The sequence below is a fragment of the Equus quagga genome, chromosome 10, assembly GCF_021613505.1.
Source record: "Equus quagga isolate Etosha38 chromosome 10, UCLA_HA_Equagga_1.0, whole genome shotgun sequence".
Lineage (NCBI taxonomy): Eukaryota > Metazoa > Chordata > Mammalia > Perissodactyla > Equidae > Equus > Equus quagga.
The window spans coordinates 51,991,148-52,279,505 of NC_060276.1; the positions used below are offsets into that span (position 1 = coordinate 51,991,148).

The 288,358-nt window shown below is 35.0% G+C and overlaps 2 pseudogenes; both read right to left on the bottom strand.

Annotated features, from left to right (window-relative positions):
• Positions 1-53,486: 53,486 nt before the first annotated feature.
• On the bottom strand, positions 53,487-122,682 carry LOC124245448 (tubulin alpha chain-like; annotated as a pseudogene).
• Positions 122,683-132,387: 9,705 nt separating this feature from the next.
• On the bottom strand, positions 132,388-158,813 carry LOC124245449 (endophilin-B2-like; annotated as a pseudogene).
• Positions 158,814-288,358: the final 129,545 nt, after the last annotated feature.

The following is a 288,358-nucleotide window of genomic DNA, read 5'->3' on the forward strand; positions in this document are numbered from 1 at the left end:
TGTTAGATCCAATTGGTCTATAGTGTTGTTCCAGTCCTCTATTTCCTTACTGATCTTCTATCTAGTTCTTCCCTCCATCATTGAAAGTGGAGTATTGAAGTCTCCTACTATTGTTGTAGAGCTCTTTCTGTCTTCAATTCTGTCCATGTTTCTTTCATAGATCTAGGAGCTCTGGTGTTTTGTGCATACGTGTTTATAATTCTTATATCTTTTTGGTGAATTGATACCTTTATCATTATATAACATCCCTCTTTGTTTCAGGTGACACTTTCTGACTTAAAGCCTATTTTGTCTGTTAATTATATAGCCACTCTCTCTCTTTCTGTTACTATTTGCATGGAATATTTTTTCCATCATGTCACTTTTCACCTGTTTGTGTCCTGAGATCTAAAGTAAAGTGAATCTCTTGTAGAGAGCGTATAGTTGGATCAGTTTTTAAAACATCCGTTCTGTAAATGTATGTCTTCGGTTTGGGGAGTTCCTTCCACTTATATTTTAAGTAATTCATGATAGGGAAGGATTTACTAATACCGTTTTGATAGTGGTTTTCTATATGTCTTATATCTTTTTTGTCCCTCATTTCCTCTCTTACTGTCTTCCTTTGCTTTTAGTTGATCTTTCTCAGTGACACATTTTGATTCTCTCTCATTTCCTTTGAGCATATGCTATAGATTTCTCTTTGTAGTTACCATGGGATTACATAAAGCATCCTAACATTACAACGATCTACTTTAAACTGATAACAAGTTAATTTCAATCACATACAAAAACTACTCCTTTACAGCTCCATGCTTCCAACTTTTGTTGGAATGTATTTGTTGTCAAAAATTACATTTTTAAAAATTGTGTACCCATTAACATAGATTCATAATAGTTTTTTATGCTTTTGTCTTTTAAATTCTATAAAAGAAGTAAAAGCAAAGTTACAAACTAAAATTATAATATGGGTGTTTATATGTGTCCATATATTTACCTCTACAGAGATCTTTACATTTTTATAAGGCTTTAAGTTACTGTCTATCCCCCTTGTACATGACGAATTACTTTTCCCTTGCTCCCTTCAAGATTCTCTCTTTGTTTTTGACTTTTGATGATTTGATTAAAAGGTGTCTTGGTGTGAGGATATTTGGGCTTATCATACTTGAAGTTCATTGAGCTTCTTGTATTTGTATATCTATTGATTTCCTCAAATTTGGGAAGTTTTTGACCTTTGTTTCTTCAGATAATCATTCTATGCCTTTCTCTCTCTCTTCTCCTTCTGAGACTACCATAATGTGTATATTGATCCATTTGATGGTGTCCCATAAATCTTTTAGGCTCTGTTCACTTTTCTTCATCCTTTTTTTCTCTTTGTTCCTCAAATCCAGTAATTTCAAATGATGTGTCTTCAGGGTGGGTGATTGTTTCTTCTGCTTGTTGGAGCCTGATGTTGAACCCCTCTAGAGAATTTTTCAATTTATTTGTTGCATTTTTCAGCTCCAGAATTTCTGTTTGGTTCTCTTTTATAATTTATATCTCTTTGTTAATATTTTCATTTTGTTCATGTATTGTTTTTCTGATTTCATTTGGTTGTCTGACTGTATTCTCTTTTAGTTCATTGAGCATATTTAAGATAGTTGTTTTAAGTCTTTGTCAGGTATGTGAGAGACCTGTAATTCTTTATGGTTAGTTTCTGGAGACTTATTTTGTTCCATTGAGTGAGCCACACTTCTCTGTATGCCTTGAGATTTCTGTTGAAAATTAAGCATTTGAAAAAACAGCCACCTCTCTCAGTCTTTAGAGACTGGTTCTGTGTAGGGGAAGAACTTCACTAATCAGCCCAGTATCATCAGGACCTCTCCAACGTTTTCTAAGGTGTGCTTTCCCCAGGCCTGTGCATACGCTTTTATTCCAATTACTCCATATACATTGTTGCTTTTAAATGTCTTATTTTCCCTAAGTTTCTCACATCTGCTTTTTCTCAGGGACTGAGATATTTTCCTGTATTCTAATGCTTGTAATCTGTTTTGCACAAGAGCCAGCAGATCTTATGAGTCACTACAGCTTGAATGCACCATAATGTCTGCCACTGCTTTCATTGGACTCTAATATGATATCCAAATTATACCACCATTTCCAATAGTGCTCTGAGTCAGGGGAGACAGAAACCTGTCCCTCAGGCAGTTCCCAGACAAGCAAGTAGGTTGCAAACACGTTTCATTCTTTTCCTTCCATCCTAAGGAAGGAACCATGAATTGGGTGGCTTCTTCCCAACTGCACTGTGGTGCATCAGCAAGGGAGTGGGACAATGGCAAGTGAAAATATCATGAAATTTTCTCTCATTTTGAATGTGAATTGTTCTTGGTTAGGTGTATGCTTGCTTGCTGAAGCCTCTTAACTGGTTTCTAGAGTTCTCATAGTGCTACTTTGGTAGCTATGTTTTTGGTTAACTGGTGTCTCTGTGTGGTAATGGAGGCCTGGAGATCCCTAGTGCTCCATCTTGCTGACATCATCTTTGCTAAAAGATTTTATTTTTAAATCATTAATGGATGCTAAATTACACTATATTTTTTATGTCTCTATTGAGATAACACTGTTTTTCTCCCTTACTCTGTTAATGTGCTGAATTACACTGTTTACATTTTTTATTGTGGTAAAAAATTCATAACATAAAATCTACCATCTTAATCATTTTTAATTGTAGTTAGTAGTGTTAAGTATATTCATATTGTTGTACAACCAATCTCCCGAACATTCTTTATCTTACAAAACTGAAACTCTACCCATTAAATAACAGCATCCCATTTCCTCCTCTCACAAGCCCCTGCCAGCCACCATTCTGCTTTCTGCTTTTCTGAATTTGACTCCTCTGCATCCCTTATATAAGTGCAATCATACAGTATTTGTCTTGGTCTTTTTGTGACAGGTTTGTTTCACTTAGCATAATGTCATCACATTTTATTCATGATGTAACATGATTCAGTTTCCTTCCTTTTTAAGGCTGGATAATATTTTATTGTAACTATATATAATATTCTGTCCATTCATCTGTTGATGGATGCTTGGGTTGCTTCTACCTAATATTCTAAGTAGTGCTACTATGAACGTGGGTATGAAAATATGTCTTTAAGATCCTGCTTTCAATTATTTTGGGTATATGTCTAGACATGGAATTGCTGGATCATATGACAATTCTATTTTTTATTTTTGAGGAACTGCCATTCAGTTTTCCACATCAGCTGCACAATTTTATATTCCCACCAACAGTGCACAAGAGTTCCAATTTCTCCACATCCTCCCCAAAACTTATATTCTGTTTTTATTTTGCTTTTGTTTTTGATAACAGCCATCTCATAAGGTGTTAGGAGATATCTCATTGTGGTTTTGGTTTTTGTTTCCTTAATAATTAGTGATGTTGAGCATCTTTTCATAGACTTGCTGCCCATTTGTATACCATCTTTGGAGAAATGTCTATTCAAGTCCTTTACCCATTTTTAAATCATATTACTTGTTTATTATTATTGAGTTATAGGAGTTCTTTATATATTCTGAATATTAACCTCTTATCAGATATGTAATTTTCAAATATTTTCTCCCGTTCTGTAGGTTGCCTTTTTACTCTTTTTATTGTATTCTTGATGAACAGAATGCATTGACTGCTTATTAAATTTTAAACCAACCTTGTATTTCTGGATTTACCCAAATTATTCATTAAATATTTGAAGTAATTATTATTTTCCAAAAGTCTATTTTTGGTAACATTTTGTTTAGAACTATTGTATCTATGTTCATGAGAGATATTGGTCTCTAATGTTTCTTCATGTACTAGTCTTGTCAGGTTTTACTATGTAGATTATGCTGGCCTCCTAAACAAGTCGTGTAGTACCTGTGTATTTCCTGTTCCCTGGAAGAGTGTATTGGAGATGTAACTTCTTCCTAAAATGATGGCTAGAATTCATTTATGAGGCATTGGGGCCTGTCATTTGTCTTTATAACTAATTTTTACATTAGCATTTCACTTATTAAATATAAGGCTATTTAGATTTTGTCCTTCTTGATATGTCTTTTTTTCCTAGAAATTTACCTTTCATCTAAACTTCAAAATTTATTAGCATAATTTTCACAATATACTTTATCTTTTCAATGTCTGTAGAAACTGAAATAATATCCCCTTTTTAATGCTGATATTTTTATTTGTACATGCCCTAATTTTTATTGGTCAGTCTTATCAGGAGGTTTTTTGTTTAATCATGTTTTCAAGGAGCCAAACTTTGGCTTTGTTAATCTTTTATATTTTTGTATATAACTTCTGCTGTTTTTTAAAATAAATTTCTTCCTTTTACTTTATTTGGATGTAAGTTGCTGATATTTTTCTAATTTGTATTGGTAGATGCTTAATTACTTGATCTTCAACCTGTCTTCTTTCCTTATATATAGAATAAACTTTGTGTTTCACTCTAAGCATGACCTTAGTTGCTTCCAAATACATTTGATATGTGATATGACCTTAAGGCTCAAAGTTATTTTCTAATTTCATTTTTTTAATCCATCATCCCATATAGATACAAAAAAATGTTATTTTCCTAGTGATGAAAACTCTTAGGATCTACTCTGTTAGCAAATTTCAAATATATCATACAGTAATGTTAACTGTAGTTATCATGTTATACATTACACCCCCAGTACTTATCTCATAACTGAAAGTGTGTACCTTTATTTACTAATTTCTATTGTAATAAGTTAATTAATATATTTTAATTCTTAAAGATGTAAGAATTTTTTGTTCTTTATTTCTAGCTTAATTCAAATGTGGTAAATACACACTGTAAAATTAAGTCCTTGGCTATTTCTTGAGACCTCCTTTTATAACCCAGGATGTGGTCCACTTTTGTGAATGTTTCCTGTTATCTTATAAAGAATGTGTATTTTGTGATGGTTATGTACAGTGTCCTCTATATAACAATTGGGTTAATTTAGTAAGTAATGCTCTAATAAGGTATTTTTATTTAACTTTTTATGTATTTATCACATCCAATACTGGAAGATTTTTTTTTAAATCTCTGATTATAATTTTGGGTTTAGTATTTTTAAATTTAGGACTATCTGTTTTGGCTTCATATATTTTGAGACCATGTTAATTAGATGAATGCATATTTAAATTGTTATACCTGCCAAGTACACTGAATAATTTTTATCATTATGAAATCTCTCTTTTTATCACTATTTTTTTGTCTAAGTGCCTAAGCTGTCTGATATTCATATACATACACCAGATTTCTTTTTGCTTATATAATATGGTATATCATATATCATATAATATGGTATATCATGTATATCACAAATATTGTGATTCCTTATATTTTAGATATTTCTTTTTTAAGCAGCATACCATTACTTTCAGTATTTTATCAGGTCTGATAATCTTTTTTTTAAATTAAGGTATGCAGTTTATTTACATATAATTATTTCTATATTTGAGTTGAAATCTACCATCTTACTATGTGCTATCTATTTATTGTACCTATTGTATGTCCTTTTTTCTTTTTTCTTCTATTTTTTCTCATTTTGCAGGGGTTAGCAAAGTATGGCTTGTGGAAAAATGCAGCCCATTACCTGTTTTGTAAATAAAGTTTATTGGCATACAGCAAAGCCAGTATTTTATGTATTATCTAAGTCTTTTTTCTTTGTTTCTTTTCCTACATTGGCACAGTCGAGTAGTTGCAATACGGACTGTATGATCCTCAAAGCCAAAGGTATTTACCATCTGGCCCTTTCAGGGAAAAGTTTGCAATCCACTTTTTTGGGGTTTTCTTGTGTTTATTAAACATATTATTTATTTTTCTCCTCTATTAGTTTTGTGACTCCATATTTTAGTATTTTATATTCCTTTAATCTTTCAGTAATTACACTGGAAATATTAATATGCATCATTTCCTAATCAAAGGCTAACATGTACTAGAGCTTTAGCCTCTGCTCATAAAGTGCAAGATTTTAAATAAATTTAAATCAATTTATCCTCCTTGAAACCTCCTTGAAACAACACTCCATTGTTGGTATATATGTGAAAGTAATATTTTAATATAGAGCAAATATTTATTTTTAACAACGTATTTACCCATTTTTTGCCTTTCATTATTTCCTACAATCCTTCTTCTCCAAGATAATGGATAATGCCTTATTAGCTCTCTCTTTCTTACTCTTACTTTCTCTTTCTCCTCTCAAACACACACGCACAAGCGCACACACACACACACACACACACAGTGTTAGTCCAGGTCTCTGAGAAACAAATGCCAAGATAAGATTAAAGATGAAATGATTTTATAGAAAGAAATACCTACGTGAATAAAAATAGAGCAGAAATTGGGGAAGGCTGGGAGACCTATCAGTCTCTCATTAAAACCTGACATTGCGGGAAGGAGCGAGGGTGTCCTGGGAATATCCTAGGCTGCCATGAAGTCTAAGGAAGATTCTGCACAGCCAACATGCAGTCCTTTGGCCAATATCAGCTACCAGAGTAGTCCCATGTCCCCCAGGAGTGGGCCTGCCTTCATATCTCTTCTGTACTCCATCACTGGCTGTGAGCAGCCTCTGGGAAGCTCAGGATAATCATGATAGATTTCAGAACATAGAAATTAGGATTTATGGTCAATTATGGTCCCCATAATTGAAAGCCTGTGAGTTGCTGACCTCCTGGCTACCAAAAACAAATCAACACCTCTACTCAGTGATCAGCTCCTCTGTGGTTCCCATGGGCATTTCTTCCTGAAATAAATCACACAAGATGGAAGCTAATGGGATGAACTACAGCCTCTATTATTAAAGTTAATCTTGGGCTTCAACTAGTACCTAATCTCTCACTCCTCTACTACCCTGTAATTTCTGTAATCTCTTAGTTTTCTGCAACCATACCCTTCTTAGTTTGAAGTTGCTACACATGTCATTCCATAGTTACAATGGGGCATAGAAGTACAGGAAGGTATGCAAGTAGATCACTTCGGTTGTAAACATATTTGTTTCAATCCCCATTTTATAAAAATAATCCTACCTCCTCCTGTTGATCAGGGACAAATTACCCTCTCAGTATGATGATTCCTCTTTTTACCTGTTTGTTCCTGGGCACAAGAATTCCAAAGAACCCCAGTAGCAACCATGATCTGTACTTCAATGGAAATTTTACTAAATCACACTTTGAGTACCAGGACCACCAATCCTGTTAGCCCAGAGGCAAAAGTGGTCATCAGGAGTGATGGTCAATGTGATCACTCCTGCTGCTGTCCTGTTATTACTGAGTTCAAGTGTTTTTTTCTATGGGGAAAACAGCACCATATATACATTTATTATTTCTAATAGTTTTTTTGTGGATTCTTTAGTGTTTTCTATGTATAAAATCATGTCATCTGCAAATAGTGACAGTTCTACTTCTTCGTTTCTAATTTGGATCCCTTTTATTTCTTTTTCTTGCCTAATTGCTGTGGCTAGGACTTCTAATACTATGTTAAATAAGAGTGAGAAAAGAGGGTATCATTGTCTTGTTCCTGTTCTTAGAGGGATAGCTTTTAGTTTTTCACATTGAGTGTGATGTTAGCTGTGAGTTTGTCATATATGGCCTTTATTATATTGAGGTACATTTCTTATATACCCATTTTATTTGGTTTTTATCAGAAATTGATGCTGTATCTTGTCAAATGCTTTCTATGCACCTATTGAGGCAATCATGTGATTTTTATTCTTCATTTTTGTTAGTGTGGTGTATCACATTGATTGATTTGTGGATGTTGAATCATTCTTCCATCTCTGGAATAAATCCTACTTGATCATGGTATACGGTCTTTTTAATGTATTGTGCCATTTGATTTGCTAATATTTTGTTGAGGAATTTTGCATCTATATTCATCAATGTTATCGGCCTGTACATTTCTTTAATAGTGTTGTACTTGTCTGACTTTAGTATAAGGTAATGTTGCCCTCATAGAATGAGTTAGGAAGCATCCCTTCCTCTTCAATGTTTTGGAAGTTTTTGAATGTTTGGCAGAATTCACTGGGGAAGTCATCTGGTCCTGGATTTCATTTTTGGGGAGGTCTTTTATTACTGTTTCAATCTCCTTACTAGTGATCATTGTTTTCAGAGTCTCTATTTCTTCTTCATTCAGTTTAGAAGGTTGTATAAAACTTTATCCATTTCTTCTAGATTATCCAATTGTAGGTGTATAGCTTTATGTAGTATTATAGCAGGTGAAGGTGTATGTGGCCCCTTTCAGAGGAGGTCTTTCTTTCTCTGAAGTTGTATAGTTTTCCTAGGTGTATTCCCCACTGGTTTTCAAAGCCAGGTATTATCATATCTTGTCTCAGTTAGGCTGAATCTAAGGGATTGGATGCCTAATGTGGAGCTCAGATCTGTCAGTCCTCTGGGGAAAGCTCCATACCTTTGAGATCACTCCCAGCTGTGAAGCACTGTGTCTAGAGTGTGTTGTTTTCCTGAACAAGTCTGTATTTCCACCTCTTCCACCCATGTCATTGTTGTCCCTTGTTGTGGGGGTTCTTTTTATCCAGTTTCCAGATCTCTCTCGGAGGAAACTGTTTCACAGGTAGTTGTATATTTGTTGTGTCCATCGGGGTGGTGAGTTCAGGATCCTCCTTTACTGCCATCTTCCAAATTCTCCTATTAAGGCCAGTCTAGCATTTTATGAAGGCAGATACCCTGGGTAATGCAGAATGCTAAACAAGCCCATCCCATAGCCATAGGTCCACTCCCTCTTCTCCTTTACTTAGGTCAATCCTCTGCTAAGTCTGATAATTGGCTCCGATGTGGGAACAAAGGAAGTACTCATGACTTTATTCAGGTGACCACCATCAGCTTCCTTGCTCTTCCACACTTCCTACTTTTTTCTTTATGTGTGTGTGTGTGTATATGTATATTTACCAGAATCCTTGTTATTTGCCCATGTATTTTGCCCCAAGGACTCCATGTTCTAATGATCATCTCCATAACTGCCTGGGAGTTAATCTCCCTTGGCTCCCCCTATGACCTTGCACATTATTATGGTAATTATGGCCTCCTATCTTCTACCAGTTAAGTGCCACCACGTGGTCTTTTTTACTTCAACCATTCCCATTGATGTTAATGAGTCCAGCTCCATGACTGCCTCTCCTACCTCCCCTGGCCTGCAGAAGAGAGCCAACACTGAACTTCTTAGTGATGCTGGTGCACCTCTTATCATCACATTCTTCACAGCTTTGGCAAATAGTGAGTTTTCTGGGCCTTCTAATAAAATATTATGTATCTACTCCAGCATGTCCTCTTCCTTCAACTTCTTATTTTTTATTGAGGTATAGTGGCATATAACATATTATTTTCAGATGAACAACATAATGATTTAATATTTGTATCTATTGTGAAATAATCACCACAATAAGTCTAGTTAACATCCATCAACATACATAATTATGAAATTTTTTTCCTTGTGATGAGAACCTTAAAGATCTACTCTTTTAGCAACTTTTGAATATGAAATGCAGTATTATTAACTATAGTCACCATACTGTACATTACATTCCCATTATTTACTTGTTTTATAACTGAAAGTTTGTACGTTTGACCAACTTTACCATTTCGCCCACCCCCAAACCCATGGTGCTGGGTACCACCAATGTGTTCTCTGTATCTATGAGTTCATTTTTCTTTTAGATTGCACATATGAGTGAGATCATATAATATTTGTCTTTCTCTGACTTACTTTTCTTAGCATAATGCCCTCAAGGCCCATCCATATTGTTGCAAATGGCAAGGTTTCATTCTTTTTTATGACTGAATAATATTCCACTCTCTATATTGTTTCTTTAGCCATTCATCCATAAATGGACACTAAGGTTGTTTCCAAATCTTGGCTATTGTAAATAATGCTGCAATGAACATGGGAGTTCATATGACTTTTCAAGTTACTATTTTCATTTTCTTCAGATAAATACCCAGAAGTGGAATTGCTAGCTCATATGGTAGTTCTATTTTTAATTTTTGAGGAACCTCCATACTGTTTTCCATAGTGGCTGCACTAATTTACATTCCCACGAACAGTGCACAAGGATTCCCTTTTCTCCATATCTTCACCAACACTTGTTATCTCTTGTCTTTTTGATAATATCATTCTAACAAGTATGAGGTAATATCTCCTTGTAGTTTTGATTTGCATTTCCCTGGTGATTATTGATGTTGAGCATTTTTTCATGTACCCCTTGGCCATCTGTATGTCTTTTTTGGAAAAATGTCTATTCAGATCTTCTGCCCAGTTTGAAATTGGCTTGTTTTTTTACTACTGCATTATATGAGTTCTTTATATATTTTAGATATTAACCCCTTATCAAATATATGACTTGCAAATATCTTCTCTCAATTGCTAGGTTGTCTTTCATTTTGTTGATGGTTTCCTTTGCTGTGCAGAAGCTTTTTAGTTTGATGTGGCCCCATTTATTTATTTTTGCTTTTGGTGTCAGATCCAAAAAAATGATTGCCAAGACCACTGTCAAGGAGCTTACCATCTGTTTTCTTCTAAAAGTTCTATGATTTTAGGTCTTACCTTCAAGTCTTTTACCCATATTGAGTTAATTTTTGTGTATAGTATAAAATAATGACTGTTTCATTCTTTTGTATTGGCTGTTCAATTTTCTTAACACCATTTATTAAAAACACTGTTCTTCCCACATTGTCTATTCTTCACTCATTTGCCATAAATTACTTGACCACATATGTGTCAGTTTGTTTCTAGGCTCTCTATTCTCTTCCATTGATCTATGTGCCTTTTTTTATGCCAATATCATGTTCTTTCAATTACTACAGCTTTGTAATATAGTTTTAAATCAGGGAGCATAATGCCTCCAGCTTTGTTCTTCTTTCTCAAGATTGCTTTGGCTATTCAGGGTCTTTTGTGGTTCCAAACAAATTTTAGGTTTGTTCTTTCCCATGTCTGTGAAAAACGCCATTGGAATTTTGATAGGAAATGCATTGAATCTGTAGATTTCTTTAGGTACTATGGGAATTTTAACAATACTAATTCTTCAAATCCATGAGCACAGAATATCTTTCCATTTCACAGAATATCATTTATTTGTATCTTCTTCAATTTCATTCACTAATGTCTTATAGTTTTCAGTGTACAGGTCTTTCACTCCTTGGTTAATTTTAGCCCTGGGTTTTTTTAAATTCTTTTTGATGCACTTGTAAATGAGATTGTTTTCTTGATTTCATTTTTTGATAGTTTGTTATGAATGTATAGAAATGGAACAGATTTTTGTATATTGATGTTGCATCCTGCAACTTTACTGAATTTTTTAGTTCTATCAGTTTTTTGGTGGAGTCTTTAGAGTTTTCTATGTATAATATCATGTCATCTGCAAATAGTAACAGTTCGACTTCTACCTTTCTAGTTTGGATGCTTTTTATTTCTTTTTCTTGCCTACTTACTCTGACTAGGTCTTCCAATACTATCCCTCAACTTCTTTATTCCTTCCTCCACTATCTGTCACAACAACTCAGGTATTTTATCACTGAAACTTGGCTATCGTTTTTTCCAGGCTTTAAAGGGCCACCTCTACAATAAGCATCCTCTGAGATCTTTGCTAGGTTGTCTAATCCCATGTTGTGAGAGTCTCATGTCAATAAAGTCTTGCTTATGCAGCCTTATATTCCACTCCTCTTGATCAAGCACTCTCAAAATCCAGTACCAGGTGTATTACTCTGAATCCTGCCAGTACATGCTGGTTAGTCTTAGCAATTCTTTAGTTGACTTGTTCTTTATTTTATTAGCACACTCAGCATATCCACAGCTGCATTATGTTGGGATTCAACATTAGTTAACAGCCAGGAGAGAAGGTGCCATCTCCTCTTGTTTTCTGTGAGAGGAATTCCTGCAGCATCCACCGTACAGTGGAAACACTATCTCTGAGTAAGGATTAGCCACTTCTGCAAGCCAAGTGCATTCAGGAAGGGGGATGTTGTAGAGTCAACATCTTCAGGTTAAGAAACCAGTTGTCCTTGTCCCAGCTTTTAGGATCACAGTTTTCCCCCACCAGGGCCCTGACTTTCACATAACATACTCTGTAGAGATGTTAGGAAATCATAAGAGCTAATGAATTAAGTTTATGGCTTAGTGTGAGAGCCAGAGAGCCCTGGTGTTAGCATTCAATATCTCTTTTGTTCTGAGACCCTCACAGTTAGGTCTTCAGCCTGCTGCTCAATTATGTCTGCCCTTCCATTACAGGTGATAAAGGTTATTTGTAAGCTGAGTTCATGTGTAAAGGTCAATTGAAAAGACTCTGCACTTAGCCATTAACTCCTTATTGAAAGCCTATCATCTCTCAGTATTCTTTCATACATCAGTGTGGCCAACATACTAATGCCAACATACATTAGTATTAACCAGCCAAATCTATCTCTGTAGACACTGCTCTCTTCTATATATTTCCAGTGCCTGTCTGCACTGTTGCACATGCCACAAAATTCTCCTCAACTGAGCATTTTCCCAGGCCATCACCTGTGGAATTTTAGCAATTGAGGCACTACTGTGTGGCAAAGACCATCAATGGCCCACGTACTACAAGATGGCATTCCCCTTTACCAAATTCCCTTCTTATTACATTTTTTAGACTACACTCTATAGAACATGTGATAGCCCAGTTCCGGACAAAAGCAGACACCAAGAAGAAACTAAACAAAATGAAACCCTGTACCCATTGGCAGTCATACTCTGTTTACCTTCACCCTATTCCCAGCTTCTGATAACCACTAAGCCACTTTCTGCCTCCATTGATTAATTTATTCTAGACTCATCATACAAATGAATTTATATAATATGTGATCTTTAATGACTGACTGCTTTCATTTGGCTTAATATTTTCAAGACTCACCCATATATAATATATCAGTACTTCATCTTTATGGCTGAATAATATTCAGTCTTATGGATATAATACATATTTTTTATTCACTTATGCATTTATAGACATCTGGCTCTTTTTCAATTCTTAGCGGTTATGAATAGTGCTACTTTGAACATTAACATAGACATTTTTGTAGAGGTATGCTCTGAGTTCTCTTGGGCATATATCTAGGAGTAGACTTGCCAGATACTATGGTAACCCTGTGCTTAACCTTTGAGGAGCTGCCAGACTATTTTCCCAAGTAGCTATGACATTTTCCATTCTCACCAGCAGTTCCAATTTCTCCACATGCTTGCCGACATTTGTTAATACCTGTTTGTTTTTTTTATTATAGCTATCCTAGTGTGTGTGAAGTGGTATCTCAATAGACATGGAAAAAGCATTTGACAAATCCAACACCTTTTAATAATAAATATTCTCAACATACTAGAAATAGAAAGGAACTTCATGAAATGAATAGAGGACATCTATGAAATAATCACTGCTAACATCAAAATTAATGATGAAAAACTAGATGCTACCTCTCTAAGATTGGGAACATAGAAAGGATGTACCCTCTTACGACCTTTTAAAAAAAATACTGTACTGAAGCTTCTAGTTATCAGGCTAACTAAATAAATAGCATTCAGGATGAAAAGAAAGAAGAACATCTCTTTTTTTGCAAGTGGCATGAATGTTTAGAAATTCTTAAGGAATTGATAAGAAAATAACTAATAAGTAAATTCAGTAAAGTCACAGGATACAAGACCAATATACAAAAAATCAGTCTCATTTCTATACATTAGCATTGAATATAAAGAGTAAGAAAAATCCATTCAAATTAGCATGAAAATTTCAATAATGTTTTCATAAATTTAACCAAAGAAGTGTAATACTTGTAGACTGAAACCAACAAGATGTTGCTGAGAAAATTTAAAGAGGAGTTAAACGAATGCAGTGTATTTTGTGTTTATTTTGGGAGATGGCATAATGTTAAAATGACAATTATCTGCAAATTATCCTATTGGTTCAATTCAATCCCCATATAAATTCGAGCAGACTGGGTTGTTTTTTTAAGGGAAATTGATAAGTTGATCCTAAAATGCATGCACTGTAAAGCAAAAGACCTAAAATGCCAAATTCATAATAAAAAAGAACAAAGTTGGAGAGCTTATACTTCCCATTTTCAAAACTTACTATAAAGCTACAGACATATAAATAGAAATATAGATCAATGCAACAGAATAGAGATTCCAGATATAAGTCGTTACATTTGTGGTCAATTAATTTTAAACGAGGATACCAAATAAATTCAGTGGAAAAATGATAGTTTATTTGGCAAATGGTGCTGAGACAATTGAATATCCACATACAAAAGATGAATTTAGACCTTTATAACACACTGTATACAAATAAATGAGCCAAAATGAATGATAAGAATACTTAAAAGAAGTAAAATTATAAAACTTTCATGGGCCGGCCCTATGGCTGAGTGGTTAAATTCAGGCACTCCACTTTGGCAGCCCAGGGTTCACCAGTTCGGATCCTGGGCGTGGACCTACACACTGCTCATCAAGCCATGCTATGGCAGCATCCCACATAGAAGAACTAGAAGGACTTGCAACTAGGATATGCAATTATGTACCAGGGCTTTGGGAGGGAAAAAAAGAGGAAAATTGGCAACAGACATTAGCTCAGGGACAGTCTTCATCACCAAAAAAATCATAAAAAAAAGAACTTTCAGAAGAAAATCTTTGTGACCTTGTGTTAAGCAAAGAATTTTTACATATGAAAGCAGAAACATAATCCATAAAAAAATAAATTGGAGAATTAAAAAATCTATGTCCACAAAAAATTTGTACACGAAAGTTCACAGCAGTTTTATTCATAATAGGTGAAAGGTATAATCAATGCAAATATCCATCAGCTGATAAGTGGATAAACAAAATACAGAGCATCCATAAAATGTGCTATTATTCAGCAATAAAAAGAATTAATAATTGGTACATGCTACATGTATGAACCTCAAAATCATTATGTGAAGTGAAAAAATCCAGAAAGAAAAATCATATCAAATTATCTATTATATTAAATGTCCAGAAAAGGCAAATTTATTGTGATTGAAAGTAGATTAGTGGTTTCCTAGGTCTTGAAGTGGCGACAGGGACTGATTGCAAATAGCTGTGAGAGATTGTTTTGCAGTGTGGAATATTTCTAAAACCAGATTCTAGAAATGGTTGCACAACCTTTTAAATTTAATAAAAATCATTGAAATTGTTAAAATTGTATACAAAATAGAGACTGGACTTGAGAATTACCTGAATAGACAAAGCCATTTAAGCCACATAAGCAAAACTAATTCTAGCTTATTTCATGAATGTAAGTGGAATTGAACTTAGATTATTTCTTTTAAATGCCTCTGACAGTCATAAAAGAAACTTATCTTCCTAAAAATAGTATGAGATAATCACTTTTAGCCAATTCCCTGCCATCTGGAAGCCCCCATTATAATGACCAATCGTGTAAAGGTTAACACCATCCTTGTTTTTACTTTTTAAGCCACTGTGTAACTTAATTCCATTGAATTTCATATTAGTTTTTATTTTTGAAAGCTCCTAGTTTGTGAATTGTTTTTATACGCCCAATAAACTCTTACTAAACACTATTTATTGATTTAGTGGTTTTAATTTTGGTATTTCTGTATTTTTGACAAATTTAATTGTATACTTGAATGTGGTAAATTTTATTGTATATTAATTACACCACAACAAATCTGTTAAAAAAAAGAATGAAGAAGGAATAAAACCTGTATTTTTAGACTAATAAAAATGTATGCAAATTGCCACAAACAGATCATTGCCAAAGGAATTTGTAAAGCTGATATTGGCAAACTATGGCTCACAAGCCAGCTGTCTATTTTGTGAATAAACTTACATTGCAACACAGCCATACCTATTTTTTTGTATGTCATCTGTGGCTTCTTTCGACTGTATAGACAGAGTTGAACAGTTGCAACAGTTGAGACTGTATGACTGCAAATTCTAAAATATTTATTTCTGGCCTTTTGAGAAAAAGCTTGTTGAACCATGTTCTGAAGTGTTAAGGAAGAAAGAAAACTATATCCAGTGTTCAGATTTGAGTTGTATAAAGAAATGATGAACAAAGAAAGTAGAAAACATGATAAATCTAATGCAATGTTTCCTATACAAAACAATATTTTTTCTTTATCTAAAGTGGGGTCAATATAAAAGGTGAACCTAAAATAATAGAATAAGATAAGAATAAGACAATGGGGCAATCATAAGTAGTAAAATTAAAACAGTTTACAGTTAATCATTCCAACCACCAGAAGTGGGGTGGAGCTATTGTTTGTGTTTGGATTTCATTAAATCAGATGTTAATTAAAGATAATACGACCTTACTAAATAAGGCCACAAAACAAACTTGATGCTTTTTGATGGAGACAAAAGCTGAACTTAAAAATAAAACTAGGAAAAGAAATATGGAAAGAGCATATCCGCAAAAGAATCATCTGAAAAACTATAATTGATATTATTAATTAAAGAGACATCACTCTTAGCAGCAAATTAGTCAAAACTGAAGAGAAAATTAGTAAACTGGAAGTAAAGTCAAAGAAAGACTGCACAAAATAAAACAAGATATATAATAAAGGAAAATTAGAGAGGGTATGGGAAAACATAGTTCTAGTGAGTGGTAAAAATACTAATTTGGATTTCCAGAAGAAGAAAATAGATAACTCAGAGAAACTATTTGATGACTTTTGAATAGTCTCAGATTTTTAATAACTCAGAGAAAATTATTGCTGGGAACTTTTCAAAACTGATCACAAGCATAAATCCACATATTCAAGAAGCTCAATGCATCCTGAGCATGATGAATAAGAATAAACACTCCAACACGTCAGCGTAAAAGTGTATAACAAAACAAAACCTCAGGAAATCCTAAACGCGTTAATCCATGGGAAAGAAATGAACATCCAAAGGAGTAATAATGTGGAATGAGAGGCAACTTCTCAACAGTATACAAAAAAGCCAGAAGTCAATAGAATGAATAACATATTCAATGAGGTCAAAGAAAATTATTGCTAAACTGAAATGCCATACCTAGTGAGAATATCTTTTAAGAATATAACACATTTTCAGAAAAACACATTTCGAAGTATATAATTTTGAAACACACCAATTAAACATATTTTCACATAAGCAAAACAGAATTCCCCTTTGGCTAGTCTATACTAAAAAGAACTAATAAAGGATTTTCAACAGAAAGAAATATATCTATTGTAAAAATTTGAAGATACACAAAAGAATTAAATAAACAGAAAATGTAAACATGAATTTGGGTCCAAATAAACTTTGACTTTATGAAACAACAATAATATACATTGGGATTTAGCATATGTATATAAAAAATTTAAATTAATGAAAACAACAGCAAGAGAGTACAATTCCATTTAATTTAAATTTTCCATGTCAAGGATACACATCATGAATTCTAGTGTAACCCTTAATAGGATGTGAAGAATTACATATATATATATATATATATACTAACATATGTATTGTATATCTCTACCTATCATCTATCCACATATTATGCTAACAAAGGAAAAACAGAATAATCAAAAATATTTAATCTCTACAAACAAAAGAATTAAACAAGAGAGAAGGGATACACAGTGTGAAGGGATAAAGGGAAAGCACAAAATAATATGGTAGAGTTAAAACATTTTTAATGCAACACATTTAATGGACTAAACATTTCATTGAAAATAAAACATATGGTGTGACAGCATTTAAAAATTTTTTAAAAATCTGTATGTTGTTTACAAAAGACACATCTTAGTTATAAAGTAAAGGTAAAATATATCATTGGGAAAAATTTCCAAACTAAAACCAACTGAATGGCAGCAGGTGTAATTATATTACTATCCTACAGAATTCAACTTAGAAAAAAAGCATTGCTAGAGATAAAGAATAGCAGTTCCAAAGGGTAAGATTTTTCATTCACCAAGAAGAAGTAAACATTCCCAATTTGCTTTCATCTTAATATTCAGCCTTGAAAAATATAAAGCAAAAACTAACAAAAGTATAGACAGAAATACATATGCAATCAAGATGTGAATGTTTTACACATCTTTCTTGAAAGTTAATTGAACAAGAAGACATTAAGTCAATAAAGACATGTAAAGTTGACAAACAATTTGACCTAATGACTATATTTACAATATTCCCTTCAATAAATACAAAATATAAATTTTTCCCTTACATAGGTAACATTTACAAAACTTGTCCATGCAATGGATGTGTCAATATATCAGTATATGAAATTATAGATAATAAATTTTCTGAACACAATGAAATCAAGTTAGAAAACAATTTTCAAGATAATCCTCACATCTTTGGAATTTTAACCAAAAAAAATGGAAACAAATAGAAAATAATCATATCAGAGAAGAATAACAAAAATCTGATTTCTGAAGACCATTAAACTTGATATAGCTTTATAATAAATGAATAATTAAAAAGAAAATTTTAAAAATATGAGAAATAAAAGCAACATTGCTACATATCCTGCAGTCTTTAAAAATGTAAAGGTTATTATAAGCAAATTTATGCTATTATATATGAATATAATTTATAAGTTCTTGTAAAACACAATTTATCAAAACACACAAAAGAGTAAGTGTAAAACCTTAATATTTTCTAGTGTATTTTATGGATGGATTTTTAATAATATCAAATGTTTATACTCCATATATTGTGAATATTTATGAAATCAGACTAACCACAAGACTATAGAACACAATTTTGACTGAATCCTAGGAATTTATCATATATTTGTATTTGCAATTTTGTCAATTGCTATAGACTGAAGGTAATCAATTGTAGCATGATCTCTAAGAACAAAAAAATTAATCTAACCTAGATATCTATCAATAGCATTTAGCTAAATAAATTACAGTATGTCTATAAAATGATGAATTTATGCAGATTTTTTTAAAAAGATACTATGTACTGAAAAAGAATAATCTCCAAGATATACTGTAACTTACAACAGCAAACATAGTGCTGAAGAATGCATAAAAGATAATAACTTGTGTATAAAAAAGGGAAAAATCAGAAAAATGTAGTGTTAAACCTAGAAGTTCATTTGAGATGAGAATCACTAAAAAGCAATAAAAAATAATTTTACAAACATTAAAGGGAAATGCAAAGAGTAATAGCATCATATATGTAAAATAAACATTGACAAAATTTAAGAAAAAAATGAACAAATCCACTAGTATAGTGGAAGATTTTAATCCATCTTTCTCAATAATTGGTAGCTCACTCCAGGGAAAAAATAAAATAAAGATATATATATATATGTATGTATATAAGATTTCTATGAAAATAACTTGATCTAATGGACATATATAGAACCCTGCACACAATGACTCAAGCATACACATTCCTTTAGGCAGGCATAAACTATTTACTAAAATTGAGAATGTTTTAAGTCATAAAGCATAACTAAGCACAGTTTAATAATTGTATATCTATCATACAAATATTAATCTCAGACTACAGATGAACATTATGACCAATAAGAAAAATAAAGCTAAAAAACTTTAACCAAAAAAGCACTACTGATCAAACCCTATTAAAAAGATTCAAAGTGAAATGTACTAAAACATAAACAATGAAGAAAAATACTGCATATCAAAATTTTGGGATGCAATTTCAACCTGTAAACACTTTTATAAGAAACAATATAATACAAATTAAATGGCTAACTACCTAACTTAGTATTAGAAAAAAAGTATAGACTAATCAACATGAAGGAAGTAAAAAAAGGAAAACAAGAAATGTAAGAGTAAAAATTAATAGACTAGAAAATAGACTAAATGAAAATGATGAAAAAGCCAAACAGTGGTTATTGAAAATACTAATAGGTAACACTGGATGAAAATTGATTAAGATGTTGTTATGCTTCTACATAAGATGTAAAAATTCCAATGAGAATATCAACCCCCACCCTAAAAAGTATAAAATGTTGGTCTATCTACAGTATCACAATTATTTTAAGCACATCAGCAAGCTGAGATTACATAGGTACATATTAACTAGATTCAAAAGTTGGTAAGCCCTATTTTTAAAGACAAGACATGGTCTCTTTGATCTTGAGCAGAGTGACACAAAGAGGAGGTTGTGACCACAGACATGGGAAAGATGCAAATAGGTGCAAGTTTAAGGAATCTTTAAAGAACAAGTGCAGGCTGAAGTGATGGTTTATAATTTCCAAGAGTACCAGACACAACAGAATCTCTACTCACTTGACAACTTTTTTCAACAGGCTTTGACTGACTACAAAAGCATGACATAAAAGAACAATTTGTAGCACAAAGGGCTTATATTGGAAAGAAAAAAAATGGAGTAACTACAATGGTCTATGTTTTTATCATAAGATGTTAGAAAAAGAAGAGCAAATTAAACATGTAGTAGAAAATAAAATTATAAAAATAAGAATGGAAATACGTAAAATCAAAAACAAAAATAGAAAATTTTAAAAAATAACAATTGTTTCTTTGAAAAAGATGAATAAATTTCATAAATCTTCAGCATTATTGAAAAAAGAGACAGAGAAAACAAAATTTACCAATATCTGGGATGGATGAGGGGACACTGCTACAATCCTAGAATATCAAAACACGCACAAAGAACCACTATTTAAAAGGGACATTGATTCTTAATGAGGGTTGTTGTATGAATACACTGTTGCCTAAGGTAGTATAGGGGCAATATAAGAATTTGCCTGTATCACACAACATGAGATAAATTTGGCTGTGTTAAAAAATGAAACTTCAATCTCATAGGCTTAAAAGAAAATGGTTTCTTTCTCACTTGTGCTACTTATCCAGGGCAGGGTAGCTGGCATCTATATACCATGTCATCCTCACTCTGGAACACAGAATGAAGGAGAATATTCTATCTTAAATATTGACAGTCATCATAGCAGGAGTCTTAAACAGGGTCTTAAACTGGTAATTAAATATATTAGACCAGAAGTGACAAATATCTCACCTACTCCCAGTCATTGGCAAAAATTAGTCATGTGGTCTTACCCAAATAAAAGAGGCCAATGAGGGCAAACATACTATGTGCCTAATGGAGTGGAAACAGAATATTTGAGAAATAGCTCAAATTACTACAATGATCATATGCTTGTCTTAAAGATTCAATTTGAATAAATGTGGAAAGTACTTAAATCCAAGCACTTTGTCATTCAATAAAGAACACCAAAGAAGATCCTAATTGCAGAAGATATACAGGCATACCTCATTTTGATACCGGCCCTGATATTGGTTTCCCTAAATTAAATGCAGCATATATGGGCTTAAAACCAAAGAATTCATTCCCTGCTTACTCCCTGGCTTCCTGGCTCCAGAATCCACTATCCTCCATGGAGACAACGGGCCAAGGACAACCACCTGGATTCGTTATCTCCTCTTCCTCCCCGCCAAGGAGCTACAGGCTGGTGGAAAAGCTCCAACCAGCAAGGCCATATGCTCCCCCTCCCCTACCTAAAACCCCAAATAAAAACCTTTACTTTTAGCTTTTGGGGGAGTTTGGGATTTCAGTGTTAGCTGCCCTTTCTCCTTGCTCAGTGCTGTATAATAATAAAATTCCTATTTTCTTCCACTACACCAGGTGTCAGAGATTGGCTTGCTGTGCAATGGGTGAGCGAACCTACTTCAAGTTCAATATCAATTTTATTGTGCCTCACTTTATTGTGCTTCGTAGATATTTCGTTTTTCACAAATTGAAGTTTTGTGGTAACCCTGCATTGTCAAGTTTATCAGCACCATTTTTTTTTAACAGCATTTGCTCACTTTGTGTCTCTGTGTCACATTTTGGTAATTCTCACAATATTTCTAACTTTTTCATTATTATTATATTTCTTATGGTGATCTGTGATTAGTGATCTTTGATCTTACTATTGTAATTGTTTTAGGGTGCCACAAACCACACCCGTATAAGACATATAAGACGGTGAACTTAATCCATAAATGTTTTATGTGTTCTGACTGCTCCACAGACTGGCCACTCCCCATCTCCCTGTCTTTGGGCCTCCCTATTCCCTGAGACACAACGTGCCATTCCATGAATGCTTCCTCATGAGCCTTTTCTTCTGCTCAGAAGATAATAAGTGGAGTTCAAGTTGGAAGATAGATAGAATTGATTTGTAATGAAGATGTCTTCGAATAAAGTTGTATTGTTCATTTCACAGGTCCCCTTTTATAAACTCAAGAGGTATATTTGGGTGCCTGACTCTTCACCTGAAGCCTCGTGAGAGAGGGCTTCAGTGGGACTTTTGGGGAGCTTTGATGGAGGATACTATGGACTGGGATGCAATGCCGTTCTCAGAAATATACAGTGTAAGACATAGGCTGACTAGCTGGTTGGTGGCATAGTCATGAGTGTACTGATATACTGGGATAAATCCACACCAAAGATTTTGTTGGTGGAAAGGGTGTGTATGTTTTGGATTAGAAAATCAATACAAGAAAGACAAACAGTGAGCAAGCACAAATGCTAATGTGAATTAATCTTAATTATTGTCTAATACAAATATTGTGCTAAATATCATTTCTTTCTTCTTTTTGTTTTGGCTGGTGAAGATTCACCCTGAGCTAACATCTGCTGCCAAACCTCCTCTTTTTTGGCTTGAGGAAGATTAGCCATTTGCTAACATCTATGCCAATCCTCCTCTACTTTTTGTATATGGGATACCTCCACAGCATGGCTGGTGAGTGGAGCAGGTCTGTGCTTGGGATCCGAACCCGTGAACCCAGGCTGCCAAAGCAGAGCATGTGGAATTTCAACTGCTCAGCCACAGGGCTCGGCCTCCTTTATTTCTTTAGACACATTCTTTACCCTCCTGTGTATCCTGAGAATATCACTTAAGTGGACTGCACTGCAAAGTTTTATTTGGCTCAGCTTTAGGTTGGGTATGTTTAATGAAAGGCAGTAATGGGAGACTGGAAGGTGGAAGAAGAATAAACCAGGGGTGTTTGTTCCCCTGCTTCCCTCCTTGCCATGTTGCCTCATTTGGTCAAGTCCCTCTCACAAAAGCTTTTTCAACTTTCTTTCACAGCTCTCACTCTCTCTCTCACTCTCACTTTTGCTGTCTTTCTCTGGATTCTGGTAACTATTCCTGTTTCTCTTTAGGCTTAGGCTCCAGACTGTTGCTGATTCTAGCTTATAGTACCATACCATATTGCTCTCCCAAACACTCTCAGCAACTTTGTAAATTATCCATTTTTAAATGTTCCTACAATTATTCAATTACTCAATTTGAGTGAGCAATTGGTTTCCTGCCAGGGCCATCAATGATATAATTACCTAGTGGAGAAGAGGAAAACTCAGCAGCAAGAACTGGAAGTAAATGTCAATGGGCTGAAAAAAGCATTATAAATCACCACTCAGTATGGAAATGCATCCACCCAAGTAAAAGAGATTTCACAAGAGAGGATCATATCAGAGAATCTCTAACCGTCTCGCAAAATGGCTGAAAAGCAAAAGAGGCAGCTTTTGTTCTCCGGTCCAGAGAGCACGAAGCTGGATTCAGTAATGCCGGTCTAAGTAAGAAGGGTTCTATCCTCATTCCTCTGTGCCCTTATCCATCCGACACTTCTTCACTAGGAGATGTACCGGTTCTGAGGGAAGAAGATTTAAAGTTAAATTCAGAATATTTTTAAAAATTTTTTTTCAGATGTACATCATATTTCAAATTCTGTATACACTACATCACGTTCACCATCCGAACTCTAATTATAGTGCATCCCCTCACATGTGACCCTAATCATCCCTTTTGCCCTCCCCCCTCCCCACTTCCCCAATGGTAACCACCAATCCAATCTCCAATGCTATGTGGGTTTTTTTTTTTGTCGTTTTTATCTTCTACTTATGAGTGAGATCATATGGTATTTGACTTTCTCCCTCTGACTTATTTCACTCAGCATAATACCCTCAAGGTCCATACATGTTGTCACAAATGGCTGGATTTCCTCATTTCTTATGGCTGAGTGGTAGTCCATTGTGTATAAATGCCACATCTTCTTTATCCATTCGTCCCTTGATGGGCACCTAGGTTGCTTCCAAGTCTTGGCTATTGTGTATAATGCCGCAATGAACATAGGGATGCAAGTATCTTTATGCCTTTGTGTTTTCAAGTTCTTTGGATAAATACCCAGCAGTGGAATAGCTGGATTACATGGTAGATCTATCCTTAATTTTCTGAGATGCTCCAAACTGCTTTCCATAGTGGCTGCACCAGTTTGCACTGCCACCAGCAGTGAACAAGGGTTCCCTTCTCTCCACACCCTCTCCAACATTTGTTGTTTCCTGTCTTGTTAATTATAGCCATTCTGACCGGAGTGAGGTGATACCTCATTGTAGTTTTGATTTGCATTTCCCTGATAGCTAATAATGTTGAGCATCTTTTCATATGCCTGTTGGCCATCTGTATATCTTCTTTGGAGAAATCTCTGTTCAGATCTTTTGCCCATTTTCTAATTGGATCGTTGGTTTTTTTTGTTGTTGAGCTGTATGAATTCTTTGTATATTTTGGATATTAACCCCTTATCTGATATACAGTTTGCAAATATCTTCTCCCAATTGTTAGGTTGTCTTTTCATTTTGTTGATGGTTTCCTTTGCTGTGCAGAAAGTTTTTAGTTTGATGTAGTCCCATTTCTTCATTTTTTCTTTTGTTTCCCTTGCCCAGTCAGACATGGGACTTGAAAATATGCTGCTCAGACCAATGTCAAAGAGCGTACTGCCTATGTTTTCTTCTAGAAGTCTCATGGTTTCGGGTCTTACATTCAAGTCTTTAATCCATTTTGAGTTGATTTTTGTGCATGGTGTAAGGGAATGGTCTACTTTCACTCTTTTGCATGTGGCTGTCCAGTTTTCCCAACACCATTTATTGAAGAGACTCTCCTTTCTCCATTGTATGCTCTTGGCTCCCTTGTCGAGTATTAGCTGTCCATAAATGTGCGGGTTTACTTCTGGGCTCTCAATTTTGTTCCATTGATCTGTGTGTCTGTTTTCGTGCCAGTACCATGCTGTTTTGGTTACTATGGCTTTGTAGTATAATTTGAAATTGGGGAGTGTGATACCTCCAGCTTTGTTCTTTTTTCTCAGGAATCCTTTGGCCATTCGGGGTCTTTTGTTGTTCCATATAAATTTTAGGATTCTTTGTTCTATTTCTGTAAAAAATGTTGTTGGAACTTTGACAGGGATTGCGTTGAATCTATAGATTGTTTTAGGAAGTATGGACATTTTAACAATGCTAACTCTTCCAATCCAAGCGCATGGAATATCTTTCCATTTCTTTGTGTCTTCTTCGATTTCTTTCAACAATGTTTTATAGTTTTCAGTGTACAGATCTTTCACCTCTTTGGTTAAGTTTATTCCTAGGTATTTTATTCTTTTTCTTGCAATTGTAAATGGGATTGTATTCTTAATTTCTCTTTCTGCTGCTTCGTTCTTAGTGTATAGAAATGCAACCGATTTTTGTACATTGATTTTATATCCCGCAACTTGACTGTATTCCTTTATTATTTCTAAAAGTTTTTTAGTGGACTCTTTAGGGTTTTCTAGATATAAAATCATGTCGTCTGCAAAGAGTGATAGTTTCTCTTCTTTTCCAATGTGGATCCCTTTTATTTCTTTTTTTTTTGCCTGATTGCTCTGGCTAGGACTTCCAATACTATGTTAAATAAGAGTGGTGACAGTGGGCATCCTTGTCTGGTTCCTGTTCTTAGAGGGATAGCTTTCAGTTTTTCTCCATTGAGAATGATATTTGCTGTGGGTTTGCCATATATGGCCTTTATTATGTTGAGGTATTTTCCTTCTATACCCATTTTATTTAGAGTTTTTATCATAAATGGATGCTGTATCTTGTCAAATGCTTTCTCTGTATCTATTGAGATGATCATGTGATATTTATTCTTCATTTTGTTAATGTGGTGTATCACGTTGATAGATTTGCAGATGTTGAACCATCCCTGCATCCCCAGAATAAAACCCACTTGATCATGATGTATGATCTTTTTAATATGTTGTTGTATTCGATTTGCTAGAATTTTGTTGAGGATTTTTGCATCGATGTTCATCAGTTATATAGGCCTGTAATTTTTTTTTTTTTATCTTGTCCTTGTCTGGTTTTGGTATCAGGATAATGTTTGCTTCCTAGAAGGAGTTAGGAAGCTTCCCCTCCTCTTCAATTTTTTGGAAGAGTTTGAGAAGGATAGGTATTAGGTCTTCTTTGAATGTTTTGTAGAATTCACCAGGAAAGCCATCTGGTCCTGGACTTTTATTTTTTGGAGGTTTTTAATTGCTGTTTCGATCTCCTTACTGGTGATCGGTCTATTCAAATTTTCTACATCTTCTTGGTCCAGTTTTGGAAGGTTGTATGTTTCTAAGAATTTATCCATTTCTTCTAGATTATCCAATTTGTTGGCATATAGCTTTTCATAGTATTCTCTTATCTTTTGTATTTCTGAGGTGTCCGTTGTAATCTCTCCTCTTTCATTTCTGATTTTATTTATTTGAGCCTTCTCTCCTTTTTTCTTGGTGAGTCTAGCTAAGGGTTTGTCAATTTTGTTTATCTTTTCGAAGAACCAGCTCTTGGTTTCATTAATTTTTTCTATTGTTTTTTTAGTCTCTATTTTGTTTATTTCTGCTCTGATTTTTATTATTTCCTTCCTTCTGCTGATTTTGGGCTTTGTTTGTTGTTCTTTTTCCAGTACCTTTAGGTGCACTTTCAGATTGTCTATTTGGGATTTTTCTTGTTTGTTGAGGTAGGCCTGAATTGCTATAAACTTCCCTCGTAGAACTGCTTTTGCTGTATCCCACAGATTTTGTTTCCAGGAATTTTTTGATTTCTTCTTTGATTTCTTCATTGACCCAATCATTGTTTAGTAGCATTTTGTTCAATCTCCACATTTTTGTGGTTTTTCTGGTTTTCTTTCTGTAGTTGATTTCCAGTTTCATACCTTTGTGGTCAGAAAAGATGCATGGTATTATTTCGATCTTCTTAAATTTATTGAGACTTGTTTTGTGGCCTAATATGTGATCAATCCTGGAGAATGTTCCATGGGAATTTTAAAAGAATGTGTATTCTGTGGTTTTTGGATGGAATGTTCTGTATATACCTACTAAGTCCATCTGGTCTAATGCGTCCTTTAAGGCGAGTGTTTCCTTATTGATCTTCTGTTTGGATGATCTATCCATTGGTGTAAGTGGGGTGTTAAAGTCCCCTACTATTATTGTGTTACTGTCTATTTCTCTTCTTATGTCTGTTAGTAATTGCTTTGTATATTTAGGTGCTCGTATGTTGGGTGTGTAGATATTTACAAGTGTTATATTTTCTTGGTGGATTGTTCCCTTTATCATTATGTAGTGCCTGTCTTTGTCTCTTATTACAGTTTTTGATTTACAGTCTATTTTGTCTAAGTATTGCTACCCCCACTTTCTTTTCTTTGCCATTTGCATGGAATATCTTTTTCCATCCTTTCACTTTCAGTTTGTGAGTGTCTGTGGGTCTGAAGTGTCTCTCTTGTATGCACCATATACATGGATCTTGTTTTTTTATCCAGTTGGCCACCCTATGGCATTTGATTGGAGCATATAGTCCATTGACATTTAAAGTAGCTATTGATAAATATGTATTTATTGCCATTTTGTCACTTTTTCTTTTTTTTGGGTGTTTTAGTAGTTTTTCTCAGTTCCTTTCTTTTGCTCTTCCTCTCTTCACTTGCGGCTTGATGGCTATCTTTAGTAATATGTTTGATTTCTTTTGTCTTACTTTTTTTCCTGCTTGTTATAGGTTTCTGGTTTGTGGTTACCATGAGGATCCTATTTAATATACTATGCATATAACAGTCTATATTGAGTAGATAGACTCTTCAGCTTGACCTCTCTCTAAAAGCTCTACTTTTTCACTCCCCTCCTCCCACATTATATGTTTTTGACATCATATATAGTCTTTTGTTTAGTGTGTGTCTATCCATTACCCTCTTGTCACTGAAATAGGTGATTTTAGTACATTTGTCTTTTAACCTTCATATTACCTTCACAGGTAGTTGATCTGCAACCTTTACTATACTTTTACCTTACAAGTGATTTTATTGCCTGTTTTTTCTTGTTGTTGTTTTGGATTTTTTGATAATTTTTTTTCTTTTATCTCTATTTGTGGTCATTGCTTTCCCACTTAAGTCCCTTCAACATTTCTTGTAGAACTGGTTTTTTGGTGATATACTCCTTTAATTTTTGCTTGTCTGGGAAGCTCTTTATCTCTCCTTCCATTCTGAATGACAGCCTTGATGGATAGAGTATTCTTGGTTGTAGGTTTTTTCCTTTTAGCACTTCAAATTTGTTGTGCCATTCTCTTCTCGCCTGTAGGGTCTCAACTGAGAAGTCCGCTGAGAGCCTGATGGGCTTCCCTTTATATGTCACTTGTGGCCTTTCTCTTGCTGTTTTTAGGATTTTCTCTTTGTCTTTAATTTTAGACATTTTGATTATAATATGTCTTGGTGTGGGCCTCTTTGGGCTTCTCTTATTTGGAGCTCTCTGTGCTTCCTGAACTTGGATGTCTGTTTCCTTCCTCAGGTGAGGAAAATTTTCCTCTATTATTTCAATAAATAAATTTTCTGCCCCTTTGTCTCTCTCTTCTCCTTCTGGAACCCCTATAATCCGAATGTTAGCATGCTTGATATTCTCCCAGAGTTCCGTTACACTGTTCTCATTCTGTCTAATTCTTTTTTCTCTTTTCTGTTCTGCTTGGGTGATTTCCTCTAATCTTTCTTCTAGCTCACTGATCTGTTCTTCTGCTGCCTCTACTCTGCTATTGAGTCCCTCTAGTGAATTTCTCATTTTGAGTATTGTATTCTTCATTTCTGATTTGTTCTTTTTCATATCTTCCAATTCTTTGCTGATGTGCTCACTGTGTTCATCCATTCTTCTCTGCATGTCTGTGAGCATCTTCATTATATTTTGTTTGAACTCTTTGTCAAGGAGGTCGCTAATTTCTGTTTCACTTAGTTCTTTTTCTGGTGTTTTGTAGTGTTTCCTTGCTTAGAAAGTATTCCTTTGCCTCCTCATTATGGCTCTTTCTCTGTGCTATTTTGTTTGCACTAGGTGAGTCAGCTATGTCTCCTGATCTTGGAGAAGTGGCCTTATGTATGAGATGCCTTATGAGGCCCAGCAGTGTGCTTCCCTCTCGTCACCAGACCATAAGAACCAGGAGTGACCCCTTTGTGAGCTACTTGTGTTCTTCTGCTGTGGCAGGGTTGCTCCCACTGCAGGCACCCAGGGAGTCTGATCTTTCCTTCCCTGGCCAGCTGTTTGTAAATCCGGTTTGGAGGGGCCTCAGCACTGTTGGCTACAAAGTCTATTAGCACACTCTTATTGCAATTGTCCTCTTATTTGGGTTGGTACCCAGTGTAGCTGGTTGCTAGGCTGAGCAGCTACAGTTGTGATAGGCCTGAGGCCAACAAGGCTAATGTCAGTTCTCTTAGGAGTGCAGCTGAGTGGGGCTAGCCCTTGGCATGGAGGCATTCAGTTGGTTCAGGCTTTGGAAGGTGGGGCTGATCCTTTTTACGGCTATTTGTGAAGCACAAGTCTTCTGCCCCTGATAGGCATCACCCCCCTCTGGACCACATACACTGTCAACACAGTCCTGGTCTGTGCACACTTCTCAACCTCCTGGAGTGTACCCCACCGCCACAGTGCAGAGGCCCCCACCTCTGCCCCAATGCCCCCCACAGTTCACCTGGTCCTCACACAAGGCCTGCCCCACAGAGGCAGACAACCTTGCCTGCCTGTAGAGGATCAAGGCACTCAGTCAATGCAGGCTGAAAAGTAGCCTGAGGGCTTGCTGTTAGGTGGGGCCAGTCCCTAGGGCGGGTTGCCTGCCCTGGCTGAACTGGATTAAATCTGTGCTCTAGTGGGTGTGGCAGACCCCTGGGCTTACAGCCCAAGGGATGCACCTCAATGGCCCCCACCTGTGTCCAAATCAGCAAGCCTGGACCAGCTCAGAACAACGGCCCTCACCAATGTCTCAGTCTCCAGAGAGGATCCTCCTCTCACCAAGATGCCCCCAGGGCTCACCAGGTGAGTCTTGTTTCACCAAAGGACAGTCAGCCTTCTCCCTGGTGATTTTAGGTTGCTGCAGTGAGTGAGTTTGTGTGTGGGCCCTTTAAGACCTGGATCTTTTCGGCTTTTAGCTGATAGCTTTTCTGGGGTGTCCTTGCTGCAGTTAATAGCCAGCAAAGCCAGACAGTAAGACCCCCCTCTCAGTTGGGCTGAGTCCGAAGGATGGTTATAGCAGTGTTGCCCCCGCGCCGGACCTCACTCCTCCAGGGAGGGCTGCGTACCTTAGGGTGGCTCCCGCCTGGCCAGCTGAGAAGCTCCACTGCTCCCAAAGGTGGCTTTTTTCCTCTCTGGCCGGAGTTACTGCCTCTTCTGCTTTCGTCAGGACTGTCCCTTGTCGTGGGGTTTCTTTTTATCCAGTTTTCAGTTTTCAATCCAGGGTGATTCTTCCTAAAATTGCTGTAACCTGGTTGTGTTCGTGGGAGGAGGCGAGTTCAATGTCTGCTCACAGCGCCATCTTGACGAGAACTCCCAGAATTTTTATTAACATCATAGACTGGACATTCTAATTGTTGAATTGAGACTCTGCTTATGGCTTAAACCAACTGACAGATTTTTTTCATTACTTGGCAATGAAGAGAAACATCATGGGAACTGTGAAGTTGACATCTAATGTTAGGGAAATGTGACAAATGTGAATTTATTTAAAATAAACAATTGAAATTTTAACAAATGAATTTTCTTTTGTTTATCCCATGAGTTCTGCTCATTCAAAATTCTAGTAACCAAAAAATGTAATGACTGCCTAACATTTTATTAATCACTGTCCTACATTGGATCCATATAGTAAAATGTAAATTTGTATAATGTGCTGCATTGAGTTTTCATAAAAGGGAGAATATTCTGGATTTGGACATAGAGACTTAGTAAAACATTTACTCGGTGCTCATTTGAGAAACACTTATTGATGGTTCACCACGTGATCCACATTGTTCTGGGTCCTGAGGATACATTAAAGGGGAAGAAAACTACTTTTTGATTAGGATATATGGACAGTAAAATAAATATGTGTAACAAGTACTATGTTAGATGGTGATAAACACTGTGAAGGAAAATAAAGTACAAAAGAGGATAGCGAGTGTTGGGGGATAAATTTTAAATATGGTGAACAGAGAAGGTATAATTGACTACCTAATGTTTGCATAAATTTTCTGAAGGAGACAAAGAAGAAAATCGTGTGGATATTCTGGGGAAAAACATTCCAGGGAGAGAGAGCAGCAAGGGAAAATTGTGTGAGGCAGGAACATCCCTGGTATGTTCAAGGAAGCAAAAATAAATGCCAGTGTGGCTTGCTGGAGCTGACTGTCATATGAAGGAGAGTAAGAAATGAGGTCAGAGACGTAATAGGGGCCATATCATATAAGCCTCATAGGATATTATGTGTTCATATTTTTACTGAATGGGATAAAAAAGAAACTACTGGAAAGTTTTAAGTAGACAAGTGATATGATCTAACATATTTTAAAAGGATCTGTCTGCTGTGTAAAGGGTTGAAGAGGGGGCAAGGGCTAAAGGAAGGAGATTAATTCTATCAAAATAATCCAGGCGAGAAATAAAGTTGATGTGGGACAGAATGGTAGCAATGGGAGGGATAAGAGAGTGATGAAATTCTGGGTACACTTTTACGAAATAACTGACAGGATTTTCAGGTGAATCACATGTGGTGGAGAAGAGGAAAATAGAAATCAATGATGGCTCAAAAGTTAGCCTGATGAGCTGGAAGGATGCGATTGGCATTAATCGAACTGAAGGAGATGATAGGAGAAAGATGCTTAAGTTGGAGGATTCATAGCACAGTTTTGAACATGTTAACTTTGAGATGTCCAAAAGATACCAAAGAGGAGTGTTAAATATGGAGTTAGATAAACAAATTTTAAGTTAAGAGAGTAAACCAGGGTTATTAATTATTTTTATTAATCCAGTTAATAATTATTTTTTATAATGAAATATACATAATTTATCAAGATATGCATTTTGAGATGTTTAGTGAAAAATAAAGAGGGAGAGGCAAAAAGTGTCAATTGTAAAAGATTGGATGATGAGCACTGATCAAGAATGACTATCTGAACGATACAGTTCATATTGGTGTACCATCCCCTAGGGACTGTGGTCTTACTATGACAAAGATCACAAAATAAGAGATTTTAAGGAAAGTCTGCATATGTGCAATTCTGGAGAAGTTACAGTGGTTATTGAAGAGAAAATGTCCACATAGGGAATATTCGAAATTTATGTGGGGAAAATATGTTAATATTGAAGTATAGCTGAACTGTGGTTCATGTGCATCTCTATGAGCAAAGCTGTAATAAAGATGAGTTAAATAGGAAGAATAAAAAGAGTAAAATTCAAAGACGAAGATGCTCCTATCAAAAGCAAGAGAAAGTTAAGATTTTTGTCTGAGCAGTATATATAATATTCCTTATTAGCAGCAGATCCAGGTGGACATAATAAACAAACCCAATTCTCTGCAAAACGCTTGGTTAGTAAATGCTGACTAGGAACTCAAGATCATGTAAGGAAACTTCATGCGTTAACCCGTCAGTACTCATTAAAACTTTATGATGAAATCATGTGCCGTGTGATCGGCCACAAGCCTGGAAGAGAGTAGGTGTTAATTTTCTCTACTGCTTATCTGTTTAGCTGGTTCTAATCTCTGAAGAGACTACAGTATCCCAGAGTAAGGGGCAGCATCCAGGCAGGCAAGATGTGTGGAATTGTTGGTACAAAGCTTCTGGTAAATGCTGGATTGCCACACACAATACTGAACCAATTTTCCTTTTGCTTGTCTTCTAGGATAAAGGAGCCAAGAAAATTAAAAATTAGATTTCCTATCCCCCCTTTAATTGTATGTTTTTCATATTTAACCAAGCAGGTGGCCTACTAAGGACTTCAAATGAGAAATTAAGCCAATTCATCGGTTAAATGACTTTTCTGAAGATACAGTGGCAGACGCATTCTTGTTCTGTGGCAGCAGTGACGGAGGTGCTAGTGTTTGCTAGACCACTATATTTGTTGATGCTGAGCAATGATTGCATCTGACTTCTGGTTTAATAGTTTTCCTGATTATAAAAGAGGTAGGGTAGATCTTAAATAAGTGGTGGTGGTAACAGCAATAGCAAATCTCTTGCTAGGCCAGTTTTGAGTTGTGGATCTTGCATCTCTTTCTGGAAGTTCTGTATAAAATCTGCTTCTTCAACTCTTGCAAGTATTTGCAACTCATTTTTTGTCCTTTAATAAGTAGTATTTTACTCAATCTAGTGAGACTTGATTGTGTTTTCTATATCTAAACTGTGGCCTTTGCAGAATGAATGTGTCACGAAGCTCCATGTGGACAGGAGCTATACCTGATTTTTATCCTGATTGTATATCCAAATGTCTGACATCATTCCTAGCAGCAGTAGGCACTTAATAAATGTGTTGAATGAATGAATAAATTGGTGGATAGATGGATGAATAAATATGAAAGCACAAAATATGGCAGGGATACCCAAAACTAAACATACCTTTAGGGAAAATATATTTTTTAAAAAGTGACATTTTGTTCTATTTGACCAATTTGTGCTATTCTATGTGCTTTGCATGTATTTACTCATTTAATCCTCATCAGATTTTATGAGCTGGGTAAGATACATAAAAACAGATATTGTGTTATTTTTGTCTGATCACTAAGAATAGAACATTTCTTAATACAGTGTTTTTTATTGAGATATATTTGACATGCAACCTTGTGTAATTTCAAGGTGTACACCACATTCATTTGATACATTTCTATTTCGACATGATTGCTATTGTAGTGTTAGCTAACACCTCTATCACATCATATAGTTATTTCTTCTAGTGTTGGGAACAATTAAGATCTAGTCTCTTAGCAAGTTTAATGTTTATAATGCAATTTTGTTGTTTATAATCACTGTACTGTGTATTGGGTCTCCAGGATTTAATTTTCTAGTTGCAAGAATGTAACTTTAAACAACATTTCTCCCATTCCGTTACCCCGCCAGTCTCTGGTAACCACCGTTTTCCTCTCTACATTTGCAATTTCATTTTTTTTAGATTCCACATACAAGAGATATCATATTGTATTTGTATTTCTCTGTCTGAGTTATCTCACTTAGCATGATGTCCTCAAGGTCCATCCATGTTGTTCCAAATGTCAGAATTTCCCTTTTTCTTGTGGCCGAACAATATTCCATTGTCTATACACACCGTATCTTATTTATCTGTTCACCAAATAACAATTAGGTTGTTTCCATATCTTGGCTATTCTGAATAATGCTGCAATAAATATAGGAGTGCATATGTCTCTTCAGTAACCTGTTTTTATTTCCTTTGGATGTATACCCAGAAATGGAATTGCTGGATTGTATTGTAGTTCTATTTTTGATTTTCTGAGGAAGCTCCGTACTGTTTTCCATAGTGGCTGAACCAGTTTCCAGTCCCGCCGGGAGTACACAATGGTTCCCTTTTCTACACCTTCTGGCCAATACTTCTTTTTTGTCTTCTTGATAATTGACATTCTTATATGTGTGAGGTGATATCTCATCATGGTTTTGATTTGTATTCCCTTGATGATTTAGTGATGTTGAGCACTTTTCCATGAACTTGTTGGAAATTTGGATGTCTTCTTTGGAAAAATGTCTATTTAGTTCTTTTGCCCATTTTTTAATCAGATTATTATATTTTTATTATTGAGTTGTATGAGTTCTTTTTATATTTTGGATATTAACCCCTTATCTGGTACACGGTTTGCAAATATTTTCTCCCATTCTGTAAGGCACCTTTCCATTTTGTCGATTGTTTCTTTTGCTGTGCAGAAGCTTTTAAGTTTGATGTCATCTCACTTGTTGATTTTTTTCTTTTGCTGTTTGTGCTTTTAGTGTCATATCCAAAAAATCATTGGTAAGATCAGTGTTGAGGAACTTCTTGCCTATGTTTTCTTCTAGGAGTTTTATGCTTTCAGGTCTTATGTTTAAGTCTTCGATCCATTTTCAGTTATTTTTTGTGAGTGGTGTGAGATGGGGTCCAATTTTAGTTTTCTGCACGTACTGATCCAGTTTTCCCAACAAAATCTGTTGAAAAGAGTATCCTTTCCCCACTGCATGTTCTTGGCCCCCTTATCTAATATTAGTTGACCATATATGTGGAAGTTTAATTCTGGGCTCTCCATTCTGTCCCGTTGGTCTATTTTTATGCCAGTACCATACTACTTTTAATTACTATAATTTTGTAGTATAGTTTAACTCAGGACGTGTTGCTTCAGTTTTGTTCTGTTTCTTGATTGCTTTGGCAAATACAAATTTTAGGATTTTTTTTTATTTCTGTGAAAGATGCCATTGGAATTTTGACACAGATTACATTGAATGTATAGATTGGGTGGCATGGACATTTTGACAAAAATAACTTCCAATCTATGAACATGGGCTGTTTTTCCATTTGTTTATGTCTTTAATTTCCTTTAACAAAGTCTTATAGTTATCGTTGTACAGATCTTTCCCTTCCTCGGTTCAATTTATTCTGGAGTATTTTATTGTATTTAATGCTATTATAAATGGGATGATTTTCTTTATTCCTTTTTTCAGATGTTTCATTGTTGGTACAGAGAAAAGTAACTGATTTCTGTGTATTGATTTTATATCCTGCAACATTACTGAATTCATTGATTAGTTCTAACAGTTTTTTAGTTAAGTCTTCGGGATTTTCAGTATATAAGATCCTAGCTACAGCAAATAGTAATAATTCTACTTCTTTCTTTCTGATATGGATGCCTTTGATTTCTTTGTCTTGCCTGATTGCTCTAGCTAGGAATTCCAGGACTATGTTGAATAAGAATGGAGAGAATGGCCACCCTTGTCATGTTCCCGATCTTAGAGAAAGAGCTTTTAATTTTTCTCTGTTGAGTAAAATGTTAGCTATGGGTTTGTACTGTATGGCCTTTCTTATGTTGATGTATGTTCTCTCTCTTTCATTATAGTAATGTGGTATGTCATATTTATTGATTTACATGTGTTGAGCCATCCTTGCATCATAGGGATAATTCCCACTCGGTCATGGTGTATAATTCTTTTAGTGAGTTCTTAGAATTTGGTTTGCTGATATTTTGTTGAGAATTTTTGCATCCATGTTCATCAGAGATATTGGTCTATAGTTTTCTTTTCTTGTAGATTCCTTATCTGGCTTTGGTATCAGGGTAATTCTGATCTTGTAGAGTGAGTTTGGAAGTATTCCCTTCTCTTTGATATTTTGGAAGAGTTTGAGAAGGATTGGTGTTAATTCTTTTTTAAATATTTGGTAGAATTCCCCATGAAGCCATCTGATCCTTGGATGTTTTGTGTTGGAAGATTTTTTATTACTGATTCAATCTACTTACTTGTTGTTGGCCCGTTCAGATTTTCTATTTCTTCCTGGTTCAGTCTTGGTCAGTTGTATGATTCTAGGAATTTATCCACTTAGTATAGTTTATCTAATTTGTTGATGTATAATTGTTCATGGTAGTCTCTTATGATCCTATGTGTTTCTGTAATGTTAGTTATTATTTCTCCTCTTTCATTTCTGATTTTATTTATTTGACCCTTTTCTTCTTTTTTTTTGAGGAAGATTAGCCCTGAGCTAACATCTGCCACCAATCCTCCTTTTTTTTTGCTGAGAAAGATTGGCACTGAGCTAACATCCGTGCCCATCTTCCCCTATTTTATGTGTGGGACTCCTGCCAGAGCACAGCTTGATAAGCAGTGCCTGTGTCCACACCCAGGATCAGAACTGGCGAACCCCAGGCTGCCAAAGTGCAAGGTGCGAACTTAACGGCTGTGCCACTGGGCTGGCCTCCAAGTCTTCTCTTTTTTTCTTAATTTCATTAAGGTTTGCCAATTTTGTTTATCTTTTTGAAAAACCAGGTTTTAGTTTCATTGATCTTTTCCATTGTTTTTCTGATCTCTTTTCATTTTTTTCCAATTTAATCTTTATTATTCCTTACCTTCTGCTAGCTTTGGGCTTAATTTGCTCTGCTTTGAGTCCCTTGATGTGTAAAGTTAGATTTTTATTTGTGATCTTTCTAATTTTTTCTATATGTGTTTATCATATAAACTTCCCTCTTAGAACTGCTTTTGCAGCATCGCATAGCTTCTGATAAGTTGTGTTACTATTTTCATTTGTCTTGATATTTTCTTTGATTTTCACTTTAATTTCTTCTTTGACACATTGGTTGTTCAAGAGTGTATGTTTAGTTTTCACACATTTGAAGATTATCCATCTTTCCTCATACTGATTTATAGTTTTATAACATTGCAGTCAGATAAGATACTTGGTATGATTTCCATCTTCTTAAATTTTCTAAGACTTGTTTTGTGTCCTATTATATGATCTATCTTGGAGAATGTTCTTCATGCACTTGAGAACAATGTATATTCTGCTGCTGTTGGATGAAATATTCTATATAAGTCTATTAGGTTCATTTAGTCTAATGTATGGTTCAAGCCCATCATTTCCTTTTTGATTATCTGTCTGGATGATCTATCCATTGTTGAAAGTAGGGTATTGAAGTCTTCTATTATTAATATATTGTTGTCTGTTTCTTCCTTAATATCTGTCAGTATTTGCTTAATATATTTACATCCTCCATTGTTGGGTACATATTTATGGATGTTAGATCTTCTTGGTGGATTGATTCTTTTATCATTTTATAATGACCTTCCTTGTCTCTTGTTACTATTTTTTGCATAAAGTCTATTTTTGTCTGATATAAGTATAGTTACTTCTGCCTTCTTTAGTTTCCACTATCATGGAATATCTTTTTCCATCCCTTCAGTTTAAATCTATGTGCATCCTTTAATCTGAAACGGGTCTCTTGTAGAAGGCATAAGTTTGGTCTTGTTTTTTTGTTTTTGTTTTTTTTTTATCCATCCAACTACTCTGCTTTTTGATTGGTGGATTCATTCCATTTACACTTGGAGTGACTATTCATATATATAGAATTACTAATACCATCTTATTAATTGTTTTCTGGTTGTTTCTATTTCCATTGTTTCTTTTTCTCTCTGTCTTCGCCTACTTTCATAAATTGGTTAATTTCCATGATGGTATGCTTTGTTTCCTCTTTCTTTGCCTTTTGTGGATCTACTCTAGGTTTTTATCTTGTAATTACCTTGTGAATTACATGAAACAGCCTGTAGATAAAACAGTCCATTTTAGGCTGATAGCCACTTATCTTCAAATGCCTATAAAGACTCTACCCTTTTACTCTTCCCTATTATATTTTATATGTTTATCTCTTTTTATATTTGTATTTGTTAACAATTCATTGTAGCTATAGTTATTTTTATTACTCTTTTCCTATAACTTTTATACTATAGTTCAGTGGTGAACACATCATTCTAATATAGCATTACAGTTTTCTAATTCTGGCTGTCTATTTTTCACCTTTATGAGTGTGTTCTCATGTTGTACTTTCAAGGGTTTTCATGTTGCTGATCAGTGTCTTTTTATTTCAGCTTGAAGAACTCCTTTTAGCATTTCTTGTGAGGCAGGTCCAGTGGTGGTAAACTCCCTCAGCGTTTGTTTGTCTGGGAAAGCCTTTATTTATCCTTCATATCTGAAGGATAACTTTGCCAGAAAATGTAATCTTGGCTGGCAATTTTTATCGTTCAACACTTTGACTATGTTATTTCACTGTCTCCTGGCTTGTAGAGTTTTTGCTGAGAAATCTGCTCATAGCCTAAAGGGAGTTCCTTTTGTAGGTTACGTTTTTCCCCTGGCTGACTTTAAAATTCCTTCTTTATTATTAATTTTTGAGTTTGATTATAATGTGTCTTGGACAAGATTTTTTTTTTTACATTGAATTGATAGGGTATTCTATTAGTTTCATAGACTAGTATGTCCAAGTCCTTCTCCAGGTTTGGGAAGTTCACACCTATTATTTGCTTAAATAAGCTTTCTTCCCCCTTCTCATTCGCTTCTCATTCTGGAACCCAAATTGTTTAGATATTTGACTTTCTGATGGAATCTAATAGCTCTCATAGGTTTTCTTTACTTTTTTAAAATCTTAGTTCCTGCTCCTCTTCTAATTGTATTGTTTTTATATTCCTGTGCTCCAAGTTATTTATTCTTTCTTCCATGTGGTCTACCCTGCTACAGATGGTCTATATTGCATTCTTCATCTCATTCACTGAATTCTTCTGCTCCAGAATTTCTGTTCTTTTGCGGAATTTCAATCTCTTTAGTAGAGAACTCATTCTGTTCATTAATTTTATTCATGAGATTATTGAAATGTCTTTTGAGTTTTCTTGCAGCTCATTGAATTTCTTCATAACAGCTATTTAGAATGTTTTATCACTTAGATCACAGTATACCATGCCTTTGAGTTCACTTGCTGGAGAATTATCATTTTATTTTTGTGATATCATATTTCTTTGATTTTCATATTGTTTGTGCCTCTGCACTTCTGCTTTTGCATTTGAAGTAGCACATACCTTCTTAACTAAGCTTGATGTGTTCTCCGATTCTTAGAATTCACCAGGCTGACTATTAAAAATCTTTCTTTTGTATTCCAGAAGGTGGCACTATAGCTCAATTTTGTGATTTCTCCCTTGCCCACCAACCATGGCCTACTTTGTGAGCATACTGCCTGTCTACCAGATCTTGTTCTCATGAAGTCACTCTGGAGCATGCACAAGGAATTGGCAGCAGAGTGGAGGGTGGTGTGGGTCGAGCACTCAGTGTATTTGGGGCACCTGGTAGGGAAATCCCTATGGGTGGCACTCCCAGAAGCACGTAGGTAGAATTTCTGCTGTGCAATCTCTTCAAGGCTGTTTGAAATTCTTATCTGCCTCTTTCTCAATATCCTCTCTGCCCTCAGTTGCAGAGCTCACACCTTAGTACTCCAGGTGCAAGTGGAGAGAAATGGGTTTCCCCCAGTGGGGTAGTTGGGCTTTTTCTCACCACCTTCGTCTTTCCCTGTGGAAAAGGTTGCCTTCACCAGATAAAACAGCCCCAATCAGTGACTTCTTGAGAGTGTGGCATTGCCAGGAAAGATTCTCTTACCATTTACGCTGTAACCAAACTCATATATTTTCTTTCTGTATTTTTTTCTTGAATGATGTGTTGGATTCTTCCTTTTGGAATGCTAAACTTCTGAAAGTCCTCTCATAGGTGAATGCTTACCCAAATCAGTATTTACCTAATTCTCACCAAACAGTGGTAGGACGAGTCCAAAGGGTGTCCCTGGTTTCTCTGATTCTGCAGCCCATATGGGGTTTTTTTCTATCTCCTATTGGCTGCTCTGATGGGCAAGATTCCTCTTGTGTCCTTTGGAACAAGGTGCAAAGTCTGGGAGCTCTCACACAGGCATTATTGCTCCTATATGGATGTCTAATTTGTTGATTTAAAAGGAGCATAAAAGAAGGAACATCTTATGCTACCATGTTGCTGACATACTTCCTTAATATGGTGTTTTAGTTGTCAATATGCTCTTCAGTTGTGTTTTTCTATAGTTACCTAGGAGAAAATGTATGCTTCTGTTTCTTTTATACTATGCATAAGAACATCACACAGAGATTTATTTAAGGTAGCAGCTGTAATAATTCAAGTGATTTACCCTTTTTTTTAAACAAATAATATACAAATGTCCAACTTTTCTGAATAAGCCCAGTAGGACAAGATGTGTTAGATGCTCAGTTTATACATATTAAGCAAATTATCTGATATTTTGGCTAAATGTTTTAACTTTATTTTTTGGCTTTATTTTATCCTAAAAGGTATAATTCCATACATTAAACATATATGAGATCAATGGTTTTTGGCAATCTAAAAATTTCAACTCTAAGTCTCCCTTACAGTAAAATAGAAATATTATATTCATTTTCTGCAAAATAAATATGTTAAAGCACTAGTTACATATTAACATACCAGTGGTTTATGTCAAATGTTAATATTTTTCAATGTTTCCAGTGCAGTTATATAAATGGATAAATAAACTGCAATGTATTCCTATTAAATTCAAAAGTTATACATTTTGTCATTGTATCTCTTGATTTCCTTTCTCTATAGTTTAGTCCAATAAGTTTTCAGAAACTAAACTAGAATCCTGCAAGGAGATTAGTTCTGCTTTCTGTATCTTTCTCAACCATATATTCCCTCCAAATTTTGACTATAGCCTTATTTTCCTGGGTTGAAGATGATGAAGTAGTCCTCAAATCTCTCATTTCCATCATTCTCAGCAGATGGCCTCAATTTCTTATTTACAAGGAAAAGGGAAGTAAACAGAATATAACATCTTAAACTTCTACCAAACAAGTCCATCTACTTATATCTGTGTCCACCCTATCCTTTATTTCTATTAAAATAAAGGTATAGCTTTTCTTCTAACTCTGTCAATTTTGATTTTGGTTCCTGTCTCCATTTGCCTTCTTAGAACCTCACACTATCTTGTTTTGTCATCTCTCCTCAGTGTACTTAACCTCTTTCCTTCAACTAGATTCTTCTCATCAGCTTTTTTACTTCCTCACGTTGTTCGAATCAAACAACAATAAAGCCACACAAACAAAAAAGAAACAATTACCCCCCCTCTACCTGATGTGTCCTCCAGTTAACACTACCTTCACTTTCACAGGAAAACTTTTGGAACAAGTTGTTTAGGCCACAACAACCATTATATCCAAGAATCTATTTTCATGTATGCACCTTTTTTTTTTCTTTTGGAAGGAGGGGTGTTGGGGGCAGAAGTTCTATACACATTTTCAATTTAGACTGTGACACATAATATTTTCAGAAATAATTTGTTTCAACTTTATTGCCTCTTCATCCCTCCATATGTTCTATGTTTTAACTAACCCGTATTAATTGTGTTTCCCATATATGCTGCATTGCTCCCTCAGCCAAAATGCCAACTCTGCACTTCTCTGTCTCTTAAATTATACTTGTTCTTCAAGAACAGCTCAAACGTCACATCTTAATTGGGGACTAACCAAATTACCTTTGGTCCAAATTAATTTCACTTTTCACCTTTAAATGCCTATTCTAACACACTTCATTTTGATTTGTATTTACTACTTAATATTAATTGTTTAAAATTTTTATTCATAAGATATCGGTAATTCTCTGATTTACAAAACCATGCCAAGTTCAGCCTAGTTTCTGCCTAGCACAAGCACAGTGTGTTACACAAATGTTGAATAAAACATTTTGCGTGAATTGAGAGTTTTACAAGGAAGGAAGGACATTGGTTATACAGTGATAGACCTCTCTAGAAAATCCTTGAATGCATTTTGCTTCAGATATAGGCATGGATTGTATCTGAATAAAATTTGATGTCTACTCCCTCTATAAGATACAGAAAAGGTAATTGGGGAATGGGTTTGAAAAATCAAAATAATCACATTACTCTCTGAACCAAGAAATACATAGTCATAAAAATTAGAAATCAAAATATCAGCTGGATTAGAGAGGCTGGATTGGAGAATGCAGCATGGATTTGCAGTCTGATCTAACTTGTGTCTTCCCAATCAATAGAACTTGTCTACTGAATTTTACACCAAGAGTCAGGATGAATGAAAGGTCAGTAGCACAGGGGCCCAGACCACCAGCCTCTGTAAGCTTACCAAACAAGGAATCAGAGACGATACACATGACAATCAACCCAAAAGAGAGAGCTAAGTATAGGCTGAGCTCATGAGATGAGCTATTCATATTTGGTCAACTTACCCTCTGACACTTTACTTCCTAGAAGCTGTTCGAAAGCTCCCTTGCACCTTCAAAACTTCTTAGAATAGTCCCTTGAGGTCAAATTCTTGTCTTGTGAAAACGGATAAGAAAAACTTTTGTTGTTGTTATTATTATTGTTTTTCTTTTTTAATAAATCCATTTAAGCCATTAAGTTATGCCAGATAACAAAATCACAAAACACTGTTAAGACTTTATATAAAGCATATGTTATTATTGTATTATTTTAGGCATTGTGTGAGACTGATAAAATATTTTGGAGCAGAGGAACTCATGATGCTCTTCCACTTAAACCATATAGATAGCAGCCTACTTCACCTACATAGAAGAATTCCCCTCCATGCAAGCAAGGGTTCTTTGATTCTATTATTGTAGAATCCATACTCAAAAAGGTTTGGTAGCAAAATGTTTAATTGCCATAAAATTTATTATCTCATATATTAAGGGGATTTTAAAAATACATTTTAAAAAAGTCTTCAAGACAACAGAATCAAAGGAAAAAAACTTCTAATTTTGCCATAAATATTCACCCAAATAGATATTTAGTTGTATTTAAATATATATCCACCAATTCTTATAATGATTTGAGGAGATTGAGCTTTATGTAATTTTAATTCCTGGGGTAGAGACAATGAAATAACACAGCTTCCATAAAACTACACATTCTCTCACTACCTCATTAAGCAAAGTATCAGAGACTCCACAGCCAGATTGCCCTGGCCACATCAGAGGGAGGAAATAAATCAAAGTGTAATGCTATCTCTATGCTGAGTAGATTCACACTTAAATTTTTCCACTAGAATAATAGAAAGATTCAAAAAGAACAGATTCTGTTGTAAAACATCCTCACCAATGGCAATATCCTAATTGGGAAACTGGAAAGCATATACTGAAGAATTTGTACTGTGACCTGGCTCTCTGGAGAATGCTTCTCCTTCCGATTGGGGATTGCTTTTTATAGCCTAAGAAAATAAGGAAAAGGGAAACATACGTCCATGAGCAAATTTTGGAAAATACTATGTAACTTGTAATATAGCCCCAAGATTCAAATGAGAGTGATATTTTATAAGATAGATTAAAATATTTCATAAAAGAATGAAAACTTAGAAGAGAGTTATAAAACAATTACATCAGATGGAAGGTTATTGCTTTAGGTAAATACATCAAAGTGGATCCAAGGCAGAACAGAAATCAAATGTTATAAAAATAACAATAATGATAATAATGATAATTTAACAACAAATGATTTATTCATTATTCATGCAATGAAGCAGAAGGCAATATCTGATAGTCTTGTTTCTCGTTCTTTTTTAATGGAATTACTATAAAGGGGCAGTGGTACACAAAGTTTAAGACTATGAGTCCTGTAGTCAGACTACCAAGGTTTGAAACTCTGTTCCCTTGCTTTCTTACAAAATATATCGTTGGTAAATTTATGTAACCTATGTATCACTTTGCTCACTCATGAAATGGGAAGAATAATCTTTTCAACATAGCGATGCTGTTAAAATTAAATGAGTTGATTTTGGTAATATGTTTAAAGCAGTCCCTAACACATGGTAAACACTCAATAAATGTTAGCTTAAAAATATAAACTTCTCAATTGACTTTACACATTTATCAATGGAATGTTATAAAGGGTCAGCAAAATTGTTTAGTTATCAATTTTGTCTCAATTTTTCTTACCTTTATTCTTTGTTTCTGTATGTAATATCTCTAAGGCTGATGACCATCTTATTGAAAAGAAGGAACACATTTTATTTCCACAATACCTAGTACAGTGTCTGTTGCTAGTTTGTTCCTCTGGAAAATAGACAATGAAATGAAGTTGGAAGTATACAAGGTTTATTGCAGAGTCATACACGTGGCAGGAAAAGTGGAGGAAGTAAGACTAGGTAGGGGAAATTATCAGACAAAAGCCTCTGCCAGGCAATGTGTAGCTCCAGAGCAAAGATAACTCATTATAGGAATCCCATGTTGGATGGAAATGATGAGGTTCTTGTACCACTCTCTTACTCTGCCATTAGCAGGCACCACTCGAAGAAGAGCATGTTAGCTTGAGAGCTTAGGTGGAGGCTGCAGGAGTTATTGGGGGAAACTGTCAGTTAACCACACTCCTCACAGCTGGGCAGCAAGGACTTTTTGTATGGGGAGCTGAGCAGCGCATCATCCTGTCTGCCATAATGCCTGACACATAATATATATTTTATATAGTTTATATGTATGTGCTGAGTAAGTGACAGACTGACTGGTCATATAACTTTTTTGAAGGACATATAGTGAGTGAAGGGTAGACCCATAACATAAACTTAAATGTTCTGACTCTAATGATCATGATTTTAACTACTATCCTTTAAAACATTGGCAAACAAGGAAAAAAATATTCTACATGAAATACAGTGAAGACTGCTGGTGGCAGTGTTGTTTATAATTTAAGGCTCAAATTCAATCTGATTGGGTTCAAATTCTGATTCTATCACTTACTAAATCTGTGACCCTGGGCAAGTTACTTAACTTTTCTCAGTATTTGTATAATAAGTAATATCCATCATTATCTTTGTTACTCATAACTTCTTTAGAATAATAACTTACACTTACTGTTTACTAAGTACCAAGCACCCACTTTTTTCTCTGTCTGTTTCCGTCTGTCTCTTTCTGTATATAGATAGTCAGATTGATAGATAGACAGATATGTCCTTACAACAACTATATAATGTAGACATACACTTATCACAAATCTACAGATAAGAAAACAGGCACAGAGATGTTATATAATTGTACAAGTTCTCATGGTTCTCATAATGGGAAGTGGTGGAGTATATTTTCATAAACACTGCTTGTATGGAGGTTTTTTAAAAAACTTGAAGAAACAATGGGATATTTTTGATATTGTACAATCAGCTAGTCCTGCAATATGTTCAGAGTAGAAGTGAATCACACTAATTTCTTGCAAATCAGTTTAGTTTGTATAGGTGACAAATTTCTAACCATGCTGCTGTAACCAAAGGTATAACACTATAGCAACATTGTAGAAATAATTGCTACTTGATAAAAAGTGCTGATAAAACAAAATCTAAAACTTTAAATTGCAGAAACAAAGTCTAAAACTTTTAATTGATGAATATCTTTCAAGAGTAGAGGCTTACTTATAAGCTCGTAAGCGTATTTATAAGTTAGTAGAGGCTTATTACAAATAATTTAATAAAACATGTTTAAAAATTATTCTCATTAAATGAGATTTTTTTTTATGTATCAGCCTATATAGAACCTGCCTGGTCTATAGTTACATAGCAACTACATTGTTTTCTGTAAGTAAATTTTAAATGAAGATGCAAATATATTTTATTGAGTTAAATATATAGACATTCTCATTTTACTTATATTTAGAATAATTAAGTTTTTAGCAAATATATATTTGTGTGTGGCATGCAGCTGATCTTGAGCTCTGTTCCTGTCCAACTATCACAAATTCTCAATTAAAGAGGCATGGATTAGCAATATTTGTTATACTTACCCATGTTAAAACTGTCAGACTATGAGTTTCTTCTGAAATAAAAATGTATCTTATTCATAAGTGTGTGATGTATTTCACTTAAAACATTTTGTTTTTTATAAGGATACTTAAGAGATATTGGTTGAATTAAATGTAAGTTGGACTGGATGTTGTAACTGAGATTCACAATGATTTATTGTGCCAGCTTGATGATATCTACCAGTTAGTATATTATCTACAAGCCCCAGACTGTGGAATTAATTGGAATGATGCGCGCATAAACATCTATTCAGACCTTTGCTCATTTTTTTTTAAAGTTGAGGTATTTTTCTTATTATTGTTGAGTTGTAATAGTGCGTTATATATTCTAGATACAAATCTTTTATCAGCTATGTGTTTTCCAAATGTTTTCTCCCAGTCTGTGGGTTACCTATTGGGTTTCTTGGTTGTGCTCTTTGAAGTACAAATGTTTTTACTTTGCATAAAGCTCAATTTATCTATGTTAATCATTTCTTGCTTGTGCTTTTAGTATTATATCTTAGAAACCATTGCCTATTAGAAATTCATGAAGATATACACCTAAGTCTTCTTCTGAGTTTTTTCGTGTGTTTGTTTTTGTTTTTTTGCTTTTAGCTCTTATATTTAGATAGTTAATCCATTTTGAGTTCATTTTTGTATATGTTCTCAGTTAGTCCACTTTCACTCTTATGTATGTGGATATCCACTTTAATTTGGCCCATTTGTTAAAAAAGACTTTTGTTTCTTCGTTGGTTTGTCTTGGGGTAATTTTCAAAATTCAATTAAATATAAGTGTGAGAATTTATTTCTGGATTCTCAGTTCTATTCCATTGACCTATAGGTCTATCATATTCCAGTACCATAATGTTTTGATTACTGTAGCTTTGTGATTAGTTTTGAAATCAGGCCGTGTGAATTCCTAAATGTTGTTCTTCTTTTGCTAGATTGTTTTGGTTAATATTTGTTCCTTTCGTGTTGATATGATTGTCATAATCAATTGTCAATTTCTGCAAAAAATCCTAGCTGAGACTTTGATAGAGATTATGTTTAATCTGCAGATCAATTTGGGGAGGATTATGAGCTTAATGATATTAAGTTTCTTGATCCATGAACATGGGATGTCTTTCCATTTATTTAGGTCGTTCAAGTTTTACATTTCTTTGTAAAATATATTTCAAAGTATTTTAGGCTTTGATGCTATTTTAAATAAAATTGTGTTCTTAACTTAATTTTCATATTTTCACTGCTAGAGTATAAATTGCAATTGATTTTTGTATATTGCTCATGTGTTCTTCAAAATTACTGAACTTATTAGTTCTAGTAATTTTTACATGAACTTCTTAGGAATTTCTATATCCCAGATCATGTGATTTTCAAACAGATAATTTTACTTCCTCCTTTCCAGTCTAAATGACTTTTATTTCTTTTCCTTGCCACATTGCCCTGATTAGAACATCCAGCACAATGTTGAATAGACATGGTGAGACTGGTAATCCTTGTTTTGTTCTTGATCTTGGGGGAGGAGCATTTCATGTTTAACTATTAAGTATGATGTTAGCTCTATACCTTTTATATATGCTCTTTATATGGTTGATTAAATTTTCTTCTATTCCAGCTTTTTTAGTTATTTTATCATGAGAAGGTGTTGGATTTTCTCATATATACTTTCTCCATCTAGTGAGATGATCATGCACTGTCATTGTTGTCTTGCTCTTTAATAATTTGATATGGCATATTAGATTGGTCAATGGTAAGATGTCAAACCAACATTGCTTTTGTTGGATATGTCCCATTTGGTCATTATTTGCAAATCTTTCTTTATATTGCAAGATTTGATTATTTAGTATTTTGTTGAGGATATTTGTGTCTATATTCATAAGAGATATTAGCCTGTTCATTTCTTTTCTTATTATGACTTGGTCTGGTTTTAGAATCAGGATAATGTTGATCTCACATAATAAATTGGGCAGCGTTCTTTCCTTTTCATTTCTATAAGAGTTTGTGAAGATGAGGCTGGCCCTGTGGCCCAGTGGTTAAGTACAGCACACTCTGCTCTGGTGGCCTGGGTTTGGTTCCCGGGTGCAGACCTACACCACTTGTTGGCAGCCATGCTGTGGTGGCAACCCACATATGAAATAAAGGAAGATTGGCACAGATGTTAGCTCAGGGTGAATCTTCCTCAGAAAAAAAACGAAAGAATTTGTGAAGAGTTATTAAATTTTTAAAAAATATTTTGGTACAATTCACCAAAAAAGTGATAAAAGTGATCTAGGTTTAAGTTTTTGATTACTGATTCATTGTCTTCACTTGTTATAGGTCTATTTAGGTTTTCTATTTCTTCTTCAGCCAGTTTCAGTAGTTTGTGTCTTTCTAGAAATTTGTTCAGTTCAACTAAATTATCTAACTTGTTGTCATATAGTAATTTATAGTATTTCTTTATAACATTTTTAAATTTTCTTTATGGTAAGTAGTAATGGTCCTCTTTCATTTCTGATTTTAGTAATTGGTACCTTCTTTTGTGTGTGTGTGTCTTTTGTGTGAGCAAAATTTAATCAATTTTGTTGTTTGCTATTGTTTTTTAGTCCTTATTTCATTAATGTTCATACTAGTCTTTATTATTTTATTCCTTCTGCTTGCCTTGGGTTTACCTTGCTCTTCTTTGTGTAGTTGCTTAAGGTAAAAGGTCACATTATTGATTTCATATATTTCTTCTTCTTTTTATATAGGAGTTTGCAGCAATAAATTTCCCTTGAAGCACTGCTTTAAGTTCCTCTCATAAGATTTAGTGTGTTGTGTTCTTTTTTTTACTCATCCCAATGTAATTTCTGATCTCCCTTTAGGTGTCTTCTTTACCTCTTGCTTATTGAAGATTGTGTTATATAATTTCTACATATTTATGAAGTTCCAAAATTTCTTTTTGTTATTTATTTCTAATTTTGCCTCATTATGGTTGAGAAAATATTATGTCTCTAATTTTTTAAATGCAAGATAATGTTCCATGTGTGAATGAGAATATGTATTTTGTTGTTACATAGAGTGTTCAAAAAATGTCTATTAGGTCTAGCTGGTGTACACTATTGTTCGAATATTTATTTCCTTGTTAATCTACTAGTCACAGAATAACTAGTTCTTCTATCCATTAATAAATGTCAGGTATTGAAGTCTGCCACTATTATTGAATTTTGTATTACTCCTTCCAGTTCTTCTAGTCTTGCTTCATGTATTTTGGGACACTCTTCTTAGGTGTATGTATGTTATAATTGTTATTCTGATGGATTAATACTTTTATCATTGTAAAATATCCATCTTCATCTCTAAAAATATTTTTGATTTAAAATATGTTTTGCCTCAGTAATATAGACACTTCAGCTTTTTAATTTTGTTGCTTTCTGATATATCCTTTCCCTTCCTTTTATTTTCAATCTATATTTATCACTGAATCTAAATTGTATCTCCTGTAGAAAGCATATAGTTGCAACTTATTTTATATCTAATGTGCCCATCTCTGACTTTTAACTGGATTGTTTAATTCATTCACATTTAGTGTTAATATTGATATATTTGGAAATATGCCTGCCATATTACTTTTTGTTTTCTATATGTCTCATTTCTTTTTTTCCCCTATTCTCCTTTAATGCTTTTATTTTCATTAAACCAATATTTTTTAGTATAATATTTTAGTACTTTTAATGGTTTTTCTTCACTATATTTTTAAACTGTTTTTTCGGTAGTTGCACTAGGGGTACGTATATATCTTAATTTATCAGCATCTCCTTCAGAGTTCGACTAACTTAATTCTAGTGGGAGATAGAAATGTCACTCCTGTATAACTTTATCCCCTTTCCCCTTTTTGTGCTATTATCAATATACATAGTGTCAGGAACTCAGCAGATATGGGAGAGAAAGCTGAGTTTCCAGATGTCATAGTAGCTGATTAAAGCAGCTATGAGCCAAAATGAAAGTAACAGTAAAGCCTTTCATCACTTCCTACAATGATATAAGCAAAAGTCTAAAACCAGAGAAAGCATCAACTCCCCAATATCATTTCTTCCCCTGGAGCAACATATCAGTTGACTGTTAAGAAGATCAGCATAAACATGGAGGTGGTCTCACTGTTGAAGGTGCCCAAACAAAAAGCTTCAGATGTTTTGTGAACTCTGGGGTTGGGGGAGCAGTGAAAGGGAAGGGCTAGGAGTGAAAAAGTGATGAGTACTTAGTCAGGATGGGAAAAAGTATCTTCAACGTTTCCTTCTCCTCCCTTCATAAGGAGGCTTCAGCAGAGGTACCTGAAGAGGCCCTTGGCCAAAGGGCTCAGATAAAGACACCTAGGAATGAAGTCAATAGGCATAAGAGAATGACTGGCTAGAAGGGCCTGAGTCCTTGATTGCAACTCCCTTAAAATACTGTAATGTACTGGCTGTGTACTAAGTCTTATGTGAAGAGGGCGGCTCTCCTCAATGAGGCCTATCAGGTAAAACTTTTGTAATTGCCTGTGGTTGGGTCTGAAAAATCACCCAAATGTTTTTGGCTAGGAACCAGAGTCCTCAACTTTACCTCTTGATTTTTCCAGACTTCAGCAAGAAACATACTATCCCATCACAGACCCAAATGAGTTGGACTTTAAGGGGTTGTGACAAAAACCAGGTAATTAGTCTGAAGCAACAGTGTACTAGGGCGATGATCAAGATCTCTCCAAATTAGATGAGCAGGCTTTCCTGGAGGATTGAATGTAATCATGAGTCCCAATAGTTACCAAGGAAAAGATGTCCCATAGCCCATTAAAGTTTATTTTAGGAAGCCAGGAGGCTTCCTCTTTAAGTTTTTTTGTGTGATTTCTTTTCCCTGGCCTAAGGCATCAATTTAGGCACAGTACAACTCTGGCCAGTAAATTGATGCTGACCTGAATGTCTTCCAGGTCTGAGGCAGTGTCACAATAGGGTACAAATATAAGAAGTACTATCCCAGAGGGCACATGCGATCTCTCCATTTGGAAACAAAGAATTTGCAATGTCATGGCACTCCAAACAGGGCATATGTTTAACAGGCAGTTAGGTTAACAGGGCTCTCAATGCGGCCTCCCATCGTGGCCTTCTGCTCTAAGGTTTCTAGTCTACTCCATATAATTCCGCTTAGTCCTCGGTTCCAAATGACCTGATTGAGACAGTCAGCTCCAAACAGTTTTATTTATCTGTGATATCAGTTTGTTGGCTTCCTGACTATAGATGACATGTGAAGATGTTTCGAGTGGAAAGTGCAGGAGCTGAGGCCATCCTCTGCTGTCTCATAGTTAGCACTGTCAAGTGCGATTATTGTCTCAGCAGTATGAATCCAAAGCACTCACAGTAGCTTGGAAAATGGTACTGGGGGTTTTTCTTCAAAATGAGACAAAAGCTTTTAAGAACATTTCTAATAAACAAAGATCATTTATGTCCTCTCCTGTTCTCTATACCTCCTTAGATGCTAGGTTTTAGGTTTTTATTGTTTTTGTTATTATCAATGTGTTCCATTTAGTAGTTAAAACTACATTTTAAAAAATATCTCCTATTTTAATCCAGTCTCTGTCTAGAAGTGTTATATGCAAAAGGAATAAAAGCGTTTTTACAGAAAGACATTTTTATATAAATATATCAAGTTTAAGAATTAGCATAAATCTTAAATTTTTAAAACATTTTAAAATGGATTTACATAATCTCTTATCCATCGCTGTTTAATAGTTATCTTAATTTTTCTTCTATCTGGGTCTTCAAAAAGAGGTCAAAGGCAATGGAAGGCCCTTGCAGGGACCCCATAGAGACTAAAACGTCAAAAATTGTGAAGGAAGGATGTACAATTTCAGGAAGCAGACAGACCATCTGATCAAACGTGGCACAGATGAGAAACACCCTTTTAAGGGATCGCTATATTGAGGCTCCAGATTCCTTGCTTGAGATCTGTAGTCCAGACTGGGGTTGTCTTGTCTCCTTCCACCAGCCACTTAAGCTTGTTCTTTAATTTTCTATTAAAATGCTCAATCACCCCTGTGGCTTTCGGGCTGATATGGAACATAGAGAGTCCATCATATGCCCCGTCATTGGGCCAACTGATGTGTAGCTTGGACAACAAATCCAGGGCCATTACCAAACACAATGTGCTCAAGAAGCCTAAAGAGGGACTAAATGTCTTGTAGGGCTTGGATTTTGTGGCCTATGTCAGTGGAACATATGGAGATGGCTAGGCCAAACCTGAAAAATTGTCAACTACCGGCAGAATCCAGTGAGACCCTCTGAATAGGACAAGAGGACCAACATGAAACTACTTGCCAAGAATGTCCTGGCCCACTGGCTCAGGAATCTGTCCCTGTGCAATGTATTGAGCCTTGGCTGGAATCTGGCAGACAAAACAGGCCTTTCCATGTTGTTCTGGGATTTTTTTGAGGATAATGGCATTCCATACATGTAGGCCCAGTCTAGGATGGTGTCGGAATTCCCATGGGCCATCTTCTCACAGATCCAGGAGACGATCAGTTGCATATTTACTTGCTCTGGGGAAGAAGACAGTTTAGTCTCAAAATTTAGTTGACAAACATAGTCTTATTATTGGTTTGGTTATATTTCTCCTTTTCAGTGTAGAGAACTCTCTGGTGAGCATCCACATGGGTTATAAAAAGCTTTTTAATAGCAGAACTCATTTTTATCCAAATGTATTTTCCCTATACGGTGGTTCGCTTTATATATCATGTCAAGGCTTGCCAGTGACCGGATCAAATGGCCAGGTTATTTGCTATAGCCCATGAGGCAGGTAGGTTTAAAGTCTTCCACATACTTCTCTACAATGGCCCTAACTGTAGCAGTTCTTGTAAAGGCGTATGGGGAAAAGCTAGCAGAGGCATACATAGACATTTTGTTTGTTTGTGTTGAGGAAGATTAGCCCTCAGCTAACACCAGCTGCCAATCCTTTTTTTTTTTTTTTTTTGCTGAGGAAGATTGGCTCTGACATCCATGCCCATCTTCCTCTATTTTATATGTGGGACACCACCTTGGTATGGCTTGACAAGCAGTACATAGGTCCACGTCCAGGATCCAAACCGGTGACCCCAGGCCCCCGAAGTGGAGCACACGAACTTAACTGCTGTACCACCAGGCTGTCCTTGATATTTTTTTTAATACAGAAACTTTAATTGTAAGCAACTTGAACCCAGCCGTGCTGAAGGGTGGCAAGAGAGAGTGAAACAGAGGAATGCCTGCCACATTCTCCTATTCTGTATTCTTCCCCTTTTTCTGCTTCTGCTTCCACAGAATTCACATTCACCTCTTTGTAATCTTTCTCCAGAGCTGCCAGGTCCTCCCAGGCCTCAGAGAACTTCCCTTCATCCATGCCTTCCACCATGTACCGATGCTCAACGGCTTGATTTGTGTACAAGAGATCAAACTTATGGTCCAGGTGGGCCCAGGCCTCAGTGATAGTGGTGGAGTTGCTCAGCAGGAACACAGACTGCTACACTTTGGCCAGGTCTCCACTAGGGACCATAGTCGGGGGCTGGTAGCTGATGCCTACCTTAAATCCAGTGGGCACCAATCTACAGTCTGGATGGTGTACTTGGACTTGATGGTGGTGATGGCCACATTGGGATCTTTCAGGAACATGTGCCCCTGTACAACACGTAGCAGGCCATGTACTTGCCATGGCAAGGGTAACACTTGACCATCTAGTTGGCTGGCTTAAAGCAGGTATTGGTGATCTCAGCCATGAACAGCTTCTCGTGGTAAGCCTTCTTGGCTGAGTTGACCAGGGCATAGGTGGATAGGGAGAAGTGGATGCGAGCGGATGTGACCAGGTCAGTCTGGAATTCTGTCAGTTTGACATTCAGGGCCCATTGAATTGCAGGGAGGTCAAGATGGAGGACAGGATATGCCAAGTCACTCAATTGAGGTTGGTGTACGTGGTCCATATCAACACTAATAATACATATTGTTGTAGGGACCCAACGAGACACACCTATATTTAGGCTTGGACAAAAGTCTGTATAGTGGTGGTTTCAGACCCAAAACCAGAGAGATTTATTTGTTTTTCCCTCATCTTTATGCTAGGGATTGTAGTGATCACAGTCACCTGTGCACTGGCATCTACGAAGACCCAAGAAGTACAATTCTCTTTTTTCTTCCTTGTCATGTGGCCTCTGGTCCTTCCTTGGGACTAAGGAACATTGACCTAACACATAATATTGTTTTTTTTCTGAAAGCTGAGGGGTCTAGGCAGAAGACCCAAAAGCTGGCAGGATCCTCTGCCTAACACCAGGCCCATAGGGGAGGGATGGAGGAAACAGAAACCTTGTCAGTCACAGGTACTGACTGCCAGGATTCGGTTTGAAGTTTTCTGGAGTGGACAGAGGCAGTGGAGATCCAGGTGGAGCAGCAAACCAGAAAAGACAGTTGTTTCCCAGATGAGATTCCCACGGATTGTGCAGGGCAGGCAAGTTTAAGTGAAGCCCAGGCTTTCCTGAAGCGGAGCAGTGTCTGGAAGGCTGTGGCTGCTGTTGTTATTGTTGTGGCTTGAGTTCTGTTATCCTGGCAGTGGACACTATCAGGGTACTTAGAAGGGAGGAGGTTTGTGGTAAGGTGCCCCACATCATGCCAATTTCCCCTATTAAACTTTAGCAAGATTACCTTCAGAGAGGATTTAAGTAAGTCTCTAAGTTCTTTTCAGGGCCACTGGCAAAATGATCCCAAAGAGCTCTACACTTGGGTTTTCCTGAAGTTTTAGCAATTTGCCAAAACAGGATGATTATCTGTGCCAGGGACGTGCTTAGAGTTACTCAGCTCACAGGAACCTCCTAGTGCCATTGTCAGAGGGCCATAACCAGTGGCTGGGAAACTGCTTCCTTTGCTTTTTCTGAACCCTTCTGTTGGATCTCTAATCTGACCCCCTGGGTGAACTCAGCTGGGGAGTTAGTTGGAGGCTAAAGCGAAGGACCAAAGATCCTCCTTGGAACTGAGAAACTTATATAAACAATCCACTAGCATCCTCCAAGAGTGAGCTATGGCTTCTGCTAGCAATTACTAAGACCCATTGGCAAAATGCCCCATAGGACCCTCAGCCTCTTGCATACAATCTAGCACCCCAATAAAATGTTCTGCAGACTCTGCTAGCGTATCCTAAACATAACCTACAGGATCTTCAAGCTTTTTCTCTCCCAGATTGGTACTGTGCTTAATTGATTACCCTGTTCACTGCTCCAATTTGTTAGGTGCTCTACTGAGCTGGGAGAGAGTACTAAATTATGATGTTAGGGTAGCTAATTACAGCAACAAGCTAAAACAAATGCAACAGTGAAATCTTTAATCACTTACTGTAACTGTATAAGCAAGAGTCAAAACTGGAGAAAGCATCAACTCCCATTTGTCCCATTTTCTCCCATTGAACAGTGCACTACCCCAAAGCTGTGTGGATCAGCACAGGCATGGAAATCATTCTACTCTTGAGGGAGTCTGGAACAAAAGATTCTGGCAGTTTTATGAACCTGTGGTTGGGGGTAGGGATAAGGGAAGAGCTAGGAGTAGAAAAGTACTAAGTCAGAGTGGAAAAAAATATTATTTTTTTTTCCTTGGTGAAGATTAGCCCTGAGCTAACATCTGCTACCAGTCCTCCTCTTTTTGCTGAGGAAGACTGGCCCTGAGCTAACATCCGTGCCCATCTTCCTCTACTTTATATGTGGGATGCCTACCACAGCATGGCTTGACCAGCAGCGTGTAAGTGCACATCCAGGATCCAAACCAGTGGCCCCAGGCCACCAAAGTGAACGTGTGCGCTTAACTGCTGAGCCACTGGGATGGCTGGGGGTAAAAGTATCTTCAAGATTTCCCCTTACTCCTCCCATTATGAGGCTTTGGCAGAGACCCCTGAAAAGAATTTTGGCTGAAGGCCTCAGATAAAGAAACCTAGGAATGAAGGCACCTGGACTGGGAATGCAACCATGCTTCAGAGCATGACCAGGCAGGGGAACCCGAGTCTTTGACTGCAACTTCCTTTAGAGAGTGTAAGGCACTGGCTGTGCACCAAGTCTGGTGTGGGGAGGGTAGCCTTCCTCCAGGAGGCCTTCCAGGTAAAGCCTTTTTAATTGCTTTTGATTGGGCCTGAAAAATCACACAAAAATTATTGGCTTGGAGCCAGATTCCTCAGATAGTATATCTAGAAATGCTAATGCCAAACACTTTATTGTTATAATTATTACTTTTTGTTACTTTATATGATACCACGTCTTTTAAGGAAGCTGAGAGAAGAAATGGGAACAGGTATATTTGTAGCTTTTTTTGTGTTAACTTTCTTATTTATCATTTCTGAGTGTTTTCATGTCTTCCTGTGGATTTGAGTTACTATCCAATGTCATTTCTTTACTCCAATATAGCCCTGCTCCCACCTGCCTACACTGTGCTATTATTGTCAAATGTAAGACATTTCTGTATGTTATAGGCCTAATAATACCATTGTATACATATTGTTTTATACAATTGCTTTTTAAGCCAATTAATAAAAGAAGAAATACATTTATGCTGTCTTTTATGATTATATAAGTACTTTACAAGAGATCTCTGTTTTTGTTTTATTTGTTGTTGCAGATTCAAATTACTTTCTGGCGTCATTTGCTTTCAGCCTGAAGATATTTCCTTTATTTTATTATGGATCCACTAGCAAAACATTTTCTGAGTTTTTGTTTATCTAGGTATGTCTTTATTATGCCTTCATTTTTGAGAGATTGTTTTCCTGGGTATAAGATTTTTGGTATACAGTATCTTTCTTTTACCACTTTGACTATCATCCCACTGCCTTCTGGCCTCCATTGTTTCTGATGAGGAGTCAGATGTTAATATTATTAGGATATCCTCGCTAATGAAGAGTTGTTTTGCTTGCTTCTTTCAAGTGTCTTTTTCTTTCATCTTTTTCTCTATGATGTGTCTTGATGTAGATCTTTTTATATGTGTGTCCTATTTGGATTGTGTTGAACTTCTAGGATATGTAGATTAATATTTTTCATCAAATGTGGGAAGTTTTCAGCCACTAAATCTTTAGATATTTTTTCTGCTCCTTTCTTTAGCTCCTCTCCTCTACTCAATTATGCATATATTGTTGTACTTAATGGTGTCTTGCATTTCTCTGAGGTTCTGTTTCTTTTTCTACATTCTCTTTTCTTTCTGCTCTTTCAATTGGAAAATCTCGTGTGATCTATATTAAAGTTCATTTATTTTTTTTTCACTTCAAATCTATCTTTGAGCTCCTTTCGTGAATTTTTCATTTCAGTTATTTTATTTTTAAACCCCTGACTTTCCACTGGTTTTATTTTTTTATAATTTGCATCTCTTTATCGATATTTTGTATTTGATGAGAAATTGTCACAGTCCTTTTCTTTCCTCCCTTAAGCATGATTTTGTTTAGTCCTTTGAATAGATTTATAATGGCTGCTTTGAAGTCTTTGCTGTTAAATCTTACATCTGGATCCTCTTACAGGCAGTTTTTGTTGCTTGCTTTTTGTGTCTGTATGGATATCAATTTCCTGTTTCTTTACATGTGCTTCAATTTGGTTGAAACTGGATATTTTAAGGTAACATATTGAAGCAAATCTACATACTGATTCTCCTCTCCACTTGGGCTTGCTTTTTTTTGTTGTTTGCTTGTTTATTTGTTAAGTGATTTGGCTGTACTATTTTAATGAAATCTGCTTCCCCCACAGCGTGACTATTCTGATGTCTCTATTCAGAGAGTGCAACCTCTTGGATGATAATGGTTTTAGCAGTGTTCTGTTTTAATGGCTCTTTCCTTGATCTCTCTAATAGTTTGTATTTCTTGTTTGGTATCATTCTCAGCCTTTGGGATCCACTAAAAGCCAGCTGATTTCTCTATTGTTTTCAAACATGCCCTGGGTCATAAACTGCTCTACTATCTGATCCAACTACACCCAGACTTCTCTGAATAAATAGTTTTTGAGGCCAATCTTTAAGGTTTATTCTGACTCAAGGAGTTCTATACTCAGCTATCGATTTCCCTTGTTCTCTCTGGTAAACTAGCTGACCTATGACGTTGCTTGTTGTTACCAGAGAGCTAACAGTCTCCTCTTAGTTGTTTCCCATCAAAATCTCCATGATTTTGAAGGGCACCCTTAGGCTTGATCTTTCTCATACTCTTGTAAAAATCAATTCAGCTCCTTTGAGGAGTGCTTGGAGCTCTATATTTTTATAGAAAGACTTTCCTCTTGGGCAAAATCTATGAGCCATGACTTTAGAATTTGGGGTGGGTGTGACATCCAAGTTTTATGAGTAGGTCACAGGAAGAAGATAGTAGCCTCTACTCTTTTCAGTGTGACTTTCATGACATGGATTTTCTAACCTATATCAAGCTTAAGTAAGAGCAATGAGGAACTTACTGTTCTTGTCCTGCCTTTGATAAGATAGAGCCTCTACTCAACAGGTAGGGCCTGAGTGAAGAAATGGAGCTCCAACTTTTCAGCCATATTTGGAAGAAATTTAGTCTCTGGAACTCACAGATGAAGTGGATGTGAAATGCTGGTGGATTGCCCCTTCATGTGAGAGATCATAGCCCTTGACTGGGAGCTGAGGGGAGAGGGAGCAGTGTTTTTGTCCACTCCCAGCTGGAGCAGAACTTCTATCATTCTGAGATGGAGCTGGGAGCAAGCAAGGAAGCTAGTTAGTCATGGCTCAAGTGCCACACACTCTCACTGCTGTTACTAAGATTTAGTAGATTTTCTTGAATATGTGCTTCTTCATTTGCTGTATTCTCTTAGGAAAATTTCCAGATACTGTAAATGTTTGGGGTTTTTTTTCATAATCTTAACATCATAGTTGTTTCACTTGGAAATGGGTGCAATGAACTCCTGATTTCTCTATTCCAAAAGCAAGAGTCTACTGCTGAGTTTTGAGTTCCTTATATATTCTAGATACTAGTCCTTTACAGGATATGTAGTTTGTGACTATTTTCTCCCAGTCAGTATCTTGACTTTTTATCCTCTTCATGTGGTCTTTTACACAGTAAAATTTTTAATTTGATGCAGTCCCATTTATCAATTTTATCTTTTGTTATGGAAAGTTAATTTTTTAAAATTGAGTTCTTAATAGTTTACATCATTGTGACATTTCAGTTGTACATCATTTCTTGTCTGTCACCACATAAGTGCTCCCCTTTACCCTCCTTCCCCTGGTAACCACTGAGCTGTTTTCTTAGTCCATGTGTTTGTTTATATTCCACATATGAGTGAAATCATATGGTGTTTGTCTTTCTCAGTCTGGCTTATTTTGCTTAGCATAATACCCTCCAGATTCATCCATGTTGTTGCAAATGGGATGATTTTTATCTTTTTTATGGCTCAGTAGTATTCCATTGCATGTGTGCATATATATATACACCACATCTTCTTTATCCAGTCATCGGCCAATGGACACTTGGATTTTTCCCATGTCTTGGCTATTGTGAATAGTGCTGCGGTGAACATAGGGCCAGAGCAATTAGGCAAGGAAAAGAAATAAAATGAATCCAAATTGGAAAGGAAGAAGTGAAACTTTTGTTATTTGCAAATAATATGATTTTATATACAGAAAACCCTAAAGAATCCACCAGAAAGCTGTTAGAAATAATCAACAACTACAGCAATGCAGCAGGGTACAAAATCAATTTAAAAAAATCAGTTGCATTCCTATACTAACAATGAACTAGCAGAGAAAGAAATCAAGAATATAATCCCATTTACAATCGCAACAAAAGGAATAAAATACTTAGGAATAAACTTATCTAAAGAGGTGAAAGACCTGTACACTGAAAACTATAAGACATTATTGAAATAATTTGAAGAAGACATAAAGAAATGGAAACATAGTCCATGTTCATGGGTTGGAAGAATAAACATACTTAGAATGTCCATACTACCTAAAGCAATCTACAGATTCAATGCAATACCAATCAAAATCCCAATGACATTCTTCATAGAAGTAGAGCAAAGAATCCAAAAATTTATATGGAAAAAGAAAAGACCCCAAATAGCCAAAACAATGAGAAAAAAAACAAAGCTGGAGGCATCACAACCCTGACTTCAAAACATACTACAAAGCTATAGTAATCAAGACACCATGGTACCGGCACAAAAACAGACAAACAGATCAATGGATCAGAATTGAAAGTCCAGAAATAAAACCACACATCTGTGGACAGTTAATCTTTGACAAAGGAGCCAAGAACATACAATGGAGAAAGGAAAGTCTCTTCAATAAATGGTGGGAAAACTGGACAGCCACATGCAAAAGAATGAAAGTAGACCATTATCTTGAACTATACACAGAAATTAGCTCTACATGGATCAATTTTACCTTTATTTTTCATGCTTTTGATTTCAAGTCTAAGAAGTCTGCAAAGCCCTGGATCATCAAGATTTTCTTTTAAGTTTTTTTCCTAAGTATTTTATAGATATACATTTTACTAATTAGTCTAAGATCTATTTTTTGGTAATTTCTGTATAAGGTGTGAAGTTTAGTTCAAGGTTCTTTTCTCCTGCCTATAGAAACCCAGTTGTTCCAGCAATATTTGTTGAAAAGACTCTATCTTCCATTGAATTGTTTCTCCGTCTTTGTAATAAAAACCCAAAAACCATTAAGCATATTTGTGAGAGTCTATTTCTTGGTTCTCTATTCTGTTCCAGCGATTTATATTTCTATCCCTCCACTAGTAGCATATCATATTGATTATCGTAGCATTTCTTAACATTGGAAAGAGTGATTCTTTTTTTAAATATTGTTTTAACTATTTTAAAGCTTGTATACATTTTAGAATAACTTGCTTATGTCTACAACAAAATACCTAGCTGTGATTCTGATAAGATATATTACATCTAGAGATCGTTTGGGGATAAGGAGATAATTGACATATTTACTGTGTTAATATTCTAATCATGAATATTGTATCTGTCTTCATTAATTTAAGTCTTTCAATTTTTTCATCAGGATTTTATAAATTTCGTGTATGGATCCTATACATGTTTTGTCCATAATTATTCCTACGTATTTCATTTAGGGGGAGTAATAGTTAGTAGAATGTCTTTATAAATTTTTATTTCCAATTGTTTGTAGTTAATGTATGAAAATTCAATTGATTTTTGCATGTTAATCTTGTGTCACACGACATTTCTTAACTCACTTATTGGTTCTCATAGAGGCTAGCTCAGAAATGTTTTACATTCCCATGATCTTAAATATTACTTTGTTGTAAATTTAGATTTCTTGACTAATAAACCTATATCAGTTCAGGGGGAAAAAAGTAGAATAAAATGTGTGCTTGTATTATATATCATACTAAAACAAGTTTGTCAAACTAGCCTTGTTTACCAAAATTTTACCTTAATTATATGAACTTGGCTTCTTAAAGTTTTTCTGAGTTAGCTTTCATAAGAATTTGTTGTTGTTGTAGAAGTTTGGCATACTTAAAATGTTAGGGTTTTAGTGTTCCTTATTTGGAAGGATTTTAAGAATTTTTTTATGTAAGTAGTATTTTTCTCTATAAGACAATTAGAGCAGAGCTTCCTTAATTTAAGAGACTACATAATCAAGTTTATTAGCACAATTTGAAGATTAGAAAACATTACATAATCACACTATTGCAGGTAAAGTTCTTTCTGAATTATAGACCTATAAACATCTAAATACTTGGGTAGCTTCTAACATCATTTTCACAATTTTAGCTTTAGGTCAAGAGAAGCAACATAAAAGAAATGGAAAAGTTTATTGGTCCAGACGAAAAAGACTTATTTTCCTTCCCAGTGGTCACACAAATCTTAAGTGATTTGAACTAAAAATATGTGGACAAATAGAAACTTACAAAGCAGATTATCTGCTGTAGGCCCCAGAAAAGAGTACAAATCTCTATAATTATTAATAGATTTACAGAGATTACCAGATGTTCATAATATAAAAGTAAATTCCCAGTCACTGCTGGCCACCAATGAGGAGTAACTTATAAACTGTAAATAGATGAAAAAGAAAACATGAAATCAGTAGAGAGAAAAAAAAAAAACTTAGGCAATAGAGAGTCAGAAAATTTATAATTTTATTGCCGTTTGAGATACACGTCTGATAGCTAGGAAAAGATATGCCTGTGCTAAAGCCACCGATGAGATACATTTTTTGGTAACAGTTTACCTGAGTTTACCTGGCTCTGTCAGGTGAATCTGTTGGCCATTGCAGTGGATAACCTTCAAAAGTATTACAGGATAATTTTTTAAGAGAGGCAAAATTGTGATCCACATAAAATAAACATGTGAAAAATATGTTATTTAACTCACTAATAATGAGAGAACCAGTAAGATATTATAACTGGGTCAAAGAAGAAGAGGTCAAAGTGCAACACATAAATACAAAGATAATGAATGCTCAAATAAATTTGCAAATAATTGCAAAATGGGTCAAAAATCAAGTGTTCCACTGGACATAACTAATACAATGTACGTAGTCGATGTAACGTCATTATTTTTTATTCACTTAAAAATATTAAATTACCTTTAATATTAACTTAATTTTTATTATTGCTGGATAACAATGTTGCTTTTAACAATGCAGGCTAATTAACTATTTGCTCCTAAACCTTTACCCAAACGGGTTGACTAAGTTTAAAAGTAACCTCTGATATATCTCATGGTGGATCCAATGTTGATTGATTCTTATGATCCTTGCTTCTAGGACTTACAGAATCTTAATTATAGTTTTACTTTACTCTTGACAAAAGAAAACAACTACAAAACATCTTGTAAAGAAGCATCTAGCTTCTGCTTAAACTGCTCCTTGACAGACACTTCACTGTTGGTTTAGATAAGACCAAGGTTTTGTTTTCCCCTAAAGCTTTTGTTGGTTTGGAAATGCCACGTTTGTTTTGGCTTGAATCCTTGGTCTTAAATTCACAATATTGTGGACCATACCTACCAAGATACTGAGGTAAGCATGGAAGTGAAGTATTTTTGATAATGACTTACTCAAACATAAATGTTCTAGAATTCCCCTTCTCTTGGCATCGAGAAATAATGTTTCATAATTCCTGTATTCTTCCATTGTATTGAGTGCAACTTTTGACTAAAAATTCAAATAAGGGTGCATAAGTCTCAGATTATACATTTCAAAGCTAAAACATTCAAATTTAGCTTCTATTATGTATGACAAAGATTCTAGTCATTGTGAAATATACAATAATGTGCTTATTTTTATCCATTAGGAAGCATCATTAGTAATATTAAAACATATAAGCATGCAGAACACAGATTTATATTGTTTGAATTTACTATTTTGACAAATTCTGAAAAGTAAAATATTTATTAGGTCATTTTCACTGTAAAAGTATATCTTCTATATAATGCTATGGTACCTACTAAGTAAAAATAGGGGCTATATATATTTGGTTGTCACAAATCAATAATCACAGCTACTTGTCAGCTCACTAAATGTCTTTATTCAAGATAGCCTTTGGCAGAACTTGCTAATGGACTCACACTCAATAGGATCATACAGAAGTGAAGTGACAAGAAAAAATCATAAATGGACTTGTAAATGGATACTAGATAATGCTTAAATATACTTGGAGTTTTATTGTTGAACTTTATATATTAAGCTAACCTCTTTTTAACAGACACAATAAGGTAGGTTTAGATGGCATTGGTAGTATTTTACTTGAAGTTAATCAACCAACACAGAAGCAAAATAAACAAATTAAAAAAATGATGAGAAAAGTACAGGGAGAAAAAAGCATTTTATGTTCTATGCTTAGAAAGAGAGAAAAAATGCAAAAGTGGAGCAAAGTTTATTTCTATTAGTGAAACAAATAAATGACCAGATGGAGATTTCTCAATATCTTCTGATTGAAAGGAAGACATAAAAGGGAAAGTTTTGAGCAGTTTTGGCTGGCAATTGCTGTAGCCCTCCCTCTGGATCAGTACCGTGTGCGTAGATGAAAAACCTATCTTCTCTCTTAAGAGAGAAAAAGGTGGACCACGTGTCTAGTACTCCCAGCTTTTCTGGGGACTTCCCAAAGGACTGGCTTCTGTCTTGTCTGTCTTTGAGTGATGACAAGACCCAGCAAACTCTTGCTACTTAAGGGCCAGTGACAACAAAGATGGCAGTTTGGGCTTACAGTCAACATAGCCACTACCCTGGCTCAGCATAAAGCAAGTAGACAAAAAACTCCACCTGCCAGCTTCTCCCTGGGAAGGAAAAGAGCTGGACCACATAACTAATACCCCAACTTTTCTAGGGACTGCCCAAATGACTGGCTTCTGTCTTGCCTGTCTCACAGCACTAATGAGAGCCAACATACTCTATCCACATGGGGGCCAGTGAGAACAAAGAAGGCAGTTTGAACTAGCAGCCACACTAACACTTCCCTCTGACTCAGTACAGAGTGAGTAGGTGAAAAACTCCAGCCCCCAGCTTCTCCCTAGAGAGAAAAATAGTTGGACAGAACATCTGATGATCCACCATTTCTGTGGGCTGCCTAAGGAATTGGCTTAAGTCTCACTTGTCTCAGAGTACTGATGAGACCTGGCATGCTCTAGATTCCCAGGAGCTGCTAAGAACAAAAGAAGTAGGGTGGACTATTTTGAAGATTGGAGAGGCCCATAAAATCTCTTATCAGGCTGATTGGTGAGAGCTTTCTGTACAAGGCCCGTCCCTGAAGACTAAGAGAAGTAGCTATTTTATCTAATGTGCAGATAATAGCACAAAAAGTCACGGAAAATGAAGACAAAGGGAAATATGTCCCAAACAAAGGAACAAAATAAATCTTCAGAAAACAGCCCTAATGAATTAGAGATACATGATTTACCTACAGAGAATTCAAAACAGCTATCAAAAAGATGCTCAAAATGTCAAGAATGCAATGCATGAACAAAGTAAAAATTTTAACAGAGAGATAGAAAATATAAAAAAGTAATGAACAGGGCCAGCCCTGTTGGCCTGGTGGTTAAGTTAGGTGTGCTCTGCTTTGCAGCCTGGCTTTGGTTCCTGGGCATGGGCCTACACCACTCATCCATTAGCAGCCATTCCGTGGTGGCAGCTCACATAAAAGGAAAAACAAGAGGAAGAATGGCAACAGATGTTAGCTCAGGGCAAATCCTCCTCAGTACAAAAAAGAAAAAGTCACGAACAGAAATCATGGAGCTGAAGAATACAACAACTGAACTAAAAGATTCACTAGAGAGGTTCAACAGGAGACTAGATCAAGAATATGAAAGGATCAGAAAATTCAAAGACAGGTCATTAGAAATTATCCATTCAGAGTAACAACAGCAGCAACAACAAAAAAAGCAAGAAAAAGAGTGAAGAGTGAAGAAAGCTTAAGGGATTTACAGGAAACCATCAAGAGGACCAATAAACACATTATGGTAGTCACAAAAGGAAAGGAGAAAGAGAAAGAAGGAGAAAGCTTATTCACATAAATAATGGCTAAAAACTTCCAAAATCTAGGCAGGGAAATGGGATTCCAGATTCAAGAGGTACAGTGCACCCCAACTTAGATGAACCTCAATAAATCCACACCAAGACACAATCTAATCAAATTGTCAAAAGTCTAGACAAAGAGAAAATTTGAAAGCAACAAGAGAAAAATGACTTTTTATGTGTAAGGGAATCTCCATAAAACTATCACTGGATTTTTCAGCAGAAACCTTGTAGGCCAGAAGGGAGTGGGATGACGTTCAAAATGCTGAAAGAAAGAGGCTGCCAACCATGAATGCTATACTTGGCAAAAATTCCCTTCAAAAATGAAACAGAGATAAAGACTTTCCCAGACAGACAAAAGCTGAGTGAGTTCATCACCACTAGACCTGCCTTACAAAGAAGGCTAAAGAGAGTTCTCCAAGTTGAAAGGAAAAGATGGTAAATAGCAACACAAAAGCATATGAAAGTATCTGCTTGTAAAAGTAAATATAGGGACAAATACAGAATACTGTTATACTTTAATAGTCGTTAAAACACTATTAATGCTAGTAGAAATGTCAAAAGACAAGAGTATTACAAATAACTATAGATATAAAATATATGTTAATCGAAACACAATATAAAAGATGTAAATTATGACATCAATTACTTAAAGTGTATGAGGAGATGTATAAATGTAGAATTTTTGTATGCACTTGAAGTTAAATTATCAGCTTAAAATAGATTATTACATCTATGAGATGTTTTATGTAAGACTCATAGTAACCACAGAGAAAATATGCATAGAAGATATGCAAAAGAAAAAGAGAAAGATATTAAAGCATATCAATACAATAAATTGAGGAAACACAAAGACAGCAAGAGAGGAAAAGAGAGACAGAGGAACTACAAAATAGAAAAGAAAAAAATGAAAATAGTAAGTCCTTTGTCAATAATTACTTTAAATGTAAATGGGCTAAATTCCTTAGTCAAAAGATATAGGGGCCGGCCTGGTGGTATAGAAGTTTAGATTGTGTGCTCCACCTCAGCAACCTGGGGTTCAAAGGTTTGCATCCTGGGTGGGGACATAGCACTGCTCATAAAGCTACTCTGTAGCAGCATCCCATGTAAAGTACAGGAATATTGGCACAGATGTTAGCTCAGTGACAATCTTACTCAAGTAAAAAGAGGAAGATTGGCAACAGATGTTAGCTCAGGGTCAATCTTCCTCCCACACACGTGTACACACAAATGCAAGATATAGAGTGCCTAAATGGATAAAAACAAATCCAACTATATGCTGTCTATAAGAGGGTCACTTTAGATTTAAGGACATAGAAAGGCTGAAAGTGAAGCAATGGAAAAAGATATTAAGTGACTATACTTCGATTAGACAAAAGAGACTTCAAGTCGGAAACTCTGACAAGAGACAAAGAAGAACATTATACAAGGATAAAAGGGCCATTTCACCAGGAAGATACAATAATTATAAATAAATATGCACCCAACATCATAGCACCTAAATATATAAAGCAAATATTGACATAACTGAAGGGAGAAATAGACAGGAATACAATAATAGTAGGAAACTTCAATACTCCACATTCAATAATGGATAGAACATCCAGACAGAAAATCAATGAGAACACTAGACTTGAACAATATTATAGACAAAATGGACCTAACAGACACATACAGAACATTCTACACAATAGCAGCAGAATATACATTCTTCTCAAGCACAGATGGAACCTTCTCCAGGATAGAACACATGTTATGTCACAAAACAAGTCTTAATAAATATAAGATGATTTAAAACATACCAATTATCTTTTCAGATCACAGAGGATTACAACTAGAAATCAATAGCAAAAGGAAAAATGGAAAATTTAAAAATAATTGGAAATTAAACTGCACACCTCTGAATAATCAATAGGTCAAAGAAAAAATCAAAAGGAATATTAGAAAATATCTTAAAACAAACAAAAATGAAAATACAAGATACAAAACCTATGGATGTAGCAAATCAATACTAAGAGAGAAGTTCATAATAATAAACACAATAAAAAGAAAAAAATACCAAATACTCAATCTAACTTTACAGCTCAAGGAAATAAAAAAGAATAAACTAAGCCCAACTTTAGCAGAAATAAATCAATAATAAAGATGAGAGATGAAATAGAGAATATAAAATAATAGAAAAATATCAAAGAACTTAATAGTTGATTTTTTAAAAAGATAAACTTGAAAAACTGCTAGCTAGACAGGCTAAGAATGTAAGGGAGAAGACTCATATAAATAAAAGCACAAATGAAATAGGAAACATTATAATTGCTGCCACATAAATTAAAAGGATTACGAGACATTACTGTGACCAATTATACGCCAACAAATTGGATAACCTAAAACAAATGAATAAATTCTAAAAACATACAAACTACCAAGACTGATTCATGATGAAATAGAAAATGTGAACAGATCTATAAACACTAAGGAGATTGAATCAATAATCAAAACCTACCAACAAAGAAGATCCTGAGACTAAATGGCCACACCAGAGGATTTTACCAAATATTTGAAGATAAATTAATGCCAATTCTTCTCAAACTCGCCCAAAATATTGAAAAATATGGAACACTTCCAAACTCACTTTATGAGGCCAGCATTACCCCAATATCAAAGTCAGACAGAGACACTACAAGAAAGGAAAACTATAGGCAATACTCCTGATGAACATAAATGCAAAAATCTGTAACAAAATCCTAGCAAACTGAATTCAACAGCATGTTGAAAGTATCATTCACCAACACCAAGTGGTATTTATCCCTAGGGTGCAAATATACTTCAGCATACAAAAATCAATTAATATGATACACTACATTAACAGAATGAAGGACAAACATCACAAGATCGTCTCAATAGATGTAGAAAAAAAATTTACAAAATTCAATACGCTGAATTCAAAATTCAAGCTTTTTATGATAAAAACTCTCAACAAACTAGGAATATAAGGAAATTACCTCAAAATAATGATGGTCATGTATGATAGGCCCACAAAAAACATCAGACTCAATGGTGAAAAACTGAAAGGTTTTCCTCTAAGATCTGAAACAAGTCAAAGATGCCCATTTTCACTGCTTCTATTTAACATAGTACAAGTAGTCCTAGCCAGAGGAATGAGGCAAGAAAAAGAAGTAAAAGCCATCCACATTAGAAAGGAAGAAGATAATTATCTCTGTCTGCAGATGACATTCACTTGTATGTGAAAATTCCTGAAGACTCCACATACAAAAATAACAAAAACTGGTAGAACTAAGAAACAAATTCAGTAAATTTGCAGGATACAAAATTTATGTACAGAAATCAGTTGTGATTCTATACACTAACAAGGAGCTATCCAAAAAAGAAATTAAGTAAATAATCTAATTTACAATAGCATCAAAAAGAATATAATATTTGGGAATGAACTTAACTAAGGAAGTGAAAGACTTGTATACTGAAAACAAATCATTGATGAAAGAAATCAGAAATAAATGGCAAGACATCCTGTGTTCACAAATTGGAGAAAGCATTATTAAAATGCCCACAATACCCAAAGCAATCTGCAGATTTGGTGCAATCCCTATGAAAATCCCAAGGTCATTTTTTTATAGAAATAGAAAAAAAATCTTAAAATCCATATAGAACCACAAAGAACAATCCTAAATAGCCAAATCTATATTGAGAAAGAAAAACAAAGCTGGAGACATCGTACTTTCTGATTCTAAATTATATTTCCAGACTCCAGTAACTAAAACAGTATGGTACTGTCATAACAAAGACATAGATATATAGAACAGAATAGAGAGCTCAGAACTATACCCATGAATATACGGGCAACTAATATTTGACAGAGTATGGATATTCTCTTCAACAAATGATGCTGTGAAAACTGGATATCCACATGTAAAAGAATGAAATTGCATATTTTTCTTACATCATAATAGAAAATCTACCAAAAATGGATTAAAAACTTAAATCTTGAAACTATACCAGTCCTAGAAGAAAATATACGGGAAAATCTTCATGAAATTTGCCATGGCAATAATTTTTTGAATATGACACCAAAAGCACAAGCAACAAAAGCAAAAATAAGCAAGTGGGACGGCACCAAACTAAAAAGCTTCTGCACAGCAAAGGAAACAATTAACAGAGAGGAAAAGCAACTTACAGAATGGGAGAAAATATTTGCAAACCATATATCTGGTAAGAGGTTAGTATCTAAATATATAGGTCTCCTACCACTCAATAGCAAAAACAAACAAAAAATAACCTGATTAAAAATGGGCAAAAGACCTGAATAGACATTTCTCTTAAAGAAAGATATACAAATGACTAAGAGATAGATGAAAAAATGCTCAACATCACTAATCATCGGGGAAATGCAAGTCAATACCACAATGAGATATTCCCTCACATCTGTTAGGATGGACATTGTCAAAAAGCCAAAAGATATGTGTTTTCTGAGAATGTGGAGAAAAGGGAACCTTTGGACACTGTTGTTGGGAATGTATATTGGTACAGTCACTATGGAAAACAGTAGGGAGGTTACTCAAAAATTTAAGAATAGAACTACCATATGATCCAGCAATCCTACTTCTGGATATTTATCCAAAAGAATTGAAATCAAGATCTTAAAGAGATACCTGCACTCCCATGTTCACTGCAGCATTGTTCATGATAGCCAAGATGTGGAAACAACCTCAAGTCCATTGCCAGATGAATCAATAAAGCAAATGTTGTCTATACATATGGTGGAATATTATTCAGCCTTAGGCAACGACACAGAAGAGCTTTAAGAACACTATGCTAAGTGAAATTAGCCAGTCATAGACTGAAACACTGCACGATTCCACTTATATGAGGTATCTAAAATAGTCAAGGTCGTAGAAGCAGAAAGTAAAATGGTAGTTTCCATGGACTGTGGGGAGGGGGAAATTAGGAGCTGCTGTTCAGCCAAGTATGAAATTTCAGTTATGCAAGACGAAAGAGTTCTGGACATCTGTTACACAACATTGTGCCTATAGTTAACAATACTGTAGTGTGTACTTAAAGAGTTAAAATGGTGGATTGCGTGTTAAATGTTCTTACTTCAATAAAAAAGGGAAACAATAAAAGCCGTTTTAGTTTCATGTTTTATTCCTTAAGAACAATAATTGCCGGGGCTGGCCCCGTGGCCGAGTGGTTAAGTCCGCGCGCTCTGCTGCAGGCGACCCAGTGTTTCGTTGGTTCGAATCCTGGGCGCGGACATGGCACTGCTCATCAAACCACGCTGAGGCGGCGTCCCACATGCCACAACTAGAAGGACCCACAACGAAGAATATACAACTACGTACCGGGGGGCTTTGGGGAGAAAAAGGAAAAAATAAAATCTTTAAAAAAAAAAAAAAAAAAAGAACAATAATTGCCAACAAACTCAATCTGGCCTTCACCACATTCCCAGCATTAGCTGAGAAAGAGTAGGTGACCGATATCTGAGAATCCTTTCCTGCAGCATTTATGCCTGAAGAGCAAGGACATTAATAGAGAGAACAACAAAATAACTCAGAAAATCCTTAGAAAATTAAAAGCCCATCTTGTTTTTCTCACCCAGTTCAGATTTTTCTTAAAATTGTTGTTTTATATTATTCTGCATTTATCCTAGTTCTACTGGAAATAATAAAGTAACCAATATGAACATACATGTTATTCATCGTAGACAGAAGTGTTTCACGTTTAGTTTTTTGTCTGTGTGCTCATTGAAATGCTTTGGAGTTTCACGTGAGTAGTCATAGGCTAGATGTAATTGTGAATGTTGCCCTGATTCTGATAACTGCGGATAAAAAGCTGCTTCCATAGTCCAGATAACATCCGGATGCTATTATAGTTAAAACAAACAAATCAAAACAGTGCTAGCATTGCTTAAATGTAGTATTTATAAGAAATCCTAGATTTGGGATCAGAAGACTCCTGTATCTTGTGAGAAAGGCAAGAAACCAAGACCAGAAGAGTCAGAAAGACTTTTCCTAGAATATGTCCATCTCTATTTTCACTGCCTCAAAGAATTTAAATACTCACCACTATGCATCCAGATTACCATAACAGTCTTCTAAGCCAAAACCTGACTCTAATATTTTTCCCACTTCAATCCACCCTTTAAACTCACCACAGTAAGCAGCATAGTATAGAAAAATTTCTGCCTGTGATTTTCATGAAAGACTAGTCATTCGATCAAACGTATCTGGCAGAAACTGGACAGTAGAAACCAAATACTGTGGATTCAAAGTAATTATTCCCATGTTAAATTAATTTTTTTTTTCAGGAAGTTTAGCCCTGAGCTAACAACTGCTGGCAATCTTCCTCTTTTTGCTGAGGAAGACTAGCCCTGAGCTAACATCCGTGCCCATCTTCCTCCACTTTATACGTGGGACGCCTACCACAACGTGGCTTTACAAGTGGTGCCATGTCCACACCAGGGACCCGGCGAACCCTGGGCTGCAGAAGCCAAACGTGCGAACATAACTGCTGCGTCACCAGGCCAGGCCCTAAATTAAAATTTTTGAGAAATTCTACAAATAAAATATTTAACTTTGCTTAATCCAACATTTCCATTGTATAATTGAGAATGTTTTTCCTTATAGTGCACCTACTTACCTAATATTTTACCTTGTGTATATTTGGGCAACACTGGAAAAAAAGGCATTGCCCTAGGAGCCCAACAACTTACATTTACATGATGGTTCTTCCACATGTTAGCAGCATAACTGCTATACACTCATTTTATTCTTGAGAAAAGGGCTGTATTAGGTACCCCTCTAAACTGGCTTCCTATGATCTTTGCCTCCAGTTTTCACACCCTTATATAATCTTCTCCCCTTGCACGTGAACTAGACTTATTGATTTGCATTTATGAATAGAACAGGCAAGAGTAACGAGATGTAAATTCCAAGATTAGGTCATAAATGACTACCATTACTGTCTTGCTAGTATTCTCTTCTTCTCTGGCTCTTCTCACATATTTGGCCTAAAGGAGTTGGCCATCTGGCAAGAAAATGAGTTTCTCAGTCCAATAAACATCAAGGAACTATATCCTGCCAAAAATCTGTGATTGAACTTGGCAGTGGGTCCTTTCCCAGCTGAACTTTCATTTGAGACTACAGCTTTGGCTGACACCTTAATTGCAGTTTTGTGAGGCATCATGACACTTGGCTGACACGAAGTTGAGCCACACCTGGCTTCCTGACTCACAGAAACTATGAACTAATGTTGTTGTTTTAAGCCATGAAGTTTTGGGGTGATTGGCTAAACATCAATTGATAATACAATTTTCTATGATAAAATATTTATATTAATTTACTATTGACAGTTTTGAACAATTAAAATATGCCATCAATTTGCATATGAGAGTATATACTCTAAAGAACGGCAATAATACATACCATTATCTTTCTGGTTTCACTGACAGGAAAATGGTTGGGAAATGCAGTCTCCTGCATGCAGTCTTTTGACCCCCACCCGGCCACTTAAGAATAAGTCTGAGGCCTTGAAAAACTCCTTACTAAGAGATAAAGAGCCACACAGCCTGTGCTGGGATTCTCACCTTGTGTGGGAATATCTTTCTCTGTTGTAAGCCCAACCTGTGCTCTTTTGTGTCTGCTTAAGCATGTGTGTCATATGGCATATGGCCAACCTGACTGCTTTATCTATCCTCCACGGGGAGCAGATTGGATCCTTCCACTGTGGCAGAAGAGGGGTGCATGTAGGCGAACAGCCCTGTCTTGGCTGCCAGTAGAGAACCGCTGGCCATTGAGGACTGATGCCCACTACTGAAACTGATCTTGCTCTGTTTCTTCTCTATGTAAGTAAAACAATGTTCCATCCAGTGCTAGACTGCATCGTCTTTTCCTTGGCAATTTTAATACCAAAATGTAGTGAGCAGAAGTGTTTCGAGTCCTCCCCTGGAATTGGTAATAGATGCCCAGTGTTCTGCTCCCCTGGGATTGATAACTGGCGCACAGTGTTCTGCTTGACAAAATTTAAACACTGAAAAATTGAACAATTTGCCTATGATGACACAGCTACTTCTTGGTAAAGTTAGGATATGTTCATCTCTTCTTCTTTGCCTTTATTCCTGCTGTTCACTATATTAGTTTCTCCCTCGGTTCTCTCCATCTGTTCAATTTCTACTATAAAGCATGAAATTTCTCACTACTCCAGGTTGCACCCATCAATTCTTTCTCTGAGGAGTCCTGTTCCCTGTTGTTACCTGTATTCAATCAAATTTAATTGAACAAATATTTCTTTGGGCCTCCTATGTATTGGACACTGTGTGAGGCACTGAGTGTATAAAAATTAACACAGAATACTAAATTCTAAAATATAGTTGGGGAGACAACCAAAACATCTGGTTACAATAAAAGGACCAATAAAGCCAGTATAGGATGCTGTTAAAACATATGACATGTGTACCTAACCCCTTTTTGAGGGCTCATGGAAAGCTTCTCCTGGAACCACAATAGATAGATTAGATAACAGATAGATAGATAGATAGATAGATAGACAGACAGACAGATGGATGGAAATGATAGAGTAGCAACAGTTAGACAAGCAAAATGGGGAGATGAACATAGTTCCAAGCAGAATAAATCAATCATTCAAATACAAAGGCAAAAAAGAATTGTGTATTATAAGAACTAAAATAATTTTAGTTGGATAGAATAAAAAGTTAGAGGTTGGCAATGGATAAGCATATGGTTAGAGAATTAAGCATGTAAAAGTTGGTGATGTGTTTTATAGGATATTTTAAAAGTTTATTCTTTACCTTAAGAGAAATCATAAGGCATTGAACAATAATGGTTAAAGGAGATACCTCATCAAATCTGCATGTTTAATACTATCATTCTGATGGTTTTGTCAAGAAGGCATTTGAGGAACAGGAGAGTGGATGTAGGGAAAACACTTAGAAGACTGTCATAGTAGCCCGGGAGATGGATAATCAGAGCTCGGTTTGAGGTTGTAGACGTCAAGATAGTGAGAAAAGTGGAGCATTGTCCGCTATAGTGCTGGAAGGTGAGAGGATGGCTTAGAAAGATTGGGCAATGTTCTGCTGTGTCATACACAGAGTCGGTAGGAGTCGGAATCAGCTTGACGGCAACAACAACAAGGAATCTACTCTTGCAATAATCTCCAAGGGTTTACTTATTTTGGGTACCAAAAGTAGACTGTGTAACCCTATGAATTTTGGTTTCTTTAGGATGCAAAGTGTATGTGTGTGTTTGAGAGACTGTAAAGTAAGATGTGATTAGGCATAATAGGAGCAGTATTTCTATCTCTCTTGTGGTCCAATTTCATCTTCTAAGGTACAGGTTTGACTTCATAAGTTGCTTAATGATTTCCTCATTTAATATCAATAATTAAATGTTTTGTTTTACTTGACCATTTTATTTACATTGGTCTAACAAGAAGTGTTGATTTATAAAAATGACTTCCTTATTATTCTGGCAACCACTTCCAATTATGGCTTAAAATTTTATTTCTGTCTTGAGGCTTTGCAATGTTTCTACAGTTATAATTTACGTTTATGTCTCCAAATATTTGTTGCTCTTGTAACATCTTCTAAAAAACATCCAACACACCTGTACCGGGTTTCACTTATAATACCTATAACTGAAAAGATAATATCTTTCTTTGAGATTCCCTTGTCAGTGCTCCTGGCCTATTAGAATGTGACAAACTTTCCAACCTGTAAAACTGTAATTCTTTAACCATAAAAAAAACACAAGCACATTTTTTCTAGGAGGACCTTGTAGCCATTATTGCCACATAAGAAGTGTAGTCCCCATTCTTTAATAATGGGCTTATACTACCTAATTAAATGATATATATAATCCTTCCATAACAAGGACATGATAACAAAATTAGTTTGTTGAATTATTTTATGATAGAAAGAGAAACACATCCTTATTGAACCTATTTAATATAGGTACTTTGCATAATATTTAATTATTATTACTATTGTTCTGAAGATAAGGCTAATCAATCTATGTCATTATTTTTATACAATTAATATTCCTATATTTTCTTGATTTTTTTCCTAGAATGTACATTAGGATGTTTCAGTTCATGGAGCTTTTGCCCTATGGATAAATCTCTGGATACCCATTTTCCAAGCAACTATCTTTGGGCAGAATCCAAAAGATAGAATGAAATATGAAGGGAAGATGAATAGAGCATCAATCCCAATAGTGTCTGAAGATGGAGTGAGAGCCCGAAGCACATAGAGAAATCTCTCTATTTCTCCAATATTCTCTAATTATTAGTTGGAGGATGATCACTGAGAAGTAAAATTAATCATACAACTACATTTTTGCTTATGTCTTTGATCAAACACATGGCACTTGTGTTTCTAATCACATATAAGTGACAGAAAATGAATACAAATATTGTGGCTTGAAGTGGCTAATGCCTTTCTAAGCATGATGCAAAATTCAGAAATCACTGAGAGCAAAACAGCTTTTAAAAAAAAGTAAGAGACAGACAACACAAAGAACTAACGAAGTTTTATACCTATATTAAAAATCTCATGAATAAATAAGAAAAAATACAAATAGCAAATTGAGTATAAAGTTTTTTAGTAAATTCAAATAATACACAGAAATGAAAATAAATATATAAAAAACTGTTTAAATTTGCTAAGGAAAGATATCAATTATATAAACAATAAGATTTTTTTGCATCTCAGGTTGACAGAAATTAAAATTAAAAGCTTTACGTTTGGAATATGACAAGGAAACGGGCTCTACTGATAATGTGTAATTTGGAGCAATTATTTTGGAGGGAAATATTTAATGAATCTCACAATTAAAAGCCTTTGACCCAGAAATTGAATTTTGCAAGAAGTAGGTCTACAGAAATACTGGCAGAAATGTGAGAGGGTTTTGTCATAAAGTTATGCAGTGCAGCACAACAAAATATTGGTTGAGACAGCAAAATATTGGACATAAAATGAAGGTCCATCAATAGGGTGTGTTCACTGATGGAATATCCATAAAATATAATAATATACAGCCACAACTAGCCCAAGGTCACATAGGTAATAAGAGAGGCTGAGCCAGGATTTGAACGCAGGTTTGTGTGTTCAATGTTGGTGCTCTTAATTACCACATTATTTTAGTCCTTGTTATTTAGTGGATCCTTCATTGTTGAAAACAAGATATAAAAGAAAATGTCTTCAAAAGTTCAAAGGTATACATCTGGACACAGGATTAAATGGTCTAATGCACATTTCTTCGACTTTTAAACAGGCCATCACTAAAGACTTTTCCTTCTTGTCCCTTCATGAAAGAAAAGTCAATATGCATCTAACACATAACATGATGAATGTACACGCACACCTTCAAAAAGTTGCATTCACTCCTGCTCTCTTTTTTAAAGAATTTAATGAACTTGGCACGCTACATCAGAAAATTGAACCACCAGTACATTCAAGCCTATAAGCTCTCTGATGTTTTTCCATTAAGAATGTCTGAGATTTCCATGAGTCTGTTGACTTTTTAAATTAGATTTTAGTTCTATTTATTCAGTGATTATATTTACTCAAATTTCAACCACAGCTTCCAGTTTGGGTAAGATTGAATAAGCACTCTCCATCCTGTGTCTCCCAATAAATGCAGCTATAAAACCTCAACATAAAGCATGGAACAGCTATTTGAAGACTCTGAAAAATAAATAGTGGAAGATAAATTGGTGAGAATTATCAGAATTTAAAGTACCAATGAAACAATGGAGATTTTACCTCTTTTTTTTCCGTCTGGTATGCACTGGCCTGAATACAACACCACCCCAAATCTGAAAGTGGCCGTCAGTGCAGACAGAACTCCAGGAGAACCCCTCTAATTTTGACATAAAGAAAGGGAAAGATGCCTCATAAGGTTCAGAGAAAGTGCAGGTAGCCCCTACATTTTCTCCACTTCCTCATAACTCAGTTCCCAAGTAATCCTCTGGAGTTTGGCAGGAGTAATAGCAGCAGGGGATCTTCATGGGACAAACTCTTAGGAGGAAAACATTCCTAACTAATCAGAGAAGATGTGGTCCCAAGGGTGTGGGGTGAACCTTCCTTGCCTATATCCTTTCCCTGCTTTCCTGCCATTTGGTACCAATGTGAGCAATTACAGAATGTAAATGTTGGAACTAAAGGAAAATATAACTTTCTGGATAGAGGATCAGAAAAGGACAATCGAGGAAAACTGCAAAGTATCAGAGAGACAGATGAGAGAGAAAAGCTCCAGAAAGTGACCCCTTAAAGTTTATAAATTCCTGGATTCATCTCCAAGCCATGCATACTTTCATTTAACCCTAAATAGCATACATAAATTTGGGGAGTAAAATATGAGAAGTAAAGTAACCCTCCAAATAGCATTGGAAAGTTTTTGTAAATGGAACTGACCTTGGAATAACAGATCACAGAAGCCTTGTCAGAACCTGAGGATGGAACTCAACAGGGTTGATTGCTTGTTAAAAGCAAAACAGCAACATTTACCATATGATTTAAACAAGACCCAGAGTTTAAAATAATATTCAAAATATCCAGAATACAATGCAAAATTATCCAGTTTATGAATAAGCAGGAAAATATCAACTCACATGGGAAAAAACAACATTGCCTGCACCAAGATGACAAAGATGTTGGAATTATCTGACAACAACTTCAAAATAGCTACTATAAAAATTGTTCAAGAGTAAAACCAAATAATCTTGAAACTAACGGAGAGATGGAAAGTATTAGTGAGTAAAGAGAAGATATAAATAAGAAAAAAATGAAATCTTAGAACTAAAAATACAATAACAAAAAGAAAAAGAACTGGACAGGTTCAATAGCAGAGTGAAGATTGCAGGGGAAATGTCCAGTGAACTTGAAGATGGATGAATAGAAATAATCTAATCTGAACAATAAAGAGAAAAATATTTTTATTTAAATTAACATACTATGAGGGAGCTGTGGGAGAATAGGAAAATGTCTAACATTCAGGTTATCAGAATCAAAGAAAGAGGAAAAATTGATTAGTGCAGAAATAATATTTGGAGAAACACTAGCTAAGAACTTCCCAAATCTGACAAAACACATGAACCTACTGATTCAAGAGTCTTAGCAAACTCCACACAGAATAAACCCAAAGAAATCTACCCTCAGACACATCATAGTCAAATAGCTGAAAACTGAAGACAAAAAAAAAAAAAATCTTCAAAATATCCAGAAGGCAATAACACATTATTTGTGAACATCATTTTGAATGACAGTGGATATGTTATTTGAAACTACAGAGGTCAAAAGAAATTGGAACTTTAAAAAAAATTTATTGAGGTCATATTGGCTTATAACATTGTGTAAATCTCAAGTGTACATTACTATGTATCAGTTTCTGTATAGACTGCATCATGCTCACCACCAATAACCTAGTTTCTATCCATCACCATATATATGTGCCCCTTTACCCCCTTTGCCCTATGCCCACCCTCTTCCCCTCTGGTGACCATTAATCTATTCTCTTTATCCATGTGTTTGTTGATCTTCCATATATGAGTGAAATCATGTGGTGTTTGTCTTTCTCTGTCTGACTCATTTTGCTCAGCATAATACCCTCAAGGTCAATCCATGTTGTTGAAAATAGCACAATTTTGTCCTTTTATGGCTGAGTAGTATTCCATTGTGTGTGTTTGTATATATATATATATATATATGCACTACATCTTCTTTATCCATTCATCAACTCATGGGCACTTCAGTTGCTTCCACATCTTGGCTATTGTGAATAATGCTGTTATGAACATAGGGATGCATAAATTTCTTTAAATTGTTGATTTCATCTTCTTTTGATAAATACTCAGTAGTAGGATAGCTGGATCATATGATATTTCTATTTTTAATTTTTTGAGACATCTCCATACTGTTTTCCATAGTGGCTGCACCTGTTTGCATTGCCACCAGCAGTGTATGAGAGTTCCCTTTTCTCCACATCCTCTCCAACATTTGTTATTTATTGTTTGGTAATTACAGGCATTCTAACAGGATGTAAGGTGATATCTCATTGTAGTTTTGTTACACCATACACAAAAATTAACTCAAAATGGATTAAAGATTTGAATGCGAGACCTGAAACCATAAAACTCCTGGGAGAAAATATAGGCAGAAGACTTTTTGACGTTGGTCTTAGCAGTATCTTTTCAAATACCGTGTCTACTCAGGCAAGGAAAACAAAAGAAAATATAAACAAATGGGACTACATCAGACTAAAATGCTTCTGCAAGATAAAGGAAACCATGAACAAAATGAAAAGAAAGCCCATCAACCGGGAGAAAATATTTGCAAATCATATCTCCAACAAGGGAATAATTTCCAAAATATATGAAGAGCTAGTACAACTCAACAACAACAAAAACAAACCATGCGTTCAAAACATGGGCAGAGGATATGAACAGATATTTTTCCAAAAAGATATACAGATGGCCAACAAGAACGTGAAAATATGTTAAACACTACTAATTATTAGGGAGCATTTTTAAAGTGCTGAAAAGAAGCTACTCTAAAACCAGAACCTTATATCCAGAAAAATATTTTTCAGAAACAAAGGTAAAATAAAGAAATTCTCTGATCAGGAAACCTAACAGAAGCTGTTGTGAATAGACCTACTTTAAAAGAATGGCCAAAGGAAACCGTTCAGATAGCAAGGAAATGATAATGAAATTTGAAACATCATGAATAAAGAAAGTGCAATGGAAAATATAAACATCTGGGTAAATAGAAAATATTGTTTCATTGAGTCATTTATAAGATGTTTGGTGGTTGAAAGCACAAATTATAACATTTTGATGGGGTTCTCAATTTATGTAGATATAATACCTAAGACAATTACAGCATAAAATGAGAAGAGAAAGGAGACCTATATGGTGTTAGGCAAAGTGTTCTTAGTCATTGCATCAAAATCATGATCCATAAAAGGAAAATAAAAATCTTGATAAATTGTACTTCATCAGAATTAACACCATTTTCTCTTCAAAAGATATTGAGAAAAGCATGAAAGATAATCTACAGACTGAGAAAATATTTTCACATAACATAAAATGAAGAATTTGTATCTAGAATATATAAAGAATCCTCAAAACTCAACAGTAAGAAAACAAGCTACTCAATTAAAAAATGTACAAAAGATTGTACACTTCACTAAAGAGGATGATAAGTAAGTACCTGAAAATATGTTCAACATTATTAGCCATTATAGAAGGAAAAATTAAAGACAGCATGAGATATTCCCTATTACAGAGGCTGAAATAAGAACTACTGACAATTCCAAGTGCTTATGAAGATTGGGAGCAACTTGAAATCTCACACATTACTTGTAGGAATGCAACATAGCAAGCCACTCAATAAAACATGTCTCAATTTCTTACAAAATCAAACAAACATACATTTACCACACGATTTAGTCATCTCACTTCTAGGTATTGACCCTTGAGAAATGACAACTTATGATCACAAATGTTTATAGCAGCTCTGCTCATTATTCCCCCCAAAAGGGAAACAACCAAAATGCCCTTAATTGAGTGAATGGATAAACATTGTGGTACATTTGTCCAATGGAATACTACTTGGCGATAAATAAGAATGGACTACTGATAGACATAAAACCTTGATTAATCTCAAAATCATTATGCTGAAACAGAAGCTACTCTCAAAAGGTTATATATGATCACATTTATATATTTATATGATTATATGTCATTCTTGAACAGAAAACTATAACGATGCATGTTAATTACAAAAATAAAAATTTGTCACCACAGATATTCTAAAAAAATTTTCTATCTGTAGAGACTAAGGAATGGATTGATAATAAATTACTGTCAAGTAGGATATCATAGATAGATAATTGTAGTTTTAGAAGATAAAGGCCACGTGAATGGACATATATATTAGAAAGCAGAATTAACAATGACATCAAATCAAATATTATCATCAACATTCATAGATAGAATCCATCTACAGAGCAGTCAAAATCCGTTTTGTAAGGTAAGGGACTGGGGCTTAAGGAGTTTAATTCCAGTCACAAACTAGTACCTGGCAGAGTCAGAATTCAAGTCCAGATACATCTGCCCTCAAAGGTCACATCTTCTTATCCACCACTGTACTCTTTTCTTTTAGTGTCTGTGTCAAAATGTGATATTGGACTATGCTCTATAAGGACTGAATATTTAGGTGGCACTTTTTGCTAATGCTAATTGATAATTTGCCTTCAGAGGCATGTATCTCTGAAGAGTACTGTTCTTTACCAGATAGCTTCAATTACACAACTTTTTGTGGGCCCAAAACACACTTGGCTACATTGTAAGACACAAGTTGCAAGCAGTTACCTCATAATGTACTAAAATATGAACTTTGCAGTCTCAGAAAATGTGCAATGGTTGATGAGGCAACGCTTTTCAGGGATTAATATTATTTTGACAATTGTAATTTTTTTATTGCATTTTATATACCCACAGGCATTAGCATTGACAATATTTAAATTTGCAATAATAACAAGTAGATAAAATAAAATGGTTTGTAAATTAAGTACTTAAAATCCACTTGATGGGGGCCAGCCCCGTGACTGAGTGGTTACATCTGTGTGCTCTGCTTTGGTGACCCAGGGTTTCACTGGTTCACATCCTGGGCATGGACATGGCACTGCTCATCAGGCCACGCTGAGGCGGTGTCCCACATGCCACAACTAGAAGGATCCACAACTAAAACATACAATTATGCACTGGGATATTTGGGGAGAAAAAGCAGGAAAAAAAAAGAAGATTGGCAACAGTTGTTAGCTCAGGTGACAATCTTTAAGGAAAAAAATCCACTTGATAATTGATTCTCAATCAAATATGTAAGAATTGTGTAATTAAAATTCCTTTTCCATTGCTTATATATCAGGACTCTGATGTGCTGTTGATTAAATTTATCACATATTTTAAGCTCTGCATTACAATCTGTTTATAAATTTAGTATTATTGTTCCTTTGATGAAATAGTATATTAAATAACTCAAACTTACACACATCAGCAAGTCAACTTCTCATATATTATCAACAAGTCAGCAACAAGCTGGAGAATTCAGTCCATGAAAAATATCATTACTACATATCTAGGCTAATTTGCTTCAATAGAATGGACAGTTTATGCAAGAGCCAGTCTAGTATACTTAATAAAGAAATAAACCTGTCAATAGGATAGATGTATTACATGTAGACATGAATATATACAAAGTTTTTACTTAGTAATGTTGGTAAAGGTGTATTTGAAAACTGCTTTTAACAGGAAAGGCTGAGCACCTATTTAAATAGTTTCATTTAAAACAAGTTACTTAAAGTATAAATACTTTTGATGAGAGTGTGGGGGAGGAAGAACTACTCCTCCACCCTATTGGTTCTACTGGCTGTGCTAAGAATTAAATAGACATAAGACAATAACAGGAGAAAATCAAAGGTTAATAACATGTATACATGGGAGAAACCAGGGAAAACTGAGTAACTCCCCAAATGACCAAAGCCACCACCTTGAATACCATCTTCAGCTAAAGACAAAGGAGGATGTTGGGGGCAGTGGGTTGGGACTTCAAAGGGGAGGAGGGCAATTTACATGGAGTTGGAAAAGCAAATGTCTGATAAACAAGTGTTTGCTGGGCCACCTATAGACAATGGGACCGGAAAGAGATCTTTTGATAAAATAGCCCTTGCTAGATGCCTTCTTGTCTACCACACCTAGAATTATCTATGGTGATAGCCCATCCTGGGACAGGCCCTTCTATCTTAAATTCTTTTAGGCAATTTGGGGAAAGGTCAAAGTCTCTTTCAGAGTCTTTTGTCCTTAAAAATAATCAAGCCAGGGGCCAATCTGGTGGCATAGCTGTTAAGTTTACATGCTGCACTTTGGTGGCCCATGGTTCACAGGTTTGGATCCTGAGCATGGACTTAGACACTATTCATCAGGCCGTGCTGTGGCAGCATCCCACATAGGAAATAGAGGAAGATTGGCACAGATGTTAGCTCAGAGACAATCTTCCTCACCCCCTAAAAATAAATAAGAATAATCAAGCCAAAGACACACATTTTGGGGTGGCAAATTCTGATCCCCCACAATACTCAAATTGAGTCATTTTCCATTCTATAATTTTGATTAGACAAAGTAAAGCATTGAAAGGAATTATGAATCTTTCACTGAGTTGAAAGATGTCCTTATTTGCTAGGTATGAGTTGAGCAGACTAAATATCTCTTTTTCAGTACAAATGGCAAAACCTATCAAGTAGTGCAATTTCCTGAATGTATATATTACATCAGAACTGTGTTTTATATTCTTGTATAAGGTGGTCATTCAGGTGCAGCCACAAGAGGAGACAGAGGAGAGGCTTAGGGAAAAAAGGTTTACAGGTCCTAGAGACAGGAGGTAAGGCAAGCCACACAATGCCATATTGGAAAGACAACAGAGTGGTGAAGAGACAGAAGAGAGGAGGAAAGCAGATGTTACGCCATGCCTTATTGGAACTTCCTAGGGAAAGACAAGGCACTGAGGGTGAAGAGTTTAGGACTGGCTGGTTAGAATAATTATAGTGGGCTTTGGACCATACATGTGATCTCTAGTTGCCTGGTGCCTGGTCCTGCAATTATTAAGGCAAAGGAATATTGCCTTCTGAGATGTATAAACCAGATAGAAGAGGAATGACCATGGATTGGTTAGTTTGCATATCAAAGACATGTTTCTGGCTGGGCTTTTTGCTATCTGTAGAATTGGCTAGCCCAGGAGAGGCTGTCTCTCTTCAGCCAAAAATTTACCTTTTGTTTTGTCTTTTTCAAAATGTCAAAATATCATAATATAAAGAAAATTCAAAATATATATTTATAATACATATAGTTTTAGTATATCTTAGACAAAGGCATAACTAATACTAGCTGTACTTGCAGGAGTAGCAAGTTCGAATTTATTAGTATATTGCCTATAATTGTCAGTTTTTAAATTATATTGGACTGCTATATTTACTTGATATAACACTGAGAAACAAAAAGTATTTCTTTAGCTATAAAAATGAACATGTAGTTGCTCTGATTAATCTTTCTCCCCAGAGATCTTCATTTGGTCAACAAATAGACACTCCAGAGAATAAAAAATATTGCCCCGTAGGTGCTTTAGAGTCTCATCATCTTCAGGAACTGTTGGGATTTGAACTCTGTTCCTTTCTCCTTTCACAATAGCAGAGTCTGAAACAGACTCAAAGCTGCTTATGCAAGAATGGGTAGATAGAGAGATTATCGCTAGGCTAAATGGTCCTAGTCAGAAGGGATTACACCAAATTCAAGATGGCTTAGAGATAAACGAAAGACCCTCAAACCAAATCCGTTTCTAAAATTTCTCAAGGTCAATTATAAACACAAATCTTGACACTGATTCTTGAACTGACCTGATTTCTCAACAGTATGAATATCACAGGGCAAGAGAGAGGCACAGAATCTATGCTCACTCTTGATCATAATATATCCACTTATTCTGACATCTCTTTCAACCCTAAGGCAGAACTGAGAATGGCTAGCATTAGACTTTAGATTCTGCTGGAAAAAATCTAAAAGAGCCATCTCTACTATAAAATGAAGTAACACCATACGTCCTTTGTTATCACCTAGGGATAATAGTTATGAACTTGATACAGAGAAGGAAATCTAGTGAAATTTAATTCATACATGAATCTATGTGTAGTAATATGCCCTTTAAACACCCAGGAATATAAATAAAACTTTTACTTGAGAGGACTTTATGCTCAAAAGATTACATAAAGTGAATTCACAATGTTGCTCTTTGTTAAAGTCAAAATAAATGGCTCAAATCTAATAAGTGATATGTTTAACCAAAAGTAAATTAGCTTAGCCGAACTATAGTGACTGCTGAATTTGCAGTAATCATGTGTAAATGAAACCCTTGTTTCATTAGTGTTTCTCTGCTTAACAAGCTTAATTTATGACAGTTGCTTGCAAGCACTAACAAAACAAATTTCATTGTGACCAATCCCTGGAAACTATGTAATTCAGCATGAGTTTTATTTTGGACAATGTATCTCTATCAACTTTCTTTAAATATCTATTGCATATAGTGGTTCTTTTTATTATTTATCTATGGAATTGAGAGTCCTAGTAATATATTATTATCTCCTCCAAAAGTGAGTCCAGAAAAGATTTTCCTTACTTTAAAACAATTATGATTTTAACGTTGCTATTGACTTTTGGGAAGGAAAACACACTTGAAATATAATTGTTTGCTAATGCCAATTTCTCAATTTTGTTGGCATTTTCACAATTAATCCATTTATAGTAATTAATTTCTTATGAATAATAACTGTGATATCATGTTCATTTCAGAAATGCATAAGGATACCAAACTTTAGCTCTCAGATACAATGTGGTTCCTACTCATAATTTATTATGGCTGAGATCATTCAAATTTATTTTTGCTCAATATTGGTGACAAGTAAATTCAGGTTACTTTCAAATGTTTTCCAACATTTACCATTCTAAGAAAAAGTACTGATATGAATGTTAGAAGACATAATCAGTTTTGCCTGTCATTCAGAGTCAGACTAAGTTAGTTGTTAGACACCTACTCAAAGGGCAATAACCTAAAAAATTATTAGAAATGTAACTAGATAGATGGAACCAGCTGTTTTATATACAGTCATGTATCACTTAACAATGGGGATCCATTCTGAGAAATACATCGTTAGGTGATTTCACTGTTGTGCAAACATCATAGATTGTGCTTACACACACCTAGATGGTATAGCCTACTACACACCTAGGTGATAGCATATGGCCTTTGCTCCTAGGCTACCAACGTGTACAGCATGTTATTGTACTGAATGCTGCAGGCAATTGTAATACCATGGTAAATATTTATATAGCTAAACATATCTAAATATAGAAAAGGTACAGGAAAATTTGGTATAAAAGATAAAAGATGGTACACCTGTATAGGACACTTACCGTGAATGGAGCGTGCAGGACTGGAAGTTGCTCTGGGTGAGTCAGTGAGCGAGTGGTGAGTGAATCTGAAGGCCTAGGACATCACTGTACGCTACCGTAGACTTTATCAACACTGTACACTGAGGCTACACCAAATTTATAAAGAAATATTTTTCTTTAGTAATAAATTAACCTTGGCTTAATGTAACTTTTTTACTTTATAAACATTTTGACTCTTTTGTAATAACACTTAGTTTAAAACACAAACACATTGTACAGCTGTATAAAAATTTTTCTTTCTTTATATATTTATTCTATATTTTTCTATTTCAAAATTTTTTTATTGCTTTTTAAATTTTTTGTTAAAAACTAGGCCACAAACACACACGTTAGACCAGGCTTACACAGGGTCAGGATCATCAATATTGCTGTCTTCCACCTCCACATCCTTGTCCCACTGGAAGGTGTTCAGGGGGAATAGCACACATGGAGCTGACATCTCCTATGATAACAATATCTTCTTTTAAATGCCCCCTGGAGGACCTGCCTGAGGCTCTTCTTAAGGAGGTGTCACTCTTTTCAGAGATATGTCCATGATGGTTTGCTTGGTTTGTTACTTTTTTTCATCATAGAATTGCTTGAAAGTAGATAACACAGCATGAACATTCCTCTCTATTAATGAAAACTTTTCAGTGTTGAGGTCCGTGTTTTCAAACTTTGTAAGGAGCTTGTTGAGGTCTGCAAAGCCTTCTGCTAAACCTTTCATTATGAATTTTCCTGGAGGTTCTTCTTTTTCTTCTCCCGCAGCTTTTTTTCTCTTGTCTCTTCTTCAGCTATGCATTCCTGTTCCAGTTTCAATAACTCATTATTCAATTCTTCGGGAACCACTTTTAGGAGCTCCTCAATGTCATCCTCATCCACACCCAGGTTAAAGTGATTTGCCATCTCCACCACAGTCTTGTTGATTTTGCAACATCCTTATCCTTGGCAAATCCTTTGATGTCATGGACAAACCTCTTGAGTGTCTTCTTCCAGATGCCACTCATACACTTCTTGGTGACAATACCCAAGCCTAAGTAAGGTTCTTGATACAGACATAGATGTTGTAATCCTTCCAGAAGTGCATTAGTGTCTTCTTAGTTGCAGCGAAAGCTTGGGCAAAGGTCCTCCTCAGGTAGTAGGCCTTAAAAACTATAATTCCTTGATCCATTGGTTGGACAAGAGAGGTGCTGTTTGGAAGGATAAACACCACTTTTATATCGAGATGGAGAGCACCAATGAAGGGAAGATGTCTGGGAACATTATCAACAATAAGCAAAATCTTGTAAGGTGTGTTATTCTCCAAACACTACTTCTCTATGTTGCTGGCAGGGGAATTCAGGCGGGCATCTTGGAAGATGAGCTGGATCACAAAGGGTTTCAATTTCTAGCCTGCAACATTGCCCCTCAAGCAAGACTGTTATCCAGTCCTTAAAAGCCTTGAAACCTTGCATTGACTTGGCCCCCTTATGAATAAAAGTCCTTTCAGGCATCCATTTCCAGAGAAGGAAGCTTTCCTTCATATTGAACATTTATCTAGCAAGTAATTTTCCTTCACCATCAGCTTATCTAGAGTTTCCAAAATTCAGCAGCTGCCTTCACATGCGCACTTGAAGACTCCCCCCACTCATTTTCATATTGTATAATAAATAACAATTCTTGAATTGTTTAAACCACCCAGAGCTACACTTAATTCAACATCATATAGTCAGGCACAGCCTTTTCTTTCAAAATCATAAACAAACGTTTTCTTTGGCAGTGACTGTCATGGTGCTGAGAGGGACAGATTTCTGTGTCTGGACTTCAATCCAAGTCATTAGAAGTCTCTCCATGTCTGATATAGGCCCTTATAGAATTTTTGTTGGTCTCATTGCCTTCAATTAGATCCTTTAATGGCTTCTGTCACTTTATTCCTATTCTTCAATATGGTAGCTATGGTGGAATGGGACATTCCTGACTAGCAAGCAATAACCATCACCGATTTTCCACCTTTGCAGTCCTTAATCACTTTCAATTTTGTTTCCAGGAAAATCGCTCAATGTGTTCTCTTACTGGCAACATCAGCAGTGGATTTTGCATGCTTAAGGGCCATGATGAACAAAACATGATTAATTCAAGTACAAGAGAAAATAATGCAATCAAGGTATGTAGTAAACACAAGATTTATGAGACTGCTGCCAGGGCAACATGGCATACTGTTTTAAAGTAAAATTTTTTATAAGTAGAAAGAGTACACTCTAAAATAACGATAAGGGGGCCAGCCCTGTGGCCGAGTGGTTAAGTTCACGTGCTCTGCTTTGGTGGTCCAGGGTTTCACCAGTTCCGATCCTGCACACACACATGGCACAGCTCATTGGTCCACACTGAGGCGGCATCCCACATGCCACAACTAGAAGGACCCATAACTAAAAATATACAACTATGTACTGGGGGGATTTGGGGAGAAAAAGCAGGGGGAAACAAAAAAGAAGACCAGCAAGAGTTGTTAGCTCAGGTGCCAATCTTTAAGAAAAAAAGAAATTCCTCAAAAAAAATAAAATAACGACAAAAGCATAGTATAGTAAATACATAAACCAGTAACATAGTTGATTATCATTATCAATTATTATGTGCTGTACATAATTGTGTGTGCTATATTTTTGTATGACTGGCTGTGCAGTTTGTTTACACCAGCACCACCAGAAACACATGAGTAATGCATTGCACTATGATGTTAGGAGGGCTATGATTTCACTAGAAAATACAAATTTTTCACCTTTGTTATAATCTTATGGGACCACTATGCTACAGGCAGTCCATCATTGACCAAGATGTTATTATGCAGTGCATGGCTATACATATATTCCTCTCATGAAAAGGGAAAATAATACGTAAACCACCATTTGTTGATGAGTCACAAAACCCAGAAGAGACATCTTTAAGTAACAAACACTAAATTGTTGCTAAAATAAAATTAGTGCTGGCTAACTGCAGATACTTTCTTTGCTAAGTGGAACAAGCAAAGTTAAGGCCAGACTTGAAGTGGTTGTAACAACATATTACTCCCTGTCAGGGTTTACTTAAGGTTTTCTTACTTAATGCATTTGTTACCCTTCCTTCTCAGTACATATTGAAAATTTATTTAAAAATATACATTTGAGAAGCATAAAAATATTAGCCTGTCCTAGAAGCTCAAGTATTTTTTTCCAGTCTTGCTGGAACCACCAGTTATTTGACCTCTGAAATGCACATCTTAATCCCTTTTTCTGTAAAATAATGGAACTGAGTTAAATTAGAAGTCATTTTCAGCTGTCAAGTAATATTTAATATTAAGTAAAATATGATGTCAACCCAAATTTGTATGAGAAAAAGGCCATACAGGTTAGACATTTCATTAAGGTGATGTGGTTAAGTGTGTGAACTCTGGAACCAGACTGCTTTTGTAATAGTTTTGACGACACCACTTTTATCGTGTGATCTTGGGCAAATTAACTTCTGTTTCTCAGTTTCTTCTCTACAATGGGAATAACAATGTCTGTTTAAAAGGATGAAATAAGATAAAATATTAATTTACATATTCAAAAAGCAACTACTTACCATTTACCAGGCAGTATTTTAGGTGCTTTGTAGTGAACACAACGGACAAAATTGCCTGCTTTCATGGAGGATACATTCTAGCACAGGAGATGAAAATAACCAGAAATAAACATAAATAAAATATACGATATGTTAGATGTATAAGTGCTATGGAATAATTAAAGTGGGGAAGAAGGATAGGCAATGGCAGGAAAGAGTGGTGTAAACTTTAACTAGAGGATCAGTCAAGCTGTCCTTGAGAAGCTGGCATTTGAGTAGAGACCTGCAGGAGATGATGAAGAGAGCCACGCAATTATCTAGAGAAAGAGAAGTCAAGGCAAAGGGAATAGCAAATGTAATTCCTTGTGGGAGGCCCGAGACTAGTGTTTTCAGACACAGTAAGAAGGGTATTATGAGGGGATTGGGGTAAGGAATAGGTGTAGTAGCAGGAGATGAGATCAGAAAGTTAAAAGCGGCCTTATTGACCTTGGTAAACCCTTTGCTTTTTATTCTTGCCACTTGAATGATTTGAGCGAGAAGTGATATAAACTGACTCTTGCTTTAACTGAAAAAACTCTGGTTGCCGGGTTAAGATTAGATTTAAGAGAAGCTAATGTAGAAGCTGGAGAAGAACTAGGAAGTTATTGTGAAAATCCATATAAGATGGATAGTGTGAGCCAAGGTAGCAACAGTAGAGATGTTACAAATTCATACAAAAGATATATTTTGAAGGTAAAACTGAGAAAATTTACTGATGAATTAGATATAAAAAATGACAGGTAGATAGGAATAAATTTAACCCAGGAGGTGAAAGACCTGTACACTGAAAATTATGTCATTATTCAAAGAAATCAAAGAAAGCATAAAGAAAATATATTCCATGCTCATGGATTGGAAGAATAAACATAGTTAAGATGTCCATATTACCTAAAGCAATCTATAGACTCAATGCAATCCCAATCAGAATCCCAAAGACATTCTTCACGGAAATGGAACAAAGAATCCTAAAATTTATATGGAACGAAAAAGACCCTGAATAGCCAAAAGAAGCCTGATAAAAAAATAGCAAAGTTAGAGGTATCACACTCCTTGAATTCAAAATATACTACAAAGCTGTAGTAATCAAAACAGCATGGTACTGACACAAAAACAGACACACAGATCAATGGAACAGAACTGAGAGCCCAGAAATAAAACCGCACATCTATGGATGGCTAATTTTTGGCAAAGGAGCCAAGAACATACAATGGATAAAGGAAAGTCTCTTCAATAAATGATGTTGGTTGAGCCGGCCTGGTGGCGTAGAGGTTAAGTTCACAAGCTTCACTTTGGCAGCCTGGGGTTTGCAGGTTCAGATTCCAGTCATGGAGCTAACACTGCTCATCAAGCCACGCTGTGGCGGCATTCCACATAAAATACAGGAAGATTGGCACAGATGTTATCTCAGCAACAATCTTCCTCAAGCAAAAAGAGGAAGATTAGCAACAGATGTTAGCTCAGGGCCAGTCTTCCTCACAAAATAAATACATAAATAAATAAATGATGGTGAGAAAACTGGACAGCCACGTGCAAAAGAGTGAAAGTAGACCATTATCTTATGCAATACACAAAAATTAACTCAAAATGGATTACAGACTTAAATGTAAGGCCTGAAACCATAAAACTCCTAGAAAAAAATATAGGCAGTACACACTTTGACATTGGTCTTAGAAGTATCTTTTTGAATACCATGTCTACTCAGGCAAGGGAAACAAAAGAAAAAATAAATAAATGACACTACATCAGACTGAAAAACTTCTATGTGGCAAAGGAAACCGTCAATAGGATGAAGACAACCAACCAAGTGGGAGAAAATATTTGCAAACCATATATCTGACAAGGGGTTAATTTCCAAAATATATAAGGAATTCATACAACTCAGCAACAACAAATAGCAAACAACTCAATCACAAAATGGGCACAGGATATGAACAGAAATTTTTCCAAAGAAGATATACAGGTGGCCAACAGGCACATGAAAAGATGTTCAACATCACTAATTATTAGGGAAATACAAATCAGAACTACAATGAGATATCACCTCACACCCATCAGAATGGTTATAATTAACAAGACAAGAAATAAGTGTTGGAAAGGATGTGGAGAAAAGGGAACCCTCACACACTGCTAGTGGGAATGCAAACTGGTGCAGCCACTATGGAAAAAAGTATGGAGATTTCTCAAAAAATTAAACATAGAAATACCACATGATCCAGCTATCCCATTACTGGACACGTATCCAAAAAACATGAAATCAATAATTCAAAAAGATTTATGCGCCCCTATGTTTGTTGCAGCATTATTTACAATAGCCAAGATATGGAAGGCACCCAAGTGCCCATCAATGGATAAAGAAGATATGGTATATCTGTATACAATGGAATGCTGCTCAGAAATAAAACAGACAAAATTGTGCTATTTGTGACAACATGGATGGACCTTGATGGTATTATGCTAAGCAAAATAAGTCAGAAAAAGGTAAATACCATATGATTTCACTCATAAATGGAAGATAAACAAATACATAGATAAGAAGAACAGATCAGTGGTCACCAGAGGGGAAGAGGGCGGGTCAAGGTAAAGGGGGTAAAGGGGCACATATGTATAGTGCAGAAAAAATCTAGACTATTGGTGGTGAACACGATGCAGTCTATATAGAAAATGAAATATAATAGTGCACACCCTGAAATTAACACAATGTTATTAGCCAATATGACTTCAATAAAATAATTTAAAAAAATGAAATGTAGAGAGAAGTAAAAGATACTTTACTCACCTTTAGGCGCAGTCATACTCATCTAGGAGTGTGGAAGAGGAAAACAATAAAACTACCAATTGAAAAGGCTACAAAAGAAGAAATGTTCTTTTCCTCAAGGAAGAGCCGGGCCACAGGTAGAACAAGAAAATGAAGAGATCATTTGCAGAAGAAGTTAAAGTTACAGGAGATGTACAGATGATTATCAGATTCAGAGAGCCCTATATCATGATTTCATAAGTTGAGGAAGAATAAGAGATGGAGATAGAGATTGAATATGTAGGACCACATTGAGATTAGAGTCAAGGATGTAAGATATGACCTAGGAGTCCTGAACTTTTTGCAGATATTGACATAATTGGGCATATATGGCATAATGAAGTTAGTCCTTATGGTCCCAATTGGTGGTGATGTTTCAGTGCTGTAGGGAATGAGAGGATGTTGAACTGTTCAGGAGCACATTGATTTCTGGGGCTCCTACTTCCCTCTAACTAATGGAGGCCTGAAGGCATTGGAGGGCAGTAATACATCAATAAAAGATGGTTCCATTTTGATACCAACCAATGAAAAAAATGGGGCACATGAGAACATGTTCAGCCAATGAGAACATGAAAACATGTATAGAGTCAGTCATACTAACTGTTCCTGAGACTTCCATCAATGGAGGTCAGCAGAGGTGGTGGTCTCATTTAAAGCATGCGAGACACATTCTTTATTCCTGCCAATGAATATATGGAAGCTGTTAGATAGGATAATCTTAATGTTGAGCAAAACTCAGAGGCTCTTTTTTGACTTCTATCAATGGATGCATGAGAGATAATGGAGGAGGCAAGATGGAGTGTTCGAGTCTTCCTTTTTACTCCTGACAGTAAAGATAATTCATATAAAGGTATTCGAACAGCCATGTACCATGCTGGCTTCTGGCTATCTCCATCTAAAAGCCCTACAAATATTTTAAACACAGAATGTCCACAATTGTACTCTTTATTCATCCCATTCCAGTCCCAATCCCAATGTTTTCAGCCTCCTGTGTTCTTTTTCTCTTTGAATGTACCACTATCCATCTAGCCATCCAAGATAGAACTAATTGAGTTGTTTTAAACACTTCACTCCAACTCTTCCTCACATCTAGTCATTAACCAAGGCTTGCTAATTCTTTTCACATAGACTCTTTATTTTCCTCCTTTTATCCATTTTTATTTATGCTACCTTGGTGTATAGTCTCATTTGGCATACTCTAATTGTCCATCACAATCTTTCCTTTCTCAGGGAATGGCAATGCTGTCCTAAAGAGACAGTGAAGTCTTCTTTGACTCCTTTTTCTTTCACACCACACATTAAGTGCATCAGGAAATCTCGGTGGCTCTCTTGTCAAAATATTTCCAGAAAGGGGCTACTTCTCATCATGTCCACTGCTTGGATCCTGGCTCAAGCAACTATTATCTCTCAACTAGATTACAGCCATATCCTCATAACCAATCCCCCTGTTTCTTCAATTTTCCTTTTATTCTCTCCTCAGTAGAAAAGCAAAAGTGACGCTGTTAAAATGCAAATCTTCTATTACTCTTTTACTCATAAATCTTGCATCATTTTTCATCTCACTAAAAGTAAAAGTCAAATTCCTTATAAGGACTAACAAGTCCTTACAAGATCTGGTTACCTGCTACCTTTCTGTGCTCCTCTCCTATCTGCTCTCTAAAGCCCCCCATTCCTTATGCAGCTCCCTGCACACCTGCTTCTTTGTTGTTCTAAGAACACACTAGGCTGACCCCAATGGAAGGTTTTGAACTTGCTCTTTTTTCTTTATGGACTACTCTTCTCTCTTTAATCCTTCAACTGCTTCATGTCTTCATGTCTTAAATGTTAGCTTCTCAGTGAGGGCCTTCCTGGCCATCATATCTGAAATTGCATTCCTGCTGACATGCACACACACACACATGCTTATATCCTCATTCCTCGCTTTATTATTCCCCTTAACACTTTGACTTATCATGTATGTTACTTAATTATTGTGATCATTATCTGTCTTCTCCAATTGAACGTAAATCCCGAAATTGCAAGATAGTTTGGTTTATTTCTTCTTTTTTCTTTTCTGTTTACTGGTGTGTCCTCAACATCGAGATCAATAAGTAGAATGTGTTTGTCACTCGATAAATATTTGTCGGGCAAGTTAATAAATAATTGACCACTCCTTTATTTGTTTTGCTGCTTTTTGTTCTACAGCAGACCATTGGTCGAGTGGCAAATATGTTCTAGTAAGAATTAATGTATTTTGCTGTGCATTAATTTAAAAAAATCTAAAATATGTAACAGTAAACACGTCATCAATTTTGAACTTACTAAATTCACGCACAATTCTTTGCAAAATTATTATATAATGAATTTATCTGAGAAGAATGTAATTTTTTTGTTTAAACTTAGACATATGAATAAATGAGTAATATATGTTCACATTTTATTAATGCCTATTAAGATCTGCTTATAAGTTTGCAAATATGTATCTTTATGTGCTTTTGTGTTTTGTGTGCTTTTAAATCTATGTGGTTGATACCATATTTTATTATACTTTCAAACCTGATTTTATCAAAATATCCTGGGTGAACAATTATCCAAATCTTTAAATATTTGGGGCACATAATAGTCATTTTTATATAATTCCATGAATATATAATATTTTGACTTTTGGGTTATTTCTGGATATTTAAGTTTTCTATGATATCCTAGAAAAGATAATTTCAATGTTACATAAAATATCCCTGGATATTTAAAAAATAAAGAAAGCTCCCCAGCTGATTTTTTGAAGTGACTTTAAGTGTTGCACTGTAATTTTCCAAAAGAGGATGAAAGAAAAACTATGGAACCATCTGCCTCCTTTACACAAATATAAAATTGTAAATAACATTTAAAAGTAGGTTTTATTGCAGAAATAAACAAAATGGTTCAGTTTCAAGAACTCTATCAATGTAATAACATGACAAATTAAAGAAAAAATTTATTTGTTCATATAGATTGTCAACTTTAAAAGTAAAAGAGCCAGTTATTTTACCAGCAAAATGGGTTTATTTGAGAATGGCAGAAGAATTGCAATTTGGGGCATACGAGGTATGGTGAAACTTAGGTAAGTCTGACAGGACAAAGGGAATGTTACATTTTATTAAGTTTTAGGAGGAAATTGGAGAGGGTTGTTTTGAACAAAAGCTCATTAGAGAAGAGTTCAAGGTTGTGGTGGTTTCTCATTGGCTAGATGTGGGGGTCACCACCCTGTTGCTGGTGCAGGGAGGGATCTTCTTCTTCTTAAAAGCAGGAAATAAAATTCCCATGTGATTAATGTCTTCCCTTGTCAGATTCATTCTCGTCTTTCTTCTTCCTACTGGTTATGCAGGCTGCAACAGGTGGTTTATGTGTGAGAGTTCCCCCTTCAGGGCTTCCCAACTCCATTTTAAATAAAGTTTCCTGTATTTATTTACACATTTTTTCCTTTTGATCAAAATCTTTCCTAGACAGTATTACTAATCAAGAGTTAGGTTTTCCACATGTAGTGTTGCTCCCCCCCCCCCCCCCGCTTGCTGCCAGGAGGAACATTTTCTGGTTATGGTGTCCCGCATCAGAGGGAATATGCAGACTGGAAGCCATTGAGGCCACATTTGAGTAAAAAGAAAGGGTAGGAGAGAGAACTCTCAGGTATTTCTCATCTAAATCTATATCTTATCAAGGTTGTAAGCATTGGAGATCATCTCAAAGCATCGAGCCAGTATCACCTTACTGGCTATGACATTTTTACAAAGATTTGACAGGCAACAGGTACAAAGCTTAAAAATGATTATGTAAAGCAGAGTTAAAAGTAATATGACAAGTTAGTTTGTAGGATGGTTCTAAACCAGGAGCTCAAACCTGAAGGTAATCGGCTAAATAGGTCACAAGACCAGAGATCGTCAGGTAAAATTTGACGTAACCAATGGCTTTGTCCCTGATATTGTGTAATTAAGTGTTTATCTCTCCAGAGGCATTTATCCATGTGTAATAGGTTGTATTTCTTATTGTATATATGCCTCCTTGTTCAGCAAGTAGGCAATCAAGGGCTATGTGATTGTCCAAAATGGCTTTAGCCAATGAGTCAAGTGGTTGTCGTTGAGCTGATATTGCTTTGGATGTGGAATAAGCTAGCTCTCCCAGTGTTAGGGAAAGATTTCTGATCATGTGTTCATTGACACTCATCCTGACCCAAAGGAGAAAGTCTCTGTCTATGGAGGCAAAGTTGGAGTCATGGATCCCTCCTGTAAGTTCTCATTTAATGTGGTCATGGAGGGTTAATGGAGTGGACCAATGAGAGGTTTTAAAAGTCTTGCTTTGTAGCTGATGTCAATGGGACACAATGAAATTAGCAGTAGCATTTGGGACAAGTAAAGAAAAATCATTACAGGATAACCTAAAGGGTCACAAATTGTCATGAATGGTTTCTCATGGCAAGCCCAACAATTAGATAAGTTTTCCCCTTTTGCAATAAATTGAGAAATACAGCTAAGAGCATTGTCTTTCCAAGAAAAAGAGGGAGAGGATAAGGTAAGAAGTAAAATATATACAGGAAAAATATATACAGGCCTACTTCAGTCTTCTTGGATGGACCTTGCGGGTATGATAAACAAAATAAGCCAGACAGAGAAAGACAAACACCACATGATTTCACTTATATGTGGAAGATAAACAAACACATAGACAAAGAAAACAGAATAGTGGTTACCAGAGGGGAAGGGCACTGGGAAGTGGGCAAATGGGGTGAGGGGCACATATATATGGTGACTGATAAATAATAATGTATACCTGAAATTTCACAATGTTATAAACTATTATGACCTCTATAAAATAAAAACATTGTAAAAAAAAGAATTAGATTTTGGGGAAGTTTGTCAAAAAATATCGAAAGGTTTCATTATGAAACAATAATTATCCATTTAATGAAAATAATAAAAAGATTTCTAAGGCACATATAGAAGGCTTCATAGCTGCAAGAAGCCTTAACTCTTAATATTGAGAAGGTTCAGCTTTTCTGATTAATCAAAGACCCCATAAAAACAAAACACAGAATCTTTGTTTCTTAGGCAGATTACATTAAAGACAAAAAAAGTCTTTGTCCTTTTCAGTGGCAAAAAACCCAAATTCTAAGTTTGCACCAGTGTACTTTTGATATTAAGATTTATTATAATTAAATTCATTTAAATTTTAGCCATGTTGATCATACATTAAAATTCCTTTTCAAGGATTCTTTTTTCAGAAACCTTCTATAACGTTATTTTTATTCAGCCTTGTCTTATTTTTTTTTCTTTCTTCTTCTGGTAATCATTCTACTTTGAGACATAATTATTTTCTTTTTCCTCAACAAAAAGGGCATCTCCATTCCTCATATTGCCTTTTACCAAAAACATACATCTTACTTTTCATATACAGTCATTTTCTTTCATCATTATTATTTCTAGTAGTTTTCTAAAAAAGAAAAATAAAATCTTAGCTCTTCTACAAAGCAATTTTTGCAAGGGAACTTCCATAGCAGTCTGTATTTTTAAAAGGGCCTCTTTTATTTCTTCAGTCTTTGTGGTCAATGCTTTTGTTATCTCCTGGAATGTTTACACTTCAAAGACGTAATAAGATTTACAGCTTCAAGGGACAGAGAAAAAAATGCAAGTTTTCTTCTAGACATTTTGGGGTAATTGCAATTTAAAATTTTGTATTAGGGGCCCAAGGGCAGGGGGCATTTTGTCAGATTCCTTATCAATCACCATAACATCCTCCCCTTCTTTTTCCTCACTTTCGCAGACATTCCAGCTCTTAGTGTCCTGATCAGGCTTTGTCAAAAGTGGTTAATCTGGATCTTAACCTGTGGCATCTTTTGCCCTCCTAGCTTTGCAAAATGACACACTGAGGTCTCCAACCTAGTATCCTGCTTTCCGCCTTGAATGCAAGTCCTGAAGCTAGCAGAGTAGTGGATAATTGCATGTCCTTCTCTCACTACAGCTCTTCTTCCAAGTTTTTAGCTATTTGTAATCTTTGCTTTCTAGTGAAAACTAAAGAGCAGGCAATTGTGAACTGCCTATTATATATTATTATCCTCTAGTAGATTAGCAAACTTGTAAATACATTTTATAATTTCTAGAAGTATATTTTTCCTCACAGTAAATTTTTCAGTGTGGCACGTTATGTTTATTTATAGACCCAAATATGCTTTTTCTTTCTGTAAAAATTAAAAAGTCAAAAGTAGATAAATTGTTTAGCATTTAATGTTTATCTTATTTGAAAATGATTTAAATATTTAATGAATATTATTTAGCTTAACTTAGTATAAATTATCTTATTTACATATATTTAAAACATTTCTTTTTAACAGTTATGTTTTTATTAGACATTAAACAGCTAACCATCATAAGTTATTTATCTTGTTGACAAATTCTGTAACAAATAGCACAAGCTTATTTGACTAGGAGTCCTAGGTAGAAAAAGTTATAAGTTTGCATTACATTTAATATTGATAACTCTGAAGACATACCTGTTTTTATTAAATGAACAAACTTGAACTAGCTTTTATTTACCAAAGATAATTCTAGATCATGGGAACTTGAAAAACATTTGGGCTAGTTTTTATATTTCTGAGAGTATACCTGATTTATATAAATACTTAATTTTTCTTTAAGTCAATTAAATAGAGCTTTTTACAAATTAATTTTAGCAATACTATCTGGAGGTAGAAAAATATCACATACCCATAACATACATACATAGACATACATAATATACAGACAGACATAGAGTTCTTAGAGCTTTTTCTTTTAAAAATTTAAGTCATGTCTCAGGTACAAAGCTCAAACGAATGGTTGGATCTAAATTGTTTATCTGACAGATGGAATAGGTTAAGATTACTTGATCAGATGGCCAAAATTTTTCATTGAAGATTTTTTGTTTGCATGCTGTATGGATCCTTCTAGAGCTTTTTTTTTTGGTTTTGTTTTTGTTTTTTTGCAAGTCATTTTATCTTTTAGAAGCTTCTGAATATCAATCAAAGAATGCATTCTTTGATGAGGGGTTTGGAATCCTGTCTTTCAATGCTGCCCCTTAAGGGAGACTTCTCCAGAATGGCCATTATAATTCTGAATTATCCAAAAGTTCACCCATTTTCCAGAAAGGCATAGGATCCTGGTCCGAGGACCAGGTGGAAGCTGTCTTGCCTTTGCAGTCCCTAAAACATCCTAGCTATGAGGGGCCCAATGTTCCCACAGCTGTTCTAAAACATCAAGAATTACATGTTTTTCCCTCTTTTGAACAGAATGGGTGACTTACGAGGAAGCTTCAACAAGGAGAAAACAAAAGAGTAATCACCAGGAATAGCAATACCTTCATAAAAACAGATCCCGAATAAAGCTGGAGAGCTCAAAACACAGAGAGCAGAGCTCAGACCCGGGAGAGACTAATCCTCAAACTCCGGGGTCAATGAGAAAACAGTGAGCTCAATGGGCTTGGTGGGTATTGACACCTGTTTGCTCACCAGCCTCAGGATTGTTAGGGGTTTTCTCTGAATTCTACTTCTGATCACAATGGAATGTTGATCTTAAAAATAAAACAGGCAGTTATTTTCGTGGCAAAATGGGTTTATTCAGGAATGGCAGAGGAATTGCAATCGGGGACATATAAGCTGTGGTAAAAATTAGGCAAGTCCAAAGAGACAAAGAGAAGGTCAGATTTTATTAAATTTCAGAAGGAAATTGGAGAGGGTTGTTTTGAACAAAATTTCATTGGAGGGGTCAGCCTGGTAGCATAGCGGTTAAGTTGGTATTCTCCACTTCAGTGGCCCGAGTTCACAGGTTTGGATCCCGGGTGTGGACCTAGCAACACTTGTCAAGCCACGTTGTGGTGGCATCCTGCATAAAATAGAGGAAAATTGGCACAGATGTTAGCTCAGGGCCAATTTTCCTCACACACTCCCAAAATAAGGTTCATTGGAGAAGAACAAGAGTTTGAGGTTGGGTGGTTTCTCATTGGCTACAAGTGGTGGTGCATTGTTGCTAGAGCAGGGAGCAATCTTTTTTCTTTCCTTAAAAGCAAGAGATAAATTCCTATGTGATTAATGTCCTCTTTTGTCAAAATAATTCTTATCTTTCTTCTTCCTGCTGGTGATGCAGGCTGCAATGAGTGGCATCTGTGTGAGAGTTTCCTTTTCCGGGTTTTCCAACTCCATTTTAAATGAGATTTTCTTTATTTACTTTCACAAATAGATGATGAAAAATATTTGATGAAATTAAGCAGTGTTTCATAACAAAAGACAATAAGTAAAAGAGTGATAAATAAAATTACTTGACTGTAATAAATTTTACTTACCCAAAATCAAGAAATATTATCCTAAATTATTGAGGATTAAACTATTTGAATTAATATCAGGATCTAGACAGAGATTTCCAGTATCTCAATTAGCATTCAAGACTGTCATGAAAGTTTAAGTGAATGCATAAAAACAAAACTAATATAAACTCGGAATGGAAGAAAAATAAAATCAAGTTGGCTGATGATATAGTTATATGCCTAGGGTACCCAAGAGAAAATAAATTAATAAGAAATGTTGGTAAATTAGCTTGGTGCTGAAAATATAAATTTATACATTTAAAATTTTATATTTATATTAGAAATAATCACATAGAAAACAGAAAAATTTACAATAGAAAAAAGCCCTATAAAATACTTAAGAATAAATTAAACATAAATGGCAAAGGACCCAGATATATAAAATGTAAGTCTTATTTAATGATACAAATAAAATCTGAACAGATTTACCATGCATTTTCTTAGATACAAAAGCTTAATACTGACATTTCAAATGTCAATTCATGCAAAATAATATATACTTTTGAAAGAACAACAGAATTCCAAAAGAATTTTAACAGCTCTATTAAGGTATAATTTTATATTGTAAAAATTGGCTATTTTAAGTGTACAGTTAAATTAGCTTTGATGAATTTATGTGTTTGTTCATCCATCACCTCAATCCAATTTTAGAATATATCCATTAACCAAATGATTCCCTCATGCTCTTTTGCTATCAAAACACACCAGGTAACCATTGATCTGCTTTCAGTCTCTATAGTTTTGACTTTTCTAGAAATTTTATGTAAAATAAATGTCTTCTATGTCTGGCTGCTAATGCTTAGTGTAATGTTTATGAGGTCCACCCATATTGATGTAAATACCATTAGCTTGTTTCTAAATAATGCTCCTAAGGTTATCCACGCACAGGTCAAAAAAGATAACATGTTTTCATTTCTCTTGGATAGATATGAAGAAATAGTAGTGTATGTTTCACTTTTATTTTTAATTAATTTATTTTTTTGGTGAAGAAGATTGACCTTGAGCTAATATCTGTTGCCAATCTTCCTCTTTTTGCTTGAAGAAGATAGTCCCTGAGCTAACATCTGTGCCAATCTTCCTCTATTTTGTATGTGGAATGCCACTGCAGCATGGCTTGACAAGCGGTATGTAGGTCCGTGCCTGGGATCTGAACCCATAAACCCTGGGCCACTGAAGTGGGGTGGGCGATCTTTACCACTATGCCACCAGGCCGGCCCCCTATTTTTAACTTTTTAAGAAACAGTCAAGCTGTTTTTTCCAAGTGATTGTATCATTTTACATTTCCACCAACAGTGTATGAGACTTCCAACTTCTACACATTTTTACTGACACTTGCTATCTTCAGTCCTTATAGTCAGCCATTTTAGTGGCTGTGTGATGGTATCTTATTACAGATTTAATTTGCATTTCCCTAATGACTAATAATATAGAGAAAGTTGTTATACATTTATTATCCATTTGTATATCTTTGGTGGTATGTCTATTTAAATCTTTTGCTTTTTTAAAAAATTGTATTCTTTTTTACTTCTTAAATAGAATTGTTAGACTTTTTTGAATATTATTTATATGTCTTTCAACAGATATATAATATGCAAATGTTTTCTCCCAGTCTGTGGCTTATCTCTCCATTTTTATATAAAGTCTTTTGAAAAGAAAGAGTTTGTAATTTTGATGAAGTCCAATTTAACATGTTTGTTTTTTCTCTTCTATGGTTTATGCTTTTGGAATCAAATTTAAGAATCTTTTGCTTACCCAAAGATCACAATATTACCTTAATATATTTCCTACTAGATATTTCTTAGTTTTACTACTTATATTTAGGACTAGAATCCAGTCTGAGTCGATTTTGTATGGTGTGACATAAATATTTAAAGTTATCACTATTTCATATGATACTCAATTGTTCCACTTTCATTTTTTTAAAGGACTATCCTGTATCCACTGAATTACTTTGGCCTTTTTGTAAAAAGTGAATTGACCCAAATAGTGTATAGCCTACTGGCATTTTGGTAGTGATTACTTTCAATCTACAGATCCATTCGTGGAAAATTGCTTTGTTATCAACATTGACATTTCCAGTCCGTGAGCATGGTATCTCTCTTCTTTTATTTATGCCATCTTTAATTTCTGTTAGCAATGATTTGTCTTTTTTAGTGTACAGGTCTCATACTTCTTTAGTTAATTTGTTCATAAATATTTTATTCTTTGTTTCCTATTGTGAATGCCATTGTTTTCTTAATTTCATTTTCAGATTACTTTTTGACAGGATATAGAGATACAATTGATTTCTTTATATTGATCTTGTATACTGCAACCTTGCTAAATCCATTACTAGTTCTACTAGTAATCAAAAGTTGTTTTGATTTCTTTCATTTTATTTGGTAGATTCCTTTGGGTTTTCTACATATGGGGACGTGTCATCAGTGAATGAAGACATTTTACTTCTCGCTTTCCAATTTTTATGTCTTATATATTTTTCTTCCTTTATTGTACATTCTATACTCCTAGTATAATATTATACTGAAATGGTAAGCATAGACATCTCTGCTTTCTTCTTGATCTTAAATATAAAGCATTTAGTGTTATATAATTCAATAGAAAGCTAGCTTTAGTTTGTTGTGTTTTTTTTCCATAGATGTCTTTTATAGGATTGAGGAAATTCTGTTCTATTTCTAATGTTCATGTATTTTTTATCATAATTCGTTATTGGATATTTATCAAATATTTTTCTACGTCTATTGAGATAACTATGTTTTTGTCAATTATTTTAATGATGTGGTATGTTACATTAATTTATTTTTTAAAATTTTAGACCAACTGCACATTCCTAGAATAAAAAATGCTTGGTCATGGTTTACAATCATCTTTATATTTTATTGGATTTGTTCTTCAACATTTTGTTAAGGATCTTTCCTGCGTGCATTTATGGGAGATATTACTCTGCACTTCACTTGTGTATTTTCTTCTTTCTTTGCCTGTCTTTAGTATCAGAGTAATTCAGGACATAAAATTAAGTAGGGTGAATGACCCCTCTTGTACTCTCTTATAAAAGAGATGTGCTGTACCATTTGACATTCCCACCAGTAATATATGAATGATCCAAATTATCTGCATCCTCACCAGCATTTTATGTTATAACCAGTATTTTAAAATTATTTTGGACATTCTGATAGATGTGTAGTGATATTTCATTTTGGTTTTAATTTGAATTGTCCTTATGGCTAATAATGTTGAACATTGTTTCATATACATATTAGCCATCTTTATATCATCTTCATATCTTTTTCTCACTTTCTAATTGGGCTTTTTATTATTTTCCTGTTTAGTTTGAATAGTTCTTTGTATATTCTAGATACAAGTTTACTCTCAGATATGTGATTTGCAAATACTTTCTCCCAAATTTTAGTGGGTCTTTTCTTCCTTTTCTCAAGGCATAGCACAGAATAGAAGATTTTAATTTTGACAAGATCCAATTTATCAATTTTATCTTTTATGGATTGTGTTTTCAGTGCCAAGTCTAGAAATCATTGTACTGATTGTCTTTGATCCCAAAGATTTTCTGGCTTTTTTCCTAAATTTTTACAATTTTATGTTTTATACTTAAGTCTGAGAGAGATTTTGAGTGAATTTGTGAATCAGTTCTGAGGCACAGGTTGAGCTTCATTATTTTTTATATGGATATACAATGACTCCAGTACCATTTATTGAATAAATTGTGCAACTTTGCCAAAAATCAGTTGAATATATTTGTGAGAGTGTACTTCTGTGTTTTCTCTTCCGTTCCGTTAAACTATATGTGAATCCCTCTGCAAATACCACACTTTCTTATTTACTGTAGCTATACACTAAGACACTATTGGATAGAGTGATACCTCCCACTTTATTATTCTTTGTTAAGATATTTTTAGCCTGCACTTTCCATATAAATTTTAGAATTAGCTTATTTATGTTTACGCAAGGCTTGCTGGGATTTTGATAGGGATTGCATTAAATCTATAGGTAAATTTGGGAATAATTGAAATATTTATTATTTTGAAGCTTCTAATTCATAAACATGGTATGTCTCTCCATTTATTTAGGTCTTCTTTGAGTTTTTCCATCAGCATTTTGTAATTCCCTGAATATAGATCCTATACAAGTTTTCTTAGATTTACACTTAAATATTTTATTTTCTTTGGATGAATGATGAATTTTCATTGCCACATATTTGTTTTTAGTAGATGAAAGTGTGATTGATTTTCGTATTGATCTTGTATCCTGTAAACTTGCTGAACTGCCTCAGTGTTAGAAGAATTTTATATAGATTACTTGAGATTTTGTAGTTGACATTCATGCATCCACAGAGAGTTGTTTCCTTCCTTTCCAAACTACATGATGTGTTTTTTAATTAAATTTTCCTGCTGTATTGCAGTGGCTAGACTATACAGTATTATGTTTAAGAGAAGGAATAGCAGACGTTCTCCTGTTCTTAAAGGAAAATATTTAGCCTTTTACTTTTATGTATTGTATTAGCTGCAGTATTATTCTAAATACTCTTTGTCAGGTTAAGGAACTTCCCCTATATTTCTAGGTTTCTGGGAGTTTCTATAGTGAATGAAATTTTATCAAATTCTATTTATGTGTCGGTTGGTATGATCATATAATTTTTCTTCTTTAGCCTGTTGCTATAATGGATTACATAGATTAATTTCAATTTAGAAGCAGCCTTGCACATCTGGAATAAGTCCCACTTGATTGTGGTGTATGATTCACCTTGTACATTCTTGGATTTAATTCATATTTATTTGTTGAGGTGTTTTATATCTAAGTTTATGTGAAATATTGATCTTGAGGTTTCTTTGTATGCTTGTTTTTATTTAAGTTCTTGTCTAGTTTGGAATAACATTGGCCTAATATAATTGTTTTGGAAGTTTTCCCTCCTGTTTATTTTATGGACAAGATTCTTTAAAAACAAATGTGATAGAATTTTCTAGTTAAATCACCAAGAGATGTCTTTTTTAAGAGTTTTACTTACAAATTCAATATCTTTAACGGTTATAGGATTATTCATACTGTATACTTTTTCTAGTTTGAGATTTTGTAATCTGTCAATTTTGAGTATAATGCTTTGTATTGTTTCCTTAATGGTTGCTCTGTGTATTAAAATTTATATACATAATTTATCACAGTCTACTGGTAGCAAAATATTGCCAGTTCTCATGAATGGCAGATACCTCAGTTCCACTTAAATGCCTTTATCCTTTCTACTTTTAAAATATAATTGTCTTAATTATTTCCTCTACATACAATGAGCCCCACATCTAATGGTGTTATAGCTTTTACTTCAATCATAAAATATGATTTAAGAAATTCATCAGAAAAATATAGTCTATTATATATCCCCCTATTTTTACCCATTTCCAGTTATTCTTTCCTTTTTGAAGTCACAAGTCTTCCTCTATCATTATTTCCTTTCTGTTTAGAGAACTTCTTTTAGTCATTCTTCAAGGGTGTGTTGACTATCAAAAAATTCTGTTTTACTTCATCAAAGAACGCCTTCATTTCCTTACTATTCTTAAAGTGTATTTTTACCAGAGATAGAATTCTCATTTGACAGTACTTTTCTTTCAGTACGTGAAAACAGTATTATTTAACTTCCTTCTGGTCTCCATGGTTTCAGATGAGAAATCTGCTATCATACAAACTTGTGTTCGCATGTCAGTGGTTTCATTTCTCTTTGGCCGCTTTCAAGATTTTTGATTTGTTCCTTGTTTTCAGCTTAGTATGAATTTCTTTTTGTTCATCCTACTTGGAGTTTGGTCAACTTTTTAAATGTGTGGACTTATGTCTTTTGCCAAATTTGTGGGGTTTTCAGCCATAATTTCTTTGAATACTTTTCCAATACCACTCTTCCTTTTCCTTCTGGGATTCCAATGATATGACAATTAGCTCTGTTTTAATTATCCCACAGGTCACTGAGATTCTGTTGGTTTTTCAGTCTATTTTCTCAAGTTCACTCATTCTATCCTCTGTCATCTATACCTTTCTTCTTTTGAGCTTATCCAGATACAGTGCATGTGCGTATCTTCTTTTGATTATTAAATTCTATTACGTCCATTTAGATTTTTTGTAACTTCTATTTATTTGTTGAGATATTCAATTATTAATTTGTTTCAAGAGAATCTTAATTACTTTGTGAAGCATTTTCATGATGACTGTTTTAACTTTATTATTAAATAATTCCAATATCTGATTCATCTTAGTGTCAGCAAATGTTTCTTTATGTTTTCTTACTCAAATTGTGATCTTCCTGTTTCTCGGTACAAAAAGTGATTTTCCATTTTATCACAGACATTTTATATATTCAAATATGAGACTCCTATTTAAAAGAATCTTTTTTAAAGAAATTCAGCAGTCTTCCTGTTGAGAGGAAGCATAAAGGGAACATTGCTGCATATATCTAGCTTCCTACAGAGCCATAATAACCCTTCCTGGCAAGTGTGAGCCAATGATTCACAGTTGTCCATTGATGACGGTGAAGTGAAAGCTCATCTCCTCCAAGGCCTTGATCATAGCTTTCCAACAGAAATTGGTTAATGACTCACTACTTCTCATTTCCTCCAAGGAGAGTTGTATGACCAGGTCCTCACTGGGCAGTGCTCATACCATGGAGAGGAGAAGCAGAGTTCTGAACTACACCACTCAGTTGCTACAGACTTGGGTGAAATCTGTGCTCCTTGCTGGGCACCAGAGAAGGGGAGGGGGCAAGTAAAGTACTAACACCTTCTAACTACTAAACTACTCCAACCTCCCACCATCTTAATTGGCCTCATTGATACTTTGTGTGAAGCGAAGTTCAGGTCTACATAGAGTTCCACTGACACCATAAAGTGAAGACACATGCAGAGTACTGACTGGTCTCAACTTACACTACCTTATTCAGTCTCACTGATGCCAGATGGAGGTAGAGACTCAACTACCCTTGGGGCTCTGTTGACTCCAGAGTTTGGGGAAATCAATATGCCAATTAGCCTTGCCTCTAACTACTTCATTCTTTCTCATTGTTGCCAGGTGAGTATGAACTTTCAGCTTTTCTCTGTGCCCACTGACACCAGGGGTAGGGGGAAAGTAGAATGCTTACTAACCCCAACTCACACAACCATGTCTAGTCTCACTGATGCTCTGTCAAGTTGGACATGTACTGGGTCAAACTTTACCAGGGTGGGGAGGAAGGGCTAAAGATGATTGGTTTGTAGCCCTGCTTTATTCTGCCTCATTAAGTTTCATTGCTGCCAAGGTGGGATATAAGCTGAGCCTGCCACTAGCCCCTGCTGACATTATCTGGGAAGTGGAATCAAAGCACTGCCTGCTTGCACTGAGTGAAGAGTGAAAGGACCTCCACTCACACCACCTGGCAGGATAATGAGAATGCCCCTTGCTTCCATTAGGCAAGAGATTGGAGATAACTTCCCACTCAGCCCTACCAACATCACTCTGCCAGGGAATTGGAGTGCCGTGACCTGCTTCTTTGGAAGATGGAACTTCCTGCTCAGCCTTGCTGAAATCATAAGGTAAGGGTGTAGTTTTTCAATTTGTGTTTGGCTGGGTTTGCCAAAGAAAAGTTTACTGTTGTTAGGCCACTCTTTTCCTGGTCTTCTGGCTAGGGGAGAACAGCCTTTTCTTGTATCTTCATTGTCTTTTTCTATTGGCAGTGTTAGGATGGAGTCTTCCATGACCCCTGTCCCCATTTAGGGGTTGCAATAACTACCTCAAGTCTGCAGGCCCCAGACAGTCTGCCTTCATTTTGTCTTTCAGTCTTCCTATTCTTGTTTGTTGTTACACCCAGGATTTTTTGTTGTAAGAGGAGGAACTGAGAGAAATAGGGCTACTTCATCTTGGCTGAACCCAGAAGTATTCCCAAGGCTTTTACATTTTCTTAGGTTCTTTCATATTTTCCCCACCCTCCATATATTTTCCTATATAGCTAGGGATATATGGAGAGCTTAGCTCAGTCTTCTATGCTTCTCTCATTTCCACAATTGCCCCATTAAGTTTCTGGTTGTTCTGACACTTGCCATAACCAAGACCAATTTATTAGCCAATAAATCTGTAGAATTTTCCTGTTCATCCCACCAAGTTTGCCTCTTTTAGCTGGCAACATCATGAAGTTATTCACCTTCTCAAATCCATTTTTCCCCCTCGGGCAGCAATGAGAGACAAACTGGTAAAACTACCATGCTCACCTACCAACCATAGGATGAGGAGTGGGAGGAGCCCCAGGTACAAAGGCCACAGCCTTCTGCTGCTTCTATCCAATGCTGTAGGAGGCTTTTCATGACATGACATTCAGCAAGGGAAATATAACTTTTGTTATGACACTCAATTCTACAGTAAAGAACATTTACACGAACATTGAAAAACTGCTATTTTCTTGGTCATTAACTTTTGTTTTTAAAGATTTTATTTTTATCCTTTTTCTCCCCAAAGCCCCCCAGTACATAGCTGTATATTCTTCGTTGTGGGTCCTTCTAGTTGTGGCATGTGGGATGCTGCCTCAGCGTGGTTTGATGAGCAGTGCCATGTCCACGCCCAGGACTCGAACCAAGGAAACACTGGGCCTCCTGCAGTGGAGCACGCAAACTTAACCACTCGGCCACGGGGCCAGCCCCTTGGTCATTAACTTTTAATTTCAATCAGTCAAGAAAACATGGAAACAAAAATAGGTGCACAAAGAAATCCTCTCAACGTTAGCAATTTATAAAAAAAGGTACAGTTTGGGAAGTGGAAGTGAAGAGAGAGAGGTTGGAGAGAAGGGTAGCATCAATAATATTCTTAGTTCATAACACTGAGGATGAAGAGTCACTGTCTATATTTTATAGAAAAAAGTAATGGAAGAACTTAAAATAGTGATGAAATTATATTGAGATAAAGAGAGGAAAAATGGAAACTGTGTATTGTTATTAGTCATTGTTTATATTACTAGAACACTAATAAATGTTATCTACAGTTTATATTTTAAATACAAACATAAGCATATTGTTTAGAGACTGTAGGACTATAGAGAACATATTTTGATATTTCTACAGAAAGCCTTGTGAACAAATTTTCATGTAATTTGATTTCTGGGCTAATAGCAAGCCCCGGAAGACAGTTTATGACTGTATAGATAGTGAGAACTCTAGAGAGATTTTCCTAACTCCTGAAGGAACTGTTAAATTTCAAGGGGGAGTTAAACCAGTACCTTGGAAGATCTCTGGGTTTTAAAAGCTGGAGTCAATACATCTATCTGGCCCTTGAGGAGAGTATTTACATACCAAAAGGGTAGACTAAGGATACTTCCTATTATGTCTCCAAAGAGACACTATCAGAGGGAGAAGGAAAATAGTCTCTTTGCTCTTTATAAGCACAGAGAATTTATTTTTTCTGTGTTCTCACTTATGGAGTGAAATCATTGGCGTAGGAGGGTTTTCCATCTGGCTCTCCTTGTGGTCACTGTCAGGCTTCTGCATGAGGTTCTGATGCTACAGTGTTACTCTGGCTGTTGATCTTATTATAAATATAATAAGATATCTGCCTACGATCAAAAAACCTAATGTGTATATTCAGGACCACGTTCATAAAAATGAATATTAGAAACAAAAATATAGTCATAACATTCCTGTTTATATTCAGTTCCCATGCCAACAGTTTTTAAATATTTTTGTTGAGTGTATTTGGCGTATAACATCCTGTAAACTTAAGGTGTCCGGCGTGTTACTTTGATACATTTATATATTGTAATATGATTGCCACTGTATTGAGATTTATCACATTACATAACTATAGTACAACATGGTTGTCTATATTTATTCGACTATGCCTTGATCTCCATGGCTTATTTACTACTATTGCAAGTTTGCACCCTTAAACAACATTAATGATATCCCTCCCACCCTCAACAGTTTTGAATCCCTCCTCAAAAAAATCTGAAGAACAGGTGTATAATGTTGCTTTAAACTTAAGCCCTTTTTTTCTATATCATTCTGTGATTGCATGCATGTATTAATTTGGCAAAGTAAATATAAGCAAACAAACCATATTGTAGAGTGATTATAATTAGAAGAGTGTGGCATTATCTTCAGAAGCATGTTAGGAGGAAAACTTTTCCTATACCACCTTAAGTCCCAGTGAGGTGAGGGGGTTACACATTAATTGAAAATAGATTAATAGGAGAAAAGTTTATTTTCACATACATTTGGGAACAGGGGTCACTCAAAGAGAATGGCTCTCCAAACGGCTATGGATGGGGGTTTATATATACCAGGTTAAAAGGACTGTGGTGGTGATTTAGGGCTTCAAAAGGTTAAAGGTTTTGATGAGGCTTGTCTACACAATTTTTGGGGAGAATGTCCTGATGCCCAAGGTCAGTGGCATCCCTCACTATGGACTTCCCTGGAAGGCGGAGGGAGAATTTGAGGCAGCTGACTGTTAAAACTTTGCTTTAGTCAGATAAGAGAAGTTCAGGTACAATTTCTTTCTGCATTTGTTGTAGCTCAGATGTTTTCACTTCAAAGTATTCCTTACAACATTCTGTTGGGTTGTCGGTCCCAAAAGTACTCAGAGATGCACATATATAAGTATTTAGTGTATGATAAAGTTAGAATTCCAATCTTTGGGAAAATGATAATTTACTTGTAGGGGAGGAAGACATTTCCTCTTCCCAATGTGGGTTCGTCTGGCTGGAGAACGAATGAAATTCACATGAGACAGAATAGCAAGAGAAAATTAAACAAAGCTTTATGAGGAACCATGGCCCAGGGCCTTTCTTCCCGAAGGAAGAAAGGGCACTGAAGAAGTGGGGTGCACAGAGTGGTTATATACCCCCAAACAGGGTGTTTCACATGTGATTGAAATGTCCCTCCCACAATAGTCACAAGATTGCCCTGTTGCACAGCGCTTGATGGACACAGCAGGTAGTGGTCTGCTATCTCAGAGGGTGTAGCAGGAGGCTAGTCCATTGTCTGGAGCTGGGTGGTCACTGAGCACAGCAATCAGTTCCTAGCCTAAGGAAAGATGCTTAATCCTTAAAGAAATGCCAAAGTTGGGAGAGGGAGGGAAGTTAGTTACAGGAGGTTACCAGACAAGCACAATAAAATGCAGATTTAAGTCCTTGCCTTTGGTATTGATTAAGAGTTTCTAGAGAGAAGGTCATCTCCTTTCTCCTTCCTGGTACACAAAGGGAGCCACCTTTTATAGATAGAGATTTACCTTACAAATGTAAATGTGTCCTAACAAAGGGCAAGTTCCATTCCTCAGAGCCTCCTTCCCTGTCCCAGTTTATCAAAAGCAATCAGCCTCAAATAATCCTGATGCCAAAGAGACATATCTTGGGGTGGCCAATTCCAGGTCCCCACATACTCAATAAATGATGTTGTGATAACTAATCAGAAACAAACACAGAAGTAACAAAGATAGAGCTTTGTTATGCATCAGCCTTAGAAGCATCATAAAAGAAACACATAAGAAAATTTATGCCTGACCTCAAGGAAAAAAGTTTCCAAAAAAAGTAAGAAATCATTAGAAAAAAATATTAACAAACTTAACTCCACAAAAATATCTCCTGAAAATAAAAAAAATAATTACTTCAAAGAAAATTGAAATGCAAAGTACAAGCTAGAAGAAAATATTTGCAACATATGTAAGTTAAGAAATCTTACTATAGTTAAATGCCATATATATTATTTTTTTAAAGATGAATATCCATTTCATAAAAGGACATATATTATGAAAAGATGATTTTATAAAGGAAGAAATACAAATTACTAATAAATATTGGGAGATGTTTAGTGACAATAACATAAAAATTGAAATATAAACAGTAATGTTGTAGGAGAGGAAAGCAAATCCTCTACCCTCTAGGTCCTTCTGGCTGGTCCATGAATTAAATTGACAAGAGACAGAATAACAGGAGAAACTCAAACAAAGCTTTATACCATGTGTACATGAGAGAAACCCAGGAAAACTGAGCAACTCACCAGAATGGCTGAGGTGGCCACATTAAATACTATCTTATCTTCAGCTAAAGACAAAAGAGGATGTTGGGGGTGGGGGGAGTCAGTTATGGGAGATTACCAGAAAAAGCACAGTAAACAAGAGTAAGGTTATTATCAAGATTTAAGTCCTTGCCTTCTGCATTAATAAGAATTTCTAGAGATAAGATCACCCCCCTTCCTCTACAACGAGGGAGATATCTTTACAAATGGAGATGTCCCTTACAAACGCAAATGTATCTTACAAAGGCTAACTTCCACTTGGTTTTCAGAGCTTTTCCTATGTCTACAGCTTTTTGTTTTTTTTCAAATAACCTCCCAAAAATAATCCTCATGCCAAAGAGACACATCTTGAAGTGGCAAATTCTGATCTCCCACAATGTTACAACATATTTCTAATGATGATAATAATAACAATAATATTTTGTACAGGGTTAAGTGAAATAGTCTATTGGTTATTATAAGTATATGCTCTCAATATTTCTGAAGGGCAATCTTACATAAACTATCAAAATCTTTAACAACCCTTTCCCTTTGTGTCACCACTTAAATTTCAAGAATTCATTTTGAAGTAACAATCAGTGATGTACAAGCAAGTACAATAGTCAAGCTGATTTTGTTACAACATTATTTATAATAGTAAAAATTTGGAACCTGTCTAAAGATTTTGTTGACCACAGTAAGCAAGGTGTTGAAAATATATTTTGCACACACATGATGGATATTATGTGGTCAGTAAAGAATTGTAGGTGAATATTAAAATATATGGAAATATATCCATGACATATTTTTCAGAGGAACATGCAGATTACAATGGAATTATCTAATTGAAGTTGAAGTCTTTGAGCCAGACTAATTGGATTCAAATTGCAGTTCTGCAACTTGCAAGTTAATATGACTTTAGGAAAATTACTTAAACTCTCTGTGACTCAGGTTCCACATTTTAAACTGAGGAATAATAGTTTACTCACAGCAAATGGTCCTGCGGGTATTTGATAAAATAATACAGCTAAAGTGATTAGAAGAATGCTTGGTATTTAGTAACTACTCAATAAATGCTAGCTAAGCTTATGATAGATTTTAAAAACATGATTCATAGACACACTTTCACAAAAAAAAATGCCTGACATTCCTTGGGTTTGTGCATAGATAATATAAATTCAAAATACCAACTATATTATTTTAAGAGAAAATATAATTATTATAAATATGGTTAAAAACAAAAGTCAACTGAGTAAATTTTAAGGATCTTATTGGCTTTATTCAACAATTCATGAAATGGGCAGCATCCCATCCAGCAGATAGAAAGGAGCTCTGAGGAACTGTACAAAATGAAAGACTGTTGTAGGCATAAGTGAGTGGTAACAAGGAAATTATACTAGGAGAAAAAGAAGATTGATTATTGCAAGATTACTTTCCTTTAGGGCATGGCAGGAATCTATCAGGCAGATCACCTTACTAGTGCTGGTCAGGTGATTCCTGATTGGCTGGTTTAAGATTCCACTTCTGGGAGAGCCAAACTGTAATTAAGATAAGTTTTGGCTTGTTGATATGGGACTCAGTATTAGCAACTCCATTTTGGGCCTATTATTTTGTTTTTAACAATTTCTCCCTTTTGATTAGACTCTCAGCCTACCAAGAGATGTGATCAAAAATTGAAAACATTAGTGCTAATCCCGGCTAACACTCCAGAGTTCTCACAGTTTTTGCTCAGTCTCTGTGTAGTATTCACAGGTCATGATGTTGACTTCACATTCTTCAAGTTGGTCATTCTCTTTGTTCCTTTTCTGATGTTCTGTTCCTAGTGAGATCATTTGCTTGATCTTTAGCAGTTGTGAACATACATTTAAAGATTTTGAGAGAATACAGCACACCAGGGAGACTACTATTATTATTATAAGCAGGATAATTCCTAATGTCTGGAGTGCACATTGGAGGCATGGTCCCTAACACCTAAACCAATTGAAATCAAATAATTCAAAGAAAGACCCCATTGAAAGTGTCCTGTTTTAAAGCCAACTGGCTTGTTCAGTGATTTTTATGAAGCTGAGTATCAACTTCCCCAGAAATGTCAATCCAAGTGTAGCAAGTGTTGTCAACCATGGCACAAATACCTCCTTGCTCAGCTAAAAGATAATCAAGGGCTATACTATTATCAAGAACAACTTTGGCCAGAAAGCTTAGGGATTGTGGGGGGGCATTTTCCTGCATTTTTGGAAAGTGAAAAAAAGATAGGAGGGCTTTGAATGGCTTTTAGAAATGCATTTCTCTTCTTGTAAAGACTCAATTTGTAAGACAAGAACAGTTATTTTTAACTTGTCAATGAACTGGGTTGCAACCTGAATGATATTAGGGGGCTGATCTACCCATCCAGCTACATTTTCAATTTGCTTCTTTATATCAGGGAGATTTTCAACTAATATGGAAATAAAAATATTCCTATGTTCTAGATTTAGATCTATTTGTCTTTGGAATGTTTTTCATCGCCTCTGGGTACATAGTTCCATTTAGCTTGGAGGAGAAGGCCTAAAAGAAATTTCCTATCAGGCCCTGAATACCACCTTCCAATTTGGCCAACATCTGATCATAGAGCTAACCAAAAAAAATTCTTTCAAATATCTCATCAGGTTTCAGCTGGGACAAATAGTAAATATTCCAGGTGATATTGAACAACCCCTTGGTCCAAGAGATATCCACAAAAAAGATGTGAAGGATTGTATCCTCCCAAGATCCAAAGCCAGTCTTAAAAATAGCCAAAAGAAAGAATGATTTTGACAGTTACCCTGAGAGCCAGCCAACAGTTGGTAGCACCCTAGCAGCAAATGGAGTACAACCCAAATTTCTGTCTAGCCACAATTTTGGGACTCCCAACCTGGTGACTGAGCTGCCTGCATACACAAGACCCAATAGCCTGTGTGCCCCAGGTAGGCAGAAAGCCAAGCCAAGTTCTCAGGACACAAAATGAGATACGCAAGAAGGGAATAGCTGCTTCTGGGAGAGAGAGTGTCAATAACCAATGGGCACCCCAAAACGAAATTCACGAGAGTCTAAATTTGGAAAGGAAGTGACAACATGAAATTTTACCTTCCTCTCTCAACTGGGCGCTACAGATAGAGATCCAGGAGAGCTCACTCTGGTAAGAATTCTCACCTTTTTCCAGCTTCTGCCAATTTTTCCAACATCTCCATTGTCAAACTATTAGTAAGATCTGGTCACATGGTTCCACCTAAATGCCAGGGGGTGAATGGGTGCTGGAAAGTGTAATTCTTGGCATGGCAGTTATTTCCCAATGATCACTCTCTCCTGGGGAAGGTAAGTACAAATCTCTGTTGCACAGCTTATTTTCTTCCAAGAAGAGATTTTCTTCGTTATGGTAACACAAGAGCTTTTGATCATCTTATTTTGATTTTCTGAATTTGCTTCTCTATACTTGCAAATTTTCTAGAGTGAACATTTATTATCTTTTGACTCAATTTTAACAAAAAACCCCTCCAGTTTTTGAATCTCACCAAACTAACTCCTTTTATCAGCATCAGCATTTTTGTCCATAAAATTGTAGTAAAGTTTTCAAAGAGATAGTGCATGTGAATGAGTTCTTTAAATATAGTGTTGAAATGTAATAGGTTAATAGCACGCTCAAATATTCAAAACATAGCATTCATAACATTTAAAATTTGAAATGGCTTAAAGTTTATCTTATTCAAGCCCCCCTTTTTTACACAGTATGAAAACCAAAGCTTCTAGTTACTAAAGTAATTTGTTCAAGGTCATACAACAAATACTAACAGAACTCAATTTTGAACCTGGGTCTCTTAAGTATAGTTCACCGCCCTATTGATTTAGACATCAGCTATTAAATTACTGATTTTTGGTATAGTGCAGGCCTGCAAAATTTAGTCCTACCCTGAGGAACTGATATGAGCCAGTCGAACTACCAGTGAGAAAATTCGTTTTGCTTGTTTCCAAATCTCCTTTATGCGAATATGTTGAGAAGTTTTGTAGGTAATAATGTGTTGACATCATTATGCATGCATTTTCTTGTAATGGAAGAAAGAGGGGCATTATGGCATTTAAAAGCAGTCATTTCCTGCCTTTCTTGGGCAGCTGATTGAGTGGTAGAAAGCAGCAGGATCCGATTTTAGGCTCTATAGACGCCTGTCAAGTCATTTTGCTCCAACTATGAAGTGGTACTCATATACAAGGCTGTCTAACCATCTCTACTTTTCATTTGGACCTCTGGAGAAATAAAATGGGAAAGATACATTTTTCTCTTTGAACTAGTTGAGACTATAGTGAAGGACAATGAGCAAAAACCTTTTCTTTTATACCTGTGAAGTCAAAGAGGGGAAAAAAGAACCTAAAGAATAGAGTGAGCCTAAATTAAGGTGGAAACATGGAACATTTTTCCACATTTCATTTTTTTCCAGTATCTATATGAAAATTGACAAAGTACAAGTAAAAAATAAAGTTATGATAGTAATTACAAGATTTAAAAATTTACCCTTTAAATTAGTGCCAAATTACACACTGGATGTGCCCGCAACTTAGCCCTTCCATACTAATTTCCCACCCATTACCCTGCCTCAAACAAAAGCCCAGCAGCAGAAAACCCCAGGAGCCATAGAAAAGGAAAAATTTATTCTTAAAGAAGACAGTGAACTTTGTCACCACTTAGATGTGGATTTTGTTTTATTGACTCTCACCTGTCACTGCTAAGAGCCAGTAATGTCAAAGTACCTAAGTTATGTGTAGTTTGCAATATATACTTTTATACAAAATAGTTTATTAATGTATCAACTTACTATCCAGAAAATTGAAAAAATAAGTAGTTTGGAAAATATTGCTGAAGTAAATATATGGAAACCCATTTTCAAATTATAGCAATAAAACTGCCACCTTATGAATTTTCTAAGTCACCTACCACATCTGGAGCTAAGATTTAAATCAATAAAAGAGTTGGTTGGGACTAAATGGCCAATGAAATACTTTTTAATTCTAAAGTTCTATTCTGAATTTTAAAATATACAGCCTTAATGATATTGTCCAATGACAAAAATAATGGAATTTAGTAACAAGTTTGATGTCCTTTATGCAAGGGAAAACAGTCCATGGATTGGGGGTGAACAGTGCCTCACAAGCAGTAGAGCACTGTTCCTGAGGGATGCTGGGCAAGAGTGAGTTTTATAGAGTGAGAGAAGAGGCCATGTGGAAACAGCATGATTGGCTAGGAGGTTAGGATTCCCTTATAGGGCTAGCAGGTCCTATTTCTAGGGTAAGATAAACTAGCTAAATCTGAGTTGGAGGATTGCGATTGGTGTATGTTGGATTTCCTTGACAGATGTTTCCTGTAAGTACAGGCTTACTTAGGTTTAGAATTGTCATATGGGCTGGGCTCCTAGGGTGGCCTCCATCTTGTGGGTCCTGATATACGAATTAACTTTATCAATTATTTCCTATCCCCTGAAAATTGTGAGGAAAGCCACTATTAACCAACTTTAGAACGAATTAACAGACAAAAGGAACTTGTGGTTCTGGAAAGGCAAACACTTCTCTTGATGGGCAAGTCTGGATGGGGAGCTGGTGCCCCTAAAGATTCCTGTCCAAACCAGCCTTACCAAACATTTATAGAGGATGTAGGACTGCGAGTAGAAGTTCTACAGCATCCCAGTAATGAAAATATAACTATTAAAGATAAATTATAGAGAGGTTTTTCTCCTGGGCTGTGAATATTGGGGGAAGAAAATCAACAGGCTAGTAAAAAGAATTAACAGTAAGTGATTTTCATTTATCACTTCTTTCCACCATTTCATGCCAGTAGCCAGCACTCAAACACAATTTCAATCCTCACTTCCTTACAAATAAGGAAAAATTTGTAGAAACTGGTGTGAAGTCATAAAGCTGGTACTCATAACTTATTCTAGGTGAATAACACAAAATTGAGTGTTAATTTTTAAAGAAGCTCTTACTTGTCCTAAATGTTTTTTTGGCTATTGTAATTGTACGTTATGATTATTTCATGCTAAACTGTCCATTAAAAATATTTCTACATCTATGTATCTAAATTTAAACCTTGATTTGGTGACGATAAAAAATGAATTAATGATCATCCAAACCCATTTAATTCATACCACTCTTTAAGGCACTTCTAGAGATCCAGGGATTCACTGGGGGGAATTCTTACTCCATTGTGAAGTGAGAACTTTAGACTCAGGTAATGATTTACAATTAACTTCTACTAGTTTGGATAGGAAATGTGAGTTGACAGTAAAATAGCCTTAAAATGATTTGCCAAAGATTTCATATGAATACAGTGCAACTCTGAGGAATGCATGCTGTATTCCAACTTAAAATAATTTTTTCTTCTCTAATGTACCTTTTAATGTTCCTGTAAAAAATAAGATTTTTTAAAAGGTATGAAGCAATATTAGTTTAATTATGGTTTAATTGCTGTGAAAATACAGAAAAAAATCACAAATTCATTAATAATACATTAGTTCCACATGATGAACTTCATTATTAAGAATGCTAAATGACACTAATACTGACCTTTCAAAATAATACTAAAATTCCCTCCTAATTATTAGAATAGATATGCTATTTATCCCTTGTTTATATTTGATATTCATTAATTGCATGGATTAATGATTCCTTCTAAATTGTGCATTTTTTCATTGAATAAAAGGTTACATGTAAAATTTTAGCTTACAAGTTGGCAAATTTTAAAGTACACATGACCTAAACATTAAATAATGTATAATGTGATGAAAAAACTCTGACAACTGAACACAAAGTGAACTTAAAAATTAAGCCTTCTTTATAGCAGAGTCCAAAAATGAAAATGTAATCACATTCAGGTATGACTTGCGTATATAAAGTCTGTCCAAAAGGATTCATGTGCCAAGAAAAACACATGAGAGAAAATAATTGGAAAGATTGGTGCTCAAAGCTGGATAAATTAACTAAAGGTCATTCAAACGTTAAAAGACAGGGACAACTTCTTGAATGTCATTGAATGGGCTAATATTTTTCTATCACTGAAAGATACGAAAATTGAGGGATCCACATTGAGCCTAGGTATCTACATATTCTGAAGAGGAGAATTTAATTTGGTCACTAGATCTAGGAATTGTGTAAACTAGAAATGGAGAGTAAAGATATTTAACTACATAATTTGCTAAGTTAAAAATACATAGGGGGAGCAATGTCTGTCTCTGCTCCTTGGGCATGTGTAACCAGAGCTGGAACGCACACGGGTCTTCTCCTTTTCTAGTCTTGTCTGGAGATTTCTGGACGGAGGCACAACTCTTCGGACTTTGCAATCACATATTCTTGTCATCAGCATGAAAAGTCAAAGAAGTGACAAAGTACCCTTGTTACAGCCGGGTGAACTGATGACTCCTGTTGACAGGTTCCTGCAGACTGCAGAGTGGGAACTTGGCTGTAAAGGACTCAAAAGAATATGTTCACACAAACACCCATATTCGTCATTCTATTAGAAGAACCCCTGTGGATTTTCTTGAAAACTGTGTTTGTTTTGATAGGATTCCTTTCTCTGGACACTATCTCAAGGTCAGTCAAAAGCATCAGTAAAGAGCACCTCCGTTGGAAAATCGCTGCTTTAGTGGATGAGGTTAGGAAGGCAATATCAAATCAGTTTATTTCCCACACTAAAAGAGACTTCATGGACAGAACGGAAGGTAAATGTGTTCCTTTTTCTCCTTTCCCTGATAATGTGTTTAACACTAGAGTCGCAGTGGTGAGCAGTGCAGATGCAGTCTCTTCCCTCAAGGAACTCACAGTAGAGACATGGAAAAAAGGCAATTTAGCAAACAAAAAGAGTCAAGTGTAAAAAGGTGCACATTATGGGAAATGCAGGGGGCTCTGGCAGTGCACAGTAGGACATCTAGCCTAACACAGGGAGGGAGGTCAAGAAAGGCTTCCTGGGCCTGACAGATGAGGATGAATAAGCCAGGTGAAAACGAACGGGTTGAGTTAAACATACTGTTTCCAATTCTTAACTACTTGTTTACTATTTTTAAAAATCAAATCTTAGTTTTATTAAATTAGTGCACGCATATAATTGAGTCAAATAGTTACCTAAAGGCTTATAATGAGATAATAGTACTTCCTTAACCCACCCCTCTGCCATCCCAGTCCTACTTCCTTTGGCAATCAATTTCAATCCTTTCAACTCTTTCTTCCTATGTGGTCCTCCATATTTTAAAATAATATGCTTATACTGCTATTTTTGATTCATCAATTTTAGACATTATTGTTGACTTCCTGTTCTAGTAGTTGAGAATTTGGCTCTCCTATTACTTTCTCACTCTCCCCTTCCATCTATCCTCTCAATATAATTATATGACAAAATTTTGGTTAATTCAATTGCTTGTGTTTATATTATGATTATGATGATATGATACAATATGATTGTATAAACATTTACTGCTAAGCCAGGCGGTATTTTATTATTATGTTTCCTTTTGCTTTTTGGTTTCTTTTTTTTTAACCAGAGTTAATAATTGACTTTTTTTTCATATGCTTAGTTTTTTTTTTTGAGGAAGATTAGTCCTGAGCTAACATCTTCTGCCAATCCCCCTCTTTTTGCTGAGGAAGACTGGCCCTGAGCTAACATCTGTGCCCATCTTCCTCTACTTTTATGTGTGGGATGCCTGCCACAGCATGGCTTGCCAAGCCATGCCATGTCTACAACCAGGATCTGAACCAGCGAACCCCAGGCTGCTGAAGCGGAACACACGCACTTTGCTGTGCCACCGGGCTGGCCCCTCATATGCTTAGTTTTGTATGTGCCTGACATTAATTTGTTCCAAATACTTTGTCAAACACTTACCAAGGTTTTTTCCAAACACAGTTTCAAACATTCTATCAGTTTGAGTATTTTCCTGGAGATCTCTCTTCTGATACCCTCCATCATTCTCCTCTAATCTAGACTGGTAGCTCTGTAGGTTTGCTGCCCAATCATGCCCTGAGACTTCCTTTTTCATCATTCTGGGCATTTCTTTGTCCTCTGCCTGCATTGGATCTTGTTTTCCAAGTCCATATCTTCCTCTTTCTTGTCCCCTCTCCCTTGTTTTGCTGAAGCACATCTTCCAGCAGCTTTCTAAGAAAGTGCATGGGAGGAAGTTTTTTGAGTGTGTTCTTCCCAATCTAAAAATCCCCCTTACTCTTCCTTATGCTTGTTTGATAGTTTTGCTGGATATAGAATTCTAGGATGATAATCATTTTCCCTCAGAATGCGTTCCTCCAAATGACTTCTAGAATCCAGGATTTCTTTGTAGAAGATTGATGCCATTTTAATTCCTGACTGTTTTGTAATTTTCTTTTTCCTGGATGCTCTTAAGATCTTCCCTTTATTCCTGACATTTTGAAATTTCACAATTGTATGCATTAGTAAAAATCTTTTGTACTCATTGTGTTGGACAATCAGGGGCACTTTCAATCCACAGGCTCATGTCCTTCAAGCAGAGACAGCTACTGGTTCGCCTCAAAGCCTCAGGCCCTGAGAGGCACCCTGCTTCACATGCAGAGGCCTCAGTAGTGTCCTGTAGGATGGGATGTTTAGGCCTTCTCCCCTCTTTGCCTCCAAAGAGATTTTACGTTTATAAAACTTAAAGCCTCTACCATCTCTTTCTATCTTCCCTCTCTCTTGTGACCTTGTTTCCTATTTCCCTGAGAAGACTGAAGCCATCTGAAGAGAATCTCCAGAGACCCCACATCATTCCCCAGCCAGCACATCTGCACTCACTTCCACTGTGGTGGAGAGAAGCCTCGGGTGCTCCCAGCTGGGTCCACCCCTACCTGGTGCATTAGAGCTCACTGCCTTTAGTCTGCTCTAGCACATCACTCCAACACTCTCACTTCTCTCTCACAATTTCCATTTCTCCCTCTGTATGGGGTCATGCCATCAATATCCAAGCTTGCCCTCCTCTCCTATCTTAAAAAGAAAACACTCTCTTCACCCTACCTCTCCCTCTAGTTATTAATATATTTCTCAGTTTCCCTTTACATTGGAATTTCCTCAGGAAAAAAATGCATATTAAAATTTCTAGAGTAATCTCTAAAAGAATGGAAATAGAAATGTATAATTTCCAAACTGGAATGAGAGGAAATAAAATAGGGAGGAAAGAAACTAATCCAAAAAAAATGAAAAATATAAAAAGAAATCACACAGAAAATTGAGCAAAGCACAAAATATAAAACGATAGAAATTAATCCAACTATATCATTGATTATAAAACAATAAATGGGTATCCAGTTGTGAAAATGACAGAGTAAATGTTTTATTTTATTGCTATTATTAATTATAACAAAGCTCTGGACAAAATATATAAATCAACTAACAGGAGCATTTAAAATGTGGAGAAAAAAGGAAGGCTAGTATGGGGAGCTTGGGACTCAAAGAATGACCCAGTAGTGGGTTCCTTGATTTATGTTATTTGTTTTTGTTTTCTGTTTGTTTTTCCTCCTACATACCTTGGCATGAATGCTAAAAAGTCTGGAAATGCCAGTGGGAACCGACAAAAATATAGCCCCAAGAAAAGCCTATTTCTAGAAAAATGAATGAGAAAAGGACTGCTGAGGAGAACAGAAAACTTTTAAACATACCTGTCATTCTCCAGGTGAACACTAAGAAAATCCCACACTCCTCCCTGATATGGCAGCAGAGTCTGTGGCAGGAACACTATCTTCCACCCACACCTGCAGGAAGAAGTTGACATCCCTTCCTAGTTGGTCCTGTAGATTGAGCATGCAGTCCTAATCAGAATTCCAGCAAGTTATTTTATGAATATGAAGAAGCCGATTTTAAAGTTTATAAGGAAAGAGTATTATATTCTTGAGAGTTTCTAAGACAATGGATCTTAAATGTTCTCACCACAAGAAAAGGTAATTGTGTGACATGTTGGAGGTGTTAGGTAACACTATGATGGTAATCACTTTGCAATATGTAAGTGTGGCAAGTCAACAAATTGTACACCTTAAGCTTACACAATGTGATATATTAATTATATCTCAATAAACTTGGGGAAAAAAGAAAATATTTTGTGTCATTAAACAAATCTCAACAAATTCAAAAGAACTGAGAACATACAGAACATGTACTCTGGCAGTAAAGATAATGAAACCAGAAAACAAAGACAGAAAGATAACAGGAAGATATCTAAACACTTGGAAATTTGTCAATGCATTTCTAAATAATCCATGAGTTAAAGAATAAATATCAAAGGAAATTTGAAAACCTATTGAACTGAATGAAAAATAAAGTATATCAAAATCTGTGGATGTGCCTAAACCAGTGCTTAGAGGAAAAATAAAGCAGTAAATGTCCATTTGAGAAAGAGTAAAAAGAACAAACTAGTCATCTAAGCTCCAACCTCAAGAAATGGGAGAAAGAAAAAACCTCAAAAAAGCAGAAAGAAAGAAATAATAAAGATTAGAGCAAATATAAATGAAACTAAAACCAGAAAAACTAGAGAAAATCAATCTAAAAGCTGTACTTTAGAGAATGATAAATCAATAAACCTTTGACGAGACTGAAAAAGGAAATAAAAGACACAAATTAAAGTATGAGGAATAAAAAATAGGATATCACTACAGACCTTCTATACATTAAAAGGATAATTATGGAATAGTACAAAACAACAGGTTGGTCTCAAGTTGAAAAAAAAACCAATCTCTATTACTTGTCCTCTGTATGATTTCATTTACATGACTTTTTTAAAATGCTCTTAACTTTTTCTTCTTCTCCTCAAAGCCCCCCTGTACATAGTCGTATATTCTAGTTGTAGGTCCTTCCAGTTGTACTATGTGGGCTGCGGCCTCAGCATGGCTTTATGAACAGTGCTAGATCCATGCCCAGGTCTGAACCAGTGAAACCCTGGGCCACTGAAGCGGAGTGCGTGAACCCAACCACTCAGCCACGGGACCAGCCCCTGCTCTTAAGGAATTTTTAAGAGTACTGTACAGTATTGTTAACTATAAGCAAAATGTATACAGTAGATCTCTAGAACGTTTTATTCTTGCAGAACCGACACTTTGTACACATGGAACAGCAACTCCCCGTTACTCCCTCCCTGCAGGCCTTGGCAACCATCATTCTACTCTCTGCTTCTGTGAGTTTGACTACATCAGATACCTTATATAAGAAGAATCTACAAGACATTCTTGAATTGACAAAATTATAGTAATAGAGACCCGATCAGTGGTTGCTAGAGGTTAGTGCTTGGGTAGATTATGACTATTAAGGAGTAATTTGAAGTAGTATTCTTGTGGTGATGGAACAGTTTTGTATTTTGATTTTCATGATAACTCCTCAAATCTATACATATAAAATTTCATAGAACAATACACCAGAAAAGAAAAACGTAGAAATGGTGGTATCTTAACATGATCTGTACATGAGTTAATTGTATAGTACCTATTACCATGTAATGTCCTGGTTTTGACAATGTACCATGGCTATGTCAGATGTTATCAGTGGGGAAATCTGGATGAAGGGTACATGAGTTCATATTGATGTCTCCGACTCTAATCGACTACCACTATGGTTTATTCTAGCCTTCCCACCTTACTTATCTATTATCTCCCACTCCAATGGTTAGAAACCTGACTCCAAATATCTTCTATTGACTTAATTATTTGTTTAATCACAGTAACATTTGCTGTGGTTACAGAATTGTTAACCCATACACCCATGAGAAACAAATTTACCAATTCATATACAGTGCTTCTGCACAATTTCTTTTTTGTTTGGTTTTGCAGTCTATACTCATTTCAAAGTTACTTCTGTCAGCACTGTTTTCCCATCCTCTTCAATGAGGTGTGCCATGCTTTTGTAATACTGTAAGATTCTTTCATCATCATCTACGTTCCACCCTTTTGATTTGATTTAAATTGATTTTTTAAGTTGAATATATTAATTTAAACCTTCGTGCTATGAAATTTTATAAGTTGTTATAAATGCATGATGTTATACATCCATCACTACAGTATTATCTAAATAGAATACAGAACAATCTCCTTTGCTTTTCCTTTTCAACCCCTACAAACACCTGACAACCACTGATGAGATTTTTGTCTCTACGGTTTTGCCTTTTCCAGAATATCAGGTAGATGGAATCAGATACTACATAGCCTTTTCAGATAGATGGAATCAGATACTACATAGCCTTTTCAGACTATCTTCTTTTAGTTTGCATTCAGATTCATCCAAATTGTAGCATGGTTTGATACAATGTGGTTTGATTGATGTTTTACTGCTGAATAGGTTTTTTTGAGAATCATGTTGTTTATTCTAGGACCTTTGCTTTACCACATAAATTATAGAATCCGTTAATATCTACAAAATTTTGATTGGGATTATGTTGAATCTATGAAGTTGGGAAGAATTAACAATGTTGGCAATAATAATAATGAGCCTTTGAATCTATGAACATGCAATATCTCTCCATTTATTTAGATCTTTCTTGATTTCTTCCTTCAGTTATCAATAGTTTGTAGGTTTCCACGTATAGATTTTGTACATATTTTGTTAGGTTACTTTGGTGCTGTTGTAAAGAGTATTGTTAATTGCTGGTATGTAGGAAATATTTAATTTTATATATTGATCTTCTATTATATGGCCTTGCTATACTCACTATATCCAGGAGTTGTTTTGTTTTTATGTTCTACGAGGATTTCTACATAGATAATTACATTATCTGCAAAACAGATAATTTTATTTTCTTTTTAAAATCTGTATCACTTGTATTTCTTTTTCTTCAGTTATTGCACTAGTGAATTTTCCCTGGACTATGTTGAACAGGTGAAAAAGGCTATTTGTATCCTCTTCAAGTCTTAAGCGGAAATCATTGAGATTCTAACCATCTTTAATTACCATGTTAGCTGTAGATTTTTTGTACGTACACTTAATGAGGTTAAGGAAGCTTCTTTTTATTCCTATTTTTTGAGAGTTACTATCATGAGTGAGTGTTGAATTTCATTGAATCCTTTTTCTGAATCAATTGATACAATCATATGATTTTTCTTATTTAGTCCGTTAATATGATGACTTACAAATGTTGAATCAGTGCCACATTCCTCATATGAGCCCCTCGTCATCATGATGTATTATGATTTTTAGATGTTCTGGGATTCTATTTGCTATTTTTTTATCTTTATGACAGATATTAGTCTATTGATTTATTTTCTTATAATATCTATGAAGGGAATTGGGATATGCCACCCTAAAACATAACAGTTTTGTGTAAAGATTATTTTTAGTTGAGGTTGATTGAGGATCAACAGATGCAGGAAGAGTTATCTGCCTCTCCTTATCTACCTAAAAGCAGCACACAAATTTCCCTTTATGAAGGTGCCTGCCCCTTGTACCATGAAGAGAAGAGTGACTCATCACTGGACATGGAGATCAGACACCAAGATGAGTTTGCATAAACAGAGCACACTCCACTTTGGTGGCCCGGGTTCAGTTCCTGGACATGGACCTATTCCACTCATCAGTGGCCATGCTGTGGCAGTGACCCACATACCTAATAAAGGAAGATTAGCATGGATGTTAGCTCAGTGTGAATCTTCCTCAAGCAAAAAGAGGATGATTAGCAACAGATGTTAGTTCAGGACAAATCTTCCTCAGCAAAAATAAAATAAAATAAAATGAAATGAAATAAAGAGTTAGGAAGTATTCTCTCCTTCTACTTTCTGGATCAGACTGGGTAGAATTGGTAATAAGTTTTTAGGAATATTTTGTATAATTCACCAATGAAACCATCCGAACCTTGTGTTTTCATTTTTTTTAACTTTTAGACTACTAATTTAATCTATTTCTCCTTAAGTGAGTATTAGTGGTTTACTTCTTTCAAGGAATTTGTCTATTTCATTTAATTATCAAATTTTGCGGCATAGTGTTGTTTGTACTATGCTTTATTATTCTTTGAATATCTATTGGAACAGTAGTGATGACCTCTCTTTCATTCCTGATATCAGTAATTTGTGTTGTATACCTTTTATTCTTATTTAGGCTGGCTAGATTTTTATCAATTTTCTTGATATTTTCAAAAGAGCAGTACTTGGTTTTATTGATTTTTCTCTATAATTTTCTTGGTTACAATTTAATTAATTTGTTCTCCTTTTCTTATTTTTTTCTTCTGATTGCTTTGATTTTGTTGGTATTCTTTCTTTAGTTTCCTAAGGTGGAAGCTTAGATTATTTATCTTAGAGCTTTCTTTTCTAATATTTACATTTAATACTATAAATTCTCCCTTAGATTATTTCATCAGCGACATCACACACATTTTGATAAGCTTTATTTTCATTTTACTTTGGTAACAAAAAATCTTTTTAAATTTATTTTAAGGCTTCTTCTTTGACCCTGTGTTTCTTAGAATTTTCTTGTTAAATTTCCAAATATTTCAGAATTGTCAAACTAGCTCTGTACTATTCATTAATAGTTTAATTTTCTTGTATTCTGAGAACATATGTTATGTGACTTAAATTCTTGTAAATTTTTAATTGTGTATTATGTAGCCCAGAATCTTGTTTATTTTGATGAAAGTTTATCATATGCTAAGAAGAATGCTGATTCTGTTGCTATCAGAAGGAATATTTTATAAATACTGATTAGATTAAATAAATTGGTAGTGTTCTTTATGTCTTTTACATAATCCTTATGGATATAATTCATGCCTGCAATCTATAAAGTATTGACAGAGACATGTTGAAGTCTCCAACTTTAAAAGTGGATTTGTATATTTCTTCTTTCAATTTTGTGTCATGTATTTATTTATTGAGATATAATTAACATGTAACATTATATTAATTTCAAATGTATAACATGACTTGATATATTCATATATTGCAAAATGATCACATGAGAAGTTAACATCCGTCATCACGTAGTTACATATTTTTTTCCTTGTGATAAGTTTTAAGACCTACTCTCTTAGCAACTTTCAAATGCATAATAGAGTATTATCAACTATAGTCACCATGTTGTACATCCCCATGACTCATTTATTTTATAACTAGAAGTTTGTACCTTTTGACCCCATTCATCCATTTTGCCAACCCCCACCCCCACTTTGGAAACCACCAATCTGTCCCCTGTGCTTATGAGTTTGGTGTTTTTTTTGTTTTTTGTTTTTTTTTTAGATTCCACATATAAGTGAGATCATATGATATTTGCTTTTCTCTGTATGACTTATTTCAGTTAACATAATGCCCTCAAGGTCCATACATGTTGGAACAAAAGGCAGGATTTCATTTTTTATGGCTGAATAATATTCCATTGTATAGATATACCACATTTTCTTTATTCATTCATCCATTGAAGGGCACAGATTATTTCCACGTCTTGACTGTTGTAAATAATGCTGCAATGAACATGAAGGTACAGATACATTTTCAAGTTAGTGTTTTTGTTTCCTTTGGATAAATACCCAGAAGTTGAATTGCTGGATCATATGTTAGTTCTATTTTTAATTTTTTGAGGAAATTCCATACTGTTTTCCATAGTGGCTACAGCAATTAACACTCCCACCAATAGTGCACAAGAGCTCCCTTTTGTCCACATCCTCCCTGACACTTATTTCTTGTCTTTTTGATGACAGCCATTCTAACAGGTGTGAAATGATATCTCATTGTGGTTTTGATTTGCATTTCCCTGATGATTAGTGATGTTGAGTACCTTTTTATGTACCTGTTGGCCAACTGTATGTCTTCTTTGGAAAAATGTCTATACATATCCTCTGCCCATTTTTTAATCATTGTTCTTTTTCCTACTGAGTTGTATGAGTCCTTATATATTTCAGGTACATGATTTATATCAGATATCTCTTATATATATTATATATCAGATAATATATATATATCATATATATATTATATATATATATCAGATACACGATTTGCAAATATTTTCTCCCGTCCCATAGGTTGCCTTTTCATTTTGTTGATGATTTTCTTTGCAGAAGCTTTTTAGTTTGTTATAGTACCACTTGTTTATTTTTGCTTTTGTTGTTTTTGCTTTTGGTGTCAAATCCAAAAAAGACATCACCAAGGCCAATGTCAAGGACCTTACCACCTATGTTTCCCTCTAGGAGTTTTATGGTTTTAAGTCTTATGTTCAAGTCTTTCACCCATTTTGAGTTAATTTTGTGTATGGTGTAAGACAGTAGTCCAGTTTCATTCTTATGCATGTGGCTGTCCAGTTTTCAGAGCACCATTTATTGAAGAGACTGTCCTTTCCCCATTATATATGCTTGGCTCCTTTGTTCTAAATTAATTCACCATATATGTGTGGGTTTATTTCTGGGCTCTCTTTTCTGTTCTATTGATCCACATGTCTGTTTTTATGCAAATGCCTTACTATTTTTATTACTATAACTTTGTAGTATAGTTTGAGAAAACGAAGCTTGATGCCTCTGAGTTTGTTCTTTTTTCTCAAGAAGCTATTCTGGGTCTTTTAGTGTTCCACACAAATTTTAATAATTTTTGTTCTATTTCAGGCATTGGAATTGTGATAGGGATTGTATTGAATCTATATATTGCTTTGGGTAGTATGGACTTTTTAACAATATTAATTTTTCCAATCCATGAGCATGGAATATTTTTCCATTTATTTGTATCATCTTCAATTTCCTTCATCAATGTCTTATAGTTTCCAGTGTACAGTTTCTCACCTCTTTGGTTAAATTTATTTCTAGGTACTTTATTCTTTTTGAAGCAATTGTAAAAAGGATTGTTTTCCTAATTTTCATTTCTGATAGTTCATTATTAGTGTACAGAAATAACTGGTTTTTGTATATTGATTTTGTATCCTGAAACTTCACTGAATTTGTTTATTCTAATGGTTTTTTGTTGCAGCCTCTAGGATTTATAATAGGTATAAAATATCATGTCATTTGTAAATAGAGATGGTTTTACTTCTTCTTTTCCAATTTGAATGACTTTTATTTCTTTTTCTTGGCTGATTGCTCTGGCTAGGACTTCCAATACTATATGAGTAAAAGTGGTGAGAGTGGGTATCCTTATCTTCTTCCTGATTTTCAAGGAAAAGATTTCAGCTTTTGACCAATGAGTATTATGTTAGTAGTGGGCTTGTCATTATTGATTTTTCTTTTTGCACATGAAGTATAGTTTATTAGTTGTCACTGCTAGAGAGCAAGCAGATAGACAGAGTAAAAAGATAAGTTAAAAAGTGAAAATGGAGAGATGCAGGCTATAGCCACCATACTTGGCTTGGGCTCTAAGTGGGTGGGAGGGGAAGCATAGAACTGGGAGGTGCTGTTCAGTGGCCCAAACCTGCCTCTCAGGCCAGGCTCCCTCTCTACTCCAGTTCATCTTGTGGGGACAGCATACCGTCCCTGGGAGCTTCCTGCCTTTCCCCCTTTGCTACTTTTGGCAACTAAAAGGCAGGTGCTCTCTTCTTGCCAAGAGTATGCCCCAGGGCTCCCTCAGGCTCTCTGTGGCTGACCCATACACAGGCCTAGGTGCTGATTGCAGCTGCTGCAGACAGACCCCTCCCTCATTAGCAGGAGCCAGGAGGCCTGGGGTGTTCAGGGGCTGTAGTTAGGGTTGGGAGCTCCAGAACCACAAGTCGGAATCAGGGCTGGAGGAAGGGGTGATATCATTCAGCCTCTGGGGTCCCCTCATGGCTGCATGACTGAAAGTAAGGAGAGAATGGGGTTAGTCTCCCCACCGTGAGCAGCTGGGTCACCAACAGATAAGATAAGTAGCAGGGTTGTACCCATTCTCTTCTGCCCAGGTCAAAATGGGCAGGGGTCTGGGAGGGAGCTTGCTTAGCTGAGTAGTTCCAAGTAGGCGGCAGGGACCTTGCCCTTCTTGTTGCCTCTTTCATGAATGAGCAAGTCAGGGTCCATGCCAAGCATTCTGTAGATGGTGTCAAGCTCATCAGCAAGCAGGGCCAGCTTACTGCTCTCAGCCACCTTGTAGTCATAGAGTACACAGTCTTTTGGATTCAGTTAGCAGGTAGGACCAGGCCTTCTGAGTTCTGCTGGTAGATAGAGCCACCTTCACCAGGCAGAGCAGGCTCCCCCAAAGAGGCCAGGCCAGCCACAGAGGGTACCACAGGCACAGTAGCTGTGGTGGTGGGTGACTTGCTGCTCAGGGGCAGGTAGGTGGGTTCTGTTGTACCCATGAAGGTGCCTGGAAATCTGTCCAGCTGTTTCTGTAAGTCCAGCATGCAGCAGTAGCACTGCACGTAATAAGTTGTCTGAGACTCTAGGAACTCACAGAGGCAACGAAGATGCTTCATGTGAATACAGCTGATTCCCTCCAGCAGGAGACTGGTCACTTCTGCCTGCTGGTCGACCTCCTTTGGGGCCACTTGGAGCTCCTGCTCAGTCTTGTCCACCTCATCATTCCAAAGCAGGGAGGCGCTGCTGGAGAGAATTTAATTACAAGGTCAAGTCTCCTGAAATTCAAGCACCATTGTGGCTTTGGCTTCTGCAGCCTTGGCCTTCTTCAGGAGTGCTTCGCAGGCATTCAAGTCCAGACACAGGTTTTGAAGGAGCCACCCCTCCTTGGAAATCATCTTCCAGCTCCCTTCTTAGAAGTTGCACTGGGACATGAGGAAGTTGGTGGGGGCTATGAGGATAAAATCTTCTGTATCTCCCAGACACTTTTCAGTTTCTGCCACCTTGATCAATGTCTTCCCCTAGGTAGCAGTGGGCCCCAGCCCACTGGCCATCTCTGACATGGACTGATGCAGCAGTTCCACATTGGTGACCCACAAGGTAACCTTCCTGTCTAGCTTCTCATATGGGAACTCTTCCACTTGGGCACTGGGGTTGGGCCACAGTGGCACTCTGAAGCAGTACCTCTGACTGCCTCAGGATTTTCTCCATCCACTTCTTGGTGCTGTCCTCCTGGGCCAGAAAGTTTTTAAAGTGGGCCTCAAACTTGGTCTTCTCAGCCTGGCTGAATTTCTCCTGTGTGAAAAGCATGTCCCGGATGAGGAAGATGCCTGCATCTGACTTCATGTTGAAGTCCACGCCAACTATAAAAGTGGATTTGTGTATTTGTTTTTTCCCTTTTATAAATTTTTGCTTCATGTATTTTGATACTCTTAATAGATCCATACCTGTTTAGGATTTTTATGTCTTTTTGGGTAAATGATTCCTTTATCAATATATGTTTTTCCTTTTCCTTAATAATTTTCCTTTATGTGAAGTCTGCTTTGTCTGACATAAATACAGCTATTTCAGGGTTGTTGTTTTTTGACTAGATTAGTGTTAGCATGGAACATCTTTCTTCATACTGTTACTTTTAACCTAATTCTTTATATTTAAAATGAGTCTCTGTTAGACAATAAATAGTTGAGTATTTTTTTTTAAATTTTATCCACTCTAACAATCTGTCTTTTAACTGGCACATTTAGACTTCTATTTAAAGTGATTATTGCTATAATTAGATTAAAACCTACCATCCTTGTAAATTTTGTCTATTTGTTGCATTTACATTTAGTTTCTTTTTCCACTTTTCCTGCCCATTCTGGTTTTAATTGAACATTTATTCTATTGTACTCTATTTCCCCCTTGGTATATGACATATCATTCATATTTCTTTTAAATATTTTTATTTGTTGCCCTATGGTTTATAATACAAATTTTAAAATATCTATTTCCGCTTTCAAATAACCTTACATTGCATTATGTTATAACAGAGTATTTCTAATTGCTCCCTCCTGCCCTTTGTGGCATTGCTGTTATCCATTTAATTTATTCATAATCTATATTCACAAAATATGATGTCATGATTATTTCATTAAATACACCATTAACTTTTAGATCAATTAGAATGAGAACAATAGATTTTAACTTGCCTTTACTTTCCTCTATTATATTCTTCTTTTCAATATGCAGATCATAGCTTTTGACCTATATATATTTTTTGTCTGAGTGAAGAACTTCTATTGATATTTCTTACAGAGAACATCTGCTTATAATTAATCCTCTCATTTTAAACAATTTTCTGAGAAAGTATTTTGTTTCCACTTTTGAAGGATAATTTTACTAAATATAGAATTCAATTCATTCTATAGAATTCTTTTAAAGATTCAAAGATTTTACCCCAATTTCTTCCTGTATACATGGTTTCTAATCACTGGTCTGCTGTAACTGTAATCCTTGCACTTCTGTCAGTAAAGTATTTTCTTCCTGACCTTGGCTTCCTTCAAGATTTTCTTTGTGTTATCTTCACTTTGGATATGATATACCTAGGTATAGTTTTTATTTTATCTTTATTGTTTTTAACATTTATCCTGCTTGAGTCTCTCTGAAATTCCTGGATCTTTGGATTATTATCTGTCTTTAATTTTGAAAAGTTCTTGGCTTTATTACTTCAAATATTTATTCTGCTCTTTTCTGTCTCTCTTCCCATTTTGTTCCAATTATGCATATTTTACACCTTTTGAAATTGTCCCAAAGTCTTTGGATATTATGTTCTATTTTTGTCATTATTATTTTTTTGCAGTTCATGAAGTTTCTATTGACCCACCATAAGCTACCTAATTCTTTCTTTAGTTGTGTTGGGTCTATTGTTGATCCTATCAAAAGACATTTTTCATTTTGATTATGATGTTTTTCTATTTCTAGTATTTACTTTTGACTTTTTCCTGGAGTTCCCATCGCTCTGCTTACAATACCCATCTGTTCTTGCATATTGTCTATTTTTTCCTTTAGAATCAAGAACATATTAATTATAGTCACTTTAAGTTTCCTGTTTGATAAGTCCAACATCTGTGTCATATCTGGGTCTGGTTCTGATGCTTGCTGTGTCTCTTCAGTCTGTGTTTTTTCTTGTCTTTTTAGTATATCTTGTTATTTTTTGTTGAAAATAGGGCATGTTTTACTGAGTAATTGTAACCACTGTAAATGGACCTCTAGTGTGAGCACTTATGTTAATCTAAGAGTTAGACGGTGATAAATGTTTATTGTAGCTATATGCATGAGGCCTCAGATTTATCTAGTGTCCTTATTTTTGTCTCTCTTCTCGGTTTGGGGGGTCCATTTGCACTGGTTCTCAGAAAAGGTCTGCGTCTTACAGCTCTTTCAATTGTAATCTACTCTTATCAAACAAGAATCTTGTGCTAGGTAGTAGTGTATAGGAAAGAGGAGTCATTCTATAATCTTCTCATTCTCAGTTTATTAAGGGGCCTATGCTTTCAGGCTGTAGCCTACACAAGTGTTTCTTTCTCTACTACAGGGGCATAGCTTTTTTCCATTCCCCTTATAACCTAACATGGCTTCAGCATTCCCAACCTATTTCCTTGAAGCCTTGGGTCCTGATAATTGTATTTTTTCTTAGATAAAACAGAAAACCAGAAAGACCTTGGATGGAATGCATAGCTTCTCTCCCAACTGGAATAATGCTTCTGCCCCACCTTCTGGTGAAGTCTTTTTCCATGAAAAGTAAAACCTTGCTATGGAGAAAGAACTTAGATGTTTTCACACTGGCTATTCTGCCCCTCCCACTACCAGGTCCATGAAAGAATCATGTTCAGATCTTCTCTGTTAGAATCTGGTAGGATTCCTGGAAAGAAAATCCACAAAAGTGGAATCTCCTCTAGGACTGGGGTTCCAAGCAGTTTTAAATCTCATGATAGTCCCCACTTAACCTCCAGCAATTCATCAAAATTATTATTTAAATGTTCTTACAGTTTATAGGGTCCAATGGTTTCTCCAGGTAAGCATGTCTCAGTTGTTTTATGTCTCTGGATGAACCTGTCTCTTCAGAATTTAGGCAACCTCATTTATTTGATAAGTCCAAGCATAGTCATTGATCTTTAATTTACCGAGCTTTTTCTTGCTATCAGAATGGGAGTGACATTTTCCAAGATCTTTAAAGGTAGAATCTGAAATGAGAAGTCTGTAATATTTTTGCAATTTCTTGTAAGTCTTAAAGTATTTCAAAATTTTAAAAAAGTGTCTGTAAAATGTGTTTAAGCAAAATGAAGTAGTGAAGATTAGACAACAGGATTAACAAAAACTCAACTGTATGTCCTTTACAAGACACACAGCTAAAACAAAAAGGAAATAAAAGGAAAAAAAAGTTTGTAAAAAAAATAGACAACTCCTAAAAAAATAAATCTTATATATCTATATTAATAAACAAAATAGAATTTTAATCAAAAAGCATTACTGGAAATATAGAAGCTCATTAAATAAAGTTGAAAGTTCAAATTTACCAAGGTATATAGTATTGCTATACTATGCAAAATCTGAACCAAACGACATAACCTCAAATACTGCAAAGCAAATCATTAACAAAACTGAAAGAGTAAATTGATAGACCCACAATTGTAGTTTAGAGAATTAGCTCCCCTTTTCCAAAAATGGTTAGATGAATAGACATAAATCAATAATGATATATTAATAACTATGTGCAAGGTTCTTTGTATATATTAACTCACCTTAACCTCAAAACAAGCCTGTGAAATTAGTACTAATATGATCTTCATTTCACAGATGGGAAACTATTGCAAATGATGTTTAATTGCCTTACCCCAAATCACACAACTGGTAAGTAGCAGAACCTTTACACAATTTTGCCTTTTAAAAACATAATCAATAAATTTGAATACAAACTATTTTACTATCCAAGAGGAGAATGCACATTGTTTTCATGCACATATGGAAAATTTAGATATTAGACAAATAATTTAATCTCTAAAACAATCTAGAGGTACATATTAACGTTATATTTAAAGATGATAAGGTAGAGAGACTTAAAAAAATATCCAGGACCATACAGCACTGGATTCTAGGTCTACTTAATTCCAGGGTTTGTGCACTTCTTTGTATGTCATACTATTTTATTGTAAAGTTTGAGAAGACATGGAGAATATATACACGAGGTGGCATGTAGGTTATTTCATGCATGGAATTAGGATCATGAAGGGGTACCAGCAGAAGAAAGGTTTGTTTCTTCTTCCCTCTATTTAGACTCACTATGTGACGACCCCTGAAAGAGAACCTTTCTTGATCTGTTATTGTATGTGGCACTTTCACTCAAACCAAGCTTTACTATCTGGTAATTTTCCCTGTCAGCTGACTGATAATGTAAATTCATTTTTTCTAAGTGTTAAGTGAAGACAAAAGCTCAGTGTTTTGCCACTAGCAAATAACATATGTGTATTTTAACAGAGGCTTTCAGTATGGAAATTTGAGACATCCAGGGAGGGCTTGTGAGCTACTTTTGTGAAAGCACTTCCCTGTAAACCTTGGATCATGCAATATGCACGGCTGTCTACTCCATTTATGTATAATGCCCACTCTTCACAGAGACACAGTAATGGTTAGACCTGAGGGTCAATGTATAATATGGGAATAAACGGTATAGAGCTTAGAAATCTATAGACTTGAAAATTGAAAAACAATCAAGCATTTTCATTAGTAGTCTGTCGTGGTCTAAAGGAAAGCACATTTTAAAGCAAAGAAAAAGGTAATTTTGAGGCAAGAGACCCCAAAAGTCATAACATGAAGAAGAGAGATTAAGATAAGCACAATTGGCTTGACCCAGCATTAAAATATTAAACTTTCCCCTCTAAATCCTCACTATCATGACTGACATTTCTCTGTGAAAAACAGAGCAAAGTTGCCTCGTATCATATACCCAAGACCCTCTCCTTCTTCTCTACAGTTTTTTTTTTTCCTGAAGGCTTGGCTCATGGCCTGATGGCCTTGCCTCTACAAGACAGAACAATTTGTCCTGCATTTTAAACAACTATCTGAATTCCAAATTTAAATAAAAATTATCACTAATTCATCACAACTTTCTCCTTTTCCACTATGTATAAGTCAATCAGCGAATGTTCTCAATTTTTTTAAGCTTTATTAAAATATAGTTAACAAATAACACTATGTAAGTTTAAGATGTGCAATGTAGTGATTTTACATATGTATCTATTGCAAAATGATTACCACAGTAAGGTTAGTTAACCCATCCATCAGCTTACATAGTTACAATTTTTTTGGTGAGAACTTTTAAAATCTACTCTTTTAGCAACTTCAAATGTATAATACACTATTATTAGCTATAGTCACCATGCTGTACATTACATCCCCAGAATTTATTCATCTTACAATTAGTAGTTTGAACACTTTCACCACCTCCAACAATTTCTCCCAACCCCGTCTCCCACCCCTGGCATCCACCAATCTATTCTCTGTTTCCATGAGTTTGTTTGTTTGTTTTTTATGTTCCACATATAAGTGAGATTATACAGTACTTGTCTTTTTCTGAATTATTTTCATTTAGCATAATGGCCTCAAAGTTCATCCATGTTGTCACAAATGTCAGGTTTTCCTTATTTTTTATGGCTGAATAATACTCCATTATATATATAATCATATTTTCTTTATCCATTCATCTGTTGATGGACATTAGGTTGTTTCCATGTCTTGGCTATTGTACATAATGCTGCAATGAACATAAAGGTGCAGATGTCTCTTTGAGATAGTGATTTCATTTCCTTTCAGTGATTCCATTTTCCTTTCATTTCCTGAATATATACCCAGAACTGGAATTGCTGGATCATAACATAGTTCTATTTTTAATTTTTTGAGGAACCTCCACAATGTTTTCCATAGTGGCTGCACTAGTGTGCACTCCCACCAATGGTGTAGAAGGGTTCCCTTTTCTCCACATGCTCACTAGCGCTTTAATCAACACATGTTTTGTGTAGAGCACTGTGCTAGATACTTTAGGAGATTCAAGAGGAGAAAACATTATGCTTACCCTCAAAGACCTCCCAATTCAATCAGGGAGAAAATACTCACAGAGCCAATAATAATCAAAAATACAAGAGAGTAGAAAAATAAATAATCACTGTATATTACAGGCTAAAATATAAGTAGGGATTCTGAGACAAGGGATATAAATGAGGGCAATAATAAACAGGGAAGCCTTCACAGAAGAATACAGCAGATTAAAATTTGAAAGTTTGTTCTAATTAAGTCTAGCCATTCTTTATAACATCCCACAATTAATAAGCTAGGAAGACAGAAACATGGTCTTACTGTTAAGAAAAGCTACATGTGAAGAGAGCTATCAATTATTGCATTTTTCTTTTTTCTAAAACTCTAGTAAAACATACGCAGTTATAGAAAGTATAGAGGAGGTTGAGCTAATTGTGGCAACATATCAGTGAGTGCATACCTAGGTGTTTATAAACATACAGAGATAAACATATAAAGCTTATCGTAAAAGTTTCCTTACAAATTTAAAATAAATTTTAAAATACACCCATTTAGTTCTAAATAAATTACCATATACTGGATTTATATAAGCATATATTATACTCAACAAACAGTATTACAGAAAATAAATAGTATTGACTCAGCCACATAAATATAAACATATATAAGGGTGAAGATGTGTGTGTGTGTAGCGGAGACATTTCGGACTAGTCTCATATAAACTACATGATACACAATTTAGGATTTTCAGAAAAATACTTTATTTCATAATAAACTTGCATAGTAACACACTTTGATTTTGCCTACAGTGAACCAGGCATTGATAATACATTTTGAGTAATTTATGTGGCTGTCATACTTCTGTCTGTTTGCCCAGTGCTGTCTCACTTAAGACTTGATTATTGTGAATCTGCTGGTTATACAAGAGCTACAGTGAAAGGGAAAATTTTTGCACCAGCTTATTGCTTCAATAACAGACATTACTTAGCAAGGAGATTTCATTAATAATGGATATATGCAGGAAAATTGAGGATTATTGTCTGGTGTTTGCAGAGGAAATTATTATGGGGAGAAAATATATCCCTTATCTCCTTCTACAAACCTTGTATAAAAATGGATTTACTGTGAAGGAATGCATATGACATAACTTCCGCAGAGTAAAGAAAGACATATTTAACCTCTGATAAATATTACCCTGTCTCAGATAAGAAAGCAAATCAGGAATTTCAAAGATAAAGGAATGGAGATATCCTTTTGTGATGGAATATCTGTGTTTTCTCATCAAATCAAATTATGCATAAATTTACAGCTCAAATGGTCTCCCACTTTCCAAAAAAATCCTTTGTAAAGCTGGTGTACTTCTGGAATTTTGTGATTTCATTAATTTAGTCAGTGTGGCAAAGATTGCCTCCCTGCTCACTACAATTGTTTCCTTTTCCTCTTGCATAGGCAGATAGATTAGATGTCCCAGTCTCTTTTGTAGTTAGGTAATAGTACTACTATTAACTGAGGTTGAGGTCAGGCCAATAGAATGTAGCCAGGAGTGATGAACATAATTTCTAGGTATACCTCATAAAAAACTCCCAAGTTATCCTTAACTTTCTCTTCCCCTTCTACCAGTAAGATCCTGACCTCCAGGACAGCCTTAGAAGCCATGTGTTAATGATGGAAGAGCCTTCTTTTTTATTAATATCTAACTTGAATTTGGTATTGTGCCAGATATGCTATTTTAATGCTATTTTCCCCTGGCTAACCACTTAAAAATGAAATCAAGATTCAATTATTTTGAATAAACTGTTCAGATTTTAGGTAATCAGTGCCATGCTGCTAGACCTTTTAGCCAACATGAGCCATAGCACAATAACAAAATATGAGTTCAGTAATTACTATATTCCAGACATGGAGTTAAAAAGTTTTGGCTCGTGGTCTCATTTAACCCTACTAAATATAGCTTTATTCCTATCACATAGATATGGATTTTGAGTCACTAAAAGGCAAAGTTCCCAGTCTAAGGTTTTGCAGCTAGTAAGTGTCAGAGATTTAAAGCAAACCCACCTGACCGAAAACTCAAGTTTTAACGATGGTATTTTATTTGCAACACCTGAGAGTGTTTCTCTGCAATACAAACAAAACAACTTGTTCAGAATTCACTTATTTGGAATTAATGGTGATAGGAAATAAAACTGGGTTAAGGTTTCTGCTTAAATAATAATGCAAAATATTTGAATGAGTGAAATTATGTCAGAAGTGTGTAATATACTTAGGGAACAAGCCCATTTTGAATTTCAAAGGCACACACTTATAGGCAACTGAAAATCTTGTCTAATCGTTAAAGCATATATGTTTACATACATTTATTCCACCAAATAGGGCATCATTATGAAGAGATGAAGAGAGGAACAGAGAATTCATACATCTTTTTTCACAAATTTCAAGCAGAAACTAATACAAAACTAAATCAGACCTAAGAGACACATACCTGGAATATACATTTACATCAGGAGAAATATTTACTCCAATTATAGGGATGTCTTCATTTTTGTTTTAATTCTTCACTTTTTATACACACATGGCTTTCTTTTTTATGTAAATGTTGCATATTTTTAATGATGTAAAGGAACACTTTTTTCACTCACACCACTTCTGACGCCAAATATATGGGAGATTTTTGCACACCAGCCAATTCTTCAACTCTCCAAACACCAACTGGGTGTCCCACAATTCAATTATGACACTAAATACCTGGAGTTAGTGCAAACTCTACAGATTAAGGGCTCAGTTCCGCAAGACTGCCCTCACTTCAGATGCCAGACACAAGTCCCATGTTGTCACCTATACTTCTGATCAACTGTCTATAAATTTAAGGTTCCAACAACTCCCTCCTCAGAGTTGATTATTTGCTATAACAATTCACAGAACTCAGGAAAACACATATGTTTACCCCTTGTAGGATATTTGGTCCTGTGTAAAACATCTATGGAGACATTGAGCCCATGACAAAAGGTCCTTGATATCTGGTCATATTTGGTCCTGTCCAAAACATCCATGGAGACATTACGTCCTCACCTTGAGGTCCTGTCCAGAACCATTTGGCATGAACCAAAGATGGACATTTTGGACAGGACCAAATGTCAAGCATCTTTTGGAGTGGACCAAAAGTCTGATGAGCCAAATGTCTTATGGACCAAATATGTCTGGTGAATGTGTTTGGACAAGACCAAATATCAAGGACCTTTTGATGTGGACCCAGTATCTGATGGACATTTTAGACAGGACCAAGTGTCTGCTAATCATGTTTACCAGTTTATTATAAAAAACATAATAAAAGATACAAATGAATAGTCAAATAAAGAAGTTCATAGGTGAGGTCCAGAAGGGTCCTGAGTGCAGGAGGTTCTGTCCTCATGGAGTTGGAGTGCACCATCTTCCCAGCACTTGGATGTGTTCACCAACCCAGAAGCCCTTTAAACCCCATAGTTTCGGGATTTTTATGGAGGATTCATCATGTAGACATGATCAGTTGATAACGCTGTCTCCAGCCCCTCTCTCCTCCCTGGAGCTGAGGGGTGGAGCTAAAGTTCCAACCTTCTAATCATACTTTTTCTTTCTGCTGACCAGCCTCCATTCTGAAACTATCTAGGTGCCCCAGCCATCAGTCATTTCTTTAGCATACATAAAGACACTCATCACTTCAAAGATTCCAAAGATCTTAGAAGCTCTGTGTAAGAAGCTCCTATCACCCCCATCATTCAGAAAATTACAAGGATTTTAGGAGCTGTGTCAGGAACCAAGGACAGAGACCAAATATATATTCCTTATTATATCCCAGTCCAGTCCCTGGCTTCAGGCCATGAAACTCTTTCAACAAAATGATCATAACAGTCCAAAAATATCAGTACATTACTAGAATCCCATTCAGTCATTATTACTTATCCAGTCCATCATTCTAGCTACATTCACTATTAACACCAATTTTGCCAGATGGGGCGAAGACACAACATGCCCCATCAAGCCATTAGGGATTCTGACATAAGATTTTTAAATATACATTATGGGTTATAAATTGTGTTCCTTTGTTTGAAGAAAATGACAATCGACTGTCCAAATTGGAGTCATATCTTCTGTTTGAATCCTTCAATAACATTTTGAGTATTTGTATCTACTACTCAGTCTGCAAAGTCCAGTACAGAATCAGTATTTATTCCTGTCAAGACTCATTTATACCCCACAGGGCTACTGATCTCAGTCTCACTTTCCAGCTATGTTTAGGAACTTCCCCCCTAAGGAAATCTGCTACATAACCATCTGCAGTCTTTGTCTCTTTCGTTGGCAAACAGAACAGTTGGTATTTTGTGCCTCAGAGGGTGCAATAGGAATATGTCTAGGTTCAGCGTATCTCTGCATTGAAGTAATACCCATATCCACTGATTTCATGGAGCCAGGTGGCCACCTTAAGGGAGCACATGACAATATCTGCTTGTCAATTCCAATTAACTTCAGAACCTGGAAGGGAGTTCTTCTAGTGGGCATGGACATATCCTACTTTAATCCACCCATCAAATTCCCTAGAGATTTTCATAGGGCTATGCCCCATATCGGCATCCCTTTAAAAGGCTAGGTCTCCATTGTCCTTCTGCCTAGCCATATGGCCAGGGCATTGGTCACCGCCCATGACTCAGTAAAATGCAAACATAGGAGCTTTCCCCACTGTTCAATTCTTCTGTCACTGCCAGGAAACAGCATGCAATTTATCCCACTGAGTTGATTTGTTTTTGTCTTCTTCAGTCTTTCCATCCACTAGTCTTAATGTGTGGCTTTCCAAACAGAAAACAGTTCCATTCATCTTGGAAACTGCCATCTGTAAACCAAGCAGCAATTTGTTGGTCAATTAACAGCTGTTTATATGCTACTATCCCCATAGTAACAGGTTTTGGCAGCTCCTCAGGTGATTCCAAAGTCAGTCCTAGGGTAAAAAAGGCTCCCTGCTCATGAGTATCTCTTCCTTGCATTCCCCCAGTAGCATGGTGATATAAAAACTATTTCCATTTTATTCTGCAACTCTTTTGAGTTCTGCCCTTCCCCTTAGAGAGTTTCTACAAATTCACTCAAAATATCATGGATATTTCAGGTTTCAAAATTGTTTTATGTCCTTCAGTTATAGGGACAGTTTCAATTAATGCCTAGTAGCAAGTTAATAATTGTCCCTCAAATGGAAATACTCTCATCCAAAGTTGTATTAATCTTGACTGGGAGGCACTCACAGGCTTTTGCCATGAGCTCCAGTATAAGCTCCACACAGAGCTAGTGTACAGAGAATTTGTTCTTATCAGCACTCCAGCTTCTATTCTATATTGTGTGGGCTCAGGCAATCTTTTTGGTTTCCATTTAGCATGTCCAGATAATATTGCTTAATGGACAGATTTGCATGTCTTCTGTTTTGTACTAGGTAGGGAAAATGTTCCCCAGTCAGCCACACTGTTCATCCCCATAATACTTTCAGGTAAAAGGCATTGCAACTTTACATAAACCCTGCTCAAACATACAAATTCTCCAAATTTTCACCTTTATTCCACCAACACTTACATCCTAATTGTAGACTTCATTAAGACTTTATCAAAAGGTTTTGGTTTTACCATATCCATTAACAAATGATACTGGCTCAACACAATGTTAATATAAAGGAAGACATATTATAGAAAAGAAACCATATCGTAACTTTGAATGACCTCTGACTAACTAACCCAGTTGGATATGCACCCTCCAGGAGATCTACCTGCTCTGTGGATTTTATTATCCCTGCTTGTATATGTACCTCCTACCTGCAATAAGATAGTAACTTTGTTCTTTTGAGTTCCTTAGGACTGTGATGACCACCAGAGGGAGAGTCTATGCTGATAGCCATCATCAATGACAACTGAAAGGTCTGGAGTGGAGACTCCCAATCTGTAACACCAGAAGATCAACATTCCTAACCCCCTCTCCTATAACCCACTGGCCTATATACTGCTTCAAGATTCTGTTCCCCCCTTAAGATGGTTCTTTAGGATACTAGTCCACCATTTCCTGATTTGCTAGCTTATCACTTAATAAAATGCCCTTTCTCTGCCACCATCTTGTTTCTTGATGATTGACTTTTGTTTTGAAGCAAGCAGATCATGCCCCTTTGTGCTGTAACCGAAATTTGGCAACTCTGGGAGGACTTTAAGTCCTGCTCATGGCAAGTTGACCTCAGATGGGTGACCTGTTAGGTAAGTCCCTAGCAGCTGCCAAGGCTCCCTTTGTCTTAGGGATCTGCCCTTCCTGCTCTCCCATGCCAATGCCAGCTGCCTCCTAACACTCCCTATGGAGGAAAGAGAAATGGCTACTTCTGGTGAGTCGACAGGCTCACATCTGGAGTAAGGTAAGCTACCTCAGGGGCATAGCACTGAAAACTTCCTTCCTCTTCATCATGGGTCCCTCTCTTTGAAAGAGGGAACCACCTGATTAATAGGGTGCCCTGCCAGAATGGAAAGAGGTATAAGACTGATGTATGGTGGGAGTCTGGGAATCGTTTCACTGGTGGCTGTTTTTTACATGTCTGTGTCTGTAAACAGCTCAAGGATCAGACATCTCTTGGGTTAATGACCTTGTTAAAATGCACCTGTGCCTAAAATTGTCTAATATCTCATTGGGATTGTGGGTTAGAGGCCCCACTGGTGAGATTTTTTGCTGTGTTAAAGTCCCAAGGCTAGGACTGTGGGTTTAAGGGAGACAATATAAAATGGTTACAGCCACTGGGATAGTCAAAAAGACTGGGTTAGAATGCCCAGCTCCGGGGTAGGGTCCCAGAGTACCCTGGATTAGAGTCCCAGAGTATTGGAATTTGGTATACGTTCATGTTTGTCTATGTCTGACTGTTTAATTTGTTAAAATTGGCTGTTTGAGGACTGAGTTTCTCAGTGATTATAACAAGCTGTCTTTAGAAATTACCTTGTTTGTTGTGGCCACCTTGGGAAAAGCCCTCTAAAATGGGAAAAACTATAAACAGCTAGCAAGATACGCTAGGATTATTTAAAATTACAGGGGTCATTTTGGACTTCTTTGAGCCTCCAAACCAAGGAAAAAGGACAAATCTTTAATCTTTAAATAGTCAAGGGCTCCACCTTTCTACCAAAAGTTTCCAGAAGCTGTAAATGTTTACAGAGAACAACAGAATCTTACCAAGCTTGTTTTGTGCCCTGAGACCTTGGATTGATAATTGTCAGATTGGGGGGGGGGTCCCAAAATTATGGTGGGACAAAAATACAGTTGCACTCAAGTTTGCAGTCAGAAATGGTTGGATAGAAATGTGGGTTGCACTCCCATTTGCGGCTAAGGGTCCTATCAAACTGCCATCGGCCTCAGGGGAAGTACTTTGACCATTAGAAGGAATGTTCCATTAGATAAGATCATTTAAAAGTGCACTTTAAAAATTGAAAGTTTTGTTGCAAAAAGCTAATAAAAAATTAAGTTATCTAAAAGAAAAGTCTATTAGGTCAGAGTTTTACAGGTAGCCCAAAATCTTTCTTTGAAGGAAGGCCCCAAATGAGCCCCTCACAAAGTTAAGGAGACTCAAAGATTTTCTGGGAAGTTGCTGTTCCATACAGCTAGGTATAGTTACTGTTTGTCCCAGCTGAAACTTGACAAGATATTTGAAAGGATTTAGCAATTTACGATGAGAAATTCAACCAAACTGGTAGCTGATATTCAGAGCTTGATAAAAAAATTTTTAGGCCTTCTTCCCAAAATTAAGGGAAAATTAAGAACCCAGGGGGAAAAAAGCAAATTAGTGATGATGTAGTTGGACAGGTGTATCAACCTATAATCTCATTTGAGTTACAACTCAATTTCTGAGGAGTCAAGAGCAACTATCTTTAAAAAAATCCTTGTAAGACTAATGATACACCTCTAGAAGAAGTTCAGGTTCCTCTCATTTCCCTTAGCTCAAACAACTTGAAAAGCCCTCTGGGGACTATCTAGCCCATCACTAATTCCTAGGACTGAAAAAACAAGGAAAAGGCAGGAAAATGGCCATAAGAGCACCATCACCAAAAATCTAGCATATTGAGTGTTTTCTCTACAAATATTAGTAAAAAAGGCTTAAAACAAAATTTGTGTGTTTGTGTGTCTATATGTATGTGATTTGTTACCTCCAGATGGTATTATTTCTAAAGAACTCTATTCAATTGGCTTAAAGTCAGCACTTACATAAATTATTTCTAAGTGTAACCAACCCAAATATCTTTCAAGTTAACATGATATAAAATAATCTTTGGTAAATAAAAGCTTATTTAAGTTTGTTGGTTTGATTAAAATAGGCCTATCCTCAAAATTATCAGCATTGTATGTGATGCAAACATGCAAGCTTTATTATATGTTTATCAGTCAAATAAGCTGAAGTTATCTCTATTACAAAACTGGCAAGCAAAAAAATAACTTAAAATAACAGCTAATTTTGTCTGTCTCATGAAATTTTATAGGCAATCTAAGTAATTATTGGGAATGAGTAGACTAAATTAAATGTGAAAAAGATAAAAGTATTGGGTGAACTTTTTATGTGTTATGGCATGCATATTTAAAATAACTTCCAAAATCTCTCTGGTAACCTGAAACTTTAAAGTTTTGCTAGGAGAAATTAAACAACAAAAAATTAATTGAGAGGGTCAGCCCAGTGGCATAGTGGTTAAGTTCATGAACTCTGCTTTGGCAGCCCAGGGTTTGCCAGTTCAAATCCTGGGCACCGACTTAGTACCACTCATTGAACCATGCTGGGGTGGCATCCCACATAGAAGAACTAGAAGGATGTACAACTAGGATATACACTTATGTACTGGGGCTTTGGGGGAGAACAAAAAAGAGGAAGATTGGAAATAGATGTTATCTCAGGGCCAATCTTCCTCACCAAAAGAAAAATCATACAGAAAAAATTCATTGAATATCTGGGTCACTTTCTTCCTCTTCTTTTTTATTTTGGTGAGGAAGATTGACCCTGAGCTAACATCTGTGTCAACCTTCCTCTATTTTGTATGTAGGACACTGCCACAGCATGGCTTAATGAGTAGTGTGTAGTTCCGTGCCTGGGATCTGAACCTGTGACCCCAGGCACATGAACTTAACCACTATGCCACTGGGCTGGCCCTGGGTCATTTTCAAATAAGATAACATACTGAAACATTGTCACTAAATGCGTCTAAGTTTATCTACTTTTAGCTTCTTATTATAGAGAAACCAACAAATGCTTGGGCCTATTAGTATTCATGTCCCGTATTTTATTAAAATGTTGTATTATGACGTAGCATGTTTCTAGAAATTATGAAAAGTGTTTAAAATGCTATATAAAAGACAGTTCATAATTGCTTACATTTTGGTTTTCACTAAGGTCTGTAAACGATAAAACTTCTACTAAATTTAATAAGGAAAACATCCCTGTATTCAAGGAAAGTAAGATGTGTTTTCAGTAAAGAAGGTAGAAAGAATGGAAATATGTTTGCTTGTTTTGTTAAGGGAGATAAATTTTCCTAAAGTTCTAGGAGGGAAGAAAGAAGGTGTAGGACAAATTATGAATGTAAAACAGAAAGTTATAGAAGGTTTGTGGAGGAGGAACCCTCAGAAATGGGTTGTGCATGGTCAAGTTGACTGATTGAAATAAATTTAATTAAGCAAGTTTCAATATCAAAAGTGAGGTGGTACAAAATTAGAATTTTGTTCTCTCTGTTAAAAGGGTAATTTTCCTGGACTTTTAGTTTCCTCTTGATAAAGAGGTTATAAGAGGGTTTTCCTTCCTGTTGAATAAGTTCACTTAAGAGATAGAAGATCTACGTTTTGTTAAAATAATTTCCTATGTTCAAAAGACTGAGGTCTGTCTATTAAGGTTCTTTTTGTTTTGACTGTTTTAACTCTCTGTTTACTATTGATTGTTTCTGTTGTCACTTTGAGTTGATAAGTGAGCATTGTCTCACAGTGAATGTTGTTTTCTATTTTACTAAGTGTTTTAAAACATTTTGATATTTTTAACAAGCTTCCCCAAAAATTCATATCCTAAATGAAGTCTTTCTTTTGACCTGAGGGGAAAAAAAATTCTATGCGAATTTTCAGAGCATCCCTGGGACTAGTCAAAGAAATTTATTCTCCCTCTTCCTATAAAGAAGAAGATACTAAAATAACTAAGTTTACTTGGTATGTTAAATTACATGGGAAGCATTGTCAAATAAGTGATGATAAACCTTCTTAGGTGGTATTAATTGGGTAAATGTTATTGATATAATTTTTTTAATTATATAACATTCTTAAAATTCTGATCTCTCCTGGTTGTCAGCTTTAATTCTAGTTGTTATTTGAAAGTGTTGTATGTTACAGAAATAGCCAACTTTCTTTTTCAATTGCCCTTTTTGAGTCTTTTGTCATTTCCAGATAGTTGTTTTACTCTGATATTTTTACAGATGTATTTCATCTTCAGAGAGGTTCATGGAAAGGATTCTGACACTTACTTTAGAATACAGGTTTCTGATAAACTTTCAGACCATAAAACTAAACTCAGTAAGAAACTACAGAACTCTAATGGTGAAACTGATGGCCTCATAACTCTGCTAACAGAAGATTAAGATCAAGAATCCATTACACAGGACTGAAAGAACTGATGAGGATGATTATAATTTTTATGACATTTCATTTGCGATATTGCTGACTTTTTGATGTTTTGTTTTTTCCAGATTTGAGGAAACCTTTTCTCTTTTGCTTAAGCTAACTACACTTATGACAATTTGGTAAAACTATACCTTTGTAAGTAAAACTGAGACATTTATTTTTTTCTTCTCTACCTGATCCTTCCAGAATTTGGAAACTCTTAGTAAGTGAGTATTTTTTTCCTGGCAATACAGTTGTTTGCTTAAGTTCAATAACAATCTGTTCTCCTCATAACAAGACACAATTGGAAACATTGGTTATACTACCACAGCTTTGATTAGAACGTCATATTTGAGAGAAACATTCAGACTCAGATATGAAAAGACAGCTTTTGAGGAACAAAGGTTCACTTTATGGAATAAAGCCTCTTGGAAATATTGGCCTGGTCCCATTATTACGGGGTTCTCAGCAGCTTTACCAAGTGAGTAAGTAAGGTCACTTCTCTGACTGCTGCCAGGACCCTCAGGATATATTGGGAACCTTGAAAAGAGAGGAATTCACCCAAATCTGTAGGTATTTCCAATGGAGTCTGATGACAAGTCCCTGGCTTGGCTTTTCTGGCCTCAAGAGGACATTAAGGTTCAATCTGAGATTCCTTATGAAAGGTTCCAGCAAAGCAGATTTAAAAGAGATTATATGATCAATTTCTATTCTTGCTGTGTTTATGTAAATTATCAGGCCAAATTTATTGAAACTAGACTTATTTTATAAACCAATTAGTCTTAATTTGGCTCTTTAGTAGAAATGAGGGTGACCTTAGAAAGATCTTTGAGGTTTTTGTTTTTGATCTGTAAACTGTACTGGATCCTGAATTCTTCTAGTCTCCTGAAATGTCTGGCTACAAACCTCAAAACTAATGTTTTCAATTTTTTCCATCATTTTCATTTGAAATCATTGTGAACTGAAATTGTACTTTTTCCTGAAGCTCTGCAAACTGAAACTGGACAACTTGATATAAACTTAAGAGAGATTAATGTCTGTTGCTTTGTAAGCCATTCAGAAAGAGACACGATGACATCATCAGAGATATTTCAAACTAAAAATGATGCCTTGACTCTGACATCTAGAAATCTTTTTGACTGGCTTCCCCTGGGCTCAGAAACTGATTTCCCACCATTAACCTTGTTTTTATTTTTGTTTCTCTAGAATTACTTCTTATTAAATACCTAGTTACTTGCTTACACAATATAGGCCTAACTTTGGGAGCCCACCTGCATCATTGTCTTGGTAAGAGACTGGTTCAATGAGATGGAATAAACTATGTCCCTCATCAGCAGGATATCTCTCAAGATTGAGGAATGAACAACAAAAGAGGGGGATTGACACCCACTAAACACAAGTTTGATATAGGGAAGCCATATTGTAGAAAAGAAACCATATTGTAACTTTGAATATCTGCTTAACTAACACACCATCATCTGATTTTCTAGCTTATTGCTTAATAAAATGGCCCTTCTCTGCCACCATCTTGCCTCTTGATGATTGGTTTTTGGCTTGAAGTGAGTATATCATGCCCCTTTATGCAGTAAAAAAGTCATTCAGGTAAATGAGATATAATTTCTTTACATAAAGCCTCTTTAAACATTTCAGTTATAATAATCCTATCGATTGTTACATTTCTGTATTCTCTCAATCTAATTGTAGCCCACATCAGGGCTTCATCATGGATATTAGTACCACAGTGCATCAGTCTACCATATCAAACAGCCCCAGAAATGTTTCATCTCCACCCCCACAACCATCTTACAAACTTGAGTACATAAGACTTTGGGTCCCAAGCATGGAGTTGGGCCAAGTAACCCTGGCTCTTTTGTCAATCTTTATCTTGCTTAATCCAGCTGAATATTGTCCCAAGAGATTGCAAGTAAGGTTTATCATTATAATCTTTCCTTTCTGGCCTTTTACCTTTCTTTGACCTGGGGTAAATAGAGCTGATATGTTTGGGGCTTTTTAATGTTCAGGGACCAACAGGGAGTCCTTTTGGCCTGCCCAATCTTTGGGAGTGCTATAGTAAGAGCTTTTTTTCAATGTCATCAGTGTCTGTTTTATTTGTCCCATTTCTTAATAACCATCTAAAGATTTCTACCCTATTGGGATAATGAAAATCCTCTTTCTTTTTCCTCTTTGTTCTACACTATTAATATTTCTTTATTCACTTTATTTCTTAATAACTATTTAAAAATTACAACTTTTCTGGAGGAGTCCTTTGATTATCCTCTCTTTCTCTACAATTTTGTTAATTAACTTAATGTTTTTATTAGCATCCATAAAACCCCGGGGGGAAAGCTGAGACAGCAAATTCAATAAGGCTTCCAGAACTGTGACTTAATTTTTCAACAGTGAAGTTATCATGGGGTTCAGGAAATGCTACCCCAAAATATGGAACCTTGGCATACTGAATATCTTAAGATGAAAAGGTTTGGGAAAACCCAGTGACAAGAAGTTCATTCTGAATTCCCCAACTTGTCCTTCCCTCAAAGCAGGAGATAAATCTCCCATGTGTTAGGGACTTTCCCTGTACCAGAAGGAAGTGATACCAATCCTCTTAATCTCAAGTTCATGTGACTGTTGTGCAGCAAGCCAAATACTGAGACATTGTTGCTTGGAGATGGAGAAAGGCCACATTCAAGTTGGCCAAGACAAGAAGGTTAGAGCATGAGTTCACCCAAATCCACCTTTCCCAGTGCAGAAAGCAGGGGGAGTTCTATAGAGCTAAGGGTCCTGGCAGGAGGAGCTTTGGATAAACAAAGGGGTTACTCCTGATAAGCCACTGGGCAATCTGCAATGGCCATGTGGTGATCGCAACCTCCCTGAATGTATTCTCTTTCTTCTGCAAAAAAAACTCACAAGTCCTTGAGACTCAAGTTACCACTCAAGTTAAACCAGAAATTAGCCATCCCTCAAGAAAACAGCATATTGACAAAATTCATCTATGTATATCTTGAGAATAAGGTCAAAAGGCAATCATGTTCTTATTGAATATGTACTGTAACCCTCAGGAACCTGGCTGCAATCCTCACTGTCTTTTTTGCTTTCCTTATTCTTGTGGGAAGTGAGGTGTGGATTGTTCTGGCTACTTTCTACTGAAAGTGGATGGAGATAGGGAAACTGAGGAAGGACATTTTTCAACCTGAAATTGGAAATACGCTTAGATAGTGGGTTGTATCTTGCATTATCATTATTTGAGTGATTTTATCTACAGTCTTAGAACAGCACCTTATTCCATATTTGATTAACCCAAATTTCCAGAACCTGAAATTCAAGAACCCAATTCATTTTACTTATCTGATTGTTTGGTGTCTACTGTCTTAATCCAGAACAGCTGCTTAAGGTCTTTCAGTGGCTCACAAAACCAGTTTTTTTTTTTTTCTTATCAGCTTCTGAGTGCTCTTGTCATGGAGGGGCCAAGGCTCCCTTGGGTGTGATGAATCCACGGCTTGGTTCCAGCCAATTTGACTGATGAGTGGGTAGTCAGTAGGACTTCACAAGGCCTGGTCCACTTGAGGGTTAGTTGGTCCTCTGGCCCATGCTCCTTCCAAGACTTAAGGAGAACCTGGTCACCTGCCTTGGTGTGGTAGAGTGGAACATCTGACAGGAACAGGGACCTGTGAGAGGCAAACTCTTGAACAGAAGTTTAGATTTCATTTAAAAATTTTAAATGCTTCCTGATTGCTATTTCCTTCTGTTGTATATAACCTCCCTCCACTGATGAAGCTGACAATGGTCTCCTATACATCATTTCAAAGGGGCCCAATTCAAGCCTACTTTGAGGGGCTGCACAGATCCTCAAAAGGGAAGAGGCCAACACCTTCTCCCAGGTTAAATCGGTTTCCTGGTTAATCTTTTCAGTCTTTCCCATTGACTGGGGCTGCCATGAGGGATTTGATTAACAATTTATCTCAGAAGGGCCTTAGGTACCAGGATGAATCCTTCCAAGTTACATTTCTAATGCTTTGCTAAGGTCTGCTAAGGCCAGTGCAAGTGCTTCCATTAGTAAGTCTTTAAGCTTATTGAAAGCTTGGTCATGTAGCTTCCCACTCAAAGGGGCCCATTTCTGGCTCCTTTAGTTCATCATAGAGAGGCTTAGCAATTAACCCAAAGTTAAGGATCCACGTGTGGTAAAAGCCAGCCATCCCCAAGAATCCTTGTAGGAGTCTACAAGTTTTTACCATTTCTCTCTCTTGAGGAAGGCTGTGTTGCTCTTTTGAAATTATAAAACCCAAATACTTTATAGTCTCTTTAGATATTTGTGCCTTCCCTTTAGACACTTTATATCCCCGGTTAAGAAATTCAACATATTTAACTCAATTCTGACACTGTCTACCCGCAAATAACATCAGATCCCACCAGTTTACACTTTGCCTCCCACTTTAGATGCCAATTGCAAGTCCAGATTGTCACCTGTGCTTCTGAACAATTATCCACGGCCCAGAGTTTCCCAGGGCACCCTCCCTTGGAAAACATTTTACTTAACAGCAATGGAAAGGATGCATAGAGCAAGATATGTGGGGAAGGGATGTGGAGCTCCCAAGCTCCTTTCTGGGTGTGTCCCTCTCCCCAAATTTTCCATGTGTTCACCAATGCAGAAGGTCTCTGAACTCCATATCGAACTCAATCCTCAGCCCTTATCTCCACTTTGGAGGTGTGGGGAAGGGCATTGGCCTGAAAGTTCTAACCCTCTAATCACACAATTGTTTCCCCTGGCAACCATCCCCCAACCTTAGGGGTTTTCCAAAAATCACTTTATTAACAAATTCAGATGTAGTTGAAAGAGGCTTGTTATTGAATAACAAAAGATACCCATTTCACCTTTATTGCTCTGGACTCATTTCAGGAACTGAGGGCAAAAGTAATTATTATAACAAATGATGCCCCTGTGGCTTTTAAACTGCAAAGCACAAGGGTTTTAGGAGCTTTGTACCAGAAACAAAATGAAGATATTTCTTATTATAAATCACAATATCACACTGATTCTTGCTGAAGGAAGGGCAAAGTGATCAAATATCACCTGGGGCGGGGTGGGGATGAGGACTCAAAAGCATCTTTTAAATTCAGCACAGTGTAGCATTGACACCCCTAAGTCTTGAGCAAATCTATATTCCCCTGTTCTCAGACTTTTAACAAGAAAAATGGGGGTGTTCCATGGGAATCTCCATGGCCTGATCAATCCCTGTTCTAAAAGCCTATTGATTACAGGAAAGATTTCAATCATGGCTTCTGGCTTCAAGGGATATTGTTTCACCTGGGGCCAGTGATCTATGTGCTTCAATTTTACCTTTCCTGATGCCCATACTTCTCAATACATTTAGGGGACTGTCTTCCTTCTCAGGTGCTGATGTTTCTTGCGATAAGGCTATGACTCAACTAGCAAACTTTTAGGAACTTGGATGTCTATTTTATCTTGTTCCTAGCCCATTGAAGCCCCTAACTTAGATAGCATGTCCCTCCCTAGAAGGGGAACAGGGCATTCTGGTACATATAGAAAAGAATTATTCAGCATTTTTGATCCTATTTCACAGGTCAAGGGCTCAAGAAATCTTTTGATCTCTCCTTTTCCTGAAATCTTTTTTATGTCCTAGCTTTCCTTGACCCCTTTTGGGTGTTCAACACTGAGAATGTGGCCCAGTATTGAGCAAGAATTCAACACGCTCTCCTCCTACCCCAAGGTCACCTGGGACTCCTAGAGCTAACTGGGGAGCCCGATGGCCCCAGTACATCACATCTGTAGTCAAGCGAAGGTGGCATGACCCAGTCCTGTTCAATCCCATCCCTCTCTGGGGATGGTTCATACTGTTCCACTGCAAATGTCCTTCCTGCCAGCAGTATGCACATTGGTTAACCCTCAACTTTGTTGGTGGCTTGTGGTCCCTTGTTGGGGGCTGGGATCACTCACCCATTGTGTCTTCCTTTCCCTTGGGTTCCCTTGAGCAATCTGTAGGGCCACAGATAGCAGGGCACTTTGCCTTTTTATCTTCTTATCTTCTCTTTCATCCTCAGTTACATCCTGGTTGTTGAGCACCTTAAAGGCAGCCTCTACTAGCTGTGTAAAACTAGTATCAGGATCTATACAAACTTTTGGAGTTTCCTACAGATGTCTGCAGCACTTTGAGATATGAAATAGATATTAAGAACCACTGTACTGCACTGGGTGCCAGGATATAGCACCTGAGGCAGTCCCCTAGCTGCTGAAAAAAAAGGAGGAGGGGTTTTCCTCAGGGCCTTGTTGGATCTCTCTTAATTTAGACCAGTAAGTGGATGGTTGGGTACTATTTGCATGGCTTTCAAAATAAGACTTCAAAAATGTATTCCAGCCAGGGTCAGTCCCTGGCACAGCCCTCCTACAAGGCCTGCAAATTTCTGAGCCAGGGACATATCTATTCTGGCTCCAGCCTGATATCATGCATGCAGTGAAGTGACTGGGTGCCAAGCCTCTTCCATTGCTGCTGCCACCACTGCTCATGGCCCCTGGGCTGAGCTGGGCAAGGCTGAGTGCAGAGCACCCACACTAGGCACCAGCCTGCCCTCAGGATGCTCCTCCTGCTGCCTCCATCCCTACTGCATCTTGGGCCACCACAGCTGCCATGATGGGGGAAGGACACCAGGCCACCCCACACCACATCTACACCACCTTCCCATCAACCTTACCCTCCCTTCTAGGCCACCACTGCTACCAATAAGCCTGAAGACATGCCCATTTAAATCAAACCAACAAACTTACACATACACAAGACAAACTCACCCACACAAAGATAAAATCCAACTGCTGCAGGGCAAAAACAAAAGGTGAAGTCCAACAATCCCCTTGATCTCTCCCAAACAAGGGTCCCTGATTTCAAATGGAGAGAGAGAATTAACTGTGTGTGTCATATTGATTCACCAAGCAAATGCAAAACCAACTCCCAAAGGACAAAAAGAGAAGGTTAAGTCCAACAATCTCCTAGATCTCTCACATATGAGGGGCCCTCTTTTCACAAAAAATGCAGATAGAGAGACAGGGAATTCACAATCACACGTGTTGTGGCAACTCACTCAATAAAGGAAAAACCAACTCATGCAGGACAAACAAAAGATTTCGGTGAAGTCCAACAATCTCCTGAATCTCTTGAAAATGAGGGTCGTTTTCCATTTAATCACACAAAATGCAAATTGAAGACAGGAAATTCATGACTGCACATGTTTTGACAACTCACCTGACAACAGACTCACAGACAAGACAGATGCATACTCACTCACAGGGACCAAAGTCCAATGCATTTCTCTACTCCAAGCAAGCATTGAATGAAAGGTAGCTGATACCAGAGGGAAGTGGCGAGTGGCAGGGGAAGTCACTCAGGCAAAGATACCTGTGCAGCTGCCAGGGACCTCTGACTGCTCACACCCTCCCAGGGCCATCCAGCCATGGGCATAAGACTCCTGGCTGGCTCATAAAAATTGACACTGAACCCCTTAATCTCAAGTTCATGTGCCTGATGTGCAGCAAGCCAAACATTGAGACATCAGTGCTTGGAGAAAGAGAAAGGCCCCAATCAAGTTGACCAAGACAAGAAGGTGGGAACACGGGTTCACTCAAATCTGCCTTCCCAAGAGCAGAAAGCAGGGGGGTTCTATAGAGCTAAGGGGCTTGAGAGGTGGAGCTTTGGAGAAACAAAGGGGTCACTCCCAATAAGCCCCTGGGCAATCTCCGACAGCCAACAGGTGATCACAACCTCCCCAAATGTGTTCTCTTTTTCTCTGCAAAACAAACTCTCAAATCCTCGAGACCTGAGTCACCCCTCAAGTTAAACAACAAAATAGCAAATTGACAAGATTCATCTATGTCTGAATTGGGAACAAGATCAAAAGTCAATCATGTTGTTATCAAACAGCTACAGAAACCCTCAGTTACCCAACTTCAGAAGGGAGGTATCCTTATCACCAGAGATAGGGAATTTAGGGCCAAGAAAACTGTATAAACAAACCTTGTTACTTCTTCACTATTTACTTCTATTGAAAAAGAAATAACAGGCTCAAAATGGAGTCATTTTGCCCCCACAACAGCAAACCAAGACTTAATTGCAGCTTCAACTTCTTCCAAGAATGTGACCTTTAAATAGTCAATCTGAAATTTTCTGATTAACACTAATGAGGTAATCTTCATGATAAGACCCATGCCATGTCCTTCCCCGAAAAGAAGATGCCCTGACCCGAAACTCCATTTTTTTCTTTTGCTAATAACTTCCTTGTCGTACTCTTCTGTCTATAAAAATCTTCCATTTTGTACAACTCCCTGGTGTATCTCTACTTGCTAGAAGGGATGCTGCAAGTCCCTTATGAATCACTTAATAAAGCCAATTAGGTCTTCAAATTTACTCAGTTGGAATTTTGATTTTTAACCAACTTGGTGGCAGTGAGGAGATCCAAAGCAAACTTCCAGTGGCATTTGGGGACAATGAGAAGCAAAGTGTGACTCTTGTGGAACCCCTTTTTGAGTTCACTGTCTTTCTTGCTGTTTCCAAGGGCCAGAGATAAGTTCCTGTCAATTCTCAGCTCCACTTCTCTTTGCATCAAGCACATGATCTAACTGGTTTTCTACAGTTCCCTATTTTATTGGAAATACCAGCCCTTGGTTCTGTCCCTGGATTCCACATTGGGAGCTTCTGACTCTTTAGTCTGCCATTCCCCATTTGTTTGGAATCCTTCCCCAGATTCAACATTTGGAACTGCTGGTGGCAGTTGCAGTTCTCCATCTTTTTTGGAATTAGTCCACAGTCAGCATTCTTTAGAGTCTGCTGGTTCAGTCCTCTCCCAAAGCCACAGATCCCCATATAGGAAACTGTTGGTGCTTACTGACCAGAGTGTGATTGGGCCCAATTTAAGAGTTAGACTAGGTCTGGGATTGTAGTTGGGTCTATTATGGGCCACAATAATGTCTAAACCTCAGCCCTTCATTCTATCCCCAGATTACATTGGTAACTGCTAGTGACAGCTATGGTTTTCCTTTTCTTTGCAATCAGTCCACAGTCCCCATTCTTTGAGGTCTGCTGGTTCAGTCCTTTCATCAGCCCCTAGTTATTTGGCTACTGCTGGTATCCACAGTTACATTTCTTCAGTTACTGTTAGTTTCTATTAATATGCACATGAGGTAAAGGCTATTGCTAGATAGGAATCTTGGAACACAGAAAGCTTCAAAAACTAGTAAGCATGAGTCAATCATTGAAAGGCTGTTAGAGCACTCACTACTTCAAGAAGACTCCCAAGATAGTATCATTTGATCACAGAATGGGTCAGATTGACACTAGGTCACTCACCAATGTCAAAAAACTTTCCATGCAGTGAGTTACATTGTAAACACCACACAATTCCCAACCCCCCCACATGTTCCTCTTTGCTATTAGTTTGGCTCTGAGAAACCCGAAAGCCTAGCTAAAAGAAATGACTCTCTTTATGTCCCAAGACTTGAGTGTGCCACCTTCTGGCACATCTGCTTATTTTATATTTAAGAACTGTGGTCCTAGAAGCTGTAAATATCTACAAGAAATGAAAAGTCTTACTAAAGACAGCTTAGAGTTACAAAGGCCATATGGGGAATGATCCAATATGACAACATTGTTCATTTAAGGAGTGCAGTTGAAAGTAAGGGTTCCCATATAAAACAGAATGGGATATCTATTTTAATTGGTATACAGAAGATTCCAAAAGCCTTCAAGATTCCAAAATATCTTCATTGAAGGATTATTTGAAAACTCCAATAAAAAATTGAAGCCAAAAGAGGTATCTGAAACACCACTTAAGCCTCCCCCATTATACCCTTCTAGGGGTCGCTTATCAAAACACCGGACAAGAAATTGCTGTCTCAATTGTAATCAAATGAGACACTGGAGTGGAGAATGTCTTCAAAGGTCTTATGCAAATTCTTCAATATCAATTTAGAATGCCTCCATATCTACCTTTGAAGGAGAGCCCTCTTATGGATCCCTTGCAAAGCTGAAGGTACTCAGAGGCATTTTTTGGTAAACTGCTGTTATTCTCTTAAACATCGAAGGAGAAAATAAGTTAAAATTAATAGGGCTGTTTAATACTGTCAAAAATATTTATTGTTTGTCCCAGGTGAAACCTAACAAGATATTTGAAAGGATTTAGTAATTTTATCATCAAAATTTGACCAAATTAGAACCCGATATTCAGAACCTGATAGGAAATATCTTTTAGACCTTTTCCCCTAAGCTAAATGTACCCAGGAGGAGACAAAGACACTACAATATAGGTGGATGGGTATGTCAATCTTTTAATACCATTTAAGCAGCAACCTAGTGCTTTGGGGACTAAAAAACAACTCTGTCTTATAAATCTCTATGAAACCAGAAATGTGGTGCAAGCAGCAATTCAAAAGCTTATCTATCTTTGCCATCCTCAAAACATCTATTCATTCCAAAATACTTGTAGATATTGGGATGTTAGAATTGTCCTGCACTTAAAAATTTAAATTATCCTAGACCTCTGATAATAGGCAGTATGTCTCAAAAACTGCATTTGAGAGAAAACTTCAATGCTTTTATCTGTGCCTTTGTAATGTAGATTTTCTACCCCCATCTTTTCTAGGAACTAAGCCATTCTTTGAAATGCAAGCTCTAGGTTGAAGTTTCTCATCAGAAGGAAAAAAATAAGAAGGGAGGTATGTGGAAATTCAGCAAATGAAAAAGCTTAAGTGTCTTCCCCACAAATATCAATAACTATAAGTTCTCTGTATCTGTCTGTATGTGGCTATATACTTATGTTGGAGATATGATTTCTTTTTTTTTTTTTTAACCTCTGGAGGTATTACTAAAGTTAATTTATAAAAGAGCTCTATTTAATTGACTTAAAACAAACAAGCACTTATATAAATTAAAAATTAGATATTCTAGAGTTCTCAGAAATAAACAGAAACTACCCAAAATGCTTTTCAAGTTCACATAATCTAGGATAATCTTTGGTAAATAAAGCTAGTTTAAGTTGTTGTTTTAATTATAATAGATGTGTCTTTAGAGTTATCAGCATTAAATATAATACTTTTATTCTATCAAGGTTTACCAAAAGTCAAATAAATTCATGTTATCTCTTACAAATTTTGTCAGCAAGAGAAATACCCTGGGAAAACAGCTGACTTTGTTTCACAAAGGTTTTTTTAAAAAAATTAATTTGTTATTGAGGTAATATTGGTTTATAACAGTATATAAACTTCAGATGTACATCATTATATTTTGACTTCTGTGTAGACTACATTGTGTTCACCACCCAAAGTCTACTTGCCATCCATCATCTTACACACATGCCCTTTTACCCTGCCACCTTCCCCCCTTCCCCTCTGGTAACCACCAATCTTTTCTCTGTGTCTATGTGTTTGTTATTGTGTTTTTGTCTTCCAAATATGAGTGAAATCATATGGTATTTAGCTTTCTCCATCTAAATTATTTTCCTTACCCTAATACCCTCAAGTTCCATCCATGTTGACGCAAATGGCAAGATTTCATCTTTGTTATGGCTTAGTAGTATTCCATTATACATAAATGCACATCTTCTTTACCCAATCAACTGTTGATGGGCAGTTAACCAAGCCTTGGCTATTGTGAATAATACTGCAGTGAACATAGAGGTGCTAATATCTTTTTAAATTAGTGTTTTCATGTTCTTGGATAAATACCCAGAAGAGGAATAGCTGAATCAAATGATAGTCCTATTCTGAATTTTTTGAGGAATCTCCGTACTATTTTACATAGAGACTGAAGCAGTTTGCATTACTACTAGCAGTGTATGAGGGTTCCTTTTTCTCCACATCCTCTGCAACAGTTGTTATTTCTTGTCTTTTTAATAATAGACATTCTTATGGGAATTAAGTGATATCTCATTGTGGTTTTCATTTGCATTTCCATAATAATTAGTGATGTTGAACATCTATTCATGTGCCTGTTGGCCATCTGTATATCTTCTTTGGAAAAATGCCTGTTTATATCCTCTACCTATTTTTTGGTAAGATTTGTTTTTGTTGTTGAATTGCAGTTCTTTATATATTTTGGAAATTAACCCCTTGTTGGATATATGATTTGCAAACATTTTCTCCCAGTTGGTAAGTTGTCTTTTTGTTTTGTTGATGGTTTCCTTTGCTGTGCAGAAGCTTTTTCATTAAATGTAGCCCCATTTGCCTATTTTTTCTTGTGTTTTCCTTGTCTGAGGAGACATGATAATCAAAAAGATACTGCTAAAACCATGTTGAAGAACATACCGACTATGTTTTCTTCTAGGAGTTTTGTGGCTTCAGGTCTTACAATTAAGTCTTTAATCCATTTTGAGTTAACTTTTGTGTATGGTGTAAGATAATGATCTACTTTTGTTCATTTGCATGTGGCTGTCTAGTTTTTATAGCACCATTTATTGAAGTGACTCATTTCTCCATTGTATGTTCTTGGGTTCATTGTTGAAAATTAGCTCTCCATAGACGTGTGAATTAATTTCTAGGCTCCCAATTCTGTTCCATTGATCTGTGTGTTTTTGAGCCACTACTATGCTTTTTTGATTACTATAGCTTTGTAGTTTATTTTGAAATCAGGAAGTGGGTTAGCTCCAGCTTTGTTTTTTTTCCCCAAGATTGCTTTGGCTATTTGAGGTCTTTTGTTGTTCCATATAAATTTTAGGATTCTGTGTTCTATTTCCAGGAAGAATGTCATTAGGATTCTGATTAGGATTGCATTGAATCTGTAGATTTCTTTAGGTAATATTGACACTTTAACTAAGTCTATTCTTCCAATCCATGAGCATGGAACATCTTTCCACTTCTTTTTCTCTTCTTTGATTTCTTTCAATAATGTTTTACAGCTTTCAGTGTACAGGTCATTCACCTCCTTGGTTAAATTGATTCCTAGGTATTTTATTCTTTTTGTTGCAATTGTAAATGAGATTGTACTCTTTATTCCTCTTTCTGATAATTCATTTTTAGTTTATCAAAATGAAACTAATTTTCGTATATTGATTTTGTACCCTGCAACTTTACTGTATACATCTATTTTTTCTAATAGATTTTTGGTGGATTTTTTATGGGTTTCTATATAAAAAATTATGTCATCTGCAAAAGTAACAATTCAATTTCTTCCTTTCCAATTTGGAGACTTTCTTTTCTTTCCTTGCCAAATTTCACTTGCTAGGACTTCTAATACTATGTTAAATAAAAGTGTCAAAAGTGGGCATTCTTGTCTTATTCCTGTGCTTATAGGGATAGATTTTAGTTTTTCACCATTGAGTATGACATTAGCTGTGGATTTATCATATATGGCCTTTATTACATTGAGGCACTTTCCTTCTATACCTATTTTATTCAGAGTTTTTATCATACATGAATGCTGTATCTTGTCTAATGTGCTTTCTGCATCTATCAAGATGTCATGTGACTTTTATTCTTCATTTTTTTAATGTAGTGTATCACACTGACTGGCTTGCAAATGTTGAATGATCATTGAAACTCTGAAATAAATCCCACTTGAACATGGTGTTTTATCCTTTTAATGTATTGTTGTATTCAATTTGCTAATATTTTGTTGAGTATTTTGCATCTACATTCATCAGTCATATTGGCCTGTAATTTTTTGTTTGTGTCTTCTCCTTGTCGGGTTTTGGTATGATGGTAATGCTGGCCTCTTAGAATCAGTTATGAAGCATCCCTTCCTCTTCAATTTTTTGAAAGAGTTTGAGAAGGATAGGTATTAATTCTTCTTCAAATGTTTGATAGAATTCACCAGGAAAGCATTTGGTCCTAGACTTTTGTTTTTGGGGAGATTTTTGATTACTGTTTTGATCTCCTTACTAGTGATTGGTCTATTCATATTCTCTCTTTTTGACTCAGTTTTGGAATGTTTTATAATTCTAAGAATTTATCCATTTCTTCTAGATTATCCAATTCATTGATGTATAATTTTTTGTGGTACTCTCTTATAATCCTTTGTATTTCTGTGGTGTCCATTGTAATTTCTCCTCTTTTTTCTCTAAGATTATTTATTTGAGTCTTCTCTATTTTTCTTGTAGCGTCCAGCTAAAGGTTTGTCAATTTTGTTTATCTTTTCAAAGAACCAGCTCTTAATTTCATTGATTATTTCTATTGTCTGTTAGTGTCTGTTTCATTTATTTCCTCTCTGATTTTTATTACGTCCTTCCTTCTACTAATTTTGGGCTTTGTTGTTCTTTTTCTAGTTCCTTTAGGTGTAATGTCAGATTGTTTATTTGAGATTGTACTTGCTTTGGGGCAGACTTGTATTGCTATAAACTTCCCTCTTAGTAACGCTTTTGCTGTATCCCATCGATTTTGCAATGCCATATTGTCATTTTCATTTGTTTCTATGTGTTTGTTTCTTTCTCCTTTGATTTCTTTGTTGACCCAATAGTTGTTCAGTGGCATTTTGTTTAATATCTACATATTTGTGACTTTTCCAGCTTTCTTCTTGTAGTTGATTTCTAGTTTCATACTGTTGTGGTCAGAAAAGATGCTTGATATTCTTTCAATTTTCTTAAATTTATTGAGACATTTTGTAGCCTACTATATGCTCTACTCTTGAGAATGTTCCATGTGTGTTCAAAAACAATATCTATTCTGCAGTTTTTGGGTAGAATGTTCTGTATGTATCTACTAAGTCCTCCTGGTCTAATGTGCCATTTAAGGCCCATGTTTCCTCACTGATTTTCTGTCTGATGATTTATCCATTGATTTAAGTGGAATTCTAAAGTCCTCTAGCACTATTGTGTTAGTCAATTTCTCCTTTTATGTCTGTTAATATTTGCTTCCCGTATTTAGGTGCTCCTATTTTGGATGCACAGAAATTTACAAGTGTTATACACTCTTGTTGGATTATTCCCTTTATCATAATGAAATTCCCTTCTTTGTCTCTTGTTACAGTTTTCGTTTTAAAGTCTATTTTGTCTGATATAAGTATTGCTACCCCAGCTTTCTATTGTTTCCATTTGCATGGAATATCTTTTTTCATCTCTTCACTTTCAGTTTGTGAGCATCTTTAGATCTGAGTTGTGTCTATTGAGTGCAGTATATGTGGGTATTGTTTTTTTTGTCCATTCAGCCACCCTGTGTCTTTTGATTGGAGTATTTAGTGCATTTACATTGAGTAACTATTGGTAAATATGTACTTGTTGCCATTTTGTTACTTATTCTCTATATGTTTTTGTAGTTCTTCTCTATTCCTTGCTTGTTCTCTTGTACTCTTCCCTTGTGATTTCATGGCTTTCTTTAGTGTTATGTTTGGGTTCCTTTCTCTTAATTTTTTGTGTATTTATTACTGGCTTTTGGTTTGTGATTACCGTGAGTTTAATATGTAATAATCTATGTAAATAGCAATCTATATTAAGTTGATAGTCTCAAGTTCAACCTGTTACTAAAAGCCCTATGTTTTTAGTCTCCATCCATGTTTTGTATTTTTATATCATATTTTATCTCTTTTATTTTTGTTTATCTCTTAACCTCTTATCATAGTTATAGAAGATTTTAGTACTTTTGTCTTTTGATCTTCATACTAGCTTTATAGTGGTTGACCCATTGCTTTTACTGTAGATTTGCCTTTACCAGTGATTTTTTTTCTGTGATAACTTTCTTGTTCCTATTTGCGGCCTTTTCTTTTCCAATTAAATAAGTCCCTTTGACATTTCCTGTAAGGCCAGTTTAGTGGTGATGAACTCATTTTGTTTTTACTTATTTGCAAAACTCTATCTCTCCTTCCATTCTAAATGATAACTTTGCTGAGTAGAGTATTCTTGGTTGAATTTTCTTTTTCGTCATGACACTCACTCCTGGCTTGTAAAGTTTTTCTGAAAAGTCAGCTGATGGCCTTATGGGATTTCCTTGGTATGTAACTTGCTGCTTTTATCTTGAAGATTTTAGAATTCTCTCTTTACCTTTAATTATTGACAATTTAATTATAACGTGTCTTGATGTGGGCCTCTCTGTTTTCATCTTGTTTGGTACTTTCAATGCTTCCTGTACATGGATGTCTTTTTCCTACCCAGGTTAGGGAAATTTTGAGGTATTATTTTTTCAAATAAATTCTCTGCCCCTTTGTTTCTCTCTTCTCCTTCTTGGATACCTATAATACAAATGTAAGTATGCTTGATGTTGTCCCTGATGGTCCTTAGACTATTACCATTCTTTTTCATTCTTTTTTTCTTTTTTATGTTCAGCTTGAGTGATTTCCTCTACTCTTTTGTCCAGATTAGTGATTCATTCTACTTTGTCATCTACTCTGCTTTTGATTACTTCTAGTGATTTTTCTATTTCAATTATTGCATACTTCAGCTCTGATTGGTTCCTTTTTATTCTAATTTATTTTTTTGGCTGAAGAAGATTCACCCTGAGCTGACATCTGTTACCAATCTCCCTCTATTCTGTATGTGGGTCACTGCCACAGCATGGCCATTGATGAGTGGTATAGACCCACACCTGGGAACCAAATGAACCCAGACCACTGAACCGGAGTGCACTGAACTTAACCACTAGGTCCAGGGCCAGCTTTTATTCTCTCTACTTCTTTATTGAAGTTCTCACTGTGTTCATGTGTTCTTCACCCTAGTTCAGTGAGCATCATTATGACTATTAATTTGTACTTTGTCAGGTGGACTTTTTACCTCTGTAAGGATTGCAATAATACATTCCAGTGTTTGTGTCAGCATGCCTGAGCTAGGGAACCATAATGGGTGCCACCAGTGTCTCTGTCCTTGGGGCTGGACCCAGATGCCTCTTGCCTCTTGGGGATGTGCTTTGAGATTAGTAAGTGAGTCTCTTTTACCAATAGACTAGGCACTTTGATATCTGGTGTTTTTGTGTTAGTGTCTGGGTTGAGTGAGTCTGTGCATAGGCCCTTTAAGACCAGGTTTTTCTTTCACTAAAGTTCTATAGTTTTCTGGACATATACTCATTGGTTTTCAAAGCAAAATATTATGGGATCTTGTCTCTCTTGTGAAGATCCAATGGCTGGCATACCTAATATGGAGATTGGATCCCCTGTTCCTCCAGGAAAAGCTCCATATCTTTGAGATGCTCCCAACCATGAAGTGATTCGGCTAGGGTGTGTTTCTTTTCCTCAGTAGGGTTGTATCTCTGCCTCTTTCACACCTGTCTGTGTTGTCCCTTGTCATGGAGGTTATATTTATCCACTTCCTAGATCTCAGAGGAAATTTTTCCACAGGTAGTTGTAGGTTTGTTCTGTCTGTGGGAGGAGGAGAGTTCAAGATCCTCCTACACTACCATCTTCCAAACTCTCCTGTTTTGTGAAGTCTTTGTGAGTAATCTAAACATAATTACTAAGAACAAATTAAATAAATAGATGAGATAAAAATTTCAGGTGAACTATTGAGCATTAATTATATTTTATGGTACATGTATCATAAATAGTTTCCTAAATCTCTTTGGCAACCTGAAACTTTAAGGTTTTGCTATGTTAAATTAAATGATGGGAAAGTCATTGAATATCTAGATTATTTCCAAATAAGACAAAATATTGAATGTTAATTGCTAAACATAGGCTTATGTACTGTGGGCTTCCTACTGCCAAGAAACTAAAGATAAATTTAGGCCAGTTACTAAACAAGTCTTGTGCAACATTTAAAAAATGTACTCAAGATGCATATATCTTTAGAAATGATAAAATATTGTTATAAATTTGCTAAGCCACAAAATGCTGATGTAAAAGACAGTTCACACTTGTTTACTTCTTGTTCTTAGTTAAGATTTCTACGAGTTAAGAATTATAATATATGTAATTAAAGCTACTAGAAATAATTAGGGAAACGAGTCTTTATGCAAGAAAAATAAGATGCATTTTTTGGCTAAGAGAAGGTATGAGGAATGGAGATGTGTTTTGTTAAACAATGACAGAGAGAGAGAATCTTATCTTGTAGTCAAGTTTGCTAAAAATAGGATTCTTATTGTAAGCATTTTAAAATAAATTTTAATATCAGTAGTTACGTAAAACGTAGTACTTACGTAAAACGAAAACTTGATTTTCTTTCATTTAATATAAGAACAAAGATTTCTTGGCCTATTAGTCTGCTCCTGATAAGATACTATGAAAAGTTTTCTGCCTAGAAAGCAAAGATTTTGTGTCTTTCCAATTGTGCTTTACACTGTCTTCATCAATTCTTTGCTTAAAATTGAGTCTTCTTAATATTAAAAGAGCTAAGTTTTGCTTACAACTATGTAACCTCCTGTATTTGCCTTTGAAATTTTTATTGTCACTGTCGTCAAATAGGCAATTAATTATTGTTTCATAATGATGTGTGATCCTACTTAGTTATGTGGCCAATCCTTTTGATATCTTTAACAATCTTTCCCAAATCAAATTCCAAATGAGGACCTTTTAACTTCTAGCTAACTTTGAGATGTTTCAGAAGGCCACTGAAACATCTCAAGAGAGATATTTAACTAAGTAGGCTTTTTAGTATCTTAAATTGTGTGGGAGGCATTGTCAAATAAGTGATGCTAAATTTTCTTTGATTATATTTGTATAGATGCATGTTATTTACAAATGTTTTAGAAATTGTATGAATTTCCAAAAAATCTGATATATCCTTGTATAATGTTATCATTTGTAATTCTAGTTATTATCTTAAGTGCTTTGTGTCACAGAAATAACCAAATTTCCTTATTAATTACATTATAATGTACCCTCATAAGATCCTTATCTATATCTCTTTTAATTCTTTTGCCATTTACAGTTATTGTTTTACTCTGATGCCTTTGAAAAAGTGCTTCCTCTTCAGTGAGACTCATGGAAAGAATTCTGGGTACAGATTTATGATAACTTTAAAATCATCAAACTAAACTGGTGCAAAGATTGCCCTTGAATCTCCAAAGAAGGGACAACACCAGGTCTTCCTCACTACCCAGATGACAACCGAACTTTGGACACTTGAACCTTGGGTACATATCTCACAGCTAAAGAAGGTTCCACTCTATGTCTAGTCCTATGTAAACATTGGACACCTGACCTGGAAAGATAATGTCCTTATCTGTATCTCCCAGGCCATTGCTAAGGAATGTAACCTTTCAGATTGCTGGATCCATAAGTACCTAGATCAGATTTGCCCTCACTCACTAGGAGATCTCAGCAGCACCCATCTTTGCAAGGTATTTAGGGTGAAACTTTATTTCAGGCTAGGAGTTTATCTTCCCACATGCACTAAAAACCTCACTGACCTATGGCTTGAATGAGTAAATGTAATGATCCTTGTAAATAGATTCATTCCTTGATTAGGAGTAAATACAAATGAGAATATGAACAGACACCTCTCCTTAACTCTTGGAAACTTTGCAGATTTTGTTGCTAAGAAACTAGCTGTGCAATAAAAGTCCTTAGACTTTTTGGTCAAGTTTGTTCTTGATAATAGGATAGCCCTTGATTATCTTTTAGCTTAGCAAGGAGGTGTCTGAAGTATTGCTAACAATACCTCCTGTACTTTGATTGACACTTCTGGGGAAGTTGAAACTCAGTTACATAAGATTATTGAGCAAGCCACTTGACTTAAAAGTGTGACTCCTTTAACTGACTCTTTGGTGCTTTGAGTCTTGGGGACTATGATTTTGAATTGCACTCTGAACATTGGGAATTTCCTGCTTATAATCTCCCTGATACATTGTATTATCTCAAAAGCTTTAAATGCATGTTTACAACCACTGACCACCAGAAAAATAACCTCTATGAGACTGGCTTGTCAAAAAAGGAATGAGAAGAATGACTAATTAAAATTGTGAACCTAAAGTTGTGGTCTTTGAATATTACATAGAGGATCAGTAAAATTTGTGAGAACTACAGAAAGGTAGCTGAGAGTGGCACTAATACTTTAATTTTTTACCAAATCTCTCAGTTATGCTGAGGGTTTGACCAAAAGGGTAAAATTGTTAGAAAAGAAACAACAGGTCCAAAATGCAATCATTTTCTCCCACAGTGCAAACCAAGACTTAATTGCAGCTTCAATTTCTCTCAGGTATGTGACCTTTAAACAGTCAATCTAAAATTACCTGATTAGCACTAGTGAGGTAACCTGCATAATAAGACACCTGCCATTCTCTTCCCCCAAAAGAGGATGACCTGGCCTGTAACTATTCTTCCTTTCTTTGGCTAATAAACTTCTTGCTCCACCCTTCTGCTTATAAAAACCTTCCATTTAGTACAACTTCTTGGAGTATCTCTCTACTTGCTAGAAGGGATGCTGCTTGATTCATTAATTTCTAAACAAACCCAATTAGATCTTCAAATTTACTTGCTTGGAATTTTGTTTTTAATACTTTCCATAGCCCAAACTGCTTTGTCTTGTCAATTCTTCGCTTATTTATTGTTTCCTTCTCTGAAAAGGATAAAAGCTTCCTGTTGTGGTCATTTCTTCAAGTCTTCATTGATTTGTGTTGGCTCCCATGTACACGTAAATAGTCAATAAAAATTGTATGTTTTTCACCTGTTGATCTGTCTTCTGTCAGTTTAATTCTTAGAATTATCTAGAGTTCCAAGGAGGATAGAGGAGAAATTTTCCTTCCCTACAGTTCCATTGGGAGCCCATGCAAAAGAGGCCTCCTTAAGCATAGCAAATTTTTTTCAGTTTTATTAAGATACAATTGACATACAGCTCTGTATAAGTTTAAAGTATCCCGTATAATGACTTGATATACAAATATACATATATTGCAAAATGCTTACCGCAATAAGTTTTGTTAATATCCATCTCCTCATATAGTTGATACAAACACATTTTTTTCCTTCTGATAATAACTTTTAGGATTTAATATTTTAGTACCTTTCAAATATACCATACAGCAGTGCTAACTATAGTTATCATGTATATTATATTGCCAGTACCTTTTTATCTTATAACTGAAAGTTTGTACCTTTTAACTACCTTCATCCAATTTCCCCACTCCCCAGGCCCCTCCTCTGGTAACTACAGATATGATCCCTTTTTCTATGAATTTTGTGTGGATTTTTTTTATGATTCCACATATAAGCAAAATCATACAGTATTTGCCCTTCTTTGTCTGATATTTCACTTAGCATAATGCCCTCAACTCTATCCAGTTGTCACAAATGGCAAGATTTCCCTCTTTTTTTATGGCTGAATAGTCTTTAATCTATTTCAAGTTATTTTCTTGATTCAAGTTATTTCTTGAAAGGTGTAAGATATTAGTCCAATTTCTTTCTTCCTCAAGTGAGTATACAGTTTTCCCAAAAACATTTAATGAACAGACTATATTTTCCCTAGTTGTTGGCTCCTTTGTCAAATATTAGTTGAACTTATTTGAGAAAATTCATTTCTGGGCTTTTATTGTGTTCCATTGGTCTTTGTTCAATTTTTATGCCAGTAACATACTATTTTGCTTACTATATTCTTTATAATATAGTTTGAAATCAGGAAGTGTGATGTCTCCAGCTGTGTTCTTTCTCAGAAGTGCTTTGGCTGTTTTTGGTCTTTTGTGGTTTCATATGAATTTTAGGATTGTTTTATCTATTTCTTTGAAAAATGTCATTGCAATTTTGATAGGGATTGTATTAAATCTATAGATGGTCTTGGGAAGTATGGACATTTTAACAATATTAATTCTTTTGATGGGTGAACATGGAATATCTTTCCTTTTATTTCCGTCATCTTCAATTTTATTCAACAAAGTCTCACAGTTTTCAAGGTACAGATCTTTCAACCCAAATTTATTCCTAATTGTTTTATTGTTTGTGATGCTGTTGTGAATGGTCTTGTTTTCTTTTTCAGATAGTTCATGTTTAATATGTAGAAATGCAACTGATTACTATATGTTGATTTTGTACCCTGCAACTTAACTGAATTTATTTATTAGTTCTAACAGTTTTGTGTGGAATCTTTTGGATTTTCTAAACATAATATCATGTCATCTGCAAACAGAGACAAATTTACTTCTTCCTTTCCAATTTAGGTGCCATTTATTTCTTTGTTATTCCTCATTGCTCTCATAGGAACTTCAGTACTATGTTCAATAGGAGTGGTCAGTGGGCACCTTTCTTGTTTCTGATCTTAGAAGAAAAGCTTTCAAATTTTCACTGTTGTGTATGATGTTACCTGTGGGCTTGTCTATCTGGGCTTTATTATGTTGAGGTATGTTCTTCTATTCCTAATTTGTTGGGAGTTTTCATCATGAAAAATATATTTTGTCAAATGCTTTTCTGCATCCTTTGAAATAGTCATATTAGTTACCTTTCATTCAATTAATGTGGTGTATCACATTTAAGGATTTGTATATCTTGAACCATTCTTTAATCAGAGGGGTAAATCCCACTTGGACATGATATCTGATCCTTTTAATGGGCTGTTGTGTTTGATTTGATAATATTTTCTCGGGAATATTTACATCTATATTTATCTAGGATATTGGTCTATATATTTCTTTTTTTGTAGTATCTTATTCTGGCTTTGATATCAGTGTAATGCTGGCCTCATAAAATCAGTTTGAGAGTGTTCCCTCCTCTTAGATTTTTGGAAAATTTTGGTAATGGTTGGCATTAATACGTTCTAAATATTTGGCAGAATTCACTGGTGAAAACATCTGATCATGGGCTTTTTCTTTTTGAGAGTTTTTTATTACTACTTCAATCTTTGTAATCATTATTAGTCTGTCCAAATTTTCTACTTCTTCGTGATTTATTCTTGGTAGGCTGCATGTTTCTAGGAATGTATCCATTTCTTCTAAGTTATCCAATTTGTTAATATATAATTGTTCACAGTAGTCTCTTATGATTCTTTGCATTTCTGTGGAATCAGTTATAATGTCTCTTTTTCATTTATGATTTTATTTGTTTTCTCTGTTTTTCTTAGTCTAGCTAAAAAGTTGTCAATTTTGTTTATCTTTCAAAAAATAGCTATTAGTTTTGTTGTTCCTTTCTCTTGCTTTCCAGGTCATTATTTCATGTATGTCTGCTCTACTCTTTGTTATGTCCTTCCTTCTGCTAACTGCACTTAGTTTGTTCTTCCTTTCCTAGTTCCTTAAGGTGAAATGTTAGGTGGTTTATTTAAGATCATTCTTTTTTCTTAATCTAGGCATTTGTTGCTACAAACTTCTTTCTTAGAACAGATTAGCTAAATCTCATAATTTTTATGTTGTGTTTCCATTTTCATTTGTTTCAAATACTTTTTGATTTCCATTCGTTTTTTTCTTTGACTCATTGGTTGTTAAGGAATTTGTTGTTGAATTTACACATATTTGGGGATTTTCCAGTCTTCCTACTGTTACTGATTTCGAGTTTCATACCATCGTGGTTGTAAAGATATGGTTTCAATTTTCTTAAATTTGCTAAGACTTGTTTTGTGATCTAACATGTGATCTATCCTGTAGAACACTCCATGTGTGCTTGAGAAGATTATGTATTCTACCGCTCTTGGATGGAATGTTCTGTTTGTGTGTATTAGGTCCATTTGGTCTGAAACATAGTTCAAGCCTAATGTTTCCTCATTTATTTTTTGTCTGGATGACCTATCCATTGTTAAAAGAAGCATATTGAGGTCTTCTACTATTACTGCCTCATCTGTCTCCCTTCAGATCTGTTAGTTTTTGCTGACTGTATTTAGGTGCTCTGATGTTGGATTCATATATATTTAATAGCCTTATATCCTCTTGAGGAATTTATCCCTTTATCACTATGTAATGACCTTGTTTCTCTCTTGTTAGTTTTTGACTTGAAGTCTATTTTGTATGATGGAAGTATAGCTGCCTTCCTCTCCTTTTGATTCCATTTGTATGAAATATCTTTTTCTATTCCTTCACTTTGAGTGTATGTGTGTCCTTGATGCTCAAGTGATTCTCTTGTAGCATACAGTTAGGTCTTGTTTTTTTTTTTTTTAAATCCATTCACTCTATGCCTTTTGATTGGAAATTTAATTCATTTACATTTAAATTAATTATTAATAGATAAGGACTTACTAGTGCCATCTTTTTCCTAATCGAATCCTTTGCTTCCTTTCTCTTTATCACCTGTGTATCTACTATAGGTTTTTGCTTTATGGTCATCATGAGGTGTACATAGAACATCTTATAGATATAAAAGTCTATTTGAAGCTAATAATAACTTAAATTCAATCACGTACAGAAATTCTAACTTTTTACCCCCCCCAGTTTTATGTTTTTGATATCATAGTTTACTTCTTTTTATATTTTGTAATCCTTAACAAATTATTATTGCCATAGTTATTTTGAACGCTTTTGTTCTTTAATCTTTATACTAGAGTTAAGCGATTAACACATCACTATATTATTACAGTGTCAGAGTATTCGCAGTATGACTATATATTTACCTTTACCAGGGTGTTTTTTATTTTCATTTTTTTTTGTTATGAATTAGTATCATTCCATCTCAGCTTGAAAAAACTTTTCAACATTTCTTCTAAGGCAGATATAGCGGGGATGAAATCCTTCATCTATAGTTTAGGAAAGTCTTTATCTCTACTTCATTTCTGAAAGAAAACTTTGCCGGATGAAGTATTCTTGGCTGGCAACATTTTTCTTTCATTATTTTAATCATATTATCCCACTTTTACCTGGACTACAAGATTTCTGCTAAGAAATTTGCAGATAGCTTATGGGGATTCCTTTGTATGTAAGGAATATTTTTTTTCTCTTACTGCTTTTAAAATTACCTTTTCACCTTTGTGTTTAGGTAGTTTTATTATAATATTCTTGGAGAAGATTGTTTTCAGTCAAAATTTTCAAAAGGCCTATGAGCTTCATGAACTTGGATATCCACGTCTCTCCCCATATTTGAGAAATTCTCAGCCATTATTTCTTCAAATAAGCTTTCTACCTTTTTCTCTTTCTCTTCTCCTTATGGAACTCCAATAATATATAGATGCTTTCTCTTAATTGTTTCCCTTTGTCCACATGTACTTTCTTCACTCTTTTTTATTCCTTTTTCTTCATTCTCTTCTCAGTGGATAATTTCAAATGATCTGTTTTCAAAGTCACATATTCTTTCTTCTGCTTTAACCAGTTTGCTGTTGATATTTTAAATTTAATTTTTCATTGCATTTGTTGTATTCTTCAGTCTCAGAATTTCTGTTTGGTTCTTTTTTATGATTTCTACCTTTCTGTTCAACTTATCATTTTGTTTGTATACTGTTTTCTTGATTTCATTAAATTGTCTTTCTGTGTTTTCTTGTAGCTCACTGAGCTGCCTTAAAACAGCTATTTTGAATTCTTTAATAGGCATATAACAGCTTTCCACTTCTTTGGGCTCTGCTGCTGGAAAAGTACTGTGTCCTTTTTGTGGTGTCAAATTTATTTGATTTTTTCATGTTCTTTGAAGACTTTCATTGCTGTCTTCACATTTAAGAAGCAGTAATCTCTGCCAATCTTTAGTTACTGGCTTTGGGAGAGACATACCTTTCATCAGTCCTGTTAGTGATTCTGAAGCTTTCTCAGATCTTTTCAATGGATATACTTTTTCCACACTTCTTGTTATCTTTTATGGAGGAGTTCTCAAAATTGTGTGTATTCTCGCATTCCTGAAAAGCCAGGCCAAATTTCATCAGCCTCCTGTTTATTTGCTTTTCCTAGAGTGGTGCTGAATGCTCAAGTTTTTGTGGTTTCTCTAATCCTGTAGTCAGACTGGCTTTCTATACATGCTCATTAGCTGTCTGCTCACTCTCTTTGCCTTCAGGATGTCTGTACAGGGAGCCAAACACAAGGTCTGGTTGGGTGTGGGTGAGGCATCTAGAGGATTAGGGTGCCTGTGAGTTAGGTAGTGAAATATGCAGGTGAAGGATCCCCAGTGGCTCATGAGCTGGCTTCCCAATGGAACACCCAAAGTAAGTAGTAGGGTCCACATCTTTTTGCTATGTTTCCTTCCAATTCTTGACTCCTTTTTTCCCAGCCACTCACCACTCCTTGTTGTATAATTTATGTCTCAGTATTCTGGATGGGACCAGAATAAAATGAGCCTCTTTGGCAGAACTCTGCACAACCGGGGAAGTTGGGTCCTCAATCACACTGTAATTTTCCTATTTGGGAGAAATCAGAAGCCAAGAATATCTTTCTTGACACTGAATTGTGCAGTATTTGGGGATGTGTGTAAAGTGAAATTGTTTCTCTTATGCTCTTCAGTGTGTCCAATCTTGCAGGGAATTTTTTGCTCCAGCAGTATGCTTAAATTTCTCCACTGGACTCTTGGACTTCCCCAAGGCACTCTAGTCTATGAGTGATTGTCAAAATTGGTGTTATTTAGTGGGGGAAGATGGTAGAAAACTCTTATTCTGCCATGATGATGACCTTCATTGACATTTCTCATAACTCATAATGCCACTCACCAAGAACTACTTCCAGGAGGCTGGCATATAAAAGTAAATTACACAATAACGTTATTAGTCTTTTAAGACTAAAATTATCTGTCTTGGTTGTGATGTAATGCAGTGAACATTGAAGAGAAACCACATCACTGTTTTTTATAGGAAAGTAGAGGGTCAACAATAATCTATAAAAGTTCATAAGTAAGGGTAAGGGCAGAAACATTATGACTTGAAGATTAGTTATTCCAAGGAAAGTCTCAGTTTAATCCCCTTTGGGTACATATAACTTCAACATTTACATATAAAAACATTAATGAGAGACTTCTGGTCCCTCCTAGAAAGAGTGGCCCCATTCCTCCATGTCCCACCTCATAACTAAAAACCACTAGACATAAATGCAACAAATAAGCATAGAAAGGCTCTCAAAGTTGCAAAGAAGAACGCAGTCTGCCTATGGATCTCTGGATGGAGCGATGATATGTGGTGAGTCCCCTGGGTTTCCTTATCGAAATATGTATATCAAAGACAAAATGCGCAGAACCACCAACAGACACAGACATAAAAAATGCTTCAAGGAAATCTTGTTCCCCAAGCCAAAGAACCAGAAAAATAGTGGCCCAACAACAGAACACCTTTTTGGCAATATTCATTCTACACCAGCGTAACACCAGTGGAAAAACCTCAACTCCACCTTCACTCCACAGTTTCAATGTGGCCAAGTGGAGAAGTGATCTTCTAACCACCTCAAACCTCAACCCCTCAGAAACAGGCTGTACATTCTATTTTCTGGGTGTCACATCAACACATTAGATGAGGAAACTAATTTTCCATCCCTCTCGGTGCAGATCCACATTGGTTTTCCTATTCCTCTGCCTCATGGTATCAGCTGGGCTGAACATAAAGCTAATCTTCCACTCTTGACTGGCAGAAACACAGTACTTCATTCCCCTTACCCAGAGGTCTTAACGGGGCAACCAGGGAGCTGATATTCCATTCTATGCCAAGCTGAAGCAGGCAGTAGCAATTTGATTGCCCTGCTGGAGTACTGTTGGTGGGACAGAGGAAAAGAGAAGCAGCTGATCTTTGATCACCACCCTCCTCAGAAGCAAGTAATGTTCAGAACCCCCAACAGGATAATGTCAATAGGATCCAGAGTTCAGCTGAGGCTCCATCCTTACTTAACATCAATAAAACAATAAGTCTGTGAGAGAATAGGCTAGTCACCACTAGGCTTCACTGCTACCATGGCAGTGAGGTCCGGTTTGGAGCTGCGCCTCCACACCAAACAAGTATAAATGAGATGGAACAAGGTAGTACAAGTAGGGACCTGGAGAATACACCGCTTTTCCCCTGATGCTGAGTTAAATAGCACCTAGTGGGGAACTAAACTTTCAAACATATACAACTGGCAGCAATGAGACTGATCAAGACAGGAAAAAGCAAGGCCAATCACCATTATTTTTCATATCCCATGCACCTACCCTTATGTCAGCAGAATCCAATGTAGAGCACAGCCTCAACTCCTACCATGCATGGATAGGGTAGAATGTGGTAGTAAGAGGTGGGGCTACTTGTTACTCTACTTTCCAGGCTCCATTCCCCCAGTGTCACCAAGGCCCAATAGGAAGCCCCTGACCCACTGCAACAAAGCTATGTGACTCAGCCTCTGCTTTCCTCTTACATGGTGACAATGTGGTCCAACTGGAACTGATACTACACCTCCATGCAAAGACAACGTGGTGGTATGAGTTTGTGCCCAACATTCGTAGAGAAGGTATAAGCAGAGATGAAGATGGAGCTAAGCAACTACCCCGCTGGTCTGTAATGAGTCAGTTCCCCACTTTTGCCTTTGCTAGGGTGGTATCTAGAGTGCCTAGCAATAGCTCAAACATACACACTGCTCTCCTGCTAGACCTCAACAGAAGTAATTCTAGCTAAAACAAAAGAAAATTAAATAATACCCAGAGTCTCCTCACATAAATAGCTAAATGTCCAAGCTGCAATTGAAAATTAGCCATCATATCAAAAATCAGGAAAACAAAATCTTGAATAAAGAAAGACAATCAAATGATCCCCACACTGACATAAATTACATGTTGGAATTTTCTGATAAAACTTTGAAAGTAGGGGCCGGCTCCGTGACTGAGTGGTGAAGTTCGCACACTCCGCTGCGGCTGCCGAGGGTTCGGATCCTGGGCGCAGACATGGCACTGCTTGTCAGGCCACATTGAGGCGGCATCCCACATCCCACATCCCACAACTAGAAGGACCTGCAACTAAGATATACAACTACATAAAGGGGGGTTTGGGGGCATAAAGCAGGAAAAAAAAAAGAAGATTGGCAACAGTTGTTAGCTCAGGTGCCAATCTTTAACAACAACAAAAAAAAAACTTTGAAAGTAACCATCATAAAAATGCTTCAACAAAAAATTCAAACTTTCTTGAAACAAGTAAAAAAAATCTCAGCAAAGAACTAAAAGTTATAAAAAAGAACCAAATGGAAAATACAACTGAAAAGTAGACTAACTTAAATTAAAAATTCACTAGATGGGTTCAACAGTACAGTGGAAATGATAGAGACAGAATCAATCAACTTAAGGACAGAGCAATAGAATTTACCCAATCTGGACAACAAAGAGTAAACACACTGAAAAAGACTGAGTCTTAGGGACAAATGAAATAACAACAGAAAAAAACCCACTAAAATTTGTATCATTGTTGTTCCAGAAGAAGGTAAGAGAGAACAGTGGGACTGAAAAACATATTCAAAGATATAATGAATGAAAGCTTTCAAAATCTAGCAAATTAAATCAATCTATTGGTTCAAGAAATCTAGTGAACCTCAAGTAAAATAAACCCAAAGGAATCTGAACAAAAATAAATCATAATTAAACTTCTGAAATCTAAAAACAAAGAAAAAAATCTTAAAACCAGCCAGAGAGAAATGTGGCATAACTTATAGGGGAAGACCAATCTGAATTAAAGTTGATTTCTCATCTGAAACCAAGGAAGCTAGAAAATAGCGATATGACATTTTTTCAGCTGCATAAAGAAGAGAACTGTCAAGTCTGAATTTAGTATCCAGCAAAAATATCCTTCAAAATAATGGAGATTTAATGATATTATTAGAGAAAGGAAACTGTTCTTGGTAGCAAAGCATATATTCTAGAGTTGAAGAATTAAGCTGTCACATATCAATAGTTACTTTAAATGTAAATTCTCTAAATATGCCAATTACAAGACAGAGAATGATAGACTGGAAAAAATAACATTCTGCAAAATATGAGTCTACAAGAAACTCATGTCAAATACAATGACATATTTAGTTTTAAAGTAAAATGATGGCAAAAACATATACCATAGAAATATTTGTTTTAAAAAAACGTACAAGAATGGTTATGTTAATATCAGATAAAGTAGATTTCAGATCAAAGAAAATTACCCGAGACAAAAGAAGATATTACATAATGATAAAATTTTCAATCAAATGAGAATATATATCAATTCTAAATGTGTTTGTACCAAACAATAGAGCTTCAAAATACACGAGAACAGACTGATAAAGCTGAAAAGAGAAATGGACAACTGCACAACTTACTTGGCGACTTCAATACACAATCTCAGCAATTGGTAGAATTATTATAATATCAGTAAGGATATAAACAAACTGAACAACCAAAATAACCAATACAGTCTAACTGACATATCTAGGACACTAGATCAAAGAATATCAGAAGACGTTTTTATGAAGCACCCATGGAGCATATCCTGGGCTATAAAACAAAGCTAAAAAAACTGAAAATATTGGAAATCACACAGACTATGTTCACTGATCACTATGGAACAAACTAAGAAATCAACAAAGACAAGAGGAAAGATCTCCAAAACACTTGGAAATTTTAAAACATACTTCTAAGTAATCCATGAACCAGAGAAAAATACTCAAAGAAAATGAAAAATGCATATAACTAAATGAAAATACAAAATGTCAAAAAACTTGGGATGCAATTAATAGTGTTGAGAGAGAAATCAATATCAAGTGCTTACATTAGAAAAGAGGAAATATCTTGAATCAATAATCTAACTTTCTACCTAAAGAAACTAGATAAAGAAGATCAAAATGTACCCAAAGGAAGAAAATAATACACATAAGAAATCAATGAAATAAAATAAGAAAAGCAGTAGAGAAAATCAATGAAACAAAAAAGCTGGTTCTTTGAAATACAATAAATTTATAAACTTCAAGAAAGACTGACAAAGATGAAAAGAAGGGAGACATGGATCATCAATATCATGAATGAAGCAGGGGATATCACTTCAGACTATACAGTTATTAAAAGTATAATAAGGGAAAATATTATGAAAAACTTTCTGCTCATTAATTTGACAACTTAGAAGAAGTGGATCAATTTCTCTAACTAGAAACACCTACAACTCACAATATGACATAAACAATTTCAATAGCCCTCTATTAAGGAAACTCAGCTCATAGTTACAAAGTTCCAGAAAAAGAAATCTCAAGGCCCAAATGGCTTCACTGGAAAATTCTTCCAAATGTTTAAGGAAGAATTAGCACCAATTCTACTTAATGTCTTTTGGGAAATAGAAAAGAAGAGAGCACTTCCCAAATCAGTCTGAGAAGCCAGTATACTGATACCAAAACCAAAAAAATGCACCTCAGAAAAACAAAACTACAGACCAATATCTCTCATATACTTAGATGCAAAACTCTCAAGAAAATATTAGCAAATCCAATTGAACAACGCCCAAAATAATTATGTTCAATGACCAAGTGGGATTTATTTCAGATATGCAATAGTCAAATATCAACGTTGAAAGATAAATCAATGTAATCCACTGTATCAACAAGCTAATGAAGAAAAATATTATAATTGTATCAATTGAAGCAGAAAAAATCATTTGACAAAATCAAATACTATTCATGCTAAAATAATCTCACCATATTATAAGTAGGGTGGATTTTTCTCAGTTTGATAAATAGCATCTACAAAAAAGAATCCTATGACTAACATGATACTTAGCGACAAAAGACAGAATGCTTTACCACTATGATTGGGAATAAGATGAAGATGTCCACTCTCATTATTGTTGTTCAACATAATACTGGAAATTGTAGACACTGCAATAAGACAAGAAAAAGAAATTAAAAACATATGTGTTGCAAAGCAGACTTTTATTTCTTCCTTTTCAATATGTATGGTTTTTATTTCTTTTTCCCAAAGACCTAAACAAATGGAAAGACATATGTGTATGTGGTTTGGAAGACTCAATATTGTAAGGATTGATCTATAGTGTTTATGTAAATCGTATCAAAATCCCAGCAAGTTTCTTTTTTTAAACATAGATAAGATTATTCTAAAATATATATGGAAAAATATAGGCTTTAAAGTAGCTAAAACAATCTTGACAAAGAAGAATAACATGAGAGGAATCACTCTACTTAAGTAGTAAGGCCTAATGGTATAACTATGGTAGTAAAAAGAGGATGGTATTGACAGTGGAATAGACACATTAACAGAATGCAGGACCAATTATTGACCCAATACAAATATGGCTACCTGATTTTTTACAAAGTGGAAAAGGAATTCAATAGAGAAAAGATGATTTGTCCACAAATTTTGCTGGGAAATTTGGATATGCTAGGTATAAACAAAACAAAAGGAAAAACCACAAACTTCAACCTATATGTCATACCTTATACTAAAATTAACTTAAAATACATCAAAGGTTTAGATATAAAATGTAAAACTATAAAACACAGGAAAAATCTTAAAAGAAAATCTTTATAATCTAAGTCTAAGCAAATACTTCTTAGACATGGCACCAAAGCATGATCCACATAAAGAAAAGTTGATAAACTGGAACTTAACAAAATTGAAAACTTTTTATCTGAAGAAAAACCTCTTAAGAAGGTAAAAAGACAAATTAAAAGAAGAGACTGAGAGAAAATATTTGTAAATCACACATCCAAAAAAGAAATTGTACTTAGAATATATAAAAAGCTCTCAAAATTTAATATTAAAAAAATCCACTTATAATAACGGGCAAAAGAACTGACATTTCACCAGAGATATGCATATGACAAATAAGCACACAAAGTACATACACAACTGTGCTCTGGCAAAGATTGAAAAAGCATTTTTTTATGCTACTTGAAACACTGAAGAAATAAGAGAAGGATATTTGTGATATTTAAGGACATATAATGGTGCAAAATAAAGTACATACATGCAATTCCAAGGAATTCTGACTTCCAAGATTATGAATGTTAAATCATGTTTTTCTAATTATATACTAATTTATATTTATATTTGAAATTTTAGAGTAAAGAAAAAGTGTAGCAAGAAAAAAGGAGTAACTTATGTTTGTATTCTCCAAAAGAATCACAATAACCTCTTAAAGCAATTCTGGTGAATTCCTTTCAATACTTCTATGTAGGGGTGTGTGTGTATATGACTTCTTATAGTGGTCATAGTGTACTTATTGTGTGTTTCCTCTTTATTTAACCATGTAAGATGAGCAACTTTCACGTCTATAAATACACCTGTAATATGTAATTTTTAGCAAATGGACAATTTCCTTCCTTGTGTCATAACTTATTCAATAATTTATTCGTGGACATTTGTGAATGCTTGATAGTGTTGAAATTACATATAGTGTTGCAATATACATTCCAGTATATAAATATTTTGCATGTCTGATTATTTTCTTAGAATATATTACTGAATGTAGTAGATATTTCAAATAGATATTTCAAAATACACATTTTTCATACTTTAATATTCCTTTCCTGATTGACCCTCAGAAAAAAATAACTCTGATTTATAATCTCCCCAGCCAGATATGAGATTGCCCATTTTCCTACCCTCTTCTCAATATTGGATATTTACAAAATTTACAAAATAATAATAATAATGATGATGATATCATTATTATTTTACCTACATGAAATTTCCAATATTTGGCTGTTTTTTAACTAAAAAAGCTGATTTCATAAGAATAAATCTACTATGTCACAGTTTTATAAATGAAAAACATTGTTATTATTGTTTTATCTTTATTACATTGATTCATAATGAAGTTGAACATTGTTTACGTGTTCATCTGGCTAGTTTTTAAGTTTTTGTGAACCTTTACTTATACATATGTTTTTTATTTGATGCTATTTTTTTTACAAAAATATTCCTAGAAAATTATTTTGCTTATAATTTTATTTAGTTTCTGGTAAGTAATTTTAACTATGTAATACTATTTTTAAAATTCTTTTATTTAGAAGGTATATATCATATCATCTCCATCTTGATAGCTAACAAACATAATTTCTCCTATTGTTTTATGGTATCACACGTTGCTTGAAACTCACATCTTATTTGGAGTTATGGTAAGGAATAGGGAATTAATCTCCACAATTGAAAAATATATTAATATCCTTCAGTTTTCATTTTGAGAGATTCATTCTTTACTAAATTTTGAGAAAATATTCATTTATTTTGTTGTTAGAATATTTTTGCTGTTGTTTCAATGAATATACAACTTAATATCACTATGGATTAAAAGATTTAATACCAAGTTGGAAACACATCTCTTATTTTCCTTTGTGTTCTCAGTCTAAATTGTCTCTATTTTAGGGAGCTGTAAGATGGGAGGTTAGAAAATATTACGTGAGCATATGACCCTTTAATTTAATTAAAACTCAACTCTTGAAATCATCACCTGACTTTGACATTTTTAACCAAATTCATCTGGAAATTTCTTACGGCTTATAATTAAATTATGTTTTAAGTGAGATTACTTGTGTATTTAAAATCCCATGGATAGAGGTAACCGGTAAATTAACTTCTGCCAGTCCAGAATTTCACATCATGCCTATTTCAGCCTTGGTAAACTGAAATCTAACTTGCCAAATAACAAACTAGCCAATTAATACTAATGATAAAATGTTTCTGCTCTTCAAACATGTGAAAGAACTAGAGAACACGAACTCTCATTCGAGAAATAAGACTCCTTAAACTCAATTATTAACTAGATACAAGTTTTGGTGTTTTTTTTAAAGATTGGCACCTGGGCTAACAACTGTTGCCAATCTTTTTTTTTTTTTCCTCTGCTTTATCTCCCCAGACCCCCCCGTACACAGTTGTATATCTTAGTTGCAGTTCCTTCTAGTTGTGGGATGTGGGATGCCGCCTCAACGTGGCCTGACGAGCGGTGCCATGTCCGCGCTGAGGATCTGAACCCTGGGCCGCCACAGCGGAGCGCGGGAACCTAACCACTCGGCCACAGAGCCGGCCCCTAGATACAAGTTTTATTTAACATCTCTAAGCCCTCATTATACTTTGCCAATCACCTAGTGCCCAGTACCTCCATACTAGCAACTTAGGCTAGCTCTTTCCCTTCCTGATCCTAAGGCATCAGCCCTTTGCATTTTCTTTTCTCTGCCCCATCATCATACCACTTAATTCTATTTCCCATTACCTGAGCATCATTCCTGCTTATTAAGGTATACTTATATATTGATTCTAAATAAAACATTCTAAGTAAAATAAACTATAAATGTAATAATGGTATCATATAATAACCTTCACAGATGCCATAGATAGAAGTCCGCAGTGTCTTAAGTCAAAGGAATGAATTAACTAGGACCATACAGAAGGTAATTGAGCCATATTCTGACCCAAGTGTATCTTAATATCCCTAACAATGCATTGAACATAAAACTGGCTTTTCTATGGATTTGAAAGATAGCAATTAATCTATATTTTAAATATCCTTAGAAAAATAGCAAAGCACAATTTATAAAATTTATAATTAGATAAATGTATCAATCATAACAAACTTGGGGAGTATTTACTCCTGTTGGGTTACCTTGTTTCAATAGACAATTTCTATGAGCCTATCAAATAATTATCTGGGGCTCCTAGTTTCCAAAGAAATTAGTAAGTCACTATTTGCTACAAGATATTAAAATTTTAATTTTTAGTAACTCAAAAATAAGCAGTCTTGCCATATTTAACATGCATTACAAGTGTATATACTTTCTTTAGTGAAACTCTGCAGAGAAGACAAAACTGCAGGAAATTAGCGAAATGCAGTTTGATTGAATATTCAGCTAATACCCTTTTCTCCATGCTAACTAACTTATTTACATAAGAAAACTAATAGCACCAGTCTTGCATGGTTCTGAGTCATAACCATCTATACCAACAACCCTGTTGCAAGTTATCACTCATTCCATTCAAGTGAGTGTAGTAAGTTTTTCACAGTGCTAACTGACTTCTATAAAGTTGTCACAAAAGATTCTATGGGGATGTATTAAAATTGTCTTATAACTAAAGTTTGTTTGCACGTCTTGGCTCATAGGAAAAAAAAGAGACTGGCAGAATGAATTCTGTCTTCTTCATTGTAACAGAGGAAGTGAAATCTACTTTACCATAAACCTACCCAATTTCAGTGATGAATTTATGCAATATACGCATTTATGTTTTGAAAGCCTATGGAGGATGTTACCAAATTCCTTTCCACATCTTCAAATTTTGGGCAAGCAAGTCGTGCAATCAGAATTCAGTTTCAGGAGCGCGGAGGGACTTGGCCAGAAATATACCTGAGCTGATATCAATGAAATTATTGTGTACATTGATTACACATCCTGAAAAATACATTACCTCCAATTCCCTTTAGATTTCGGTTTGCATTATAAAACTGAGTCTTCTATGTGTTCCTTTCCTTTGGAATCTAATTCTTAGCTATTAGGCTCACACTCTGTTTTCAATGATTCTCCTCATCTCTCTATTCAAATAGATTTCTTCACAAAAATGCCATCTCAATTTCCTCAGAATGGATGGTAAAGTCACGGAGCGCATCCTAGGAATGAATTTCATGACTCTGCTATGAGAAACTAAATACTTTCATCTGAAGTCACTCACTAAGCTCCAAGCACTGATTTAATCAACTTCTTGGTAAAATAGGTTACATTTACTTTAGCAATATTCTCTACTCATTTTTAAAGAAACATTATCCAAGATGTTCTGAAATAGTTTTGTCTATGAGAAGGGTGTTGCTGTCCCCATATATTTTATCAAGACCTAAAACATATTTTGCTGTTTTAAGTGAAGAGAGAATGTATTGATCACTTTTATGTGATTTGTTCTAAATAGTTTGATCATTTATAATACAATTTCCAGGCTCTGTCTATATGGAACAAGTGATTTCAAGGATAATATTTCTGAATACTATCTATTCTGAAATTGAAGCCCCTGTTTAAATGACTCATAAAAAGAATGGCAGGTAATCTTAGCAATGACATATCTCTGTTTCAAATTTAGTAAATTAAACCATGACCTATAAAACTTTGGCTAATATCTCATAGATATAGGTATTTTTATTGACAAATTGGATTCTTTATTACCAAAATAGTTTCAAGGTTCTTTCCATAACCTTGTGGAGAAATAATATTTTCAGGTATTTTAATCACAAGACTTTAAGAAAGAGAAACAAAACTTCAAAAAGGGAAGGATAAGTAGCATAGATAGAGAAGATTAAAGTAATCAGATGATAATTGTGGTTTAATTCGAAGATTATACTAAAAAAATGCTATAAACCATGACAAGTTTTGGTCCATGTTGTTTCCTTAGAATCCTGTCTTGAAATAAAAGAGTATTAATAATGACAAAATAGAATATTTATTAATGATTTTGCATTATCTTTAAAATAAAAAAATAAAATATTGAACAAAAAGAATTACTTAACCAAAAATTCTGCAAATTATGTCTTATTTTTCTCCAAAATATATTGTTTATCTATAAATATCCTGTTTTGCTCAAATCATTGCTAGATTATTTGCTCTATTTCATGTGGAAAAAATACTTTTTTTCTAAATTGAGGATAATTGAGGTTTAGCTTTCAAATTTTAATGGACATATTTACTTTCATGAACATACAATCTGCTAAGCACTAGAGAAGCAGCTTTGATTCATGTTCTAGAAATTTCTGTAATGTTAGTGAGCCCAAGCTCTGAAAATTGTTATTTATAAAACAATGTAACTTCAGATCTAGAAATATTTTAAAGCTGCAGTAATGTAGGTCCCTTTTGCTGTTGACTATCAACAATAAATGCCAAGATTTTCTATGTAAAGATGTCATAAGAGCAAATTAAAATGCAAGCGTTCTTTTAGGATCTGTCACACCCTAAAAAGAGGTTGAATTATTTTTGTAAATTTTTCATGACTTTGAGTTCTATGGTTTTGAAAATAACAGAAGGAAGGACCCCAGGAGATTAAAGAAGTAGATGGAGTTTTAGCACCAGCAAATCTGTCAATCAACAGGCAGAGGAAGATGCAATTTCCACCAAGAGCCTCAAAGGGTATAGAGTTACAAATTTTGTGAAGTGGGATTACCCTGAGCAGTGGTAGGTCGGGTTTATAAATGTGAAGCAAGTTTGGTTAAATATGTCCTTGTTGCTTGAATTTGTGTGATGATTCTTCTGCATGGACAGAGCTATTTGGCTGGAATTATTTCATGGTTATTGATTATTTATGTAAAACAAACCATTTTCAGCATTTCTGCCTTTACTTACGGGTATCATTTTATTAGTTATGTTGGTTATATTTTTATCTACAGTCACATGCCACATGACAATGGAGATACGTTCTGAAAAATGCATCCTTAGGCAATTTTGTCATTATGCAAACATCATAGAGTGCACTTACACAAACCTAGATTGTATAGCCTACCACACCTAAGCTACATGGTACTAATCTTACTGGATCGCGATCGTATACGAGGTCCATTTTTGACCAAAATCTTATTATGCAGTACATGACTGTATATAATATTCACCATCGTGAGCATGACATTCAATTAAATATGAGAAAGTTCTGAGGTAGCCTTTACTTAATTCAGCTCTTTAGAGGTTGCATTTGTTCTGACGTTCAACCATTCAACTCTGAGAACTCGCAACCCTGCACTTCTGAAGCTAGTCTTAATACTGTATTCTATTTAGTTTGCTCTTAGGGCAAGGCAAGAAGGATAACACACTTGGTAATTGCTACGTGATGAGTGAGAAGGTATATTTCCTAACTTTTAACATGAAGCTTCTTTTCACTCTTATGGATTTTTTCCCCTGTTAGTTTATCAAGTTGTTTTTTTTTTTTTTTTAATTTTGATTTGAGAAGCAAAGCTTTCCTTATTCTGGCTTTATTTTTTCTCCCACTACATTTTATATTTCCCCAACTTTTGACAAGTCTGTGAACATATTTAACATTTAAAAGATGCTTTCACATGCCAAGATGCCATGAAACCCTATTTTTATTTAAACCTGCATTAAATTAACTCCAGTCTCACATTTCACAAAGAATGTGCATCATAGAAAAAGACCATTGACTACATTATATTAATGGGGCCACAGTCACACAATAAAGTTGACACTGGCTTATGGAGCATACATAAAAGGAATTATTTGTGACTGGATATGGACTTTACTATATGATGGGCTAAAACTGAACCATTCAAAGTCATTTTTTGTGTTATGTGTCCTTAGCAGACAATTGTAGAATTATGCACTATTCTTACCACATGGACTCTGCAACAATAAATGTGCCACTTAATCTAATCAAGGTAAACATCTGCAATCAGTTGGTAGCATTCTGATAATGAACTAACAATGATAAGATGAATTAATTTTTGTTAGTCCTTCTGAGTTGATTTCCAATTCTCAGAAAAGACATACAGTCAAGCTTTAGAGGGTAGCCTATCCTCTAAACATTTGAAAGCATTAGCCTCTGCTATATTTTAGAGTATTTCCCAACTACACGATTTTCAAATTCTTAGAAGTGCAAAAACATACTGTTTAGATTGTTTCTGTCTCCTTATACTTTGTGGTTTACTAAAAAGTACAAATAAGTAATTGTAGCAATCACAATGGTGCCCTGTTGGCCTCTCTAGGGTGACCGATTGGCAGATAGTTATGAGTGACCCTCCACTCTCAACACTCACATACACACCAACACACACTGTAGGAAAAAAGAAAAAAAATTGCTATGGAAACAGCAGCTCAAAAAGCCAATATTTGAATTGACTCCTTACTCCCATCCTAAACAGTCCTCCATCATTCTCTATTGTCCTGTGTTGCCAGCTCAGGGATTAGCAATCCTAGAATCTTAAGGGAAGCATGATGGTTGTGATATTTAAACTTGGGTTAAAAACATGCAAATAAATTCACAATTTTTTGTTTACTTATTATTATATGTTCGTTGAAATATTTTTCTAGTACTTGTGCAAAAAACATGATATGAAATACAGTAGATATATTAGTAAAGAGTAACATGCTTTTTACTCTGCTTTTTCTTTGTACCCATCATATATACGACTAACATATTCATATCACCCTCAGTCTTCTGCTGTTTGGCAAGTAATATGAAATATCATATTCACCACCGATAACACTTTAATCTATTTACAATAAGCTATGATTTTAATGAGCTACTATCTCTAATTCTGAAATAGCTAAATTAGAACAGATAAAACAATAATACTGATATATTAAGTTGTTTAAATTGTATGCATTTTTTAAGGCCCTGTATAGTATAAGCTGTTGTAAATTAGCGCCAGTAATCATAAATGAGCAAATGTTTAAACATAGTCAGTTATTTCTGAGTTATTTAACAGTGAAAGTATTATTATATATTTTATTTTTATATACAATTGAGAGAAGTAAAATGAATACATTTTTTATTTCAATATATGAAGTTAGCCTGTGAAAATACCCTGGAATTTTTTTGTTAATGTTTTAGAATAGGATAAAATTCTGTGATAATTTGCTTACAAATTTTAGTAAGGACTTTTAAATTGTACAATGTAGATAAGAATCATGTACTAAACACAATAACAACAGAAATCAGTACAAAGTTAGAGAGTTGTATAAAGAATTATACCACCAGTGTCCTCAAATCAAAGTAAACAAAGACAGAAATGCAATGTGTGGAAGGAAGACACCAAGAAAATCATGGGTTTATGATATAGGTGAAAATGCCACTTGTGCTGAGTTCATGTTCTCAATTGTAGTGCACATTTGTTGTTTTTGCTGCCTGGCATCCATTAACTTTTCTCTGTAACAAGATCTCAGATTAGCTTTGGGGGAAATCACTTCTCTCTCATTCTTTTTCAATGTGTGATTTGTGCTATTCATTATTACATCTTTTGCCCCAAGTTTTGGCATATGTCTGAGGCATGGCCAATGACCCCATAATATCCAAGTTAGCAAGGAAATGTTCATGCATCCCAATCATAATAAAAGGATATACTTTGGGGGGTTTAGTGCATACTCTTGTAAGGAAAACAATATCTATTTTGTTTAACTTGATCTATAGTGATATAATCCTGATACTGCTGGTAGCCATTTTTAAGTGTAAGAGAAGAGGTTAAGAGTGAAAGTAACATAGAGAAAAGAAAAACCTAGACTTGGCAATAGATCGGGTCCTGTAAACATCATTTGAGTCTCTGAAATTTGCCCAAGCCCCTGACTTTTCTGTAATATTCAAAAACTTCTTCACTTGTATTTAGGGCAATAAATTGAACTTTCTTACACTTGCCTCTAAAATAGTATAAACTGATATAGAATGTACCAGTAAGAAGTATTTTTGTTTGTTTCTTGGCTAGTTTGTTTTCACTTTTATTTTATTCTGTTTTGCTTTCCTGGATATCTAGAAAGGTTCAATCCCACTTTCCATTGTCTACACTATTGGCATTTTGAAACATTCTGGGACCTGAGATTTTCTAGGGACTCTAACATTATCTTTACTGATAATGGCTATGATATAAAAATAATGGTAAAAAATAATAAAAGCTAAAATTCACTTTTGAGAGAATATTCCAAATGTGTAATGACCCTTATCATCAACATATTACAAAAATCAGGGGGCTTCATGTTTTAACTCCCATATGAAAAGAGCTTGTAAGTCGTCACTGCGGTCCTTTCAACAAGAAAATAAGCCATAAAAACTGAAATCAATATCTATTTTTGGACCTATCAGAGAACTGAGGTTACAGGCAAACCACCAATCCAAAATATGGAGAGCTAGAAGCTTCCAGAGTAACACAACAACTAATATCTTTTTATCTAGAGCAGAAGCCACTGAAGTCATAAATTGGTAGGAACTCTCAAATGATAATTTTGATGGATTGCTAGAGGCTGAGTGTGCACTAGCATGAGAGTGAGAAACTCCTGAGGCCCTCTGTCTTAGAGGGGCTCTCACTCTTTCCCTCCAGTTAACCCAACAGCTTTCTAAATATGAGGATACAAGAAAGATCCCCTTGTGGCTCTAGCATGGAGATAGGACAAGTAACTGTTGTGAAAAATGCCAAGAAACATAACAAAGGCTTACTCTCCAAGGGAAAGGACTTCTCTAAATGGTGGTACTGAAACTTCATCGTATATGGGGGAAGGGAATTCCTTCCCATTATACACTTTTTTTTTTTTGAGATTTTAATTTTCCCTTTTTTTCCCCCAAAGCCCCCCGGTACATAGTTGTGCATTTTCAGTTGTGGGTCCTTCCAGTTGTGGCATGTGGGACGCCACTTCAGCATGGCCAGACAAGTGGTGCCATGTCAGCTCCCAGGATTTGAACTGGTGAAACCCTGGGCTGCCAAAGCAGAGAACAAGAACCTAACTGCTTGGCCATGGGGCTGGCCCCCTATTATACACCTTTAACCCTTCCAGTCTTAACTAAGGAGGAAAATGTTTTTCAAAAGGACAGGACTTCAAGTAAATACATTGTGAACACTGCATTCAGTGAAGGGAGTAGGATTCAGGGGGAAAGTAGCTAAACCACTGGAAGATGGACAGAAACACTTGGAGAGGTCACAGCCCCAAGAGTCACACATGGTAATGGAGATTTAATTAGAAGATTATACAACATTCCTCTATGCCACACTATGGTGCTACAATAGCAGGGTATTATAATAGTGAATTATAGATAACAGTGCTATAAGACATAGTTTCTCCCTGAGTAGTAGCAAATAAGGAGGCCATAAAGCCAAGAAAGGAGACCACATAAAGGACATTACATAAATTTGAAGCCTCTCGAAACTATAGCTATAACAAACATTAAATACAGAGCTACTCCTGGCCAGATTATCATAAATCTTCACAATAAAGACCTGTTTACCTTAATTCCTGTTACCAAACACCACATGTCCAATTTTCAAGAAAAAATTTACCAAAAATATAAAAATGAAAGATAAAACTAAATGCAATTATCAGCAGAATATTCAGATACGATACAGAGGTTGTAATTATATAATAGAAAATTTAAAGTAACTAGTATTAATATGTTAAGAGCTCTAGTGGAAAAACTAGACATCATGCAAGAAAAGATGTGTAAGGTAAGAAGAAATAAGAAAATTTTAAGAAAGAATTTAAATAAGTGAAAAAATAAAAAATACAATAAGAATAATTAAGAATATCTCTAATGGGCTTATCAGTAGACTCTACATAGCTGAGGAAGAATCAATGAAATTAAAGGTAGATCAATAGAAACTTCTCAAATGGAAGCCCATACAGAAAGGAAAAGAAGAAAATATTCAAGAATTTTGGGTGCAATATCAAAAAATGTAACATATGCTGAATCAGAATACCACAAGAAGAAAGAGAACCAAGCAAAAGAAATATTGGATGTAGTAATGACTGAAAATTTTCCAAAATTAACTACAGATGCCAAATTACAAATGCAAGAATTTCAGAGAACACCAAGGAGGATAAATATCAAAAAAATTTACATCTAATCCTATCATATTCAAAGTTCAGGAAGCCAAAGACAAAAATAATATCTTGAACAAAACCAGAGGCAGAGAGGAAAAATATCTTAGCTATATATGAACAAGAAAGAGTTACAGTGGGCTTGTAATCAGAAGCCATAAAAGCAAGAAGAGACTGAAGAAAAATTTAGTGTTGAGAGCAAACACATCAGCAACTTAGACTTCTATATCCTGGGAAATTATCCTTCAAAAGTGAAGAAAAAATAAGACTATTTTACAAAGAACAACAGAATTTATCATAGGTAGACCTACTCTACAAGAAATGTTGATATAAGTGTTTTTCAGGGAAAAGAAAAATGATACAGGCCATTAATTAGGTATACATAAAAAAAGGAGGAGCATTAGAGAAGGCATAAATGAAGATAAAATCTTTTCTTATTATTTAATTGGCCTATAAGATAACTGTTTTAGTAAGCAATAATTATAGCAATATGTTGTGTTAATGTCACGTATGGATATGAATGGGGAAATTGTGCAAGAGGAATTGTGAGTACACTGTGTAAGTTACCTATGCTATATGTAGACAGGTATAGAGATACATGAAGTATACTATCATTAGTTAAAAATGTATATTGGAAACTCTTGGAAATTATTTATTTAAAAAAGTATGAATGATACATTAAGAGAAGACATAAAATGGAGCAGTATAAAATTCTCAATGATAACCAAAGAAGTCAGAAAAAAAATGAGAAAAAAATGAAACAAACAGCAAATGCAATCAGTAGAAAATAGTTTCTAAGATGCTATATATACATATTTTTTTTAAAGATTTTATTTTTTCCTTTTTCTCCCCAAAGCCCCCCGGTACATAGTTGTGTATTCTTCGTTGTGGGTCCTTCTGGTCGTGGCATGTGCGACACCACCTCAGCGTGGTTTGATGAGCAGTGCCACCCGCGCCCAGGATTCGAACTAACGAAACACTGGGCCGCCTGCAGCGGAGCGTGCGAACTTAACCACTCGGCCACGGGGCCAGCCCCTAAGATGCTATATATTAATCCGACTATATCTATAAGCATTTAAATATGAATGGTCTAAATCCTCCAAGAAAAAAAAACATAATATCAGAGTGGATAAAAAAAAAGAATCGACTAAATGTTATCTAAAAGAAATACTATAAATACAAAGAGTGAAAAATTAGAAGTAAAGGGATTGAGAAAAATAAGCCATGCTAAGAAAAATCAAAGAAATATGAAGTGCCTATATTTATTTCAGATAAAGTACATTTCAGAACAGTGAAGATTATCAAAGATAAGGAGACCATTACAAAGTTATAAACGGGTAAATTCTCCACAAAGATATAACAATATTAAACATGTATGGAGCAAACAACAGTGAATCAAAAGGCATGAAGAAAAAATGATGGAACTGCAAAGAAAAATAGGTAAATTTGTTATTATAGTTGTAGACTGAAACACTCCTTTATGAGTAATTGATAGATCCAGAAGGCAGAAATTCAGTAAAGATAAAAATGACATTATGAGCATTGACCATCAACATGATCTCATTGATATTTCTAAAATCTTCCATTCAGCAACAACAAAATACGTATCCTTCTCAAGCTCAAATGCAGTGTTCACCAAGATAGATCACAATTCCGGCAGTAAAATGCACCTTAACGAGTTTAGAAATATAGAAATCATAAAAAGTATATTCTGAGACCCAAAAAAAGTAATTATATGTCAATAACAGAAAGACAGCTGTAAAATCCCAAAATATTTGAAGATTAAACACATACTCCTAAATAACGGGTGGGTTAAATATGTCTCAAGAGAAATGAAAACGTTTTTCAATCTAAATGAAAATGAAAATCATCTTGTCAAAATTTATGGGAGGATTCTCACTTCCAACATGGCAACATAAGAAGCTCCACAGACTGCTCTCCAGCAAAACTAGAGAAAATTATTTTTAAAAAAACAAATATTTAATCTTTGGAAATGGAATTCAGGGCACAGTTGAAATGGAGAAACATTTTTTCAGGAAAATCCACTCAATTTCAATAAGAACGTTGAGAGTCTGTGGCATTTTGACCACCAAAGCTTCCAGCCTCCCTCACACCCAGTGAGTGCAGACAAGTTTTTGAGTGGACATATTTTTCCATCTTCAAGAGTAAACACTTAGGAGCGGAATTGCTTGGACAAATAGTAATTCTATATTTAACCTTTTGAGGAGCTACGAGACTGTTTTTTGAAGTAGTAATGCCTTTATATTTGCACCACTAGTGTTTGAGAATTCCAATTTCTCTACACCTTCTTGAACACTTACTATTTTCTCAATTTTAGTCATCTTAGTGGATGTGAAGTAATATCTCATTGTGATTTTGATTTTCATTTCCCTGATAACTAATGATGTTGAGTATCTTTTCATGTGTTTATTAGCCATTTGAATATCTTCCTTAGAGAAATATTTATTCATATCCTTATTCCAACTTTGAATTGGGTTGTTTATCATTTTATTACTGATTTGTAAGAGTACTTTATATAATCCAGATACAAGTCCTTTATCAATGTATGATATGCAAAATTGTCTCTGATTCTGTGAATTTTTCTCACTTTTTTTTTTTGAGGAAGATTAGCCCTGAGCTGACATCTGCTGCCAATCCTCCTCTTTTTGCTGAGGAAGACTGGCCCTGAACTAATAACATCTGTGCCCATCTTCCTCCACTTTATACGTGGGACGCGTACCACAGCATGGCTTGACAAGTGGCGCCATGTCCACACCCGGGATCCAAACCGGCAAACCCTGGGCCACCGAAGCAGAACGTGCACACTTAACCACTGCGCCGGTGGGCTGGCCCCTCACTTTTTTGATAGTGTCAGGTGAAGGACAAATGTTTCTAGTTTTAATGAGGTTGAATTTATCTATTTTTTCTTTTGCTGCTTGTTCTTTTGGTGTAATATGTCAGAATCCATTGGAAAATCCACAACCAAGAAGACTGACCCCTATGTTTCTCCTAACAAATTTTTACATGTACTCACTGTTTTGTGTTGGTCCCAGCCTATTTAGAGTGATGCTAAGCTAGGAATGCCTGAGGCACTCATCTGGGCCCATACTTCTTGTGGTAATCTCACCCAGTCCTTTCCCTGACCGGAACCAATGTTGTGGCTGGACTGGCCCTTGTGGTTCTTATTATGATTGCAAGACACACTTCAGTAACAACCATTGGAGAACTTCGAAAAAACAAAATTCATTACTCAGAGGTTCTGGAGGGTTCATGGCACACCTAGGGCCACACATCAAGGTTGCAGGGATAGAGAAAGGGAGAGAGAGAGTGGACCTTTATTGGAATTGAGGGTGGAGTGCCTAGGGTTTCTCAGGTTCACTCTTTATTGATGAATTTAAAAGGTAAGAGCAGATATTAAAGAGTGGGAAGGAAAAATCAGAGTCACTCAAGCAGTCAGTTACCTAGGTTACCCAGGGCTTTCTAATAAGGGGACTTCATGAGTGGGGTGACCTGGCTCTTTATCTAGTTGTGTAGCTGGGAATATGTTTATTTGCGATGGGTGTTTTTGAAATGGATGTCATAGAAACCAAAAGCTTAATGTCAGGCACTTACATAAAAATCAAAAAAGCTTATTGTCAGGCACCTACATTACACACACACATTCTTTTTTTGAGGAAGATTAGCCCTGAGCTAACATCTGCCACCAATCTTTCTCTCTCTCTTTTTTTTTTGTTTTGCTGAGGAAGACTGGCCCTGAGCTAACATCCGTGCCCATCTTCTTCTACTTTATATATGGGTCGCCTGCCACAACATGGCTTGATAAGTGGTGTGTAGGCCCATACCCAGGATATGAACCGGTAAACCATGGGCCACCAAAGCGGAAGGTGGAAACTTAACTGCTGCACCACCAGGCTGGCCCCTACACACACACACTTTTTAAGAGCAATTTTATGTTCACAGAAAAACTCAGCAGAAAGTACAGACTTCCATACACCACCACTCCCGCTACATGATTTTCCCTATTAAATCTTGCCTTAGTGTGGCATATTTGTAACAATTGATAAACCAATATTGATACATTATTAACTGATATCCATAGTTTAAATTATGATTCACTCTTTGTGTTGTGTATTTCTATGGGTTATGACAAGTACATAATGTCGTGTTTTCACCATTAGAATATCACGCAGAATAGTTTCACTGCACTAAACATCTATGCTCTGCTTATTCAGCACTCTGCTCTCCCTCTGAACACATGAGCCCACTAATCTTTTCACTGTTTCCATAGTTTTGTATTTTCCAGAATATTATATAGTTGGAATCATACACTATGAATTCTTGGCAGACTGAATTCTTTCAATTAGGAATATGAATCTAGGATTCTTTCATGTCTTTCCATAGCTTGATAATTCAATTATTTTTATTGCTGAATAATATTCCATTGTATGGATGAACCATAGTTTCCTTGTCCTTTTACATATTACCATAAATTTTGGATGGTTCTAGTTTTGGATAATTATCAAAAATATTCTGTAAATATTTGTGTACAGCTTTTTGCGTGAATGTAAGTTTTCAACTTCTTTGAGTCAATACGAAGCAACACAATTGCTGGATCACATGGTAAAATTATGTTCGTTTTTGTGAAAAGCTTCCAAACCATCTTCCGAAGTTGTTGAACTATTTTGTGTTGCCAACAGCAAAGAACAAGAGTTTCTGTTTTTCCCCATCCTCACCAGCATGTGGCATTGTCAGTATCTTCTATTTTAGCCATTTTAATAGGTGTGTAGTCGTATCAATTGTTATTTTAATTTGAATTTTTCTAATGAGATATGATGTTGAATGACATTTTTTCTTTGAATATCTTTTATTATGATTGATTTTCAGAATATGGCAATTGCTGTATATTTTCTATGAATTAGTATTTACGTCCTTTACCCATTTTTCTTATAGTTTGTTCGACTTTTGTTCCAATTGTTATTCATTGTTTTAACAGGTTTTATTTTTTCAGACAAGTTTTAGGTTCACAGAAAATTGAGTGGAAAGTTGTCCCCACTCATACATAGCTTCTTCCATTATTAACATCTCCCACCTGAGTGGTACACTTGTTACAAATGATGATCCTACCTTAACACATCATTATCACCCAAAGTCCATAGTTTACATTAGGATTCACTCTTGGCATTATACATTCTGTGGGATGGCACAAATTTATAATGGCATGTATCTATCATTATAGTATCATACAGAGCAGCTTCATCGCCCTAAAAATTCTCTGTGCTCTTCCTATTTAGGTCTCCCCTACCCTTTAACCCCTGGCAATCCCTGATCTTTTTACTGTCTCCATAGTTTTGCCTTCTCTAGAATGTCATAAAGTTGGAACCATACAGTAGGTAACCTTTTCAGATTGACTTCTTTTACTTAGTAATATGCATTTAAGATTACTCCCTGTCTTTTTCATGGCTTGATAGCTCATTTCTTTTTAATGCTTAATAATATTGCATTGTTTACATGTATCAGTTTATTTATCCATACATCTAATGAAAAACATCTTGGCTTCTTCCAAGCTTTGGCAATTATGAATAAAACTGCTGTAAACATCCATGTGTAAGTTTTTCTGTGGACATAAGTTTTCAACTCACTTGGGTAAATATCAGGGAGGGTAATTGCTAGATCATATAGTAAGAGAATGTTTAGTTTTGTAAGAAACTGCTTAACTTTCTTTCAAAGTGGCTGTACCATTTTGCATTCCCATCAGCAATGAGTGAGAATTCCTGTTGTTCCACATTCTCATCAGCACTTGATGTTGTGAGTTGTCTTATTTCATTCAGGCTGCTGTAACAAAATACCAGAGACTAGGTAGCTTAAAACAATAGAAAAATATTTCTTACAGTTCCAAAGGCTGGAACGTCCAAGATCAAGATGCCAGTATGTTCGGGTGAGGGCTTGCTTCCTGCTTCATAGCCAGTGCTTTGTTGCTGTTTCTTCACATGGTGGAAGGGTTAGGGAGCTCTGTGAGATCTCTTTTATAAGAATACTGATCCTGTTACCACCCACCAACATAGGTTCCTTACCAGCCACACAAGAGGGGCCAAATAAAAACTGGAATGCCAGGCTTATGGCAAGGAAAGTGTTCTTATTTCGGGTGATGTCAGCTGAGAGATGAGAGTGAGCCCTCAAATTCGCCTCATTTTATCTCATCTCCCTGAAAGATGGGAGGCCAGGGGTTTTAAAGCTTTGGTTTTAACCACACATATGTGGGGTTTAATGTAGGGAAACTGATATCAGGGCTGGCATCAATGCCATTCATGACAGTACCACCCTCAAGATCTAATCACCTCCAAAAAGACCCCACCTACTAATACCTATGGAATATATATATATATATATATATATATATGGTTGAGATTTTGACATACAAATTTTGAGAGGATACATTCAGATTATTAGCGTTGGTATTCTGGATTTCAGCCATTCTAATAGGAGTGTTGTGGTATCTCATTTTTTAATTTGCATTTTCGTAGTGATATATGATTTAGAATGTTATTTCATACGCTTATTTGCCATCTGTATATCTTCTTTGTTGAGATGTCTATTAACCTCTTCTGCCCATTTTTTAATGAGCTTGTTCATGTTCTTATTGGTGAGTTTTAAGAATTTTTTTTGTGTATTTTGGATAACAGTCTTTTATCAGATGTCTTTTGCAAATATTTTCTCCCAGTCTGTGGCTTTTCTTTTCATTCTCTCAAAAGTTTCTTTCATTGAGCAAAACTTTTTAATTTTAATAAAGTCCAGCTTATCAATTTTTCCTTTCATAGATCATGTCTTTGCTATTATATAAAAGTTATCATCAAACAAACCCAAAGTCATTTAGATTTTGTCCTGTTATTTCCTAGGAGCTTTATAGTTTTAAATTTCACATTTGGGTCTGTGATCCATTTTAACTCAATTTTTGTGATGGGTGTAATGTCTGTGTCTAGATTCACTTTTTTTTTAATAGACATCCAATGTTCAAGCACCATTTGTCAAAAAGAATCTCTTATCTCTATTTTATCATCTTTGTTCCTTTGTCATAGATCAGTTGACTCTATTTATGTGGGCTAATTTCTAGGCTTTCTCTTCTGTTCCATTGATGTATTAGTCTGTTGCTTCACCAATATCACAGTCTTAATTATTGTAGCTTTATAGTAAGTCTTGAAGTTGAGTAGTGTCAGTCCTCCAACTTTCTTCTTCAATATTTTGTTGACTATTCTTGGTCATTTGTTTTGGCATATAAACTTTATGATCAGTTGGTCAATATCCACAAAATAACTATCTATGCATTTGTTTGGAATTGTGTTAAATTTATTGATCTAGTTGAGAAGAATTGACAACTTCATAATATTGAGTCTTCCTATCCATGTACATAGCCAGCCCTGCTGGTCTAGTGGTTAAGATTTGGCATTCTCACCTCCATGGCCTGGGTTTACTTCCTAGCCAGAGAACCACACTACCTGTCTATTGGTTGTCATACTGTGGTGGGTGCATGTTGCTGTGATGCTGAAAGCTATGCCATCAGTATTTTAAATACCATCAAGGTCACTGATGGTGGACAGGTTTCAGCAGAGCTTCCAGACTAAAACAGCCTAGGAAGAAGAACCTGGTCACCCACTTCCAAAAGAATTGGCTATGAAAGTTCTATGAATAGCAGTGGAGCATTGTCTGATACAGCATTGGAAGGTAAGAGGATGGCACAAAAAGACCCGGCAGGATTCCCTTCTGCTGTGCACAGGGTTGCTAGGTGTCAGAATTGACTCAACTGGCACTAACAACAACAAATCCATGTACATAGGCTATCTCTCCATTTACTTAGATTTTCTTTGTTACCTTTCATCAGAGTTTTATAGTTTCCTTCATATATATCTTGGACATATTTTGTTACATTTATACCAAAGCATTTAATTTTTCTAGTACTAATGTAAAGAATATGTTTTTGATTTCAAATTCTAATTGTTTACTGCTGTTCTATAAGAAAACAATTGACTTTTCTATACTAACCTTCTATTCTGAAATCTTGCTATAGTAATTTATTAATTCCAAGAGTTTTTTTTTTTTTATTGATTCCTCGGGAATTTCTGCTTAGATGGTCATGTCATCTGTGAACAAAGACAATTTTATTTCTTTCTTCTTAATCTGTATAACTTTCTTTCCTTTTCTTGTTTTGAATAGCTGTGGTGAGAGCAGACATCCTTGAGCCTTGTTCATGATCTTGGCTGGAAAACATCCGGTTTCTCACTATTTAGTGTGATGTTAACTGTAGATCTTTTTGTAGATGTTCTTTATCAGATTGAAGAAGTTTTCCTTTATTCCAAGTTTGCTAAGAGATTTTATCATGAAATCATGTTGGATTTTTTCAAATTCTATTTCTGCTTCTATTGGTATGATCATATATTTTTTGTTCTTTAGATTGTTGATGTGATTGATAACATTAATTGATTTTCAAATGCTGAAACAACCTTGTTTACCTGGAATGAATCTTACTTGATCCTGGTATATAATTATTTTTATACACTATTGTATTTGATTTACTAATATTTTGTTGAGCATTTTTACATCTATGTTCATGAGAGATATTCTATGTTCATCTATGTTCCTGAGAGATATTGGTTAGATTACATCAAGTTCACAGAAGACATGGCCGAAGATCGACCACACATTTTATATATGGAGAAAGATTAAGCTTGAGAAAATGCATGTCATTTGGGAATGACTAAATTGAAAACCAAATAACAAAGTAAAGGCAACATTTTTCTGGGGGATTTTTTTTGAATATATGAAATTTAAATGAAATTGGCATCATTAATGACATAAGAAACCAGTATAATGTACTGAACATAGGAAATAAGACACAAAATGCAAATACAGAATAAGCTAAGGTGAAATAAATCACATGAGACGTAAGCAAAGACTTATGGAAAAAGAGAGAAGTAAAAGGAAGGTAAAAACTAAATATCAGGAGACTTTACAAAACATGTGCCAGTCTTATGTGAAGAAGACTACAAAATTGTTAAGAAGTATAAAAGAAAATTTGACCAAATGCAAACTTCCTGTTGTGCATCCTCAATAAGCATTGTTAAATAATACCCTTTAATATAAAGTTGACAAAGGACCTCAAATTTAAATTAGTTTTATACGTCTGAATTTTGTGTCCTCTATGGTGTAAGCTTTTATCTCATTATGTTTATATCATCAGAAAAATTCAAAGCAATAATAGAGTCAAACTTGAGAAACCAAAATAAAACAACTGTGTTAATTTAGCTGTTTAGTTATTTCAATGCAAATTATATTTTATGATCCTTGAACTGTTTCATTATTTTATTCTGGCCCCTCTGATATGCAGCTCTACCTTCATCACACCTGTTCTCACATTACTTTTTGCATGTCCTTCAACAGGTGAGTGAATTATAAGTTGTTGCATATCCATATCATGGAATGCTATTCAGAAATAAAAGAAAGTGAACTACTAATACAAACAATTAATTGCACTAATCTCAAAGGCACTATGATGATTGAAAGAAACCAGACTCAAAAGGTTACATACTGTATTACTTTTTTTATATAATATATGCAAAAATGTATAACCATAGTGATAGAAAACAAGACAATGGTTATCAGAGTTTGGAGGTGGGAGAAAAGAGTGACTATGAAGGGATAATATAAGAGGTTTTTGAGTGGTGATGGAACTGTTTTGTACGCTTATTTTGGTAGTGGTTAAACACATCTATAAAACTTAAATAAATTGGCTGTGTGATAATTTAAAATGTAAATTTAAAAAATCATAGACATACACACAAAAATAAAGATAAATAAAACCAGAGCAATCAATGCTAAATGGGAAAATATTATAAAGAACAATTAAATTTCTTTCATCAGTCCATCTAGTCCTATATAACTAATTCTTGTTCTGCTAGATATAGTGTCACATTTCTAAGTTCATGAAGTATATCTTCTCAACTGGAGCTATTTCTAGGAATTCTAGTTTTGTCCACTGGAATACTGTGAAGATGGTGTAAGTAATGTCATCTCAGGGGCCTGTACTCAAGAGTCTGTTATTTCAAGGGTCAATAGTTCAGTGCATTTGTTACAGTTATTTCTGTGAAGCTCTGAGGCTATCCTTTCTCAAAGACAGAAATTCTAATTTGTATAAACAACAGAGTCTGTAGATATATCTAAGAAGGAAGCAAATTCTACCTGATAATGAGCCTGAATAACTGTAATTAATTCATTACAGTGATCAGCAATATCAGACTGGAGAAGAGTAAAACTCTTTATTGGGTACTGTACATAAATATTTTATAAGAGTTTTATCAATGTTTTTCTGAGGTTAAGGACATATGGGCAACGAGGCCATTGATCAATCTGCAAGGACTTCCAATAAATTATACAATATCTGAAATGTTTTATATTAATAGCATTTAACTATATAAACTTCTTCAAATGTTGCATTTTTTCCCATGTAGTTCTTACAATAGCATTCAACTCATTAAGAAATAGGAACAAACCAAACATTTCTCATTATTTATATTTCTTATTGTTTATATTTCTTATTATTTATAGTGTCCCTTTTTTATAAGGTGAAATAATAAATCTTTGTGATTTTCTAGGAGCCCTATGAGAAAGCTCAAAATAATTTTAGTTACAAAATATATGCTATAAAATTCATTTTATTTTCTCTGAATTTAGTATAAGATCTTGGAATAGCAAAACTGAAAGAATTATCAAAAAACAATCATACGATAAAAATAAGATAATAGATGACTGATATGCAGTACTTAGTAATTTAATCAAAGTGACAATAAAGTATTTCAAAATATGCGTGAATGAAGGCAAAAGAATTGTAAGTAAAAGTGAGCTCTTTCCAAGTATGAATAATTTGTTCTCTCTCTCTTTCTCTGGATTATCTAGTATCTGAACAAATAGAAAAGAATAATATTTTACTATTGCTTATTTACTCCCTCTTGTCAAGAAAGCAGAGACAAATTCATTATTTTCACATATAGGAAGCCAAATTCTAGTTTTGCATTATGTAATATCTGGCAGTAAAAATTTCATTAACTCATTGAAAAATAAATTATTTTTTAATGTCTATCAAAATTCAATGGATTTGACCAAATTTTAACACATTTAGTAATTTCTTTCCTGACTCAGGCATTATAGGCTGAGACAAATTAAATTCACCTCCCTCAAACTTTCTTATAATTTTCTGTACTCTTTCCCTGTCTTCTTTCATACTTTAGGCCCAAACTGTTATCTTTTTAGTTGAAAATGAAAGCAAAAACACAGTTGTATTTCTCTATCAATTAATCCTGATATTATATTGAACACCCATGTTTATTACAACATTTATCCAAATAAATAACTTATATTTCACAGATAAAAGTGAGAAGAAAATAATTAAGGACCGTATGCCATATACCAGCATTTGAGCAGATAAGCAAGACTCACAAATAAACATAATTCAATTATTTATAGCCACTGATATCCTTTTAACACCTTAAAAAATAAAGCTCATTAAAATGAATCAAAGATATAGGCTACCTTATAACATTTAGAAATAAGAAGCAAAATATATAAACTTAATACTATGCTTAGTAATCAATGATGTTTTGTTATTTATTCTTACTGAGTAATTATGAAGGTATCCAACTGCCATTCATTAATTAGCCAAAGTAATATTGCAACACACCATGCAACATTATTGTTGATTTAAAAAGTTGGTCAGAATAATTACCTGACTTAATGAAGCAATAATTTATATTTTTCTTAATCTTAAACACGAAGTAGGAGGGGACCAGCCTGGTAGCATAGTGGTTAAGTTTGTGTGCTCTGCTTCAGCAGCCCAGGGTTTGCAGGTTCGAATCCCAGGCAAGGACCCAGCACCACTCATCAAGCCATGTTATGTCAGCCTCACACATAAAATAGAGTAATATTTGCACAGATGTTAGCTCAGCGACAACCTTCCTCAAGCTAAGAAAGAGGAAATGTGGCAACAGATGTTAGCCCAGGACCAAAATTCTTCACAAAAAAACACAAACAAACAAACCAAACATATAGGAGTAATACTATCCTATTGACCACTAAAACAGTAGTAAAAAGATAGTAAGCTCAGACTATATAGTCTTTTCATGGAAAAAAATCAACTTTTATAAAATTTAAAACACATGCTTATATTCTACTCCACGTTGAGACTCTAAGAAAAGACATATAGCTCTTATTCATAACTCATAATAATTTTGACTCAAAATTATTTAACCAATCTAATTTGTCCAAAGATTGATTTTAATTATGTGAACTTGGAAACTTATATTAAGATGCTTCTGAGCTAGCAATTTCTGTATGAAGGATTGTTTTTTTAGCCTCACTTTTAAAACTACAAGTTTATTTTCCTTATTTTCTGTGAATTTTGGAAATATTACATTTATATAAGTACTTGTATTTATTATTATACACCAATTAGAATTGAGCTTTAACTTCAAAAATGTACTTATCTAATTTACAAATACCCCTTGAAAATAGGAAAATACTTAAAACTCATGCAATAAAAAGTAACAGGTTTTCTGGATTATATATACATCAATATACAAATCTTATAGCTACAGCTCTACAATGTCAGGCTAACAATCAAAAGTAAAGAATGAAAGTAGACCACTATCTTATACAATACACAAAAATTAACTCAAAATGGATTAAAAATTTGAATGAATGTGAGACTTGAAACCATCAAACTCCTAGAAGAAAACATAGGCAGTATGCCCTTAGCAGTATCTTTTTGGTCTTAGCAGTATCTTTTTGGATACAATGTCTCCCCAGACAAGGGAAACAAAAGAAAAAATAAACAAACGAGATTAAATCAAACTGAAAAATTGTGCACAGCAAAGGAAACCATCAACAAAATGAAAAGACAACCTAACAATTGGGAGAAGATATTTACAAATCATATGTCTGATAAGGGGTTCATAGCCAAAATACATAAAGAACCCATACAACTCAATAACAAACAAAACCAAACAACCCAATTAAAAAATAGGTAAAGGATCTCAACAGACGTTTTCCCAAAGATCTATGATGGCCAAGAGGCACATGAAAATATCTTCAACATCGCTAATTATTAGGGAAATGCAAATCAAAACTGCAATGAGATATCACATCATACCTGTCAGAATGGCTATGATTAACAAGACAAGAAATAACAAGTGTTGGAGAGGATGTGGAGAAGAGGGAACACTCATACACTGCTGGTAGGAATGTAAACTGTTGCAGACACTATGGAAAACACTATGGGGATTCCTCAAAAAATTAAGAATAGAACTAACATATGATCCAGCTGTTCCACTTCTCGGTATTTATCCAAAGGACATTGAAAAGATATTTGCACCCCTGCGTTCATCGTAGCACTATTCACAAGAGCCAAGACTGGGAAACAATCTAAGTGGCCATCGATGGATGAATGGATAAAGAAGATGTAGTGTATATATATATATATAGGAATACTACTCAGCCATAAAAAAAAGCCAAAATCTTGCCGTTTGTGACAACACAAATAGACACAAATATAATGCTAAGCAAAATAAGTCAGACAGGGAAAGCCAAATACCTTATGATTTCACTCATAAATGGAAGATAAAAATAACAACAACAAAGAAACACATAGATATGCTGATTAGATTGGTGGTTACCAGAGGGGAAGGCAACAAGGGAGAGGGTGAAAGGAGTAAAAGGGCACATGTACACAGTGATGGATGGTAATTAGCCTTTGGTTGGTGAACTTGATGTAGTCTACACAGAAATCAAAATATAATGTATACACCTGAAATTTATATATTGTAAACCAATGTTATCTCAATAAAAAATAAACTTTAAATAGCCAAACAAAAGTAAACCAGAAACACAAAAACCTTGCTCAATTTATTCAATCTAACAGATAAAGAAAAAAAGACTAACAAACTGGATTCTCAGATACATCTCACCAAAAAAGAATTAATTTCCATCATTTATCCAAAAGAGATCACAAAATGGTGAAATCGTAAAACCATTTCCATTTGTTGTTGCCAACAATGAGGAAGAACATATTGGCCATGTGTAAATTAGAAACAAAACCACAAAAGCAGTAGAAATAAAAAGAGCTATGTCGAAGTTCTAATGCAACTTTGGATTCGTTTCAAGAGCCAAAGAAAGACATGCCTAGACTTAGGATTACTAGGTGCACATTTTCAGCTTTACAGATCAGTTGACTCTGTCAGACCCTCTGTTTGGGCATCTTAAACTCCAAAACTGTTCAAGTACAATTTTCAAAAGGTTAACCCATCTGATTTATATGCAAACATGAAGTGAGCATGTGTGGATTATTTTATTTAGCTCATTAATTAATGAGAAACCAGAAGTATGTTAAAACTTCCTCAAAGTTCATTTGACAAGCTAGCTTATTTGTAAGCAACTTAATAAATTAATGTTACAATATGATTACTGAGTCAGACACAAATATGGTTGATGTCCTATAGGGCTAAAGGTTATAGCATGTGGGATACACTTTCACTAGGCAAAAGTATTTTTATCTCTAGCATACAAAAATTTATAAGTGAACATATAACCTCACTATATCTGGGATATTTGTCAACAGTAAATATTGATTAAATCTAAATATATTACCCTAGATAATCCATGGGTGGCCTTTGTTACCATCTGTTATTGAAAGGAACTGCTACCCTCTTTTGTTTTTGCCTTGTTTCCAAATATTTGATATATTTTTGTTAGAGTTAATAAAATCAAAGTTGATAAGAGATCCCCGCAAATTTCCTTGAGTTGTCTTTGTATTCTAGAGAAAGTGTTCATAAAATTTTCAACGGGGCCGGCTCCGTGGCCGAGTGGTTAAGTTCGCGCCCTCCGCTGCGGCGGCCCAGGGTTCGGATTCTGGGTGTGGACATGGCACTGCTCGTCAGGCCACGTTGAGGTGGCGTCCCACATCCCACAACTAGAAGGACCTGCAACTAACATACACAACTGTGTACAGGGGGGATTTGGGGAGATAAAGCAGAAAAAAAAAAAAAAAAGATTGGCAACAGTTGTTAGCCCAGCTGCCAATCCTTAAAAAAAGGAAGATTGGCAACAGTTGTTATCCCAGGTGCCAATCTTTATAAAAAGAAAAAAAAAACAGTTGAATTATATTTTGTCTGGTATGTTGAATACTCCATTTCCTTCCAGGGAGCCCAAAGATTCATTTGGAGTTCAAATATATTGGAATTCAAGGTTGGCATAGCAAATCCTAAAGTCAAAGTTATTGTTACTGACCAATCCAGATCCTCAATACATGGACAAGGAGATGAGCAGAAGAGAAGTGTTAGTGGTGGAATTAGTGCCTGCTTCTTCTACATAAGTTTCCATCTAGGAGCCTCACTATTCCTACTCCTAACCTGTAATGAATAGGGAAGGGGGGAGGGTATCAATTTTATTTCAAAATTTTGTCAAAGACAACTAAAGCATAATTTGATCACTAAAATATTCTTGATTATTTTTCTTTAAAATAAAGTGAATATACAAATAATCAAACCAATCAGGGAACTTTTGAAAATAAAAAAGCATGCTGTTAGTAATTATACAAGAATAATAGCCATAAACTAGGACTTTTTTGGCAAACCAGATTACATGCTTACCCTGATTGTAAGAAACTTTGAAGTTACTTACAAAATTCTAAAGTCTGTATACAACATTATGGTAAGCAGAACATATATTTTACTTTATTCTATCATGCTCGTATTTTATCTAAATCCTTGTAAACATTTCAGTTTGATGTAAAATAATCTTATTAATTGCATTTAATTAAGACCATATAAGTGGGTTAAGATAAACTATAATAAGTAATTTTCCTTGCTTTTAGAAGGAGGATATTTTAAAATAAAAACCATGTTTAGATGAGCATCTGTTGTAGAAAGAGTATCAAATTACATATTTTTTTAACAATTACTCTGGAGATATAGTTCCTTACTTTCTTATAACATAAAATTGGCATTTTCAAAAGAGAATCAAATGTTGCATCATATGAGATAACTAATAATTTGTTATTTATATCCCCAGTTGATCCCACTGGTGTTTCTGCAGGCAGATTATAGTGTACATTTTTAAGATATCAGAGGAGATAGCTACTGCTTCCATAAATTATATACTTATTCAATCAATCACTCTCTAATTAAAAATGCTTTACTCTAACAAGTCAGCTGCTGATGAGTAGACAGAAGAGCTGAAAGGGCCCAAAGATACATGTGTGTGAGCCACCAGCTCCACACTTGTGGAGTAAATAATTTTAATAATTAAAAGAAACAGATTTTCCAGGATAAAAACTTGAAATAAAACCATGAGGTAGAGAAGGATGGCACTGGAAATCCCCAATAAATTACTATCTTGTGCTGATACGATATTTAAAACTTATCATCCAGAACATTCAGTTTAAATTTCTTGTGCAGATTAATTAGTTACTTATCAAAGTTCAGATATTACACATGGAATGTATCCTTTGCAGAGACAGCTGAGACAAAAAAAATGGATAATTTGTGGAAGGTCTGTGATAACCTTTGTGTACAGTGAGGTTTGTCAACCTATAAAAATCAGAAACCACCAAGAGGCAAAGCATTTTTTGGGATCAAATAATTACAATTCAGGGAGCACAGATTCAGTTAGGAACCCAAATAATGTCCCAATTACAGTACAGTGGCTCAGGGTTATTATGGGAAAAAAGAGGAAGATGAGATAAGATGCTTTTAAAGAGTTCATTGGTGCTGAAAAGCAAAGCTACTCTTGGCTATACATGATTGGTTCTTGACTCTCTCTTCAGAAATTCCACAGTCATCAGTCTTGTGATCAGGATGTCTGTTCTCCTGCTGACTTTAAAACAATTGCCATTTTGGCCCAGTCCAAAAGTTTAGCCCACTCCAAGGTTCAAGGAATAAGACAAGCAAGGCACTTCCTCTGGAATGGCTGCTCTCGTTCTATTTCAAAATGGCTCCACTTATGTCAATTTTTATCAAGCTGTAGTTGACATGGCTTTACCTCTTATACAGACTCACACCATAGCTGCCAATATGACCAGTACTGCCACCACAATCATTTATTCATTATCATTTCTACTCCATCACTCTAATACAGGACCCTTACCATGCCACTATAGTGGTAGCCTTCTTTAATGAGTTGATTTGAATCCTCAAAAGTCACTTGGCAACATCCAAGCTAAGATCAGAAAGGAAGAGAAAATATCCTAGTCTCAAGCCTTAATTAAATAGTATATAGTAGAAGTACATAAAAGAAATACAGGTATAAATATTTTAAACACTTGCAAAAAAAGCAATGCGTCTTCATGGTTATCTATTACCCAAATAGTTCTCTCATTTGTTAAACATCTACCTGAGGTGTTTCTTTGGTTATAGATCACAATATTTGCATGGATTGCCAAGTTTCTTCCTATTCTACTTAAGATTCTCAAATTTTTGCCCCTGTTATTGGCATTGTTGTAATGTTAGAAAGATTAAATGTTCTTCCATACATAAACTTAAAAAGACCAGCCCTGAGGAAAAATGGAAAATTCATGTCATGTGATTGTAGGGTTATTTCCTCTTCTATATTTAAGTTCTGTCTTCTAGAGGACTGCAAGTTTGATTTGCCCTAATTCTTAAATTTAAGGGGAAGTAGCATCTAATATCTTAACATCAAGGTGTTATTTATTTTCACATATACAAGTCTCTGAATAAGTTAAAGAAATCCCAAATGTAATTATTTTCAAAGAATAGAGTTTTAGGAACTGGGACACTTGAATAATAGTATATATCTTACTGTTGTAAAGCCATTCTCTGATCCATTGTTAGAAATTAAGAACGCTGTGTGTTTATGTGCTGGGAAAGCCCTCTTCTCACAAATGAGTTGGTAGCATTCAGCCAGAAAATATATAACTTGCAACATGTGAAATAGTTGTATAACCAAAAATTCAGCCACAGTGATATGCTTGTAGACAGTGGAGCAATGACTGGTTTACCAGGGAATGAGCAGGCATTGCCAATATTGGCCAATCAAATTGCCTTTAAATTATAATAGAAACACTCAAATACTCTTAAACACACCAAAACAAAAGACTAAATTAGCCATGGTCCCTTTTTTTTAAAATAAAGTTTTTATTTTAGAACAGTTTTGGATTTACAAAAATTATGAAAATAGTAAATGTATTCCCCATATAAACCACATTAATTTTCCCCTATTATTTACATCTTATTAGTTGCTACATTTGTCATAACTAATGAACCAATATTGATACATTATTAATAAAGTTCATACTTCATTCAGGTTTTCTTACATTTTACCTGATGGCATTTTTGTGTTCCAGGATCCCATCCAGAGTGCCACAATACATTTCATCATCATGTCTCCTTAGGCACCTCTTGGTTGTGATAGGTTACCACACATTTCTTGTATTTGACGCTCTTGACAGTTTGGGGGAGTAATTGTCAGGTATTTTGTAGAGTATCCCTCAAAAGAGATTTTTCTGATATTTTTCTCATGATGTGTTTTGGATAGGAAAGATGCAGAGATAAAGTAGCATTCTCAACACATCATGTAAAAGGTACAAACTATCATTGTGACTTACCACTGTTGACATTAACCTTGATCATATGGTTGAGGTCCTGTTTACCTGGTATCTCCACGGTAAAGTTACTCTTTTCCTTTCATTTCTATGTTGCACTCCTTGTAAGGAAGCCACAACACTTAAGTGCACATATCAGGAGGGGGAGTTATGCTCCACATTCTGGAGGATGAAGTATATATATAAGTTATTTAGAATTATTCTGCATGGCAGATGTATTTATTCTTCCTCATTTATTTATTTATTTTTTAATTTTTAACTGCATTTTTAAAATTTTGTAGCACAAAAACACCATAAGTTAAAAAACATTATAATTTTTTAAAAGGTCATATATCACAAAATCAAATGGTTAATAACATATTCAAAAGACTAAAAAAGGAAAAAGAAGTGGAAACTTGGGCTATTTAAATAGGAAGTCATAGAAAATGAAATAAAAATAGCTTAAATATTTGAAAAAAGTTCAACTTTTCTCCTAGTAAAATAAATCCAAATTAAAACTATAATATGTCCCTTTTTTGCTCCAATTGAAATGATAGTATTGAAAATGTAATAACACTTTATGTAACAAGGGTGTAGATCAACAAGTACTCTGTTACAGTGATGTCAGGAGAATAAATTGGTATAATCTTCATAGACAATTATTTTGCGATGACTGTCAAAATTAAAGATTCACTCTTTGCACAGCCAAGTCCACTTTTAGAAATTAATCCTATAAATACATCCATATATATGTGAAAGTATGTGTGTAAAATATATTAACTGCAATTTTATTTTTAGTAGCAAAAGATTAGAAATAACCCAAATACCCATGACTAGGGAATTGGTTTAATAAATTATGGTATATAAGAATGCTGAAAAACTAGCCGATAAAAATAAAGAGTCAGATCTATAAAAACTGATAAGAAATAAACTCTAATATATACTTTTAAGTGAAAAATGCAGAGTGTAGAAAAGTTTATATAGTATAATACTGTGTATGTGTTCTTAAAATATATGTGAGTACACATACACTCATGTGATTTGTGTATATCTATGATATATCTGGAAAAAGATACGGAGACAGGTAATAGTGGTTACCTCTGAGAAGGGGAATTGAGTGCTGTAGAAAAAGGTGGAAAGGAGATTTGACACTGTTCTTTCTTTTTACAGATGATTTAAATGATAAGGAATTCCTTTTTTTCCACCTTTATTGAGACATAATTGACATATAACATTGTGTAAATTCAAGATGCACAGTGTGATTATTTGATACAAGTATATATTGCAAAATAATTAGCATAATAAGGTTAGTTAACACATTCTTAACCTCCCATGATTACCATTTTGTTGTTGTTGTTGTTATGGTTAGAACATTTAAGATCTAATCTCTTAGAAACTTTCAAGCATACAATATGGTGTTATTAACTATAATCATCATGCTGTACATTAGATTTCCAGAGTTATTCATGGAAGTTGGTACACTTTGACCAATATTTCCTCATTTCCCCCAAACTTCAGGCCCTGACAGTAACCAATATTCTCTCCACTTCTATGAGTTTGGTTTTTTACAGATTCCACATATAAGTAAGATCATACAAAGTTTGTCTGTTTGACATATTTCACTCAGCATAAGTCCTTGTTTAATCAGTGATATTGTAATTGTAAGGGTTTCTTTCCTTCTTATGGCTGAATAATATTCTTTATAATATATAAATGATTGCATGATTATATACGCAAAAGATTAGGTATATGTATACATACACATATATATATATAATCATATAATCATATTTTCTTTATTCATTCATCCATTGATGGATACTCAGGTTGTATCCAGGTCTTGCTCGCTGTAACTAATACTGCAATGAACATGGAGTGCAGATGTCTATATGAGATAGTGATTTCATTTCCTTCAGACAATACCCAGAAGTGGGATTGCTGATCAAATGGTAGCTCTAATTTTAATTTTTTGTGGAGCCCTTACACTGTTTTCCTTAGTGGCAGTATCACCAACTGTGCACAAGGATTCCCCATTCTCCACATCCTCTCCAGCATTTTTTATCTCTTGTATTTTTAATAATAGCCTTTCCAACAGATGTGAAGTGGTATTTCAATGTGGTTTTGATTTGCATTTCCCTGATGGTTAGTGATGTCAAGCACAATTTCATCTACTTGTTGGACATTTGAACATCTCTTTGGAAAACTATCTATTCAGGTCTTATGCCCATTTTTTAAATGGGTTATTTCTATTTTTGTTTTCTTTGTATCTTGTTGGATTGTTTGTTTGCTATTTAATTTTATGACTTCCTTATATATTTTAAATATTAACCCCATATCACATATATGGTTTGCAAACATGTTCTCTTACTCTGTATGTTACTTTTTCATTTTGTTGATTGTTTCTTTTGCTGTGCAGAAACTTTTTATTTTGGTGTAGTCCTACTGGCTGATTTTTGCTGATGTGGCTTGTGCTTTTAGTGTCATATCCAAAAAATCATTGCTAAAACTGTCAAGGAAATTTTTCCAGATGTTTTCTTCTAGGAGTTTTACAGTTTTCAGGTCTTATGTTTAAGTCTTTAATCTATTTTGAGTAAATTTTTGTGAGTGGTGTAAGATAAAGTCTCAATTTTATTCTTCTGCATGTGGTTTTTCATTTGTTTCATCATTTAGTGAAGAGACAATCCGTTCCCCATTGAGTATTCTTGGCTCCTTTGATAAATATTAGTTGACTGTCTATGGGTGGGTTTATTTCTGAGATCTCAATTCTGTTCTATTGGTCTCTGTGTCTTTTATGCCAGTTCCATACGGTTTTGATTATTATGGCTTTGTAATATAACTTGAAATCAGGATGTGTGATGCCTGTAGTTTGGTTTTTCTTTTGAAAGTTTGCTTTGGCTATTCATGGTCTTTTGTGGTTTCATAAATATCTTATGGCTTTTTTTCATTTCTGTGAAAAATACCATTGGAAGTTTTGATAGAAATTGCACAGAATCTGTAGAAGGCTTTGGGTAGTATGGACATTTAAACAGTGTTAAGCCTTCCAATCTATGAACCTGGGATATCTTTCCATTTATTTGTGTTATCTTCAATTTCTTTCATAAATGTCATAGTTTTTGGTGTGTATGTCTTCACCTCATTGGTTAAATTTATTCATAAGTATTATGCTATTTTTGAGGGTATTGTGAATGGGATTGTTTTCTTTATTTCTTTTTCAGGTATTTCTTTATCACCGTGTAGAAACACAACTGATTTTTGTGTGTTGATTTTGTATCCTGCAACTTTATTGAATTTATTTATTAGTTCTAAGAGGTTTTGATGGAAACTTTAGGATTTTCTAGGTATAAGATTATGTCACCTGCAGATAATTTTACTACTTCCTTTCTAATTAGGATGCCTTTTATTTCTGTTTCTTGCCTAATTGCTCTGGCTAGGACATCCAGTATTATGTTGTATAGGGCTGGTGATAGTGGGCACTCTTGTTCCTGATCTTAGAGGGAGAGCTTTCAAACATTCAATATTGATTATGATGTTAGCTATGGGCTTATTATATATGGTCTTTATTATGTTGAGATATATTCCTTTTATACCCATTTTACTGAAGATTTTTATCATGAAAAGATGTTGAATTTTGTCAAATGCTTTTCATGCTTCTATTAAGATGACTATATGGGGGCCAGCCCAGTGGCACAGCGGTTAAGTGTGCATGTTCCACTTCTCAGCAGCCCAGGGTTCGCTGGTTCGGATCCCAGGTACGGATATGGCACAGCTTGGCACGCCATGCTGTGGTAGGCATCCCACATATCAAGTGGAGGAAGATGGGCATGGTTATTAGCTCAGGGCCAGTCTTCCTCAGCAAAAAGAGGAGGACTGGCAGTAGTTAGCTCAGGGCTAATCCTCCTCAAAAAAAAAAGATGACTATATGATTTTTATTTTTCATTTTATTAAAGTGAGATATCATATTTATTGATTTGCGCATGTCAAACCATCTTTGCATCCCAGGGATAAATCCAAATTGATCGTGGTGTATGAGTCTTTTAATGTATTCTCAAATTCAATTTACTAGCATTTTCTTGAGAGCTTTTATATCTATACTCATTGTGGATATTGATCTGTAGTATTGTTTTCTTGTAATAATTTTATCTGGTTTTGGTATCAAGGTAATGCTGGCCTTGTAAAATAAGTTTGAGCATGTTCCTTCTTCATTTCTTTGAAAGAGTTTGAGAAGGATTGCCATTAATTCCTCTTTAAATGTTTGGTAGAATTCACCATTACTATTTATTTGGTCCTGGGCTCTTCTTTGTTGGAAGGTTGTTGATTACTCATTCAATATCCTTCCTCATTATCGACCTGTTCGGATTTTCTATTTTTTCACAATTCAGTCTTCATAAGTTATACGTTTCTAGGAATTTATTGATTTCTTTTAGGTTATCCAATTTGTTGACATATAAATGTTCATAGTAGACTCTTACGATCCTTTGTATTTCTGTGATGTCAGTTTTAATGTCTCCTCTTTCGTTTCTGGTTTTATTTATTTCAGTCCTCTCTCTTTTTTTCTTGGTAAATCTAATTAAAGCTTTGCCAATTTTATTTATTTTTTCAAAAAAATCCTTAATTTCCTTGATCTTTTCTATTGCCTTTCTATTCTATGTTTTATTTATGTGTCCTCTGTTTTTTGTTATCTCCTTTCTCTTGCAATTATGGACTTGTTTTTTTCTTCTTTTCTAGTTCCTTAAGGTTTAAAGTTAGGTTGTTTGAGAGTTTTCTTTATTTTGAATGTTGGCATTTATTGCTGTAAACCTCTCTTTTAAAATGGCTTCTGCTAGATCTCATAAATTTTGGTATGTTTCATTTCCATTTTTGTTTATTTCAAAATTTTTTTGTTTCTCTTTGGATTTCTTGTTTGATGATTGGTTTTTCAGGTTTCTGATTTTTAATTTTTACCTATTTGTAAATTTTCCAGTTTTCCCTGTTGTCGATTTCTAGTTTCATACCACTTTTACGGGACAAGATACTTGGAATGATTTCAATCACTTTAAATTTGCTTAATCTTGTTTTGTGACTTATACGATCCATCATGGAGAATGTTTTTGTGTGCTTGAGAAAAATGGGTATTCAGCTGCTGTCAGGTGGAATGTTCTGTATATAACTGTTAGGTCTATTTGATCTAAAATATACTTAAAATTCAGTGTTTCCTTATTGATTTTCTTCCTGAATGATCTATCTATTGTTGAAAGTGGGATACTGAAATCAGCTACTATTGTTGTATTGTCTATTTCTCCCTCATATCTGTTAGTATTTGCTTAATACATTTAGATGCTCCAATGTAGGGTGAATATATATTTATGATTGCTATATCCTCTTGATGAATTCACCTCATTATTGTGATAGAATGACCCTCTTTGTCTCTTGTCACAGTTTCTGGGTTAAAGTCTATTTTATGTGATATAAGTACAGCTACCTCATTGTCTTTTGGTTTCCACTTGCTTGGAATATTTTTTCCATCTCTTCACTTTGTGCTTATGTGTGTCCTTAAAGCTGAAGTGAGTCTGTTGTAGGTAGCATATAATTGGGTCTTGTTTTTTTTTTAATCCATTCAGCTAATCTATGCTTTTTGATTGGAGAATTTAGTCTATCTACAAATAAAGTGATTAGTCAAAGGTAAGGACTTACTTATGTCATCTTATTAGTTTTTTTCTGTCTATTTGGTAATTCCCTTGCTTCTTTCTTCCTCTTCTGTCATCTTCCTTTGTGAGTGAATGATTTGCCAAAGTGATATGCTTTGATTCTGTTGCCTTTATCTTTTGCGTATCTACTATAGATCTTTGTTTGTAGTTACCTTGAGACATGCATAAAATATTTTATGGCTATAACAGTCTAAAAAACTGATTACAAGTTAACTTTTATAGCATACAAAAACTCTACCCTCTACTCCTTTTGTTCTTTTGTTGGTATCATGTTTTCCTCAATCTTCATGAATCTTGTGTCCTTGCATAAGTGCTTAAACATTGGAAGAAGCAGTCACATCTTCCAGATTTTATGGACTGACTTCGTTAGTAAAAGCCCTTTACTTGCAGGACTTTACAGGCATGCTGGAGTGTACTGTGAACCAGGTCTAGTGGTATGAGGTGCCAAGTGTGGAGTCATTTGGCGGATCCAAGTGCAGTGTGGGCAGGATATTTTGTTGACTCAGGCCACTGCAGTCCACAATGTTGATGACTGAATGATTCTTTTTTTTTTTTTTAAAGATTGGCACCTGAGCTAACATCTGTTGCCAATCTTCTTTTCTTTTTCCTTCTTCTTCTTCTCTCCAAAGCCCCACAGTACATAGTTGTACATTCCAGTTGTAGGTCCTTATGGTTGTGCTATATGGGACACCACCTCAGCATGGCCTAATGAGTGGTGCCATGTCTGTGCCCAGGGTCTGAATCTGCTGAAACCTTGGTCCCCAAAGTGGAGCACGCGAACTCAACCACTCGACCACGGGGCTGGCCCGTTAACTGAATGATTCTTGGTAAGAGTTGCAGGGGATTTGCAGTGGCTTCAAGGGCTGTTGTGATCTTCAGCTGCATCTTTAGATTCATCAGCTAGGGATTAGTGCGGGCAGTGGTGGTGGCTGGAACTGGTGCTGTGCACACTCTCAGCTACAAGTCGCAGCTGCTGTTACCTGCGTAGTGTCAGAGGCTAGCCTCAGATCCATGTAGGGGCAAGGGATGGGGACAACAACAGGGGCCAGGGTCAACTGCAGGTGCACTAGCAGCTTTGGGGGCCTTGGCTGTTGGTGTGCACTTGTGTGGTTTCAGGGGCTAGTGGCAGGTGCACTCATGGCAGTTGATGCTGGTGATGGGAATCAGGCCTTTGGTGTGCAGATGCACAATGCAGGGACTAGCCACAAGTGCATGCATAGCAGTGGAGGTAAGCTGAGGGCATCTAGGCTGGAGTCTTGCATGTATGCAACTGTAGAGGCTGGTGCTGGATGCTGGTGTGAATCTTGGCCTCCAGCAGAAGGGCATGGAAGAGAATGGTGAGGACTCAAGCAGCTGGCACCTGAGACATGAAAACCTCTGAAAGAAAACCTCAACCTTAAAATCTGTAGATGGTCGGTGATGGCTGTGCTGGCCATTGGTTTCTTCAATGGTAAGAGCTGCTGAGATCTTCTGTGGAGCAGTCTGCTAGGGTTCATAATGAGGTCCTCGGTGATGAAACCTGGAAAATCTGCAGCATTTGCAAAGACTGTTAAGGTCCTCCTCTCTGAAGGCTGCTGGGGTCCCCTGCAGAGCAGGCCACTGAGAACTATGGTTGCTCCTATTTGCATGGCCGATACTGATAGCCCCTGCCCTCTTCTTTGTTCCTAGACATTTCTGTATGTCTTAGTTTTGCTGCTCTCTGAATGGAGTGAAACCAAATTGAATCCTTTGTGCAGTGCCCCAAAAGACTGGGGAAGCTGGTTGTTCACCCCTCTCTCCTTTTCCCAGCCAGGGGATCTCTTTCAGGCTGTGGTCCCTCTTGTTGCTAAGCAGTGCCAGTCTGGGGGATGGAATAATGCAGAAAAAATGAAACTTTTCTTCCTCTTCTTTTTCCTCCACTGTGGTGCTGAAGCTTAGGTAGGCTCCTGAGCTCTCTCAGAGCTACTTTTCATGGATAGTTGAAAGCTGGTGTCTCCTAATTTGCCATCTTGGTGATGTCACTCCACTCCTCATTTATTTATTTATTTAATCACCTATATAAATATGGACTCATGGATATTTATTTTGTACTGTTGGTTAAAATCTAGCACTGTATTCCAGCTTTGACCATTGAAAATTGTTTCAATTGGTTCCTGTGTCCATTTGACAGACCTTGACATTGTGGATTTATATTGTCATGTACCCACCACTGGAGTATCATAGAGAATACTTTCACTGCCGCATAATTATGCCTATGCTTCCCCTATTCAACACTTCCTTCCTCTGTCTGAATCTCAAGCAACTACTGACTTTTATCGACACTATAGTTTTGCCTTTTCCAGAGTATCATATACTTGAAATTCTGCAGTGTGTAGAATATTCAGACTGACTTCTTTCACTTAACGATATATGTTTACAGCTCATCCATGTATTTTCATGGCTTAATAGCTCTTTCTTTTTATCACTGAATAACCATCCATTGTATCACTGTATCACAGTTTATCCATTGATATATTAAAGGACATCTTGGTGGCTTCTAGTTCTGGCAATTATGTGTTCCTTATACAATTATGTATAAAGCTATTATAAACATCTGTGTTCAGTTTTTTGTATGACCATGTTTTCAAGTCAGTTGGGTAAATATCCAGAAATGCAAGGGCTGGATCATATGGTGCATTAGTCACAGTTCTCCAGGGAAACAAAAGCAATTGGATTTCCAACTGGTCCTATTTCTCTGGGGAACCCTAACTAATATATATATATATAAATAAATGTGATATTTAATATATTATAATATATATTAAATATATATTTTATATAATATATAAATATAATATTTACATGTATAAATATATTTATTATAAGGAATTGGTTCATGTAACTGTATAATCCGAGAATTCTAGACCCAGGAGAGCCAATGGTGTCATTCCAGTCCTAATCCCGGGGCCTGAGAACCAGGAGAACCAATGGTGTAAGTTCCAGTGTGGGTCTGAATCCAAAGTTTAGAGAAGACTCATGTCCAGCTCGGAGACAATCAAATAGAGAGAGTGAATTGTCCCTTCCTTTGCTTTTTTGTTCCATTCAGCCTTTCAAAAAAGTGAGTGAGGCCAACCCACTCTGGGAAGGGCAGTCTGCTTTACTTAGACTACCAATTCAACTGTTAATCTTATCCAGAAACACCTTCACAGACACATCCAGAATAACGTTTAACCGAATATCTGGGCACCCCATGGCCCAGTCAAGTTGACACGTAAAATTACCATCACATATGGAAAGATGAGGTTTATTCATATAAGAAGTTGCCAAACTCTTCCAAAGTGATAGTACTATTGTGCATTCTGACCCGCAATATAAAAGTATTATTGATGCTCTGCATCCTCACCAGTAATTTGTATTTTCACATTTGTTTCAGTCATTCTAAGAAATGTGAAGTGCTATCTTGTTGTCTAAGTTTAAAATTACATTCAGAATCTTTCCTATACTTATTTTGCATATGCTTATCTTATTTGGTGAGATATCTTTTAAAATCTTTTGCCCATTTGTTTTCTTATTGTTAAGGTTGAAAAGTTCTTTGTGTATTCCGGATACAAGATCTTTTCATATACGAATTTTGCTAATATCTTCTCCCAGTATATGGCTTGTCTTTTCATTCTCTTGATATTTTTCACAGAGAAGAAGTTATTTTAATAAAGTCTAATTTATCATTATTTTCTGTCATGGATTGTGCTTTTGGTGTTTTATCTAAAAACTCATCAACAAATGCAAGGTCACATAAATTCTCCCCTTGTTGTCTTTGAGAAATTTTATAATTTTACATTTTACACTCAAATCTATTATCCATTTTTAGTTTACCTACGTAAAAGCTATAAGGCCTGTTTCTAAGTTCTTTTTTTTTTCTTTTGCATGTAGTTATCAAGTTATTCCACACTATTTCTTAAAAAGACTATCCTTTCTCCATTGAATTGATTTTTCTGCTTTGACAAAGATAGCTTAACTATTGTATTAGTTTTCTGTGACTACTGTGTTAAATTACCACAAATCTGGTGGACTAAAACAACAGAAATTAATTTCCTCACAATTCTTGAGGACGGAAGTCTGAAATCAGTGTCACTGGGCTGAAAAAGGTTCAACAGGGCTCTATTACCCCTAGAGGCTCTATAGGAGAATCTGTTCCTTGCTTCTTCCAGCTTCTGATGGCTGTTGGTGTTTCAGGCACATCACTGAAATCTCTGCCTGGGTAGTCACCTTGCTTTCTCCTCTTCTGTCTGTGTGAAATTACCTTACTACAAAGCTAGATGAATTTGTATTAGAGCTCATCTAGATAATCCAGGATAATTTCTCTATCTCAAGATTCTTAGTCACATCTGCAAATTTCTTTTCTGCCAAATAAGTTATCATTCATAAGTTCCAGGGATTAGGGTGTGGATATCTCTCAAGGAGCCATTAGTCAGTCTACCAGAGTCTTCCCCTGGTCCCTAAAGGTTCACGTCCATCTTTTATGCAAAATACATTCACACCATTCCAAAATCCAGAAAAGTCTTAACCCATTAAGATATGGCATCAACTCAAGTCCAAAATCTCATCTAAATATTATCAGGTCAATTTCCAAAATCTCGTCATTTAAATCAGGTATGTGTGAGACTCTGGGTATGATGAATTCTACAGGAAAATTCCTCTCCACCTCTGGACCTCTAAAACTAGAAAATAAGTTACCTGCTTCCAAAATGCAATCAGAGGACAGGCATATGATAATAGTCATAAACATTCTTCTTCCAAAAGGGAGAAAATGGAAAGAAATGAGTAATTTGTCCCAAGAGATTTTGATGTCTAGCAGACCAAATTTCATTTGGTTTCAAGGCCTGGTAATAATTCTCTGTGGTTCTAGGCTCCACTCATTGTGCCTGTAGTTCTGCCCTCTCAGTCCACAGCTCCACCCTCTGAATTATTCTTCCTTTTTCTTCCAAGGTAGCAAACTTTTGCAGTGGTTTTATCAACATGGTATCTGCCTATGTAATTTTGGAAGTCTGACAGTATCATTTGTTTCCTCCTTTCTCTGTCCTTTTCAGTCTAAGTTGACAGTATTTCTGCTGATACAACATTATCAAAAACCTTTTGGATTTCCTTTGTACACTTCTTGTCTAATGGCATGAATTCTCATGACAGAGCCCTCCACAGATCTTTCCTGGATAATTCCAGATATAGTTCTGGCTTTTGCTGAGATATGTAGAGAATATATGAGTAGCTTATCTAATCACTTCAACACTAGCAAAAAGTTATCAAGCCACACCATTGGCTTTCGCTCCAGAGCACACTTTTCTAGCAGTGATTGTCTTAACTGTAGCATCTTTTCCAATCAGGATAGGCTGAGAATTTCCCAAATTATCAAGTCCCCATTCCTATTTAATTAATAGATATTCCCTGAACTTAATTTCACATTTTACTATAAGCAGCAAGAAGAAAGCAGGCCACTCCTGCAACTCATTCTTGGAAATCTCCTCAGCTAAACATGTAAGTTCATCACCTCTAAGTTCTGCTTTCCACACAGTTGAAGAACACAATTCAGACAAGCATTCTGCCACCATATAAAAAGAGCAACCTTTCCTCAAGTTTCCAAAACATATATCTACTTCTGATTCCTCACAAGTAGTGCTTTTAACATTTATATTTCTATATGATTGTATTATGATAATATATGCATTCTCTAAGATGATATATGCTTTCTTTCATGTTCCTTATTTCCTTCTGAGACCTTATCAGTAACATCACTAATGTACAGATTTCCACCAACATTCTGTTGAAGGCAAGACAAGGTTTTTATATTATGCACCTCAAAAATGTTCCAGGCTCTAACAGTTATCTAATTCCAGAACCACTTCCACATTTTCAGTTATTTCTTGGAACAATGCCCCAATTTCAGGTACCCATATCTGTATTATTTTTCTGTGGCTGCTTTAACAAATTACCACAAATCTGGTGACTTAAAACAGTAGGAATTAGTTCTCTCATAGTTCTGAAGACCAGAAGTCCAAAATCACTATCCCTGGACTTAACTCAAGGCGTCGTCAGGGGACATTCTATCCCTTACTTCTGCCAGGCACACAATTAAGAAGTCAAAAATTTGTTTATAATCCTTATAAACTTCTGATAAAGTGAGTTTATAAGCACAGTTTATAAAACTTTGAATGCAAAGAAACAATGGGTGAGAAGAGCTGATTACCTTATTTTTTGTGGCTAATTATATACAAGAAAAGTGTTACCATTTTATCCATTCTTAAGTGTATAGTTTAGTGGTATTGCGTACATTCACATTGTGTGCAAGCAATACCACCATCTACTTTCAGAACTTTATCTTCCCAAAATGCAACTAATCCTGTACCCATAAAACAATAAATCCCTATTCCCCCTTCTCCCAGTCCCTAGTAGCCATTGTTCTCCTTTCTATCTCTATGAATTTGACTAATCTAAGTACGTCAAATAATTGGAATCTTACAGTATTTGTCCTTTAGTGACTGGCTTATTTCACTTGATGTAATGTCTTCAAGGTTCATCCATGTTGTAGAATGTGTCAGAATTTTCTTCCTTTTTAAGGCTGAATTATATGCCACTCTCTATAGGCCACATTTTTTCCGTCCATTCATCAGTTGATGGACATTTGAGTTGTTTCCACCTTGTAGCTATTGTGAATAATGTTGCTATGAACATAAATGTACAAATATCTGTTTGCATCCTTAGTTTCAATTTTGGGGGAATATACACCCAGAAGTGAAATTGCTGGATCATATGATAAGTCTTTGTTTAATTTTTGGGAAATGATTACTTTAATAAAATTATAATACATTTGCATATTATATAACTTCAGTGAACATATTTAGAATTTACTGAAACATGAATAGACACAAATGGAAACTTGAATTTTATTTGATAAGCAGACTTTTCAAATCAATGGGGAAAATAAAAATTAGTCAATAAGTGGTGTCAAAACATAAAATCTATTTAAAAAAACGATCCTTATTTCATCATTCACATCAAAATAAATGCCAAATTAGGAAAATATTGAAATGAAACATTTGATACCTTTTGATTACTTGACAAAAACCTACAGGTGAATTTCTATATAATCTTGCAGAATTTCAGGATAATCCTGGAGAAAATACGCTTTTAAGAATATGAGATACATTTGCCAATGTTCACTAGTATCTGATTGTAATCTTCTGGTTCCACAGTAGGGCTTTGCTTTCCTAATATCTTGAATTTAGATGTGACCTTGAAATTTCTTTGAACTAGAAAATATGAGTGTAAACAACTATAAAGGTTCATCTGGTTTTCAGTATATTCAGAATCAGAGAGAAGATCCTTTGTTTCCTCCATGTGCCTAGTGGTTGGATTTCCCCTTGTTACGCTTCATGCTTTACTGTGCTTCTGTGTACTTATTTGAATATCGCTGTGGCATTTATTCTTAGATATGGGTTTGGTTTGTCTAAAGAAAAGTGCATTAAAAAGTTTGAGCGAGATAGGCAAGTAACCTTCTATAAAGGCTACATCAATAAGTACAAGACAGATGAATTAAAAAGCCTATAAAAATAGGAATTTAAAACCATACTTTCAAATTACTCGATTCAAATAAACATAATAGAAACTTAAAAATACTTCAAAATAAGTGGTAATTAAAATAACACATATGAAAACTTGTGGATTGTAACCAAAAATATACCAAGGTAAAATTTATAGACTACTCTATGTATTAGCAAATAAAAAGTTAAGCATTCAACTCAAGAAGACAGAGAACAATAGCAAAACTCAAGGATAACAGAGTAAAGTATATAATAAATGTTAAGAGAACAACTAAAGAAAAATGAAATTACAATGAGACGAAAAAAGACTCAAAGCTGATGCTTTGAATCAACTTACAAAGTAGGAAATTTTTTAAAAAATCTTTTGTCAAAATATATTACGAAAAAAATTTTGTTAAGTATTAAAAATGTAAGAGAAGGAAAAATTGGGTCAGATTAGATGTTTTAGAATTAGGATACTATGAACAGCCTATGTGTTGGTAAATAAAATAAATAATTTTCTCAGTAAGAATGAGAAAATAAATATTTAACCATTTAATAAATTAAATCAATAGGTCGAAATCAACCTACTCTGTGTGCCGGTCTGTCTGTAACTATCATCTATCTACCTTATCTATCTATCTCTGTATCTATCTATCATCTATCATCTACCTATCTAGATTTTTTCTGCTTGTTCTCAGCAGGAAAGTTTTTTTGGAATAACAAATTCTACCTTTGTCAGAGGGGAACTCTGCTTAGTAATATTTATATATTTTTCACATGTGCCTTTAAAAAGTTTTAACAAGAATTTTGCTAATTATTTTATTCCTTGATAGTCTTTTAAAAGTTCTTTGTTTCTAACTAATTTTCCTGAAAAAACTCAGAGCTCTTATTGTATTTTTCATATTTACCTTATTGTAGAATCATTTTGAGCTTTTGGGGCACAATTAATTACTCAGTAGATTCTTGTTAAAAATTAAAACGATCATATTATCTGCAAAAATAATGGCATTTGATACTGCTTTTTGAATATTTTGACTTCTAATTTCATCTTATTGCAAATGATACACCTCACAGAGCATACTTAAATAGTAGATATCAGAGTTGTCATTCTTGCTTTCTCCCGATGTTAGTGGGGATGTTTTCATCATGATGGTGAAGATAGATTTTTTTAAAGAAAAAATACTTTCTAGTCTCTGTTTACAAATCCTTTATTTAAATCAATACTTGGTACTGTATCAAATATCTTTTCTATAACATTAAAAATATTATATACTTTTTCTCATCTAATTTTATAAGGTCAACAAATTATATCAGTGTTGGCAATAACATTAACTCTATTTGTAATGCAGTATTAAGCTTTGATCAGATTGATTGGATAGATTAGGTTTTAAATATTATATCCAAATTTTGTAGATATTATTTAGAAATGAAATTGGTTTATTGGTTGAGGGTTGCCATTATTAAAGCTGTAGTCTTATCAATTGAATACAGAAATGTTTAGTCTTTTTCTACATTCTTTTTTCTATATTCTGGAAACAGAAGAATTGGAATGATTTGTTCTTTAAGGCTTAAATATCATTTATCCATAAAGCTGTTTTGCTTTAGTGTATTTTGTCGAGCAAATATTTTTGACAATGTGTTGTGTTCTTTTATGATTACTGGATTATTATGATTTTCTTATTGTTACTGAATTACTTGGTTTTGTTTCCAAAAGTAGCTCTCAATTACATTAATTAACTCCAGAGTTTCTGGATTATTTTGCACTCTATTTCATTAATGTCCCTTTAATATTTTTTATCCTTCTAAATCTTGGGATTACGTTTTCTTTATGAAGATGAGCAATTTCACAAACATGAAGATATTATTGACTGTCTTAAACAATTAAATTTAGCAGTTGTCATTGCCCACGTTATCCCTAAAATCTCTTACAGTGGAAAATATAATGTTGAATGGAACTCGTCAATGTTTTAGGCTCAAGCAAAGGTGAAAGTCTCAAGTCTATGAAATGGCATAATTCCATGTAAGAATAAAGTCTTCTTTGGTTCTTATTAAAAAATAAATAAATAAACCTGCTAGGTAGTGTTGGAAAAAATATTCAACAAAATATAATGTAGCATTTTGCTACACAAAAATCATTTTGACTTTGTTTTATTTTAAGGAATGTATGTATTTTAAGGAAAAAAAATAGAGAATTGTTAAACTATATAAATGTTAGATAATGCGTCATTTGATGACCATTTATGATAAACCTAGTTAAACCAAGCAGACCATAGAAACTTTGAAATCTGTTAGAAGATTTTGAGTCGAGATCCCTTAAAAATCTGTAAAATTAAATAAACAAGTTTTTCTAAAATTCAATATACTTGACCAAAGCAGTCTAACTTAGGAGGTTTCAAAAATAAAATACTTTCACATACAAATCATTTTAGGGGAAAATGTACCTACAGTAATAAATAAAACTACCACTTCATGAGATAACATTTTAAAGTATGTGGCTTGGCTATGATTAATTTAAGAAGAATATGTATAGGCAATTTTTTTCCATTATACTAGCAAACATTTATTGCTATATATATATATATTTTTTTTTAATTTTCTTTATGAAATCTACACCAGCACATTACATAAAAACATGAAAAATGCAATTAAGACTTTGGAAAGAGAATGTTCAAGAAAAGCAGCCTAAGAATCTGAATATAAATTTGAGACATTTTTATTTTGACAATCAAACGTAAATTTGCAATTATGCAGTTCAGATTTCATGCAGGTTTCTAAATATGTAGCATCCAAATGTCTCCTTTCCATTTAAAATTCTTGCAAAATACATATTCTTGAGGTTCAATTATTTTATTCACTTTTGTCTTCTGCTCTTTGATTTGGCACCATAAAAATCATGAAAATTATTTCAGCTAGAGCAACTGTCACTCCGAATCTCAGACAAGTTGCAATTTTAGCATAACATATCACTTGAATACAGATTTAAGTAATTCCCTATTGATCATTTCTATTATAATGTCACATTTTACTTAAAGTTGCTACACAGACAATGAAACACTGTCTATGAGTAATTTGAACATTTAACTGCATTGATTCCACTTTATAGTTACCATTATTCTCAAGATAAAATGGTTTTATAAGTAAGACAAAACAAACCAGCTCAACTACTATGTATCTTTTATTTTAGTTATAAAACTAAATCAAGTAGAAGATTATACAATTATTTTATTTAATTTTTAAAAAAATATCTACAGATACAATTTTGTATTTGGAAAGATTGAAACATATTATCATACAACTTTTTAAGTTTGATTTCTAAAAGGAATATAAAAATGTCTTTATCAATACTCTTTTGAGTACGATGTTTTGATTTCCTGTGTTTATTCATTTAGGTTTTTATTAATTCCTCACCCTAAATTATGTATCTCTTATTCTGTCTCACATCATTTTATTTGTATGCACTTGAGATTATCATGTCTTATAAATCAGAAATGAATTTATTGATTTACTTTAGTATCTGTCTTTCCAGTAGACTGCAAAATCCGTGAGATCAAGGAATATTTTAGTACAATATAATGGAAAGAGCCTGGGCTCTGGTGCCAGGCTACCTGGTTTTTATTCCTAGATATACCACTTATTATACATAGAAACTTGGAAACATTATTTAAACTCTCTGTGCCTCACTTCTTCATGCCTAAAACAAAGATATAATGCATCTTCCTCAAAGAGTTGTGAGAATTTAATGAATATATTAAATGCATAGAAAAGTGTCTGACACAATGTAAGAACTATATGTGTTAATTATTATTGCTGTTGTAGTTTCAACTCTTTTCCCGGTGCCTAGTAGAGTGTTTGACACATAGCAAGCATACAATGAACATTTGTTGAATGAATAAATGAATAAGTAAATACATAGATAAACAGGGAGCTGGCCCCATGGCCGAACAGTTAAGTTTGCACCCTCCGCTTTAGTGGCCTAGGGTTCCACAGTTGGGATCCTGGGTGTGGGCATGGCACCACTTATCAAGCCATGCTGAGGCGGTGTCTCACATAGCACAACCAGAGGCACTCACAACTAGATTATACAACTATGTACTGGGTGGCTTTGGGGAGAAGAAGAGAAGGAAAAAAACAAAGAAGATTGGCAATAGATGTTAGCTCAGGTGCTAATCTTAAAATAAATAAATAAATAGACAAAGAAATTTTATTTGTTCAGGACCGATAATACTATATCAATGATGCTGGTTTATTAAAGGATTGAAGCAGGTGAAACAGACATGTAAATTGGCAGTTATGTTATAAAATTACAAGAATAACAACAAAGGCCATACGATAACACATCAAGGGAGATACTATCCTGACCTAGAAAGACAGGGATGGTCTCTGGAAAAATACAGTAGTAGTAAAGGAGATGAAGAACCAGCCTAACACTGAGAGAACCTGGTTTCTAGTAACATTTCACTACTTTCTCTTTGGAAATTTGGCAAGGTACTAGGCTTTAGTTTTCTGTTTAAAAAATAGGATTCTGACTGCCCTACCTAATTGAGGGAGAAAAGATATTGAAAAAGAGGAAATTCTTGTAAAAAGTCAAGATAAACTATAAGTACTATGTAAGCATAAGGTTTCTTTTTTGCTGGTATAAATATTCATATTGCAAGAAAGTGCCTCAGCTGGCTGAACACCCACTACTCTTTCCTTTCAACTTTTGTTTTAAAAGCACTTTGAGTATGGTAATAGCGAGTGTTTTATCATTTCAGTCTAGTTGGTAATTTTGTTACTCTTTACTTCATTCATTTTTTTAGCTTCTTTTGGATTTGTCTTTATTAGAACTCTAAATCATGCAAATTGCAAAAGTGATTACCCTTGTATTTCAAAGTCTAAAATAAGAAAAAAAAATACCCTTTATGTTGTACAAAGGTAGTTATAAAGCAGAATGTTTGCCAGATGTGTTAACAGTCTATAATTCTTTTATAACCACATAAAAAATACACTTAGATAATATAGAATTAGTTTATACAAATCTGTGGGGACGTTTTCTGAGGTTTTTTATAAGCAGTAAATCTTTAGTTTCAGATAAAGGTGAAGTAGAAATTAAGATAATTTCAAGGCTCCAAACTCTCAGATAAGCCAAAGCCTTCTGCTCTGTTGACCTGGTGTTTGACACTATTTACCTTTCACATGAGTAATTTTATACGGCTCTAATTAAAAATAATCCCACACTTCTCGAAACATTTTTTTTCCTGATACCAAGTATTCAGAACCACATTTAAGGTCTGTGGATGCCAACTGAGTCTAGCAGTGAGAAAAATCAGTAGACAACAATTTGCCAAAGGGCAATTTTGCTCTCTAACAGCAAGCTTGGCACTGAAGTATAACTAGCCATTTGCGTCCATTCTTGTGTGTGTCTGTTTTTCTGTTTGCTTGTCTAGATGAGTTCACATCCTTCCTATTACAAATCACTATTTATTTTTGTACTAATGCTATATTATCATTATATTATATTAGTTCATTATATTGAAATGAATTTTAACAGTTTTAGAGTACTCTCATATGTGGCCTCATGTATTTCTAAAAACTCCTTATTAATATTCTTCTACATATTAATATACTAAACTTCATAGTTTTTTTAAATCACAACTGTTTGGATAGAAAACACTTTAAATTACAGAAAATAAAAGATAAAAACACGTTACCTATAGAGAAGTAAAGATAAGAATTATATCTAATTTCTCATACAACACCATGCAAAAAAGAATAGTGTCAAGTGGAATATTTAAAATATTGAGAAAAACACCTAGAATTCTGTACTCTGTGAAATTCTACTTCAAAATCAAAGAAATACTAGACTTTCTCACACAGAAGGATGTAATATGCTACTAGTAAACCAGGTTGGCAAAAAATCTTAAAAGAAGTGCTTCAGAGAGGTTAAATTATGTATGTCAGAAACTCGGTTCTACATAAAGAATGGGAAAGCATTGGAGAAGGAATAAGCAAAGGTAAAATAAAAACTTTTATTTTTTCTATTTTTAATTAATCTAACAGATAACAGTTTATTTAAAATACTATATGTATTTGTTTTATATAAACATATACATAGTTGCGTATAATTGTATGTAATTATATGTAAATATAATTAAATGTAATATGTAATTATATATCTGTAAAATGAATGACACTAGTGACACAAGGGACAGGAGGGAGGAATTATGATTATTTTGTTATTATAAGGTACTTGCACCACTTGTGAAGCAGAATAGTGTTATTTGAAAGCAGTCTAGGATTAGTTCTAAATGTATGTTGCAAACTCTAGGGGAATCAATAAAAATAAAGTCAAAATAAAATACATATAACTGATATGTTAGGAAAGGAAATAATATGGAATCGTATAAAATGCTCAGTTAAAACCATAAAAGGCATAAAAAGAGTGGAAGATGAAAATAAGGAACAAAAACAAGGGTAATGATGGCTAGCCCGGTGGCATAGTGGTTAAGTTCACATGCTCTGCTTAAGTGACCTGGGGTTTGCAAGCTCGGATCCCAGGCACAGACCTATGTATGACTTATCAGGCCATGCTGTGGTAGTGTCCCATATACAAAATAAAGGAACATCTGTGGCAGAGATGTTAGCACAAAGCCAATCTTCCTCACAAAAAAAAAGGATAATGAATGGAAAATAGTAAAAAATATGGTAGACATTAATCCAGCTATATCAATAATCAATTTACATGTAAAAGGCCTCAATATACTAATAAAAACACAAAGATTGTCACAATGGATCATAAAACAAGACCCAACTATATCTAGTCTACAAAAACCCATTTGAAATATAAAGATATATATTAAAAGTAAGTGAATGGAGAAACATCTACTATACTGCCACTAATCAAAGGAAAATAGAGTTGCTATATTAACTTGAGACAGTAGAATTAAGAGTAAGGAAAGTTATCCAGGATAAAAAGAGGGGCATTGCACAATGAAAGGGGTCAATTATTCATGAAGACGTAATAAATTTTAATATGTATGTGCTACCAACAGTGTGACAAAGTAAATGAGAAAAAAACTGACAGAAACATAAGGGGAAATAGATGAATCAACTATTAGAGATGGAGACTTCAATACCCCTTTAAGAAATGGACAGATACAGCAGGCAGAAAACTAAAGACATGATTGATTTCAAGAGCACCATAATCCACTGGATATAATTGACATCCATCAACTACTTCATCCAACAACAGCAGAATAGAGCTTCTTCTCATGCTCATGTGGTACATTCACCAAGATAGATCACATTCTTGGCCATAAAACACATCTTAACAAATAAAAAAATAGAAATCATACAATGGATACTCTCAGACCTCAATGGAATTAAATTAGAAATAAATATCAGAATGATAGCTTGAAATTCCTAAAATACCTAAGGATTAAACAATAGATTTCTAAATAACACACAAGTCAAAGAAGAAACCTCAAGAGAAATTTTAAAGTATTTTGAAATAATTGAAAATCAAAATACAGTTTATCAAATTTGTGGGAGGCAGAAAAAGCAGTGCTTAGAGGGAAATTTATAGCATTGATTGTATATCTTAGAAAATAAGAAATATCTAAAATTAATAATCTAATCTTCCATCTTATAAAACTAGAGAAAGATGAACAAATTAATACCAAAGTAGGAAGAAGTAAAGACATGACACAAATTAGAGAAGATATCAATAAAATTGACAATAGGAAATCAATAGAAAATGTCAACAAAACCAAATGCTGTTTATTTGAAAAGATTAAAAAAAGAATAAGCCTCTAGCTAGGCTAAGAACAAAAGGGAGAGGAGGCAAACAACTAATATCACAAATGAAAAAGGAGACATCACTAAAATCCCATAGACATTAAAAGAATAATAAAGAAATACTGTGAACAACTCAATGCTCACAAATTTGATAACCTAGATGAAATGGATCAATCCTTAAAGGACACAATCTGCCCAAAGTCACACAAGAATAGACAATCTGAATAGGCCTACATTAATTAAAGAACTGTAATCAATATTTCATAACCTTCTGAAACAGAAGTACCAGGCTCAGATGAGTTTACTAATGTATCCTACTAAACATTTAAGTAAGGAATTGTACTAATTCTCTTCAATCTCTTCTGAAAACAGAGGGAATACTTCTTAACTCATTTTATGAGGCCAGAATTTCCTAATATCAAAAAAAGACATTACAAAAAAAGAAAACTACACATCAATATTTCTCAAGAACACAGATGCACAAATTCTCAACAAAATATTAGCAAATTGAATCCAAGATGTGTAAAAAGAGAATATTTACTATGACCAAGTGGAATTTATCCCAATTCCAATTTAACATTCAAAAATCAATGAATGTAATCCATCACATCAGCAGATTAAAAAAGAAAAGTTACGGGGCCGACCCAGTGGTGCAGCAGGTAAGGTCAGACGGTCCGCTTCTCTGTGGCCCGGGGTTGGCCAGTTCGGATCCCGGATGTGGACATGGCACTGCTTGGCAAATGCCAGGCTGTGGTAGGCATCCCATGTATAAAATAGAGGAAGATGGGTATGGATGTTAGCTCACGGCCAGTCTTCCTCAGCAAAAAGAGGAGGATTGGTGGTAGTTAGCTCAGAGCTAATCTTCCTCAAAAAAAAAAAAAGAAAGAAAGAAAGAAAAGCTATGTGATCATATCAATAGATGCAGAAAAGCATTTTTAAAACTCCAACACTCATTCATGATAAAAATTCTCAGCAACGTAGGAATTGTGGAGAACTTTCTTGCCTTCATAAAAAATATGTACAAAAAAGTACAAATAACATTGTACTTAATGGTGAGAAACTTGAAGCTTTCCTACTAAGATTATCAAAAAAGCAAGGATGTCCCTTCTCACCATTGTTTTTCAACATTGTACTGGAAGTCTTAGCTAATGCAATAAGACAAGAAAATAGAACACATGGATACTTGTTGAAAAGGAAGAAAATAACTTTTATTTTGCAGATAATATGATTATCTATGTTGAAAACCCAAAAGAATTGACTCAAAACTCCTGGAATTAATAAGCAATTATAATAAGGTTGCAGGATAGAATGTTAACATACAGAAGTCAATCACTTTTCTGTATGTCAGCAATTAATAAGTAGCATGTGAAATTCAAAACACATTATCACTTAAATTAGCATATGATACACATAAGTATAAAGTTAACAAACATGTATAAGATCTATATGACAAAAACTACAAAATTCTGACGAAAGAACTCAAAGACACACTAAATAAATGGAGAAATATTCCATGATCATGGATAGGAAGACTCATTATTGTCAAGATGTCAGTTATTCCTAACTTGATCTGTGGATTCAATGTGATCTCAAAGTCCCAGGAAATTTTTGTGGATAATGACAAACCCCTTCTAAAGTTTATATGGAGAGGCAAATGACCAAGAATAGCCAATACAATATTGAAGGAGAAAAATTAAGATGGAGGACTAACAATACCCAACTTCAAGACTTACTATAAAACTACAGTAATCTTTTACATTAAAATTTTGAAAGGCAAAATAGAATAGAAGAAAGCCCAGAAATAGGTTCATATAAATATAGGCAAATGGTCTTTGACAAAGGAGCAAAGGCAATACAATGGCATAAAAATAGTCTTGTCAACAAATGATGCTGGAACGACTGGACATCCACATGGAAAAAAAATGAATCTAGACATAGACCTTGCACTCCTCACAAAAATTAACTAAAAATGGATCACAGGCCTACAGTTTAAATGCAAAATTATAAAAATCCTGAAAGATAACAGGAGAAAAATCTAGATGACCTTGGGTATGACAATGACTTTTTAGATGCAATACCAAAGTCATGGTCCATGAAAGAAAGAATTGATAAGCTGTACTTCATTAAAATTAAAAGCTTCTGCTCTGTGAAAGGCATTGCCAAGAGAATTAAAAGACAAGATACTGACAGAAAATATTTGTAAAACACATAACTGATAAAGGATTTTTATCCAAAATATACAACAAACACTTTAAACTCAAGAATAAGAAAATGAACAACCCAAGTAAAAAATGGGAAAAAGATCTGAACAGACACCTCATCAAGGAAGATATACAGATGGCAAATAAGCATACAGAAAGATGCTCATTCTCATATATCATTAGGGAAAAGCCAATTGAAACAACAATTAAATATTACTAAGTGCTTGCTAGAATAGATAAAATCCACAACATTGACAACACCAAATGTTAGCCAGGATGCGGAGCAAGAGGAGATTTCATTCACTGCTGTTGGGAATGCAAAATGGCACAGCCACTTTCGAGGATGGTTTGGCAGTTTTTTACAAAACTAAATATACTCTTAACATATGATCCAGCAACCCCACTTCTTGATATTTACCCAAATGATTTGAAAACCTATGCCCACACAAAAATCTGAATGTAAATGTTTATAGCACATTTATTTATAATTAGCAAAACTTTGGAGTGGCTTTGATTTCCCTCAGTAAGTGTATGGACAACAAAGCTGGAGTATATCCACACAAAGGGATATTATTAAGTACTAAACAGTGACGTATCAAGCTATGAAAATACACAGAGCAAACTTAAATATATATTACTAAGTGAAAACCAAAAAGCAATATGAAAAGGCTACATGCTATATGATTCCAACTATGTGACTGTGGAAAATGTGAAACTATGGAGACAGTACGTTTCAGTGGTCCAGTGGTTAAGGGAGAGAGGGGGATGAATAGGTGTAACACAGAGGACTTTTAGAGTGATGAAACTCTTCTGCATGTTGGATATATGTCGTTATAAATTTGTCAAAACCCATGGAATATACAACACCAAGAATGAACTCTAGTCTAAATTTTGGGTGATGATGAATAATGATAACTTTGGGACTTTGGATGATAATGACGTGTCCAAGTGCATTGCTTAGTTGTAACAAATTTTCTAGTCTTGTGTAGGATGTGATAGTGAGGGAATCTGTGCATATGTTGGGGCAAGGAGTTTATGGGAAATCTCTATATCCTCTGCTCCATTTTTTTGTGAACCTAAAACTACTGTAAAAAATAAAGTTTATTTTTTTTAAAAAAATTGATTTTAGATAACATATTTCAATACAGAATCTTTGTCCAAAAAATGTTCAGCTCCTTTTAGAAGCCATGAGGTAGAAACAAACAAACAAAAAAACAAAATATTCAACTAGGGGCTAGGAGACCTGAGTCGTTAATACTATATCTGCAACTATTTAGATGTGTGATTTTGGAGACAACATTTAATCTGCTAGGACTCAGTTCTTTTTTTACCCACAAAAGTATAGCATCAGTAGGAGTTATGTAAGGTACTTTCTGACATTAAACTATGAAGTCACAATTCTGAAAAAAAAAATCTTAAATCCTAAAATGTTGCTTCTCCTATCTGATGCTTATTGTTTGTCCAAAGTGTTGCTGTCTAGGTACGTGGGTGAGGTTAAACTTAATCCTTTTACTTCAAAAAGTTTGGTAAGGGAGAAAGATGATATTCTTTGTGAATATGATATAATAAAGGATAATTTCTTAGGATATATTTAGGTTCCCCATTAACCTGCTCTCCCTATCACCAACGGATAGTTGAAAGTTGTCTATATTATATAAAGAGACAGTAAAACAAATCATTATACAAAACCAAGCACATGATCAAACATTTCTTTGAATTTATTTTTGTAATGTTATAGTGCTCAGGCAAATGTTCACTATTTTTAAAGTGGTCATTATATCATATTGACGGTAGCAATAATCAAGATTTATGTTTAAAATATGTAGTTCTTATAAGAATTTCAAAACACTTAGAAGTTAGGTTGTTCATTATGCTTATAATTTTAATAGTCCTTTTGTTCCTGATGAGCACATAATAAGTAGACGTGAGCATTTTGGTTCATTTTAATCATTACAGTTTTGATACATAATTTTTCTTGAAAAACTTTTGTAGCAAATTGAAGCAACATTTATTAATCTGTATTTCAATGAGGTCTTCTTGGTTCACAGCCCTTAGAAAATTGCCTATTTGCGGTTTTTAAATGTTAAGTTTACTTCACAAAGGTATCAATTTGTCACGACAACACTTTCCATTTTCTGTGTATCGAATGTGTGCTCATGAGGTAAATAATCCTCCACTTTCTCACACCAAGCAATTCAGCAAACTGACTGAATTCTAAAAAGTACTGTCACTTGTCTGGAAAGGGTGGGTGTGGGAAGGGAGAAGGAACACAGCATGAATTTAATCAAAAGCTTAAGTAACCCTATTCACTTTTAGAAGGGCACTGTGAAAAACCTGCTTGCAACACTCTTTAGCTCATTTTTTTAAGTAAAGAAAAATACCACAGAAAGAATAGGAAGTCTCCAGCCAATAAAGCACAGAGCATCAGGCCACGTAGAAAGTAAACCCCAACTCCAGGGACAAACTACATAAAAGTATTTTTGAATCTGGGGCAAAATATATGCCATTCTGCAGTCTCCCAAGGCTCAGAGATAGATTGGTACATGGGTGTGCAAGCTGTATTTTTTGACTGAATTTGACTGCATTTCAGGACAAGGGGTTTTGTTTTGTTTTTAAATCTGTGGTTGTCAATTCTTCACTTAATAAGCATTCATAGTCGGTTATTTACTGTGTGAAGATTGATTCTGAAAGTCCATGCTGAAGAGCTAAACTGAAGGCAAGAAAGGTGAAGCTCAAACGCATCCCTCCTTTTATTTTAAATAAGCTTGATATACGTAGATCGGAGAGTGATGATGACCAGTGGATTTAACAATGCAGAGGCCATGAGTTTGAAAAGAGTAAATGTAGTATAGTGGTTAAGGTGAAACCATAAACGGATTGGATTTAAAATATATTTGGAAAATATGAAGTGAAGACACCAAGTATAAATGTGTTAGAGGGAGGCAAAGAAATGGGTTAATTGCTGGAGGAGGAAATGGAGTACACGTCAAAAACCATACTTCAGCTGCACCACCTCTTCTACTTTATACTGCTTTCTGCTCTTGCAGAAATCTTCAAGAGAATATAGATAAAGGATGGCATTGACTCAGAGCTATGGAAATATGGAATTTTGCCACCTAAAAAACATGATTGAGGTTTTTTGCCTTTTTAAAGGTTTTTTATTCTAAAGTAATACGTATTATTAAAAAATAAAATGTTGCAGCTCCTTATAAAATTAACTATACATTTACTACTTGATCCAGAAATTACACTCCTTAGTATTTATCCCAGAGAAATGGAAACTTGTATTCACACTTATGTTCATAGAAGCTTCATGATAGTCAAAAACTGGATGGTCCTCAATGAGTGAATGGTTAAACAAACTGTATGACAAGTAAACCAGGAAATACTACTCGGCAAGAAAAAAATGAATGATTTTAATACATACTGAACCATTGATACATGCAACAATTTGAATGAATCTTCAGGGAATTATGCTGAGTGAAAAAAAGTTAATCCCAAAATGTTACACACTGAATGGTTCCATTTATGTAATATTCTTGAAAGGCTAAGATTCTAGATTTGGAGAACAGATTAGGAATTGCCTGAGGTTAGGGATGGAGTTGGGGGAAAAAGAGATGAGAGTGGCAATGTAAGGTTAACAAGAGGGATCTTTGTGGTGATAGAACTCCTTTGTATCTGGACTATATCAATATTAATAACAACGTTACATTGTAGTTTTTTTCAAGAAGTTACCATTGGGAGGACTGGGTAAAAGCCACGCCCAACTTCTACATATTATTTCTTATGACCGCATGTGACTGTACAGTTATCTCAAAAAAAACCACTTCAAACAAACTGGTACTCTGGTTACAAAAGTCTGAGAGAGAAAGAAAGAGTGTCTCTACTTAATCACCCCCCCCCCCATAAAAAAGCTTGCAAACTAAGAGGGGAATGCTTTTGTTCTTTAGTATTCTTATACATTGACACATATATTTTGAAATATTATATTTATATGGCTATTTCTTAATATATCTAATTTATCTTAATATATCTATTAGACATATATCTAATATGTCTTCCTTTAGTGATAGGATTATACTATTTTAAAAGGCTTACTTTTAAATACTATTAATTATCTTTCTGCCCAAGAATAATCAATAACTCCAAAAGAAGCCTTTTCAAAAATGTGATTTAATGAAAATGACCAATACCCCTGAACTTTTCTTTCTTAAGAACCTTTCTCATATCTTGTCACTGCCAAGGCAGCTCAAAGAGGAAATAAGAATGTCTAGTGTCTTCAAAATAAACATTGCCAAACACATGAATTTTTATTCCTTAGAAAAAGATGTCAGAGGAAAAGGAGATAAACTCCTTTCTTCTTCACCATCTCTCTCTATCTTTCTCTGCTTCTCTCCCTTCTCTTGTTTTGAAATTTATACCCTCTCATTAGGCAGAAGAAGTATTTAAATAGCTTACAAGGTAAAATATAATGCACAGTAAGACAGGTGCAAACACCAAAGAAATTATATGAAACAGTGATGAGCAACTTATGGCCTGAAGACTACAGGTGGCTTAGCCACCAAATTTCAGGACTACAGAATAGAAAAGTGTGTCCAAATATCTTCTCACCTATGCCCCCACATTAATATTTTAGTGACCATGAGGCGCTGCTTACTTTCTCATTGGCATTTTTTATTTCATATAGTATGCAATCTAAATTGTAAGAATATGCATTTTTACATAGAGTTCAATAAAGCTATTTTTATTTTAAGTGAAAGACTGATGAACATTTTTGTATTTCTCAACTTACCCTTATGTGGAAACCATTGCTCACCAATGTGCTGTAAAGGAAGCAAATGACTAGATACTAACGCATGCTACCAGACTTCTGAGATATGTGGATGGCTTCAACTGATTAATGTATTTGGCTGCAAGGTTTTGGCAGCTGAGCCAAAGAAGGGGCATATTAATTTTCATCTAGTCATTAAAACTTTAGGGAAAAACTACTACATGCAGGTATGCATGAAAGAGTTGACTTTGCATTTTCTAGCTTGCTTTCTATAACTACTTAAAAATATATTTCAACTGAATAAATGAATGCATATCAGAAAGAATGATATTCTCAACTCAAGAGATCTGAAACGAGACCTCACAGTGTTTAATTTAAAAACTATGCTATATGTATTATAATGAGCCAGAAATTAACTAAACACAAAATGGGTGAGTTTTAAAGAAATACAACTAAAAGAAGAAATATTTTCTTTTTTTCTATTATGGCTTTTTTATTATGGCTAATAAAATTGTACACATAAACAGGATAAATTTTATTTTCTGCAAATTATACATCAACAATCCTTACTTAAAATACACAATGTAAAATAAAATACTTTTAAAAACAATTTTCCAAGCAATAGATGATGTTGAGGAGGGGACAAAAGCAAGACTATTTCTTGGATGATGTTAGGTACAGATGTACCTAAGGAAAAAGCTCTCAGATTGCTTATTATGCTCAGAACAAACATTCACAGTAGCTCCTATAAATTTATTGCCCATCCATCTGTCATAGAGTAAATATTCTGGTGTTAGAAAAATGCACAGCTAAACTAAAGCATATTTTAATCATTAAAATATAAATAAATACAAACTCTTTCATAAAAAGCAACTTCAAAGTTTTAGGTAGGCCTTCCTGTACACAATAGCTGAGTTTTTAAACAGATTTTGTTAAAATCAAGCTTTGGTTAATTAAACACATATTATCATTTCTAATCTTATTTTCTAATGGCATTTGATTGGAAGTGGCTTGTAAGTCTTGAATTGCTCTGCTTTGTAGCAATTTTTTTCAGATAGTTAAGGAGCCATAAATAAACATCTTCATATGCCAGGAGACCTGAAAATTTAAAAACAGAACCTTACAATGAAGCATTTTGTAAAACGGAGGATCCCTCTGTAATGAGAATAATGATCCTTACCTGTACCCATTGTTCTGTTTGCTAACTGTAGAATCCACCTATAGGAGATTTCAAGGATGTTTTGAGCTGACACAGGGTGAGCCATAGTGTCAATTAGAATTAGTTCACTCAGTGCACATGACAAATGACAGTATATGATATGATGAGTGTCATCTGTTATGCTCTCTCATTTAATATAACCCTGTTCAGAGCTAAAAACAAAAATCTTTGCTTAGCAAGCTGTTAAAAACTACTGTGTTTTATTTTTCAAATCCTTGTCTCTTAGATTGCTGTTTATTAGTTTAGTATTCTTACTCTTTCCAAATGATAAACCAAATTGTTATCAAAATGACTCTAGTGTTTATTTGCTATAAGAATGCAAACCCTAATAAGTTATCTCAGATCAAGATATAGGTATAAGGGCAGTATTTAATGCTAAAGCTGGATGAGAACTTTCTCATTCTGTGCAAGACTTAATATATTTACCCCTCCCATAATATACAGGTTACACGAAGTCTATGTGCAACTCATCTGCATATAGATCACATTTCCAACTACTGTTGCTCTACAGATTTCAAGTTGCAAGCATATATATTAATGAAACATATGTACTGTTAAGGTCCTAGAAAGACGTTTGTTCAACTTTAGTTGACGAATATTGCCCCTTTGGGATGATGCATCTGATCATAACTGGCACCTTGAAAATTTTTCCTTTAGTATAGATTCAAAGTGAGGATATATTTTCACTCCTCTATTTTTCATCTACTTTTTCTCTACTAATGTTACTGTGCTCAGGAATTGTCTCTTAGACAGGACCCCAACCTTAAGCTTTCCCTAGCAGTTTGCCCACCTAGCATGAAACATGCCAGCATAATTGGAATGGACACACATCTTTCTGAATGGATAATTGAGCCTGACTAGTGTTAGTTAACATATTTCCCTCCTTCATTAAACCTCCATGAAGGTTTTTATTATCTTTGTTATAATTTTTTTGTAAAATGGATGACGACTTTAGGGGGGCCGGCCCGGTCTCACAGTGGTTAAGTTTGCACATTCTCCTTTGGTGACCCGGGCTTTGCCAGTTCAGATCCTGGGTGCGGACCTATGCACTGCTTGGCACGCCATGCTGTAGCAGGCATCCCACGTATAAAGTAGAGGAAAGTGGGCACGGATGTTAGCTCAGGGCCAGTATTCCTCAGCAAAAAGAGGAGGATTGGCAGCAGATGTTAGCTCAGGGCTAATCGACCTAAAAAAAAAAAAATGGGTGACGACTTTAGAAAAATATGTTCCAGTTTTGTTGTGTCTATTTTAATATTTGATATTAAGAATGGAATCTGTTATTACAACTCTTTTTTTAAAAAGTGATTAATCACATAACACTGACAAAGTGGTATAGGATTCCCTAAACAATATTGAAGAAATTATCCACTTTTGCCCAGTTTAACTTATGAATTCTAATAAATGCACTCAGAAAAATACTTTTACTCATAACACAGTACATTACTGCAGTCTTCTTATGCCATATTTTCTAAACTCCTCTAAATATCTCATGGCAAAAGATAACATGAAAAAAGAGCAATAATCATTTATACTATTCTTTTGTTCTTGGGATAATGTGAATTAAAAGAAACTTTTCAGTTGCTACAAATTTATATTTTACTGAATGATATCATGTTTTTAATGTTTCTTTTGTATTGAAATATAGTTGGCATACAATATTGAGTTAGATTCAGGTGTAAAACATAGTGATTCAACATTTATATACATTATGACATGATCACCCTGATAAAACTAGTAACCATCTGTCATCATACAAATTTATTAATATATTGTTGACTGTGTCCCAATGCTGTATATTACATCCCATCACTGATTTATCTTATGACTGTAAAATTGTACCTCTTAATCCCCTTCACCTATTTCAAGCTTCCCCCAAACCCCCTCCCATCTAGCAACCACCAATTTGTTCTCTGTATCTGAGTCTGATTCTCTTCTCTTTGTTCATTTGTTTTTGTTTTTTAGGTTCCACATATGTGAAATCATGGCATTTGTCTTTCTTTGTCTGACTTATTTCACTTGGCATAATACTTTCTAGATCTATCCATGTTTTCACAAATTTCAGGATTTCATTCTTTTTATGGCTGAGTAGTATTCTATTGTTTATGTGTGTATATATATATATATATACACACATACCATGCCTTTTTTTTTTTATCTATGCATCTGCTGATGGGCACTTAAGATTGGTTACAAAGGCTGGCTGTTGAAAGCAATGCTGCAATGAACCTAGGGCTGCATATATCTTTTCGAATTGATGACTTTGTTTTCTTTAGATAAATACCCAGAAGTGGAATTGTTGGTTCTTATAGTAGTTTTATTTTTAATTTTTTCAGGAACCTCCATACTGTTTTCCACAGTTCTTGCATCAATTTACATTCCCATCAACAGTGTAGGAGGGTATTCTTCTTTCTACATTCTTGCCAACACTCGTTATCTGTTGTCATTTTGATAATAGGCATTATGGCATCTGTGAGGTTATAATCTCATTTCAATTTTGATTTGCATTTCTCTCATGATTAGTGATGTTTAGCATCTTTTCATGTGTCTATTGGCCATCTGTATGTCTTCTTTGGAAAAATACCTACTCAGATACTCTGCCTACTTTTTAATTGACTTTTTTTTTAATATCAAATTGAACCGGTCCTTTATATATTTTGGATATTAACCCCGTATCAGATATGTCGTTTGTAAATATATTCTCCCATTCACTAGGTTGTCTTTTCATTTTGTTGGCCATTTCCGTTGCTGTGCAAAAGCATTTTAGTTTGATGTAGTCCCATTTGTTTATTTTTACTTTTGTTGCCCTCGCCTGAGGAGACAGATCCAAAAATACATCCTTAAGATTGATGTCAAAGAGTTTACCAGTTATGCTTTCCCCGAGGAGTTTTATGGCTTCAGGTCTTACATTTAAGCCTTTAATACATTTTGAGTTTATTTTTCTATATAGTGTAAGAGAGTGGTCCAGTTTCGTTCTTTTGCAAGTATCTGTCCAATTTTGCCAGCACCATTTATTGAAGAAACTGTCTTTCCCCCATTGTATATTCTTGCCTCCTTTGTCATAGATTAATTGACCATGTCAGTGAGGGTTTACTTCTAAGCTCTCTATTTTGTTCCATTGACCTGTGCGTCTGCTTTTCTGCCAATACTATGTTGTTTTGATTACTATAGCTTTGTACTATAACTTGCAATCAGGGAATGTGATTCCTCCAACTTTGTTCTTTTTTTCAGGATTGCTTTGGCTATTTGGGGTCTTCTGTGCTTCCATACAAATTTTAGGATTTTTTGTTTTATTTCTGTGAAAAATATCACTGGGATTTTGATAGGGATTGTGTTGAATCTGTAGATTGCTTCAGGTAATATGGATATTTTAACAATGTTAAATCTTCAAGTCCATGAGAATGGAATAACTTTCCCTTTCTTTGTGCCTTCTTCAATCTCATTCAAAAATGTCTTATAGTTTTCACCCTCCTTCTTTTGGCTGCCATTTGCTTAGAGTATCATATTCCATCCCTTCACTTTGAGACTATGTTTGTCTTTAGAGCTAAGTCTCCTGGAGGTAGTGTATAGCTGGGCCTTGTTTTTTAATCCTCCCAGCCAATCTGTGTCTCTTGATTACTGAATTGGATCCATTTACATTTAGGGTAATTACTAATATATCAAGACATTACTGCCATTTTATCTTTTGTTTTATTGTTGCTCTATATCTCTATTTTTTTCTTATTCCACGTGTTTTTTTCTGCCATTTCAGTTTGGTGGTTGTCTGTGATGTTTTTCTAAACTTCCTCTTTTGTGCGTGTGTGTCTCTACTCTGAACTTTTCTTTTGCAGTTACTATAAAGATTGCATAAAATGCTTCATAGAGAAGATAGCTCTTTTTCTGCTGATTGTATCTAACCTTCATTTGCCTTTACAGGTTCTGTCCTTTTCCTCTTTCCCTTTTATGTTTCAGTTGTCATAAATTATCCCCTTTTATGTTGTGAATCTGTCACCAAATCAATGCGCTTATTGTTATTTTTAATATTTTCTCTTTAACATTTATGTTATAATTAAATGTATAACAACCTATTCTGATGTAGAGTTGCCATTTTGTCTGTCAATTTATCACCTTGCTCAAAGTTTTGTATACCTTTGCCTTTTCCTTTCAGGTAGGAGAGCTCCTGTCATCATTTCTTGTAAGGCAGGTCTAGTGGCAACGAACTACCTTAATTTTTGTTTGCCTGGAAAAGCGTTTATTTTTCTTCATATTCAAAAGATAACTTTGCTAGGTAGACTATTTTGGCTGACAGTTTTTATCTTTCAATATTTTGAATATATCATTCCACTGTCTCCTGATCTGTAGAGTTTCTGTTGCAATATCTACTGATAGCCTAATGGGCATTCCTTTGTCTTTTTTCCCTTGCTGCCTTTAAAATTCTTTATCATTGATTTTGGCAGTTTTACTATAATGAGTCTTGGAGAAGATTTTCTTACATTGAGATAATTGGATGTTCTATTCATTTCATATCCAGTTCCTTCCCCATGTTTGGGAAGTTCTCAGTTACTATTTCTTTAAATAAGCTCCCTGTTCCCTTGTCTTTCTGTTCTCCTTCTGGGAAACCCATTATCCTTATTTTGCCTTTTCTAGTGGAGTCATATAGTTCTGGTAGTTTTTTTCCTTTTTTTTTACTCTTAATTCTTTCTACCTGAATCATTTCTACATTTCTATCTTTGAGCTTGCTAATTCTCTCTTTCATCTGGTCTGCTCTATTTCCAGTGCTTTTAATGCACTCTTCATCTCATTTGTTGAGTTCTTTAGCTCCAGAGTTTCTGTCTGGTGCTTTTTTGGAGTTTCAATCTCTTTGGTAAAGTATTCTTTATGTTCCTTAATTTTATTCTTTAGCTCATCGAACTGCCTTTCTGAGTTTTCTTGTAGTTCATTGAGTGTCTTTATGACACCTATTTTGAATTCTCTATCAGTTACATAAAAATTTTCTATGAGTTTAAGTTTGCTTTCTGGAGAATTATCTCTTTTTTTGGTAACACTTTACTGTGTTTTTCCTGGTGCTTGCAGAGGTGTTCCTCTAACAGAACATTTGTAGTAGCAAAAACGTTTCTTGTTTAGGTAAGGCTTTGTTTACTTTTGTTCTAACAGTTCAACAGATTGGTCATTAGAAGTACATTTTGTTGTTGTTTTTCAGTAAGTGGCTCTATAACACAAGTTTTGATTTCTCTTAGCTGAGCTGCCTCTGCTTATATTTGAGAATTGGCACTTGCCTCTCTCCACTGTCTCTGCCAGAAATGTCAATGGTGCCCTTGTTTCTGCTTGCACCTCTGGAGTTGCTGGTTCTTTGCTGCTGCAGGTGTTACTGTTGTTGTTGGCATCACTGATTATGGTACCAGGATGGTGGACGTCTCTATTACATCCAGGGCCACCTGGGTCACAGGCACCAGTGTCACATTGGGGGGAGGTAGGTGATGGTGGAGCAGGGTTATGGGTGCCTCTGCTGCATCTGGGGTTGCCAGCTTCATGGGGGCCACTGCCTCAGTGGGGATTGGAGGTCAGAGTCATGGTTTCCATGGTGGCTGGAGGGACTAGGTTCCCTGGGGCTGTGGGCTAAGCTTCCAGGGCCATGATGTGCCCATAGTTCTGCCTCCTCTGTGTGTTCCAATCCACCCACCTTCAGGTGTACAGATGTGTGGAGCTCTCTAGCATCCTGGTGTGTTGGCCAGAGGAACATTTCTTGAGTTATGGATGTTTTCCTAGTTGTAGATTGAAGTGAAGAGAAAAAGTGAGTGTCTCACACTTCCATGATGCTGACACCTTAATCAAGTTTTAATATTCAAATTTTAGTTTCTTTCTACACAGCATCGTCTTTTACCATGGATTTTATTGATGGTGTTTACTATTGTAAAACTATTGTGATGAATATCCTTTACATAAATTTATTTGCATAATTCTGATTGTTTCTTTAGAAAAAAATGCTTGGATATGCAATTACTAGATCAAATTCTATGGACAATATGATTGCAGATGCATAGTTCTGAATTGCCAAAATTTTACTACCAAAATCAGTCTATGATAGTATCTCATTTCCACATCAAACATGGGAGGGTCATCAGGGTTGTGTAAAGGTAAAAAATATTGTACTGCTGTTCTGATTTACATTAATGTAATTATAAATGAGAAAATATTCATATTTCCTGAAAACTTGTCTACCTCCTTTTGTGAATGGCTTTATCCTGAATATTTTTGGGGCATTGACATTTATAGTTAAGGTATGATTCAAGGTGTTTGAAAATTAGGGCTGGCCTTAGGATTAGTGGGGTAGCATGCTACATATGTTCATTCATTTCAGAGCTTCTGGAAAATTTAACTGCCATAAAATAGATATACAATTGCTATGGTAGACATCTAAAATTCTAAGATGATCTTGCAAGATTCCAAGTCTGTGTGTACACATACCTCTGCCAGTTATTAAGTAAAACACTAATCTAGATACTACTATGAAAGGATTTACCAATGTAATTAGGTTTCCAAATCAGTTGACTTTAAGATAGGGAGATTATCCAGGTGGGCCTGATCTAATTATGTGAGCACTTTAAAAGTAGTGAGATTCCTCTGACAGGTTACAAAAGAGGAAATTAGACCTTTGAAGTATGGAAAGAATTTGATGTACCCTTGTTCACTTGAAAATGGAGGGGCTACATGGAATGGAATGTGGATGGCTTCTAAGAACTAAGAGTGGCCCCTGGCTTACAGACAGCAAGGAAACAGGAACCTCAGTCCTACAACTGCAAGGAGATAAATTCTGCTATCAAGAATGAGCTTGAAAGCATAGTTTTACTCAGAGCCTCCACATAAAAATTCAACTTGGCTGACACCTTGATGAAGAGCCTGGCTCCAGGCTGAAATCCTATATGTGATCTTCCAGGTCTGTCCATAGACAATTACAAAGACTTTACTGGAAGGTCTTATGGGGCAAGAGTTGCACTCCCCATCCTAGACTTGGTACATAGCCATTGCATTACTGTCTGTAGAGGAAGCTGCAGTCAATGGCTGAGGGATCCTGGGCTGGCCATGCTCGTATACATATCTGCATTCCTAACACAGATGCCTCCATTCAGAAGTCTCCTTATTGGGGGAAGCCTCAGTTGAGTACTTTTCAGGCACCTCGACCAACAATTCCTTATGAGGGAGCCTTGGCCAACCTGACTCAGTACTTTTCAACTCCTAGCCCTTACTCCTTTTATTATCCCTCATTCCCTAGGACCATAAAAATCACAGGAGCTTTTTGTTCAGGACCTTCATCAGTGAGAAAAATTTTCCCTAGCTGTGTTGGATGTCTCTTGACCCTCACTCGGTATAGTTCTACAGAGAAAAATGAAATAGGGATAGCCAACACTAGCATCCTTTTTGGCTTCTTGCTTATGCTATCACAGTAAGTGAATTAAAGCTTGATTGCTTCTTTGATTTGGTTCGTTGTCCTAACCAACCACCTCAACACTTGGCAGCTGTTGTCATTTGATTTTAGTTTTTTGATACCCTGAACGCAAAACCTATTCACATCATGTTGGACTTCTGACCCACATATATCTGTGAGACAATAAACGAGGGCTATTTTAAGCCAGGAAGTTTTTAATTTGATATAAGGCAATAGAAAACTGACACAACTGCTCTTTGAATAATAATATTTAACTTGATTGTTGTGAGATATCACATATGTAAAGCTCTTTGTATATAGAAAGTATTCAAAAACTATTAGCTCACCACTTCTTTATGTGAAAATATAGCAAACAACAGACTTTGTGGTGAAATTGAAGGCCTCCTCCAAAATATTCTGTCCTTGTATCTTCCTCATTAGTCATTCTTTCGAATATATGTACTGAAAACTTCAGGTGAAATTTTTCTTTCCTAATTTAAAAAGAGCAAATCATCATAGGTGACTTTCAGGTCCTAAATATTCTCAAGGTTGTTTCTGAAAAACAATAAAATAAAAGGTGCTAAGGGAAAATAAAGTCAGGTCAATAACATAGTTGCTGAAGGTGAGTTTGGAGAAGAAATTTATGAAGATAAGAAAAGTATGAAGAGGCACTACAAAGCTTCATCAGAGATGATGTCAATGAAAATGGTGGAGCAAAGAATTTCAAAACTCTTCCCTTCCATGAAAGTAATAAAAAATGGGCAAAAAACTCTGTCTTTGTCAACCTTTTCAGTGTCTGTAAGCTAACCATTAGCTTGCAGCAACCAAGAGAATGCTTAATCAAGAAAAGCTGGCTGAATCTCAGTAAGACAATTGCCTAACTCAGAATCTCTCAGTGATGGAGTGGCTCCCTGTGAGAGCATATCCTGAAAACTTTTACACTCAAATATATTAGTCACTGGTACCTGGGACAATGGATAACAGTTGGGGAAAACAATAGACTAACCAAAAAACTTAGAATGAAAACTTAAAATCAGATTCTTTGGACAATAAGGGCTTTGAAAAAGCTCAGACATATTCTTAGCAATCTAGAAGGCTGCAGAGATGCCCAAAGTTGTGCTCAGGAAAGACCTGAGAAAGCCTTAAGCTCTCAACTGCATTACCTTCATGGTCTGTGCAAGCACTACGTCAGGGCTAAAGCAGATTTATAAACTTTCTAAGTGTTGAAGGTGTTCCCCCAAAAACACAAAGAGCCCAACTGAAAAAACACAGATATTTTGCGTTTCACATATTTAAGGACGCCTGTCTTAAATCATTAGCTGACTACTAATCTAACAGAGCAAACACTTCAGTATCCACACATGACAAAGAATACAGGCATTACAAAATTAATTCAGAAAAATCGCTAAACAAACAAGTCATGTAACAGCAGCTACAACAAGCAGCATAAATCCCAAGATAGGAAGAGAATGAAATTTTCAGGGTTGCCACATTACAATATACAAAATGTACAGTTTTCAGCAAAAAGTACAAGGCATTCAAAGAAAAACAGTATGGCCCATACACAGGGAAAAAAAGCAAATAACAAAAACTTTCCCAAGAAAGCCTTAATATTGGACTTTCTAGACAAAGGCTTAACTATTTTAATTATGTTTAAATAGCTAAAGTAAACCATGTCTAAAGCCCTAAAATAAATCATGAGAATACTGTCTTATGAAATAGCAAATATCAATCAATAAATGGAGAATATAAAAAAATTATCAGTAGAGAAATCAATAAGTAGACATTATAAATAAATATTATGGTAGTGAAAAAGTATAATAAGTCAAATATGTTTATGGTCAGTTGATTTTCCTTAAGGGTGCCAATGCCATTCAATGGCAAAGAATAATGTTTCAATAAATGATGCTGGGACAACTGTATATCCACATGCAAAAGAATGAGTTTGGGCCCCTATCTCAAATAATATACAAATACTAACTCAAAATAGATCAAAGACCTAAACATACTAGCTAAAACTATAAAAATCTTAGTAGAAAAACAGAGAAGTAAAACTTTGTAGCCTTGGATTAGGCAATAGTTTCTTAAAATGACAGTAAAAGTACAAGCAAGAAAAGAAAAAATAGAAAGTTAGGGTTCATCAACGTTAAAAACTTTTATGCATCAAAAGACACTATCAAACAAGTGAAAAGACTATCTACAGATTGGAAAAAGAATATTTTTAAATCATATATCTGATAAGAGTCTACCATCCAGAATACATAAAGAACGCTCAAAACTTAGAAATGAAAAGACAAAAACAGGCATTACATAATGATGAAGGGGTCAATTCAACAAGAAGATATAATATTTGTAAATATATATGCACCCAACATAGAAGCACCTAAACATACAAAGAAAATATTAACAGACCTAAGGGAAGAAATTGACAGCAATACAATAATAGTAGTGGACTTTAATAACACACATCAATGGATAGATCATCCAGATGGAAAATCAATAAGGAAACATCAACTTAAATGACATATTTGACCAGATGGACTTAATAGATATATAGAGAACATTCCATCCTAAAACTTTAGAATATACATTCTTTTCAAATGTATATAGAACATCCTCCAGAATAGATAACATATTAGGGCACAAAACAAGTCTTAATAAATTTAAGAAGACTGAAATCCTCTCAAGCGTCTTTTCAGAAAATGGAAATCAATCACCAAAAGAAAACTGGAAAAATCACTAATATGTGGAGATTAAAGAACAAGCTACTGAACAATCAATGCGTCAACAGTGAAATCAAAGAAGAAGTCAAAAAATAACTTGAGACAAATGAAAATGGCAACACAATATACTAAAATCCATAAGATGTAGCAAAAGCAGTTATAACAGGGAAGTTCATTGCAATACAGGCCTACCTCAAGAAAAATCTCAAATAAACAATCTAACTTTACACTTAAAAGAACTAGAAAAGAAAGAGAAAATGAAGCCTAAAGTTAGCAGAAGGAAGGAAGTAATAAAGATCAGAGCAGAAACAAATGAAATAGACTTAAAAAAATAAAAAAGATAAATGAAAACAAGTGTAAGTTATCTAAAAAGCTAAACAAAATTGAGAAACTTTCAGCTAGACTCACCAAAAAAAAATGTGGGCTCAAATAATGAAATCAGAAATGTAAGAGGATAAGTTAAAACTGATACCACAGAAATACAGAAGGTCACAAGAGACTACTAGGAACAATTATACACCAACAAATTGGACAAGCTAGAAAAAATTGATAAATTTCTAGAAACATACAATCTTCCAAGACTGAATCAGGGAGAGAAAGAAAATCTGAATAGACTGATTACTAGTAAGGAGGTTGAATCATTAATAAAAAAATCTTCCCAAAAAAGTCCAGGACCAGACAGCTTCACTGGTGAATGCTATCAAACATTCAAAGAAGATTTAATAGCTGTCCTTCTCAAACCCTTCCAAAAAACTGAAGAGGAGGAAATGCTTCCAAACACATTTTATGAGGCCAGAATTACCCTGACACCGAAACCACACAAGGATATCACAAAAAAAGAAAATTGCGTGCCAAAATCCTTGATGAGTACAGATGGAAAAATCTTCAACAGCATATTAGCAAACCAAATACAACAGTACATTAAAAGGATCATACACCATAAAAAAGTGAGATTTATTCCAGAGATGCAAGGATGTTTCAACATCCACAAATCAGTCAATGTGATATACCATGTTAACACAGTGAAGGATAAAAATCATATGATCATCTCAATAGATGCAGAAAAAGCATTTGACAAAATTCAACAACCATTTATGATAAAACCTCTAAATAAAGTAGATAGAGAAGGAACGTACCTCAATATAATAAAGGCTATATATGACAAACCCACAGTTAACATTATCTCACTGGTGAAAAGCTGAGAGCTTTTCCTTTAAGATCAGGAGCAAGACAAGCACGCCCACTCTCACCACTTTTATTCAATATAGTATTGGAAGTCCCAGCCAGAGCAATTAGGCAAGAAAAAGAAATAAAAGGCATTCAAATCAGAAAGGAAGATGTAAAACTGTCACTATTTACAGATAACATGATGCTATACATAGAAAACTCTAAAGACTCCACTAAAAAACTTTTAGAATAAATAAATTCAGCAAAGTTGCGGGACACAAAATCAATATACAGAAATCTATGGCATTTCTATACAGTAATAACAAAGTATCAAAAGGGAAACTTAAGACTACAATCTCATTTACAATCACATCAAAAAGAATAAAATATCTAGGAATAAATTCAAGCATGGAGATAAAAGAACTGTACACTGAAAACTATAAAACATTGATGAATGCAATTGAAGAAGACACAAATAAATGGAAAGATATTCCATGTTCATGAATCAGAAGATTTAATATTGTTAAAATGTCCATACCATCCAAAGCAATCTACAGATTCAATGCAATTCCTATCAAAATTTTATGGTGTTTTTAACAGAACTAGAACAAATAATTCTAAAATTTGTATGGAACTGCATAAGACCCTAAATAATCAAAGCAATCTGGAGGAAAAAAAGAGCAAAACTAGAGGCTTCTGCTCCCTGATTTCAAACTATGCTAAAAAGCTACAGTAAACAAATAGTATGGTATTAGCATAAAAACAGACAGACCAATGGAGCATTAGAGAGGGCCCAGAAACAAATCCATACATATATATGGAAAATTAATTTATGACAAAGGAGCCAAGAATATACAACGAGGAAAGGATACCCCCTTCAACAAATGATTTTGGGAAAACTGGACAGTGACATGCAAAAGAACGAAACTAGACCACTATCTTACACCACACACTAAAATTAACTCAAAGTGGTTGAAAGACTTAAATGTAAGACCCGAGGTAATAAAACTCCTATAGGAAAACATAGGCCACAAGCTCCTTGACATTAGTCTTAGTGATGTTTTTTGGATCTGACTCCAAAGACAGGGGAAACAAAAGCAAAAATAAATACATGTGACTCCATCAAACTAAAAAGCTTCTGCACAGTGAAGGAAACTGTCAGCAAAATAAAAAGTCAACCCACTAAATGGGAGAAGATATTTGTAAATCACATATGTGATAAAGAGTTAATATCCAAAATATATGAAGAACTTATTCAACTCAACAACAAAAAGCAAACAACCTGATTAAAAAGCAGACAGTGAATCTGAATAGATATTTTTCTAAAGAAGACATACAAATGTACATAAAATATATGCTCAACATCACTAATTATCAGAGAAATGCAAATCAAAACTAAAATGAGATATCATATCACACGTTAGAATGGCTATAATCAAAAAATACAAAAAATAACAAGTGTTGGATAGGATGTGGAGAAAGGGGAACCCTTGTACCCCGTTTGTAGAAATGTAAATTGGTGCAGCCACTACGAAAAACAGTATGGAGATTTGTCAAGAAATTAAAAATAGAACTACCATACCTTCCAGTTATCTCACTTTTGAGTATTTATTCAAAGAATACAGAAACACTATTTGAAAAGATATAAGCACTCGTATGTTCATTGCAGCATTATTTACAATAGCCAAGATGTGGAAATAACCTAAGAAGATGTGGTATATATACACAATAAAATACTACACATCCATAAAAAAGAGATAAATCTTGCCATTTTTGAAGACATGGATGAACCCTCAGGATATTATGCTAGGTGAAATAAATCACACAGACCAAGACAAAAACTGCATGATTTCACTTATACATAGAATCAAAAAAACAAAATAAATGAACAAACAAAACAAAAATAAACTCAGATACTGAGAACAGATTGGTGGTTATCAGAGTGGAAGGGGGTTGGGGAGTGAGTAAAATGGGTGAAGGGGGTCATTTGTATGGTGATGGGTGGTAACTAGACTTATGACGGTGATCACGGTATAATGTTGTATACCTGAAACTTACATATCATTATAGACCAATTTTGCCTCAATAAAAAAAGACAAAAAAAATTTTAAATGAGTAAAGGAATTAAATAGACATTTATCCAAGACAGATATGTAAGTGACCAAGAAGCATATGAATAGATGCTGAACATCATTAGTCATTAGGGAGATGCAAATCAAAACCACAATCAGGCACCACTTTATACTTACCAGGTTAAATAACATCAAAAAGCAGAAAATAGCAAGTGCTCATGAGGAAGTGAAGAAATTGGAACCCTCGTGTATTGCTGGTGGGAATATAAAATGGTGCGGCTGATGAGGAAAGCTATTTGGCTGTTCTTCAAAAAGTTAAACATAGAGGTATCATATGACTCAGCACGTCTACTCCTAGGCATATACTCAAGAGAATTATAAACATATGTTCCCATGAAACTTGTACACAAATGCTCAGAGTACCATTATTGAGAATAGCCAAGAGGTGGAAACAACCCAAATATCTATCAACTAATAAATGGTTAAACATAATGTAGTATATTCATACAATTGAATATTATTCAGCCATAAAAGTTGGTGAAGCACTGACACTTGCTACAACATGGATGAAGCTTAAAAGATTTAGGCTAACTCATAGGTGGTAATTAACATATAGACAAAGAGAACTGATCGGTGGTTAACAGGGGAAAGGGGGGGTGGGGGGAGGGCACAAAGGGTGAAGTGGTGCACCTACAACATGACTAACAATAATGTACAACTGTAATTTCACAAGGTTGTAAGCTATCATAATCTTAATAAAAAAAAAGATTTAGGCTAAATTAAAGTAGCCAGATTAAAAAAGGTCACATATTGTTGGGTGACATCTTCCACAATAGTCAAATCTGTAGAGACAGAAAGTAGATTAGTGGTGCCCAAGGTCTGGGGTTGGTGCGAGGGCTGGGGGAAATAAGGAGTGAATGCTTAAAGTATATAGCATTTATTTTAGGAGCATTGAAAATGTTCTGGTACTAGATAGTGGTGATGATTGCACAACATTTGAAATAAATATGCTAAAAAGACACTAGATTTTATGCTTTAATATGGTTAAAATGGTGAATTTTATTTTATGTAACTTTTCATTCAATTAAAAAAACTTAATCAGAAAAGTAGGATGCAGCATGTTATTTGTGCAGAAATTTATCTCCAACCTTCCATACTGACATCAAATTATTAATTATTAGAAGGGCTTGTAATTTCAATATAAATATAAAAATATAGGCAACGTGTATACATATATTAATTTTATTCATATGTATGTCTGAGTCTTTGAAAGAAAGCACTCCTAGCACCCTGAATAAATAATAAAAATTGTGATGCTGCTAGCATGACTTTCTAAGGAAAATTTTTATGTTTAATCACAAATCAAGCTCTTTATCTTATAAGGTAAAAAAATAAGATATCTCAGAAAATTTACAAACTGCAGGCTGTGTCCATTTATTAAATACTTCATAGATAATGAGTAAAAATTTATCATTTATGACAAATTTGCAGGTGCTCCTATGGAAATCAGTAATTTGAACAGTATTTACTTTTCAAGCTTTTTAGAAATAATTGATCAAATGTGAACTCTATAAATTCCCTTCAAATATTTATAGAGATAGAAAAATTATAAAGAGTTAACTATGTTCTTTTTTCTGAGCGCATGTGTGACATGCATATGTTTGGAGAATTAGGGGTGTTTTATGTTTTAATATATTCACACAATTGTAATGCAGCTACATAGAGATAATCTGTCTCATGTATTTTATTATATTTACATTGTTTTAAAAATATACGCTAGTTTCTAAGTTTAATTTCTTCAATCTTAATTTCCTTTTCCTAGTAAGATATACAGAACATTTTTAATTTTCTGCTTTTGTAATAATACTGTACTTAAAGTCTGATGACAGTCTCTGTCACCTCTTCGTTTAATGATTAAGTGAGATAAAAGTATAAGAATAGTTTATAAAATTTAGTACAAATTGTAGTCTTTTACTAAAAGTGGTGGAAATTCCCTGAATCATAAACTCCTAGAATGTTCGAGGTGAGAAAGTATCATAAATATCATGCAGCTATCTAAACATTCTCATTCTATACATGAGAAAACAAGGTGTAAAGAGTCAATGTCATGTGACTTCTCAAGACTCTTTTCAATTATACCACAGGTCTCTTTCCAAACTTTCCATAAAACAGTTTGTACGAATATTAGTTACCACAACTTGAATCTCATGACTTGTATGTTTAGTAAATTGTAAGAATTAAGGTACAGTTAAAAGAATATAGCCTCTTGATCAAGACAGACACGGGTTACATTCTTGCTTAGGCATTTCTTAGCTGTGTGTCTTTGGCCAATTTGCAGGAACTTTTAAAATTCCACTCTTCTCATTTCTAAATTGGGGGTAATAGTAATTTTTCATTTTATGGTTGTTTTGGAGATTATGGTAGATAATGTAGGCAAAGCACCTGGCGCTTATCAGAGCTTCATTTAGTGGGAGCTAGCATTTCATAACTTCCCCTACTACTGAATCACTCAATAGTTTTGATCCACTGATATATAGAAGACAGCCTCAAGATTCATAGCCTAGTTCTTTGTTTAGGGTGGCATTAACTTTAGAACTTTAACATTGTACTAATGAACTCTCTTCCATGAGAAAGATCAACTATTGTTACAGTCTGGCTCCAAATTTTTGGCAGGTGTTCCTTATGTCCCCGTCATTGATTACATTGTCGTTTACCAGATATAGCCAATATATAGGCCCCTTTTATAAGAAAAAATGCTCATTCACATTCAAGTCACATCTTTAAAGTCTAGAAGTAGTCAGGCAACTTAAGGCCACCTGTAAACCTCTTCACACAACTAGCCTAACTTTTTGAATTGAAAGTTTTACCGTTAAATTTAGATGCTTACTCAAAAAGAACCAAGTTAAATAGCTTATGCTATTTTGAAACAGTTTATCCATTATTTTGAATGAATTTCCTGTGTTAATTAAGTGACATCCTTTTCTCTTAGGCGATAGATGGCTACAATATTAAAGGGTTGTTGATGTAACAATCAAATCTGAGAAGAATTTAGTAAAATAAATAGTACCAAATGTAGGTGTTTCAGCCAATACTAGGGTAAATACACACAAGATGCAGCGAACAGGGGAGAGGAAATACAGATAATGAGTCAAAATAAAAGTACAAATATTTATTACACATTTATGATCTTTGTCACCACCTCTATTCTAACTTCACCAAAATATTTTCTGGGCCCCCTGAAACACTTACTTTTAAAGAACTTCACTTTGACGGGGTTATTACAAGGACCATAAAATAAAAAGCTATTAAAATGAGAATATGTGCTTTCATAATTCCTGTCCTATGTGCTTCCACTGTTGCATTATCCCGCACAGGGTTAGTAAATATACACATATACACACACATACGTGCACACACACACACAAACTACTAATTCAAGTAGATAATCATTCTTTCCTAAAGTTAGGAGAGCCAAACTGACCAATAGTTTATGAGGCTCAGTTATGCTGAATTGGGATTCTTCAAATATTGTTTACCTCTTTTAATTATTAGTCCTTTGCATGGATTCAATTAAGATGATCAAGAAATTTGTACATTTTTGGTATAAGCACATTTGTGGTCGCGTGATCCGATGAGACCAAGGATAGTGTTGCCCATATGCATAAGAGATAATGAGGAATCTTTTCTCCATGTTCATTTGCAAGTCTCCAAAGTAGTTTCAAAACCTATTTTTAAAATGATATCTAGCAGATGCAAATTATAAACTGACATATTGAATTTTAAACTTTTAGCAGTGACATAAAACAAAATCGTCTGAGGTATTGAGGGAGAATAAACTGATGCCTCTTCTGTGTAACGTAATCCTGATTTTATCAATATATTAGGGTCTTTGACACCAAGTTACACTATATAACAATATGTATGGTATGTATTTTTACGCCTTTTTTTGTTCTGAGCAATTTATTGATTTCATTCTTAGCTACAAATTGCATGAAGATGACAAAGACATCTCTTAAGGATGAGGTGCAAAACTTAGTAATTAAACTTTGTACAGTATATTATATAGATCATAAACACAAAAAATGAAGTTCCAGCACAGCAAAATTATTTCTACCCTTTCAAAATTTGGAAGTATTTTTGTTCTAATTCTTGTCATGCAATATGTGTTTACATTAGTTGTAAAATATAGAACATGAAAATGTGAAAACAAAGATCACTTGCAATTCAATAATCCCACTAGGATGATATAACCACTGACAAGATCTCACACACACACACACACACACACACACACACATGCGCACGCACACCTCTATTACTACAATTAAATATATACCCATTTGAAAGTCTCTTGATACATAGTGACCATATGTTCTGTAAAAGAATTGTATTTATTTGAAAACCCACAAGCAATATGTGTATCTTTCTTCACACCTTCACCTAATCTGAGTAAGTTTTTAAATGTCTACAAATTTAATAGCAAGAAAAGATATATTTTATTTTGCCTTTCTTTAATCAGCCGTACTTGAACCCACAACTGAATATTGTCGAGACTTAGTCTTGGCATCCTACATTTAATGAAGAAAACTCCATAGAGTACAAAACTGCTAGGTCAGGAATAAATAGATCCAATTCATGCACTCTATCACTAATAATTAGACATTTAAGCTTTCACTTCGCTTTTCTCAACATTAACACAGGACTCAGAATCTCTGTTCTTCCTATATATTGAGTTGGTTTGAGGATTAAATGAATACAAAGTGATCACTGTGAAACACCTCGGCTGTACACCCCATGAATGTTGCTATTATATCCACTCTCATCAATTCTCATTTTCCTCTTGGCATGAGAAGAGACTCAGCCATACCTCTGATGGAGGAGAAGAAGTCCTGTGTCCGAGAACCTGAAAGATGAAAAAGCTAATCAACTTTCCCCAAACCACCTACGAAGATACTGACACAGCTGGGATGGGCATGTAATATTTTCAACTCCATTTCTTTTTCTCAGCTCAGCAGACCACTATTCACACCTGTTCCTACTCCAAAAGACAAACAATAGAAACAAGGCTAGAAGCAGGCTATAAGATACATAAACCAACTTCATAATAATTCATATAAATTTTATCAGTTGAATAGCAATAAAAGAAGTGGTTAAAGGGGAGAAAAAATCACATGCATGCACACACACACACAAATGAGAGCAAGCAATTTTTATGATAGTGAATGTTACAGTCATAGAAATGATATGGTTTCCCTAAAAGCTAATTATTCTTCATTGACAGTCCTTTTTTTTTTAAAGTATACTTTTTTGGTGAGGAATATTGGCCCTGAGCCAACATCTGTTGTCAATCTCCCTCCTTTTTTGTTCTCCTCAAAGCCCCAGTACATAGTTGTATATGCTAGTTGCAGCTCATTCTGTTTCTTCTATGCAGGATGCCGCCATAGTATGGCTTGATGGGTGGCTTGTAGGTCTGTGCCCAGGATTCAAACTCTTGAACCCTGGGCTGCCAAAGTGGTGTGTGTGAACTTAACCACTCGGCCATGGGGCTGGCCCCCACTGACAATCTTTTACTAATGAAAGACAACAGCTAAAAATTTAAGTGAAACATCATTTTGCTTCAGAAAATAAAACTACATCTGCAGGCAAATTACAGTAAAATGTGTTGAGATCATGGATATATGTGCATCCATACCCACATGTATTTCATAGACTTAGCCATAAATCCCTAATCTGCACATTAAGATATCTGATGAATAAATTTATCAGAGGAGAATTTTTGGTAGGAAGCCCATACTCATTAGCACCTAATTAGTTCCCAATAATTATATCAATTATGAGATGACAGCCAAATCTGCTTTGTGCATTGTGAGATATTCTCATATCAACTTCCTCAGTGAGCCTTTGTGAATGAAGGTTGATACGAAATATTAATTAAAAACACACCCAAAACAATATTACTCAGAGTAGAATGTTTTCCACTTCATACCAGAGATTCAGCTCTCTCAGAAGTGATTTTATTGCATACTCAGTATGTACTACAAGCATGCTAGGATGTAAAATGGCCTCCATCTTACAAGATCTATGTTTGGGTTGGTTTTTTATTTTGCATTTTCAAGAAAGTTAACACAACCAACAATAAAATAGCATCACTGCCAGTTATTAAAATCAGAGAAACATAACTCTTTTTCATGTGTTAGAACTTGAAGCAGGAGAGAATTTAGGTAGTTCCAATGCCATTGAAAAATATATCTTCCTTGGAAGGCAGTGGAGTGTATAAGAGTGTGGAGCCTGGTTATCTGCGTTTGAATTCTGATTCTGCCACCTACTGGATGTGCCTTAGTTTCCTTAGCTATAAAATGGGAATAATACTAATAGCGTATACCTCACAAGGGTACTATGAGGATTAAATCAATTAATACATTCATAGCACTTAGAATAATGCCTGAAGCGCCTTATAAATGTTTAATATTTATCATTACATGACATGTACAGAAATCTGTGGGCTAATAAGGAAAGGGAAGTCATGTCTTCTTCTTCAATGTGTACAATAGTTCTATGGCAGGCACTTTATACCTGGTAGGCACAATCTCAGTGGTAATATCCCCAAATAATTTCTTTTCCCCTTGTATAACATTTTTTGTAGACATTTTTGTGTGCTAGAAAATTCATAAATTCTGGAATCATAATACTATTCCCACCACTTACTAACTGTATGATCTCAGGCTATGATGCTCACCTGTCAGGGTTATTTGAATATTAAATGAGCTAATGTATATAAGAGCCCCTGATATAGACTAATTGCGATAGCAAAATTAATCCTTCTTCCTCCTCTGGTAAGAGTGACCCTTACCAGTCTAAAATAGTATCAGAATTCTTCTTGGCAGCTGAGGTTAAACTTTCCTTTGTTTTTTACATAAATGATGTGATTATACTGTCATTACTTTGCAAGAGAAACAATTAGTAGTGTGTTCATACACACATTGTTTCACTCTTCATACAACAAAATGAAGTATATTTTTATTTTCCCTGTTTTATTGAGGAAAATAAATTCTATGGTAGATTTATTGAAATATTGGTCCCAGTTTCCCCCTTCTCTGTATCTATGTCCCTTGCGAAGCAACGTTACAGTGACCTTTTACTCTGATTCTGGGTATTACATGTGGCATGCCGACAGGATGTTAGCTTATAAGATGTAACCAGAGATCTGAAAAAACTTGCATAATTGGGCTTATTTGCTTTTTCCCCTCCATGATTGCCATGAGAAGATGCCTGGTCTAAATTAATGGAGGAGTGGAGCCACATGGCACAAAGGTTAGTCATCATAGTCATTTCATCTGAGGCCATCCTTGATGAACCAATATCAAGCTGATGCCCAGACGCGTGAGTAATCTCAGCCAAGATCAGCAGAGCTGCAGAGATGACCTGCAGCTGACTGCAGGCCTATGCGTGAACCTGCCAATAATTAGCCAAGCTCAACCTAGTTCACCTAAAGCCCACCAATTTATGAGCTGAATAAATGCTCATTGTCTCATGCAACTGAGGTTTTGTGACCATTTATTATGCAACACTATTGAAGCAATGGATAACTGATATAAACTCAGAGAGATAATATCACTTGCTTAAGGACACAGATTTGGTAAGCTGAAATTTGAACCTAGGTCTCTCTGGCTCCAAATCTCATACACTGTAGCAAAAGAAACACATTCTGGTATGACTTCCAAGGACATGGCTGTTTGGAAGTACACTCACTATGGTACTCTGTCACTCTTTAGTCATAAAAATAATTGCTATTCTCCTTGTTAAAATATGTGAAGACATTATTCTCTTCTATCAATATTGAAAAATAACACAATAAATTCTCTGATGTTATAAAATAAATACCTAAGGAACCTTTTTAGGTTTTTGATCTGGAAAACTGAACTCAGCATTAAGATGCATTTAATAAAGGCCAGAAGGTATCTCCTTTCAAGTTTATCAAAGCTAGAGCAAGAATATTTTACACATATAGAAGGAATAGTCCGTTGAGAATAATGCAATTTCAGCACACAGAATACATTCAAAAGGTAATCTAATGATAGCTCCATCTGACAAAAATGAGCTTCTTTTCCTTCCTAGTTAAAATATTCTGCAACTCATGAACTTGATTTTTTCAAAGGATAAGTGTTACGTGAACTGTGGAAGGAAACTAGAGCCATTTTATTTATTTCATTCAACAAATTTTTATGGAATATATACTATGTGCCAGACATTGTACCTTGGCACCAGGTTTATTACAAACTTCTGGACAAAAGCAGCCAAGAAAAGCTGCATTTTTTGAGGTTAGTAAAGGGATTGAATGAAATTATTATAAACTTTTTTATTGCATATGTAATTTCTTTAGATTTGTGATTGACTTTTATATGCATTATCCCAATTAATATGTACAACTATGTAGAAAAAGAATGTTGCTTTTCTTATCTTTAAAAAAATTGTGGCTTAGAATTGTGGTGTGGTTTTCTTAAGGTCTCACAAGTAATATATATTGGAAATTGAATTTGAAACTTGTCCTTTAATTCTAGCCCCCTGGGCTTTTGACCCCAATGTATAATTCACTCCCAGAGTAGAAGTGTAAAATAGCATATAGAAAGGACAGGACTATTACCATATTTTATGGAATCTGACTGTAATGGTTTTTATGTGTCAACTTGATTGGGACAAAGGGTGTTCAGACATTGGGTCAAATATTATTCTGGGTATGTCTGTGAGGGTGTTTTTGGATGAGATTAACGTTTGAATCAGTAGACCAAGTAAAGCAGATTGTCCTCCCTAATGTGACTGCTCCTCTTCCAATCAGTTCAAGGCTTAAATGAAAAAAAGGCTGACCTTCCCACAGTAAGAATTTCCTCCTCCCTGACTGCTTTGAGCTGGGACATTGGTTTTTTTCCTGCTTTGGACTCACACATGAGTCTGCTCTCAATGGGTCTCGAGCCTGCAGGCCTTGTGATTGGAACTGCACCATTGGCTCTCCTGAGTCTCCAGCTTGCTGACTACAGATCTCAGGACCAGGACTTGTTAGCCTAAATAATTATGTGTGACAGTTTCTTATAGTAAATCTCTCCAACTCTCTCTCCCTCTCTCTCTGCATATATATATCTTTTATTAAATGCATTAAGATGTTATAAAATAAATACCTAAGGAGTCTTTTTAGTTTTTTGATCTGGAAAACTGAACTCACCTTTAAGATGCATTTAATAAAGCCCAGAATATTTTACACATATAGAAGGAATAGTCCATTGAGAATAATGCAATTTCAGCAAACAGAATATATGCAAAAGGTAATCCCTATATAATTATATACATATATATATATATTTCCTGTTGATTCTGCTTCTTTGAAGAATGCTAATACATTGCCATTGATTTATAATGCACCTTTATTTTGGTGCCACTAAAAAAGACAAAAAAATTCCTTAATAATAGTCTTGTGCCACACATGAATTGGTCACAGCAGTTCTTTAATTGCTTTGGAATTTACTGCACCTCTTCCAATGACTTGAAAATTTCTCCTGATGTAACTCATATTGCTTGGTATATGATTGGCAGTACTGCCCTTAGAACCGGGCAAGCAAGGTGTGTGCCTGGGGCCCTGTGACTCTGGGGCCCTATGTTTCATAATCTTCCTCAAAACAATTTTAGGCCTCCCTGCGATAAGCTCTGCCAAAAGTGTCCTGTGGGCAGGGCACCTTGAGCTCAGACAGGGACCATTTGCTGGCACCATGGCAGTCACTTCACCTTTTCCATAAGCCTTCCACAACATGTCAGGCAGTTCTCCAAGGGAGGCTGTGCCTATCTTGTCTAAGAACTGTCAAAACATTTGCTTCCTTTTGCCAATGGGCCTTCCTCATTAATACCCTCTCTTGCCTTGATGTAGTGAGGCTGTGCTCTCCCGGATCAGTGTTAATCCACACTGGGTGAAAGACAGACATTCCTTTTATGAATGGAAATGCTCTTCTTGCTCCATCCACAGGCCTGTTACCCTTTCCCTCCCCTGGTGATGGTGTGTGGAAGACACGGATTTGATCACCATTGAAAGGACTCACATTCTCGGACTGTAGTGATTGTAGCCTTATAAGATGAAGAGAAGACATGGTTGGAAGATACAACGTTCTACAGTTTTGCTAAAAAAATTCCAAATGGGACAACTAACTTCACTAGAAAAGGAATTATCATTTATGTTTTGTTGAATACTCTGAGGAAGATTTGCATTGGTAATTATCACCAACTTAGCACAGTAACAGCATTCTTTTTAGAGAATCATTGGAAGCCAGTGTTCATAGGCATCAAATGAATGATGCAGTGCCAAGTGTAATGATATAAAGAGCATTAAATAAATGAGATTAGGAATACTACAAACAGGAAATTGATATTGTTTCAATGCAAACATGTTCTAAACTGCTGTGCTACTGTAGTAAAAGCACTGCTACTTTTTTCTCATAGTGGGAGATACAAAACTAGGCAGGAAGTGCACATTCAACAATGAAGACCATGAAGAGATGGTTCTTGGATGTGAAGAGAAAGAGATGGTTCCCGGACACTATGAAAAATCTTCATAATACACTGATTGTACAGTGAACAAAGCAAGTATTGCTTTTCTACTCATTATTCTAAATCTTCCTTAGTAAATGATGGTATCCAATGTGAGTCCATGAATTTTATAATAAATATTTAATCAAATTGATTTTATAGAAGGGGCCTCCTCCTTCTCCACAAATTATGCTCTAACTCCCACACCCAAGAAGTGGCCCTGGCCATAAATTATCATTTTGCACATATATCAGCAATAAAACATAATACATCCTCATATACTTGTGGTAATCTCCATATCTTGGTTGTTGCTTAGCAAACAGTTATAGAATTTCAATCAATTCACCAAATGTCTTTTTGCTTAACAATTATCAAATTTACCAATAATCTTTTCCACACCTTTTGTGTATGCAAATTTTTCTTTCAGTGCTTTATCATATTGTAATCTTTTTAAAAACTGAAAAGGGAGTTAAGCTCAAAATGTGTAACACCAACAATGAACATGATTCAGTGGAATTGACAAGAGTAGGAGCAGCTTTGAACAAGTTTACACATGCATAGTCATTCAAGACTGCTCTCTGACTGACAAAAACATTACAAGATGCAGTGAATTGTAAATTTCATTCTAATTTCAAAAGACAAGAAAATATGGAGGAAAATGTTCATCTTAAATATTAAAAAAATAACGTTTCTAAAATTTTCTCTGTCAAGGGAGAATAATGAATATATATAGAATAGAACCATTCATTTAGAATTCACATAGAAGCTTTCAAAGTCTTTATTTGTCTTTAACTATTTCACAACTTCCTTTAAAAACATATAGGCAGACTTCCAGTTTCTAGCCCAATATATAAAGAGCTTGAAAGTCTTCACTCTCATCCTGACAACAAGAAAAAAAGAGCTGAAGAAACTGAATATCAACAATTCTTCTTAGATCCATCAGAGAATAGAGGTCACTGGGCAAACCATTGACCCAAAAACTGAAGAGACATATGAATACAGATAATCAAAGCTTACAGGGAGCATAAGACACTAGTGGAGCCAGAAATTCATAGGAACACCTAAAGGATAATTGAAATTTTCTGGAGATTTAGCAAAAACTTGCTTAAGATATAAAAACTCTTGGGAGCCCAATTTTGGGAGAAGGGGTCAAATATTCAGGACTTTTATGCACAGGAGCCCCACTAGGTTCTCAAGGTGAAGGTCAGAGAAAAATCCTCTTGTGCTTCTAAACTGAGAAAGAGGAAAAGTAACCATTTTTAAATGCATAGTGTTCTGTTCTCCTTAACAAATGCTTGCCCTCAAGGGGAACTATTTTACCAGAGCCAAACCGACCTGTGGGAAGGGAAATACACAATTCTACCACCTCTAGACTTCTTGTCTCACCTAAGGTAGGAAAAAGCTGATAATAACTCGTGAATGTCAAACAACGGGGTACAGGCTCACTGAAGAAGGAGACCTCTTCATAGCGTTATAGAATGTTTCCCTATCATGACATAGATTAACATCACATCAGTAAGTTTGTTGTATAATAACATGAGTTAATAGCTGAAAAAGTACAAGATTCAGACTCTATTGAAGAGGCACTGTCTAGGAAAACTTAAAGATGACAGTGCAGACAAATATGAGGACATTACAGGGGCTGACACTGCTTCAGTGGCCTGGGGTTTGCTGGTTTGGATCCTGGGTGCAGAGCTGGTGCCACTCATCAGGCTATGTTGTTGTGGCATCTCATGTGGAGGAGCTAGAATGACTTACAACTAGGTTGTACAATCATGTACTTGGGCTTTGGGAAGAAAAAATAGAAAGATTGGCAACAGATGTTAACTCAGGGCCAATCTTCCTCACCAAAGAAAAACAAAATGAGGATACTACAGGAAATTTTAACCTCTGACATCTAGAGCTTCAGCAAAGAGTAAATATAACCTGGGTCCTAGAGAGATAAACATAAAGCTTTACACTAAAGGCTTATTTACTTCACTTCCTTTTACCCAATACTTCAGGTCTAGCTTTCAAATAAAAATTGCATCTTGCTAAAAGGAAAAAACACAGTCTGAGGAGACGAAGAAAGCATCAAAGCCAGACTCAGATATAGAAGATTTTGAAATTATCAGGAAATTTGAAGTACCTATGATAAATATGCTAAGGCTTTAATGGAAATAGTGGACAACGTATAAGAACAGATGAGTAATATAAGCAGAGAGATAGAAACTAAAAATAATCAAAAAGAAATGGCTAGAAATCAAAGTACTATAATAGAAAGGAAAGATTTTTTTTTCTTCTTGAGGGAGATTAGTCCTGAGCTAACATTTGTGCCAGTCTTCCTCTATTTTGTATGGGGGTCACCAATGCAGCATGGCTGACAAGTGGTATAGGTCCATGCCCAGGATCCTAACCAACAAACCTGGGCTACTGAAGCAGAGTGTGCCAAACTTAACCACTATGCCATGGGGCCAACCCTGAAGGATGCTTTTGGTGAGCACATTAGTAGATGGGACACAGCCTAAGAAAGAATCAGTGAGTTTAAGGATATGTTAATAGAAATTTCCCAAACTGAAAAGCAAAGAGAAAAAAGAATGAAAAAAATGGAACAGAATATCCAAATGTGGGACAATTACAAAAGGTGAAACATATAGATAATGGGAATACTGGAAGGAGAAAAAGAGAAAAAACCAGAAAACATATTTGAAAAAATCATGGACAAGAATTTCAGAGGATTTCAGGAAGTTCAGAGAACACTAATCAGGAAAAATACCAAAATATCTACATCTAGGCATATCATATTCAAAAAGCAGAAAATCAAAACAAAAGAGAAATTCTTGAAAGAAGCCAGAGGGGGAGAAATACTTTATCCATTGAGGAACAAGAATATAAATTATATTGAACATCTCTTCACACACTACACCAGAATAGCATAGAGCTTTACAATTTCCACTCTGCTCCTTCTGGCTCAATAGAAGGAACTTGTAATTGAATCACTTCCTGCTGACCACACCACACCACGCTGAGGAGGCAGTGGAGCAAAGTAAGTAAAAACACCACAAAATTTCCTCCCATTTGGAATATATGTCTTTCCTGATTACGTGCTTGGTTGCTATAAATCTTTGTAGATATGCTATTTTGCTGATGTCACTCCTTGCCTAATACATTTTGATATTCTGTTTTTAGGCACACACATATTATTGAGTTTATGTATTCTTCCAAAATTGCTTATTTTATCATTATGCAATGCTCCTCTTTATCTCTAATAATTTTCCTAGCTCTGAAGTCTGAAATTATTATAACTACAGCAGTATTTTTTAAATTGGTGTTGGCATGGTATACTTTTAAAGCAATTATTGTATTGCTTTAGGCAGATCCCAAGGCTCAGGAGACCACTAATTAGTGAAGGACTTTCATGACAATCTGAAAAGACTGAGAGGTGGTTGTTTATTCAAATGCCCTATTTCAACAACAGATAAAAAGGGATACAAAGATACAGGAATACCTGTCCCATTCAAAAGAAGAATAGAAATCACCAGAAATCATCCCTGAAGAAACACAGGTATTGGACTTACTAAACAAAGACTTTAGAACAACTGCTCTGTATGTGCTCAAAGACCTAAAGGAAAATATGGACAAAGAACTGAAGAAAATGTGAAAATGGCAATATAAATCAAAACATAGAAATTATATATATATATATATATATATATATATACATATATATGAACAAATTCTGTAGCTGAAAAATAAAATAACTGAATTGAAAGATCTACTAGAGGGATTCAACAGCAGACTCAAACAGGCATAAGAAAGAATCAGCAAATTGAAGACAGAGCATTTGAAATTAAGAAGTCTGAGGAGCAAAAAGGAAGACACAATGAAAATAATGAACAGTCTAAGGGAACTGTGAGACAACATCAAGTGGACTAGTATGTACATTATGGGATTCCCAGAAGAAGAGAGAGAAAAGAGCTTATTTAAATAACAGCATAAAACTTCTCAAATTTAAGGAAGTACATGGATATGCAAAAATGAGAAGCTCAATGCACAGCAAGTATGATAAACTAAAGAGACGTTACAATAAAAGTGCCAAAAGCAGAAGGAAAAGATAGGCTATTGAAAGCAGTAAGAGAAAACCATATTGTTACTTCAAACAGATCCCCAATAAAGCTAAATGTGTATATCACAACAGAAACCTTGCACTCTAGAAGGCAATGAAAATATTCATTTAAAGTGCTGAAGAAAAATAAAACACATTGTCAACCAAGATCTTTATTTTGGGCAAAATTTTCCTTCAAAAATGAGGGGGAAAATAAGATTTTCCCAGAAAAACAAAAGCTGAGAGAGTTTATTATCACTACACCTGCCTTACAAGAAATGCCAAAGAAAGTCCTTCAAGGTGAAATGACAGTAATAAACAGTAACTCACCAAAAGACAGGGACACCTGCAATTTACCCCATAAAGAATTGAAAATAGCTGTTTTAAGGAAACTCAATGAGCTACAGAAAAACCCAGAAAGACAATTAAATGAAATGAGGAAAACAGTTTACAAGCAAAATGAGAAATTTAACAAGATAGAAATCACAAATAAGAACCAAACAGAAATTTTGGAGCTGACATAAACAATGAATAAAATGAAATGAAAATGCAACAGACAGCATCAGTAGCAGAATAGATCAAGCAGAAGAAAGAATCAGTGTGATAGAAGAAAAGAAATTTGCAATTATTCAGTCAGAAGAGAAGGAAGTAAAAAGAATGAAAAAGACTGAAGAAATCTATACACGACCTATGGGATATCATTAAAAAAAAGTTTGTGAATTATTTGAGTTCCAGAAAGAGAAAGGGATAGAAAGCTTACTTAAAGAAATAATGATTTAGAACTTCCTAAATCTGGGGAGAGATTTGGATATTCAATTTCGTGAAGCATATACATCACCAAATAAAAACAACTTAAAAATATCCTCTCCAAGATACGTTAAAATAAAACTGTCAAATCAAAGACAAAAAAGAATCTTAAAAGCAGCAAGAGAAAAGAAGTAACAATCATAAATATAGATATAGAAAGATATCAAATAAACAAGTTAACTTTAATCCTCAAGGATCTAGAATAAGAAGAACAAACTAAGCTCAAATTTAGCAGAAGGAAGGAAATGGCAAAGATCAGAACAGAAATAAATAAAATATAGACCAAAAAACCAAAAATATAATGAACTAACTGGAATTTTGAAAAAACAAAAAATGTTGACAAAGAGCTAGACTAAGAAAAAAGTGAGGATAATCAAATAAAGAAAACCAGAAACAAAACAAGAGGCATTATAACTAATACCACAGATATAAAAAAGGTTATAAGAGACTTCTACAAACAATTACACATCAGCAAATTTGAAAACCTAGAAGAAATGAAGACATTCTTGGATAATACAACCTGCCAGGACTGAACCATGAAGAAATTGAAAATCTGAACAAATCAATAATAAGAAGATTGAATCATAACCAAAAAACTTCCAACAAAGAAAAGCGAAGGATCATGTGGGTTCCCTGGTGAATTCTACCAAATATTTAAAGAATCCTTCTCAAACTTTTCCAAAAAATTGAAGAGGAGGAAAACTCACAAACTCATTTTAGGAAGCCAGCATTACCCTGATACCAAAGCTGGATAAGGATACTATAAGAAAACAAACAAACAAACAAAACTACACCAATATACCTCATGAATATAGATGCAAACATTCTCAACAAAATATTAGCAAGCTGAATTCAACAACATATTTAAAGGATTATGCACCATGGTCAAGTGGGATTTGTCCCTGGCATGCAAGAATGGTTCAATATATGCATATCAATGAATGTGAGACACCACATTAATAGAATGAAAGATAAAAATCTTATGATCATCTCAAAAAATGCAGAAAAAGCATTTGGCAAAATACATCCTTTCCTGATAAAAATGCTCAACAAATTTGGTTTAAAGCAATATTCCTTAATATAATAAAGACCATATATAACAAGCTTATAGCTAACATCATACTCAATCTGAAAGACTGAAGGCTTTACATCTAAGACTAGGAACAAGATGACAGTGCTGACTTTCATCATTCTTAGTAAACATAGTACTGGAAATCCTAGCCAGAGCAATCAGGCAAAGAAAAAATAAACAAATCCACATCAGAAAGAATGAAGTAAAATTGTCTTTCTTTGCAGATGATATGATCTTATACATAGAAAATTCTAAAGACTCCACTAAATGTCTTAGAACTAATAGATTCTGTAAATTTGCAGGATACAAAATCAACATACAAAATTAAGTTGCATTTTTATACACTAACAACAAACTATCTGAAAAAGAAAAAGGAAATAGTTCCATTCACAATATCATGAAAAGCAATAAAATACATATGAATAAATTTAAGCAAGTAGGTGAAATATTTATATGCTTAAAAATACAAGACTTTGATGATAGAAGTTGAAGAAGACAAACAAAGGGAAAGATATCCCATGTTCATTGATTCAAAAAGTTAATATTGTTGAAGCGTCTATACTACCTGAAGCCTTGTATAGGTTCAATACAATCCTTATCAAAATTTCCATAATGTTTTTCACAGAATTAGAATAAACAATTTTAAAATTTGTATGAAATGACAAATGACTCCAAATAGCCAAAGCATTCCTAATAAACAACAACAAAGTCAGAAGCATCACACTTCCAGATTTCAAACTTTACTACCAAGCTATAGTAATCAAAACAGTATGGTAGTGACATACAAACAGACATATAGACCAATGCAACAGAATCAAGAGTCCAGAAATAAACCTTTGCATATACAGTCAACTAATACTTTACAGGGGTGCCAAGATTACTAAATGGGAAAAGTATAGTATCTGCAGTATAAAACACTGGGAAAACTGAATAACAATGAGCAGAAGAAGGAAAGTGAACCCCTGCCTTACACCACTCACAAAAATTAAATTGAAGTGGATTAAAGTCTTAAACGTAAGATCTGAAACCATAGAACTCCCAGAGGAAAACAATGGGAAAAATCTCTTTGATGTTGGTCTTGGCAATGATTTTTTGTATGACACAAAAAGCACAATTACTGAAAGCAAAAATTAATACGCTTGTCTACAGCAAACTAAAAAGCTTCTACATAGCCAAAGAAACAATCAACAAATGAAAAGGCAAGCTACGCAACAGGAGTAAATATTTGCAAGTCGTATATCTGATTAGCTGTTAATATCCTAAATATATAAAGAATTCATACAACTCAATAGCAAAAATCAAACAAGTGTGTAACATACGTACCACACTTATGCAAGATGTTAACAACAGTGAAAATTCTTGGGAGGGAGGGGAAACATATGGGAACTCTCTGCACTATCTCCTCAAGTTTTCAGTCTATGTAAAACTGCTCCCAAAATAAAGCTTGTCTATTAATATGTTTAAAGTGCCTATGTGTAAATATAGTAATAATATAGAAAGGCAAATTTCTTTAAAATGGATAGTGAAACATAAAATAACTTAAGAAATAAGTAAATAAATAAATAAGTTAATTTGGATTAAAGAGAGATTAGGTTACTGGCATTGGTTTTATTATAACTGACTACATTTGATTTTCTCAAGAGCGTGTTCATTGCTTTCAAGATTGTGACACAAAACTTATACGCATAACATTATCTAGGTGATTAATTGACAACTTTAGTTCCAATACTTTACTTTACTTGCCATTTCTGAGGATATATATTATCCAAGGAGGAGCAAAAGTGTCTTTATTCATAATTACATTTTATTGTTTTCAGAAAAATTATAAGACACACTATCTCAAACCTAGTTGCCTGCCTCTCCTTGGAAAATATGTTCCTTTTTTTCTTTAACTTTCTTTTTTATTGTCAGGTTGTTTTGTTACTCTACAACCTTGTTACAGGTTGCTGAAAAATTTATCCAGGTAAACATCAGAGACGCCATTGTGTTGTTAAAGAATTGTGAGGTCTCAGCAATTTGGTTAGACAGCTCTGCATAATCGTAACTAGAATTTGCTGTTTAATTTGTGTACTGTTATACATTCTTAGTGTATGAAACTTGAACCTGGAAGTTCTATTTCCTTTAAAAGCCATTTAAGAACATTAGTAAATTGTTCATTCAAATTCCTTTATTAAGGGTTTCTCGTTCTTAGGCAACGTCATGCTTTAAAACAAACTGTAAATGAATTAGTGAATAGTTCACAAAATGAAAGAGAACAGTACTTATTCTGTTCTTGAAATTACCCTCTGTCCTATAAAACATTTCCATCCATTCATCTTTTGTCTTCTACTTTGAAAGAATAGTAAAGTCTTCTTTCTGTGTTTCACTACTCAAAACATTTATTTTCTTAGGTGATTTCATCTACGATATGATGACTACTGATTATTTTTCTCTCACTTATGCCTTCTTCAACTTACTCTAATTCATATCACTGATATTTTCTTGTTGCTTAAAATTCCAATGAATGATGATACTGACCCAACATTTTCTCTGTCCTTTTGCTTCTATCTAATATAACTAACCAATAAATAAAGTAATCTTTGCCTTATGGATTAGTAAATACAAAGTCTTCTGATTGTATCTTCTGAATCCATAGAAAGAACATTTCGTTAATTACTGTGTTACTGGGATAAAGTCAACTGCAAGCTGTAAAGAATGTCAACAGAATTATTTTGGTATATGTACACAAAAGTAAGATATAATGCATAATACACTTCAATGTATGACAGGATACTAAAGCGGTTTTGTAATTTAAGAAGATTTAAGAGACCAATTGTCAGAGGCAGCTATGACTGATAACATTAGACAGTATAAAGACAGAGCAGGAAAAATATTAATATAGGACTTCCATTTTCAAGCAAGTTATCCAGAATGACCATCCCTCTTAAAGGAAATAAGATGTTGAGTAAAATATGAAATTTCATCTTTAAAAAAGTATATAAAGCTTGGAAACATAGAAAATAATTATTATGCCAAACTGTCATTAAAGACAGACATCTAGAGTGGCAAATGATGAACTTAAGCTGCTTTTGCTCTACAGAGCATAGTTGAACCCAGTGAACATTAATTTTAGTTTTCACACCCAGAGTGCAAGTATGGAACACAAATCCTTGGACAATAAAAAGATTTTTCACAAAGTTTGAAGGAAAGAATCTTAAAAACCATATTTTCTAACACATTTCATTTAAGCAAGAAATCAATTGTAAGAAATTAACTTGTAAACCACATGTTTGGAAGACAAGAAACAAACTTCTAAATAACCATTAGGTTTAAGAATGTATCACAGTAAAATTTATACTCTATAATCATTATGGAAATGTGTATTTTATGCTGAATGATAAAACCAATCTCTACATACCAAAAATTTGTGGGATGCAGATAAAGCAGTGATCAGCAGCTAAGTTATAGTCTTAAATGTTTATATTGGAAAAGAACAAAAGACAGAAAATGTAAAAGCTAAAAAATCATGTTAGAAATGTCATTTTAAAACTAAATGCAAAGAAAGTAGGAAGATAAAAGGTAAGAGCAGAAAATAATAATATAAAATCAAATATATATCTTATAATATAATAAATGAAATCAGTTTTGTTCAGATTTAAGTTTTGTTCTTTGAAAAACTAATAAAGCCAAACCTTAGAAAAGACTTCTAAAATGTGAAAGACAAACAAAAAGAAGTCACAACAGTACATGTCTCTGACTTTATAACAAATGGTCATTAAAGACCAATTTATTTAAAAATCACACAAAATAAAGAAGCAAATGACTAGAAATATATGAGTTATGAAAAATAAGTCAAGAATAAACAAGAAATCAGAATAATCTCTTAGTAAAGACATTTAAGCAGTAGACAAAAACATTCCCAAATGAAAAAATCTTAAAAGTCAGGTAATTTTACTTTTGAGCTCTACCCAATATTCAAGAAATAAATAATAACAGTCTTATATCATTTCTAACTGGGAATAGAAAAAGAAGCAATACTTACCAATTCATTTTCATTTTCATGAGGTTAACACTGTTTTAACATCAAAAGCTAACAGGGGCATTAGGCAAACAGACAATCATATCTCAATCTTACTCATTAATATAGAAGCAAAATTTCTAAGCAAATTATGATAATAAAGTTTAGCAATGCATTAAAAAGTATCTACTACACCATCACCAAGTTGGGTTTATATCAAGAATGCAATACTGCCATATATTACAAAACTGTATATTACACTCATGACATTAGCAAACTTTTTCCTAATATATTTTAGTATATTATTTATTCATTATTTTTTGATTGAGGTCACATTGTTTTATAACATTATATAAATTTCAGTTGTACATCATCATATTTTAACTTCTGTATAGACTGAATAGTGTTCACCATCAAAAGTTTATTTACCATCTGTCACCAAACACGTGTGCCCCTTTACCCCTTTTATCCTTCTCCCTTTCCTTCTGGTAACCACCAGTCTGTTCTCTGTATCTATGTGTTTATCTTCCACAGACAAACGATGAATGAAGTCATACAGGAATTGTCTTTCTCCATCTGACTTATTTCACTTAGCATAATATCCTCACATCTATTCATGTTGTTGCAAATGGCAAGGTTTTGTCTTTTTCTCTGGCTTTGTATATATATATATATATATATATATGTACAATCATTGTATTCCACTGTATACACAAACTGCATCTTCTTTATCCATTTAACCATTGATGGGCACTTTGGTTGCTTCCAAGTCTTGGCTGTTGTGAATAATGCTGCAATGAACACAGGGCTGCACATATCTTTTCAAATTAGCGTATTTGTCTTCTTTGGATAAATACTCAGAAGTGGAATAGCTGGATCATATTTAATATTTTTAATTTTTTGAGAAACCTCCCTACTGATTCCCATAGTGGCCACATCAATTTACATTCCCACGAGCAGGGTATGAGGATTTCCTTTTTTCCACATCCTCTCCAACAGTGGTTATTTCTAATCTTTTTAAAAATAGCCATTCTGCCAGGTGTGAGGTGATATTTCATTGTAGTTTTAATTGGCATTTCCCTAATAATTAGTGATTTCGAAGATCTTTTCATGTGCTTGTAGGCCATCTGTATATCTTTTTTGGAAAAATGTCTGTTCATATCCTCTGCGCATTTTTTGATTGGGTTGTTCATTTTTTTGTTGTTGAGTTCTATGAGATATTTGCATATTTTGGAAACTAATCCCTCAACAGATATATAATTTGCAAACATTTCCTCCCACTTGGTGGATTGTCTTTTCATTTTGTTGATGGTTTCCTTTGCCATGCAGAAGCTTTTTGGTCTGATGTAGTACCATTTGTTTATTTTTTTGTTTTGTTTCCCTTGCCTGAATGACATGGTATTCAAAAGGGTACTGCTAGACTAAAGTCAAAGAACATACTGCCTATATTTTCTTCTAGGAGTTTTATGGTTTCAGGTCTTACATTCAAGTCTAATCCATTTTGAGTTAATTTTTGTGTATGGTGTAAGATAATGATCTATTTTCATTCTTTTGCATGTGACTCTCCAGTTTTCCCAAAACCATTTATTGAAGAGATTTTCCTTTCTCCATTGTATGTTCTTGGCTTTGTTGTTGAAGATTAGCTGTCCATAGATATGGAGTTTTATTTCTGGGCTCTCGAATCTGTTCCATTGATCTGTGCCTGTTTTTCTAGTACCATGTTGTTTTGTTTTAAAGATTGGCACCTGAGCTAACATCTCTTCCTGATCTTCTTCTCCTTTTTTTTTTCTTCTTCTTTTCCTTCTCCCCAAGCCTCCCCGCCCCGCCCCAGCACATAGTTGTATATTCTGGTTGCAAGTGCCTCTGGTTGTGGTACATGGGATGCCACCTCAGCATGGCCTGATGAGCAGTGCCATCTCCATGCCCAGGATCCGAACTGGCAAAACCCCAGTCCACCTAAGCAGAGCATGCAAACCTAAGGACTTGGCCGCGGGGCTGGCCCCATGCTGTTTTGATTGCTACAGCTTTGTAGTATATTTTGAATTCACGAAGTGTGATACTTCCAGCTTTGTTCTTTTTTCTCAGGATTGCTATGGCTATTCGGGGTCTCTTCTTGCTCCATATAAATTTTGAGAGTCTTTGTTCTGTTTCTATGAAGAGTATCATTAGGATTCTGATTGGGATTGCATTGAATCTGTAGATTTCTTTAGGTAATATGGACATTTTAACTATGTTTATTCTTCCAAACCATGAGCATAGAATATCTTTCCATTTCTTTATGTCTTCTTTGATTTCTATCAATAATGTCATATGGTTTTCACTGTATAGGTCTTTACTCTCTTTGGTTAAATTTATTTCTAGGTATTTCATTCTTTTTGTTGTGATAGTAAATGCAACTGCATTCTTGATTTCGCTTTTGAATAGTTAGTTTTTTGTATAGAGAAATTCAAATGACTTTTGTGTTTTGATTTTGTACCCTCCAACTTTAGTGTATTCGTTAATTATTTGTAATAGTTTTTTTTGATGGATTCTTTAAGGTTTTCTATATATAGAACCATATCATCTGCAAATAGTGACAGTTTCAATTCTTCTTTTCCTATTTGGATACCTTGTATTTCTTTTTCTTGCCTAATTGCTCTGGCTAAAACTTCCAGTACTATGTTAAATAAGAGTGGTGAGAGTGTCCATCTTTGCATTGCTCCTGTCCTTAGAGGAACAGTTTTCAGGTTTTCATCATTGACTATGATATTTTATGTGGGTTTGTCATATATGGCTTTTATTATGTTGATGCACTTTCCTTTTATAGTCATTTTATTCACAGTTTTTATCATAAATGGATGCTAAATCTTCCCAAATGCTTTCTCTTCATCTATTGAGCTGATCATGTGATTTTTATTCTTCATTTTGTCAATGTGGTGTATCACATTGATCGATTTGTGGATGTTGAACCATCCCTGCATCCCTGGAACAAATCCCACTTCATCGTGGTGTATGATCCTTTTAAAGTATTGTTGTATGTTATTTGCTAATATTTTGTTGATGATTTTTGCATCTATGTTCATCAGTGATATGGGCCTGTAATTTTCCTTTTCTGTGTTATCTTGTCTGGTTTTCATATCATGGTAATGTTGGCCTTGTAAAATGAGTTAGGAAGTGTTCCCTCCTCTTCAATTTTTGGTAGAGTTTGAGAAAGATAAGTATTAATAAGTATTAATCAGTATTGAATGTTTGGTAGAATTCACCAAAGAAGCCATCTGGTCATGGATTTTTGTTTTTGGGGAGGCTTTTGATTACTGTTTCAGTCTCTTTAATTGTGATCTATTCATATTCCCTATTTATTCTTGATTCAGTTCTATTAGGTTATATGATTCTAAGAACTTATCCACTTCTTCTAGATTATCCAATTTGTTGGTGTACAGTTTTACATAGTATTGTTGTATAATCCTTTGTATTTCTGTGGTATCTGTTGTAATTTCTCCTCTTCCGTTCTGAATTTGTTTATTCGAGGCTTCTCTCTTTTTTTCTTAATGAGTCTGGCTTAGGGTTTGTCAATTTTATTGATGTTTCAAAGAACCAGCTCTTAGTTTCATTGATCTTTTCTATTGTCTTTTAGTTTCTTTCATTTATTTCTGCTCTGATTTTTATTATTTCCTTCCTTGTACTGACATTGAGCTTCATTTGTTCTTCTTTTCCTAGTTCTTTTTAAGTGTAGTATTAGATTGTTTATTTGAGATTTTTCTTGTCTCTTGAGGTAGGCTTGTACTACATACTTCCCTCTTAGTATCACTTTAGCTGCATCCCATAAGTTTTGGTATGTTGTGTTTTCATTTTAATTTGTCTTCAGGTATTTTTTGATTTCTACTTTGATTTCTTCATTAATCCAATAGTTGTTCAGTAGCATGTTGTTTAGTCAACACATGTTTGTGACTTTTCTTGCTTTTTTCTTGTGGTTGATTTCTAGTTTCATTCCATTGTGGTCTGTGTTATGATTTCAATCTTTTTAAATGTATCAAGACTTGTTTTGTTTCCAAAAAAATGACCTATCTTTAAGAGTGTTGCATGTGCACTTGATTAGAATGTGTGTGCCCCTGCTTTTGGATGGAATGTTCTACATATCTATTAAGCCTATCTGGTCTAGTGTTTTATTTAAGGCCAATGTTTCTTTGTTGACTTTCTGTCTGGATGATCTACCCATTGATGTAAGTGGAGTGTTAAAGTCCCCTACTATTATTATGTTTCTGTCAATTTCTCGCTTTAGGTCTTTTAATAGTTGCTTTATATACTTTGGTGCTCCTATGTTAGATGCATATATATTAATAAATCTTATGTCTTCTTGATAGAATACTCATTTTATCATTATATAATGTCCATCTTTGTCTCTTGTTATCTTTTTTTGGCATGAAGTCTGTTTTGTCTGAAAAATATGGCTACCCCAGCTTTCTTTTGGTTGCCATTTGCTTGGAGTATTATCTTCCATTCCTTGATTCTTAGCCTATGTTTTTCTTTAAAGCTGGGATGAGTCTCCAAGAGGCCGTATATTGTTCGGTTTTGTTTTTTAATCTATCCAGCCTCTCTGTGTCTTTTGATTGAGGAATTCATTCCATTTACATTTAGAGAGATTATTGATACATGAGGGTTTAGTACTGCCATTTTATCTGTTGTATTCTGATTGTTCTATATTTCCATTGATTTTTTTTCATGTATTTCTGTCTGCCATTTCAGTTTGGTGGGTTTCTATAGCATGTTTCTCAGGTTCCTCTTTTTCTCCTTTGCAGCTCTGTTCTGATTTTTTATTTTGTGGTTGCCATGAGATTTGTATAAAAGATTTCAGATATGAGATAGTCCTTTTTCTGCTGATAGCACCTTATCTCTGTTAGCCTATGCTGGTTTCTTCCTTTTCCTCTTTCCCTTCTATATTTTTGTTGTCACAAATTATCCATTATCATATTGTGAGTTTGTTTCCAAATTGAAATGGTTATAGTTATTTTTGATGCTTTCATTCCCTTTAACTTTTATGTTATAATTGTTTCCTAACCTATTCTGATGTAGAGTTGCAATTTTATGATTCTGTCTGTCTACGTATCACCTTCCTCAAAGCTTTTGTATTTCTTTGCTTTTCTCTTTTAGCTATTAGTGCTCCTTTCAACATTTCTTGTAAAGCATGTCTAGTAGTGATGAACTCCCTCAGCTTTGTTTGTTGGGTAAGCCTTTATGTCTTCTTCGTATCTGAAGTATAACTTTGCTCAATAGAGTATCTTTGGCTGATAGTTTTTAATCTTTCAATATTTTGAATATGTCATTCCACTCTCTCATAGCCTGTAGAGTTTCTGCTGAGAAATCTGCTGATAGCTTAATGGTAATTCCTTTGTAAGGTATTTACTTCTCTTTGACCAGCCTTCTTTGTCATTGACTTTTGACAGTTTTAATATAATGTGCCTTGGAGAAGGTCTTTTTGGGCTTAATTAGGTGTTCTGTTCTCTTCGTATACTTGTATATCCAGTTCTTTTTCAGGTTTGGTAAGTTCTTAGCTGTTATTTCTTTAAATGAGCTCTCTGCTCCTTTCTCCCTCTTTTCTCTTTGTTGGATACCCATTATCCTTATGTTGCTTTTCCTCCCTGAGTCAAATATTTTCATTTTTTAAAGTTTTCGTTCTTTCTCCTCTTCCACCTGAATCGTTTCTAGATTTGTATATTCAAGCTCAGTAATTCTCTCTTCCATATGATCTGCTCTATTTCCAATGCTTTCTACTTTATTTTTTTATCTCATTAATTATGTTCTTCAGCTCCAGATTCTGTTGTTTTTTGTTTTGTGAGTTTCAATCTCTTTGGGGAAGTACTCCTTATGTTCATTAATTTTATTCTTCAGCTTATTGAACTATCTGAGTTTTCTTGTAACTTTTTGAGTTTCTTCATGATAGTTATTTGGAATTCTCTGACAGTTAGCTGATAATCTTCAGTGACTTGAAGTTTGGTTTCTGGAGCATTATCATTTTCTTTCTGTGCTACCATGTTACTGCAGTTCTTCATGGTACTTGATGAGTTGTTCCTCTGCTAGTGCATTTGTGGTAGTAGACACCTTTCTTATTTGGGTAAATCTTTGGTTACTTTGTGATTACTTTGACTCTGAGCTGTTTCTGTTTGTGTTTTAGAGCCTGCGTTTTTCACCCTCTGCTGATTGGCCAGAAGCATTTTCATTGCCCTCTGTGTGCTGTTTGTGCCTCTGACATTGCTAGTGTCTTGCTGCTTACAATGTCCCTGCAATCATGGATGTTGCCACTGAAGTCACCTGCCTGCAAGCACCTCTGCTGCTTTTGGGGTCACCTAGGTCTTGTGTTTCCCCATTGGCTCTCCATGGGCTCAGGTGCTCCTCCTATATGTATCACCTGTGCTGCTGCTCCTGGGTTATCTGGGGTGTTGGCAGTACTGCTGTTAGGAGCACAGGGTTCACAGGTGTTGCTGCTGCCAGGGTCCTGGGGTCTTGTGTGCAGTCCCTTCTCCTGTTAAGGCCAGTGTTTTGGGTTGCTGCCACTGAAATCTAGGTCATGGATGGCTCCTGAAGCCTCAGGTTGCAGGTTCCACTCACTACTGCTGGGGGATGGAGAAGGGCTGAACCATGAGCACCACTGCTTCTCCTGCAGGCTCTGGTCTCTGGCATGGTGCATTTTTTGAAACCTCAGGTCATGGGCATACTGCCACTGCCAGAGGTACCTGCATTTTGGATGCAGCCCTCACTGCTAGAAGGGCTGGTGTTGGAGGCTCCACCACTTGGGGAGTGGGAGATGGTTGGGTCACAGGTATCTCACAATTCCCTGAGTCTCCAGTCACAAGCTGGCAGCGATTCCTGGTGCCTCCAAGAGCATAGGTTACCTGGATTCCTGGGGCCTCCATTTGTCTGTGTTACCTCAGTTCCTGGGGCCTTTGTTCACATGCGTGGCCACAGATCCTGAAACTTCTGCTCTCAGGAGCTGCCATTACTGCTCCCCTAGTTCCATGGCCTCCAGGAAATCCAGTCCACCCACCTTTAGATGTATAGGTGTATGGGTCTCTCAGGTGTTCTGGTGTGCTATGCAGACTCCTTGATCAATGGATGTTCTACTGGTTGTAACTTAGAGAGACAAAGGGAACAATTCACTTTACCATAATGCGGACAGCACATCTTGATATCAAATAATTAAAGGAGAAGAACTTATCATCTCAGTAATTATAGAAAGCATTTTTGATAGAATTCAACACATAATAATAATAGTAGCAGTAATAATAATAATAGTAATAAAACTCTAGCAAATCAGATTTGTATAGCAATCATCATAATAAAGGTGAATAGTGATAGCTTTCCCTATGAAATCAAGCTTTAGATGACTTTAGCCAGTACTACCACATCTATTCAATACTGCAGATATATCTTAGCTAGTTCAAGAAGACAAATAAATAAAAATCTAAAAATGCAGAGAATAAAATTTAATGTTATTTTTAGATAATATTATTTCTATGGAAATAAAAAATATTCTACTGACAAATTATGGAATTAATTAGAAATTAGGATTTTTCTGGATATCAAACTTATGTCCAGATATAAGTGTTATTGTTTTATGGTGTCTAAAGTTTTTTTAAATGTAAGCATTTGCCATAACTTAAAAATATGAAACACCTTAGGATACATCTAACAAAATACATATAGTACTATCACACAGCAAATTACAAAACTTCATTGGAAAGATTTTAAAGAAGACTAAAATAGAGAGAGATTTTAAAAATGTAATTATTAGGAGAGTATGATAATGATGCAGGGGTGGAATAAGAGACTAACAGAATAGAATTAAAAGATGATTAAAGAGATCTGCCTTTATATGAACCTTTGGCATGGTAATATTGATAGTAAAGGTCAGTAAGGGAGAGGATGAACTTTTCACAAAATCCTGTGTGGACAATCTGTTATTCCTAAGGGGGTAGATGGGAGGATATTGGGACTCTTTCTTCTCATCATACACAAAAATTAACAGACTAGAGGCTTAAAGAGGAAAAAATAAATTACGATGCTTTTGGAGAATAATGTAGGAAAATATTTTTGTGATTTCAGAATAGGGAAATGCTTGATAAATAAGAATGCACACACACACACACACATGAACATATCCTTCCTCTTTAAAAAAAGGATAGATACATTTACATTACAATTCAGGTTTTCTCATTATCAAACATATTAAAAATACTGAAAGATCACCTATAAAAATAGGTGAAGTTGTGTGCAACACAGATAATTTAGAAGGAACTAGTTTTCATAATATATATAGAACTTTTATGACTTGAAAAGAAAAAGTAGCCCAAAAGGAAAATGTACAAAAAGCTTAAGCAGGAGCTTTAAGAAGGGCAAATCTAAATAGCCAAAAACATACCGAAAGATGCACAATCATTAGTAATAAGGGTCAGGCTAAATAAAACTACGATCAGGAAACAGTCCATAGTTATCATTTTGACAAAAGATAATTGGTATTACTTAATCATGGCAGGGATTTGAATAAACAGGAACTCTTACACTGCTGGTAGAAGATTAATTGGTAAAACTTAGATGGACTATAATGGCCTTAATTGGGAATATTGGTGTTGCTTATTAAATTCAAACATCTGTTTAACTTATTACCCAACAATTTCACTCCTAGATATATGAAGCATAGAAAAGTCTTGAATATATGCACAAGGAGGCTTATCCAAGGATGTTCATAGAAGCAATGTTCATAATGGCAAAAACTTAAAAAGAGCCAAGCATCCATCAACAATAAAAAGTATAATTGTGTTGTAGTCAAACAATGGAATATTTCATAGTAGTAGAAAGGAACAAATGGTACTACTACAATCTTTAACATGGTTGTGCTTTACAAACATGATTTTGAACAAAAAAAAGCAAGTCACAGAAGAATGTATATGAAATGACTAAATTTTTACAAAATTCAAAACCAAAATACCTAATGACATATTTTTCAGAGATTAATATCTAGATGGTAAAACACAAAAAAAAGCATGAGAATAGTTCAGCAAAATAAAAGTTATGTCTGGGGGAAGGGATATTTTCAATGAGGGGTATGCAGGTTACTGCTGCATGAGTGTTTATTTTATGATTTTTACTAAACTATAAAAACATTATATATTGTCTTCCATAAAAATATAAGTAACGGAAACTGTACTGTAATGAGTTTGAGTATTGTACTATTTAACCATCAGTTTCATTTATTTGCAGCTGAGAGAGAGGAGTGAGATACTCTAGAAGAAAACTTGTAGGGAATCATATAGTGATGATAATGATGATGACAGATACATAGACACTAGGTAATAGATATTTAGTAAGTGCTTACTATATATAGGGCATTATAATTAAGATATATTTTATCATTTAATCTCCAAATAAAACTGTATGTTAGGTACTATTTTTCTCTCTATTTTAGAAATGATAAAATGCAGGGACAGAGAAGTTAATCAAATTGTCTAACGTTGCACAAGTAGCTAATGCAGCCTGAATTCTAAACAAGACAGGCTCCAGAGTCTATGCTTTTAAACCACTAAGAAGATGACAGGGAATAAGAAAGACTATAGAATAGCAAAAAGACCAGTAAATTGAAAGTGGGTATGAAAAAAGAAAGCAATTTCCCATCGCATTTGTAAAACAGAATAACAATTAGAGAGTTCCATCTTGAAGGAACAAACCTCTGGGGAAAAAATCTAGCCTTTATACAGAAATGAAGAAACTATCTCACTAGGTGGGCACAAAATATTTTTTCAGATGCTCAAAAATGATGTGAGCTATTCCTTAATTTGGTTTCATGAAGTAACATACAGAGACTACCTGTACCAAAATTTTCAGGAAATTCGTGAATGTAGATTCCTGGGCCTTACCCTTAGTATTAAGTACTGAATCAGAATCCCTGGATCTGTGTCCAGAAAATCTACATTTTTAACGAATTCCACACATATTTTTTACATAGAGCCAAATAACATTGCCACTCCCTTAACCTGACGTCATGCCACAGTATTCCCAACTGAGCATCCAAAATGTGTGAGATCACTAACGAAAATACAGAAAATGTGAGGCTAATTTTCAACGCTAATGCTATTTATTGGTATATTTTGCCAAATCATGCTTCTGTTTGAAGGCACATGGGGACTTTAGGTTATCACACAGCTAAGCACTTAAACATTCTTCGCACATTGCAGAAGAAAAATGCACAAAGGTAGGTATAGTTACTGGATGATCCAGTGTTGGTGTTCTAGCCAGCGGCCAAGACAAGTGGCTATGAGTTAATATGTAGTTTTTTGAAATAAGGTCCTTACTCACTAATGTTTCCCTTAGAAGAAAGCCCTTTTTTCTTCCCTGGGACAGCAAGTTGCTATGAAGATGATGACTTTAAATCTACTTTTGTTTGCATTAATTATATCAAACTTCTGGATTTTGACAGAATAGAGAGGCTACATCAGATCCACATGTCAAAAGATGATAGCCACAATTGTCTTACTGGCTCCTCTCTCTCGCCTTTAGCTTCATTGCAATATATTGGTTAATCACAATAGAACTAGATTGCCTAGGTGTGGAACTTGACTCAGCTAATTATTACCTGTGTGACTGTTAGCAAATGATTTAGCCTCCCAGAACTTCAATTTCTTCAACTCTAAATCAGGGATAATTTATTTCATAAAGTTGCTCTTAGAGCCCCTGGTATATTAAGGGCTCAATAAAATAATTTCTTTCTTCTGTATATTCCAGCCACAAAGTCTTCTTCCCTTAGGCCAAGACAATAGCTCTACATCTAAGTAGAGTAGTTGAGATATGGAGGGCGTTAAAAAGACACTGCCCCCCAAATATCTTTCCCCTACCCCTGTATCACTGTGAAATTTCCACCATTTGTCACTCCTTGTTTTCAATCTGGAGAGGAGTATTAATCTGATTAAAATTCTACGTTTGCTTTTTCTGAATGGGGAAAATATCAGCTAGCTAATGTGTTCATAGAACACAGAGCCCTGAGTCCATTAGACACGTGAACATGAACTTTGACTTAGAGCCAAATAGACATTCAACAATATATCAGAACAAGGTAATAATGACCTCATATCTCCCCCAACACATGCACACACAATCCCTGGAAGCACATAGAAACATTGGACAAAATAAGGTCATTTAAAAAATATATAGCAGGCTTGAAAGAAGGAAAGGAGAAAGTAAGTAAAGAAGGGTTGGAGAATGGAAAGAAGGGAAGACGAATGAAAAGAGAAGAGGGAGGAAACAGAAGAAGAAAGAGAAGGGAAAGTAGAGGGGAAAAGAACGGAAGAGGGAAGAAAGAAAGGAAAAGGAAAATAGAAAAAGAGAAAGTAATAATTCATGAGTTACAAGCTGCAACCAAAGCAGTGTTAGTCTCCTGTTTTATAAAACCTACCCAAAGACCACAGCAACAGTCAGCTAGGAGTTTTCTGCTCAGAGAGGCACATCAGTCGTGGCCTCCTGCTCATGTGAGGAAGATTGCTGCATAAAGCTGGGAGTCTCAAATTCCTGCCTCATCTATGAAGGAGCAACTAAAAAAGATCTTTTCACTGGTCTGAGGAAGTCTTAAGAAAGATTGCATTATAACCAAGAATATGAGTTGGGAAATGAAAGGTTACCTATGAGAAATCAAAACCCTGGGCCCAGACCACAAGATGATTGGGTTGAAATTTGCTCTTCCCATGTGGTGTAGAGGTCCAGATCAAGAAAATATATTATTCCAGGACTGATAAAACAGCTTGGGCTCCAGAAAAACACATGCACAGGAATATTTCTACCACCTAGGATACAAGTGATACCCATAGGATAAACAAACAAACAAAAACATCACTATAAAATTCCTCTGAAAATGAACTCACAAAACTGATTTGAAATGAAGAGGTAAGGAAGGATATACAAGTCTCAGTGGATTGCTCAGACGTCACTGGTAGACCTAATAAAGACAGGAAGAACCATCCAAGGCTCCTGATGAGGAAGAGAAGTACATTGTAAACTACATAAAGGGGCAGCAAATAAGCTCAGCCTTCAGAGTCCTACTGACTGGCTTTGAAATCCTGTCCTGCACTCTTCTCATCTGTGAAATGGAGATAAAAATAGCTTCTTCATAGATTTGTTATGAGAATTCCATATGATAGTAATATACAATTAAAAAATCCATTGAAACAGTAAATCCAAGTCACTTTTTCTTTTTTACCATACTCTCTGTCACATACCCCCACATCATCTAGCAAATTGCAAAACCCTACCTGCAACTGTCTTGTCTCTTAATATTTATTTCTTTTATACATTCTTGATCTCCTTGCCCAAGTTCAGAACAATCTTAACATCTCATCTGAATTAATGCGATGTCTTGGCCCACCTGCCTTCAATGCATCTTTTGTTTAGTATATTTCATCCACCTAACCCAGAGCCATTTTTCTAAAGCACTTTCCTCCTCAAAATTCTCAATAGAGCCCACTATAAATATAATGAAATTAGAACTCTTCAGCATAACCTTTAAGATCTTGGAAAATCTTTGCCCAAACAAACTTTGCAATCTTATTGCTTCTGCCTCCATTTCCAAATAGTCCTTATGTTCCAAATGCACCAGTTATCAAGATTCACTTTATTATCCGACAATGTATTTTCACTCAAGCTGAGAAACAGCATTTTTTTCTCAAATATGCATGACCTACCAATCTAAGCTCAGTTTAAATCGTACCTCACGTAAGGGATTTTTCCAGATTTTCTGAGTTGGAATTCTCTCTCCTTTACTCCTTGTTCACTTATAACAGTTTGTCCGTACTTCTATTATAGTTGTCAGCCCAATCTATACTTTTCAAATTACTTTATGTAGGCTTCTCATTCCTACTGGACTGTGAAAACCTTAGGTGTGGAAATATGTTGTATTTATCTTTGCATCCTTGGCATTTAATATGTTGATCTACCCATAGCAGATTTTCAATAAATATACTCAATTTCCTTGTTTCATAATTTGGCCTTGGACAAGCATGATTCCCAAGAACATTTGACAGCATTCCTACATGAAAAGATTTTACCTGACACATATCTTTCTTCTCAAAGTCAACAATTAAGAATGACAAAAGGTGGTTCATATGGAAAATACAATCACTTAGCCTTTTTAGGATAGACTTTATCTTTATGCAGAATTTTTCCATTGGTTTATGAAGCACCTTGGAAATCATTTAGCTTCTCTAATAAACTACATTATAGAATCTTTGAAGTCAGAAGGTACTATGTAATCTAGGGAAAATATGGACCCTAGCCAGATGAAAAGGACAAGGAAAATTTGATACAGCAAGCTCTAAATGTTGGCTATATCTGTTTCAGTTTTGCCTAAAGCTATCCCTGTTCAATATAAAAAGATGAATATTTGTTCTGGGTAAGTGTCTCTGGCTTTGTAATTTCAATGTCAGCCATGCTGTGACATAATCACCTAAAAATGATAGTGCTGCCTTAGCCTGAATTGAATAAAACAGTAACATTCAATGATTTCCAACCCAAATAAAGAAGATTAACATATAAAAATCTGTGAATAATCTCTCCATACTATACGAAGATAATGGCATTGTTA